This window comes from Vanellus vanellus, assembly GCF_965231255.1.
Source record: "Vanellus vanellus genome assembly, chromosome: 1".
Classification (NCBI taxonomy): domain Eukaryota; kingdom Metazoa; phylum Chordata; class Aves; order Charadriiformes; family Charadriidae; genus Vanellus; species Vanellus vanellus.
This window is the reverse complement of record NC_138905.1, coordinates 119,428,818-119,717,175: the sequence shown is the minus strand read 5'-3', so window position 1 is coordinate 119,717,175 and position 288,358 is coordinate 119,428,818. Positions and strand designations below refer to the sequence as shown.

The 288,358-nt window shown below is 45.8% G+C and overlaps 1 protein-coding gene across 1 annotated transcript; it reads left to right on the top strand.

Moving 5' to 3' along the window:
• Positions 1-108,636: 108,636 nt before the first annotated feature.
• On the top strand, positions 108,637-280,039 carry RUNX1 (RUNX family transcription factor 1; the record flags this gene model as incomplete). The annotated part of the gene is made up of 8 exons (XM_082481958.1): positions 108,637-108,695; positions 108,882-108,995; positions 207,484-207,737; positions 212,725-212,881; positions 230,201-230,305; positions 248,308-248,499; positions 275,798-275,959; positions 279,546-280,039. The coding sequence occupies exons 2-8, from the start codon at positions 108,941-108,943 to the stop codon at positions 280,037-280,039; spliced, it is 1,419 nt and encodes a 472-aa protein (XP_082338084.1). The 5' UTR covers positions 108,637-108,695; positions 108,882-108,940.
• Between the last annotated feature and the right edge of the window lie 8,319 nt (positions 280,040-288,358).

The window sequence follows — 288,358 nt, the reverse complement described above, 5'->3', positions numbered from 1 at the left end:
TGGGGTTTTGACACCTTGGCAATTAATCTGTGCACCAACAAGTGAGCCTGCATTTTAATAACGGCTAGACAATCCCCAGGTTTTGAAATGGGAGAGGATTTAGAAAGGCTTAGTTCTGACAAGCATCCTGGTGAGGTAAGGAATTCAAGACAGTTGTGAGCTATAAATATTCATCTCTGACTTGCTCAGGATAGCTGGTTAAACAATGATCTGAGAGTCTTTTCCCTGGGAAAACCCTCGATGGAGGAAAGTTCCTTCAGAAGCCAAGGGGCATCACAGGGTGCTTTTAACCAACGTCAGCAGAGTCACGCTGCACAAACATTAGAGCTTTCAGGATAATGAGCCTCAAATGACTATATATGAGAAGATAACAATTCCGTTCAGAACTGTATTTTTCCCAGCTAGTAAAGAAAATAAAACTATTGACTGGTCTGCCAGCAACTGTTTTTAAAAGGCATATGAGCATACGCTCACATCTAACAGATAGTCCGTCTGTAAAAGCCTAGGACTGTCACTGTGCCGGTTCAGTTTAACCTCTGAACAACTTGGGTCCAAATTTCACCTGATGATTGCTTCATTTCGTTGGCTAGGCATTGCCAAACTCTATGCATTAGAAATATGTCTGTTGCGGGATGGGCTTTGCGGAGGTACCTCTTCAGGCTCTGAGGTGGTCTGGTTCATGGGTAGCAGCCAGCTCACGAGGGCGAGCAAAGGTCCAGCTCTACCCAGCTGCCCCATGGCACCCAACCCTAGCAAGGGCACCCCAGCCCTGGCAATGGCTCCCCCATGGCATTAGCAGAGAGGAGAAAGGAAATAAAGTCCGTGTCAAATAAGAGTTACATCTGCAGAGGCATGTCCATACCGTTTGGGGTGGGTAAAAGAGTAGGTGGGTGGGTGGCAGGAAAGGAGCAAGTGCTAAAGTTAAAATTACTACCAACAAAGATAGAAAGAAAGATAGCGTAGTTTAACCACAGAATCCACAGTACATAGCTACTGAGCCTACCCCAATTATAACCACAAAATACAGAATCTTTAACCACAGTAATCAGATGATACGACCAATATTCAACACAAGGATCTACAGAGAACAGCTCGAACACTGGAAAACATTTTCAGGAACATTCATTTTCAAGGTTTGAAAACATCCGTTCAGAGCAGCGCCTCCCCACCACATGTGCTGTGGAGCGATCTCTTTCTCAGCACAAGCTGTAGCAGACAAGTTTCTGCTTCTGCGATGCTGATGGGAGGGAGGGCACCCTGGGGCTGCACACTTGCAGCACTGCAGTGTGAGCAACCTGTGCCTCGCCACGGGGTTTGCTCTGAGAAACGAACGCTCAGCCCGTTAGGGAATGCATGTGCTCCGGGTAGCCAGATGGGCAGAAATAAGGCCCCAGATGGACAGACCTGGCCTCAGATAATTCCCTCTAGTTTTCTCTCATCCCTGTTGGACACTCCAGTGCCAGTGGGCCATGAATGGGCCCTGCTCGTGCTTCAGATTGAGGATTGTAAATTCAGCCCACAAGCTCCCCTCGTCCCACTGTCCACCTTTGCTCTTGCTGCGTCCTTGGCCAGACACAGCTCAGCAGCACGCAGCTCTGTGTCTCCTGGGCAGACCTCTCCAGCCTCTCCCCTCCCTGCACTGGTTTTGTGCTGCATTTTCTGGCTACACAGCTCTATGCAAACTGGTGTTCCTCGGGAACACAAGGTCTGTTATGCTCAGTGACAGTCAGTGTAAATATTTTAAATAGTAATGGGAAGATTTTCATAGTCTTCAAAGCACTGACCTAAAACTTCCAGCTGCAGATCTCATGTGGTTTACATTAGAACATGATGATATTGCAAGTTGGAATATAAGGCTAGCTCTAGCAATAAAAGGACACAGTTTCCACCTATTTAAACTCACCGTATCTTCTTACAGATCATCATTGTTCGTAATGGATTTCTGGAACTCCTGTTAAAGAGATTTGGGCCTCTCATAACCTTTTCTTAACCAAAGAAGATCAGTTTCTTAAGTTAAAAGAAAACATTACTCACTCTGTTCTTCTGATACCAGAAATGCCAGCTATTGCTTTGGGTTTTCCTTTTTCTTTTCTTTCATTACATGATTTGTTCTCATCTGTATCAAGACAGAAGACGGGATCCCTAAATATCCTACAGGAAAAAGCTGGGAAGTAATTGTTGTCAAATAATCCCATCCACCAGATTTGAAACTTTACATCAAAGTTTGAGCAACTACAACTTCAGGATAACCTGAGAGGTACTTATGTGTTTGACGAAGAGTGTAGTGAACAATTCAAGCTAACTGTCTTTACCGATTCTAAAGCAACCATGTTTCATATAACAAATCAATAATGTATGTTTCCCCTCTCTCCTAGTCCTTTGCCTCAGTTTCTGTGACCTTCTGCCAAAAGTGTTTTAAAAGGATGAAAGATGCTTTGTAAGTTAAGAACTATTAATGAGAACTGGAAATGGGATAGAACAAAAATATGTCTTGAGACGCTTTGAAGAAAAGGTCATCATGGTGGGAGATCCAAATTAAAACCAAACCTTCCTCAGGGGCACAGACAGCATGGATCTGAATGAGGTGGGTGGAGAAACTTATATATCTCAACGTGCATCATATAACATAGGAATCTGTGTTGTGCCGGCCAATGCAAATGAGAGGAATGGATGGGGTGCTGCAGCACCTTCCCCCTCTTTTCTCACACATGCACGTGGTCCATTCAGTCCCCAGTAAATACCTGGCTATTCCTGGGGCTGAACAGCATGTTTAAACTCACAGGGGAAGACCCTCAGTGGGTTTAGGAGCTTAGGACCCCTTTCACAAGGGTGGTCCTCTTCCAAAGGAACATTTGCCTCTGTTTGCATATAGGGGAATCCTGAGGACTGTATCTGAGAAAATGCATTTTATAATTCAATTTTATGTTTCTCCTCAGTGACCATAAATTCCAAGTAGCTGGATGTGATTGCTCCAAGTCTTCTGGGCAATTGCTCCAAGTCTTTTTTACCTACTGAGAAAGTGCCAGAGCAAAGAGTTTAGAAAACATGTACCTCAAGGGAAGTCCTCTCCACATGTTTTAGGGAGTAGTGAGTTTACCAGAGAAAGGAGCTGGCACTAGTGATCCAGTAGCCGTATGTTGAGAAATCACTTCCACGCTCAGGGCTTACTTTAGTCTTCAGCTATCTTGAAGCAAAGAGAGAGAGGGTTGGGGTTCTCATCATGAAAGTAAACCTGCTCTCCATACTGTCTAATATGAAACTCTCATAGACGGATGAGTTCAGAAAAGAACAATACATCATTAATCTCCTGGGTGAGTCTTTCCTTTGGGTGACCTGCTGTAGCTCTCCTGAGTTGAAGAGAGACAGACCATTTTCAGCATGAAGACAGTCCAAAGAAATATTTTAGGAGCAAATATCAGGTCACATGCTCTCAAAGAAAGCTGCCACCTCACTTCATCAGGAATGTCCTACAGTCAGATCAGCAGGGCCAAGAGCTTGTCTCTATAGTGTGGGACATGACTCCTTCTCAAGGTCACTGTGATGCTCTCACTTACCACACCCTCCACACCACCAGAAATCACCTCTCCACGCAGCTCCTGTGGGCTGTTTTGTGGTTGCTGAGATGCTGTCAGGGGAGGAGATGCAGGGAGGATGCTCCAGGTGCCCGGCATGGGCTTAATGCAGCCTGGCAGGACTACCTATAATGACCCACAAGTTTCTTTTCAGTTCCATGTCCCCAGAAAGCCTCTGCTCCTAACTTCTTTGTCGGACTATTCCACATTTGAAACACCAAAAATAAGAAAGATTCTCCATTCTTTATTTCAGCAAGAAAAAAGAATCCAAATATTCAAAGGTGCTGTTTTATCCAGTGCCTGACCCATCTGGGATCATGAATTATGGTAAAAATAAAAAAAAAACACAACAAACCCTCTCAGACCTTGCCCTGATTTCTCAGCCAAAGTGCTCAAAGTAAGCATACGCACCCAAACTCGCACTTGCTGCTCTTTATTTTTCTAAGGAAAGGGGAGAATTCGTCTTTCCAAGTGTGGCCGTGGCCTTGCTGAGTCACGTACAGCTGCGCAAGTGGATGTAAGCTGCATGTCAGACCTCGCCGCTGAAACTGGACACCCTTTTCGCACAGGTGCAAATGACTGCACGGGGGGACGCACGCGGCAAAGAGTTGGCCCCAGGGACCCTGCACCTCTCCCAGCTGCGGCTGCCGCTCGTTGTGGCACATTCAAGGCTAGTGCCGCTTTCTGGAAGCCAGAACCTGAGGTTGAGAATGTTTTTGTTTGCAAATGGAGTTGGGAGGTAACGAAAGTGAGTGCTTTGGTGGAGGTCTGCGAGGGTCCAGGATAGGAACCTTTGAAGCAAGACACAGCACAAAAGTTCTTCTTACCCCAGCACCTTTGCTGGACTCTGGCTCTAGTTATGACCAGAGTGAATTGTGTCTCCTTTCGCATGAAGGAATTTAACCATGTGTACAAATAGGTACATATATGTAGAGGAAAACTAGTTGATTGCCCTCTTCTTTGTTATAAAGCACTTGTACTCGCAGCAATGATCTTTCAATTTAGTATAACAGACACAGCTGCTTATTGCTACTGTCCATTTTGACATTCAAAAGCTGGGACTTGGGATGAAAAATACAGGACTGCTCACTAATGGACTTAAATTTCGTATGCTTCAAAAACTGTCTCTCTCCTTCTAACGCTGGATCTGCTTTTGCTGCGTTGGCAAGACACGATAGTGTCTGGAGACGTCTGTTGCTATGTTTATACAGGCAAGTAATTTGGTACAGTAGGAGCACATCAGTAGATAGCGCATTTGGTGCTGAGTCACATATCCACAATGTGCAGTTTGGGGGGTTTACTTTGAACTAAATTGGGTCTGGTTCTCAGACCAAGCAACCCCATTGCCCATGTGGCTCAAAGCTGTCTGCAGGACTCCTCTGGGGTTCAGCCTCTCATGACCCATCAGGAATTAGGGCACATTTGGTGCACACCTGAGGCACAGCTTCCAGGTTAGCTTCCTCTGAAAGGGCTCCAGTTTGCATGTGTTACAACAGTCCTGTGAACCGAAACAATGTACAATAGGAATGGGTGACTGAGAAATTTGCTTAAAAACACCCTGCTGCCCTGAACGAAAAAGCCAAAACAATGTGTATGCAGGCAGTGGAGATCAGACCTGGTTATGCTATGTGTGTGCACAGTAGCTGCCCAGCAAGTTCACAGGCTGGATAGGTACCATAAAGCCCAGGAGAAAAGTGAGAAACCTACAAAGCCAGTGTCCTGCCTGAGGTCATGCGCATTGCCAATGGTTTTATCCATCTGAGCCCCTGTGCCTCTGAGTCAGCCCAGTCAGGACCCTCTTGAACAGCCAGTTACTGGTGCTTGGGAAGCAATGGTGTCTCTTTTTGCACTGAGGGTCCCACACACAGCTTATGCTGTTTTAACTGAACAGAGGAGAACAAGTATTTCTGTAGTATGTCTTTTGCCAATAATGGTGCCCCAAATTGCCAGGTTGTATTCCATTTTGAGGCAGTGTGATACCTTCAGACTAGTTGACACAAACCTCAAGCCATACCTAACTGAAAATCTTCAAAGAAAAGAGATGAGACTCAAGTCGCTCAGCATGAGGCTGACAAACAGCAAATGTGACCCTCGGCAACGTTGACAGCCATATTTCAGCTGTGCTATAGTCTTCATTAAATGTTTGTCTTATCAGTGTCTTCTATCTTTTTTTGTGGACACATGGGTCACTGCAAATGTCACAAAAACTAATTGTTACTATTTTGACGGACAACCCATTCTCCTTTACCTAATTGCAAGCTCTTTAGGCTTATCTATGCAATCAAAACCATTCTTTAACAATATCCTCACCATTTCAAAGAAATGGATTTTGTTCCGTAGAGCTGCTGTTCTCATTGCAGTTCAGGACTTCCCCGCTAAAGCCAGGCAGAGAAGTAACACTCCTTTCCTATAAGTGGAGTAAGATAAATAAATGCGAGGCACCTCTGGCTTTGTGGGACGAGCTGGTGATAAGAGCTGCGGCAAGAAACGGGGACCTGAGAAACACTGTAAAACACCGTAGCCCTCGCTGTTTTTCTTACTTTCTCTCTTTTTATTTTTACCTCATCGTGGGTCTGTTTGGATGTTGTGGGCATTACTAACATAGGCAATGACTGCAAAATAACGAAGAGGCAAGAGTAGTGCTGCTATGTTGAGCGTTCAGTGCTAAATTGTAGTATTGTAGTAAAAAGAAAAAGAAGTAAAAAAAAAAAAAAAACAGGCTCAGAGTGACATATTTATCTTCTCCTCCTCCACCTTGCACCTGTTCCTCCCCAACCCTCCTTTGCTGGCTTAAAAACACCTAATGTTTTTCCCATAATGTGTGGGCAACTTCAGCCCATCTGAGTTTCTAAGAGAGAGGGAAGAAAAAGGAGAAGGTGAATGACTAAGACCTGCAGCCCGGCTGGGTTTTCTGTGTGGTGCTCACCACTCATTTTAGTAAGGCTCCGTAGGGAACCTGGGGCTGGCCCCTGGTCCTTTACGTTTGCCTCTTCGCTCACTGGCAGTGGCGCTGCCGCGGCAGCGATGTCCCAGCCCTGAAACTCAGCCTGCTCTGCAGAGACACACAGCTTCAACAGCTCATCTCCACCGACCCACCTCCCTTGCCCTGACTCCCTCTCCCACCCCACCCACACCAAGGAAGGTCGAACCACCCCTCGCACAGCGACTCTCGGCCTGCCAGGGTGGCAGCGGGCTAGCTGGCGGTCCTTGCAGAGAAAGGCGGGGCAGAGAGGCGAGGAAAACCTTTCTGCAACCCAAATGTACACAATTAGCAGCAACGACAGCGATGCTCCCGGCACGGGGAGCTCGGAAGAAGACAGGCTGGGCTGGCGGGGACGTCAGTCGGGTTAGCATGAGTCTGCACTGAAAGGTGTATTGGGTTTGCGTGGCAAGGTTCTGACAGCACGGGGGCTACAGGGGTGGCTTCTGTAAGAAGCTGCTAGAAGCTTCCCCCATGTATGATAGAGCCAATGCCAGCCGGCTCCAAGACAGACCCACCGCTGGCCAAGGCTGAGCCCATCAGTGATGGTGGTGGCTCCTCTGTGATAACATGCTTAAGAAAAAGAGAAAAAAAAAAACGACCCTGCATAGCAGCAGCCAGAGAGAGGATTGAGAATACGTGAGAGAAACAGCCCTGCAGGCACCAAGGTCAGTGAAGAAGGACCTGCCCAGGAGGTGCCCAGGAGGTGCTCCAGGTGCTGGAGCAGGCATTCCCCTGCAGCTCATGGTAAAGACCATGATGATGTAGGCTGTCCCCCTGCAGCCCATGGAGGTTAATGGTGGAGCAGATATCCACCTGCAGCCTGTGGAGGACCCCACATCACAGCAGGTAGATGCCTGAAGGAGCTGTGACCCTGTGGGAAGCCTGCACTGGAGCAAGGTCCTGGCAAGACTTGTGACCCCATGGAGAGAGGAGGCCACCTGGAGCAGGTTTGCTGGCAGGACTTGTGACCCGACCCCATGGGGGGCCCACATTGGAGCAGTCTGTTCCTGAAGGACTGCACCCTGTGGAAAGGACCCACGCTGGAGCAGTTCATGGAGAACTGCAGCCCATGGGAAAGACTCATGTTGGAGAAGTTCGTGGAGAACTGCCTCTCAGGGGAGAGACCCCATGTTGGAGCAGGGGAAGAGTGGGAGGAGTCCTCCCCCTCAGGAGAATGGAACAGCAGAAACAGCATGTGATGAACTGACTGCAGCCCCCATTCCTCGTCCCTCTGCGCCGTTGAGGAGGGAGGAGGAAAAGAAAATCATGAGTGAAATTGAGCCCAAGAAGAAGGGAGGGATGGGGGGAAGTTGTTTTAAGATTTAGGTTTATTTCTTATTAACCTACTCTGATTTGATTGGTAATAAATGAAATACATTTCACCAAGTCAAATCTGTTTTGCCTGTGTCGGTAACTGGTGGATGATCTCTCCCTGTCCTTATCTTGACCCATGGGCCTTTCATTATATTTTCTCTCCCCTGTCCAGCTGAGAAGGGGAGTGACAGAGCACCTGGCATCCACATACAAAAAGTATATTCGCTGGCACCCGTGGCTGTGTGGTCTCAGTTTGCAGGGGGATTTGTAAGAGCAGGGGTTTTTTTTCATTGATGATATGTGCAAGCGGCAACAGCTGCTGACTGCTTGGAATAATAGCAGAGACTCTGGGATCTTGAGATGTTCAAGTCAACACAAGTTGGCCTTGAAAGTTTTGAGCTCCAGCTTAAAGTGTAAAATTATCCTTCAGCCGCAGGAAGCTGATCACCCATGCCAGTAAGTGAAGTTCAATGGAGGTGAGATGATTCATGCAATCACTTCAGAGTCTGCCCAGTTCCTGAAAAGGTGGTTTCTTCTCCTCCTTCCCACCCAGGCTGGCCAGGACAGCCACAGTTGTACAACCACTGCTTCCTCACAGTTGCTGCTCGGTGCTGCATGAAGGTGATGCGGCAGCCCTGGCCCAGGGGGAAAGAAAAAGTGTCTCCCCTGTGGAAGAGAAACACAAAACACATGAACCACCCTTCTCCCTGTGGGAGATTTTGGGACACCAGCTGCCTTTTCCTGCCACCCAGAAGGTTTACAGAGCCCAAGCAGGAGTTTTCCTTGCTACAACCCTGCATGGCTCCATGACACCAGCACCCTGTGAATACTGGCGGGTGCCATGCAGATGCTCCCACAGCGTGGGGACATTTGGGCTCCAGCTGTATCATGCTGGCTCCGTTAATTCACACTGGCTGGGGACCAGGTGCCAAACAAGAAAAATCTCTCATTGTGAGTCCCTCGTTACTTGGGATTTTTGAATTGGTTACTAGTGGTGATTCCCATTCATTAAAGAAACGGCATGAGTAATTTTTATACTTTGCTGGTTTTGCTAGTAATGACGTAAGGTGATTACAAATGAAAGAGATGAGAGGAAAAACGTTATGGTCTCTGTAATCACTTTCACTGTTTCCCAGGAACAATTAGTCAGCTTCCCTTAGGTTTTTGTGGGAGTTTTTCATGTGTCAGAAAAGAAAGAGTGAAATAGCTCTAAAAATAAGAAAATATGATGGTAAAATCCTAGTCTGGCAAGAAGAGATGAAGATGTCTTTAATGCCTAATGGAGCACTTAGGTGAAGATGTAAGAGGTGTCTGAAGCACAGACTGTAACTGAGATGAGCCTTTTTGCCTCTTACATACCGATTTCTGGTGGAAGAAAAGATGTGTGTGGATTTAGGCAGCCTTTTCTTGTACTAATTGGCAGAGCTGGAGAACGCTTTGGATGTCACACATCAGCTTACGTCTTTGAAGGGACCTGATACTGCTCTAAGTACAGTTTGACTTTGGTGTAGCGTACAAAATCTTCTGTGCTGGCAGTAGGTAAACAGACATTTGCAGTGCAGTTGTGTAAAAACCTCCCAAGTGTTGTGGTGTGGGGAACATCCAAAACGCCTTCCCCAGGTGCTGGGACAGGTCATCCAGAAGTGAGGTGGGCATCTCTGACGTACAAATGAGTGCCGTGGGCCTGGAATTTCCCTCCTTGTGCTACCAGCTTTACTTCTCCAGTCCACAGTAATATGACCTTCTCTCTCCACTGACAGCAAGAAGCTGGACCTCAGCGAACCACGAGGGACACAAGGATGCCTGTGCAAGGCAGCTCTCCTTGCTTCCACTGAACGTGCTCCAGCACAGCAGGTTACTAGTTGGGGAACAAATGGGAATATCCTGCTGGCTGGAAGTTCTTGGACTTTGAGGGATGGGGGTACCTGTTTCTACAGACATTACCTTGTGGCAGGAATGTGCTGGTTTTCATCAAGCTTTACCTGGGAGAACACCTCCCAGAGCGAGGGGATTCACTCAGACACAAGGGTGTTGCACAGGGCCGACTTCCCAGGCAAGAGGTGCACCCACTCCTTTGGGTTGTGGGAGGTGCAGGGTGACAGCCTGATTCATCCCAAGTCAGACCAAGAGCTAGAGCATGGGCCCTCCATGACCAAGTGGGCATTGTTGGTCCCTGTTTTCTTTTTTATTTTTTACTATTTCTCTCCCCTTTCTCCCTGCCATCCTCCCACCACTCTCTCCCTCCTCCTTCCACCCTAAAATACGCTCAAAACACTTTTAGTCTCTTTCTCACATAGAGGCTTTCTCTTAAAGCCTGGTCAGCAGAAAGAAAATTGTGTGATTAGGCAAGGGAAGCTCTGGATTTGGATCCTGTCTCCAGTTGGCAGGGGAGAAGCCAGGAAGTTATTCAACAGGTCTGTCCTCCCTTTGCTGAGATAGTCCACCCCCTGGGCTCTGCTGCCTGGCTCTGGCGATGCTGGCACAGAGGCAACCATGGTGGGGATGAAGAACTTTACTCACCGCTGCCCGAGACGCAAACAGCCAGTGCTGGTTTCCCCCCTGCAAACAAGAAACTTGGAAACAAGGACAGTGCAATGCCAGCGGTCATCCTTTTCCCAGGCTCCAGAATTGTGCAAGGAGGCTCTTATCCATTGCAGAGCGATTGCCTCGGTCAGCCTTTCTGCTGCGTGTCCCTGCCCAAAGCAGAGCCCCTTTGAGTCGACGGGAAGTCTTCCTTACGCAGTCAGTGCCGGAGCATGCAGGCAGCCGACCTCGCTCCCCACGGCTCCCGCATTTATATTAAACTCTTCCTTGGGATTTTAAGATTACTAAAGACACTGTTTCAACAGAGCAAGGTTTTTCAACATATCCTGCCCAGAGGACTCAAGTTTACCTTCCCATGGGGACTTTTTTCCTCCTACTGGGAGAAGCAGTAATCCATTATGTTTGAGTTGGGAAACATCGCTTAGCCACTGCTGTAGCCTCTCAAAGATTTAATGACGTGCAGTCACTCCAAGAGACATTCTTACATTTTTTTTACTGATGTTCAAAGGCTGAACATCAATTTGTCCCTTGCCCAATTTGTCTAGTTTCAGCATTCTGTTTCTTCTCTTGTTTTCAAGATTTTCAGATGTCTGTTTATATTTGTGGAAAATAGGAAGTTAACATTAAACTAAGAGTGAAAATTAAAACAATCTGTGTTGTGAATATTTCAGTCATATTTAAATTTGTGCAGGGGCTTTTCTGCACCAACCAGGTCGGTTTCCTACAGACACCAACATTATCACACTAAAAGCTGTTTGCATTCTTAAATATATACAACTTCTCATCAATTTATATTAAAAAATGCTTTGTTCCTGCTAGACTGCCTTCCACGGAAACTATGTGAGATTTCCATGAAATGCCTTTAAATCCTGGATTTAACTGAACCTTATGGGTCTTTCCACTCATTTCTCTTTTGTTGTAAATTGCATAATGTTGAGCTGCTCTGAAGGTTTTCCCAGCTTTCCAGCCATAGAAATCTTGTTACATCTTCAAACTGAACAGCTTTGCCTGCTTTGTCAAATGTCTGGTTTGTTTAGGACTGCTTTGAACTCGGAAAGCCAACTATTCCACTTGTTTTTACCACTGTGAAGGAAAACGTTATTAATCCTTATGTTAGTCTGTTTATGTGCAGCCCTTGCTTTTTGGAAAATATTTGCTAAGTTTTCTAGTATTCGCTGAGACTTCTGGCTTATGTATCAAGATATGAGAATAATTTTTATATTAATATAGGGAATATTTTTTCCAAGCAAATGGAATGGTTTGACTTTTTTTAAAGAATCTAGTAGTCATCAAAAATATGATTTTGTATGTCATGCCATGAAGGCATCGTTACACTACAATTTGCATGATGGGAGGGATTACCGACCTATTGGCCTATTAATGACGCTAGACGAACACTCCCTTTGAAAAACACGTTTATCTTCTAATAGATATATTGATTTTAAATAGCCAAACCCCTTCCTTCTTCATTTTTCCTTTCCCTCATGTTCCCAAATAATCATTAAAACACATTGTGGTTCAACATGCCTATAAATCGTGCCACTATATGCACAGTAACTAACTGATGTGCTTCTCGTATGACTAGATGCTGCTGGTGTTGTGCTTTCAGAAAGGGCTGGTTCTACACTTGCTTGGACCCCAGGCAAGATCGCTTCCTCCACATCGCTCAGCGTGCTCTTTTACCCCAGTGAGGCTTGGAAGCCCTTGTAGCCATGCCAGCCCTAATTTGAAAATACTCACATCTGTATCTTCCTCAAGTCTTACATGCCTCCCTGAGGTGGGATGTAATGCTCTTATCTTTCCTCTCGTGCCAAATCTCGAACCACAAAAAGTACTAATTCAGGCTTTAGTGGCTCAGAGAGGGAGGCAGAGCGCTGCAGATCAGGGATGGGGCAGTGGTTTGGACCCGCTCTCTAGGGGAAGGGCACGCTGCTTCAGACTGAAACTTTCTGCTGTATTAAATGGGATATAATATGCAGGCAGAAGTGGAACATCTCTCTTTTGGCAAAGGTAATGATCCTGGCAGGGGAAAGAAGGTAGACAAAATAAGAACATTTGATTCCAAAAATCTGCTGTGCTCTCCTATTTTTTTTTCTTAGTCTATGCATATAATTTCGAAACTTTTTCTCTGTTAAATTTAGGATGAGGCTGTTCTTAATCTTCATCCTATGAAGTGTGCTTGCACTGTTTGTTCCCTCCTTCAGAGTCTTTTAGGCACATTGTGGCTGTAAGCACTGGGGCGCGTGTACACACGGCTGCCTGAATAAGGGGTGTGTGTCTAAGTGGAAAGTGATGGGAGAGCGGGTGCCATTGTACCTCTGAGGATAGGACCGTTTGTGCCAGCCAGATCCCCAGGAAAGACACACTCTGACCGCCAAGACAGAGCAGCTCTCTCCCCCACCATCTCAGGATGTGTAACAGCAGCGGCGGCAACAGCATCCCCGCCACCAGCGTGAGGACCCCAGGCTGCTCATGCTCTGGTCCTTGTCACATTGTGGCGGGTCAGCCCTTGGGCGCCTGTGCATGGCCCCCCACACTGCGAGGCGGTGGAGCTGCCAGGACATCGGTTCCGCCGCTCCTTCGATCCAGCCTGGCTATTTCACGCTGCCACGAGCTGCCGAGGACAGCTGTAACGTTCATCCCCCCCATCTAATCCCTCACACGAGCCACCGTGCGCAGGAGCCGCGAGTTAACATGCAGCAGAGGAGCCGTGGCAGCTCGGCTTTTTATTCACGAGGCAAAACAATCCCCACTGGCAGCTGAACTGGCAGCCCCTCGGGGGACCAATTACTCCGACGTGCGCTGTGCAAACTGCGGCAGGCGGCCGCCGGCTCCCCCGGGAGATGCTCCGCCGGGCTTCGTGAGCGGGAGCCAGCCTGATCCTCCAGACACAAGTTGTTCCTCATGTCAAAACTGCTGCTAATGACACAATTAACTAACCGGGGACTACTGAGGAGCTCTTAATTAGGTAAACACTGTTTGGTGAAAAACGAGTGCCTGGTTCTGAGCGTACTGGTTCGTGTCAGGCTGCCGGGAGGTGAAGCCTCCGCCCGCGGACGAGGAATCTGCTTGAAGGTCTAATTTAGGTGGTAAAACTGTAACTCAGCTGGGAATTCCCTTTCATGCAGAATTTAAAATAAGTGCTAGAAACAGCTCAACAGCTCGCAGAGACGCCCTAGAAGTATTTAAAATATTTCATTGCATATACAGAAGAAGATTACTTCCTTAACCAGAGCAGCAGCACAGAAAATGCTGTCTAATTTTAAGTGGATCAACTGGGAAAGTCTCAGAGACAAAACCCAGGGGGAAACTACAAAAGCATTTTGCATTCTTCATATGATAATGGGCCTGATGCAGCGAGTGGCACTCAGAGAAGGAACTGAGCATCCTGCAGCCCAAACAATTGCAAACTTCATGGACTTTTCATCACAGGGTCTGGAAAAACAAAGACCACCATGGCCACGCATTTTTTTGACCCCTGCAGTCTGTTATTACTTAGTCCTGCATGTGGAAAGGAACCCCGCAGTGCTTAGCTGGTATTGGCAGGCTGAAATTTAGACTGAAATTTTAAAAGGAGTCTCAGGGAGTTGAAGTTCAGGTCAGTGAGATTTGGGCCTCCAGCTCCTGAAGGCTTCTCTTGGATGAGATTTTGAATCCTATCTTCATCTAGATATTTTTAGGGCCCATTGCCGCAGTTACCACACGTGGACCACTCACTGCACATTCTCTCGCTGGACGCCTGCCTGTTCAGTGCGGGAAAACAGAGAGCAGGGAAAGGGATGATGCAGCTCAACCACCACGAAAGGTAAAGTAATGCCCGTGGCAGATAGGAGAGCTTACTGATGTACTGCAAAGAGCTCCGCCGTGTAGTGCTAATTAAACAAGAATGTCAGGAGTGCTCTTATCACATGTTAGGGGTCAGCAAACAGTATGTCTGCAATGGGTAAACGTGGGTATTGAGGAATTCGAAATTTGTTCTTAGCGCTTTTTACCAGCAAGTTTTGCCATCTCTGGTCTAGTCAAGTTTTATTTTCATTAAGCACAGAAAAAGATTACTGGAGAATTCAGCTATCTATAGTATAACAACAGAGCAATTTGCACCAGGCAGCTCTAAAACCTCACCTGTGACCTCCAGCAGATACAGATACAGTCTTTCAGAAAACACTGCAGATGTGTCTCAGTCAGACTCCGGGATACTTTCTTATTTGTTCTGCATACCCACGCAAAATTCACGCTTGGTGGGGAGACAGAAGCAGCACTGTTGTTTAGATACCAATGGTCTTGATGCAGATCTCAATTTCTCTCTCAAGAGAGTAGGACCGCAGGCATTTTACAAAACTGCATTAGAGCAGCCATGTTCCTTCAGCACTATCCTGTACCTAACAAGACTAAGAAATTTTCAGGGAGTTCACCAAATCCTGTAGCATTGTCTTATAATAAGCATATAAGCATACTTATATGGCAACTTTGGATTGGAACTAGGTCCCTTATTGGAGCTAGGACTCTTTAAGGTCCCTTCCAACCCAAACAATTCTATGATTCTATGATTCCTTTTCACCCATGTCAATTAGTCATCAGTGCATGCTTTGATAGATATGAGGTTAAGAAAGTTCCCCTCACAATATACTCATTCTCTTTTAGATTAATTATCTTTGTATCAGTGTAAGAGCTTGTTATGGTTTGAGAAACCCATAGCAATTTATTGTCATGTAGACAATCATTCTATCACCCGATGACCCCTCCCCACCTGGGAAAGGGAATCAGGGAAAAAAAAAGGAAACTCAAGGGCTGACTTACAAACAGATTTAATAGAATAAGATTAGATAATTAACATTAATAGCACTAAAGAACCAATATTGATCTGGATACCAATACAGAATATGCAAAGATTATACTCAGATACTTATATCAGTAGGAAGCTGTGCATGGTCATGCCTGTCAAACCTGATCTCCTTCTATGACAAGGTGACCCACTTGCTGGACAAGGGAAAAGCTGTGGATGTTGTCTACCTGGATTTTTGCAAGGCTTTTGACACCGTTTCCCATAGCATTCTCCTGGAGAAACTGGCTGCTCATGGCCTGGACAGGTATACTCTTCGTTGGGTAAAAAACTGGCTGGATGGCCGTGTCCAGAGAGTGGTGGTAAATGGAGTTAAATCCAGTTGGTGTCCAGTGACGAGTGGTGTCCCCCAGGGATCGGTGCTGGGGCCCGTTCTCTTTAATATCTTTATCAACGATCTGGATGAGGGGATCGAGTGCTCCCTCAGTAAGTTCGCAGACGACACTAAACTGGGGGGGCGTGTTGATCTGCTTGAGGGTAGATTGGCTCTGCAGAGGGATCTGGACAGGCTGGACAGATGGGCTGAGGCCAATGGTATGAGGTTCAACAAGGCCAAGTGTCGGGTCCTGCACTTGGGTCACAACAACCCCATGCAGCGCTACAGACTGGGGGCGGAGTGGCTCGAAAGCTGCCTGGCAGAAAAGGACCTGGGGGTGTTGGTGGACAACCGGCTGAGCATGAGCCAGCAGTGTGCCCAGGCAGCCAAGAAGGCCAACACCATCCTGGCCTGCATCAGGAATAGTGTGGTGAGCCGGACTAGGGAAGTAATCATCCCCCTGTACTCGGCACTGGTGAGGCCTCACCTCGAGTACTGTGTTCAGTTTTGGGCCCCTCACTACAAGAAGGACATTGAGGTGTTGGAGCGTGTCCAGAGAAGGGCTACAAAGCTGGTGAAGGGTCTGGAGGACAAACCTTATGAGGAACGACTGAGGGATCTGGGGTTGTTTAGCCTGGAGAAGAGGAGGCTGAGGGGAGACCTTATCACCCTCTACAACTACCTGAAAGGAGGTTTTAGAGAGATGGGAGCTGACCTCTTCTCCCTGGCGACAAGTGATAGGACAAGAGGAAATGGGTTCAAGTTATGTCAGGGCAGGTTTAGATTAGATGTTAGGAAGCATTTTTTCACTGAAAGGGTTATTAAACATTGGAATAAGCTGCCCAGAGAGGTGGTGGATTCACCATCCCTGGAGGTGTTTAAGAAAAGGGTAGATGAGGTGCTTAGGGACATGGTTTAGGAGTGGTGGTGTTTTTATCAGGGTAGGTTAATGGTTGGACTTGATGATCTTAAAGGTCCCTTCCAACCTCACTGATTCTATGATTCTATGATTCTATGATTTTCAGCAGGGGACAGCAAATGTTGGACGCTGTGAGCACTACGGCTTCAGGAGGAAGGGAAGACCTCAGGGGTCAGGCACCGGGGCAAGAAGTTCTCAGGATGGCAGCCGTCAAGGGAGAGAGTGAACTTTGCAGCAAACTTTCTAATTTATATAGAATGTGACGTTCATCGTCTGAAGTAATCCTGTTGGCCAGCTTGGGTCAAGTGCTCAGGTCTTGCTATTCCTCATCCCTGCACCTGGCAAGCTTGAAAAGAATGAGACCTTGAAAGCCACACACCATAGCTGGCTACAAAGTAAATATTTTCACAAATTCAGACACTAGAGTCCTCCAAAAGTGCAGTCCTCCCAAGCATTAGAAAATAAATCAGTCCTGTGTTGCTCAAACCAGGACAGAGCCCAATGGTTTTCAAGATGAGACCTGTTAAGTTTCATGATACCTCATGACCATGATAACTCCAGTGATACTTCTGTGTAATGCAGGAATAGAAATTATTTGTTGTAAGTTGGGTTTGATTTTCAGTTGTTGCTGATAAGCTCTTGGAGATAGGTACTAACTTCATAGCAGGGGACAGGGAAGTACCTCGCCTGCTGCATCACTCTTCTGAAATACATTTGTTCTCTTGGTCCCACTATTTCCTTTGTGGACAAACTCTGACAGAGCATCATCTTCAGTATCTGGAAAGAGTAGCCCCAGGGCAGAGATCTCACCACTGAATTCACTGATGAAGACGTAGTCAAGAAAATACGGTAGAAAAATCTTCCCTTTAGTGTCTTCATTAACCTGAGTTGATGCGTTGACTCCCCAGGAAACAGACTGAATGTTTTGTTCTTGGGTTTCAGCTTTTTAACACATGGAAAGCCATTTTTATGTCATATGTATTTTTTAAGGCTTTGACTGTTTGCTTGCTCTCTTCGGTCCCTCGTCTCATTCCTCTCATTTCTATCTATAGAACTTACCTGTGTTTGTTTATGCTGTTTCTTTCAGCTGCACTAGATTCAGATTTCCATTTTCTGTTGCATACCATCACGGTTTGAATAACCTCTTGAACTCTGCCATTTAATCCCATGTGTGCCGTTTTATTTTTTGTCCATTGCTTCCTTTCCAATTTAGCCACATACCTTCTGTAGCTATTCTTATGGGTTGTGCAGGGCAGGCACTCAGTCCCCCTGCTGAGTCTAAGGTTTTTAATTTCCCTGTTTTTGACATTAGGGTCTTTCTCAACCACTTCCTCCATTTTTAGAAATCCCCCTGTCTGAAGTTCACTGTTACCAATGTAGTTTTGGGGTATGACTCTTCCCTTGCTGAGGTAAAATTGAACTATACTGTGGTTACTGTTGTTTTTTATTTAACTGGAACTGCTTATCGAGTCAAAATGAGTTGTGCCGTAGAAACAGTTTTTCTATGCAGCAGCTCTTTCAGATGCAGAGAATTTCCCTTAATATTAGCCCACCGTGAATGTGAACAGCTAAGGTCACCACATCATACCATTGTTTTGTTTGACTCAGCTGCCTAGTCTTCCTCAATACTGCAAGTTCCCTACTCCACAACGTTAGTGGGGTAAAACAGCACTGATTTTTCAGGGCTACCTCGTTGTTTAATAAGACATTTGATAAAAAACTAGCCTTCAAACTTGTTACTCCATCTACAGTTGGCTTGGTTGGAAAAAATTCAAAGGGACACTTTCTTGGCAAAAAAACAGAAATGCAACGAATGTAGTGACCATGTTGAAAAGAATGCAATGACATTTCATAATTGAAGACATACGGTTCAGAGGCAACAATAGGTTTCTTTTCTTTCTTGCTGTTTTCTCACACTGTCTTCTCTAGATGCAGAAAACCAAGGAGGGTGAAAGTGAGTGTCCCCCTCATTCGAAAACGTGGAAATTCTCCAGTGAAACAGAATAGCTCAACTTTTAATTAAGAGTTGGTTACTGTTAACTAGGCCTGTCTTCGTCCTCTCCCATAACAGAGCAAAGCTAAGATGCCTATGCTGTGCATGGAAAGCTCCCTGCCACAGGGTGAGCTCGTATCTCGTACTCCAAAGGGTTTACAGCACTGAGGACTTCACCATTGGTATCAGGCTCTTTGGTATCCGTGTCACTTCCCAGAATACCTCAACAGAGAACGGTATCAGTTCACTGTGCAGAAAACAATTAAATTATAAGCCAATTGTTGACACATGCAGATGAATCAACAACAACTCAATACAGGTATGTGTAATCAGAAAGGCACAGAACACAAGTGTCTGCAGACTGCAGAGTTTATTTCCAGCAGCTCCTCTGCTCTGGTTTTGCATGGGAGGAACCTCAGAGCCCCATTAGTGACGGGCTGATGACTGCACGTAACACGGAACGAGCATTGGCAAGCCGGTCACTCAAACCCCGACTGAGCAAAATCCTTCAGAGTATGCATCATGGTGGTTCAAGTTCAGTGCCCAGCCGAGGAGGTACTAGGAAATTACTTTGGTCCTCATAGCCCTTCTGGAACAATTTTTCTCTGGTCTTCAACTGCAAGTCATGCCTGACACCTTGGTCTTCAGTAACTTTCTGAAAATATTTTAATGGCAACAGGCAGCTTTTCATATTGCTATCTAGGCTGGAATAGCTTAAACCATGATAGTTTGAGGGGGTTTTCTCACTTTTTTGGAAGAAGAGATTTTTTTTTTCTCTCTTTTACATGCACCAAAGCCATTGACTGTGCTATGGCTCTGAAACCAAAACCACAATTACAATGTTTATTTTTAGGACCCCAGCTTGTGTCACCAATTTAGAGAAGATGTGGTTAAGCTAACCGTCACTCACTTCTACTGCTAGCAATTTTATGTTTCACATTTGTATAAAGCCTATTACCAGAACAACAGAATGTTTCTGTTCCAGGACCATAGATAATGGATAATTTGAGAGGAAGTCAATTCGACTTCAACATGTCAGTTTGTCAGGTCTTTCTCACTCAGTTTATGAACTGAATATAAGAAGACTCTTCCTTAAAAAAATCAAAATACGTAAAAAGGGCTTTTTAAGATATCACTACAAGCACTAGCCTCCTGTCTTGGCAGACACTAAGAAACAAATGGCTATAGAAAGGGTGGCCATGGGAAATAAGCAGGATTGTCACTGCTTGGCCTGATAGTTAAGCTTGGCTTAGCTGCTCTGCATGTTTCCATGGCTCTGAGCGTAGAAGATTTTAACCACACACCAGCAGTAGTACCAGATCTTGTGTATTTTTTTTTTAAATACTGCTGCTGCCTCTGATGTTTGGCTGTGAACTTTGCCTGCTCTCTATAGCTTGACCATTTTGAAAATTTTGCCTGCGGTGGCTCTACTCAGTGCTCTGTCATTTACTCATGTGAATAGTGAACACAAAACTGAGCCACTCTCAACTGAGCCACTCTGATCTGGCAGCACTCTACACTCATTTTCTGAGGAGTAAAAGACTAACACGTAAGACTGAAAAATCCAGCCTGCTGTGAAAGGATGCAGCTAAAAAAACATTACCATTTACCACTCAAAACATTTTGGAACATGCACAAATTTTAATGCGGAGCTTCTGCATCATTTGAAAAGCCTTTATCACACCAGCTTTGCCATTACTTGACAAGTAAGTGGCAACTGATGTCACTTACCGGTGACTGTAATTCACCCAATCTATCTCGCTGCCTCAGATTGTCCACCAGTTTGAAAAAGTGAACCTCCCAAGTTGAAGAGGGAAAGGGGGGAAGAGTCACCAAATAGCTCTGGACTTTACTCTGGATTCTGGTGCCTACAGAAAGAGGATCTCAAGACCCAGACTTACAGCCGCAGGACAAAGTCTCTAGAAAGCTGAAGAGAAGAAGATAGGCCCCTGCAAACAACATGTGGGACTAAGCCATCAGCCACCTTGCTGGGTGTGGGAATGTGCGTGGCTCTGCACCGCGGGAGGAGCAGACAGGAAGATCTGGGGCCCATGGACCCACACCTTCCCTTGCACCTCTGGAGCTTGGGGAGCAGGAAAGCTAGTGGCATTTCTTTTGGGGATGGTCCTCACCTTCCCCTGGCCCACACTATGTCCTCACAGGAGGTGCAGAGTGGTGGCACAACCGACCTCCTGGTCCTGTCGCCTCCATTCCCCCTCCCCAGGCAGTCCTTTCCCCTCTCCCCTGTATGACAACGTCAGCAAGCTTGTGCACGGCAAAGGCATGTGCTTGGCTCCATGCTCATCTCTGTGGATGCTGGGAAGCCAGGGGTAGCTCACCTGTGGACACCTAAAAGTAACACTCTGATCCATCATCCAAGACCTCATGAATGGCAGCAGGCACTGACAGCAGCAAATAAGTCCCAAAGGACAGTTGTTTACACACTAAGCGAACGGGAAATGGTAAAAGGGTGGTTTTGTGGCATTTGAGAAGGGTGAAAACAAGCTACAAGGTGTAGATGGGTGGGCAAATGCGTAGTGACAAGTGGCTGAAAGCGCACTGCTTGGTGGTATAGAGAGTTTCTGCTGAGACCCTGAGGACCGAGAATGCAAATGAAGAGGGTTGAGGTGAACCAGCAAAGAGTATGTGGTACCCAGGACCCAGAAAGTCACTTTAGCAAACAGAAGACAACAATTAACAAGGACTTTGCTGGAAAGGAATAAGTCAGGAAGGAAACAGTTCTCATTAGGATTAGATAACAGGCAAGAAAAATGTAATAGAAACCAAATGAGGGATAAAAAACTGGAAAAGAATTAAGTTTCTGGGACAGATACTAAAAACAATCCAGAGAAATTCATCCGTTCTGTTTGGAAAAAGAGATCAAGGATTAGGTAATTTATAAGGCTGGTGAATCATTTGCAGCGAATAATTTATTTTGTGAATGTGGCTTCATTTTCTGCTCAGAAAAAGTCTGCAAGCAGGTTATGAATTAATTGACATGCATTTGCCAGCTGTTTATGAATAATGTTTGGTGCAGTTTGTTCACATGTATTCTTTGGAAGTAGCAATTTTAAATCTGCTCTGGCTTTGGTTAACAAAGCAGGTAACTTATTCTGTGTTTTCTCTTTGTTTTCCCGATGAGCATCATTCTTAATTCTGTGTGAGCACTTGAGCTAATGAGCGAGCCTGGCCACTAGTACAGCCCCTTTGGGCACTCGGGGTTCTCCATGCTTGAGACATCGTCCAGGCCACCCTTGGGGTTGCTGCTGGCAGGCTTGCTCTCCGTACAGATGGTAAATCTCATCATCGGAAGGCATTTCATGGCATTGCTTCGTCAGAGGTTCGGAAGCGCATGCTGGTGTTAAATCCATTTCTCAGAGAGATGCTCTGAGATCGGCTCAGGGCTCCCCGCTGGGATGAGCTGGCTTGCACCAGGGATGCACCCTCGTTTGCCTGGGCAGTGCCTGGCACAGCACAGGCTCTGCTGGGACTTTTAGCTGCCAACACGTGCAGCCAAAGGGAAAAAACAGCACTGGCATAGATTTCTGATCACACAGCTGCGTTCTTACACAGCCTGAGGAGAAAATTAGAGGGGGTCTACTAAATGTTTTGTGATCCAGGTCCTCACGGAGGCTGATTTTTTTGATAGGACTGCTTTACAAGAGGGAAGCACTCCCTAAAGAGAGACCAGGGTGGAAATTCACATGTTTATCTTGTTTATTACCCAGAAAAATGTTTTTTACCTCTGTGTGTCATTTGGATCTTTTTGGTGGGAGGCATTTGTACGGGCTCAGCGTGGAAAGAATAGCCTGTCTGCCAGGGTCCAGCCTTGTGATGAGGCTTTACCTGGCTTTTCCAGGGAAGCGGTAACAGTGATTATGTACAACATTAGGGCACATTTTGACTGGAAAAAAAATCTGCCGTTCTCTTTTAGTTAGAGCAATCACAGAGGCTACTGCTAACTGACGGCAGTCCACAGAGCTCAGCACCCTCATTGTTTTCAAGTTGACTGTGCCTCTTTCAGATGTTTCAGGATTTAAAACTAAAATCTTGCCCTGTGTTATTTAATTTTAAATGCATGCCACTATTTCTGCTTCACTGCAGTACCCATCCAATTAAAACTAACTTAAAAAGAAAGAAAGAAAAAAAAAGCTCCACATACATTATATTAAATGGTTTTCTTGACATATTTGGGAATTAACAAAAAGCAAGAAGCCTATTTAACAACTTGCAACGTATATGATTTTAACAGCCAAACTTACAATAGCTGTTCTTTCATCTATAAATTAAATGTATAACAAAGCCATAATTAAAGACTTTACTAGCAAAACTTTTCAATGGTGTGTTCTTCGCAATGGACTTTGAAGCACCTTCAATTGGAGCAATGGGAATTCTTCTGGACAATACTACAAGCTGCAGATATAGCTTAGTTAATTACAAGCAGAGCTTTCAGTATTTATTCCTCCTGCCAAAATCCTCATGCACTGCAACAGAGAACTGTTTTTCCCTTGTGCTTGCTTACTAATGCTGCTAGAATGTGAATATAAAACAATACCTGTCTCTCTCTCTTGATCCTAGACACGATTATTAGGCTTTCATGCTAATTTCCCTGTCTCTTGAGTTAAGGCTGGATTAAGGAGGTAGGATTTCTATATGGAGTTAGGGTTCCCTAAATATTTCAAAGTAATGCTTGGTGACGGAAGGTACAAGGCAGCTATTGTTTAAACGCCGTGGGGTTCTCCACCACTGCCTCTTCTCACCTCTTCAGAGACGGTGCAGTACTGGTGGCAAGAGTGATGGGAATTGCTGTCAGTCTACCTGAGTGCAAAATGGAGCCCAGAAATACTATCATCTGCCACATAACACTAGCAAGTGTTCCTGGCACCTGGATCCCTGGTCTAGGAATTCAAAGCAGTGTGAAGTCAGTGCAGCGCATCAGTATAAGGGAATCTCCCAGATTCCTTCCCCTAATATTCAAATAATCAAGTAATAAACTGTGCCCTGTTCTTTGGAAGCCTACAATTAAATCCAGAGGGTTGTTCAAAGATTCAGGGGCCACTCTGGAAAATAACAGAGACATGATGCTGGAGTGCTGCTCCTGAAGCAGTGTGTCCCCTTTCCAGTCTCTTCACATAAAATCTTTCAACACCTGATCACCCTCCGCACGAAGCCTGCTCCTCCTGGAAGGCTGTGCCACAACCTCGGGCCTCCGAGGGCTGGAAATCTTCTGTGGCTTCCAAGCAAAATCTACCTGTGGCCAATATATTCCATTTCTCCCTATATCAATATTATTCTTAGCTAAAATTACGTTCTTTTCTTCCACGGTGTTTACCCCTTCAGGTATTCTGGGACAGCAGTCATATCCCTTTTCTGCGATTTGTTTTGCCCACTTCTGACACATTTCTCAACAATGGACCCAATGGACCCTTTTTGTCCTTCCCCGCACACGCAGATGTGCATTCATGGCCACAGTGGAGCCACAGCTTGCAGACTTTGCTATTTGGAAGAAACCGAACAAGGCCAAATCTGAATAATGACTGGGCAAACACACCTTTGCAGGGAATGGCTGCACTGCAGGTCGTCATGAGCTCGGGCTTATATTTTTGTCTCTGCTCAGTCCTGGGGTAGGTACCATACCCCGTGCGCTGCTCCTCACCGCTCCACCCAGCTGCTCGCATTAAGGTTGCAGCATAGCTGTGGCACGCAGTGTTCAAGCATGAGCTTTCCTTCAGCAGCATTTCCGCAAGTCCTTGCTTCAGTGCCTTTCACCCTACCTCCTCCTCAGCCCTCTTCTCCCCTGAAGGTGGATTATTTTTCTGTCTCTCTGCTCCCTTTACACATTACGAGCTTCAGCCAGACCCTGCCAACCGAAAACATGCTTCCAGTGTGCAGTTACCTGGCTAGGGAATCTCATGAGATATCTGGGTGGTCATCTGAGAGGAATAAACTGAGCATCAGTATTTTGGCTATGGTAACAAACAAATTCAGTAGCACATCTTAACTTCAGGCTTGATGAGCCACACACTCGTGGGAGGGGTTTGCAGGGCTGACACGAGATACAACATGTTGAACAGTTGCACTGCAAACAGACACTTTGCCAGCATCAAACCAGTTAGAGATGAATGTGTAGAAGTTTGGGTTATTGGATTTCTAGGTATAAAATCCCGTCTGCATTGGTACAGTCTCTCTTGGCCATGTGTGGTAGTACAAAGCAGTACTTGGTCTAAGCTTCCCCACAAAGGTTTGCTTCCTCTTGCAGAAGGCTGAACCAACTTTTCCCCTCCACGGGTTCAAGAGAAGTGAGATTCTATCAAATTGCTCTTGTTCTCCTGCTTCAGAAATGCTAGGGAGAAGAAGAGAGCAGCACCAGCCTCATGTCATTTCTGCTTCCAATTGCCCCTCCGCGTCCAGCACTCCTGTCCCTGTGGTTCCCACTGCAACTCCCTCTCCGTGGGACACCTGAACCTGCTGGACAGATGCCCAAAACATACCACCATTGCACGCCATGCCGGTGCCAAGAGATGGGCAGGCAGGGCAGGCTGGGGCATGTTCCAGTTAACGGGGATGGCAAAAGGCTGTGTGGACTGCCTTGGTCCTCCATCAGATCAGGCCCTGCAGATCCTGGAGAAATTTACATTAGTATCCCAACTCTAACTCAGTACTTCCCAGTCTGATTACAGTCTGTCCAATTATGTCTGATTCCTACACAACTTGACAGTTTATCTGTTTTAACTAAATTCCCCATAAAACACACTATGGGGTACCTTCCTGAAGACCAGATACATGAGATATACTGCACTTCTTTAGTCTGGAAAATCAGTCGTTGTCACGGGAGAAAGATATGAGCCTGAAGTGATCTAACTTTGGTAAATTCTTATTGACTTTTTCATTTCATTTTCCATTTAATCCTATCTTTAACTCAGCAGTAACACATAAAGCTTCAGGTCAGATGCTTGAGATCAGATTAACAGACCTGTGGTTACCACGGCTGCTTTTTTGCCTTTCTCAAATACAGGAACTACATTTGCTGTTCCCCAATCACATGGCCCAGCAGAGCACAAAAAAGTCATTAAAGGGCTGTGCTGCAGACCTGCAATTTCACATGCAAATCATTTCAGAGGTGAAGACGGAGAGTGTCCGGTTCGCCCAGTTTGAAGGCAGTAAGCTCTCTGAGCTCCGCTTCCACCTCAGGTGTGGTCATTTCCAATTCACCTTCCTTCCACTCCCATTAGTCATCCTGCTTTTGCCACCGCATTTTGCATCCTCACTGAAATATGAGGGAAAACATTCACTGAGTTTTGAGGCAGACTGCTTACTGTAGTTATGATCTCTAAGCTGCCCTCACTGAATAGTGCCCCCACTTCTTCTTTCTTTGTTCTCTTTTTATTTATATAACTGAAGAACGTTAAGTTACCGGTTTTATTTCCTTTGCAAGATCTAAACTAGCTCAATTTTTGGTACTTTTCGTTCTATGTGTATACGTCTGACCTCTAAGATGTGCCTTTCCTTGTTGATGGGTTCCATTTTTCATTCCATGTAGGCTCTCTAATTATTCCTAATTTTCTTTATTTGAGGTGGTTATTTGCACTAGAAGGAGTATTGCCCTTTGCTGCACAGTCCCCCTGTCCCTTTTGCTTGCGTCTATGGCTTAAGCAAATTTCAGACTTTGCATGTTGGAGTATAGCTGCTCGTTCCAGATGGCTTCAATCACTAGTTCCCTAACTTTGTCAAACTTTTCCTTTTTTAAATCAAGAATCTAATTAAGAGAATCAAATTAATTCCTAATCATTTGACTGAAAGTAATTTTCTACAATCATATCTTCCAAAATGTCATCAGTATTGACAAAATCAAGTCAACAATCACTTATAAAGAAATCTGTCGACAATCATACCCAAGAATATATGGATCCTGCTGTGATTAGTCTACCTCTGAGAAGCTGAACTTTTCCATAAGAACAATTTCTGTCATTACGTGCTTCTAAGAACTCTGCAGAGATTGCAATCCATATCAAAAGTGGGTTTTATATCCCTCCCTGCTTTTTTTTTTTTTCCTTGGATAGTCAATCAGGACTGTAAGTCCCTTCCCGCCTAGCCTTCATCCATCTTTTCTGTTTACATTCAAAACTCTCCAGGAGTGACTCTGCTGCCTCGAACAGAGTGCAGTCTTGATTTTGTTTGGTCCCACACCATCACAGTTATTAGTCATGTTTATATAGCGATCCTGTATCATCAGGTTGTTATGACACATTTTATTAATGTGTTGGAATCTCTTTGATGCTCAGAAGGGTTGTGAAGCAGAATTATACATCCCCAGCAATGTTTGCAGCGGTGGGGTAAGGCACGCAGGGCTTGTATCCCAACGCCATCTATGTTCTTTGTGGAACATGAGACAGTTGTTATTCTAACCATCGCATACCTCATCCTTTTCATTTAAACCAGTATCAGCACAATGGCTACTGCTAGTCCAAAGTGTTAACAGCTGTGTTAAGTGGCAGCCAACCAATTTCCTGTAACTTGTGGTGAGGTAGCCAGATGCAGAGAATATCTATATAAAGGCATAATTTTTTTTTTTTTTTTTTTTGTGGAGAGGAAATAAAAAATACCCTTTTACATTTGAGTTCAGTTTCCATATCTAGGCCGAGAATAGTGTGAGGGCTAAGAGCACATGCCACCATACTTACATGCCAGAATGGGGTCAAGAGGTGCTACAAGTGGGGAAATGGGATGAGGTTTACCCTAGGTCAGCCTCTGCGGTAATTTTGCGTCCCTCTTGGCTGATCCCAGAGGGCCTACTTCAGCTTCCCTTCTCCTACTGAGCATAGCAAGACACTGCTCTTTACTACCCTCCACTTGTGCCTCCTGGGTTAAACAACACGGGATCTCTCGGCAGTCTACAGCCGAACCCTTCCCTCCCTCCCTGCAGGAAGCCACACCAAGGGAGGGGGAGCTGAAGACATCCTTCAGAGAGACGTATCTCTAAGGCAGGGGAAACTTGCACAGGGTGACAGAGGAAACAAATCTTTCTGCTGTGCAGAGGGCAGGCGGTGTGGCCTCTGCCTCAGTATGGACCTGCACAGCAGAGCAGAGCAGGCTGAGGTGTTTTGTCTGTAGTTGGTGCCACTGAGATCCCACGGGGCTGTAACCTGAGGGTCTTGAGCCCACACCTATGGTTGGCACCTCCTCTGCCTGGACCATGGCACTAAACAGCCCGGGCTGGAGCAGCTGTTTTGGGTCTGGCTAGAGGGGGTGGCTGAAAGCCCAGCTCAGAAAAGCCAGGAGTCTCCTCTACAAGGCAGGAGGCACTTGGTGGTGGCAGGGAGATCCTGGCACGTGTCAAGGTGACGGCTGGGTTTGCTGTCTTCTCCTAGCACAGTGCAGCCTCCCCTGGAGAGACATGGCCAGGGATGGACCCTGGCACCTTTCAGGGTCAAGCTGTTGGGTTAAAGCTCAGCAAGACATTCAGTATGTGCTTGTCTGAACAGGCAGGGGACTGGCTGGCACACTGAGGACAGAAAATTAAGAGGTTTGGTGCTGTAGAGGTGGCTTAGGGCTGAGACTTCCTGCACTCAACTTCCCTCCCCAGTGTCCATGCAATTCAAGAAAGGACTTGCTTTATCTCTGTGTATGTTGGGTGCATATACACACATGCATGCGTGAAGGACAGTCTGAAATCTACCACACCTGGGACAGGAAGGTAGTGAATGATGGACAATGTTCTTAAAGGGCTTTATCCACTACTAAGCAGATATGTCCCAAATTGTTAGAGACAGCACACCATTAGATCAGTGTTAGGGAGTGAAGGAGGACAGAAGAATAGGCAGAAGGCAATGGAAAGTTGCTGTGGACTCATGCTCTTACCTCTGCAAACAGCCCTATGGGATCTTTAATGACTAGACGTTGTCAGGACCTCTATTTTATGTCTTGTCTAGGCAATTTGCAACAGAGCGCCTATTAAAACCATTCTGGGGGTATTGGTTTTCTCTTGACTCAGAGGGAAGACTGCTGCTTGAATCACTAACAAAAATTCAGCAGCACCTGGGTTTTCATTGGCAATGAACCACCCATGTACTGACCAAGTGGGAGGCTGTTAAAGAACAATTTCCCACCATCTGGGGGAGGAAAAAAAGCATGCACTGTGCCACACAACTGTCTAAAATACATGACATAGGAGTGATTTCTTAAAGAAAAATTCGCTTCTTTACTGGGGTGGCGGGAAGGAGGGGGGTGGGGGGAAGTGGGAGGAAGTAAGACAAACTCAGACACCCTTCCCCAAGGGGAAGAGTGCCATTTTACTGAGTGAGCTGGTTGGACATTCTTTGTGTGCATGTGTGTGTATCTAAATTCAGTCAGACAACATCCCTGAAAATTTCCCTCGAGCAGCTGAAAGCATGAGGCAGTCAGCACGGTGCTGCAAACATATCAAGCAAACACCTGAAATTCGCTCTATTGGGAAACAGCAGCAGACAATAACTGTATGAACAGCCTTGTACTAGGACACTGCCTTGGGGCTCTTGTGGCACCAGAATCCCTTCAAGGAGCTCAGAGCATTGTAATTACATGGCTTTACACGCTGCTTGTTGCCTTCGTCTTAAGGGCTTGTCACAGAACCTGTGAAATAGTCATCTTAGAAGTGGAGGGTTGGAAGTGCAGTTAATGATAGCAAAGTCACCCTCCTCAAACCACAGACAGGGAAATTCCTGATGACTCTGGCTGCTCTGTCCTAATTCCCAGTTCATATTTTGTCCCTTTCTGGGCAAGATCCGAAAGCTTGATATGCCTGGGATAGACACAACCCGGTCCTCCCAAAGCTGGATGTGGTTAAGCACAGCCTTATTTATGCAGACCTTAGGATGTGCCTATGCATGCATCTTTAATCCTGTTGTGGCACAGTAACAAATACGATGGCAAATTCTCATTCAGCCAGAAAAGAAATACTTAACGATCAGGCTGTATCTGCTGTCACAGTGGCTGAATAACAAGATGACAGCTATATTGTCAAATGCAGATCTCCATATCGAAAGGTTTCGGTTCCCACTCGTAACTGATTATGGAAAAAGGACTCACTTGCCCACTTCCAATAAATGAGAAACATGTTTCTTAGAGGCAGTATGCTTCCTATGCTTGTAGTGCATTGAGGCTGTTGGCTAGTCTACTATTTTTGACATGCAGCTGTTACACAGAAACATCTGATAGTTTCTTTTCTTGAGGCTCAGTTGCTGCGATGTCAGGAAACAGCTTTTGGTTTCAGTTCTTGCAAGATGTGAACAGGTATGGGAGGCCAGTGTGATACCACAGTAACAAAAAAAATACCATCCTGCAGCCTGCAGAAGAAACTAGAGGTACAGAGGATGGCAGGCTGATCAGTTCCAAATTCGCATTACAAATGTTTGCTTTGTTATAAAATGAAATGTACAAAATGGCTAGTTAAAAAATAATCACAGGTCAGAGTGTGATGTGTGGTTGTGTGGTTTTTTTCCACTGTGAGACCGGGGAATGAGTTCACTGACTTAGGAGGCACCGTGCTGATGCTTTGGGTAAGAGCAGCTTCTCACCAATAAATGGAAAACTAAAAGCTTATCCAATGACAGGTGACACAGAAGATTTAATTGCACATTGGCATAGGATAAAGCTGCTCCAAATCTGCAATGCTGTGAAACATAAATGCAGAATTGGGAAAGTTAAACGAAGGCCTTCAAGTACCCAGGATGGCTTAGGCCAATGACAAAAGCTTGTATATCTATTTAATATAAAATATAGGAGAACAATACACAATATTGTGTAGGATCTACTATTGCTCTTACTTGGGACTCCAGAGGAGGAGGGTTAGGTTTCTCTGAGACAAGCTCTACCTGGGCAGGTGATACGCTGAGAAATCCAGGTGCCAGCCTTAGAAATCGTGGAGACAGCAACAGGTCTTAAAGCTGATCCATATATCTTTCTCTTTAAATCCTGGCAATAACTGCAAAAACTGCAGTGGATAAGCAGTTCCCTCTCCTCCCCATTGTGAGAACAGTGCAGTTCAAGCCTTGCTCTGTAGAGCGTGTACGGGTTTTTTTGGAGGTTTTGGGGTTTGTGCAGTTGTTTTTTTCTAAACCTCAGCCGACAAGAGCAATAGCAATCTGGTTCTGTATCAGGTTTGAAGCCTTTGGCTTCCACAAGCTGCGGCTTACACTGTGGAGAAAGAAAAGGTGAATGTCTTTTCATGTGAGACATTTTTATGCTGAAGCTAAGAAAGCTTTAGAGTGAAAAGGTGGCAACGTTTTTTGCCTGGCACGGCGAGGAGCCTAAGCCAGTACCCCAATGTTCATTTGCAGTACCTGGGCTTGGCAGCACCCCAAGTCTTCCTGGACCTGGCCGACTGAATATGGTCATTACCTATTTCCTACGGCAAGAAGCCGTTACAGGTGTTGTATCTGCTATAATGCCCTTCCTTCATGTGGGGAAGTGGGCTGAGCATTTTGGGCAGGATAGACAGCGTTTGCAAAGCTGGTTTTCACTTTTAGGAGCCGTTTGTCACCTTTGCTCACCGCTGCAACTTGTAACGTAGCTCCAGGGCAGCCAGCGCGGCATAGCTGGCTCTGAAACCTGCACAACGATGGCGTGGGGATGAGTCAAGCTGACACATCCCCTGGGCATACAGGTGGCATATGCGCTGCAGCTCACTGTCAGCGAGATTTGGGTTGAGCCTTGTGTACCTGGATCTGCAGGTCAGCTCCAAACAGCTTTAGTAAGAGGCTACTGCTCTTGTGTCTGCAGATGCTTCAGAGGATGGTTTGTCAGCTCTGGCACAGAACCAGCAATAACAAAGCAGGTTTGTGACTGTTCCCTCTTGTGATCCTGTCTAAGAGCTTCAAGCGACCAGCCACTGCATTTGGGAATGTGCTTGGGAAAGGCCCTGAGTTGTGTTCTACCACATTTTCCCAAAGACCGTTTGCTGACCATGCTCCAGGATCAAGAACTGCCTTTGTGTTTACCCAGTGTCATTTTTAACATGTTCTCTGACAGCAAAAAATTCCCACTGCTTCTGGGGAAGCCCATGACGCCTTGCTTTATTCTCCGACAGTGAGGTTGTTCAGGGAAGGTCATTGGTGTATCCTCATGTCTGTGGACTCAGAGATTTAAGAGCCTTGCTTCCACTCTTCTCTTGATCAGGGGGCAGCTGCGTGAGGTTGTCATTCTGACCTCGAGCCTCAAACATTTGGGTCTGGCTAATAAGTAGCTAAAACAGGGCTGTAATTTATGGCTGCCCATGATGATGCAAAAAGGGTAGCAGCTCAGTCCCTGGGCAGAGTAGACTTGTACATGCTGATCCGCTTGTTAAGCTCCTAAAACAACTTTTGTTTTGTCTAGCTCTACATCTCACCGTGTCTTTAAGGAAAGGAAATCCAAGCCTGGGATATAAAACAGAAAAATTGTCTGATTTAAAAATGCTTCTGTAATGCAGTAACTGAGGTAATGGCTACATCTATTTGAAAGACAGCTGATTTCTTTTTCTTCTCCTTTTTTTTTTTTTTTTTTCCTCCTATTTTGTTCCAGCATGATGAGAAACTGGTGGCTGAAGGAAGAAAAAGGATATAGTTTATTCTCTTTGGGCTCTCCTGCTTCTGACAGAGGCAAACACTCTCTTCCTGCAAACACAGCTAATCCTCTTTGTCTGGATATTTTATTAGCTAAAGTTTAAGTCCTTGAACCCTCACTTTATCATGTGTTTCCCTTTACTGATGATGTCACCTACCCATGTTCATCTAATGAGTCACTTACAGCAGCCAAACATAAGCGCTGGTAGGATATAGGGCTCTGCCAAGAACTTCAGCCTCCTAACACTTACCTTATTACTTGATGAAATAGGAATATAACTTATATACTAGATGATATCCCCTGAAACATAAAGGAGGTCATTGAGAGCCTATAATTACCTCCTAATTACAGGAACTGAGTGCAACAGGAGTTGTTAGTAAAAGGGGAGGGGAGGTTGATGCCGGTTCTGCGGTGTAACCAACAAGTGGGCCGTTTGAAAATTATTTTCTTCCTAAACATTTCCATATGTCATTGGGCATAAGAATATCACTGTAAAGCACCAGCACCCCGATGCCCCCTTACAGAAGTGAGAAGAAATGCACTGGGCATTGTGTAACTGGTGATGTCATCATGGAAAGCCAACACTTTTATATTTGAGACCCTGAAAAAGAAAGTAGGGAAGGAAATGGAAAAAATGAAGAAGCAAATCAAACAGATGGAGAGACCAAAGGAGCTGGACAAACCCCCTGCAGGACAGATGACTAAGCTTTCCATTCCAAGTCAAACAACTCCATTTTGGGACAGCAACAGGTTTTTATTTAACCTGCCTAAATTTTGTGAACACGCTCTGGGCTCCCTACAAGAATGTGGCTACTGTCTGTGTTTGAGACTAGGCAGGCAGCCTGCTTTTTCCACTTGGCTACCTTTGCAAAGTATGTCAAAAACCTTACGTGGCTTTGGTAAGAGAATTTGCTCTCAGTTCCACTGGATATCTGGAATAGACACTTTTGTGTGAGCATAAGCATGCGGGGAGGTCTGGACCTCCTAATTAAATTGTCATGTTTGGGACTCACCCAACAAAACTGGACAAAATCTGCTCTTAGATTTGAAGAATGGAATTTTCCAAAGAGTTTCAGCTCTGATCCCGAAGAAACCAGTGAGACCAGTGTTGGGCTGTGCTTCAAGGGCAGTGTTCAAACTCCAGTGTCCACAGGGAAGTGTTTCAGGGGAAGATCTCCTGTATAAGATGTGCTTGCTGATCCCCTTTGGCTGGGCAAGGGCAAAGGTTTTTTCAGTTCCTTATGGCCGTGAATCTTCACTGCCCCAGCATTTGTGGAAAGTGACTATAGATGAGAAGGAAAGGTGAGGGCAGTGAAATTCTCAGTACAGAAATGTTGAAGAAAATATTGAAATTTAAAATGAAAGAGGAGGGAACCTACAAGTTCGTATTACAACCCTTCCCTCCTGAACTGAGTTCAGGAACTTGGACTAATAATAGTAACAACAATACATTAACAAGAGTAATGATACTAACCCAGTAGAAATGGAATTTTCCCCTTCAGCGATACCGGTTAATCTGACTAGGAGGTAAAAAGTGCCTATCTTTCAGGCAGTGATAGCCCTTACAGAAAAAAATATATTTGTGAGGGGGAGGAAGAAGAAGCTTGGAAGAGTGTGAACAAGCAAAGCCCGTCTTTACCTGCTGCTTGTCTAAGGTGAATAGACAGCAATTTTTTCTCAGCTCTTGTAATCCCTGCTACATTGCTGTCCTGTGCTGCCTTGAGCTGGGTGATGCTGTAGGGAGGAGAAAGTCAGGTGTTCAAGATGCCTGTGACCCTTCCTGAACCCTCTGAGCTCCTACCTCCTTCTTCCCCGCAGGCTTTTCCTACGCTTCCCTCCTTGCCAGCCATCCCGCTCCTGGCCCAGGACTTACTGAAGCGTGGCCTTATATTTGGTTCCAAATTTGAAAATGAAGGGGCTGGCTGACATCTTGGTGATGTCACCAAGCCAAATATACAAGGGTGACCACATCCAAGAGCCCGATGAGCTGATAGGGAGGAGTGGGGTGGGGTGAGGGGAAAGACCAATGTAGACCATCAGTAGTCTCTGGGAAAGGTCCCACTGGAAGTAGGAGTCAGCCACTGAGTCAAAGGGGAGGTTTTGCCCAGCTGTTTTGGACCGATTTTCCTTTGCCTTTTCACTTTTTTTAAATATAGTGCTGTATTTCTTCATTTATTAATAACTTCTTTTTTTTTTTTTTTGAGTCATCTGCTGGCTGCTCGGAGCTGCTGAGTTTGGTGTTGAGGAATAGGTGTCCAGAAGCCAGTTGGAGGGGTAATTGTAGAGGAGAGAGACTTGCAGGTGGTGCGAACTCCCAGTGACAGTGTCGCAGAGCCTTTGTGGTTAGGTTTATGGTGGTTGTCGTCGGCTGAGCTGTGCTGTGCTGTAAACCGTATGATCCGAAAGAAGTAACCCCAAAGCTTCTTTGTAAATCAGAACCACAGAGTAAGAGCAGGGAGCTCTGGGAGGGGATGAAGTAGAGGTGCAGCTGCATGGCAGCCCTGAGCAGCTGAAGCAATGCTCTTCTGCTATAATCTTTAGCCACAGTTTCAAGGCAGAGAGCAAGGGCAAGGGAAGGAATACACAAAAAATTACCTTTTCCCCTAACAATTAAGTAAACCATGAAGTTCACTGCCGCAACTGATTCAGAAATTATTTCAAAGAAATCTTTCACAGACTCATAGAAAATAAACCTGATTGGATTCATGGTATGTAAAACGATGTTCTAGGATGACTCAGAAGTTCCCACGCACAGGAACCTGGAGCAGGTATCACATCACCACATGAATGGACAGTGGGGTGGATTGAGAACTGGCTGACAGAGCTCAGAGTGTTGTGGTTAGTGGTGCAGAGTCTAGTTGGAAGTCAGTAACGAGTGGTGTCCCTCAAGGATCAGTACTGGGTCCAGTCCTGTTCAATATATTCATCAATGACATGGATGAAGGGATAGAGTGTACACAAAACTGGGAGAAATCGCTGACATGCCAGAAGGCTGTGCTGCCATACAGCGTGACCTGGACAGGCTGGAGAGTTGGGCAGAGAGAAACCTTATGAAATTCAACAAGGGTAAGTGTAGGGTACTGCGTCTGGGGACGAATAACCTCATGCATTAGTACAGGTTGGGGGCTGACCTCCTGGAGAGCAGCTCTGTGGAAAGGGACCTGGGAGTCCTGGTGGACAACAGGATGAGCATGAGCCAGCAATGTGCCCTGGTGGCCAAGAAGGCCAATGGCATCCTGGGGTGCATCAAGAAGAGTGCGGCCAGCAGGTGGAGGGAGGTCATCCTCCCCCTCTACTCTGCCCTGGTGAAGCCACATCTGGAGTGCTGCGTCCAGTTCTGGGCTCCCCGGTTCAAGAAATACAGATCTGCTGGAGATGGTCCAGCAAAGGGCTCCAAAGATGATTAGGGGATTAGAACATCTCTCTTATGAGGAAAGACTGAGGAACTTGGGTCTTTTCAGTCTAGAGAAAAGAAGATTGAGGGGGGATCGTATTAATGCTTCTTACATGTACTTGAAGGGAGGGTGCCATGGGGATGGGAACAGTCTTTTTTTCAGTGGTGCCCATTGATAGGACAAGAGGTAACGGGCACAAGCTTGAACATAGGAAGTTCCATCTTAACATGAGGAGGAACTTCTTTCCTTTGAGGGTGGCAGAGCACTGGAACAGGCTGCCCAGAGAGGTTGTGAAGTCTCCCACTCTGGAGACATTCAAAACCCACCTGGACGCCATCCTGTGCAACCTGCTCTAGGTGTACCTGCTCTAGCGGGGGGGTGGGGTGGACTAGATGATCTCCAGAGGTCCCTTCCAATCCTGACCATTCTGTGATTCTGTGATCTGACATGTGTCTAAGCATTTGCTACTGGTCATGTTGGAGATAGGTTACCGGGTAGGCAGTCCTTGGGTCTGACCCAATACAGCTGCTCTTATGTTACCAAGTACCCACCGTATCAGGAATGGAGAAGATCAATGTATGCAAGATGATGTAATTAAAGTCAACCTGTCTAACAGCAAGGAGGAAGAAGGAAAGAGGGTCTTCTGTGCTCCAAAGGGGCTGATGCATACCAACCCCGACTCAGAGGTCACTGAGATTTTCTCCACTGTCCCTGAGAGGTTTGAAATGAAGTCCATAGCAGATGGGAGAAAATGACTGCGAAGTAACCTCAGCAGATGAGCAGTGGAAGGCATGGGTGTGCCACACATCATGAGGATGTCTCGCAGATGTTTCTACAGGCCCCTCTGCAGTCATTCTTTCCCTCAGTGACTTGACTCCCACACTTCAGTTTCTTGTAAATGTATTCTCCTTATGACACTGGTAGCTACCACAGATTTGCCTGCAGACTCTGTGAACCCAGAAGCCCTCCTTAATGACCCCATCTCACAGTCTTCCTGCTTACAGTTGCTGATCTACTTCATAAGAAAAGAGGACACTCCTGTCCTTCAAAAGACATTTTACTCTTTGTCCTAAGGAGCACACAGGAACTTCCATGCCAGAGAAGAGTGTGAGTCTCTCTACACTGGTCAGGGCTCATAGCTGCCCTTGTCCCCATCTGCCAGCAGTTAGGGAGGTTGTCAGTGCAGAGGAAAAGCAGGTTCCCACCCAAAGCAAGCCCAAGTGAATAAAGGGAGAAGTGGATGCTGCTAATGCTGTCGCCCTGCTCTCATAGACCATGGAGGGTCATACATAAAAAGATTTAGAGCTAAATTGTGGCTGAGCAGCTCAGTTCCACCAGAGGGGATGCAGGAGGAAAGCTCCCTTTCTCCTGTTATTGGGGACTGAGAAGCGATGGCCAAAGGGTGCTGCCTCACTGCATGGGAAGGACAGAGCAATGGTAAGGTGGGCTCGTGGGTAATGAACAGCCCAAATGCCCTCTTCTCCAGTGTCCCCCCACCCACTGCCTCTTACAGCCCATGGCAGGACAGGATCCAGCTGCAGGCCTCCCCCATCTCTTTCTCACCGTGGCAGGGAAGAGTCTTGTCACCCCACTGCTGCCGAGGCAGTTGTGGTCCACCCTGTGGGTAGCAGCATCACCCACCACTCTCCGGCAGGGCAGCTGGCCTTGAGCAGCAGCAGGAGGCTTTCGTGTGAGGCAGCGAAGCAGGGGAGCCAGAGATATGCTGCAATAACACGGACGGCTCACTCTCACCTCATCGAGAAAATGGCAAACGTGTGAGAGCTGCCTTTGGGTGCCAGCAACGGGGGAGCTCGCATCGCGTGCTGCATCTGGTAGCACTAAAAGTCTCTCAGAGCGGAGTGCTGTCTCCGAGCATCAGGCAAATGCTGCGAAACCTGCTCCCAAGAGAGTCCACCTATTTCCTCTTTAAAAAAATTCACACAGAATCACAGAATAGTCAGGGTTGGAAGGGATCTCTGGAGATCATCTAGCCCAACCTCCCTGCCAGAGCAGGGTCACCTACAACAGGTTGCACAGGACGCTGTCCAGGCGGGTTTTGAATGTCTCCAGAGTGGGAGACTCCACAACCTCTTTGGGCAACCTGTTGCAGTGCTCCACTACCCTCAAAGTGAAGAAGTTCCTCCTCATGTTAAGATGGAACTTCCTATGTTCAAGCTTGTGCCCATTACCACTCGTCCTATCAATGGGCACCACTGAAAAAAGACTGTTCCCATCCCCATGGCACCCTCCCTTCAAGTATTTGAAAGCATTAATAAGATCCCCCCTCATTCTTCTTTTCTCTAGACTAAAGAGACCCAAGTTCCTCAGCCTTTCCTCATATGAAAGATGTTCTAATCCCTTAATCATCTTTGGAGCCCTTTGCTGGACCCTCTCCAGCAGATCCCTGTCTTTCTTGAACTGGGGAGCCCAGAACTGGACGCAGTACTCCAGATGCAGCCTCACCAGGGCAGAGTAGAGGGGGAGGATGACCTCCCTCCACCTGCTGGCCACACTCTTCTTGATGCACCCCAGGATGCCATTGGCCTTCTTGGCCACCAGGGCACATTGCTGGCTCATGCTCATCCTGTTGTCCACCAGGACTCCCAGGTCCCTTTCCAGAGAGCTGCTCTCCAGGAGGTCAGCCCCCAACCTGTACTAATGCATGAGGTTATTCGTCCCCAGACGCAGTACCCTACACTTACCCTTGTTGAATTTCATAAGGGTTCTCTCTGCCCAACTCTCCAGCCTGTCCAGGTCAAATTCACCTCATTTCAAGCGGAAAGAAATGCTCTGAAAAGCTGTTGGGGGGAAATTAGACAATAGACCTTCAGACTTCTTCAGTTAGGATGATGTCCTAAAACAACAACCAAAAAAAAAAAAAAAAGAAAAGAAAAAGTCATTAAAGGGGTGTAGGCTCCCAAATGAGTGCACCAATGTTGCTTAGTCGTCTGAATGCTATCTACTGCCTGTGCACCCAGCAGCACCCACTGCTGCTGCTGCTGCAGGGATTAACTGCATCCAGGCAGCACCCAAGTGTCTGGGAACTGCCCGTGTAAAGAGATTATGGTTTATCCTTTGACATATAGAGCCATTACCTACCTAAGCAGCCTTGGCTTCATACTGGGCATTATGCTTAATCCCGTTTTTCTAAAAGAAATAGGATTATTCTCTGAGAGCTCATCATTATTAACTTCATTGAATGAATTACTGAGCAAAAGATACATAGCGATTTCTGGTCCCTCGGTATTAGATTGAGGCAGCTGACTGGAATTCGCTGATTTCTTCACAAATTCATTTGATGGTGTCGGTCCTTCTCTCAGCAAGCGAAAATGTGTCTCAAGGCTGTAGGTCGGGATTTTTTTCTTTTGCCACCATAAATTCCTACTGGTGTGTTTGCAGCTATTTATTGTTTCTTCTGGGAACCACCACTGCTGATGGAAAATGTCTGATGAAAGTGATGTATAAGGGCAAGGTATGATTTTATGAAAAGCTGTTTACATGTGTATTTCTCCTCACTTGGCCCCAGCCACCCATGCTTGAAGAACTTTGCTTCAAGCTTTTCCATTTTGAATTTCTTTCTTTTGGGTTCTACTCTTTTTGTTTCATTTCCAGCCAAGTTATATCTCAAGCAAGTTTAAAAGGCCTTTTTTTCTTTTGTGATTTTGATTAAAACATTTTTTATTTTTCCAACATCTCAGCCTAAATTTAGAGATTCTGATGCCAAAGATAATGATGGTATTCCCTTTGATATCGAATCATCTGGTGCTGCAGCACCAAATAATTGAAATTTTCTTTAGCGCTCCAGCTTCTGCGAAGGTACACTGTTTTCCCGTCTGAACTTACTGCTAAGTCTAGAATGCTTGCTATGCTTTGTTTTAGCATTATATATTGGGCTTGGCTTGATTTTCTTAGGGCTAGATCATCATAAGAATTAGATTCACCTTGCAGGAGAACTATTAAACACTCAAATTTACTGAGGCTCCTAATAACATGACATGCTAATTCTGTGGAGGGAATAGGCGCTGCTGGGAGTTCTCAGAGACCTTCTCCTGAGACACTGAATGTACCGTTCCTGGACTGCAGGTATCAACTGTCCTCACACGATCCTTTGCATGTGCCCCTGAGTGGATGATGGCATCCTATTCTGCGTTTGCAGAATGATGCGTGGCCATTTCAAAAAGTTTGTGTCTGGCTAGGAGTGCAGCCGGGCACAGGTGCCTGCTCAGTGCTGGCAAGGTGTGGGGGGTGTTCCTCAAGCAGTTCCTTCATAAGGCATTAAGGTGAGCCATAAACTTTGATTTCAGGATCTCTGGGGCAAGGAACATCTCTTCGATCTGGGCTTGTACAACCCCTTGGGCAGAGGGGATCCTACACATTAAGCAGAATGGCCAGCCGCTACAGCAATACAAATAACACATCATTAATAGTCATAATTATGATGGGCAGACTGCTGAGTTTGGATTCCTCAGGTGGATCTTGCGTCCCATGGAAACTGGTGGCACATTTCCCATCGGGATGCAGCCTTTCCTTTCTGGCTGTATGCTGCTTTGCAAATGGAAAAATATTTGAAGTTCTGTTTTGGTGCCTTAGACTCTGCTTTCTTTCCGCTTTAAGAACACTTCTCTCTAGCCAAAAGTTTCCTTTGTCTCATAGCCTCAGGAAAAAAAAAAAAGGAAAAAAGAAAAGCTTTCTCCAAATAAGAACATGAGCAACAGAAGTGTTAGGAGAAAGGATACACTTATGATCCAAAAGAAAAAAAAACACAACTTTTTCCCCTGTCTAGATGTCCCAGTCAAGGCCAAAAGAAAGCAGTCAGCTTTGCCAGCAAAACCCTAAGGAAAAGAAATAAATGACATCCCTCTGGTGCCCCTGGACGTATGAAGTATCCGGCTTTGCTGCTGTTCTGCTCCCCTTCTGCTTCCAATGTAACAGCTGCCAAATTTGTCCTGCCTTATAGGCATAACACATCAAGCTCAGGGAAAAACCAGGTGCCGAGATGAATTCTGGAAGTCCTGCAAAGGGAGGAGAACAGCATGAAAGAAAACACAGCTATGTTAAGAAGCTTCCTTCTAGGATAAAAATAGATGGACACACACAGGAACTGAAAATCCCTCACTTCTGTTTGCTTTTTCTGTTTGATTTCTTTTTATGCTCTCTCACCTTGCTGGTCCCCTCTCCTATCCCAAATGAATAGTTGTGTTTCCCATCATAGCTCAGCTCTCTTTCAAGGCAAGATATTTTGGACTTAAAAAGAAAAAAAAAATTTAGGAGTTATTTCCCAGTGCATAAAACAGCAAACTCCCTTAAGGAAAAACTGAATGTTTAATTTTGCAGTGGAAGCCTTGCAAAATCAGGTTTTCATTTCCGCTGACTGCTTTGAGTGGAAAACTGCATAAACATGAATACACATGGTACATGAGCACACACACACATCCACATACACACTAGTTCCTCAGCCGCTGAATACTTGCAGCTTGAAATTGCAGCTGAAGACGTGAAGTTTTACCAGGGTGGATTTTAAATTATGAGATAACACAGAAAGATAAATTCTCCCTTGCTGTTGTTCCTTTCATTTCAACCAGTAACATGCTCTTTGCCTTTTAGCTGGAAGCCCTGAATACTATTTTTCTTTTAGAAACATATCTCTGAATGTCAGGAGGATGAACCACTGACTCTCACCTTGACGAACAGAGGTAGTAAAGACAATAAAATGCCACTTATTGCATGACAGGAACAGGAGAAGAGGGTGGATGGGCTACACTGCCTTCTTGTATGCGCAGCAAACTTACGCACCTATTTTTCCTAGAAGTCAAACGGCACCTATTGTCTTAAAAAAGAGAAGAGAAGAGAAGAGAAAAGAAAAGAAAAGAAAAGAAAAGAAAAGAAAAGAAAAGAAAAGAAAAGAAAAGAAAAGAAAAGAAAAGAAAAGAAAAGAAAAGAAAAGAAAAGAAAAGAAAAGAAAAGAAAAGAAAAGAAAAGAAAAGAAAAGAAAAGAAGCTTCAAGGCATCAGGAAGCTGGTTTTACAAGGAATGGGAGTCTGGGGGGCTGGCTGGGTGCACTCTGCCTGCGACACCCACCCAGCCCAGCTGCAGCCTATCTAACACAAACATCGCAGCAGTGGCCGTTTGCCCAGAAACAGCATCGGCTGCCGGAGCCCCCCAACGGAAGGAAGCCGGAGCAAGCCCCGTCCCCCCTCCCCCCCCCCCCCCCCCCCCCCGCCGCAGCCCCCCAGAACTCTGCTCAGGAGGCGGGAGGGCTGATTGGCAGCTCCCGGCGGGGAGAAGAGCAGCACCCATAAACATCGCTGTTATTTTCTTAGGTGAAGAGGCTTTCCGCCGCTTCCTGCGATCAAAAAGGGTTGTTAACAGTTCCTGTTAAAAGCCGGCGCTCGCAGCCTGTAACTTTACACATGGGCTGCATTAGAAACAGGAAAGATGATTTTTTCCTCAGCGCTAAGATAATGCCAAAAGCCTTACATTAACCTGAGTGTTTCGATTTTAAGTTTTCTTCAGTAGGTTTCACTGAGCAGTCAGGTTTGGTAGGGAATTGAAAGGACAAGTGAATCTTAAAGGCACTTAAACTTATGGCTCCCACCCCTGTTTTGGAGAAGTAAGATTAATGGATGTGTGGCCATCCCTACAGATTTCGTTTCTTATTTGCTTTTTTTGACACCCAATATTTTCATCATAACCCACTTGTAAAATTTCTGTATGAGGTCTCCCAGGTATGGAAATACCTGCAAGAAGTCATGCCAGCTGTTAGGTAGCACTGTAAAAACACAGTCATGCAGTGTTTATTGCGTCTTCAAAAAGCTGAGAAAATCAAAACTCAGGGATGGATACGTGAGACTTCAAACAGAAATTGAGCAATGTATTTAAGAAATACTACAGATGCTCTCAAATTCATAGAGTCACTTCTCTTTGACTGAGGTCTGCGCTAGATCCATCTTTTTACCTAGGCTTTGTCAAAGCTGGTTGCACCCCAAGGTGTGCGTGTGACAAGATCACACACACAGTGATGCACAAATTATTTTTTCATGCAAAGTGAGCCCAAAACCTGCCAGATTTAAGGTAGCTTTGCCCAGGGCATTCAAATGTAAGCTGGGACTGTTTCAGCTCAGGGACCTTTGAAGAGCGTGATATGCCATTGTGCTTCTGTGAAACCATGAAGTCTTCCTTTCATTTCCACAGCAGATACTGTTGGTTTCTCACCAAAGGGTGTCTCAGCAGCAGGCAGGCACCGAGAGGGTACCAACCTCCGGAATGGTGGCCATCTCTGGCTGATGTCAAAACTGTGACAGGTTTCACTGGAAGTCCTTTCTGGCTCACTGATAATTTGGGTCAAGTGACATTCATTCACCCTCCGAACCCCTAAGCCGGTTGAGACAGCAGTTTGTAGAGGACCTTTGCAGTTTTCTTGGTCAGGCTTACGTGCTGCAAACAGCCACAGAGAACCTCAATCTGCTATTTGTAAACAGGGACAGAGGGGTTTTAAAGAAGCTTTTGTTCCTCTGCAAACAGTTGTCAACCATGGAAGTGCTTTTTTTCTTCCCAGGGCTCATTTGGAGATGCATTCCCAGGGGATGCATCTGACCCCTCGGAGATGTGGCCTGCTGCCAGGGGCATGCACTTGGCTTCTGCCATCTGGGCAGCGGCAGCCACTCTGCGCCGTGTTGGCAACAGCTCTCCAGTGGAGACAGCAAGTCTGGGAGCATTTTTCTCTAGAATGGCATAGTTTGGCCATGATTCCTCATATAGACACAGCTCCACACTGAGGCCCTGTTCTTGCAAATATTTATGCCCATGAGTAATTTCAAGAGCATTAGTAACGAGTTGAGTGGGATGACTCCTGGGTTCACAACAGACACTGAGGAGAGCAATCCTTTTGTAAGAAGGGTTTACATACACGCTCAAATGTCTTTTGCAGTAAGGATGGACTTAAGTATGTGCTTAAGTGCTTTTTGGAAGTGAAGGATGAGAATTCCCCCACTGTCTAGGTTCCTTTTTATTTGCTGTCTATTGACAGATATTTTGTGAGGGTTGCCCAGATTCTTTGTGTAAAATTAATGGTTAAATGATTTGATTTCTGATTATATTTGCAGTTCTTCCTCCCTCTAAATATAATAAAAGCCATTACAGCCATTATTCTCTTTTACATTTGTTGCATATAAAAATACGTTCCAGCACTGAGACCTGAAAGATCAGCTTTTTCCTAAAGCACATTTTGCCTGACTTATAAAAGTTTTACGAGTTATAAAACCCCTGAAACAATAAGTTTCTGATGGAAATGATGACTAGAGAAAAACAGGTGTTGATATAATACACCTAAAAGCAGGGGCCATGGAAATCTAGCTCAGCTAAAAATATGCGCGTTTTTATTTCTTCATATTGCCTTAGTTCTTCAAGCTGAACAGCAACAGGAGATCATAGGAATCCCGGGTGAGTTTTTGCCTCCGCTTGTGAACTCTTAGCAGGCAATGTGTTTGCACTTAGGAGCGAGCAGCTTCCTAGAGAGCTAGCACCACATCCTCGGCTGGTGTAAACTGGCATAGCCCTAAAGAAGTTGAGGGAGCTGATTTAATAACATTTAAACACAATAAGACGCGTCTCTGTTTTGAATCGCGTAATTCAGTGCAGCCTAATGTGAGTTTATTGATGTGGCGGTCTTTACGAGTATTGTCAGGCTATAGGAAAAAAAGGGCAAATCCCCTCGGTTAACCTATTTAGGCTGAGTTTGCCCATCCGGTCTTTGATCCTTGGGATCCATATGTTGGTGAAGCCTGCGTTTACTGCGTAGACACATGGTCAACTAATGATGTTAGCCCCAGGCCTCGGCAACACCTCCCTACGCTGATAGCTGCCTCTTCACTAAACCCATTCCTCGCAAGTCCCGCACACACGATGGATTTGAAACCCATCCTGAGTGATCCCCGCAAAGTGGAGGCGTGTAAGCGAGGCGCCTGATGTTGGCCAGCATGAGTACCCCCGCTGTGCTCCTCGCCTAGGCTGCGTCTTCCCTGGTGGGGGGACACCGTATGTCATTATCTCTTCTTTCACATGTTTCTCTCCTTGTCTTCACTCTCCTTGCTCATAAACTGCAGGAAACTGCCCCAGACATGCATTTGTGAAATAAATATATGTAGATGTATATAAAACCATGCTTTGCTTGGCCTGAGCAGAAAAAGGAGTTCAGACTCTGCTGCCATCACAGTACAAGTGCCCAGGAAAGCGGTGCTGTAGCAGCCCTGCAGCTCGCCTTCAACAAGGGCTTCTCACCAGGCCTCATTTCCCTGCCTGCTAATGAGGGCTCTGTACATTTGTGTTCCATTAGAGGTGCCGATAAGTGCTTCCCCAAAAGGCCAGCCTTGCTGATTGTCATACGCTCTTCACGGGGAAGAATACAAATACAATAATGAACTACAAATAAATATCATGAGCTGGGAACTGATCATGTCTTTGATTTCTTTCCTGGCTGAACGCATCCAGCTGTGACGTCTGCTTTTTCCCTCCAAGTTCAGGGTGTGAATCAGCAGTGCCCCAAGAGATTACTGCTGAACCCAAATCCTCCTTTTGCTGCTCTAACGGTTTGTTCCCAAAAGTTTGCCATGGAAATTATTTTGCAGAATTGGTGATTGATGATTCAGTGCTATGTAGGGAATCCCCTTGAACCTCCCATGGATTGACTCATCTCACTGCTCATCAGGTCCACCTGCTCAGGGCATAGCTGTGGTATAAATCCACACTCCCTTACATGGCTGAGGATCCCAGCTGTGGTGGCATATGCTGCCTGCTGGCAGTATGGAAGTGGGTTGTTTGTTGACCTTGGTTTTGTGTCTCATGACATTGCCTGGTTCCGAGCGGTCCTAATTCAGTGTTAATCTAGGAAGAACCTGAACTGCTTCAGCTCTCAGTAAGGTGGCACAGACAGATCATGACCCTAAGCAGTGGGTTTTACACATGTGCAGGTAACTGAAGTATCCTCACCAATGAAACCAACCAGAACAGGTCTCTTGTGATTCAGTACTAAAATATCCTTGTATTCCTTCTGAAGAAGAGAGGGAGAATCAATTGGTGAAGCAGAAGTCAAACTAGAAGGGATGTGGTAGATGGCTGAGAAACCAGAACATTGGATATCTCGGCTGCCAGTGGGCACATTTACAGAGTCCAGTCCTCTCAAAGGCTGTTCTGTGGGAAACATTTTTTCCCCCTTTACCCTTCTCAATGATAGTGATTTATTTGTATTCACATGGTCCTGTGGTGGCTGTCCCCAGATTTCCTGTACCAGTCAAGGATGATCACAATGTAGTTAGAGGACAACCGTGCTTGGGACTTGTCATGAATACAGTTAAGCAGGTCCCTACAAGAAAATGAAGTGATTCAAAGCACAAGGCTAGACTCTTTACAGCAAAAGCTCTTTTCTTTCCTCTCAGAGCTCAGAAAAGGACCATAACTCCTGAGTTACAGTGTAGTGTATCTAAATTGTAGAGTGACAGAGCAAGCAAAGACCAAAAATAAGCAAGCACTGGAGTGGAAATACAGTTGTTGAGATGGGGTAATGAGAAAGCTTTCTACAGAACTGGCTCATTAATGAGCGTATGGAGTTTGCCTTAAATTTTAAGCAGAGAGCACTTCTCAGTGACAGCACTGGTAGGTGGTGTTTGGGGACAAGTGGAAGCTGCTGATCCCAAAACAGCAAGGTTAAGGGTGCTGGAAGAATGAGGAAAAGGAGAAAGAAATAAATCCATATCTCTTGGGTGGAAGACAGTTTACAGATGAATCAGTATGACTCTGGCCGGCATGATACAGAAATACAGGGTGGCACCATGATCCATCCAGCTTTGAAAAGATGCCAGTCCTAGCACAGTACGTAAATAATCGCTACTACAGCAAACATGGAGCCTGCCAGATGTTTCATCTCTAGTTTTCCCCAGAAGTATCCTTCAGAGACCTGGGAACACGAGGCTGAATCTGCTGTGTGAAAGTCAGTGTGAGTCTTCCCCGAGACCTGCCCAGGGTCAGACATACAGGAGGCATCTAAGTGTCAGGGAAGACTCAGGGCTCACAGGTACACACGCAAGATTTCTTCTTTCCTGCTTGTAGGGATGTCGCGTCCCTGGCAGAAGTGAAGGTGAAGGTATGTACCTGGGGCCTATGGGGAGGAGGCCAGTTTCCTTCTGTGGACCAGTGATGGCTGGCACACTGGCATCCTACAACAGGAATTTAACACCTCCAAACAGCTTAAGAAATTCTGACTGCTGGTCCTCAGCTGTGTCTGGTGTAGCCATTGCTTTTGTGTCTTTTTGGAACATTTCTTCTGTCAGTCAGTCCGTCTCGTGCCTGTGACTTCTCACAAAAGTGATCTTCCCTGAACTTTTTGACTCTCTGAGGAAAATGAGAGGAAAATGGAAGATCCATTGAAATTGGCAAAATTTTACTTTTAATGCTAGGGCAGGATACCAGCAGTTGAAATCCAGTTTGTCTACACCGAGATCTCAAGTTGATTGAGTAATTGAAAAAGTTAATAGTTTAGAGTGTGAGTGAAATTTTTGGACATATTGGCCTTGGCCTAGTACTGAAAATAAATTGGGGAAAAACTCCAATTGACTTCAGCTAGGCCAACGCTGGGCCGTTTTGAAAATCTCCCATGAAGGTCTGTGGGGCAGGGACTCTGTTATGCTCTGGCTTGGTGCCTCCCCAGCATTGCTGTGACATTGCTGAAATGCATTCACTGTTGTGCAATATGGTTTTACATATCTTTGGCAGTCTCTCTTTTCAGAAAGCCTGGATGCTAAAGGGTAGAGGAGGAAGGCACTCCGATGTTCAAAGCAGGGGCTATATCTCCTTTTATCCTGGTCTTTAACCTCAGTTGAGGCCAGTTAAGGGCTGCCATAACCTGGCTAATGAAGTCTAAGAATTTAGCTTCTTTTTCGTAACACACTTAAATTAACGAATAAGCCAAACCTGGTAACCCAGGACAATCTCCACATAAGATAGGACAACCAGAGGAGTAGTAGGTACTGCTGCAGCGTCGGCGGGGCTTAGACATCCTCTCCAGCCCCTGCAGCTCTAGGGAGCTCTGGGGTAATCACGAGGGCTGTGTAACTTTTAAAGATGACTGCAGGACTTTAAAGTAAAGATTTCCCACTCATACTAAGCTGCAGAAGCTAAATATATCCTTCCTGTTTACTCTCTGTGTGATTTTAGACTAAGCGCCAGTCTATAAAACAAAATGCATCTCTGGCGTCTCAGCTCAACAAGGAGCAGCACAGCCCGGGTTAGTAATGCAGCATCGTCTGACCGTCTGCCTCTGCCAAAGCTGGCAACAAGACACGCTTCAGGCAAGTTCAGGGGACAGCTGGTGATATCTGGATCAAATCAGTTCTGTGGCTTAGTTCAAACTTAAGGGATAAGGCATATGCTAATGTTCTTTCTCTTTCCTTTTTAGGTAAGCATTTCCATTTGTAATGAGCCATCGATTTTGGAGGCTGCAGACTGGATTCAGAGAGAGAACCTGTGGAGTGTCTAGGACACGTTTGGCTTTGACAAAGACTTCCCAGCTTCTCTGTTCATCACAGACTGATAGCTGGTTTCAAATATCTCATATTTAACTTTTCTAGGTTTCTTAATTTATGATTTTTTTTTTTCCTGAATCTTTCTGCTCATAGCAAAAACCTATCATAGTCCAGTGAGACCCTCTGCATCCCACTCACAATGCAGAATTGCCCTCACTAATCATGGATGCTCTGGTTTATTCTCTACCCAAAACAGACATCTTCTGGGAGGAAAGGGTCACAAGATGATGATTTCTTTTTGTAAGCAGATGTGAGGAACATGAAAAAAACCTCTTAATAGCATGTCCAAAAATGACCAGAGGCACTATTTTGCAATACAGGGTGTACAACCTAGTAAACCCAAACTTCTCTAATGTAACATAGCTTCCCTACCTCTGTTTTCATCTCAAAAGAAAAGGTTGATTTTGTATTTAAAGAACACTATCAAAGATTTAATGATTGTACCGTTGGCTGTAGTTCAAACAATACAGGCAGGAAAGAATGTACAGCTGTCAAGTGTAAACAGAAATGGGTACAGCTCAGAAGTGCTTCAGACAAATCATTGTATGTCATCGGCTGGTTTTAATTAAGAACAGACCAAATATTCACTCCCTTCCCCCTCCCTCATTCTTCTCCCCCCTTTCCTTCCCCCCCTTCAGTAACTTAAAACGAAATGATTTGTAGCGTATTGTCTTATTGGTGTCTGTCCTTGTGGAAATAAGCAAATGAATATGGAAATAACTTGACTCAAAGTTCAAAGCATATTATGACATCCCAAGGAGACCATAAGATTGTAATCGTAAAACTGCATCACCAATAGGTTAGGCTTGCACCTTCCCACTTTCTGCATGGCAAGTCTTGCTTGAGGAACAGAACCCCATCATGTTGTTTCATGTTCTTATTTAAATCACTGTCTTAGAAGCAGATTTCAGGTTGATTACCTCAGTCAAGTGAGTTTTCTTCATCGTGTGTCTTGTGCTAGCACAAGGTCTAGCAGGAGGGAAACCTATTTCCAATACACCCTGTTTTCAGAAAAGAGACATTAACCAATACTTCTGGATGGGCCTGAGCCAGAAGCAATACAAAGGAACTAAGGAAAGGAGATGGGATGCACACATTATTTGTTTTGATTTATTTGTTTTACACTAGCATGTCTGGATTGCCCCACTTCTGTGTTTTGCTGTTGCTACTGGTATGGATCTCTTCTGACTCTGAGACTTCAAAAAGTAATATTCACCAGTAAATACATGTAGTGAGGGACCTGACGCTGAAGAAATACCCTTAGTGTTACCCACCTCCTACTGCTGCAGCGCAGAACTGCTGCTCTGAAAGTAACAAACAGCAGTTTATCATGTTGTGTTTTGGGCAAGCTTCATCCATTTTGTTTTCAGACAGGGAGGTGGTTGTATTTCCAAAGCAGCAATGGTACTGACTGCACACGTGTTGCAACAGTTTTGAAGGGTAAGCAGGAGAAGAAAACACTTTGTCACAGTCCGAAGTGGATCAGGCCTGATCAGCAACGTGTGCACTTTGACTCAAGGGTGGAAAAATGAAGTCTCCACATGGAAAGACACTCTCAGAGATGTTTGGCTTTACTCGCTGGCTCATCCTATTTCTTTTTGCTGTGAAGAACAGCAATAATGGCAACAGTAATAATGTTATTGATGGTACATTGTGAAAAGATTATAAGGAGGAGGGATGAAAGAAACATCATATGGATCTCTACTGCAATGAAAACTGTGGACATCTTGTAAGAGGACACTCCTGCAAGTCCTGCAAGATTGTCCAGTTTTGTTCTGCAAGACAAATAGATGGTGAGTGTTTCTTTAGACCCGCTCACTGCTGCTGTTGTTGAAAGTCCGCTTCTTTTAGGCACCAGATATTTTCTTTATAGCTACCCTCAACCAAGACAGAAAGGGTGCATTTTCCTTGTAGAGCAGTTTATAGCTTCCCACATAAAAAGAATTCTTGGTAGACATCATCCCGTGTGCTAATAACCACAGAAAAGAGTAGACGTCATCAGCAAATGCAGTATCGGTTATTTCCATATTTGCTCATAACGAAGAGGCAGAAGCAATGAGAAAAATTCAGTTAATTTGTGACCACCAATAGCTCCATACCAATGCTGATGCGTGAAAACTGCAGACAGGCTCACCCTGCATGAGACTCCTTGAAACTTCTTTTGATTTGCTAGTGAGAGAAAGCTTTTTCATCTAAAATCATAAGGAAACATTCTTAGACCCTAAATCACCTGGAAGGCAAAATGTCTCCCACAGGACAGTTGATATCATTTAGGTTTTTTTAAGTGCTGAATTTCAACTAAAAACCTGGGACCTAAAGCGTAGAGAATTGTTCTTGGTTTCTTAGAGCACTGGGGTACAAACTTGCCTTGTGACCAAAAGGAACGTGTTTTCTAGACATTAGATGAAGGCCAAGACATAGGTACTTCTACTATATAGGACGTGCTACAGCTGTGTAGTTACTAAAAGGCTATGTGCCTCCTGATCTAGGCCCCTCAGCAGTTAGGCTAGAGGGTGGTTTATTTGGGTTTTTTTTGCATTGCTCTCTTACTTAAGTACTTAAGTACCGTCAATTAATGCCAAAACCAGCGTATGCACAGGGGCTAAACCACTTTGATATTTCATTTTCCTTTTTGACATGTTTTCCTCTCGAAAAGAGTATAACAATTACAAACCAATAGTTTGGAAGCAAAAAACCTTGAAAATCTTACTAAGAATATGTGGAGAGACAGCAGATCGGTCTTGACTCTGGCTCTACAAACAGCCTAACTTGTACCGGTTCCGAGACAAAAAAGAAGAGCGCAGAAATGCAAACAATCAGAGAAGCATGAGATGAATTAAGAAGACATATGGAGATCTTCATGAAATATGGCCTCTAAATTTACTGGGAAACATGTTTCCTATTTGCTTCACACGTTCAAATGTCTGTTTTGTATGCAGCAGAAACAGATTTTCTTGATATTCTGTGTGGGTTTAGTGTAATATGTATATTAATTTATGAAACGTAACTCCACAGTGCATGCATGTATGTATTTTGTACATTAGTTATTATAGTTATATATAATATGCATGTATTATATTGTGTTTATTGCATAACGCTTGTATCGGGTTTGGTAAGCAAGCCAATATTTCTACCAAGTAACAGAGACAGAGGCCCCCCAGATGGATCAGAAGGATTGTCTGAAAAAAAGCCGTGCTTTTTTACAAGGCTCAGAAGCCCAGTAAAACTTCTCGACATCCTCACACAGCCTCCCAACAGAAAATAAAAAACCTTTATTAAATAATGTGGCCCTTTAGGGAGGCATATATGACATCATCTGAACAAACGTATTTGATGAATAGTGCATTATGATGCACCATCCTGCAAGTGTGATTACAGAGCTCGGTGTGTGGGAGGCCTCCAAAATGGACAAGTTTTCTACCTTAATTTTATTCTTGAAGTTAAAGAGCATCTCAGTCTTTCTGAGAAACAAGGAGAGATATTTCCCTCCGAAATCCACAAGGCCTTCTACACAGGATTTACTCTTAAAAACCTGCAGAGGTATCATGCTACTTTCAAAGCTCCTTTTGACTTACTTTTTTAAGAATCTATTTCAACACAAACCGACTGAGACAAAACAATGCCCGTATCAGGGGAAAATCAAGTAAAAGAATGATTTGGTTTCATGATTCATCAAATTCCTTAATTGTTTTTTTTTTTATCTCTGCTGCTTATTCTGTTAAAGTAGAATGCAGCTGTTATCACGTTCTGTAACTATACCAACTTCAGCACAGTTTAAACAAAAATACACCTGGTAACTCTGCACATGAATAAGCAATAATCAAAAGTCTGTATCTGCACAATGTCTCTTGTGGGTACGCAAGGAGCTAGTGGGATGATCCTAGCACAGAGTAGAAAATTTTTGAGAGGCGGCTCCCAATAATGATAGTTGTTCAATTTTTCTCTTCCTGTTGTTTCTAGGTCATCTTTGTGAAAATCCTGGGGTGACAAGTTGCAAAGAATAAGATCAGATTTTAGCACAGGCTTAAAAAAGAGAAGTCCAACAAACTCAAAACCTCAGAAAATCTCTTCCCTTTTGTTTGTCTAAAGAAATGAAAGATCAGGGAAATTCCCATTTCATGTTTTGTTTGCATTGGCTCAGGTTCACATTTGAAGCTCTATATTTAACAAGCCATCCTGAGAAGGCTACAGCCATGGCTAATGGCGATGGAAATAATTTCCCTTCGTGGTGCCTGAGCTGGAGCTTCGGTCGTGGTAAGCCCAGAGCTTTGATGTCTGCCTGACACCATTCAGAAGCATTACATTAATTAGGAATATAAATCTGAGAACTATTGTCATCAGAATTGAAAGCTCCTACTGATGCCTGGTGGAGGCTTCCCCCCAGCTTTGTCAGGCACCGCAGCCTGTTTCAGCAAGATGAGCTACAATATCTGCAGGAGCTTCAGTTTTATTGCCATGGGATCGCTGCGTGGAAACAGATGTGAGGAGGAGGCTCTTCCTTCTGAGCTGTCCCAAAATCAGCGGCTTGCAGCCCCTGGGTGCCGCGGTCAGCCTTGTGGGCCCATTATTAGTGCTCCAATTAGGTTAACTCCCTTGTTTGTCCTTGCTCCCCGTGCCCCTGATACACGCTGACCCAAGGTCTTGTCCCAGGGATGCTCCTGCCCCAACACCTGCCGGAGGCTGAGCATCCCTGCTCGTGTTTGCTCTGCCTTACGAGGCCGCCCTGGGGCTTCAAGAGCTAGCAGAGGTTCCCCAGAAGTGCAGAGAAGCGAGGGCTGTCCATCCCCTGGACCTCTCTAAGAGAGTCTTACAAGATTTTTTGAGTCCATTCCAAAAGAAAAAGGAAGAACTTCTCCAGCCAGTTTTGCACTCGATAAGTTCCCAGTTCAGCTAAAACTACAAGCAACAGAGAAAGACTGAATGGTTTGGGGGCTTAATTACAATGCACCGAGTTACTGCGTCATACAGTAGTACACTACTTAAAATCCAACTATGATCAGCAGCAACCAGCTGACAGCTTTTTTGCAGTGTGCGTGAGATGAGTTGTAATCACCAATCTGATTTTAATAGACAAACTATCAGTGTTGAAAGGAAATAAAAAGAAAAAAGACAAGCACTGTTTCTTTGGAGAAGATGTCAACAAATACAACATGCAGGAACATTTTGCAATGAGGTGGGTTTTTTTAATATCTTGGAGGCTTTACCAGTGTAATTTAGAAAATCATAGTCTTCAGAAAAAGTACTTCATAAGCTGATTAAGGACTTCTAGAAATAGAGAAAGTGAGGGTAACATGTGGAAACTTGTATTGCCACTCCTGTGGCTACTCTAGGTAAGAGAGGTAGAACATTTTCCAAGTTCTTAGTTTTGGTGGCACACTTTGGTTTTCAAGGATGGGGAAAATGTATGAAGGTAAAACTAAAGAAATAGATAACGCTTAAAAAAAACCCAACCAAAAGCACTTTCCAGCCATAAAAAAAAAATCTATTTCAGTCATCCTGGTTTGGTTGCCCCCTGTCTTACTTCTTAGCATACGTGAGAGTTTCTTGAGTAGGCTACGTGAACTGTGACGCATTACGGGGAAATTCCCTCCGTACACCCTGCCCCCTCACCTTCTTCCCTTAAACAGTGTGAGCTGGGAGATGCAGTCTGGCAAGGGTGTCTGGAAATCAAGGCACCTGTAACTGTAGCTCCCTGTGAAACATTGTACCAGCATATCTAGCCTAAAATATTTTGCTTTTTTTGCAAAAAAAAAGAAGATTTGTAATGTTACTAAAAATTTTCACTCTTACTCTCTCCAGTTTGAAGAATGTGGCTGCGGTGAAAGCTTGTGGAGTTTCTGAGGGACTCAAAAGTCATTATTACAGATATGATAAAAAATTCAGAGGCACTGAAGGTTAACAAACCTATCCTAGTAGTCACGAGAAAAGAGCAGTCATTTGTGTTCTCTAAATGATATAAGCTAATGAAAAAAGGCCAGAATTAGTTACATTGTTGTACTTTCAAGGGCCTGGGTTTATTGGAAGGAATTTGGTTAGAAGCTACAGAGTCCTATTCGTAAAGAGCTTTGTCCTGTTTCCAGTGCAATTTCTGCCCAATTTACTATTTCTGTGCAATTTGTCCAGCATGTTCCCTCGTCTCTTAAGCAGTTATTTTTACTTAATGCATTTTTCCTGTTCTTGGTTTCCGTGACTTCAATTACATTTCTAAATACAGTCAAACCATTGGTCTTCTTTCTCAGAAGCCAAGCAAAATCCATGAAAATGGTTGTTTCTACTTGCAGTAAACAGAACAGGTCAGAGGTGATGCCAACTGCAACGCTAGTGAAACCAAAGCAGATACACACGGGATGAGCCTAGCTCTCAGAAACGCCATGGTGTTGTAAGGCTTATAACAATATTACAATAGCAAGTTTTTATTCTTAGTTATCTGAAATTTGTCTTTTCACTGGGGAATATTCAGCAAGTTGAAGAGAAAAATGCACAAAATTGTGAATGATGGAGGATGTATACCAGAATTAATGTTGTGCTGCTGTTAGCAGCAATGGAAATATTTCAAGTTGGAGTTTGAAAGTCATGTCAAACCAAAAATCAGTCTCCACTGAGGGTAGGTACTATATGGCCAGACTGAGGATACGGGGCCGAATCCAGGGGAGGGATGTGGCACCGCCTGGCTCCTGGTGCACTCCAAGAGCTATGTCCCTCAGACGGGATCCTTGGAGACAAGACCTGGTGAGCATGGGCCACCTAAGATGACCTGCAGGAAATGCTGTGGTGCCAACCATAGCTACGGCTGTGCTTCCTTCCCTTTAGGACCCAAGGTTAGGCTGAAGATCCAGATGAAAACTGGATCAGTCCTTTCTCAGAAGATAAAAGAGGAGAAAGCGGCAACATTGCTCTTCCCTACAAATATCCATCTGAGATGAGTAAAATCAGGTTCAATTACCACCTCTTCATGATCTGGAGTAGGAACATGAACCTAATTCTCTGTTCTTCTGTGGAAGGATCCTAATCATTTGAGTAAATTGCAGAGCATTTGGGGCCAGGACAGTCACTCCTTCACTCCTGTGGGGGCTGTTGAGCTCCGCATACCCCCTGCCCTTGCCAAGAGGAAATGCTCTCCAATCCAGTACATCCAGTCTAGCCTTGAAATTTGGGTCTTATATCTTGCTTCTCCTCAGTGTCCTGACATATAAATCCTGTATCTGGATTGGGAATTGATCCTGTCTTGATTTCAACTCAACGATTCAGCTGTCACATTAACATTATTAAATGGTTCTTCTAGCCTACCAGGAAGTATTGGAGGGTTGTAGGTTAAGGAGCTTTTACAGTTATCTAGTACTTAATTGAACAAGTTATAACATGTATCACTTAGGCAGTTGTTGTCAGAGAAAGTATTAGCATATGCTTTTACATCGAGGGTATGCGGAGTGCCATGTGCATGTCATATTTAATGTGGTAATCAATGTACAACAGTATATTGAATTCTCATATTCATAAAGGCGGTTAGATGGAAGGTGTGTACTTTGTTTAAAACCCTTTCCCAAGTGCTTCTTAAACAATCAATATTTAGTATGTTGTAATTGCATTGTATGTTTAAATTGAATGGTTCTTTGGAGCAAATTGGAGTGGCAGTAAAAGTCTAGCTCTGGGCTGAAGGGGTGCATTAGTCACGGTAACGCTGGGGAAGGCTGTGAGAAAGGTTGTGGGACTCACAGAGCGGCCATGCGATGCTCCCAGATCTCACCTGTGGGCTCTTCCAAAGCAGCAGGCAGTCACCTCCCAGAAGCGATGGGTTAACTCCAACCCTGCTGAAGACAATGGGTGTTACTCCTCTTATTTTGCCTGCCTTGGGGTGGGGCTGAGCAGTACAGTCAGCTCCAGGTAAAGGTGAGTGAGTGACTTTTTGACTCTGTTATTTCTTCTTTCAATTGCACACCACTGCTTTGCTCACTGACAGCCCGGCTCAGTTCCTGAGGAAATCCAGGGGACCCTTCTCACTGGCTTGCATTGCTTTAGGGTGAGACCAGATTATTTGCAGCCAAGTGCCTATTCACTTTCCAAAAACATACTCAGATTTTTTTCAACAACCAACACTGACGGTCATTCAAAATAGGGGATCACAGAGCAACATAAAAGCCACAGTGCACAGCATCCTGTGTGGGATATTACTTAAACTACTCACATGACCACAGGAATAGCTTGAATCTGTCTGACTGCAACACTTGCTGTTTTGATTTGTTACAGAGTTAATCCAGCCCAGACACAGAACTAATGCCACATGATGTGGGTAACTAACTGACCACTGAGCAGCTGAGAAGATCAGTTCTGCAGCTGAATGCATTAACTGAAATTTCAAAGTGTTACCAAAAAAAGAGAGGGGAAAATAAAAAAAACAACGCAGAAACTCAGTCAAACTGAAATTAGCTGTTGAATTTAGAAGAAAAATCTGTGAAATTCTTTTCAGTTATTCATTCATGACGAGTCACAAGTTTTGTCACAACTCCAGTGATAAAAGTGGCACCCTAATCATGATATTTAAACTAGTCACAGGACACAGATGACTCAGCTGCAGTTCAAAGAGCCTCTCGTTTCTGTCTGATGGAGGCCAATTGCATTCACACAGTTTTTCTCATGTGAGAAATGTTAAGATACACCAAATTGAGTCATCGTGGGCAGTTCTCTGAATGTCAGTGCTCAGCAGCAATCAAACAAAAAATACTGGTGTTAAGACAGTAGTTGGGAATAAAATAGAAAACATTGTTAGGACACATTTTAACTTGAATGGTCCTCATGGCCCTGTCTCAGAGTATGAGACAGTATGAGTGCAAGAAGGATGTGTGGAGTGCACTATGGAAAAGCATCAGTAGAGACTAAGTAAACTGTAATTTGGGGAGGTGGCAGTCGGAAAGGTATAACTGAAAAGGGATGTGTAATTACAGTTACCGCAGGAAGAATCGACTGGAGGAGGAACTTGACATCACATGAGAGCTGGGGGACAGTCAGGTAGGTGTAGGTATGGGATACACCAGAAGAAGGGCTTTTTCCATACGGCAGTTTTCCCATGTGTTTTTTTAAGCTGTGGAAGTTTCTGCCGTCGCATGTTGTGGAAACCAAAGTCTAAGCAGAAAAAAGGGCCATTAGGGACTGTGAAACATGACAGAGTGAATACAACCTCCAACTCAGGACCTGCCTGAAGCACTGATGGCCGGAGCTGGGGAGGAAGAAGGAGATACAAGAAGACATCTCCTTGCATGCCCACCGTGGTTCTTGTTCATTTTGCCTAGGTGTCCACTACTTACCCTTGCTAAAAGCAAGATAGCGAGCTAAAAGAACCTCTGCTCTGACCCTCTGTTGACTGTCTTTTAGTTCTTAGGTAAGGCTTAAGGAGAGCAAGCTTTTGCTTGAACATGTCCTACTCACCTGAAGACAGAGCAGGTTAATGCTAGGCCTTGGTCACCCAGACACTTGCACGCGAGTGACTTCACACCTATAAATAGGCCCATTATATTCCCTGGCACTACTCAAGTGCATAAAATTAGGCATGTGCAAAAATGTTTCCAGGTGCAGGGATTTAAAACGTGATGCGGCCACATCTCAGCAAAACACTTAAGTATGTGCTTAAGCCCCTGAACTTCAGTGTGTTTGGCTGAGCAGGCACGGACTTGTGGCAGAGCTAAATCAGTGATTTACAAACATGTAAAATCATGGGATACTTGTTCAAACTCTGATTAAATAAATCAGCAGCTGAGGTTATGGTGCACATCTTGCTTACTGCAGTTGCAGGTTTATGAACTCAACAGACATGATGAGAGAAGAATCAAAATTCTTCTAATATAGACATTTATTTCTGATCTTTCCTTTCACTGAGCTCACTAATTGGACAGAAATTACCTTATTTGTGGTCATTATTTTATCATAGTCATGATTGTATGCAGCTACGGTTTTACTTCTTAAAATCTCTTCCAGAGCAAGAGGATTAGGTGAGACTACCATTAGAGTATTCCGATAAATAACAAGAAAAACCTTAAAAACTCACTGACTGCAGAATGGAGACACTTTAAACAGAATGTAGTGTTTAGCCCCAGGCCTTGGCAACAATTGAAACAAAATGTTTTGAAACAAAGCAAATTGGCATTTTGCTGACTTTTAATGTACTGTCTTTCCAAGCAAGACACCTGGTTCAACTACACAAAACATCTATTCAGAATTATAGTCTGAGCTTTTGTTATGCAAAAGGTAAATGAGGGCAACATGAACTCTGTGAGAGAGTCAGGTTTGGGGTTTTTTTTCTTTTTCCCTAGGGTAATCTGTCAAGAAGATACTGGTTACTGACAGGAAACCAGAAGTCTTTTGAGGATGCGTTGGTTTATTTTTTGGGGGGTGGGGGGACACAGTCCAGTGGAAAAAGAGACACCAAGTGCAGTACAATGCACTAGCTGCATTAACCAAAAGAAATGTTCTCGTATTTGAATATCAGATTTTACAAAAATGGCTCATGTGTGTGTGCATGTGTGCGTGTATGCAGGGGCATATCGGTATATACGAAGGGGGAATTCACGTATGTAAGAGGCTAGAAATGTACATGTCAGAGCATTGTTCAGGTGTTACCTTAACTCTGATGCTCTCAAATGCATTTTATGAGATCCCTCCCTGATGGTAAGCGAGTTGCTTGTGTGTTTCCTTGCATGTCTGCTGGCTTGGGATTTTAAGGAATTCAAAGCATTTGAATGTGATGAATTATGAAGTTTGTTAACCATAAAGATGGACCTAACTCCAGAGTAACTGAGACTGCCACCCCAACTTTGGCATTTAGCCATATCATCATGGGATGATATGAAGTCAATAAAAACCTTGCCTGCTCATTCAGAACCCCTCTTTCATCTTGAACTTCATTTGAAGGACAAAATATGTCATATCTGAGTATTAAATCTTATTCATGCTGATCAGAAGCCCGAAGAGCTTGACCAGTTTGACTGCTCACTCCTCAGGGTCCTCAGGCTTTCAGGCAATAGCAAAGTATCTTGAAGTCTTCTGTCAACTAAAGCAGGGTGATCCATCAAACAAAGTACCAATATTACAACAAAAAAAAAAAAACCTGTATTTGCTCATCAAACCTCACACCTCTAAAGGAAGTGCGCAAAAGGGTCTCCATAGGTTTCTGAAGGTAACAGGAGAGGCAACAGTTGGATGCATAGGCCATGTTTAACTGCAGTGGGTTGATCACTGCTGTACATGGAGTTCCCTTTGCTGCTCACCAGCAGAGCCTCTCATTGACCAACAGCTAGAAAACAGTTGCTTGGGAATGTTTCAATAAAAAGTATTTGTCAAAGCTGCTGAATAAAAACTTCTCAAGAAAGATTTGCCTTTGACTAATTTCTGTCCTTGAAAACACTATTGAAAAAATCAGGAAGCAGCTAAACATCTCACTTTGTATCGTCAAAGGAAATTTATTTCGGGGAAGGTGGTGTCTCTTTAAAAGCACTTTTCATTTTGTAATATAAATAAGCAATGCTTTAAAAAGCTGAAATAAAAAAAAAAAGTTTCAAAGTTATAAAATGAAACCTGTTTTGGTTTGTTTTGCTTTTTTTATTTCAAAAAGATACTTGTTATTTTAACTATTTGTCCTGACATTGATGGATATTATTTTTTTTTTTTTACTGAATCAAAATAGTAAAATATTCAAAATCTTGACAATTTCCCATGGGATAGAAAAAAAACATATCCTACCCATCTCTACGAGAAATCACAGCATGAAAAGACAATCCTGACTTTATGCCTGAACATGTTTTTTTGGGATGGTGAGCTCGAAAGAGGTAAACACTACTGTCAGTGGATGCTTCCGGAAAATTAGATCTGTGCTGGAGCATATGGGTGGCAGATACACCAGGCTGCAGGATGATGGGTCATGTGGGTTCTGTGAGCTGATTCCCTGGGATAAAAAGGTAAAAAAGTTTTACTGTAATAGTGTATAATGGACAATTTGCTACACCCTTCAAATAGTTATTTCTTAAGGCAGAAAGGACAGTCCCTGTTGCTGGCGGCTGCCTCTAATGTATTAGTACTCAATTACAATTGTGACACTGTTGCAAAGTGTTCCCATGGCAAGGCAAGAGTGCTTCATTTCCAATGAGGTGGAAGAGAAAGGGATGGATAGTCCAGGCATCAAAACAGGGACTCCAGCCCCAACCTGGCTGCCCTACAGACTGGCAGCCCCTGCCTGCCCTGAGTGTTTATCCCTCAAAGCTCCTCCAAAGCCCTGCCTGCCTGAGGCTTCCCAAGCATTCTTCCACCTCAATCGCCCTTACCTCCAATCTCACTCATGGAAAGCCACTGCCCTACCTCGGCAGAGCCTCCAGACCTTTGCAGCTTCCCTGCTTCAGAGCTACCCAAGCCTCGCTTCCTACCAACACCTCCACCCCACCCCAAAATCCTGCCCCATGGCCTTAGTACCTTTCCCTACCTCCCTGCTCCCAAACCTTCTTCCCCCGGCTCCCTGTGCCCACTTGCAGTACAGGAACCCACCTCCCCGGCTCCAAGCTCTCCCCATCACTGAAGTCTCTCCTGTCTCCCATCTGGCCTCAAACGCAGCAGATGACTAAAATTAATATAATTAATCCCATTCCCTCTGTGCTAACAGAGACAAGTGCAAGCACTAATTCATGCTCCTGCCCCTTGATGTAATGCTCACTCTTGGCCCCCAGCCCACATCCCCTTCCACTGGAGGGCTTTTCTCCTTTTACCCCCTTTTCCTATCACAGGATCCCACCAACGACCCTTGGGACCCCTGGAGTGCACAGGGTTTGGCTCCATCCTGTGGGCCATGGGCTGCTGGCTGCCCCAGAGCTGCCTTAGCTGGCCAAACCTGCCTCCTCGCTTCCTCGCGAAGCTGCCTGGGCTCCTGGCAGCAGTTTCCAAAATCCAGACAGGAGCTGCAGCTCAAACTCCACCTGGATGGAGCCTGGAGGGAAGAAAAAGCGGACATGTCTGGGAAAAAAGGAGCTTTATGGTAATTCTGCAGCAGGCAACCAGGCTTCTAGGATGGGAGCCGATTTTCTAGCGGCTTGAAAGGGAATGGGGAGCCCAATATCCATGGGCAACGGCAAGTGTGAACACAGCAAGAGGAGGGTGAGACTAGTCCTAATCTGCCTGGTCAGATCCACATCTCACACCAGATGGATACTGTCCAAGACAACAAATTACAACATATTCTTCACTCTGACTCATGGTCTGGGGTTGGCAGTGGCCATAACTGCAGGGGTGAGGGGTTCCTCGGGGCATATGAGGAAAGGCACTGCTTCTCCCGAGCACCACCCTGGTGAGAGGCAGGGGTGGCTGGCTGGGGTAGGCAGCCTGAGGGACCAAGGACAGCATCCTCAGCCCTCCCACCAGAGCACTTCCCTCTTGGTTTTGGTAATGTACCAGCTCCAACACCGCACGGGCATTAGATCCACAAGTTCCGACTTGGGCATCTCAGAGACCTGCCAAGAACACCACGAGGGCATGCATACGAAGACAGGAGAAAATTAAACAAAATAAAGTCCAGGGGAGACTTGAATGCTCCAAATGCTAACAAACAGAAGTGAGAAATGTTGCTGCCCTCACCCAAAGCAGAGCAAATGAGCGCAGAGCAGTGAAATCGGGCTGTCGCTGAGCAAGCGAGGATGGGGCTGCCAGGCACGACGGTGAAAGAGGGGGAGACCACAAAGCCATGAGCACAGTGGCCCCTTCCTGGGTGTCTGGCAGGGCCATGTCCCTGTCGGGAGGGATGAGGATGGGCTGCCTGCACGCCTCGGGCAAACCATCTCAGACCTTTGGGCTCAGTTTATTGTTTGGTAAAATGAAGGTGATAATATCTGCCTCACAGGGGAGTTGTGAGGCTTATTAACATTTTGTCTAGCGCTTTGAGATCCACCGAGTGAAAGTCCTTTATGACTATTTTATTGTTATTGTACGGAGATCAAAGTAAAAGCTCTAATCTAATGCCATCCCTTTTATGTTTATACCACCCACTTGTATCCAGAAGTCAGCCTGACTGCGGAGTCTCTCTTCAGCCTCTTGGTCTTTCAAGGCTGCGAGTGTTTGTTTGTCGGTGAGGTTTTCCAGGGTAACTGGCTGCTAGTCAGTCATAGTCTGAACCTTGTAAAAGAATGAGGGCAGACACAAAATTGCATCATTATTTAGCAGGGCTGGAAGTAAACCATTGAGCACAGTATTTTCTCCAGTTATGTGCTATGTTAAGCAGACAGGTGTGGCAGGCCAAAAACGTACAGTAACAAGGCAGTTCTCTATTTGAAATAATTTTTATTGTATTGGTGTTCAACCTTTGGTCCTTTTATTATGTGTGGGGGGATGTTCTTGTAAGTACAGATACGCATACAGGTATATGCGTGTGTTTTTAAGCCACAGAAGTCTGTAAGACACAGAACAGAAGACAGCAAATGGGTAATTCGTGGATTTTCCTTACCCTATTTGAAGAAGACAGTGTCAGAGTGTGATCTAATCCTACAGAGATATTCTTTTTTTCCTGTAAGGGAAAGCTACTGCTGGGAATCTCAATTTATTAAGTGTATGTACTTGTTTCTTCTTGGACATCAATTTTACAAAGTGCTTTAATGTGTGAACTGTACACAATAGGTCCAAGACGTTGAAGGGTGACAGTAAGTGCTCTGTTGACAGAAGACTGTGTGGTCCAATTATTACTAGGAAAAAAAAAAAAGCAAAAGCAAAAGCAAAAAAAAAGTATGCAACTTCATGTCCCAACCTGAATGAAAAGGAGGAAAAACATGAGCTCTATAGAACAAGTCATACTCCCGTTCTTGGAAGAAGACCAAGCCCCATGGCAGATATGTTTATTTTAATACTTTTATTGTGTTATGTATTACTCTAAAACCTGTTCATTTGAAGTTCGGTACCAGAGGGTACAGCTCCCGCAAGCGACCTCATTCTCCACTTGTGCAGCGATTCACACCTGCCTGGGTATGAAATGTAGTGCTGTTTGGGTAATGGAGGTTTCTGCTTAGTGACTGAATTGAGAAAGGGAGAACAACAAGGATTTAAGAAAATACGTTGTCCCACAGTGGAAATATCTCGATTCTTGGCAAATCAAAGGGCAGCATGTTTTATTTTGGATCACTCTCAAAAGATTCTCTGGAGCCAAAACGAAGTGTTTGGGGTGGAGGGGATGTTTTGTTTCAGGTTACGTGCACTTTGTAGTAAGAAACAAAGGAAAACCAAACCGTTAAAACAACAACAAAAAGATCGTTTTAAATGAACAAGTAATCAAGATGAAAACTTAGGAGTTTCACTTCAGAAGTGCTGAAACAATGTGTTTTGATGCTCTGGAAATGTCTCTCTTGCTGTTTTTTACCTCACCTAAAACTGATCACTGAATTCAGCTGAAATTTGTGAAGTTTGAGACTGCCCAAGCCTGTGTTTTTGACTTATTTTTATTTGGCAGAGCAAGTAAGAGCATGTGTTTATGTGCTTTTTATACATAGAGAACTCAAATAGCTCACAACTGTGGGATTTATGATGGACTAATTCCACAGCCTCATCTATCAGCATACCAAGGCCCTACTTCATGAAAAGTGAAAATGAGCGTGTATCCTGGTGAAAGTAAATGAGAGTCTGAGGAATGCAGGCACATCCTGTAAAAATACGCAGGCAATCAAAACTCACATTTTCCATTAGAAGAGTAAGGGGTAGGTTTTTTTAAAAACTATTTGTGCTGTTTGAATAAAAAGGTGCACAGTAGATGAACTGTGACCACAGGGGCACTTCAAAGAGACACCAACGCTAAGGCACGTGTGAAATAGGAGGTAATTGCAGAGACATATTTTGCAATATAGGTTATATCCAAATTATTACCTATCTACTTTCAGTGCCTCTGTCAGCTGCCATATGTGTCTATATTTATCTATTCATATAGGTAAGTCTATTTACATATATAGCCTAGTCAACGATGCCAATACCTGCTTTTAACCATTTAAAATGTCCTTCTACTGCAAGAAAACCCAAACCTATATGACTCTAAGTCCTTGGAGGATTTTTGAACCAGCATTCAACATCAGTAAATCTTGCACTAATACCCTTAGCGACTCATAGCCTTTATCTGTCTTTTTAGAGTCAGATTTTTCAAAGCCCTGAGATTTTGCCTACCTCTCCCTTCCCAACAAGGCTTCCCCCTGACTTCAAAGGCACGAGAGATAGGCCAACACTCATTGCTCTCTGAAATCCCCCCCTCATCTGTTTGGCTGCTCTGACCCGCCCCATCTGAGCCTCTCCTGTTACCCGGGGCAGCACCACACACCAGCTGTAAGTAGCACAGTCCTGACTTGTACCATAAATGAGGAAAACTACACACCGCTGCCCTGATGCGTGTACAGCATTTCAGCAAGTCCTTGGTTAGAATGACAGTAACATTTTGAAGATGATTCTGGGATTACATCACAGAAACTACTCCCCTCCGGGGTGGGTGGCACTGCTGCATTATAGGTGAGAAACTATCTTTTTTTGGTTCTTCCTGAAGTGAGGAGTCAAACAGATTTGTCAGCAGGCAACGTCCTGGGACTGCGTTATCCATCACAGGAATGCAAACTCATTTACACTGCAGTTCAGCAATGGGGTTTGACTCTTCTTTTTTTCCCAGGGTGGCCTCTTATGTGCTAAAAATGCCTCATCATGGTAAAACACAAAACAGGACCTTCCTTAAAATCCCACCCCCTCTCCTGGGGTGTTTGCCTCATCCAACTCTTTGGAGATGATGAGTGTGACTCATGTGGACTATATCAACATACTTCATCTTCTCCCCATCCCCCCCCCCCCCCCGCCCTCATTTTCAGTGCTTGAAGAGAGAGGAAAACGTTTGTGAAATAGTGCAGGGTGACAGCAGGGTGAAAGAGAGCTTTTGGAAAGCTGACACTGCTCTGGCATTTCCTATCCTGGTGGCAGGGACCCATGTCCAGTGTTAATGCACCCTCATACCCAGCACCAAAGCTTTGCCCAAGCCCACAGCCAGTAGCCACCAAAACCTGCCTACACAAGGGGCAGGAGCCAACCTGGGAATATGTTTGGCCTGAACTTTGCCCATGCCCCTGCTGTCTGAAGTCCTCGCTGCGGTGGGCTCCTGCAGTTCATGCTCCCACGGTGACAGTCAGCCCCTGCTACGGCTGACAGGAGAAGCCAGCAACACCTTCCTTGCTAAGAGGTTGTAGCCCGTGTCTGCTTACTGCTACATGTCCCAGCTAGCTTTTGTGAGATTTATCCCCAGCTCCACTTCCACCAGGTATGGTGCCTCAGCAGTGCCTTGGGAGCTTCATGGGTGCCCTCTTGATGGTTAGCGGTTGTCCTGGTGCAGCACAGGTGGTGGCCGAACCGCCGATCCTGGATGTGTGCAGGCTCTGGGCCCACTGCAAAGGCACAGTGAGCCACGGGCAAGGACGTGAAGGAAGCTCTGTCCTGTCCAAACCAGTGTCCTAACCACAGGGACAGGGCTACGGGGATGTTTTCTCCCTCACTCTCTTTGTAGACCTTCTCTACTTTTGGTAAGATGCAAGAGCTTTCGGGTGAATCAGCACCGCTTGGCAAAGACAATCCCATCTGCGCTCCTCTTCAGCGGTGATCCGTCCTTGCCCACACGCGGTCCTGCAGGCACCTACCAGCTGCACCCCACTCCTCTCCTTCCAAACAGCCTTGTGTACACACGAGCAGGATCTCAGGGGGCTTTGACCCAGTTTTAAGATTTACAGAATTTTTGCGGCTCTTGAATGCAATTTTACAGAAAAACTTAATTTAGGCTCCAAGAAAATAATCTCTTCATGGTATTAATTTGCTATAGTTGGTGACTTTCAGAAAAGCTTGTCTTCATGTTTGGTAGCAACCTGTCACACTAGTGACTACATTGCAGGCTGGGCATCTGGGGTCCCTTCCATTCACTTACCGGTTACTGATAAAAGTCCTCTATGTACCTGCTGTTGCTTTTTTATTGCCCCCACTCCAAGCTGGTAAATTCTGCTCACTTGGAGATCAGGATGTCCAAGGGAAGCTCAATGTGTCTGTACACATTTGTGCGTCTTCTTACCTCTGAAAAGCTCTTTTACTACAGCAATGATTTTCTTCATGATGCGTAAGCTCCTTTGAAAAAAACAAAACCAAAACCAACAAACCAAACCCTCAGCCCACCAGGTCTCCCCTTCCCCTGCCAGGGGGCAGATAACCAGCATAACAGTGGACTCTGGCCCTCCAGATTGCATCCTGTCCTGCTGCTGTGGCTCAACTCTATCAATGGAGTTACGCTGCCCCTGAAACCAGCCCGATGTGGTGATTTTCCAAGGCCCTGTATACAGGAGTTAATTCTGAAAGGCCAGGTACTCAACAGAGGGAAATCAAAGTAAATCTGCAGCTGCTAACCACAGCTAAACTAGTGTTTTGAATCGGTTGAAGGTCACACCATGTATTTCTTTGGATTGTCAGAGGCAATGAGGACTCCTGCCCAGCACCTTCCTCAGAGATGCTCTGGATTTGGGTTACTGGCGGGATGCAGGACCTCAAATCTGTCCTGACTGAACCAAAATGAGCATTTGCAAAGCACATATAGGAAAAAGTTAGTGGCTTTTTTTGCCTTGTACAGTTAGACACTTTATCACTGTATTTTCCATTTTACTCTAAAAATAGAATTAGAAACCAAATTTTCCTGCCCTTTATTAACTTCACTAGTATAAGCTAGATGCACATTAGTTGAAATACATGTGAGAACAATGTGGAATTATATTTCTACACCAAATTAAGCAAAGACACTAATGGGTAGATTATAATAATAAATATATAACAATAATAAAGAAGGAAATAGAATCGAAACTTGAGCTTTAGTCCTAAGCGCACACTCCGATAACTTTCCTCACCCTGGTTTTATTCCACTCAGCTTTATGATAATGGAGGAGCTGAAATGCAAAGATCTGAGTTAAACCCTGACTTTGCCATAACTCACAGCATCTGGTCCGTGCGTTCCTTCCTGGATTGCTCTCTCCGTCATTCTCCAAGCATCATGCTGATGATTTGCAGTGCCACTACTATTCGACTACGTGACCCATTTATCATCTCCACACTTCAGCATGGTCATTTTCTTAATTTAACCAAGGAATGAAGTAGCCCTAAATTACAAAATGGAAATGAGGGAAAGTGCTTAACTGGATCTAAGAAAAATGCTGGCTAGACTCCTCCCTGGGAAAACAAAATAAATTTATTTATTTTCAGCCTCAAGTTTATCACATACTTTCTCAGACTGAGAAAACCTCCCTTACTAGGTTTACAGTTTCCACATTGTGCAACAGAGTTTGCTCTGACTCATCTGTACAAATCAGTCATTTTTGGATCGGGGTCCCATTTTTGCAGATTAAGTTGCAGGGAAGAAACGTCTAAGTGCCAGAAATAGTCATCCCAGACTTCTTCTAGTCAATTAGTCCCCACAGACAGTCAGCTACAGTCGATGCTCCTGCTTGCAGTAGACGTGTTACACGCATTCATGTTTTCATTAGTTTCTCCACCTAAACTCTTCTCTCCGTTCCCATCAAGCCCTGCAGCGAGGCGTTCCCCAGCCTTGTGTAAGGACCCACCACCACCTTCCGCCTTGCACCCACCTCCTCTCAAACCCACCTGGTGGCTCCTAGCTCCTGTATTGGAAACTAATCCCCATCCAGCTGCTCTGCCATGCTTAGAAACATTGGGTTTTGCTACACTAAGAGGTCCTAACCACTCATTCTTGGCACAGAAACTGTTTACACATGCTTGATGTTCATTGCTACCCTTTCTTGCCCCAGTATGGCCTTTTTTGAGAGGGGTAGCTGGCTGCACACAGTATTCAAGACAAGGGCACACCAGGGTTTTATAACAGGTAGTAGTGACAATGGTTTGGTTGGATCTTCCTTTCCGTGGGCACGGAGCTGATATTTCTGTAGCGCTCTTGCCCCAGGACTCCGTGCTGGGATGCTCACAGGTGACTCAGAGCTCAGCATTGCATATTTAAAGTTAAGATTTTTTTTTTTTCCTATGGTGACATCACTTCACAATGTTGAAATTCATCTGCCATTCTTATCTTCAGCTTAATTTCCTTCTGCAAAGCATGAATGAACCCCTATGTGTTAAGAGTCAACAGTGTTCACCATCATAATGCTCATAAACATCTTAAGAAACAGGCTGGTAGTAATGCATTCATAGTATTCTAATTAATCCCTTCTATTGCCTAACATCAAATGCAAACAAGTATACTACTTTCAAAGCCAGAATTTAAAAGAAACCTCACCAATGACCATTTGAGAACTGTGGGAGAAAAGCAAATAATTCAAAGCAATTGATGCCATCCCAGCTCTTTGCCTGTGAGCAAAGCAAATTATCCACAGCACACCATTTTCTTCTACTCTGAAAATGTGTGCACAGGGAAAAAAATCACTGTAGAATTCTCAGGCACATTAGATCATGTTGTAAAAAGGGTAAAATTGTGTCAATATTTTTGAGATATTTTTCACGTCTTTTGCTTTCATGTCAATTTTTAAAATTTGCATTTTAAAAGTCACCGTGTTTCAAATTTTGGTATCTTTCTGTTACCTCTGTATCCAGCAAGGGGGGAAAGAATAATACATTTTAAATTACAAGTGTCAATTTTTTCCTTTACAGAAAATTGCTAATAGTTATGTCAAAACTGCACATTCAAAAAAATTCTCAACCTACTCAAAAGAGGCATCATGGAATGAAGGTGTAGAATTGAAAGCAATTTACAGCTCTCGTGAGCAAAAATAGGCCAAGTCATTGCTCACCGAGTGTGTGCTCGGTGATGGATGCGGTAAAGATCAAGGCCGGGAGTTTTTCAAAGCAAAATATCAGAGATTCCTCAGCAGAAGGACAAAGTTCAGTGTGTGAGGAAATTGGAGCTCCCTTTTGCTGAGGGAAATGGAGGATAGGCATCAAAATAATCAGCTGCAAAAGTATTTCATAGTCTATCCTTGACTTCGGAGATAAATGCGGGATATTATCTTTTTCTCCCAAAGATATATGCACGACTGAGAAACCGGTTCCAGTGCTCTCAGTTATAACCAAATGAAAGACAAGTAGCAATTAACAGAGATGACCATACCGCTTACAAATCAGGACTTTCAAAGCTACCACAAGTACTTTCCTTGAAAAGGGAGAAAAAAGGAGCAGAATATTTCACTGCAAACCAAACACCTCAACCCGCTTTTGACGCCTTACCTTGCCGGGCTCAGTCCTGCTCCTAAAGCACGGCGAGCAGGACGGGGAGCCGTGGCAGGCACACGCCGGGCTCGGCTTTTGCCCGACTCGCCCCCCACAAGCCCGGAGAGCCAGCCCGCAGCAGCGTGGCTGCCGGTAGGAAGAGGGGACATGCCGTGCCCTGAGATGAGAAGGTGTTTGGAAAAAGCAGGAGCCAAAACTGTTCTGACCAGGGTTTTCGGAGGGAAAAGGAGAGTGGCACGGTGGATGCGGTGTGAGAGCCGGAGCAGGAGGGGCAGAGCGGCGCTACAAGAGGGGTGCTGGCTGGTGGGAAAACGTGGTGTGATAAGGGAGGCACGTCAAGAAACCTCAAAGTACAACTGTACGATGAGTCAGGCTGGGTGGTGAAAGGCTTGAGCAGATGGGGAAGAGATGCGCTTACACACGCTGCTGCCTGGATCCATATACATGGTGCATGTTTATTAAAGCCTGGGCAGCATTTCTGGCTGAAGATATCATGTCTGCCCCTCCTCCCTCATCTCCAAATTCAGTTTTCTTGGCTGGGTTTGGTTGGCTGTTTTAATCCCTTTTTTTTCTTCTTTTTTTTTTTTTTGTGACTGGAGCATTGGATCTTCAAGGGGTGTTAACTTACAGTCACTGTGGAAAATCTTGAAGGGAGAACAAAAGCATCCCAACTTTTCCCAGGGCAGACGGGCAACAGCCAGAGAAGCATCACTTGGTCACGAGGGGGGAGGGAAAGCCGATGGGCCGGCTGTGGGCAACCGCAGGAGGATGGGAGCAGCGGTTTGAGAGAACAAGTAATGGCATGTGCAAGGAGCGATGATGAAACGTGGCTGAACTAAATAGTTAGGGCCAAATTCTTGCCCTTCTTTCCTAAAGTCAGCAAAGTTTAGCTGGCTTTACAGCAAAGCCAAGCGGGGCTGAGAAACCCAGTTCACTGTCATCCAGTTTAAACCACCCTGAGCGCCTGCAAAGTGTACCCAAGGTTAAACAAAATTTACCGTAACTCATATTTTAAGTATCTCTGAAGTTGGCCGCCCACGCAGGAAACAGCTTGGAGCAGGTGGTCAGTGAAGCCTGCAGATCACGGCTGGCTCCGCTCGTGGTACTTGTGGGTTACTGACTCACTGCCGAATTATGAGCCCAAACAAAGGGCTTTAAGATAAACTCAATGTCCAGAAATTGAAGAAGACAAAGTGAAGGAAATGCTGATCCCAGCCTCTGCCCTAAATGCACGCGATGGATGAAGAGTTGGTAAAAAGCAAAATAAAGCAAGGGGCTGTTGTGCTGGGGTTTGCTCCTCCTGCTTGCCAGAGCACCTGAAGGGGAAATCGGGGGAGTGTGACAAGAAATGGCAGGTGAGGGAAAAGCTGTTCTCGATGTGTCATGCTGCTTCTAGCCTGCTAGTAAAAAAAAAAACCCTGTATTTTAGAGGATATTCCAACCATCTCATCGGGCTGAAACTGTTTGCTTGACCATATTAAAACCGATTAAATTCTTACCAAATAATTGCTCCTAGACTAAAGTCTTGTTAATACTGCCAGAAATGACTCCTAATGCCGACTTTTTTTTTCTCTGTCACTTTTTAGAGCTAAAAATCTCACAACTGTGGGAGAAAATCCTACCAAACTGGAAAAAGTTTGCTGCTTGTCTATGAGCCATGTCACACGCTGAAGTTCTATGTGAGTATTACTTTCAAGGTACTAAATATTATTAAAATAGATGCTTTTATTTCAGATACTGTTAAAAATTGCAGACATGAGGGCATAGGAGCAGGAGTCAGTTTTAGATGAGAATATGTCTTTAACACCACCCCCACTCCCCGTGCTCTGGTTTTGCTGTGCAGTGGGTGATTTTAGGTGTTTCACCATGCAGTGACAAGAACAGTTTTGCACAGTGACTCCTAGCCCCAAACTTTCCACGCTCCACTCCACGTCTTTAACACGCACTGTACAACTGCAGAATTCGGTGGCTTATCTGGTGGCTGAAGGGACCCCACTGTGGTATGTCCTATTAGGCTCCTGGAAGGAAGAAAGGGCAAGCAGGAGCCTTGGGGGGAGCAGAGGAGGAGGTGAACACAGCAACACGATGCATTTATTTACTTCCCTATTTCTCCCAGGCATCCCTACATGGTGGGGGTGGTTGTTTCATTTGGGGACCTTCCATTTTCATACCTGACTGCAAGGTCCGCCATCACCCCAGGAGTCCCCCACCAAAGGGGCCAAGGGGGCACAGTCAGCTCCAGCCTCTGACCAGCAGTCAGAGTTAGACATTAAGTGAGTTTCTGTTTGCTTTCTTGGCAGGTGTCCTTCCCCTCACCGTCCCTCAAAAGCATTCGTTTCCTTAACTCCCATTTATTTGGTGCATAAACCCCGTACCAACAGTGCTTTTAATTTCTGTTGAAAAAGAGGAGAAAACAGTCACATTTCCTAAAAGGGGAGGTTTCATTCAGAGAGCACGGATCGCATCATGAGTTTGCATGCTGTAAACTAGGTCTGTCTAGATGACTCACAGCGGTTGCCAGCAGACATACCTGTACAAACACACACCCCGAAGTATTATAAATTAGTCTAGTTGTCTAACGCACTCACTGAGTGCCTAATACCGCTGGTAAAATATGTGCTGGCTTTGCTAGCACAGGAGGATGTTGTAAGGTCTGATCTGAAGCCAGTTTAACTCAGTGAGCTTTAGATCTGGGTTTAGGCGGTGAGAAATGCTCCGAAATAGCTCTCATTCAGCAGAGGACGTCAAACCACCGGGGCAGCTCTTTTCCTGCTTCGAGTAGGGGTTTAAACACCCAGCAAAATCAGGGTCTATAAGGTTACCTAACGGTGCTGAGTCAGCACCCTCCTTCCCAGATTCCCTGATTTTGTGTTATAATCTTGGGCCTGGGCACGTACCATAAATGCCTGCCAGTGTAGAGGTGTGATCTCTCATACGCATTTTTATATTAAGATGCTGTGTGAGCTGAGCTTTACCACAAAAACAATTGCACCTGTAGTAGGAGCTTTTGCGGGTATTAAAGTATTACGAAGAATTTCTCCCCTCTACTGTAAACTTTCCGTGGCAGATCAGGACCACAGAATCATTTATTAAAACTAGAAATGTAGGAAGCCTAGTGCTGATCCATACTGGGGAGCCCTGCCTGCCCTATGTTAAGTCGGTGGAAAAAATAGAGTCTTTCCCTTTGGAAAGAGTGGTATGTTTCCAAATATTCATACTCTGTGGTTCAGCTTCCTTCAGCCAGAATATGCGTTTTAAGTCACAAAGATATAATGATGCAGTTCTGCAGAAATCTCTTTGCTGATTTATTTGTGCGTGCTACAATACAACAGGAAATTTTCAAATGCTCTTTCTAAACTCCCCAGTCGCAAATTGTAAAATACCCAACCATGCAATGCTTTCCAAGAACATTTCATGTGACATGTTTTGAGGAAAAAGACTACTACCCGGAAGCCTGTGTGCCTCGGGAATTCAATGGCCTTTTATGTCTTATTGAAAATTAACTTGTTTGGGTTTTATTTTCACTACCTTAAAACCCATTGCTGTGGCTGTGGTCTTTGCTGCAAGTAGCTGGCAGAGCCAGGAAATGGGGAACTGAAAGATTTCGGGAACGCAGCTTTCCCCCCCCCAGCTGTGCCATTTTTCAAGGCATCCGTTTGAATGTGTTTACCTGCCCGTGCTCCTTTAAGTCAGTGGAAATAGCTCTGTCTCCGAGCGAGGCACGCTTTTGGCTGTGGTTACGCGCTGGTCTGGTCGCAAGCAGCCAGAGCAGCCTGCAGAGGTTGGGATGAGCTTTAGAGCAGCAAGCTTGCACGGTGGAGCGATTTTGCCACAGCAGCGTGAGGCTCGAGGATGAACTACTTGACACTTCTGAAGTGCCTTTTTGAGTCCCGGCGAGGTGCGCGTTGCCTGCTAGAGCCAGCCCAATGCTGGTACCCAGCTGAATGCTTTAATTGCGCAGGAGCATCTCTTCACCCCACTCTAGCAGCTGTGATAAAGCTCTTCTTGCCTAATTTGGCCCTCTAACAGGGAGGCGTACGGTTATCCCTCCCAGCTTTGGCAGCTCTTCTGCAGGCTCGTTCCAGAGGGACACGCTTCCCTCCCTTCACCATCCAGAGAGCCGAGGTAATTAGCTGAGACTACAGGTCTTGCTTTATAAGGCTGAAGTTGGGTGAAATGAAACCTTCCCTTCATGAATTCTGAGACTGCGGTGCCCTAAGTGGTTCCAGCATTGGGACCCTTCAGCTTTTACTATATCTTTATTTTGCTGCAATATCCAGATTGGAAACACATTGCAGGGATTGTTTGGGGCATATGTTACTTTCAGATCTGTTCTGTGAGTTTCTGAAATTTGGTATTCCCATGTTTGTAAGACAAGACAGCAGTTTCTGCATTAAGTTTTGGCTTTGATAGTTTGATGCTGTCTCTGAAGCAGATGGGTATTCAGTTCCATATGTCATCCACAGCTTTGTTTTGAAAACACCAGGAAAAGATAAAAAAAAAAGAAGCAACTTTAGTCAGATTTTAGCCTGGTTCATTGGCCATCGCTAAAAAGTGGAGAAACATTTAATAGTTTTGTGGGTGGGTTTGAACACAGAAACTAAAGCAATGTAGCTTCCAGATATATCTGCAGCATAAATGAGTATAGAAATTAACCTGAAACTCGTACTGGAAAAATGAATATTTTGTAATAAGAAAATCTTCTGGAGTATTTATGTCAGTTTTGCTGCATTGGTTGTATCAAAGAGGTATTTAAAAGCTGCATGACTTTGATGCATTCTGTTGGAGATGACCTCATTGTCACTTCCTTCCATTATAGTTTAAAAAAAAATCCATAAAAATATTTTTTTAAAGGGCTCTAACTGTAAGAGTTTTCTGTTTCTTGGTCATGGAGAGAGTTCATTATCCAAAATACACAGTTTTACTTGTTCACACCAAAATCTCTCCAGCAAATTTTGTCAGCGTAATATTGAGTCTCTCCCCATATATACTGGAGAAATTGTTTGTTCCATCTTTAGCAGAAAACACGTCTATGGAGTCATATATTTGGTCCCCACAGCTCTCGCCTTCTTTTTTGGGCACCCTTTTCTCCCTCATGCACTGCTGCCACACGCAGCTGCACCTCCTGTCCTTCCGTGGGCACAGCTGTGCTCCCGGTCAATCAGCGCCAGAAACGCCGCCATTGACAGTGAGATGGGTTTGGACAAATCCTCCCTAAAGTTGCCTTTCCTGATAGCAGGAGCCGGCTCCCAAAGGTTTGCCAATTTGCCGGCTCCCACCCGACACCTGCATGGTGGGAACGAGGGGGAGCCGGGGACGACAGTCCCAGCAGACGTCTTGGGCTCAGGCCTCTCTCTCGCCTGTCAGTCGTCAGCATCAGCTAACGGAGCCGCCATGGTCTCGTTGTGGGGTTGTACGAGGCCCAGCGACAGCACTGGGACCTTGACGCGAACCCACCGACCGCGCTTGTAAAGCAGCTGGGTGTTAAAGGGAGGAAGGCAGCTGGAGCACCGAGCCCGGTAACCACACTTACCCACGGAAATCATCACAGGGGAGAACTAGAGGTCTCGAAAAGTTAGCTTTTACACCATAATTGGAAAAAAATGCATGCATATCTGTTTTAAACCAATACCTTCGGTAAAAACATTGGGTGGTTTCATTTGCCTTTCGATTTTTAAAGACTAGCAAAGGATTTTGCTACACACCCGCAGACAAGCACAGGCGCACACAAGCGCACGCATTTGTTTTAGTCGTTAATCCAGACAAACTAAAGATTATGTTGTCGCATTAAAGGCTAATGTGATGAAAAGATCAAGGCATTTAATGAAGTGCAAAATTCATCCTACTTATGAAAAGAAATGTTGCTCTCTCCAGGGAAAACTCCATACAGAAAATGTGGCTTTTTAATGAAAGTTATTTGTGTCTGTTTAATATTCTGGACCATGAGAAAAGATTTTTGTTGTTGTTGTTTTGGCACGTTAATAGCGTGGAGTGCCGCACCACTTCATTTTTTCTAACAACTTGAACTCCTTGGCAGACAGCCCCACGCAACAGTGGATTACCTCTCTGCTTTAATGGGATAGTTCATTAGCAGATTTGGTCATGTAATTGGGGAGGATAGCAGAAAAATTTTAAGAAATTCCTAGCTCTTCTACACTCAGTTCACCTCCTATCGAGCACCGGGAACCCAGACCCACCGCAGCCTCTGAGACACTCAGTTAATTATGCTCTGTCTCGGAGCGATTATTCCTGCCCCAGCTCCCCCCTCGCAGAGGCTAAGAACTGTCTCGTGTACGTGGAGGGAGAATTAAAAAAATCACAACCCTGAGTGTGCAAAGGTCAACTGCGTCAGACTTTTCAAGCTGTGCTGTAAAGACGGACTCAGCAAAGTGCACGTAAAAGGGAAATCCCTCCAACGCGGGCGGCTGCCCGCGCCCATCACTGCGCAAGTCACATCATAAAAACCTCTGAGGGAGCTCTCGGAGCAGGATGCTTTGCAGGGATTGCGCTGCCTTATACTTGTACACATCTTGTAATACTTAGACGCAGCGACTGAGTAAGCTACTTCATACCGCACAGTATTTTACTTGCAGTCAAGTACACCTCTATTCCTACCCTCCAATAAATTGCAGAGAGCTAAATTTGGAATTCCTTGTCGGGGGGATTTGGAGAAAAGAAATGCATCACAGATGAATGCTTTCAATAGTTTCCACAGATTCGGTCTAAAGCTAAAAATCACCTGTTCGGTTTTCCTAAGGTGCTTTTGCCTTGCAGCTGAGATTTGCAACTGGTGATATCTTTACAGCGAGCGATAGTATGAAACTATTTATTTCCAGCTGTAAGGAAATTATGTATTATATTGCTCAGAAGAGGCATGGTGTATTCGGTTTTTGGAAGTCCATATTCATTTGTAAGTTTTACAGGAACAAGGTTGTCAGAATCACTGATCACTCCTGGCCCACTCGTGAAGTCAGTGCAAACTGAGGATTTACTTGTAGTTTTCGAAGTGTGATGACAGCTTGTTCTCAGGAAAACCTGAATTACAGGAACCATGCAGCAGATGTGGAAAGCTTGGACAACCTCATTGCAACTGTCTGCAGAGGAAGGAATGTCACAGTAGGCTGACAATTATTTTTAAGTTCTAAAACATTCCTAAACCTGGGACTTGTGAGAGCGAGGGAGGAATCTTCACCAGGCCATTCTCACTCCGTCATGTCTCAGAATAACTGGAGTTTCAGAAAACTGTTCTATAAAATTGTGGTGTTACTTTTGCAAGTGCTGGCTCAGGGTAGACACCTCTCGTCTGGGAATTCTGTCTCAGAAGTATTTTTACCAGGAGGTATGGTGGATGTACAAGGGAAGGTAGAGACGCCTCTAAAAGTTTCCATGTATGGAGCTATAGTTGAACGCAGACCAGCATTGGTGAAGAGGGCTCGGGCAGCGCTGAGGATTAGACCAGGTACCTAGGGGTGAACAAAGTCACTCAGTGCTGTGACTCCTCCTTTCCAAAAACCATTTGCAGATGTTTTGGTACCACGTTGCTCTCCCCACCACTGGGTTGGATAATCAGGGCAATTCAGTTCATTTAGACCCACCGAAAAACATGTCACACCAATCCTGTAAGGCTCTAGCGGGCAGCAGGGAGTCAAAAGTGACTTGCTAAGAAGTTAGAGGTGGCCGCAGTGGTTCTGGGAGTACTCGTCACTAAGACATTGTGAAAAACACATGGCTTTCAGCAGATATTGCCAGTTTCCTAACTAGGAGCACTGAAAGTCCACTCTTTTATTTCAGATTAGAGGCTGCAGTTGTGCTAGTGTTTGCTATGTACTTTCAAAAAGCCATAGTGAGTATGAGAGGCACGCAATGTGTAAGTGGTAATCTGTGCCCAGAGTCCAAGAGAGAGAGACTATCAATAGGATGTTTATATACACCCCAACCTTGATTCATTGCAGCTGAAATGGCGGAAGAATAGGTCTTTAATATTTATATGTTAACAGATGGTGTAAATTCACTGTTTAGGGCTAGCTTGCATGGGAAATTTTGCCCTAGCAGCTATGCCAGGGTAGCTTCATTTGTGGACTCTATTGTGGAAAAAAAAATCGGTTTACTTCTTAATAACTCTTTTACTCACAAAATGGAAAAACTATTCTGGAATAAGGGGATGTTTATTCTGAAGTACGACCCACATGGGGAGTCACACAGAATAGTGACAGAACACCAGTTCTGTCCAGAATATTTATTCTGGTTGGGTTTTTTTCCAAGGAAAGAGCCTTGAGACAAATACATAAGGGTTAAGCCTGCTGGATGCAGAAGGCACGTCTAGGGTAGGAACAGGTTTAGAGTAGCTCAGAAAGAGCCATGTTTTTAAATTTTGGAAAAATGTCTTCTTAAAAATGTTGAAATTTTAGAATTCTGGGAAAGTTCCCGTGTTTAAAACAAACACAAGACCCTTAAAAAGAGTGGAAAACACAAACACTCCCCAAAACAAAGCTTCCTATTTAGACAGTTGCAACTACTACTACTGTATTGACTATTCATATTGACTGCTGGAGTAGATTGGGTTTGCCCTCTCTGGACAAAATGGATATGAGAGATTGCCATATTTCTGGTGTTTTATCAGAAGATGGACACCAACCCCATAGCTCAACTGAGAAGACCCAAGTCACAAACGTTAGCCCAACACTGGTGTTTTGGAGAAGGTCTACTGAAGGAGGGCACCAGCCTGTGGCCTGTCCTTGCAAAAATAAATCTTCAATCAGAATCAAACTTACAGTTTGATGAACAACCCAGATATTAGGCTCGCCTATAAAACAGAAATGCACAGATCCAGCACTTGAAAAGGTTAAGACAGAGGCTCCTCTTTACAGCTGCACTTTCTGTTTTAATGCATTCTGTACAAAACTTTTTCATATGTCTGAAAAAGAAAATGCCTACTTTAAAAGATTAGGGTGCTGTCCTCAGGGGAAGTTAAAGATATCCATAGTAACAAAATAAATAATGGAGTAAAAAATGGGTCATGCTTTATTACAGCATTTCACGATAACACAGACCTTTTTTTGAAGTGTTAAACTGTCTCTTTTATTTGGTAAAGCATACCAGCCAACACTGGCATTCAGCAATCTGCAATTTATTAGCCATGATCCTCTTTCATCAGAAGTCATTCTAAATAAAATTGCGGCTGCTTTTTATTTACTGTAACTCATTGCGTTCACTAAGAATGATTATCTGGCAGGTGAACGTGAACAGCAGAGAAAACTGTTTGAGATTTTTCAGGCAGGGCAGTTGCTCTGGTGGGAATGTCATGGGGCAATGGCAAACACGTGGAGGGGCAGCAAGGACCCTGCATGTGCTGGAGGTAACACGTGTTCCTGACATGGGCAGCAGTGACAGAGACCTCTTTCCATCAGGGAGCTTCATTTCCCAGTGCAGAACCTCCTCGAGGATCTGGGGAACTTGCAAGAGGACAGCAATGAGCCCAACACCAATTTTCATAAGAGCAGTCCCTGAGGCACATATGAGAGGAGGTTCAGGGCTAAGGCAAAAATGATGCCTTCAGGATTTTGCTGAACAGCTGAAGTTCTCCTCTTGAGATGTAAAAGTTGCTGCTGGGAGTGGGGTAGAGGCTTAGCCTTCCTGAACCTATTTTTAATTAGCACCTTGCTTTCTGGGAAATGGACTCTCTGGGATATACCTTACGTAAAGGCAGAGCACCCACTGCAACATTCCTTGACAACCACTTGAGGGAATGACCTCAGTTTGAAAATCTTCCCCTTATTTTTCCAACTGGCAGGTTACCAGTTTTTCTGAGGCACATGGAAGCAGAAAATCATCACCAGCTTTGAGCTGATTGCTCCCCAGAATGATCCCAGCCTGCGATGGAGCCTCCTGACACTCAGCAGAATCTGTTACTCGTTGTTCCGAATTTTTAAATTCCCTGCTGAAAAGTTGAGCCTGACAAAGATACAGGTACATCCTGCCTCCTGTATCCTTTCATCTGTCCTATCTCTGGAAGATCTGGCATCCAACTTTCCTAATTTTCAAAAATCTACCTATTCAGGCAGCTTCCCCCATCCTCTTTGCTTTATGATGAGAATAAGGGATACAATCTTTTTTTTTTCAGGTGTGAGATGGAGAAGGGGAGCAACACATAAGAGGTGCATTAAGGTCCCAGTCTAGCCACTGTGTGAGTGGGGCACCTGCAGAGGCACAGACACACCATGTGTCTCTTCTAACACCTTTTGTGGAGGTGCAGGAAGGGTATGAGTTCCTTGTGCTGGTCCTTTCTGGGTGAATGTCACATCTAAACACCAACCCAACATGCCATCACTCTGTCAGTCTCCAGCCTCCAGTTATCCTCATTTGGTACGTGGAGAAACATGTATTCAGCATCACCTAGAAGTGGGAGATGTAGTCCCCACTGCAGCAAGCTTTCCGTCTAAATGGTACTTCAGTAGTATAATCTGAACATCCAGCAAAGGAGTAAGATGTACAGTGAAGACACATAGAGTCTTTGGTACAGTCATGGCTGGGCTTTTACTGTATTTATCCTCTCTTCTTGGGCTATGTCTTTTGCAGACAGACACAATTTGGTTTGCCTGTGCTCTGAGCTATGTATGCACAAGCCAGCTGTGCACCAGAAACCACATGGCCATGATTAGTGTAGCGCTGTGCCCAAGCTAATAAACTGGGCTCTCAAGCAGGATATGTTAAGTTGAGCTCACTGCCACCCTAAGATGTCTACCTGGCATCCATCTGGTACAACGTGGAAGCAAGGCATAGCTTCCTTTTCCTTCAAGAGACCATGTAGTTGCACCCTCAGTTATCACCCCATTGCTAGGGGGTTAGCTCTGGAGGAAGGAACATGTTGGAGGAAGGAAATGAAATTGAGATATTCCTCACCTGCCAGGCAAAGGTGAGGAGGAAACTCTATGGACTGTGGTCATCTTGAAAGAAATTAGCGGGGATTAGAAGCAAGACACAGTAGGAACAGCCAAGACATGCAAAGGCAAATGGAGAAATAAAGGCTTAATTCATCCAGCTGTGGTAGATTTTATGGTGGTATAGGTCCAAAGTCCTCCTAGAGACTGAACATGTTGAGACCACAGAATTCATCACCCACTGCCTCAGCCAGGTATGAATGTCCTGAGTAGAGGATACCTCTCACATTGCCATGCATGTTGTTTAGCTAAACACCAAGAATCATTTGCAGGATTTTTTTATCCTCTTCCTTTGTGGGTCCTACCTAGAGTGGCACCCCTCAGTCACATCCCAGTCCTCTCTGCACTGGTTCCTGGGATGCTCTGTGGTCAGAGGTGCTCCTGAAATATTAGCATCAGCACCAGCTAAGACCAGCTGAAAAAGAGAATGGGAGTCGGTGTGGGGGATTCTGCCATCTATTTCCTCCAGCCATGGAGGTTTGTAAGATTTGGTGTGAGAAAATTGCAAATGAAAAGTCAGACCTGTTGTGTTGGATAACTCTGGAGGTGTAGGAAAGGAAAATTTGTCTAGACCACAAACCCTATGGAAGCGGAAGCCACAAAGATTTTGGTCTTCCCTTTCATTCCCTCTCTCATCCTCACAGTTTCAGTCCATCTCATACAGCTGCTTCCCATTTCTTTCCCTCCTGTTTCTCTTGAGAACTTGCCTCATGACCGCAGTGTGTTTGATGGAGGAGGTCTGGCTGCTTTCCAGACTGAGTCACCTCGAAGGGAAACTGCTGCAGTACCTCCGCTCTCAGGTGCAGAGCATCCAGTCTACACGTCTCTGGTGAGCTGAGGAACAAGGCACGGTACTGGAGAGCTCAAATGTATTCCCCATGGGTTCTGTAAACAGCTGTTTTATTTTGCTGCTACCATTAGACCACCCTAGAGCCTCCTAAGCTTCTTTGAGGCAAGAAGTCCTCATTTTAGAAATAGGTCCAGGGAATCATATTAAGTCCTGGATCAAGTTGGAGGTGAGGGGAAGGCTGAGTTTTGGGCTGTTGTAGCCAGAGGGCTCACCCAAAAGTTTTGAGCTGGAGCTGGACACTGCCACAAGGTGGGAGGGGGTAGCGGCAGGAGGAGGCAGAGGTCCTCGCAGGCCCTCCTCTGGGGAGCTGTAATAGATTCCCGCGCATTCAATTAGTGGGATGGAGAGTAGATTAAAAACAGATTATTGTCGCTGTAGCTCATGCTGAGCAGAATCTTTGCTCTGCTCAAGATGTTGCTCAGATGTGAGCCGGGGTGGCCCTTTACCTTCCCAGAAGGGAAGCCGTACCTCTCCCATCAGAATGGGTTTGGCCTGCAAATGTTCACAGCATTTTTGCAAAGGTGGTTCCCTGGGTACATGTGAGACTGCAGTTAGTTAAAAAGAATTGTGTTTATCCATTATTTTTTCTTTTTCTTTTCTCCCCGGCTGCTGTGTTACTTTTAATCCATACTGAAAATTTGTAATTTCCTTAAGCAAAATGCTCAAAGTCATTTGCATCATGACCATGCAAATATGTGTGTAAACATCCTGCTTTCTAACAATACTTTCTTCTTTGGTGGAGTTTGGTTGTGAAATTCTGACCTTTATTGTATTTGTGTTTGCATCTAAACTCGTTCAGCAGGGACGAAGAAAGAAACAGGCTGCACAAGCCCTATTCATACACAAAGCACACCAGGACCAACAGCAGCAGCAACAACAAAAGAGAGCTAAGATAAGAAGAACACATCTGATGGGAAGCTTTTCAGTCCAAACGTGGGGGGTGGGTGGATGGAGTCGAGGCATAGCAGTTATAACCCGATGAAGTCTGTCAAAGCTTTAGGTAGAAACAGGAAGCCAAGCAAGATGGGCAGCAGTCTGCTCCACTGCTAGCTTGCAAAAAGTCCTGTCGGGCTACTTCCCATTCAGCCTTGGAAAAGTCATTTCCTCTCTTTTTGCCTCCATTGCCTCCATAAAACGGGGGTGAGTGCTTCCTTCTTTCTAACCCTTTCATTTGCCTCATGTGGCGATGGTACAGGTTTGCTTTGTTTCTCTTCCTGTAAACAGTGGGCCCCAGATTGCGCCTGAAGATGTTGGCTCCTACTGTTGTACAAGTGTTGTGGTTTAGGCCAAACCAGCTACTGGGGACATGGGGCACCCCAGGTGGGACTGACAGAGATAGATAGAAGAAAAGCGGAGGCAAAGAAGGGGGACGTGCATCCTGGAAATGAACCTGGAAGCAGAGAGGACACCTATCAATTGGTGCTAGAACTTGCCCCAGTTCTTTTGACCGAATTCATGTTGAATATGCTTTGCTCAGCCTAAAGGTAGAGAAAGAAGTGATGCCAACATTAAAGGCAGAATTTGGAGAAACAGGACCCTCTGAAGTACAGCTAACCATAAGTAGGATCCCAGCAATGCAAAATGAAGGGTATGTCCCACGCAATAGCCAGAAAGATTTGCCAGACAAAGGAAACAGACATCCACGAACTCGGAGGGCTTGGAAGTGACAAAGGGTACAGGTTGAAAAACGCAGATACTTGAAGAGAGAGAAGAACATCAGACCACAAGGTACAAAGCTGTTGCTGAGAACCAAGAGGTGACTCAGAGGACAGAGCACACTTCTCCGTACGAAAGAACTGATCTTAGAGATTTGTATCAATTAATGTGAACCAACTGGCATAAGACAAAAATGTTTTCTCCTTCTCATGCACTCTTAGTCATTTTTGGAGGAGGCGGGCAGGGAGCAGGAGAGGATATATATATATGAATGTGTATTTATACATACACACGTATATCCATGGTAAGACCTTTATGTTGCACAGAACAGACTGCTTCTGGGCACTTCTCCATATTTAAAAATACATTCTGGCAATTCAAGTGAATAACAGCCAGCCACTTCCACTTTGGCCCGACAACTGCCTTTCTTTTCCTGATTTTGTGTGCATCTCCCCATAACAATGTGCTAAGCAGAGCCCAGGGGCTTGCCAAAGCAAGCCTCCTCGCCACGGTGCCCTCCAGACCCCCGAAGGCTAGCTCTGACGAACTCTTGGAGGAAGCAAATTCCAGAAGCAAGAGTTCACCTCTGGAGCAGGCACACGGGAGGGAATACTCCTCTGCTGCAGAGATTTCAGATACGTGGTTTCTGGCCCCTGTCTAGCACACGCAGTGTGTGTTGGTAGATAAGTGATATAGTTGCGCTTTGTATAAGATAATCTTCCTTTTTTATGTAAATAACTTTCTGGTTGCAGAACAGATCTTTCAAAGGCAGTGTAATGAGGTTGTCTGGAGTTTGTGGATAATGTGAACCAAAGTCTCAGGGAAGTAACAGGTTGCCCATCCCGTAATCTCTCTGCAGTGCTCACTCAAATGGATATATTTGAGAGGACTGCGTAGGGAAAGGAATCTAAAAGTAAGACAGAGAACAGGGTGAGAGAAGAAATACAAGCAAGGTCAAAAAAGCAAAGAACATAAAGATTATTTTACCAGAAGATCATACTGAATGCAAAAATATCACACCAAATAAATAGTAGTGATGGTAGCTAAATGCTAGTATTTTTTACTTTTACACAGACAGAAGAAATTTCCCAGGCCTGGAGAAGGGCACAATGAACTGCAGTCCTGGAGACTGGCTAGAGGGTGTCCTGCTCTGTTCCCGTCACCTGGGACCAGAGGGCACGTTCAGCCTCAGGGCTTGATCCTGCTGTCATTGATACTGCAGAACCCATGCAGGTTTCTCTCAAGAAGTGGCTGAAAGCCAGGCAGGTGTGTTAGAGCACCACAAATGTCACAGCATGCCCATGTTTAAGTGAATTAATTTCATGCCTCTTGACTGGGCCATGTTTTGCTGCAAAGCATAAAAAATAAGTTTTTCTTCTTTGTCAAAGAGTGTCGTGTGTTTTCATCCTTGCTTATCAATACTGTAGTGAAAAAAAAAAAAATACACAGGCAACCAAGAGAAACACTCTGCATTTCTAGGTAGCTTTCCAAGGAAACAATACCTGTCTAGCCACATGATGTCTTGTTGTTCCCCTGTAAGAACTTTTGGAGAGGCAGCCACTTTCAAACAAAAGCTTGATGGGAATTAGAAGCACCAGAGCTTACCAGGAAGGGCAGGCAGAAGTGAGCCCTATCTGTCCCGGGAGACACAGGCCGGCCAGGCAGCGTGCCTACGTGGGGCACATGACCACCACAGGCTCTGGTGCAGTCACAGCCACCAGCTGTCCCCTGTGCAGCCCCCAGCAGGGGACATGGGAGGAGGAGTACGGCAGCTGGGAAGGAGCTGAAGGCATTGAGTCTGGGGTGGTGCACAGGTGAGGATGCTTAGGAGACATAGAGAGAAAAGCTGGTGACAGAGGAGGAGGGGAAGATGGAGAGCTGGGGAAGACCTGGGAGCTGTACTGGAGAAATGATGGGAATCCAGACACGACAGCTGGAGGAAAGATGCATTCAGGAAGAGGCCTTGCAGGATGCAAAACGATAAAAAATAGTTACGGAATAACTTCTAATTTTCAGGTCAATAAGGGAAAAGAGGCACAGGGCCAGGCTTAATGGAAAGACTTTGCTTTGCTGGGGTCAAACAAGCATTGTCTTCTGACCAAGGCTGAAGGTCTGGATCTGCCCATGCCCTCAGCAGTAGCTCTGTTGTAAGGGAGCAACAAGCACCAATTCTGAACTCTAGGTTAGCTGAAGAGGTGCTGTTTGCAGGAATGTGGGTGTATCTTCCACCTGGGGACGCCTTGGTCCCTAAAATGCGTGGCAACTCCAAAGGATTTGTGAGGGGATTTCCTTAACTCAGTCTCTTCCTTTCCCCCTTAAACACCTTCCTCTTTTACAAAACTCAGCAAAAGTCTTTTAATTTTTCAAGCTCTGCAAGTTCTGGGGAGAAACATGGGGCATTTGTCACCGCTTAGATTTTTAAGCGCAGTAAGAGGCTCAAAGGGAAAGACATGGGCCGAGCACAGTGGAATGACTGAGCCTTTATTTGGAAAAGTCTAGCAAGCAATAATTAAAGTAACAGTCTTCAAGAAACCCACCAGCCCTAGGGCTACAACAGCCAAGAGCTTGCTTTAGGCAGTGGACTCGGTGCACAGTCCTTGTTAGCAATGAGGTGGCTCCACGGGTGACAGCCATGCAGGGTGGCCCTCAGTCTCACCACTGAGAGACAGAAATAGCTCAGGATGGATGGGGGAGATCACTAACCAAGTGGGAAAGCCAGGTGCTGTAGTCAGATACCGCGCTTTTTTTAACTGATTCTGTCCTGAAAGCCGAAAATCTGTTGGCTTTCCACTGCTTTGTCAGCGTGAAGAAATAACCAACCAGGTATGCCTGTGTACAGTCAGTCCTGAAAGGACACACTCTTCAGTAGCTTCTCCTCTGCTCTGATGTTGAAATGCCAACAGCTCTGCAAAATAAATTGATAAGGCTGTACCGGTGATTCAGCTAGGACTTTTCTAGGTTACAGAAGTGTAAGGAGAGGATCTCTGCAGCGTATAGTTGCAGGGAAACAGGAGTGGTTTACAGCAGTAGTACTTCCTGCCTGCAGTTTGAACATAACACGACAGCTGCCTTAGAATAAAAGCAACACAAGAACTGCTCAAAATAATTGCCTCTAACACCATTTCAGCAATGACTACTCCACACCAGTGACAGCTTTCATAAAGTTTCACTAGCACAGAAGTGCGTGGTTTCCCAGGAGCTCCGGGCATCTCAAGGAAATTTTTGGCACTTAGGAGGCTGCCTAAATTCCAGTAATTGCTTAAAGAGTTCAAACATGAGCCACCCTCTGGCCTTTAGCTAATGACTTCTTTTTCTCCAGCTGAGATAATTTTTACCTATCTCACAAGGATGCAGAGAGGCTTACTTAATCATTTTGTAAAACATTCAAAGTCACGTGCAGCCATTAGGCGTTAGGACTGTTGCGTGCTGTCTGTGGACACCTGTGGACACCACGCTTTCTGCGTGCTGAGAGCAGGCAGCACTGCCAGAGATGCTCACTCTGCAACATTCTTCCTAAGAGCCACCATAAGAAAGAAGTTTGGTCGCAGCAGTCATGTCCAAATAACCTTGAGTATCTGACTAGGTCCACAAGACAAGGCAGTTTAAAAGTTCTGACTCAGATTTCATCCTTATCCTGCTACTCAGCGTCCTGAAAGTTAGGCTGACCTTATTTGCATTCCCTCAGACATACATACAGACCATCAGGTTGGAAGCCATTTGTCTTCTGATACACGCAGAATTATCTCTAAAAGGTAAAATGTTCCAGGTCTTCCAACAGTAAATGGTCTTGGGTCTCCAACAGATATCTAGATACCCCTGCAGGAGAGGTAGGGTAAAGAAGAGGTAGGTTGTTTTTGGATAAGTAATTCCTGTCCATAACACTGATAGAATACATTGAAGGTACAGTTTTAATTAGATGGTTATAAACGCAGGTTTTAATTAAATGTTTATACTATCAAGGATAATCTGTGTGCTTTTAACCTGACTTTACAGATCTCTAATGCACCACAGAAGAAACATACCCACACAGTTCCATGGCTGAAATAATTTGTTATACTGCCAATAGAGCTGGGATAACTCTTTGCAGTTAATTCTCCCCTCCCCCCCCGGCCCCCCCCAGTATTTTCCTCTGCTGTAAACATTACGTATATAACATTTAAAAGTAATTACTTGACAGGCAATACTTGACACCTGTAGCACTCTCCAGGTGAATATGAATGTATCTCCTGTACAAGACAGGAGTGTTTTGTTGTCCTTATCTAAGTTGTGGAGGAACTAAGGCAGAGCAGTTAAAAGACTCGCAAGTCAGCAGGGCAAGTGCCATTTTCTCTCTGTCTGGTAAAAAACGCAGATGAGATATAAACCCCCAAATTTTTACCAGTATTGTGCACAGGCATCCTTTAGCGTCTACCCCAAAGTTTGGTGAGGGCTCCAGGGGATGGCAGCTGGCGGAGAGCTGGCCTGTTCACAGGCCATGTAAGGAAATGCAGAGCAGATCAAAAAGCAGAAACAGAGCGTGCAAGTTTTTAGTGATACTCAAAACAAGTCGCATGCAGCGTTTGTGGCCTGCAGTCTAGTCCTTGAGTCTTTTTGAACTCTGCGGTAAAGTCGCATAGGCTTTTTTTCAGCTTCCTCTTCTGTGGGCGCCGAGGAATAAATGCCGCTTACCTTGGTAGGTCTCAGGCTCCCCACAGATGTGCAAGCCTGGGCAATTTTGGGAGAGCTGGGCTCTGCCCTTAGCCTTGCGGGGGACTTCTCCCAAGCAATGGCTCCAGCTCCAACATGGGGAGAATGAAACAGATGTTTCTGTGCTTTACCATGTACTTGCTGAAGACTGAAGTCTCACTGTTTTGAATCCCAGACTCCAGAGGAGTCCTCTTTCCCGTGTCTTAATTTTTACTGTTGTGGTCTTTTTTATTCCAGCTATATTTAGTCAGAGAAGGGATTTAGAGGAATGTAAATAAGTCAAACGTATGTCTGTAAACATATGGATGAACTTGGCAGTCCACTGTCAAGTGGTCTGTTAAATGTGTTGACATGATCATACTGTATTTTGACAGATTTAGGAGCCTGACTGGTTTCCTACTCTTACTTTCTCTCTCTCTCTCTGTCTCTCACACACACAAATAAAGACTTATTCACATTTTAAAACCAATCTAACCAGGCAGGCACTATATTTGGCTATACAATAGACAAACCGAAACTTCCTTTAGATCTTGGGCACCTTAAGTTAACCAGTTACTGTTACACAGATAGACAGATGGATAGACAGATAATTTACTTGTAGATTACCAGATGGGTAACATTCATTTTCTTTTGACGTCTGCAAATAGCTCAGCTTTGCAGGCTGACAAGATAGTCACAAGTGGAGTTAATAAGGACACTGCTTGTGTGTCCTACCGCTTTGTCACCCTGAATAGCTTTTGAAAGCTGTGAAGACAGCCAGTGCTCCTGCCTGTCTGCCAAGAGGCAGTCTATCAAAAGGAAAACCATCTTGGGCTTGAGCCTCTGGACTGCATATGCTGTCTAATATATTCTTAAAGAGGAAGTATAGTCAATTCTCTGCAAATGGTCATCCGTCCTACTAGCCAATAATATCAGGTGCTGAAAAAGTCCCTCCATATAAATTACCCCATATTATCTAGCCATCTTCTAGACTGGTGTAAAACAGCAGGATGTCTGCCAGCTGTTTTAACAAGTTTCCCTGAGCAGCAGCAGCATCACATGATCAGCGTTAAACAGTGCAGTGGCCATAGTGAGACGACGTGACACGATCTAGGGAAGCAAGTTTTACCCAGAAATTAAGATTGTTTACCAAATTCTCCTGAAGTGAGAATATAAATGGTCCCAAAAGCTAGTTTTCCCCCTCTTCAGCCTCTCCCCCTTTTTAAAAAAAAAAAAAACATGCCTGTTTTGTGAGCAGGCATGCTCACGTACAGCAGACTCCACAGCCTGATGGCTTCTGACCCACACAGCCACCCTGGGGGGAGCCCAGCCCCCGGCCAGCTTGCTGAGCCACCCTCCTGCAGCAGGTCCACCTCGCCGCCCTGGGGATGTGCTCAGAGGAGACATACCTGCCGCGAAGGCAGTCTGGTCTCATCCAGGGAACTTCCTCAGGGCAGCTGATCTGTCCAGAAAGATCGCTTCCATTGCACTGGCAACACCGGCTGTGAACACCGAGCTCTTGCTGCTTCCCAGGGATGTGCTCTTGTTCTGTTCAGAACTAAAATATGGAAATTCTCAACGATGACTACTCATGCGGAGTGAGGTGTGAGCACAGTAGACAAGAGACAGTTTGGTGGGGTTGGAGGCTTGGTTTATATATATATATATATAATTATATATACACACATGGTTTTATATATATATATCATTTTAATGAGGAGAGGAATACCTCTATTTTGAAGCAGGGGAAGCTGGAGTTGTTTTCAAGCTGCTCCACAGGGCCTAGTAAAAAAAAGCCGAGTGGGAGCGAGAGAATAGGTATTTTCCTCAAACCTTTTTGACCTCAGTGGTTGAATTGCTGGGTTTGTTTTGTTTTCTTTTTGATGTAGGAGAACCATGAATTTCCAGCTCTTCTGTACTGATCCCATGTGGTTCAAGTAATCATGATGTTGTCTGTGAAGCCACTGTTTAGCTTTCTCTTTTGACCACTGCAGACCAGGCACGGTTCAGAGACGACAAACCGCTCAGTCCCTGATGGGAGAAAAGGCAAGTGGTACCTGCAGCTCCCTTTAACCACCCATCACCTTGCAACCAGCTGCTGGTTTTGACTCTATGCAACTTCACGCACACCCCGGACACCAGCCATAGCAGACGGAGCCTCTTCGGCGTTAAATCAAGCCTGTCGTTTGCAGGCACGTTACCTGCAAACGCAGCCAGTGACCTGCTCGTGCGTAATGTCAGAGGTGGAGTACCTGGACTGCATCTTTTCCTGGAGGAAGCGGGGAATGCCCTGGGAAGCTCCTGTGGAAGGAGCAGCATGGACCACTGCTGCAGCCGCGCAGCCAGCCCCGGTGCTTGCTGACTGGGAAAGTGTAGGGAAGGAAGAGGGGAGAAATGCAAACAAAAACATCATCGCTGAAATCTTTACCATCTGTTTTTAAGAAGGTGAACATGCAATGTTGTTGTTTTTTTAACTGACAAGCAGAGAAACTTGTTTTTTTTTTTTTGTTTCTGAGGTGTTTTTTTTTCTTTTTATATTGGTGTCTTTGACACGGTCTCCTAAACTCCCTTGTCCTACCTCATCCCCCTTGCTTGACTAGGCAGAGCCATTACAGGCTTATAATGGAAATATTTTTGTATCTATGTAGTGGAAAACACCCGTTTAAAACGGATGTTTGAGATCAGAAGGACTGACCCAGAATCTGCACTGGGGCAGACATGAAAGCATGAAAATTTCATTCACAAAGGTTTTCTGGGACCAGTTCTCTTCTGCCTAAGCGGAGTCACGCACATGCTGGCTCAGACGCTCCCACAGCGTTTCCAGAGCGGAGTCAATTGCTTTTAAAGTTATGCAGGGCTACATCCTTAATGGACAGAGGCCATGAGCGCGACTGGGAACAATTACCAGCTGAATAAGATGTTCATCTGCAAGGGGTGCACTTTTGCCAGCTACTACCCTTGGACGGCCCAGGGAGCAAAAGGCACAGTCAATCCCACGCCTACTAGTTTTCCTTCCCTTCATCGCCACAATTTCAACTGATTTTGATTACTCTGGCGCCAAATAAATGAAAACATTTCATAGACATATAATCATCCGTCACTGTGAAGAAAGGAAAAATGCTTGTGTACTGTGTGTTTATAAATACGCTTAATGAAAAAAGGGATAGCTCTACCCTCCCCAGCCTCGTGCGGCTGTAGCCAGCATGGCTGCGTGTCGTGTCAGAAAAGCCGGTTGCTGCTTACATCCCCACACAGTCTCCGGCACAGCTGCGGAGTTGGCGGTGCCGTGGAGGGATGCGTGTAGCCCTGCCATTTCCTTCCCACCAGGTTCCGAAGGTTAGTGCCCAGGGAGAGGTAAGTGATGCGAGGTGGCAGGAGGCAGGAGCGCAGCCTGTGCCCGTGGACCGCAGCGGAAACACAGCACTGGGCGGGGGGGGGGGAGCAAAGAGAAGGAGGAAGGGGGAGAAGGGGGAAGGGGGAGAGGGGGGAAGGAGGAAAATAACTTGTAGGCACAAGCTGCTGCCACTTGTTTGGTTCCTAGAAAGAGCCTGACTCGGTTCCTACAGGATCAAGGGACTTTGGCATTGCCAGGTGAGAGGGAAGAGCAGTCATTGCTGTCAGGGGTAGGACAGCCCACGTGCTGCTCTCGTCTCACGGGAGCATCCAGCTTGTCACACAGATTCTGTGTGCAGATGCTCATCAGGAAGTTTTTCTGACTATTTGGCAATGGCCTTTGCTTACATATGAATTCATTTTTTACTACAGGGAGTGTTCGGTTTGCCTCTGTTTTGAGGAGTGAGTGCACTGCTTGTCACGTCAGGCTAAATACAACTCAATACAAGAATGCCATGCCCTAAATGCAACCTTTAAAAAGGCCAGATCTTCCTCTGTAAAAAGAAAATGAACGTGCAAAAATGTCATGAAAAATTGCCGCTAGGATCTATCCATTAAGCTCTTTCGACCCTTATTCTTCACATGTCAGATCTGCTGATTGATAGGTTACTGTTTGCATCTGGCTTGGACCCATGAATACAGGCATGCTGTTGGCCTTTTCCAAACTATTGCCTGAGCTGCAGTTGTAGAAATCATTCACATCAAGCTTTTTTCCCTTTGAAGGTCTTGTGAGCATTGAGTGGAGACAAATAAAAATCAAACGGATAAAGTGGACAAAATAAATGGATAAAATACTGTGGCAAGATGTCGTGCCAGGTGCTTGCGGAGGTGGATGCTGCTGCAGGAGCAATTAAATTGCACCACACAGTGTGAACTTGCAAGACTGTGGTGGGCAGAGGAGAAGAGAGATTAGATTATCAAAGGCTCCTTCTAAGTTGCTACACCTTGGCAGGAATATCCTGCAATAGCTGAGAGATGCAAACACAACCATTAATCTGAACACAGTGAGTTGCTCTTTCTAAGGCACAGGCAGCTTGCAATTCACATTTTTATTTCTTCTTTTTTTTTTTTTTTTTTTCAATGCTGTGTAGCTGACACAGCATTTCATGTTTTGTGACCCTGTGGCAGAAGTAACAGCGTTTCATGTTCCACCGGAAGCACCACACTATGAAGAAGAGAAGATTATTATTTTTTCAAAGAATGGTCAATGATTTATTTTTCTTGCATCATGATGGAGGATGGCTTTAAAAGATTTTTCTCTCCAGGCATGCTTCGAAGCTTGTCCTGTGGCTTTTGATGGCTGTCTTATGATATCTGAAGATTTCAGATGTCATACCAACACCACAGCAAGAAGTGCAGTCTGACGTGGGCTGTAGGGCAGCATCCTGCCTTCCAAAGTGGAGAATGACCCTTTTTTCCTTGAAGCCAGGACACCCGGTCATGGTAACTGTCTCCTGGGTGTAGGCTGGCCAACAACACTGGCTATGTGGAGGGAAGGGCTGGCTAGCTTGTGTTTCCTGATAGAATCATAGACCTAGCATGTTGGAAGAGACCGAGGAGGTCATCACTGCCATGCTTAAAATATAAGCAGGACCAGCTATATCAATGGGCAGGACCAGTATTTCAAGCATTCCTGCTCTTCAAAACTTCCAGTGGTGGTGAGTTTGCAGCCTCCCTAGACAGTTTATTTTAGTTAGAAAGTTTTTCCTCGTGTTTAGCTTAAGTGTCCCTACCTGCAGTTGAAGACTGTCACTCCTGTCTACCTACAGTCAATACAGAGCATGACTTTCTTCCTTCCTACTTGTTAGCCTGTGAGAGGTTTGAGGACAAGTATCAGCGCTCCCTTGAGAGACTGGGAAACAACGCCATCTGAATGTGTCCTACAGACCACATTTTTCAAGGACTCATCCATTGATCTCTCCAATTTGCGCATATTCTTGAGCTTTGGTGAACTGTGGAGGGCATATGTGCTCCCACTGGAGTTTCATAAGTACTGACTCAAACAGAAAGACTATGTTGTGTGACTTGCCCATGACACCCAGCGCTTGCTTTTTCTGTGGCCACGTAACATGTTTGCACAATGTGGACTACAAGCCCCACATCTTCCTCTGCAGAACTTCTGCTGAGCCAGTGTTTCTCCAGACAGTATTTGTGTATCTGGTTATTGCTAAATATATGACCTTGAACTTGCATTGACTGAGTTTCACAGAATCACAGAATGGTCAGGGTTGGAAGGGACTTCTGGAGGTCATCTAGTCCAACCCCCCTGCCCAAGCAGGTACAGCTAGAGTGGGCTGCACAGGAACGCATTCAGGTGGGTTTTCTCTGTCTCCAGAGTGGGAGACTCCGCAACCTTTCTGGGCAGCCCGTTCCAGTGCTCTACCACCCTCAAAGTAAAGAAGTTCCTCCTCATATTAAGATGGAACTTCCTATATTCAAGTTTGTGCCCATTACCTCTTGTTCTATCACTGGGCACCACTGAAAAAAAGACTGTTCCCATTGCCCTGGCACCCTCCCTTTAAGTATTTGTAAGCATTAATAAGATTCCCCCCTCAGTCTTCTTTTCTCTAGACTGAAAAGACACAAGTGCCTCAGCCTTTCCTTGGAAGAAAGATGCTCCAGCCCCCTAATCATGTTTGTAGCTCTTTGCTGGACCCTCTCCAGCAGTTCCCTGTCCTTCTTGAACCAGGGAGCCCAGAACTGGACACAATACTCCAGATGTGGCCTCACCAGGGCAGAGTAGAGGGGGAGGATGACCTCCCTCTTACTGCTGGCCGCACTCTTCTTGACGCACCTCAGGATGCCATTGGCCTTCTTGGCCATCGAGGTACCACCTTTATCCACAGTGTTGCTCACTGGGTCAAGATCTTTTAGGATTTTAGGTTTGTCTTCCAAAGCATTTGTGGTTTCCACTATTCCAGTAGCATCAGTAGGAGTGCTGTGTCTTTCCTTTCCCAAGGAGTTCATACAGGGTGATCACACCTGAAGCTTGTTGTCTTTGTCCTTGTTAGCTGTTCCTCCACGCCATCTTACCTTCTACTTGCTCATCAGCAAATGGACCAGGAAAACATCAGGGATTCCCTCTTTTATGGTCTTCTGGGAACTTGTCTGTTACCTCAGGTTGCCAAGGGTAGTTGCTAACAGCCCTGGGATAGGTTCAGCCAGTTGCCAAACTATCCTAGGGTTTGATTCCATCCAGTGTAGATGATGTCAAAATGCCCAAGAGCACATCCTCATTGGTACTTCAGGGTGAATCAAAAGTGTGCTTTTGAAACAAACCTCCCGCCTGTTCCCCTCAGCAGAGCTGTGGCTCACGCCATGGAGCACTCACAGGGCACATGAACAAGATGACTTTCAGATGAAATTAAAACACAAGATGTGCTCCGGCCCCACTCAGCATATGAGCCAGACTAGTACTAATTTGAGGTAAACCTCCCTGATATAGATATGATGCAGAGGCCAAGTCCTCAGCACCAGCCATTCCCTGGCACTATTACTTCTTGCAATTTTTTTCTATGTAAGCTTGAACATTTGCCTCCCTGTCAACAACAGGACTGTGTAAGCCAGCTCCATGTAGCTGACCATTTCCATAAAGACTTACGTGAAAGATGTAATACACCCTGTGGTTTCCTTGGGATCTGTTATCTGGTTTCCCTCGCCAGTGAATAGCAGACTGGCTCCTTCCTTGGAAGGCGAGTGTTAGATTACTGCTTGTTCAACACACACGTGCACGTGCGTACAATCTCCAGGCAACTGTGAAAACGCTCCCAGGGTACGGCTCCTCTGAAACACCCATTGCAGCCAGGCATCTGGCTGTGATTAAGGTACGGTTTAACCCTGTGAAAAATCCCTTCTTCCCTCTTTCCATCATTAAATACAGGGAGTCTGAATGTATTCGATAGAGTCATCATTTGCACGTGTTGCTTAAAGGGTTCAGAAAGGACAAAAATATCTTTCCTGCACTGATGTAGAAGTGAGCACAGACTTGCCAAAACCACACCACTGTTCCCAGGAAAGTCATTCTCACCTGATGACTAATGTTGAACGGTGCCGAAGTAGGTAGGCTGAGCAGGTAATTTAAAGCAGACCATAACTGATTAAAAATATATAAATGAATATTGACTTTTATTTAGGATACTGACTAAAGTGGTTTTTTTCACATAGTCCTCAACTTAGACAATTTCAGGGCTGCTGTCCAGGCTCTGATATCAATACATAACTGGCTAACTGCTACCCTCTGGAAATGGTATTTGAGGTTTTTCTTATGATATTATGTCATTGTCTGTGGCGTAACATTTCAATACCACATAGAGGACGTGCATTATGCATTATTACCAAATGATACAGAAATGCATGAAGTTCCTAAGTAACGCAGAAGGAAATCTATTGTTGTTCATCACTTCTACTCAACTTTGATGCAGATTGTTTTAATATTTTATTTAATTAGCATTTACTGTGCCTCCTGTACTACAGCTGCCTTTCCACTGAGTGCCACAGAAATGTCTGAACAAAAGAAAAATGAAGCTAAACTAATGGAATATCTTCTATTTTACATGCATGTATAAGGTACAGTTGTGTTTTGTTAGGTACGAGGGCTTTTTTCAAAGGCTCATACGTTCAACCTCACAGCAAATTCATTCTCTGGCTTGAAAAGGAATAAAAGGGAATAAAGAAACAACCTACTTTGTACAAGCAAACAAAAGTAAATTAATAGATACAATTCCAGTCTTTTACAGTAATTTCCTCCTACTTAGTAGTGCCACAGAACAATTTGCATTTGGGGGGAACTTGTGTTTGTAGTCGTTCTTCACTCTGCTGGCTGCCCAGGAACTGAGGCAGGATTTTCATCACCCTTCACATCTGATCTTCAAGGATGTGCATCACAGCTCATCCTGTACCGCCTTTTGGAAGAAGACAGAATTGAAGTGCCCTGTAGCTTAAAGTCATAAAAAGTCTCAGAAGGTCTAAATAGAAAAGAAGACAAACTCAGACATTTATTAAGAGCAGGCAGAGAAAGGAAATTTAAAGGAAAAAAGCTGGCATATATTTGGCCCATTCAGCCATAAGGAGTCAAGCTCTAGAAAGCTGGTTTATTCTCTGAGCAGCTGGAGTAGACTTTAGCCGCTTTGATGTTGAGTTCTCTGCCCTCTTGCAGACTTCCTCAGCAAATTACTGCCATTTTCTGTGTCATTGTCCAAGCCCGAAGGGAGGATCGGTAATGCCCTATATACTGTTTAAATTGTAAACTGTTCAGACCAGTAGCAGAAACTTGCTAAACAGTTGTAGAGTGCATAACCCCCAGAGGCTGGCAATGCGGTTTCTAGGAAACAAACAGTTATAGAAATACATCACTGCCGCCTCACTGATGTGCCCCCTTTTTTACTCCCTTACCTTGTCTGGCTCTGAGGTGCGTTCCTTGATCTCTGTGTCTCTGCTGTCCCCCTCCTGTCACTTCTTGCAGGTGCATGAGTGCACATTTCCACACCTCTTGACACTTTTTTCTGCACTCTATCACATGCAGATCAGAAAGCAACACTAACCACTCTGTCATGCTCTCCTCCTAAAGCAGCGTGGCTTTTGGGGCAGAATATATGTAGTCACCATCTCATAAAGTCATACCTTCATATGCATCTAGAGCTCCTAAACTGTTCCAGGAGCTTGAAAACGGTTGGGAACATGAGAGGTCCCCCACTGGAAGCAGGTACCGCCTCCAGAGCAGCTTCTGTTGTCAGACCGCTGAACAGTGATGGGTTTTCACAGCAAGCTTTTTAGTTGCCGGACAAGAATATATATAAGACTTATACAACTTTATAACTAGGTAACTTTGGTGGAGCGTATCAGGTATTAAAGGCCAACCACAGCTAAGCCAGGTAGGATGGACTTCATAGGCGAAGCTTTGTGATAGGTACAGGGAAGAGCTTTCAGCGAGCTCCGAAGGGAAGCTTAGCTACAATACTACCAACTCTGCCACATCCAGAGAGTGCCTTCTCCTTGGCCTGACTGGGTAAATAGAAGACTTCTAGTACCGCCAGCAAGAAAGACGCTGTTCAGACATAACTTCTCAGTGGTTTCTCATTAACTGCCCTAAAGGGGCCCAAGAGGAAATAATACGTAAGAGCTGATGTGCTCCTGATTAGCTGATGCATTACCCCTTCTCAGACTCCACAGAGGAAGAAATGAAATCAAACCAAATGACAGCCACTCTTCAGATTTTAAAGGAATCGAAATAAGCTGCAACCGCTCTCAGTGGAGGTCCTAGGATTCACCAGAAGGCAGAAAAGGCCCCCTTCCTTTGAACGTGCACCTTAACACTTCTTTTCTTCTTAGCAGTGTTCACAGTCATAAGATCTTAAAGTCAGATTAATGTACAGATAAGGAGACAGTTCTGTTTCTTAAAGGGACAGAGCAAAATAAAGGACATGCAACATACTCTCCTAGCAGGACAGCTCTGTGAGGGGATTAAGTCGCAGCCCCAGCCTGCCTGAAGCTGCGTACAATCGCACAAACTCTACATAGCTAGCTTTAAGCAAATAAGCCATTGCCAGCTCTCAAAGACAAAGTAAATAAACCTAAACAAAACGTGCTTATTTTAAGACTACGGTTCAAAAACCAGGGGCTCCCTTCCAACGGCATTCTTTCCATTGACTCCAGTAGGCATAGGAGCAAGCCGTCAGATGTTTGAAACAGTGATTTCTGTCGATATCTCAGTAAGCAGTCTCCTTTCATGGGTTTCCTTCTGCTGGCATTTTATCCATCTGTGTGGTCTGTTCTGAAGCTTGATGTGCTGGGCTGTTGCAATCAGAGGAGATCCAAGGATTCCCCAAATGCTTTCCCTTGAGGGCACTTGGCACGAGACTTTGCCAGGGAAAAAGCACCTTTGAACACTGTTTCATTGTATGTTTTCAGAGGTGAACAGGCAGCAAGTAGCATTCAGAAGTTCTGTCTGGGAAAGACATCCCAGCCCGATTCACTGCAGTTTCTCAAGCACACACCCCGACACCTCCGGCTAAGGGCTTTTCAGTTACACTGTGGGGTCATTTTTTCATATGAACTGACAGGTAAATGCGTTTTATCATTGATCCACTGGCAAATTGGCCCAGAAAGATAACAATTCCAGTGTGCTTTGAGAGATTTGCTCCTGGGAAGAGCAAGATCACTCTCTAAAACTACTGTTGATGGTGAGTAGAATCACAGAATCATGGAATAATTTGTGTTGGAAGGGACATTTAGATATCATCTAGTCCAATCCCCCTGCAATGAGCAGGGACATCTTCAACCAGATCAGGTTGCTCAAAGCCCCCTCCAGCCTGACCTTGAATGTTCCCAGGGATGGGGCATCTGCAGCCTCTCTGGGAAATCTGTTCGTGTTTCACCACCCTCATTTAAAATTATTCTTTTTTTCTAGTCTAAATCTACGCTTTTTTAGTTTAAAACTATGATTGCTTGACCTATTGCAACAGACCCTGCTAAAAAGCTTGTTACCATCTTTCTTATAAGCCCCCTTTAAGTACTGAAAGGCCACAATAAGGTCTCCCCGGAGCCTTCTCTTCTGCAGACTGAACAACCCCAACTCTCTCAGCCTGCCTTCGCAGGAGAGGTGCTCCAGTCCTCTGATCATCTTCATGGCCCTCCTCTGGACCCTCTCCAACTGGTCCATGTCTTTCTTATGTTGGGGGCCTCAGCGCTGGACACAGTACTCCAGGTGGGGTCTTACCAGAGCAGGGTAGAGGGGCAGAATCACCTCCCTCAACCTGCTGGCCATGATCTTTTGATGCAGCCCAGGATATGGTTGGCAAATGTGGATCAAAGAAAAACAGAACTCCAGGGCATCCAAAAGTTTCCACTGGTCAAGCTACTGATTGCAGCAGAATTTGGAAAGATTTCTTCCCCGGGGATCCCGTCTTTCATTCCAGGTCTTTGTTCCACATCACTTTTTTCAGTTAGGTCCTGGCAGGCTGGGAGACATCATAATCCCTCCAGCAAAATGGAAACCTGCACCAACTTTCCCTAATTGCCTTGAATGTTCACTGAATCTAAACCAGGAGGAGCTACTTATGCAATAGAAATATCTGCATTAGTTACTGGGAAAGCACACATTGTTGCCAGGACTTATATTTTGATGCTTTTGGGCATCACAAGTCTGGGAAAAGGGACTTAAAAAAAAATTGATAGGTGAATATACACTATGACCAAGAATTTCAGAAGCTGCTAGTGGTGCAGAGTGCCTCTGTTTTCTGATAGCTTCTATGAACCAAATTAAGGGGACTTAGTTTTCAGAAAGAAACTTCTATTGCCAAATTTTTCCGTAGACTCGTGGTGGGAATATGGGAAATCGTTAGCTGCTACCAACAAATTTCACCATCAAGTCTACAGAAGACTTTCCAACTGAAGGATTTTTTCAATAAGATCACCTTCCCTCCCAAACTGAAGGGAGTTGCTCTTTTTTCCTACAGGTGTACTAAGTTCACAGCGTTAAACCTCTGTCAACACAAAAAGCAGTTTTGCATATTATTGCTTTTTGTGTTGTGGTATGATCTTTTTATGTATGTGCTTGCAGCCTGGGGTAAGCGGCTTCTGGTATGGTATTTCAGGGAGGGCTTTCCTCATAATTTCTAAGATTACTGCATAAAACTTTGCAGATATAAAGGTGAATTTTTGATCTCGGTAACTCTAAGCGTATAACTGTGCAATTTCACTGAAACCGTGGCTTTTCTCTGTATTTAGCGACTGAACGAAGAGTAAAATTTAACAGAGAGGGTTGAACATGATTCAGTGCTTGTAAAAACAGAACGAAGACTTTTCATTTGCAAGTTTCCCTCCCGTTCTGGTGTCTGCCTTTTTATTGCTGTGCACTACCTTCAGGCTACAGGGAATCTTGTACAGCTGTCATTGCAACTTTGTAGGTTGGCCAACACATGACAAGCTGATTAAGCGATGTGAACAGCGCTCTATTGCTAATGACTGGGCCTCTCATCAAATCACACCCCCATTCTATGATTCACCAGCACTTCTTTCCTTTAGGAGCAAACCTTAAATGAAAGTCCCATTATGGTTAATTTTCTACAGGGTACCTCATCCCACTGACAAACATGCATACACTTAACACATTTTTTTAAAGACTAAGAGAAACAGTATGTTAATTATGGCACCACCAGCACATCTGCCTTATCAGATATACCGATATTGGGCGAAATAGTGGCCCAATATAGGATGATCTACACAAAAAGCAAGACTGAAGCTCTTCTGTATGGAGCAACCTGACTACACCCCATCTTACTTTCAGCCCTTTCATCTGTTATATGCGTAAATGATGCTTCGTGGGCGGGAAGACTGTAGTCTCTGGGAAAACAAATGCATTCTTTGCCTGCTCGAGAGATTTTTCTCATCACAAAAATGCCTCCGGTGCAGCAGCCACTGGCTGTTTAGGAAAGCCTTCCATCGCTTTCAGTGGGGGCTGGATCAAACCCAGTCACGCCTGTCACTGAACAGCCACACACGTGCAGGGGCTGTTTGCTGGCCTGTAGGCGAAGGTCATAAGATACAGGTACTCTCATAGCCACCACAAATTTTACAGTAATCAAAAGAGGGTATAGGTTTGGGGCATTTTTTTTTCCCCAGCCATTGCCCTGACAGGGCCCACCAGGATGTTTGTAACAGATGTGATGGTGGAGATGGGCTGTGGTTGACAACTAGAGAAACTCCAATGTTGTTTTGCAGGATGTGCCCAACTCGCAGCTGCCCTCCGCCTCAACTTAGCACATCTCCAAGCCAGCAATTAAGACATCCAAGCATTTCATATTGAGGAAAGGGGGGAAAGACCCAAACGGTGCCATGAGGAGTGCATATGGAAGAAAAGGCAAGTAAATTCAGCATGCAAAAATGAGGTAAACTACCCATTTGATCACTCTTTCTTTTATTAAGCTGTTTCTCAGGAAACAGTCATAACATTAAGCCTTTCCTTCAAAAAGTTTGGGACAATAGCTTTTTTGCACTGGTTCAGAGCAAATCGTCACTTCCACTCTCTTTCGTTTAAGGCTGGATGAACACCACTCCTCTGCTTTATTTAGAAGTAAAGGTTCATGTATATGATGCTACATCCCTTTTTCATGAATGTCTGGCTCCATCTTCTCTAACAGCCTACCCTCACTGCAATTCCTGCAAAACTTGTCCATTTCCCTGATCAGGTTCTTCCCTCTTTGAATTTATCTCTGACTTCCCGTGTTCTGTGTGCCAAGTGCAATGTTTGTGTCCTCAGCTCCAGGACACCTCTAGCTTCTCCCTCTCTCTCTTTCTTTCTCTTCTTGACTTTTCTCATGTTGTGAAATTGCTATTGCAAATGGATGCTCCTCAATCTCTTGTTCACTCTTTTACATCACAGTCGTCTTTCCTCCGTGCTACCTCTTACACCCCGAAAGGTCCTCCCAGATCCTGCTTGTTAGGAATTTTCCCTGCTCCTAGTCACAACTGCAGAAAATTAGTCAACTAATCATTATCAGAAGGATGGGATGGGGGGAGGGAGGGGCAGGTTTGGTAAGCAGGGGGAACAGTTAAAGCTTGCTAGGAGTGACTTTTATTAAAGGCATATAAAGAGATTTTGGTGGGCATTTTTCAGCCAGGGTCCTTGAGCAGCTGGGTACCTGAATCCTTTATACAGCTTTTGGAAAGTCTTCCCCGCAAATTTGTTTGCTCTTTACAGGGGCTGCGCTGGGTGGGCATCCACTCATCTTTCATACTGGATCAGACCAGAGCTTGGTGCAGAGTCAGTCGCAGACTGTTTTGGTAGAGGGCAGTAACCAGGTGCAAGTCCCAGGCCTCCAGCTAGTTCACCCAGAGTCAGCTTATGTCATGGCACCATACTGGGAAAAGTGTCATGAAAACAGCAACCTTCCCTGAGAACCTGCTACAAAGTTCAGATTCAACATATCCATCACTTGCCACGTGCTGATATTCTTACAGTAAGAGAGCCCTGTCATAAATGTTGAAGACTCTTCTGAGCAATCCTGCAGAGTAAGGTAGTTTTGCTACAATCCCCTGTGAAATACAGATGCCAAGCACTATTCTCTAGGCCCAGAGAGAAGTAGCAGATAAGTAGTTTGAAGTTTTATCACACAATTACCCGGATCACTTCTCTTTCTAAAGTAGCTACCTCTTATTAAGTAGGTGTTTAACTTCTAATTTTCTACATTTATTGGAAAACAATGAGCTGCTTTGAAAAATATCACCAAGTACATCCTAAAAAGTAAACAGTGGAAAAATAGCTCATTAATATATCTAGACAGTCTTACCGGTGTACCTAAAAACACGAAACAAAACAGAGAGCAAACCCTGCAAAAAACTTTCCCCCACTCGTGAGTAATCCCATTGATTCCAGTAAAACAACTCACATGAAGTAATGTAAGCATGTATATTACCTGTTTCACTGTGTATGCTTTGTGATTTTACTGAGAGAAGCTCAAATTCAGTCTTTACATATTTAATCCAAGTTCAAATCTGGCCCCTGGTTAGTGTCAGGATATTATTTCGCTACCTCTAGCTGTTTCTCTATTCTCATCCAAATGGGGTTTTGCTAGTGCAGATGTTGAGACAGTGTAAGGTGGTGGCACTTATCAATGGGTGGGTGAGGTGGGACTGGCCAGAATTTACTCCCCAGTAGGTGAGAAAAAAAGAAAAAAGTCAATAGGGTGGGGAGTTGCTTGTTTTCATCAGTGTGCATCACTTCTAATTAGACAGGGCTGTCTGTCCCTATGGAGAAGCACATCGCTGATTTTCACAGAGTTTAGGGACGTGCGGGACAGATCTGAATTGGGGCTGGTCTTTTTCCCCTCGTCTGCAAGTTTCTTATGATTCCTTTATTTCCCACTTTTCTGCCTTTTGCCTCACCAACCACAAACATTTGACTCATTTTGATCCACCAACAAAAAGGCTGATGAAAAACCCTCCAAACTCTATTACTGAAATTAGGCTATTGGATATAAATAAAGCAGCTCTTGTATCCAGGGCCAAAAAGGACCAAAAGTCCTTTTGTGATACTGGTCGGGTTTCTGTACCAGAGCACTCTGCGGCAGCAGTGATGTAGCATTTTTGGTATGGCTGCAAACAGGAAGACCAGAAGGAAACAGTTCATTTAAGTCAGTCCTTCTTTTTTAAGCTGAGTTATTTAATCTGGGTCAATTTTGAAATGAAAACCTAAAGCATTTTATTTTGAAACTGCCAGAGCGAAACTTTCAGGTGTTGTTTTAAAATGTTTCCATGCTCTGCTGTGCTGACTGACAGCCACAATTCGCAGGCAGATCCAGTTCCTCTGAAACGGTATCTTCTGGTGAATTTTCTCCTCCGCATTTCCTTTAATTGTTATTTTCATAACTCTTACACCTCATTCACAAGGTTGTGAGAGGCCACCATGAGGCAGAGCTCCCCACTGATGGCAAACAAGTGCCAGCAGCTCCGGTTTACTACAATAGCAGTTTGCTGCTCTGTAATTCATGCTTTGCTATTCCACGGTGATTTCGCAGGACTGCCAGGCCCATGACATTCTCAGCCTCTAAGCACTAAGTGGTTCAGACTCAAGGTTTCCAATGCTGCCATTCAATAGCAGTCATTTTTGGCACACAGCGAGGATTCAGGTTGGCAGCTGGCATTTTCTTCTTTTAGAAAGGCTGAAAACTTGAGGTCTCTTTCTGGTACTGCTGGATAGGGGGAGACTCATGCAGCTCTTGGAAGCCTGAAGCCTTTGGCTTCCAGAAAAGTAGGAAGCAAGGCAGAGTGTTGAGGGAAAATACAAATTATGTACTAAGCAAAACACACAGACAGCTTCTAACCGCCTCTCAGTTTCCTCTCTGCAAGATCTGTGCCAAAAGCAGGGAAAACCTGGGCCGTGTTTCTTTTGGGTAGGTTGGGGGTTGGTGGGAGGATGCTGTGAAGAGCAGCGTGGTGTGCCTTGGCTGACTAGGGCCTTTGCCCAAACTGGAGTGAGCAAGATTTGGAGGCCCACTAGCCTCAAGGAGATTTTTTGTCCTCTCACCGTGAGCGTTTGCTTTGCTTTAATCGTGCTCTGTCCCGTGGATGGGACAAGTGGATGTAAAGGAATGGCATACTCCTGGTATTCTCCTGCTCCGGCTCTCCTCGGTCCATTTAGCACTAGTCCATCCCTGCTCATGTTCAAACCCAACCAGCTTTGTCTGAGGCCGGCCGGGCACACCATGCACTCCACACTGTTAAGTCCAGGCTTTGCTTGTGATGGAGCAGAGCAGCGGAGAGCATCTAACACGCAGATTATGCCCCAGGGTCAAACACATCCTGCTGCACTGAGACTGTACGGTGTCTGTCTGGAAGATCTCAAGGGATTAAAGCCAGTCGAAATTGAAAGGAGGGTGAAAACGGAGAGGCTGCTATCAGTGGAGGGAAGGAAGCCTTTGTTTATGTACAGCCGGTCACTTGTAGGGCAGATGGAGAGACTACGCGCCTCCCTACATTGTTGTGTCAAGCCTCAAACTGTAAACCTGACCTCCCACCACCTCCTGAGAGAGGCCAAAATAATCCCTAAATCATTCTGGTTTGGGCCTCTCAGTAGCTTGAGGGATTCTGCAGCCTGCACGGCGGCTGGCCTCTGGGGCATACCTTGGTGGGGTCGGGTGATTACTGTGCTCTGCGAGGGGAAAAAGACAATTTAGATGTAGAGACTGATAAATCTGGGTGCTCAGAGCTTTCCCTGCGTTAATTTATCATTCCTACTGTTGAGACCTTAAGTATTTGACTTAAAAAAATGGACTTCTGTTGAGAGTTTGGGGGAAGGGGTGGTGGTGGTTTTTTTTCCAAATTTTGTCAACCTTATGAGATTCCGAGTGGGATCTGTTGACCAAGACTTCAGAGTACATACATGCCCGGTGCCAAGGCGTGTTTACTGAATGTCATGCTCCAGCCAACAGCCCCAGCCAACAGGGCCATGCTCTGCAGTACTAATGCAGGAAACCGATTCCTCAGTACCCCTAAATCTTTGAGTCCTGCCCCATACACCAAATTAGACAAATGACTACTGGCACAATAATTTGATCTTTCCCTTGTCATGTGGTCGCTTGTTAATTTGTTTCATGATGTGTCAGCTTCTAGATCTAAGACTGATATTACTCCCTGAAGGTTAACCATTATCTTACATCTTATTCATTAGAAAGAAAAGGATGTCTAAGTACCAGTCACATGAGTTTTCTAAGGGCCTCTGTTTACAGTAACTACAGGACAGCTTTAAAAAAAATTGAGGCTGGCATTAATGATGGCACAGCTCATGTAGCAACATTTGGATGCCCTCATTGGGGCATGAATTGTGAAATGATCTAGTTTATTCCTTTCCTCCGAGCAATGCCAGCTACGCTAACAGTACATTTTGACATAGATTTATTGTGGGGCTGTAGGAACAGCTGATGTGCACCCAGCATAAAATGGCACCGTGGTGCATTCAGCGTTGCCAGCAACTCTTGCCCACTTTTTTTAGGATCCATGGCTTCTCTGATGGGTGTAGTGCTGGCCTGGGAAAATAGTCGTCCATTCTCCCGCTTGAGCGTAGCACAGACCCACACAGTACAGTCCTTCCCTTGAAAATTCAAGGTGGTTAGACCTTAATAAAGCATATTCCCCTGTACTGTTTGCAGCTGACTGTTGGCAGAGCAGAGACCAGAGTGGCAGCCTGCATGTCGAAATACTCAGGCTTTTCCCTTGCATCATCTGCCCTTGCTATGAGATGACAAAACCAGCCCAACTGTTGCTTGCCGCATAGCATAGCTATGCCACGGCCTTCGTGGCAGATGACTGAGGTGAAGGTATTAACATCGCTGACATTCGCTGTGCGCTGGCACGCTGTGCTGCCGGGCGCTGCCCAGAGCTCTGCGGATGCTCACGGCACATGCTCTGGCTGGCTGGGTGTCTGTCCCAGCCCTGGCAGCTCTCCTGCCCCAGCCCCTCGAGTACGAGGGAAAGAGAAATAAAACGCAGCACAAACAGTGATTTAAGGCTGTGATCGCTGCTGCCTTCTGAAGCAGCCAGGGACTAGAGCTCCTGCAGGAAGAGTCTCTTTCCCAGATGCCGGGACAAAGGGTCAGAAACAAGGGGATCTGATTTTCCCTGCCACAGCAGCGATCTTGCCCAAGCACACCCTGCCTGGTTCCTTGGGCTCGCTGAAATATGTTCCTGTTAGCTCATCTCAAACCTCTGATACCATCTAAAATCTTCAAAACACATCTTGCCTTTTGGGACAGAGCAGTTATATAGTGACAGGTAACTCAGCCCATTACATATCCCTTCTGTGTCCCTGATTTGAAAATGTCTTTTTATATGCTGACAGATTTGTCTGAAACTCGGGTGCTTGGCTTACACTCAGGTGAACGTGCCATAAGGTCCTGTTTCTGCTCTCTGACCGGCTGACTTAAACTTGTACAATTAGGTTTCTGGGGCAGTTACCCTGAGGAAGTGAAGCTGAAATTAGCTTATGTGCTGGCCGAATGTATGGCCGGTTTCTTGACTTCCAGCCGCCTCTTACCGTATGGCACAACCCAAGCGCATAGGCAGTCGAGGAAAAATTGGAGCCGACATGCACTCCCAGCTCGGCTACATTGCCGGAGACTCCAGCCTTCGGGCTTTCTCCCCTTCTGCGGGAACATCGTTCCTCGGGCTGCGGGTTCGTCCCGCCGGCCCGAGCTCCCTCTGCCGGCCCCGGCCCCACAGCGCCCGCCCGGGGGCACGCATCCCACCCGGGGCCACGCATCCCACCCGGGGCCACGCATCCCTGCCCCCCGGGGCAGGGCCAGGCAGGGCAGCGGAGTGTCCTCCTCCCCAGAGCATCGCACCTCCCAGGCAAGCGCCCTAAGGGGCTCGGTGTCGCTGTCAGGTTTCGTCTTTGACAGATGCTTGTTGAATTATTGACTTGGGAGTGGAAGGAGCCCAGGTCTGGGAACGGGGAGAGGTTTACCCCAGACCAGCCAAAAAGTTGGTCTGGTTGCGGTAGGCTCCGGAAGAGCCGGTAAGCAAAAAAGCCAAGCTTTGAGTTACTGGCTTGATTCAAGCGCAGCAGGGGTTTGAGCCAGGCTCAGAGCACGGTAGCGAAGTGTCCTAGCCTTCCTGCTTCTGCTGCTCAGAATTGCTCTGCTTTTTTTCTGGAAATTCATTTGGGAAAATTTCCCAATTTCCTAGGTGTTGCTAGAACTGCCACATCCTTTTGCATCGTGAGAAGCTTCTGTTTCAGCAGATTGAATTTTTCTGAGGAAAACCTACTGCACACGCACATGCAGCTGCCCGCTGATGCTAAAAGGAAGCCAGCCTGCTCGGGTAGATTGCATTCGCACTGGAAACGCAGGCAGTCTCAGGAAAAGGCATTTTACTTCCAGTTGCAACAAGCAGACAAAATCCAAACGCATTAAGCACCTAATTTTGTCTGGGGATCCCAGCTCCTGATTGCAGGAGGTGCTTCTGCAGAGCCCCACAGAAGTCTGGCATCAGCCTGCGCAAGCGGTATCTGCCTGCCAGGGGGTTTGACTGCCAGCTCCTTGCAGGAGGAACTGTGTGTTGCTACGTGTTTGTGCTCCACCTACCAGTATTTTTGATCATATTGCAAAGTCTTCTTGCCTTTCTTCCAAGGGAGCTCTTGCCCGGTGGTAGTCGCTCAGAGGGCGTGGGGAAAGTCTCCTTCTGCTTCAGCCCCGCTGTCGGTGCCATCCTCTTCTTGCCACAGCTTTCTTGGCAAAGGTTTCATGGGTTTCAGGGCGCTGAACCCCGGGCTGTACAGGCGTGAGGCGTCCTCTGGTTTGCAGCGAGGTGGGGGAGGGCTGCTGCCCACTGTTCAGAAGAGAGGAAAAGGAGAGAAGAGGTGGCACAGCAGCCACTTCTTTGTGCTGTAGTAAGTGACTTTTTTCCCCCTTTCTGCATTGTCACAGCCAGAGCCGGAACCGCCAATTGATTATTAGGTTTAGAACCTTTTCTTTTTTTCTTCTTTTTTTTTTTTTTCTTCTTTTGGGGAGGTAGAAGGAAAGGGAAGAATTTCAGACAGGACAGACTTGTTATCACCTCAAGACATGCCGAGCTAAATCTTGAGCATTTTACTCAGGTTTTCTCTTGGGTAGGGATCCTCTGCTGGGAACAGGAATTGTGCTGAGCAAGGACTACTGGTTTTGACCCTATGGAAGTAACTTGCAAATGTTTCCTGTGGGCTCAGAGACGAGTGACCTTCAAGCACTCCTTAGAGGGTGCCATCATACAGGTTCAAAATAATGTTGGGACTTTTTTTTGTCTCCCCTGACAGTTTCTTTTTTTTTTTTTTCAAATCTTTTTAGAAAACAAAACAAAACAAAACAAAACAAAACTCTTTACAGTGTCCTTTCCTCAGCCAGTGGTCTTTCCTACAGCTAATTCCTAATGTTTTACAGGATGCCTTACACATCCTGCCTTAGCAGCAGACTAATACCCGGGTTTGAATTACTATTGAATAAGCAGCAATGAAATCTCTATCAAAATAATCTGTAGTCCCAAAAACCACAAACAACAAAACAAGCGGAGTTGAACTAACTCAGCAAGACCATTTGTAGCATCAGGGACGGTGAGTCATTTTGCTTTTCCCTCCCTCAGCAGACTCCATCGCTGCCTCGCGCAGCCCCGGGGAGGGCAGGTGGAGTGGGTAGGGCATGACTTCAGAAAGTCAAAAAAAAAAAAAAAGAAAGTCGACATCACTCGGGTCACGTGATGCAAAGGGACCAATGGAGGCAGGTTCTGGAAAGGGGAACAGTTAAATTTGTAATTTTGGTTGTGTGAAACACTTCTTTGGGCCTCATAAACAACCACAGAACCACAAGTTGGGTACAGAGGCAGTCACACAAGAGCGGGTCCGGGATATTGGTCAGCAGGCAGGGCGAATCGTTTTGACTGCAAACCACAGAGTTTCGTAGAGTGGTAAGCATCATCAACCACAACCGATCCGCTATTTTTTTTTTCTTTTTAAGAAACAATTTCGGAGTTCTTTTAGCAAAAGAACCTTATAATCTACTTTGTGCTGCTCCTGAGGCACCGGGATAAAACAGCGTGATGGCTGGGAGGAGGGTGGTAGCAATGACCATGCTTCATTTTTCACTCCCCAAGGTAGAAGAAATCATATATTCCTTCACTGTAAAGAGAGAGTGAGTTTTAAAGAGGAAACAATGGCTTCAAACAGCATATTTGAGTCACTTCCTTCTTACCAGCACTTCTTGAGAGGTAAGTGCCATTCAGACTTTCTAAATATACTTTTTACTTTCCCATACTTAAGAAAATGCATGTCTAGAGAGTATCTGGGGACATTCTTGTAGTACACGCTTTTTCCCACTTCGGTTTTCTTTGAGGTGTTCTCATCGAAGCTAATATCTGAGCTTGCAGGAATACCATCTCGTTACTTATCCGTCCGTTAAAGAGATTATAACAAGGACTCATTTAAGCTCTTCAAACAGCCATTGCATGCTTGTGAACTTTCTCTCCATAAATCAAAGTGGGCTAGAATAACTCACGTGAATTACTGCAGATACAATAGCAGTAGCACAAGCCCTTTTGGATGCTTTTTGGCAGTATTAGGACTTTTTGAGCCACTGCCATGAAAATTGACAGCCAACAGCATACGACACATATTACAGGCTGAGGCGCGGGGAGCATACAGCCAGCAGAGCGTGATGCTGTCTCACTTACGCTACACCGTCAGCCTGGGTGAAGGCACGTTCACCGGGCAGAACTCAGAAAAAGCTTATAAACCTGCTGAAAGTTAGCTGCAACTCACGTGCCTTGGGAAAAGAAGCGGTGTGGATAAACTCAGAGTTTCTGTTGGTGCCACGCAGGTCTCAGATGACTGTGAATTATCGGCTGCAGCCACCCTTAGAGAAATAAAGCAATCCTGTAAAGGCTGGGGGGGGGGGGGGGGGGGGGATTGAAAGGCTTCACCCAGCAGTGTGTCTTTCTTCACCAGTGACCAAGAGGGCTCAGAGGCTCTTTCTAATGTTCTTACAACCCCCCGTGGAGCCAATGGTTTAGTCATGGGTTATTCATACGAGTGAGCCAGGGACTGGCACAAGAAACTTGTCCGCTTCCTCGTAACGACCTTCCTAAACAGCTCATGCTACAGCTGAACTTTTCCCCTTTCCAGGCAAGCCCTCTGGCCGCTCAAGCCCTTTATGCAGCAGGGCTGCACCCCTGCGGATGACAAGGTGCACAAAGCCCATCCGTCGCTCCTCCAGCTTGGCCGGGGCGCTGCCAGCGAGCAGCACTTCATAACTCTTTATAGTTACAGACTACAGTTTCCCGGCCTCGCTGGCGGTGTCGGCGTGAGTCATGAGTTATTCGCATTAATAAGCGGGGCCGGGGAATGCGGAAGGCTGGTCCCAGCTGCTGTGTCACAACAAGCAGCGGCTCCCGCCAGCACCCCGCAGCTCCTGTGGATCGGCGCTCTCTCAGTGGGATGCGGGCGGAAGGCAGCCTGCCAAAACGCTAGCCCGCTCTCCCGCTTTGCTTCAGTTCTTTACCCCCCCCTCCCCACCCCCACCCCCCGCCCCCACCTCCGTGTGTCAAAAGTTATTTGTACGTCTGTCTTTCCTGGCACCGGAGGGGAGCTGAAAGGCAGCGAGCTGCCCGCGTCGCTCGGGCTCGCCGCACCTTCTAGCCTGGGCAGGGGAGATGCTGAAGGGTGAGCAAGAAGTGGCGAACTGCTCTGCGGCGCTCGCAGCTGACATTTCCTCAGCACCCCGTACCAAGCAAAGGAAGCAATACTGCTAGAACAACAAGAAGGATCTTCCTGCATTTCGTCAGCCTTTTTATTTATTTTATTTTTTTTTTTAGCTCACCCAACTGTTTACTGTTTAATCTGTAGCACAGGAAGACTTATTGAGGAAATTTTGTGCTTCTGATAAAATAACAAACAGAGCGAACCTCACGGGGCAGTGCTTGCAGCGAGCGCCAGGACACGGCCAGCCCACGGGACGGGCTGGGGACGGCAGAGGCCGTATTGCAGGCAGGAGCCCAGAGAGCCTGAGAGCAGCTGGTTGGAGACCAAGGACCGATTTGTCCAGAAAAGGTGGAGTTTCATTAAAGCTGTTTGATCCAACCAGTGATTTAGCTCAACGGTCCAGAATGGGGTTTATCCTCCTCCTTATTACAGTTGTCTTAATTGCTGTTAGCATGATTATAGTACCAGTATTTTGCGTTTCTTCACGGACGATGCTAGAAGTCTTGCTAGGCGACAAGTCTTACGCTAGGTACCTTAATACCTTAAGTTATTCATCCAGTTTTGGCAGTGCAGGTACAGATCCTGGCACGTACCCAGCAGAAGCAGGATCAAACTCCTGCGGTACGGCGCTAGAAAAGCTTGGGCAACAGCGCTTCGGTTGAGTTGTAAAGCAAATGCTTCTTCGTTGCGAAAGGATATTGTGTTTGAATGTGGAAGGCTGTGACGGTTTTCCAGCAGTTCCCTTTTAGTTCCTTTCCTTACTCAAATGAACTTCGCACAATTTCAAAATCCTGGGTGCAGCAAAAGTAACGTTTGGGCTTCGGAGCAAGAAAAATAATCATCCCTAGGGGCGGTTGTTCTCACCCCTATTTCTCAATAGTGTTACAGAGACCGGTCATTCAAAATGTCAGAAACCGTCTCTTTTCTTTTTTTCCCGCCAAAATTTATTGCACTTTCTCTCTTAACTGAAATTGTGAGGTAAAGGGAAAAATAACAAGTTGTTTTCTGCCGTGGATTTCACTTTATCAGTCCATGCAGTTCACTGAGAAGGAAATCCATAACTCTTTTTTAGCCTGATGCTATGTGAAAATTGGGAAAAAAGAGGGGAGTGGGGAAGCAGAACCATTGTTCCAGCCCCTGCGAGCAGTGACAGACGTAGAAAGCCTGACATATTAATTGAATGTGGTACACCACAAAGGATATGGCCCTTTTTCTATCACACCACACCAGGTCCTCGCTTCTGCCACTAGGTAAAGAAATGAGGATTACACTGAAACCTCCAGTGGCATGCTCTGCAGGCTGAACACATTCAAATGTTTACTGGCTCTGCTTTTAATGACGGCCTCATTTTCCTAATGGCCTCTTTCAGTTTACGGTGTGGGCTTGGTGTGAGGAGTACAAGGTGTCTTGCTGCAGCGCAACCCACAGAAAAACATCACTCCGTGATCTAGAACTGCATCAGCAAGGTTGTAGTTTAAACTTTTATTCCAGCAAGATTCGTAGCGTAAGGATGGATTTCCTGGTTTTACTGAGGGTTTGATGCAGATTCACGTGTATTGGCCGCGTCGCCACAGTGATGTGTTTTGGGCAGGGGGACCAAAACGAGACCTGTTGGGAAGTCTTGTGTTAAAGCCTGCATATATAGTTTTTAAAGGATGCCTAGATAATTACATGGTATCGCCCCACCCCATAACTTCTTTTAACTTCTTAAGGGTGTTAGACTGTTCTGTAATGTTTCCTAATAATTTTGCTTGCAAAGGAAGACATAATAACTAATCTTTTTGCAGGGTTTTTATGGGGCTCTAAATAGCACGAAGCATAATATTTTCCAGAAGGGCACTTTTTCCTCCTTTTTCCTTTTGCTGCAAGGTCTAATTATTTCAATATGCAAAGAAGGTTACTCCTAGTTTTGCCTTTATTGTATTTATTATTAATTAATCAATCAAGGCAACAAAGACTTATGGTGCAATATTTTTTTTGATTTCTTATCAAATGGAAATGAACTCCAGCAGAGCACTTATACAACACGGAAAAATACACTGTGCATACTTTCTTCTTAGTTCTAATATGCCAAGTAGTGCCCAGCCATTGTGGGTTTCTTCCTTTGCTAAATAAAACTGTAGCAAGAAGCTCTTCCTGCTCTGAAAGGCTTCCCTGCCTGGACCCGTGGACACCTGTAACTAAGCATACTGCTTCTTGTTGGCTCTGACTTGCCTTGTGATGGGATTTACCTTGGTAGACTCCTAAAGTCCCTGGTGCTGCGTGTGAGCAGAGGGGGTGAGGTGATTGGAGGCTCTCTGTTATCCAAGGCTATACCTGCAGTCTCACACCGAGACCTCCCTGGAGTAAATGTTTGTCTGCAGAGGGTGCTGAGTGAGGAGCGGGGTAGCAAGTCGATAATGATTTCGGCCCTCTAGAACTGGTGACATTAGCAGAAGTGGTCATACACTAGAAGTAACTCTGCCAAAGGCACGTGTCTCTGGGAGATGCGCGGTACCCAACGCTGCCACGCGTTTTCATTCACTCGCCAAGTAGAAGAAACCTACACAGTACCATAAACTACGCTGTCACTGTGTAGGGGAGAGAGAAAGTTTTCCAGCATTTTTGCAGACTGCCTGAGCTGTAACAAAGAGTTAATTTGTGTCAGCATTATAAAATACTAACTGCATCTCATGAATAGGAAATTGAACTAAAGCTCATAAAAACCTTGGCTTACTAGAAGAAAAAACTTGCACAATGTCTGATTTACACAGTCTTCTCTCTGTTTGAGCCTTTTTTTTTTTTTTTTTCTCACTTAAAAGCCTTGAGAAACATTGTGAGACCTGAACACAGGAATTCCTGTGAAGCAAGGGGTAAAGTATCTGACAGAGATGAATACACTGCTTTGGTAAGATCAAGAGATTTTATCCCAGGCCAGAATATTAGACTGAGTGTTTAACTAGTCACGCTTAGTGTAGTGATGTGTTGTGATGACAGTCTTTGCAAGGACTTGGGGTTATGGCTGGCTTGCAAATCTCCCAGACTGGCTTGCCCTTTATCATGTGGCCATTAATAAGAAATTGTTGGATGGCAGCTCTGCCTTGGACCGTGTTTTAGTGCAAGAGCCAAATTCCAGCTCTGAGGTGGCTCTCTGGTGGGAAATAAAAGTATCATCTTCCCCACACTGCCAGTGTATGCAATACAAAAAGAAAATAAACCGCGGTTTTTTCACGACCAGAAGATAATCACGGTTTAGTTTGACTGCTAAGGCATGACCCTAAAAGAACAGTCTGCTTATCTTTAACTGCATATGAAGGCCAGTGATATTGGCAAGTTTATGAAAGGAATTTATGAACTCCTTAAGAATTTTACTTCAGAACGCAGAATGAGTATCTATCTGCATCATCCTGTTATTCGAGAGGGGAGAGTTTATACCTAAACCAAGAATGGCAAAGAAATTACTACTCTTGGATTTAGAAATAGCATACTTGCTTTTAAAAGCTAAGCAGAAGCAACCCTAAGGAAACAGCAAAGGCATTTCTCTGTAAAACCATGAGGTTGTTCCACCAACAGGAGAAGCTCACCTGACTTTGACACCCTGCCACAGGCAGAGGGGACTCGCTGGGTCCCAGCGGTCTCTGCTGCGCCTCCGAAGCTGTGCCCGGAGGTCGTGCAGGGATGTCAGCCTAAGGTCCTCGTGTGCTGTTGTGGAGAGCAAGGAAGAAACGCAGAGCCATCTCAGGAGCTCAGGGGGAATGCCACTGGCCACAAAAAGTCAGGGTGGGCTGGTGCTCCGCAGAAACTGCTGGCCGCAGTGCCTCACTATGTCATAATTTGCGGTTGCTCGGCCCTGTGACAAGAGAGGGAAACCTGTCCTCCTCCTGCGCTCATGGGGTAAGGGTTTGCTCATAGGAGGCTGCCGCAGGCCACCTGGCTGGCACTGCTGGCTCGGTGGAGGAGGAGGGATGCACCACGCAGCTACAACAACCTCCATCGCAGGCTCGGGCTGCTTGTGCCGAAACGCGTGGGTGCCTGATGGGCTTGCTGGGAGAGGGCGGCGGTACGGGTCCAGCAGCCCTGGCAGGAGGGTAAGGAAGAAGTAGCCCTGGCTCGGGGGTAAGAGGATGGATTGAAGCCGGCTGGAGAGGGGCCACCCGCTCTTTGAATCCAAACTTCGCCTGGCACCTCTGTCTTCCCCGTGCCAGGGCAGGCCTCCTGGATGCAGGGTGTGAGTTTAAATTGGGGTGTGGGGCGTTTCAAGTGGGGTGGCTGCCGTGAGCATCAGGCTGTGCACAGGGGCGAGGGACTCCAGCATGCAGTGGGGGAGCTCAGGACAGGCCACGCAACCCCTCCACTGCAGGGGCATGAGCCTGACGGACTCTCTATGTTCCTGCAGATCACAGTGTGCAAGGATGTGTCTGCTCAGATATTTTTTTTCAATATTTTTTTTATTTCCTTGTGTTTTCTGTTTGTTTGTTTTTTCATGAAGCATCTCAGATATAGTCAGCTCATCCACTCACTCCTAATCCTTTCTCTGTGTTTAGTCAAAGGGATAAGGTATGGTGGAAATTTTTTAGACAGTGGGTTATTACAGCCTAGAACTAATTCCCATAAAACACCATTGAAACCAAGAGTTTAGCAGGATTCATAAAACAGCTGGATCTGTATATAGTTAACAGGTTCTTAATAGGTACCAGCCAGGTAAAGAAAAAATAAGATTTGGAAGGGTTAAATTCTCCCATCATTTCTCACTGCCCTATTTCAGAGCACAAACCGACCTCTGTTAAAGCTTGGAAAGAAAGCTTCCCATGTAAGCAGGTCTGTCATCTACAAAATGAATTGTGGCTTCCTCCAAGACATCTGGTACTGGCCACAGAGAGAGACAGGCCACTGGCGAGGTGAATCACTGGTCTGAGAGAAGGACAAGAAAACATTACACCGCCTTCATTACCTCTTCGGTCATCTTAAGAGAATGGATAATATTTGTATAGACTTGAGTCAGCTTCCCAAAGAGTAGATGAGTAGTAGGGATATCACCTCTCTGAGGTGCAGTAATGAACTGTACGGGGTGACAACAGAGGTGGCATTTGGAGCAGCAGAGCACCTACAAATGTCTACATGATGTTGGTGAAGTCTATGCATGCACCGGCATATCCACAGTAATACCACAAGCAAGACACATCATTCTTGCTGCCAGTGGAAAGGAGCCTAGAGATTAAATATACAGATTCCCGATGTAATCAGTTTTCAAAAGAAATGCTTTTTCTTCCACTTGGGTTCAGCAAATTAAGGCCTGGGCTTACAACCAAGATACATTTTAGTCCAAAACATCAAATTTTCTATAAAGATGTATTCAGACAATTGAAACAGGGAAAAAAAAAAAAGGGGGGGGGCATAGAAGAACTGACTTTGAAAGCAGGGAAGCAGAGAGCGACGGTAGCTGCTACCTGGTAGAGTTTCCAATTCATCTTTAATACTGTCCGCAGGGCTCACCACTTCTGCTTGCAAGTGAAACTCTGTGAAATTGGGTAGTTTCACTTCATGAAGATCTGTGAGAACATTTTCTCCAGCTTTGATCTATCTGGGTTGGTTTTTTTTTTTTCAGCCTGTGCTTTTTGTTTTGAGTTTCTGATTCCAGTGAACACAAAAGCAGTCCAAGTCAGGGGCTTGGGGCTTTTTCTTTTGCCTTCTGAGTATTATGTCTTGCAGTGTGTTTTCTGTTGCCTGGTTTCACGCTGAAGCTGTGATTTTGAGATGTGCTCAGAAGCTGCCCTTAGGTAGGGTTTTGACTAAGTTGAAAGGCTTACCTCTCTTACAAATTTTTCCATGAATGTGGTGCGAAGAAACTTGAAACCTGTCAAGTTTTACGTGATTTGCTATAAAAATTTCACTCAGCTGCACTTAGGGCAAGCCCTGCGATCCTCATCAAATCAGCAACCTCAGAAGGCGTTCACCCGGCCCTTCAAGTGCCTTTTTGCTGTCTTTAAAAGAGAAAGATGACCGTTTGTGAAATACCTTGCATGTTGGGAGCGAAGCGGCGCAGCGTGGGGCCGAGCATCAGTTTCCTTTGTGACAAATTTCTTGCACCTTCCCGGCCCCGCCTGCATCTCTCACAAACCCATTTTCTAGCCGGTTTTATGGCATACACCTGCGCTGCGCCGGCCAGACATGTGCCTCAGAGGTATCGTGGCATTTACAGAAGCCTTGAACAAGCACCGAAGGATGCCGAGCTCCGTCAGCGTCGCTAAAGGTCGCGGCAGTTGCCTGCTTTGGCAAAGGCAAGAGCTGGGAGCGTGCTGAGCGGGGGCTGAGAGCGGGGTGTCACAGCCTCCCCAGTGGGCAGAGCAGCCTCCTTGCCTGTCAGCGCTCAGGTCTCTATTTATACTCGCTGCAGCGCCAAAAGGTAGTGCAAGGCAAGCTGGCACAGCAAAATGAAAGCTTTCCTCTGTCTAGCAAGGATAGCACAGACAGATGCAATCGCATGGGTGTAAGCCACCGCCAGCCAACCCCTGGGAGACGTCGGTGCACACCATGGTGGTGAGCGGGGGCGGGAGGTGTACCTCTGGGTTTTCACTACTGTTATTATACGGGCTGGGTAGATTTAAGCTAGCACTGCTTTACTCCCACATGCCTGCAAGCACGCTTCCCCTTTTCTCTGTAGACGTGACCAGGAGCAAAAAGCACGCCCCAGAGCCAATTCTTGGGATAATATCCTGGCTCCACCCAGACAGGGACAAAATGGCCATCAGCTGCAGCGGGCTAGGTCTGGCCTTCCAGAACAAAGCAACCCACTAGAAAAACATGAAGGTGAAGTCGTGAAGAAGACAGGAGGTGAACTCTGAATGCCAATATCGACACGAGGGCTGAAAGAAACGTAGCATTAAGGTGCAAGTGTAATTCATGTGACTCCAAGTAGAAGAACTATGGCTTGAGAATGGAAGTTTTTACCTCTTTTACCTAGGAAATATTGGTGTGGAACAACGATTTATGGCATACAATGCATGGTTGTAGAGGGACCTTTGAATTGTCTGGGATTTTTTCTCTGGTTGGTAACTGTTGGTTTGTACTTGGCTTGTACATCAAGGGTGTACACCTCATTCAGTGGACAGATGAGGTGTATTTCCTCACTGAGCAGCGAGGAGAGTCTCTGAAAGAAGCACTCTTCAGCATAGAATCATAGAATAGTTTGGGTTGGAAGGGACCTTTAAAGGTCATGTAGTCCAACCTCCCTTGCAATGAGCAGGGACATCTTCAACTAGATCAGCTTGCTCAGAGCCCTATCCAGCCTGACCTTGAATGTATCAGCATGTACCATGTACCAGCATGTACCATCTCCTGGTCTTATACAGGACAGAGAGGGACAGGACTTCCATGAGTGCAACCACAGCTTTGGAAAGCAACCCTAAAAGTGTTTTCCAAGTAAGAGGCAATGAGGAGGAGGCCTCATCTGTGCGGTCAGTCTCCACACAGCAAGGCTGCCATGGCTGTCGACCATCTGTCCATGTCGCACACCATCCTGTGTAGGATACTGATATGAGACTACATGCTACACCCGGTACATAGGAAGTGCGATTTATTTTACAATACAGTTACTAGATAATATCGGACTTCTGTAAAATGCTTCTGTTTTTCAGGACCTACATGTAAATGATCTATGGGTTTTACATAGGTCAGGTGTAACAGAATTCATATCTGGAAGATATGCTCAAGTTAAGACCTCATTAACCCCATTTGCACAGGGGTCAGCAAATCCATTACTGCAATATAGAGTGGTTGAATTGCTCCTAAATACATTGTCCAAATGCTTTCCAAAGAAATTCAGTACCACTTTGTCCATCGCATCTCTGCTTTGGGGCAGGGAGCTGCAGAGGTTACTTCATGAGTGGTCCTAAACGGACCTACATCCATCAGATCGCTGACCATGCTTCTACACCAACCTGATTCCTGGTTTGTTGCCACCATTTCATCTGAACCGGAGCTTGGGGGGCAAATAGCATGTGGAAAGCATTCTGCTTATGAGTCCAGCTAGGGAAATGGGGTGAGCCTGGAGGACTCATCAGGTAGGTTGCCCTCTTGCTAGAGAAAGGACAGTAGAGAGACCTGCTGTGTGGGTTGTCCCCCACGTGCTTTCTAAGGACCTCCATTGACACAGCCTGGAGAGATGGCCACATCTGAAAGGAAAAAAAGACACCTTAGTCTCTGTAACGATTCTCTCTTTAGCTTCTGCACCAAGACTGTCAAAAGCAATAATATATGGTGCTGAACACCCACACATTTTTTTACACTAAGCATAAAATAACTTGCATATTGAAACCAAGATTCAGGTCTCATATATGAAAAGGAACTTATTCTGGCTGTACCTCACTGCATCAGAGAAAATTATTTGCTTTTCTAAATGAAACGGAGTGTTTCAAGTATGGTATGTTGGGCTATTGTGGAAACTAAAGAATGGTGAAAAGAAAAAGTGATAGGATAAACTTCTTGAGTTCAAAAGTGGTGAACCACTTAAATTCTGGTGTAACAATCAGAACTTTTATTGTTGTGTTGTTTTTTTTCTCCTAAGAGGGATTGTAAGGCAAATATTCCTTTTTTTACAGTTTCGTACACAGTCCAAACAACCTTGAGTACTACTTTTGAGGAGTGATATTATTTTGCACTGATGTTTTTAGTGGCATGTATTTTATGCTATGCAGCAGAAAAGCTACATTAGCCCCAAACAGCTCCTTTCTTTTACTACATGTGAATAATCTTTACCTGTATGAACATTTTTGTACCTATGTAAGTCCATTCCTATTTGGGAGAGTGCTCTGCTGTAACTAGACATGTACCAACACGAAGAGGGATTTATGGCTCCCCTGTGGGGTGAAGTTATGTCATTAGACAGATGTGTATATGAGGACAAGGTTTACATTTTCCTGGGGCAATCAAGGCAGCCCAGTATTTTGTGTACATGGCACCTGATCCAAGAGTCAATGAAACCAGTGGAACGACCTGGGTGACATCCTTGGACATTGGATTAAGCCTGTGATGGCTGTTCTCCTCCAGATAAAGGTGTTAACAACCTGAGGTCACATCACTGACAGCCCGGGTCAGCGGCCGCTTTTCACACGGCTGCCCTTAAACCCTCGCACACGTGAAATACGGAGGGGTGAGGCTGGGTCCCCTTCCGTGTCGCAACCTGCCTTTTCTTTGGAGGGATGCCCTGGCCCTTCCTGCCGTCTTTCACCATGCTTGCAAGAGTTGCCAAATAAAAAATGGCACCGTGCAAGTTAGAGATCGCATTTCCAGCCATCCACTGACGGGCCAGCTCCTTTTCACAGGCTCCTTAGGGCAGCCCCCTCCCGCTCCTCCCCCCCAACACCTCCATGCTTTGGGCACATCCCCAGCCCGCGTGGAGACAGGCAAAGCAGCTCCCGAGGCCCACGTCCTCCAGGTTTCGGTGTGTTGCTGCTTTGACTAAACCACACCAGCTGGAGATCAAAAGCGCCCTTTAAACAGAAGCGGTCGGAGGTTTTTCAGGCTGTCTCGTCTCCCCTTTCAGCCGTCAGAAAAGCCCGTGCTAGCCAGCGGGATTAGGAAATTCAACCGACCCCCGCTGTGTCCGAGGGGATTAGCTGGTGTCGTACAAGCTCAGGGCAGTAGGTGGACAAAGAGAGCTCCCTTGGTCTGCCTGCAGCTTTTGTGGAGTCCTGCAAAGGGCATCGGGGAGCCAGGGCATCCCTGCTCCCTGCCCGTCCTGCCGTACGGCTGGGCGACGGCTTCCCCACCGGGCACCTCCACCCGCCCTCCGCTCAGCTCAAAATTAAGAGCAAAATCTCACATTTTGCTCCGCAGTACCTACGGGTAAATAGGAGCTCCTATCCGCCGCAGCAGCAGGGTTTGGCTTCACAGCCCTGGGCCAGCTAAAATAAGTAGAGGGAGGAGAAAAGATCTTTCTCAGTAAACAGTTTTTCAACACGGTTTTCATTTTCAGCTTCTGAGTTATTCTCTGCCTGTCAGACATGCTCTCATTTATTCTTTGCTAATTTCTTCAGCGAATACTGCTCAGTCTCCAGCTTGTTCATGAACAAATCCTGGTATACCGCGCAGTCCCCACAGGAGACACTTCCCTGCACGAGTCACACAGCTGCCGACCGAGCAGCACATACGGCTCGGTAGGTTTTCTCCCATGTACGTGACTTAAGCCAGTAATTGAGCATTCCTCCCTAAAACTGTATGTAGCCTTCTCTGAAGCCTAAGGTTAATACAACTTGTTCACACAGCCATCTCGGTAAAAAAAAAACAACAAAAAAACAAACAACAAAACATCCAAAACATGATTTAACAGAAATTTGTTGTCAGATTCCAACTTGTTTTCAAAGAAAAACATTTCACTGTTCCCCAAATACCTTTCTGTCTGAAATCCCTCAGTTGTTAACATCTCAGCCCCTTTTCTTGCAAGTTCTTGTTGGATTTTTTTTTTTTCTGCAGGAATCGCAAGCAACATTAAGGCATCCCTTATTTGAAACTGCAGTTCAAAGAGAGATTGAAATCAGAATTAGAAAAATAACCTATATAAAAACATTAGCTGTCTTATTTTAGGAGATAATTAGCTGTAGCAAAGTTTCCCTCACTTATTTTACCTTGGTGAGAAACCAAACTACCTTGTCATTGAGGTTTTTATAAAATGCTGCTGTGAGCAACATTTGCCACTAACAAATTAACCCAAACATTTCAAGTGTATGACTTACATCGCTAATTTTGCTGTGAGTTTTCATTTCTGCATCTGGAGACCAAAATGCCTTTAGTTATCACACAGTGAAGGAAAAAAAAAAAAACAAAAAAAAAAACAACAAACAAACACATAGATCATATATTTGTCTGCATGAAAAAAATCTGTACCAAGCATTTGTTTCCAGAACCCAGTACAGAAAGGAGGATGAGAAAGTCAGGAAGGGAGCAAGAAGGGGAAGAAATATTTTATTGTGTGGCAGAAGTGGCGTGCCTGATTTGGCCCTTGTGTTAGCAAAGGTACTTTACCTCATCAAACCTCTGGGACATAGTACTATTTCCACTGGGTACTGCATTTTCCAGCTTGCATAGGGCATACTCCATACTCGATTTCGGGGGATCGGCGGGTGACGGAGACACCAGCCCCAGCTGCTGACATTTGAGATGCAGGTGCTTGGAGCTGCCTTGGCCAGCCAGCCGGGGCCAGAGTAATGCAATATAGGCAACTCCCACAGGTTGTGCTCTGAGAATAATCCACTGGCATTTGTTCGGGTTTTTTTAGAAGCCGGTGTTTAGAAGCTTGGTGTTTGAACCAAGTCCCCCGTTGTTCCTAACGTCATCCTACGGGCTCATTAAATTATCGACCTTTTCTTCACTGGTATCTTCCCACTTTGGTTAGAATTAGAGGGATACAGGTGGCCAGAAGAAACCGTGCTCCTGTGTCTAGCACCTGGTACCGGCCCCCTTTGATCATGGTGTCTGCAGCCTCATTCCTTTCCAGTTGACACAGAAAGTCAGAAAGGGATGGAAGGACTGGCTTCTTGTGGAGCTGGTATGCAATCCTACTCTTTAATTTTTAAGCTTGCCGATAGTCCTAAAGACAACACATTGTGTATTTGGTCCTTTCTATGTAAGTGGTGAATGCCCCTATAAGGTTTCTGATTTTTTTTCTGAAACCTCAAGTTTAGTACGGGGAACCATGGGATAAACCGGTGTGTGTTTCTGCGGGTTCTTGCTTTCCTTTTTCCAGCCTCTCCTAGAAGACTTCTGCAGGAGACTCAGCCTGTTAGTTTAATTTTGGTAATGCAATGAAACCAATGCAGAGCTCGAAGGTGGTGTGTGCTGGGTGTGGGAGGGAGAACAGAGGTAGGAAAAAGAGAAGTATTTCTAGACTAGTTTCTTAGCCGCTTGCATTTTCATGTGTAGCATACATTAATAGATGTGAAACTTGGTAGGCAGCTTGAGTCAGAGTTCTGATGCAAGTTATGATGTGGTAGATAAAAAGTGATGAGGATATTAAGCTAGAGGGTTTGTTCAAGTACTAAAGAGTATACCTGCAGGATTTTTTTTTCTTTTTTAATCCTAGCATTACCTTTCAGTGTGCCTTACAATTAATAAACAATACTAATCATGCTGGCTTGCGTTCTGCAGGGGATATCAGCACAGCATTGGGGATGGCCTCCACCAAACCAGAAGCCCTTTACAGCATTTGCAGTTACTTTCTTTATGAAACTTAATGTTGGACCTCTGTGTTACTGTGCCTGAGCCCCGTGCAACGTTAGGATGCTAACGTGAGACCTTTTTAGTGTCGTTATTTGGGAAATACTTGGAACTGGTGCATACCAAGACCTGTCTCGAGCCACAGTGGATGCTAATGATGTAACCAGTGACATCATAAATGTTTTTGTCGTGTTATTAAGGAATTGTTGGGGAAGCACGTAGGATAGGGATGGATCTACCTCAAAAGCTATGGGTAATTATGCTGTGTATATTGACTCTATTAAATCCAAATGCTCTCATTGTGTTGTTAATGTGTGAGCCTTCCCCACAACCAGTGTAGTGTGGTGAAAAGCTGTCATGCTACTGGGGTTGTAGGAAACTTCTCATGAGAATTTGTCGCGTTCTTTTCTGGTAAGCCTTGCTTCACTGGGAAATTTCAAAAAGCTAATTTGGGTTGTTTGATTGAAAGCGTGCAAAACCGCTAAAAATCTTCTCCATGGAAATGTTGGGCTTATGGTAAAATTTCAGACGGAAGCAGCCCGCATTATGAATTCAAGGCAAGTCTAGTTTGATACATTTAAAAAGCCAAGATGTGCTGTCCTAGGCAGAACTAGTGAAGGCTGATTTCCTACAGACGCGGGTCTTGTGGCTGCATTCTCTTACATCCGATAAGGCTTTAATCTGATTGAAGGTTTTTCTCTTCTTGAGGAATCTCTAAAATCTCTCTTGGGTGCCCTTCAGCTGGGAGCACTGACAGAGCCTCTCTGCTGCTGCCATATTTCGCGAAAACCATAGGAATTTAAGACAACTACTGCTCTATCGAATTTAGTTAAAGTTGACCCACAAACCAGAAAAGCTAGGGGAAATGCAGAGAGGATGGGAGAGATCACATAAGCACTGCCTCCACAGCAAAGCAGGCTGATAAAGGAGCTTTGCATTTCAGTTTGGTGTGCACTGGACCCAAGTGATACACAAAGATAGTCAAATATATTCAGAAGCTGCTTAAACTACTCTGGCAATAGCACGTTCCTCATCTTCACGGATGAAGAAGCAGGGAAGAGCGGTCATATCGGAAACCCGGGGGAGAGAGAAGTGGAAACAGAACCTCAAATTTTTTGACTTACAGTTCTGAGCCCCACTATCTACATAATGATCTCTTGTTTGCTTTGAATTTCAAATCTGATCGCATAGATGTTTTCATCAGAAAGTTACCTTAGCATTACTCATTATTTCAGGGCCATCTCCAGCTGCAACCGGGCAATCCAGTTCAAATACCAAACCATAAAGCAAATCCAGGAAAAAATGTTTCCCAATTACTTTTTAGCAGCAGACGAACTTGAAAATATTATGAGCTGTTTGTGGACAACAGGGGAACAGGAAAAGAAATAAGACTGGCAAACAACTTGTGATACAAGACTCATTCAGCACGTTAGAATTTCAGATCCAGGAGGAGCGGTGCAGCAGGGTTTTTCTCCAGCCTGGCTTAGCACCACCTTGGCGGTCGGTGATGCTTTGCACCTCCCTGTGCCAGCAGAGCAGGAGGGACAGCAGAGGGTAGGGAATAGGGTACAGTTCAGTCCTACCAACCCAGCTGGAAACATCGCTGCTTGGAGACTTCCTAAAAACCTCCCGGGGTCCAGCAAAGCTGGAGGTTGGTGTTGTGGGACAGGGAGATGTGAGAAGAAACTACGCATCCGTGTAGAAGTGTTTCTTCTTTTCTTGCAGATAATATTTCAAAAGGAATGCTTCATTTTCCTGAAAATTGCATTCTAGAGCTATATTTCTTTCTGCTTTCTCTCGTGTTGATCTGCCACAGCACTGGGCAGTGCCAGAAAAGCTCACAGGTTAGGAGGCCCTGCTGTGGCTCTGCTGCCGTTGGCATGGGCTCCACCTCTGCCGACAGAGGCTAACCTTTGGCCAGGCAATTATCAGACCAGGGGCAGAGCGTGTTTTGCTTTTCCCATATCTAACTTCTGAGTAGAAACCCAGGCTGGGTTTCTCTCACTTGTTTGCAGAGACAGCAGGCTTCTCCATAGGACAGCCCAAGCGACCTTGAAAAACAGAATGTGCTTCTTGAGGAGCCTGAGCAGCAAAGCTTGGTGCAGGGTTTTTGCTAACATTGGGGCAAAAAAGGGCAGTAGGAGCTGCTCAGCAACGGCTTCGGGAGCCCTGGCTCTGCCACAGGCTCTGGTGCTGCTGGCTGTGAGGGCAGTGGTTCCTTTGCCTCCTCTGGTAGCACCTTCATTCAACCAGTCCTGCCTGGTGCCTTCGCTCCAGCCCGTGCAGGGGGACAGCACAGAGAAGAAATCGTGCTATCCACATCCCTGCAGCCATCGTGCCGTGGCAGGTCAGTGGCTGCTGCACAGACCGGAGAGGAGATGAGCAGCCTGGATGTGCCCTTTGTGCCTAAACGTAGCACAAGCACCTCCTTAATAACTGCTTTTAGGTGGAATAATTAAAAAGCGAGCGAGATGGAAGCTCAGCCTTTCCTTTCCGACCCGGCCAAGCCTGTACCGCCTGCTTCTTGTTTTGCTCGTCAGCGGAGGGCTGCAGGAAGGAGATAGGTCTGTCCCCTCCGCGGCGCCCTGCCCGGGGTGCACCTGAAGCCGCCCTCCCCGGGGGCGAGGAGAGCCGAGCATCCCCGGGGCGGCGAGAGGGACCCACATCGCCCCTCGCCCCGAAGTTAGGGGGGAAGCTGTCAGCCCCAGCGGAGGCATCCTGTTTGTTGAAAAACAAGTGACAGTTGAAGAAGGGTTGCGAGAGCGAGCAAACCGCAGCCCCTGCGCGGGGCTGATAACAGCCCTGCGCCGCTTTTGCAGCAGTTCCGTCCCTGCCGAGTGCCGGTGGCGGGGGGGGGGAATGGGGACGGCGTGAGCCTCGCCAGCACTTTCCTGTTTCGTGCTTTTTTTTCCCCGCCACCGTTTCTTGCTGTTGAGTTCTGCCGCGTTTTTTCGGTTACTCGCTGGTTTCTCAAAAGGGCCCTCCCCTGCCTGCTGTGCACGGCATGCCGCGGGCAGCCGGGCTCCCTCCCAGGGCTGAGCCGGGGGGGGGGGGGACACACAGGGCCCGGTGTTTCAAGAAGGCGGCTGTAAATAAGTGCTCTTAAAAGTGTGTACCTGTCGCAGCTTGGGGTTTCCGAAGTTTGCACCCACGCCTGCCTCCTTGCCGGCGCTCCTCAGCCTGAGATCTCGGAGCACTGTATGAGGCTTTGTTTAACCCCACGTTCAGAGCACATCTGGAGGAGACCAGAACCGGTAACGCAAAGGGAAAAAGCGTTTTCGGGCTCGAAGGCCTGCGGTTGGGCAAATGGCTCTGTAGTTAAATCTCAGTGCAATGCAGACTTAGACCCCCCTTCTGCAACCGTGCGTGACTTTATTGCCGTGACCATCGCTGGCTCCCTTCGGTCTGATGGGAACCTCTTTTGCGGTGGTGAAGTGCGTGCATGCGTGCGTGTGTGGTTTCTGTTTGCGGTATGAGGAGCCCTGACTTTCTGTACTACGATGTAAATGATGCTACTCGCCTCTTCAAAGCCAAGCACACGTGTAAGGCTCAGAAAGCTCAAGCTCACAGATACACAGGCTACAAAAGTCTCGGACATGTGTCTCTCCCTCTGCAGGAAGCCAGGACTTTCATCGGGCTTCCCATGACTTAGGTTTACTCAGTTTTGAATGTCTCACCTTAAGGTTCAGCCATGCGTTAACATAAATGGCTTTCCATTCTTTTTCTCTGCTCAGAACGCTGGGGCTAGCGGTAAAGGGGTTTTCTTTCTTCAACACAGAATGCTATTTTTTTCTTCGGCTTTGCATAAAATTAATCAATATTATCAGAGCGCTCTTTCTCCAGAAAGATATCTCAGGACATGCTTTAAAACTGCTTGACCAGCATTCTTATCGGCATCAGTTACATAATCCTGATAATTTTTTTTTTTCCGTTTGCTAAAAGATGGGCTTCTAGTACGGAATTCAATTTTCAGGAAAAAAATATGTTGGAAAATTGCTTCAATAAAACGTTGATTCTCTTTGTTCTTATAAAATAACAATAACAATAATAATAATAATAATAATAATAATAAAAGTGTGGACAGCATTTTAATTTCAAATGCTGCCAAAACCACTAGCTTTTGAGTTTCACGGTCTTCCCTGTGACTTTGCCCTCTTTCCATTTTCTAACGTGCTCTGCTGCTGTGCTAGGAGCCGTACAAATGTACGGGAAAGCACCCTCAAGAATTTACGCCCAAGAAACCAAATTGAAGATAGGTGAAAGGTATGGGCTTACTGGACCACTATTGTTGAAACTTGGTTTGTGAGAAGCCTGAAATGAAACAAAAAGATAAAAATGGTGTTGGCAAGAGCTAACGTCAGTCCCACAAGTGTGTGGAGGAAGTTATAGAGAGCCCTCTGTAAGGCAAGGCTGTCTGAAGTCACCTCGCTCTCCACAAACTGCTCTCCGCCCATGCTTTTACTTCTCTCCCGGCTGCAACAAAAGTTCTCAAATGCTTGGGCTTTCTTTTATTGTTTCTGTCCCTGTTGCAGTCTGTCTCATTCCAGCCCAAATACTGGGATCCCTCACGCCCTCACAGGGCTCTGTGCTGTGTGGGTTCCCTCCCCAGGCATGTGTATGCTCCTCTCCCCTCTGCTCCTTCCCAGGGCAAGACCTTTCCTGGCCCCGGCTCCTTGCCCTGCTCTCAGTGGAAGCATCACAACATGCCCTCCTCTGCGGCCACCTCCTGCCCCATCGCCTGTTTTGTTACCCTGCTGTAGAGCTGTCATGGCCTGCGCGGTCCCTTCTCTTCTCCCTCCCACCTGGTAACGCATTTTCTGGGACTGCCTACCCCTATCTTCCTCCCTGCTCGGACCATGGGAATTCTTGCAATTGTTTTTTTTGCCTTGTAAGTGGGGAACCCCCAAGAAATGCTTCTGCAGAGCTCAGACTTTAGAAGGGCATTGCTATTCACATGCTAGCAAGCATTTAGAACAGGATCTCCGAAGGCATCTAAGCAAGCCACCACTAACTTACACATCCCACTCCCTCAGCCGCTCTAAGTCTCGGGGCTCACTGCTGCATCTCTCAGCATAGCAAGTTGTGATGAGAAAGTGGAATTGGGATTCATAAAAGACTGCTGCTGGATCAAACTCACCAACTCCAGCTTACTTGAGGCTATTTTTTAAGTGACGGAAAATGAACTGTGCTTTCCCGTGTTATTTATTGTAAGTAAGGGAAACATACATGATCTTCTGTAGTTAGTAACCCATCTGCATTGGTTTCTCTTTTAAAAAGTCTTTTTCAGACTTTTCTTTCCTTGCCCACACAGCATACTTGGAGAACAGGGCAAACAGTGAGCTGCCTCTTTAGCTGTTGGAGCCAATTAGCAAAAGTTGCTACAAACAGATGTTCTAGCCAGTGGCAGTTTTCCAAGGTTTGTTTTCCTTGTCTTTGAATGTGAAGTCAGGAGGTGAAAAACAAGCTGGCAGCTCACCATTCCCAACCCCCTTCCCACCCCATACACCTTGGGGTGGCGGAGGATCCCCCAGAGACCGGGGTCCCACAGGGACCTACACTCAGCTGCTGCGAGTGCACCAGACCCCCGTCCCAGCCGCCCCGGCCAGCCAAGCGACCCGGGCTACGGCACTGCTGGCCTCACTTAATAGAGACACTCTTGCTTTACATGTGGTGGCAGCTTCATATTTTGCTGGCGTGAAAAGATAGCCTTTTGGTGCACGGCTTGCTCTTGCGGAAGCCTCTTGCACCCCTTCCAAGATAAAGGGTGGAGAAACTTCCAGGTTATCCAGACAAAGATTTTACAAGGAAGAGTTTAAGGGTTGCAGGTTACTTGCTCTGATGGGTTTTGAGTGCTGTAGTAATAAGGATTCTTTCCATCCCTTCCCTTAGGTCGTTGACCGGGAGAAGTTATGGTTAAGGTTTTTTCCTTAGCGTTCAGCAAGTTTCTCTCCTTTTCATCTAAGCCGCCTAGTTACTGTAGACTATTACAGTTCATGAGCGTGTGTTCGCAGTATACAATATAGAGGTATGTATACACGTGTGTGTATGTATAGGTATGTCCATACACTACACATGTGCACATTGTATTTTATTTACTTTACACCCTAAATAATACCTCTTCTGTGTTTTACACCCTCTAAGCGTTTGCAGGATGTGCTGACCGTGCCGTGTACTCATTACTCATCCAAGCTGTCCCCATAAACCCATTCCCCGAGCCTGCTAGCCACACACTCCCCCAACCACTTGCTTGCCCTGCTGCGAGGGACTGTGGCCAGCGCAGCACCCCCGCAGCCCGTCCCCTGGGCCCGCCGGGAAGGCGGCTGCAGCAGAGGTCCCCCTCACATTTCTCACACTATCTCTCGCCACCGATGTGCGCGACAGTGCCGCACTTTGCCACGTGCCGGGGGGACTGCGTGGAGGTGCGGGGTTGGGGGTGGTTTTGCATCGCATGGCTGCGGGGGGGAGTCGGGGGAAGAAAGCGGCTCCTTCTGTAGCCCCGTGATGACGGCTACGTGAGCTAGGAGCCTTGATGCTGATATTTTACATCACTTCTGGGACCTTGAAGGCTGGCCTAAATCAGCCTGTAACAAAGCTGGCCAGCAGTCCTCTGTAAAAACCCCAAAAGGGATCTTCTCTGAGGAAGGTGTTCTTCTCCCCCAGGCTGGCTCAGAACATCCTCTGAGGTGCTGTGACCCCTCTGTTTCGGGCACTTACTCCTGTGTGTGGATCTGCTAGGTGGACAGGGATGAGTGAGATGTCCGGAGCGCCTGCTCCAGTGCTGGGAGGGAGCATGCATGAGGGTGAGGAGGAGTCAGGGGTGGGAAGTGGGAAGGAAAAGTCTGAGATGAGCTGAGACAGGGCACAGAGCACTCACAGGGGGCTGCCCTCTCGAAATAACCATCATCTTGCAGCCCAAATAAAGACCAAAATACTCTGGTTTACATACTTCCCTTCACCCCCTCCTTTCAATTCACAGCTGCAGTCCCAAAATCAGAGTAGGTAATAATCACTTTATTCTGAACTGAGACTAGTTCTCCTCACTGAGCTGGGTGCTGGATATGAGCAGATGAAATAAAGCATCCCTACCTCAGACAGTTTCCCATCTTTAAAAAAAAAAAAGCCAGAGCCAACAAATGGGTGTGCAGGAAGCCGAGACAGGCTGGCAGTTTTTGTAGGTACCACAGGGAAGGACTTGCAGGGGGACAACGGGACAGCATCGCAGGTGCGCAACAAAGTGAGGGCAGCGTAGGGGAAGGGTAGAGGCATTTGTTTGAAAAAAATCTCCTAAATGGTTGGGTAACAGCACGGGGCACCGCAGGCTGAAGAGTGGTGCATTTGGCCCTTTGAATCCCAAAAGGCAGGCGATAAGCGGTGTGGGGCGGGCTGCGAGCCCATCTTTACGCTGTGGAGGGAGCACCACGGGCATGCGGCTGTGCTGCTGGCTGCCCTGTCTGCCCGGGGATCAGAGGAATAGTGCGGCACACCGGGCGCTGCAGAGCTAACAGAATCACAGAATCACAGAATTTTCAGAGTTGGAAGGGACCTCTAGAGATCATCTAGTCCAACTCCCCTGCTAAAGCAGGATTGCCCAGAGCACATTACTCAGCACTGCATCCAGGTGGGTCTTGAAAATCTCCAGAGAAGGGGACTCCACAACCTCCCTGGGCAGCCTGTGCCAGTGCTCTGTCACCCTCACCGTAAAGAAGTTTTTCCGTGTATTTGAACGGAACTTCCTGTGTTCTAACTTGTGCCCATTACCCCTCGTCCTGTCACTGGGAACCATTGAAAAGAGCCTGGCTCCATCCTCCTTCAACCCACCCTTTAGATATTTGTACGCCATAATAAGGTCTCCCCTCAGCCTTCTCTTCTCCAGGCTAAAGAGTCCCAGCTCTCTCAGCCTTTCCTCATAAGGCAGATGCTCCAAGCCCTTAATCATCTTAGTTGCCCTTCGCTGGACTCGCTCCAGCAGTTCCCTGTCCCTCTTGAACTGGGGAGCCCAAAACTGGACACAGTATTCCAGTTGTGGCCTCAGTAGTGCAGAGTAGAGGGGGAGAATGACCTCCCTCGACCTACTGGCCACACTCTTCCCTATGCAGCCCAGGATTCCATTGGCCTTTTTGGCAACAAGGGCACACAGGCGGTGTGTTTCTCTCCCCATTCCCCCACCAGCACCGGGGTAATCCCAGGCTGTGCCTTGGGTGATGGAGCTACCAGGTGTGTGCGTGGTGAGTCGCAGTCCTCCCGAGCAGGTGAGAATAGTCACTGGCCTTTCCCCAGAGGATGCAGTGCGGAGCGGTCCTCCCCGGGTGCTACAAGTTGGCACTCGGTACCTCTCTGCACAGGTCCCCAAAGGAGCCTGCTGGTATCTGTTGTCAACATCAGTTCACTTTGCTTTTATTTACCCTTTCTTGTCTGTCAATGGAAAAAGCTGCTCCTCAGAAGACAACCGTAGTCAGCCGCTTTGACTTTATAGTGCCGTGATTAGCTTTGATTTCATCTTGCAGTTACCAGAAGCGTGAATGTGATGCCATTTGCCCCGATGAGTTTCATAGAAAGTGAAGCTGCAAAAAGTATTAGGTTTTCTCTTGTGGGAAGGCAAAAGCCACGTACACCACTAATTCCACCACAACCATTCCTTGGTTGCTGACGATAGCAGGCTGGAGGTAAATGGGGTACTCTGCTGGACCACAGATAGGGCTAGCTGACCTCATTATTTCCAACAGCATTTCACATTTATTTTGCCTTATTCCCACCACATCCTTTTTTTGCATTTGACAGAACAGCAGAGAAGCGCAGTGGTGCCACCCCTCACCTCCCAAAATTAGCAGCCATGCTGTGGGAGAGAAGCACAGTGCAGGAGGCTGGAGTAGAGAGCTGATGGTGCGTGGGGAAAAGCTTCCATATGCACTTGCGGATGGGCCTTCCCCGGTTGGAGCACTTTTGGGTTTTTTATTTAAATTTTTTAGTCTTCTTCCTAGAAAGTATCTCTTTACTAAAATGCGGTAACAGAGCTAGGGTTGGAAAGAAGCATGACAAATCTTAAAAGCTTGAAGTTCAACCAAAGCCTGCTGTAGGCATGAGATGGCTGTGAACTGTGAACTTCTATCAGTAGGTTTTCAAACAGACTGTATGGTGGTTCATTGTCTATTCCCTACCATCTAATTTGCAATACAAATGGCTTTCTCCTGATAAGGGTTTTCCACTCAAATGACCACAAAAGCCATTATTTGTTAACAGGAGCTACCGTCAAAAATAAGTCTGTTTCCCTTACAGGACTAGCTAAAGGAAAAGTGTCACTATTAAACACCTCTGTAACGTGTTACTGTCTCAGAATATTTTGTTTTCTTAGCAGGAAACCATATAGAAGACAGTTTGTATTAATGACTATCCTGACAGAGCCGTTCCACAGGGATTTCATTAAAACCCGAGATGTATCAACTCTTCTGGAGAATTTGTCACAAAGCCTTTGTGGCAGTTCCAGACCATCTCTTCAAATGAAGATATATCCCTCCTAGACTATTCGTGGGTATCCCTGGTTCTCTAGATGCAAAGGTACCCGTTAAAGGCAGTGTTTTAGGATGAAGGATATTTGGTAGCTGCTACAGTCAGCTCTTCTGAATCAGCTCTTTTGGTAAAGGCCAGGGCTCAAACGAATGTCCTCCTCCCTCTTTTCTTAACGTTACTGAAGGTCATTGCATTTCTTGGGAAGCCACGAAGGCCATACCAGTGTTGGCAAACCTGGAAGTCCAAACCCTCTGTGCACCGATGGGATGGAGCGGAAGCAGCAAGCCTATACCCCTCCCCAGGGAGCCTGGCTAATACCTGACAGGTCTTTTAAGGAGAAAGGGCAATTCACGTACCCGTTCCGTGTTGGTTTAGGAGCAGGCTGTGGGTGAGGGAGGATCCAGGAAGGATCTTGCTTGAGGGGAGGCAGTTGCCAGATAAGCCTTGAGCTGAGCTGCCCAGTGGGCACAGCAAACCCACAGTAGACTAAGGCATCGGCTAAGGGGTCAAACCTGGCTCACATCCTCGTCAGCTCTCCATGCAACAGGAGGGCACAGAGAGAGCTGCTCACGCTGTCCTTATCCGGTTTGCAAAGCTGGGTCGCTTATTCTAGATGAGTTACGTGGTTGGTGCCGGTGGCCTGGATGCACGGCTTCCTAGAAACCACAGGGCAAAGGCTGCTTACTGTGCGCTTGGTGAGCGCCTCCGGGTAGTTGGGAGCTTTTTATGCAGTGCTAGAGCATATATTTAAAAAAAAAGTCCCTGAAATGGAAGTGCATGAATTCTACGAATTGCTGTGAATCAGCCTCTGGTAAGCTTACAGCCGAGTAAATGAGGAAACACAGTGTGGCTCAGCCTGTTTGGGCGCTTTTGGGCTTTGTGGCAGGCTGCAAGCAGCTAACGCCGCTCTGCCACGGGGATTTCGGAGCAATCCCTGCTGCTGTCCCGGTATGCCTTACGGAGGGTTAGGAGCAGGGGGAGGGGAGGCTCCGATACGTTGCTGTGCCGTCACCCCTCGAGTAGATGAAAGTTTCTCCTCTCGTATAAGAGGAAGCTGCCGGGGAGCAGCCTCACCTGCCTGGAGGACAGGTGCACTCGCTCGGGGCGGGAGATGCTGTTGTGAGCTCCCCTTTTCATGTGCCTTCACTCCAAAGCGAGCCGATGCAGCTGATACAGAGGAAGGCCAAACGTTTGTAGGCGGGAAAAAGGCATAAAAGATGTGAAGACAGATAGCTGCAAAACTAAGGGCTGTTCTTCCTAGTTTAAAACAAACAAACAAAAAAATATCTCCGACCTCTACGAAACGGTTTTCCCACTATGCTGAATTAGCTATCTTTTCATATCGGTATGAAATAATTCCTTCCTTAATGCAAACAATATGCTTGCCATAAGAACAACAAATAGCTGTGAAGCTCGCACTGTAGAAATTTCTGGAGGATCAGCAGTACTGACATGACTCCTCTCCTTATGAATTTGCCCCTGCCTCTTCAGGTCAAGTCTTCCAATTCAGATCTTCAGATTCTGCAGTTAGAGCAGAAAAAAAGCAAGCTACAAAACCAGAGCTATGAAAAAGCAAGTGGTAGTGTCTGGATGAGGGGGCTTGGGCAAAGCTCCTCCTCTGGATGAGTTCCACTTGGGGCAGATGTGGCAGAGGTGATCGTGGAGAAGGAAAAACGCGAAGAGAATTAGAGAGGATTTTGTAGGGGCGAGGAGGAACCAAAGGGATAGGAGGAAAAAGGAGCCCGGTTTTCGGGGAAAAGGGGTATCAGCAGAAGAAGGGAAGTAGAAATAGAAAAGGTGGGGAGGAAATGAGGGGAGAAGCTGCTGAAGAAGGACCCCTTGGGACAGGCAAGGAGTTGGGCATACCTTTCCTATCAGTGTCTCCAACACAAAAATCCCCCTCCGGGCTTTTGCTTCTTTGAAGTGTGAAGCAGGTTCATGTGCTCTTCAACAACAAGGAAAAGGGTCTCCCACGAGTTTTCTCCTACTGCAGCTCTGCTGCTGCATGGAAAGTTTGGTCTGTTCTGTGAGTAAGTGACTCGGTGAGCTTTAAAACCTAAGGCCCCAGCAATGGGGTTTGCACGTTCATACTGTCAGGAGACTAGTTCCTATTATTCTACCTCTCTGATGCCACGGCTTCCTAGTCAGTGCCAAAAAAAAGGCATCCTATATTCGGCAAAGAGATTAGCTACCGCTCTGAGTCCGTTTCCCAAGGCACAGGGCAGCAGAAATAAAGCTGAGTGTCCTTGCCCTTGTCGTAGCACCCCTTTGAGCGCAGGTTGGAGTGACTCCTGTCAAAAAGCAACTGTTGTGCTGGCTCAAGTTTGGGGATTTTTTTGCTCAGTCTTCAGGAATGAATCGACAGTATAGTGTCACAGAAGGTATTCAGAATGAGAATATGTTATTTCTCAATTACATTCAAGAAAACAAAACAGTTATATAATTTTTAATGAAATATGTACACACACATCCCCCCCCCCCCCCCCCCAAAAAAAAAAAACACCTTTCTGCTAGAAAGTCCCAAATCTCTGGTAGGAGGTAAGGAGGGTTACACGGTCCGTGATGTTTACTTAAGTAGTGCAGAAAAGCCCCGATTGAGAATTTGTGCATGGCCCCCTTAATCCCGTAGCACCTGCCAAAGGACATCCAATAACCCCCTCTTTAGCTGGGCAGGCGCACACAAAAGAGAGCAGAGCGTGGGGTGCAGGACTCATGTTACAGACCAGCTGCTCGCTAGGATCGTTAGGCTCCTGGAGGAAAAAGGGTCCAGATCACTTTTGTGGCTTTCAACGGAGTTTATTTAAAAGCTGGGGTGGGGAGCCGAAACCGTATGTGCAAATGCTGAAGAAGAAGAGCTAGTTTATAAGCAAGCGAAGAAGAATGCCTGGGCTTGGATTTTATGCATCTTGATCATTGATGTTAGCAGGAGGCTTTAAATGTTAGGTAGCATTTATTCACCATGTACAATTTGTCCCTCTGTAGGGAACAGGCTACAGCTGACTGTGGTAGGAGGTTATGGTGCAACTCTGAAGCGGTGCACAATATTTGGTCTACTTAGGGGCACAACTTCACGTTTCCAGAAGTTCCCAAGGGAATTAGGAGTCCATCTTCCATTTACTTTTAATGGGGCTTAGGTATCAATCTTGCTCCACGTTCTTTCTGTCCCCAAGGCTGGGAGAGGGTCTCAGGTCCAGAAGGACCCTGCACTGCCATCTGCCCACGGAGGAGCCGACCCACCCGATATCAGTGGAAGTGCTGCAGAAGGAGCACAGGAGATGATTTTATGAGAAAAATCTCATATTCTTCTTGTCAGATCCCAGCTTGAAACAAGTGTGGCTTTGACTGCTTCAGATTTTAGCCACAATTGCAGATACAATAGGGCTGGTAGTATTTTGTGCAGTGTCTGATTAAAAAAGCAAGAGCTTCATAACGTGGAAGCATAACCATAACAGGTCCACCCAAAACCCCATCTGGTCCTATATCTTCTCCACAAGAAAAGCACCCCGCAGGTATTTAAGGAAAATATGTAAGAAACATAGCAAGCATGATGTGCTTTCTCTGACTTGGATAAGGGCTTTTTCTGCCATGAACTTGCATAGCTGCTTTTGCAACTTTTGACATCCCCATCTGACTGTAACTTACATTATGCATTGTGTGAAAAATATAGACCCCCGCAATAGGTGGTGCTCAGGATTTACATGGGTAGATTAAATAACTGGCAGGATTCTTCAGCTCTATCTGTCCTCCATCATCCTCTTTGGAGATATGAATATATAATGGATTTTTATGTAGGGCAGTGGAAAAAGGTAATCCATTTGTTTAGTAGAAAAGCCTTCTTTGTGGAGACTAGCTGCTTAGAAATGCTAGCTGCATAAGAAATGGAGGTTTTAAGGATGATAAAGACTCTCTATCTTCAAATAAACATGCAAGTGGTTGTCTATATTGTGAAAATATAATGCTAAAAGTATTCTGAATATATCTATTCAATTTTGTCATTATATGTCTTTAATGAAGTGTTCTTTTTAAAAGAGAAATGACAAGCCATAGGCTTGGAGGGGTCTTCTTTTAATTTTCTGTGGAAGTCTAAATAACTATATTTCTTCCACTTAATTCCTTCCTCGCACACACACCTAATTCAACGACTGGATGTTGTCAGCTTTTCTTTTTCTCCTTTTTGCCTCAGACTTTACACTGAAGAAGTTCGGAAAGCTATAGTTCCAGAGACAGAGATGCATGTTTGCTTTAATCAATCTGTAACTCGTCAAAATCAAGGAAGTTTAGCAAACTGGCAGAATAGTAAAAGAGAAAAAAAAGGCAAATGGGACGAAAGAATTAAGAACTCGTTCCATATACTGCACTCAACAGCGAGGGGAAAAATCTGGAAGGGGAAAGTAAAACTTTAAGACAGAAATTGTTTTTTTAAGCTAGTGTTGAGAGTGCCCAGATGTTCTGTTTCAACATATTTCAGATGTTTTGTGAAACTTTTCTCTATTTTTGACCATTTGTAATCCCTTGAAAATCAGTATGTTCTTCAGTGAAAGGATAAACCCAATTTAAACCACTTGAAGTATGTTGTTTTTTTTTTTTTTAAAAAAAAAAAAAGTCTAACCTAGCAATTGCAGTAAAGAGAAGGGGGAGAAGTTTCAAGGTAAGATTACTATTGCGTCCCAATGAAAATCATTTGCCTGAGGTTAGAAGCAAACGAATCCCGGTACCTGTTCTCCTTGGAGTTTTCAGTAGACGCTGCATTTCAGTCTGTAACTCCCATCGCTGAGCACCTGGTAACTTTAAAAGGAACGATAACTCTGGCCAGAGATAGGGTCAGCTTAATGGCACCATATTCTATAGAAACCATAGAAAAAGGTAGATTGATTTCTATTTGTGCTCATAGCTTGAATATAAATATTAATCTGAACTTCACAAGTTAGTACAGTAAATGCCAAAGGGAGCAGCAAAATCACTTGGCTGAGAAATAATGTTTCTTTAAATATTTTATTTGTTGTAACGCTTCGTGGTAAACACACTTTACATTTATTTCACAGGCCAATGCTTAAACATGAATAATCATGGCTTTCATACCTTGGTCTTCCTCTAGGGTAGAGAGCGCAGCTGCCAGATATGGCAAATAACTTCATATCTCACAGCTTGAGGCCAAAGGATGGGGTTTCCACACAGGCAGTCGGGTAACAAAGCCATGTTGCTGTGGGACCCACCAGAAGAGGTGGAAAGTTCTGTCTGGAAAATGCTCCCGTGCTTTCTCCCAGCCGGGCCAGGGCATGTTGCTCCCTAGCATGGGGACAAGTCCTGCCAGGGGCAGCAGCTTTGTGGGCAGGGATGTGCAGATGCTTCCTCACTGGTACCTCAGCCCTGGTGTTTCTCCCTTGAGTTTCTGACTGGTCAAAATGGATCTGCACAAGGTCACTGCACAAGCACGGAGGCGGATTAGCAAAACTTTCTTTGACTTTACACGCCAAACTTAACTGTGGAAACAAATTGGACCCTGGTCCAGCCAAACTGGCATAGGGTTAAAGATGCCATCCTGTTTTCCCTCCTGTAGATCAAGTTTCCATTTGACGCTCTTCTACATTCTTTAGGGCAAACAGTAAAACCGCTGATAATTGCCTGTTATTCAATGCACACACGACCAACTTTCCCTCTGAGAGCCGTGCATCTGCCTCTCCATTACCGTCATGAGATTTATTTTTTTTTGGACCAGTGGCTCTTTTTATGTACATGTCTGTTTGATGTACTATGACAGTGAAATTTCATCTTGCCCTCTAAGCCTGTCCTGTTCAAAACCATTAATTATCATGCCATAATCACTAGACCCTGTTCATTTGGTTTAACAGCATGCGCTCACTTGCTATTTAGAGTATACACTAATTATGTTATTACTTTGTCAAGAACGGGTACTGGGATAGAAGGAGCGAGTCTGTGCTGGGTCTCCAAGGGGATGCTCGGGAGAAGGTGGAGTTCAGGAGGAGCAAGGATTGCAAAGGCTGTGGCAAGGCACCGCCGGCTTGTGGCAGCTGGGTCTGCGGGCAAGGAGCTCTAGCAGAGAGATGGTGGAGGTGGATGCTGGAGCAGGGTGAGGAACCGCCAGTGATCCACTTATTTCTGTGCGAGGGGGTTGACTCCTTTTCCCCCAGCTGCTTGGGAGTTGGGGACCGATGAGCTTAAGAGGCTGTCCCCTATGCAACTTGCAAGTGTTTAAAAGGGCTATAAGGCAGGCCTTATCTCACAGTGCTGATACCCCCAAGCAAGACGGACAGACAAAGAGTGGCAAGTGGGGACCCACCGCCTCCTATTTCGCTGGAGGGGAAGTGAGACAGAGGGAATAACTGTCTTGTGCAGAGTCATACGGGAAGTTCATGTGAAGCAGAGAGTTAAAACCAAGCTGCATGAGGAGGGCCCTCTGAAAAAACAGCGTAAGTGGTCAAGTCCGACTCCTCTTTTTAATTCCATTTCAGGTTAACCCAAACTGTAACAAAAATCCATGTATTTTATATACAGTTAAATATATTTATTTCTTTCCACCAAAGTAGAAAAAAAAAATGCTTGGACTTGAATGAAGCTTTTAACTGGATCCCAAACCTTCCCTCATATTTTCAGTGACACGAAGCCTTACCAGGATGCAGGTGCTGTTGACAAGAGCAGCAGAGCAGGGGGTGATATGGGGTCTGTCCTCTGGAGGCCAGAGCTGCAGACTCATGCACAAGACCCGGACAATATTTTTTTGCAAACCCTGACTCAATGGCTGTATGACTTCTGCCCTGCCAGGAATTAAGTGTACAGCTCAGTATTTCACACTTGTGTTTTTGTTTGGTTTTCCAATGAGCAGCTGAGGTGTAGGCAGCAGTCGGCCTATGCAAGGTTAGCCAGAAAAAAAAAATTAATCATTGGGAATTATCAAGAGGCTTCAGTTGCTCTGTTTTTAAAAGCCCAGAGTGGATGTTTTCCTCTTGGCCTCGTCATGTTTTCATAGCCACTTGGAAACTCAGCACTAGCATCATCTGCAGTGATCCAAGCTCCCCTGCTGCCAGTGCAGGATAGTTTCCTACTCTGCCTTCTTGATCATTTTGTTGTGTAGTTTTAAATGACTCAAGCTATAGGGCTTCCTACCACTTCCCTTGGGAGACAAGTTCGTAGTCTAAATAGGCTATATGGTAGCAAATTTTCCTCCTATTCAGCTTAATTTCTTTCCCCTCGGTTTCATCCCGTAATGCTTATTCCAGACAGAGGCAATGTTGTTGGAGCAGGGGGAAGCAGCCAGAAGAGCTGGCAGGACTTGCGTCGGCACCCCTCGGTGATGGAAAGTGTGACTGCTTTTCGTAACACAGGTGCATTACTTGGGTGCGATGATAGGTCCTGGGCTGCTCCTGGCTACCGAGGGCTCTGACCGAGTGTTCGAGAGTCAGCGAAAGCCAAACCCCTCTGTTACCCTCTCCAGCATCATCGTAAGAAAGTAATATGGAGCAAAGCCAGGGCTTTCCCTACCACAGTCTTATTTCCTCTCCTTCCAACAGCTTCTTTTCCTTTAGTCAGGCAAAGGGAAGCAACTTCAGACCTGTGGTGTGCGTTGACCTCCTGTTTTTAATGGCCTTCCTACCGTGAATAAGCTTCTCATTCCTTACCATTTCAATCACAGCATCACCTTGTCCTCTGTCCTCCCAGGCGCATCACCTAATCCCTTCCCTAAACTGCACACTTTGCTTGAGTAACATAAAAAAAGCCAGTCGGGGTCACTTGTACAGGTTTCTAAAATATTTTCACCTGGGGGAGGGGAAAGGAAAAGGTTTCTCTTCCTTTATTTCTGTACTTGGCAGATTTCTGGTTTTAAAAAAAAAAAAAAAGAGGAGAGAGAGAGAGAGAGAGAAGCTGTCTGAACTGAAAGGAGGAGGGGGAAATCTTGCTTAGAGGTGGTTCTAAAAATGGTAGTTTTAAAGTAGATTTCCTGCAAATTGTGTGTTACGTGCAGAAAGCATGTCGGGGTGGTATAAAGGTGTTACTGGTATTGGACGGAGATGACCGCAGTCGATGGCTTTGCCACTCATAAGTAGCGCGAGCTTTTCAACAATCAGTAGTTAACTTAATTTCATACGTAATATATTAGAATTTGTGTGCATTTATTATATTTACATATTGCTATTACATAGCAAGAAAAGCAGCTACAGCTTCCTACCCCCATCTTAAATTAGGGTTTCAGGCCTGATTTTCCAGGGCAGGTGACAGACAAAGCCCGATGGCCCTGGGGTGGGAAGGGAGAGGACTGCACAGAGAAAAGGCTGCAGCCAGATCCTACAGCCCTGAGCTTGCACCTCTCCAAGAGGCAGCCGCTGCCAGGGGAGCGACAGCTCTCTGGGTCCCCTCCAAGGGACCAAAGTAAAGGCTGGAGAGACCCATGTAAAGCCTTCACATACGTCTTTGCAAATCGCCACGTAGGGGAACACGCGCTGGGCAGAGCGAGCTTCTCATCACCAGCTCTTCGCTGAGCTCTCAGCTCCGAGGGAAGAGTGAGGTCCACCTTTCACAAGCTCACGTGCCTGTGGTTTGGGTAAATGCGCCGCTGGCTGTCTACAGCTTCGTGCTATGGCGTAACCGCCCCCGGCTGCCCGCCCCACCTCGTGCCAGCGCCAACTGTCGTAGAAATCGGCTGGCTGCGGCTCCTGGTGCCTGCACATCTCCCCAGACCTGGCACGGAGGCAGCAGCCCCTTGCAGAGGGACGTGGAGGAGAGCTGAGGACTTTAAATCCTAGAATTGATAGAGGTTTTCTGGAATCCTCCTAAATCACTAGGTGAACAAATGGGCTTTTGTTTTTCTGCCCTTTTTTTTTTTTCTTTGCAAGAGCATGGAAGTGGACCGAGGAGGGCACAGAGCATGAGAAACCGTTCTGCCCTTGTGCCCACAAGAGAAAAGAGGTCATCCTGGTAGCCGGTGAGAGTCTCAGTCCAAAGCTCGAGCTGGAACAGGCAGTAAAATGAGGCTTTTTAATGTTGGACATCTTCATCTTGAGAGGAGTATTCTATTTCAAGAGCTTAACGCTGTGGAAATTGTCTCAGGTGGAAACAGAAAGATGAAAGCTACAAAGTTGTGTTCAACTACTTCAGCTCGTTCAGCTGTGTTGAAGGGAGAATGTGGGTCGAGGGGAGGGAAAGTAACCTGCTAAAACAAAACCACGTTTTTTTGAGCTGCTTTACGAACTGGAGGCTGTGCAATGACATGTTTCTTGTACCAAAACGAGTTCGCTGTGTTGTCTAGTCCGGTCTAGCGAAGGATTTACATGGCAAGAAGTGCTGAGGTTGTGCGGTAGCTTCATTCCAGGAGGTGCTGCCAGTGTCAAGGCAGGACTTCTGAGCATGATGTCAGGACACAGCTGCACAACATATTTGTGGATGTATGCACCCCTAAAATGCCCACAGCTACCAGACCAGCAGCGTAAAGAGGAACTGCCTTTTAGAAGTGAGACATGGGATAAATAACCATGTTATCTCAATGTCCAGTAAGTAACCCAGTGGGTATTTATTCTAAAATGTGAGGATTTATTTTATTTTCTTCCCCCCCCCCTTTTTTTTTCAGATGTGCAGACTAATTAAATTACTCAGAGAGGGGGGAAAAAATCAGTTTGATCTGACTTCAATTTGACTGAAGTCTGGAACTAAAAATGTGGTGCTTTGAAAGACAGAATAAGCAGTTTCCTGAGTCATAAATTGAGTCACACAGACCCCTAATGGTGTTTCCAGGACTGCAGACAAGCTGTTGCTCTTAAGACAAAAAGTAAAACCTTTAAAAATAAACTAGAGTTTGTGGCAGATTTCCAGGGAGATTTGTAATGTCCTGTGAGAGTCACTTCAAAGGTACCGGTCCTGCCCCTGCGTGCCTCCGTCTTTACATGAAGCGGGCGAAGGGAAAGCTCTGGCGATGTGCAGAAATGGGAGCTACATGACAATAATAGTGGCTCTGCATCTGGGGAAGCCCAACAGCAGAGTACTTTACTGTGAGCTTGCAGCTCACTTAAAAATAAGGAAGTTATTCCCTGAGAGGCTGATGGAATTAGCTGCCGCTGCAAACGCGCAAGCCCTCGCACATTTGCTTGTGCACATAGTGATATAACCGAGCAAAACGTCCCTGTACGTTCATCTGGCTCACTCTCTCGGAGGCTTTTCAACAACAGACAGAAGGTGATTGCTACCTGTCTGTCCAGTGGCCATTCCCAAATAGATAGCCCACACTGGACAAGGAGGAGAAGACATCACGGCTGCGGTGTGAATGATGTAAGGCGCCCAAGCCCAATACAGCAAATGTTTTGGGAATGACCGAGTGGCACAAACTGATTGCTAGAGCAGGGAGCTCCTTTGTGGAATGAGGGGGCTGCTTCATACCCTAATTGTGAATTTATTTGCTGGCAGTCCCAGCAGAGACTGGGCTGCCTGCATGTTCTGCAGTGTCTCCCCTTACTTCTGAAGCTGGTCCTTGCGAAAGGAGATGCAGTGCGGGGAATGGCGAGTGGGAGAATTGTTTGCTTTCTCTTTTTTATGGATTAACTGAAGATCTTAGTCTCCACAGCTATCGGTGAGTCACCCTTCACAAGCAATAAATTCACACAGCCACAAAAATGCTGCTTTATATTAATGCTTTGGTGCCATTGTTGATGATTTCTTACTGCAACTTGTGCCAACACCACAAGCATTCATACTAACATGGGAGCTTCCAAGCCAGCTGATGAAAAATATTTAAGATAAGAAGAAGAGAAAAATTGCCAGAATGAACCCAGAGGCCCCATTTTTAATTAAAAAAGCACAACCCCCCCCCCCAAAAAAAAACCCACCAGCCCTAGAACAACTATCTTACATCTCTGAGTTATCTGTATTTTCTGAACCAGATTTGGTCTTTAGTCTTGTCTGTAATTCTTTGCTGGTCATCATAACTAAACTCCAAGGAGGTGCTGAGGGAGAGAGTGTCTCTGTGATATAGAGGTAACCCACCACCTCATTCTGATTTCAGGTATGTCCCATGCATTCTGCTTGAGATTATGGTAAGAATTTGGTCTACAGTGGTTGCTCCAAAGCAGCACCTGAAATATCGTCCTTTGTGCTGCCTCATGCTTTGGTGTGTGTCCCATGGCACAAGGGGGTCCTTAGGTCTTGCAGCTGGTTACCAAGCAAGGATGGCTCTCGACCTCCTCAGCCGTGTGCTGCCTGTTACACCATGGTGTACTTTGCTGGGTGTCCTGCCCATGGTCCCTTCTGACCGCCCTCTTACCCTTTCACCACTAACCCATACCCTCCTCCCTTTTAGTCCACAGTGATTATCCAGTAGGTCTGCTCTGATTATATACACATCTCTTAGAGTACCTACAGTGTCAGAGTATCAAGTGTCAAGTGCGGCTTGCCTTGGTTTTGTGCCTGGAAATAGAAATCCCAACCATACTGTAAGGGGTTTCATTTTACTTTCTTGAATACAATACACCACTCTTTGGCAAGAGAGAACACATTTAGAGAAGAATAGACTATACACACGGATGTGGACCTGTCATAAAATTCATTTTAGTTTCCAGTTGAAATTACCCCTGCTAAAAAGATCTCATTACCATGCGGTCTGACAGCATAAAGCCCTGTAGAAGAAAAAGGCCACCCCCATGAGGCTGGGGGATGGAAAATGACTGTAGCTAAATCAGAACCCGTGTTAGCTCTGTTTTCACCAAACTCCTCCCAACTGATGTTGAAAATCACATCTACTGTATGGCCTAGGGTATGGAGAGCGATCACAAGGTTGCACTGCTGGCATTGTTCATATGGGCTTGGAGCATCCTGTGTAAGCGTATGCCTGGCCTTGCCCAGTGTGGTGTACCTGGTTCAACCCAGGGACATTGGAATGGTTCTCTGGCAGCTTTCACTCAAGATGAGAAGGTTTTGGAAAAAAAGCCAGAAAATTAATCAGTTCCCAGGAGGCCCTATGGTTGCTGCCGTAGAGGAGAACAGAACTGGTGACTTGGGTCGTCCCTGCAGCCTTAATCAGCTGAGAGTTTGGTTTTTACAAGCTGGACCGAGGATGCAGGAGGTGAAGGTGCAGGGAGGTGCAGGGAGGTGCAGCATGCTGCCCTTTCAAGTCCGTGCTAAACCCAGACAGATGGAGGGGGCCCGGCGGGTGGCAGCCCCAGCCCTGGGGCTGTGCATGGTCACCTCCTGCCCTCTGGTGTGCAGCACCAGGAAAGGACATGGGCACTCTGGGGCTGGGGGAGAGGCGGCGACCATGCAAGGGATGGGATGCTCCATGGGATGCCCCATCCCAGCAGTGGGCCACCAACTCCTGCCCCAAAACAGGCATGTCCCCAGGTGGCCGTAGTGGCTGTCTGGTATGTAACTGGCCACAGCATGCGTGCCCGTGTCCAGCGATAGGACCTGGCAGAAACCCCCAGTTCAGAAAGACCCACAGCAAGGAGTGGCAGCAGTGTCCTTATGGCCCAGCTGAACTTGCTGGCACCTAAACCTGGGTTTGCAAAGGCATTTAGGAACGTGTCCCAAAATTTTTTTTGTAATTTTGGCTGTATTTATGAGCCTGTCCTTAAATGCTTGTTTACGTAAAAGCGGCCACTTACAGTATTTCAAAATGAACTTGTCAGTTCCTCTGTTTCAGTGCAGGACATCTCTTCTGGCTTTGCGGTTACTCTCTGAAGCACTGCTTGGGCTTTCAGGAGGATGTGCTTTTCCCTTTGCAATCACTTTTCTAAGGGTCTCAGATTATTCAGGACAGAAACATTGTCCAAAGCAAAGCTGGGGAGGATTTCCTGAACACTTTAGGACATTCTTTCCACACATGTTAAAAAAAAAAAAAAAAAAGATTTAAAAGGTTTGATTTCTTCTCAGGTATGTTAACATACCAAATTACTCCCTCCGTTATTTCCGTGTCCGTCTACGTCCCATAAATAGGATGTGCCTGCAGTTCAGCATCTGCCAGTTCCCCTCCTGAGCTGGCCCTGCTGCTTTGGGTGCAGCTAACAGCAGAGCTGTGGCCCTGGAACTTACAAGAAACATTTTCGTGTATATTCCTACCATCGGTGATGTCGTGCAGCAGCACTTTCACAAGGGTGGTGGTTTTCTTTTCTTTTCTTTTCTTTTCTTTTCTTTTCTTTTCTTTTCTTTTCTTTTCTTTTCTTTTCTTTTCTTTTCTTTTCTTTTCTTTTCTTTTCTTTTCTTTTCTTTTCTTTTCTTTTCTTTTCTTTTCTTTTCTTTTCTTTTCTTTTCTTTTCTTTTCTTTTCTTTTCTTTTCTTTTCTTTTCTTTTCTTTTCTTCTTGAAAATGAAATGGATGAGTCATGTCTTACAGGCAGCTCTTTCCCTTCTTGTTCACTCATCATCACAGTGCAAATCATGGCTTAACTATGTGGAACTGTAAATTGGTTTGGCATAGTTATGTCTAGATCCACTGAGTTTCCCACTTGTGGGAGTCTCCCATTACCCTTTCTCCTCTCTGACTCACTTGCATGTGTACCAGTGATTTCACTACCAGCTGTCTCACTGCTCCAAAAGGTCTAAAAAAGGATATATGTATGTATTCCCTGAATTAGATATCTATCTCGCTGCCATTTTGGCATTGTGTGCATAACCTAGGACACACCTCAGCCCATTGACATTTCACTCTTTTTAATATTAAACTTGGGTGCAGTAACTGCTTTTGTAGACTGGAAAAATAATCAGGACACACATTTCCAAAGTGTGGGGAGCATTAGCTTTGCAGTTCCTTTCGACTCTACTAGAGGGTTCATATCTAAAGCCTTGTGCAATTGCTTTGGAAGTTTTAGGGGAATTTATTACGTTGTCTACTCGTTGACAGGTTATGTTATTGTTTTACTGGTAGCCGTAATCACCATAATGAAGTTAAGCCCTAGAAAAAGAAGGTCAGAAAACAAATGTCTTCTAGTCATTACACTAATGCTGTTAGATCAGTTTGTACAGCTGTTGAAAAAAAAACTTTGCATGTATGATAGGATAATAACTATTTCAGATTTATGTCAGTCCTGCATGTCTGGAAGTTGCGCTCTGGATCTGCATGCCAGAAGACTGCAAGTTCCAAAAAATGTACAAGAAAAGGTGGCTGCTGCTCTGGGAGACTTGTAAAGTAATAACAAGTACAGGATGAAGCTGATCTCGCCTAACTATGTAGCTCAAGTTAGTCTGTTCTCTCTTCTCTAGTTAATGGGGGGAGAGGGAGGGAGAGAGGCACCTCCATATAGGGTTGGTTCCCATCACAAGATAAGTCTCTAAGATAAGTAGGTTGAATCACCCTCTGGCAGTGCCTTTCTAACATCCAGTGACTATAAAGGGAGCATAGTTTAGACTGGCTTGGACAAGACAAAGCTAAAATTAGGTGAGACATATCCCACCCTAAGCTTTGCACCCAGACAAATTGCTCTCCAACAGCATGGCATGAGCGGGGAATCTGAGACCAATAGATTAGGATTGCTGACCGTTTAGTTTCCGTGGTCTGTCATCCCTGGGCTACCATCTTGCTCTCTGGGAGACAGAGTCCTAACCCACAGGGGTCAGGGGAGTCTTTACAAAATTTTAACCGAGCCTATGGTCCTCCTTGATAAGTTACACGTGCAATTGTTCTTTCAACTGGGAAAACTATGAAGTGTGGGAAAACAGGATTTGAATAGAATGATCATAAGGATTTTTACCAGTGCTTTCCCCTGGCTTTTAAAGAAAGGAAACTTTGGCAAGGATGCAAAACCCTTGAAGATCAGTCCACTTGCTTTCTCTCTAATCTTATCTACCTCTTCTGCCCTGCAGGCAAAATGCATGGGATTCCACAGGCTGACAGTTCCTACTTAGTTCTAGGAAAGTACTTAATTATCTCAATCACTTCATAATTGACTCACTTCCACTACTACAGAGAGAAGCCATACCAAGGAGATAGAGTTGAAGTGCTAAACTCCAGAGTATAGCTGGGCAGTGAAAACTTGCCAATTTCTCTAAATCTCTTTCCAGGAAACCTATCTCTGTCCACTGCTTGGCTTTCTGACTTTTGTCTCCTCTTTACTGTCTACTATCTTTTGGATTAATGCCCTTCTGAATTGCAGAATTGCTGTCAGCGTGTGACTTCGGTTACATTTCAGATAGTTTGTTTTACAAACAAAAAAGGGACATTGGAAATGTGTCCTGTTCAGTGCCCAGCAGTCCTAGAGAGCATCTTGTTTGGATACTTTTTTCCTTACTTTGACAGAGCAGCTGCCATCAACAGGAGCATCACTTGCCGATGAGTGACCTGTCAGCATGTTGTCATCCATGTCTGCCAAAATGCTTATCTGAGATGCACACAATTCTTGGGCCTCCAGAACTGGGCTGGAGTTGTCATGAGACTGGGACGGCTCATGGGCTCCCCAGCACTTCCCACGTCGGGAGGGCTGGACCTGCCCTGGGAATGGCCTGTGTCGAAGGATTTGGCGCCTCCACTCTAAACCCTGGACGCAGCTCCCCATCCAGAGTTGTGCAAACAGTAAAATCAACTTGTAAATCATCTTAGTGCAATAGAATCAATCATAGAATCGTCTAGGCTGGAAGGCTCATTCACACAGTTAGAAAACCACTTCTCTGCACTTTCTGTTTTTTTTAAATATTACAGAATAAACCAAAACTTTCATTGCATGTTGGGAATCATAGGATTTTGTAGATCAAAGACAGTTTAGAACTATTTATAAGATGTCAGAATTTCTAGCAATGAAATATATGTACAACAAATCAAAAAGTAATATTATCTGAATTCTCATTAACAGGCATTCTCATTTGTAAGATGAAAGTTTTAGGAAACCCTAGAAAAAAAAAGGAATGGATTTACCATCAATTAATCAACACACTATAAAAGCGTCTAGTCAATTAGCCATATCTATATAATTAAGTGTGGTAGGCTATAGCAATTAACCACACCACTCTGGAAACTATATATTTTCACCCTAATTTTTTTTAAAGGATTTCTGTAGTTGGCTGGTGGCTGTTCTTTTAATTTTGACATTGTAACAGGAAGAGTTATAGTGTAAATTAAAATTTATTTTTATGTGCATGTTGAGATGATTGTAGTAGCTGTTTAAGGAGTCTGCTGTTTGCCACAAAGTACAGTCTGAAATTACCATATTTTCTCCAGGAACATAGGTATGAGATAGAAGTGCTGGCCCAGCCTAGTTGTTTTATTCATTCTCTTATTCCGTACTAGCTTTAAGGCCCTCTCTCCCCCAAGCTAAATCCTGTTCGCAGAGGAAACATCAGAGGGGTAACTAAGGAATGAATTTACACCTCATCTTGAAAGTGAAGCAAAATTCCTTGCCCTGATGTCCACTGAGAGTATTCACAAGAAGTAATTAGTCTGAAATAACTTGTGCACAGTAAGTGCACATTCTTGATTACATTGAAGTTCTTATACAAAGTCTAAGACATGTTTAAAGCAAACCAATGGCAGGGGTTTATAAAGATAATCGTGTAGTTATCTGCAATTTTTTGGTGCTTTCCAGTTTACCTTTGCGCTTTGTCATATGATCTCATAAACCAGACCCAAAATGCATTTCCATTAGTGCAAGCTCATTAGCAGGATGACTACAGTGTATATATTAATAGCCTACTGGCTACCAGGGAGACTGACCAATCAATTGTGCCTGTCCATAGAAAACAGAAGATTTTTTGTGGCCAGCCATTTCTTTTGAAGGAAAGGAAGAAGTCTGAGTCATCTGGATTTCCTTCATCGGTCCATCTCAGTGAGTAGTACAGGGCGAATTTTATAAAGCTTACGGATTTCATACCCAAAACAGTCTGTGTTAAATAATTATTTTAGATGGTTTGAATTTTCTTTGTGTGTATAAAAATTAAAAAATCCTTTAATGCGTAATGAGAGTAGATAAAGCTTTCTTAACACTTTTGAAAATGATTAAAAGACTTTTGGATGCACCCTCCTTTGTTATAGGAAATTAGTGGAATTTACTCAACTTTTACCCAGATACATCAGAACAAGCTCTTGGCTGAAGTTCCACTTGCTTTCCAGGTCAAGATGAAGGGTTTTGCTGTGCCTTTACGAGCTAAATCCTGCTCCCTTAGCTGCTACCTCTGTCCTTACATGATATCCTAGCAGCTAGAGAGAGGTGAAACGCTCAGACCGGCTGCTTCCTGAATTAAACGCTGGCAGGAGAAGGCTTTCAGTGAAGGATTCCTGTCCCTGACAGCTGCTGGATGTCCTGACTTATAAGCAAGCCTTCCTACTTGGCCAGTCTTGCCGTGAGCAGAGGAGTGTGTAGGGACAGTGACATGTGTGGGATGGAGATATTGAGTTTCTTGGTCGGGGAACGGGCTTCCTTCTGGACACCTCTGCTCAACGTTTTAATGCAGCTTTACAGACTGAGAGAAGACTCTGCAGGAGGTTTTGGTGTGTGGTAAGGGGGGTAATGTGAATGTAGCCCTGTGGCTTCTCTTTTGAGAAGGGTCTTGATCCTCACGGTGCTTCATCTGCTGAGGATCGCTCTTGCTGAGCATGAGTGAGCTGACGGTGGTGGTGCAAAGTTGTGCCACCTTTCCTTCTTTCTGAACTGAGTGGGAAGGGTGGCAGCTGGGGGCCTTGAGGGGGTTTCTGCTGGGAGTAGATGCTGGTGTTGGAGCCAGATATTTGTTTGCTGTAATCTTGTTTGTTTATAAGCAAGCCTTGTTCCCCTGAACGCAGCAAGAATCAAACAGATGATGGTTTCTTTGATGGTGGCTCCAAGCCCCTCTCAGCCCAACCAGCGTTTAAAGATCTCATGGATTTTTTTCTTTGTAGTATCATGCTATTGCTTCATCTCCCATAGTCCCTCCTCCGTTGGCTTTGGGCTCCTCTTATTTCAACCCTAAAGGAATTGACTGCCATCTTGACATTTACCCCGAACGAAAGGTTACTCCCAAGCTCTTTGTGGAACAAAGCTCTTGACTGTTGTGTTGTGGTGCCCTGGTCAGACCTGCCACTGCACAGCTTTTCCCTGCTCTCAGCTGGCTGAACTCAGCTCTGACCCAGGGAGCCATAGGTCTACGTTAACTGGCCTGGGGTTATATGTCCCACCAAGGGGCTGAAGATGCCTCTCAAATCCTTCCGGGCTGGAGCAGGTTCATGTCTGGGCTGCCCCAAGCAGGGGCAGAGGAACGTGGTCTGTCTGCATATGGGTCCTGTAGATGTTCTCCTTAGTTATGCCAAAAATCAAGTGATTTTGCAAACAACTTGTTAAGAGAATTTCTTGAGCAGCAGTGTCTTTTTTGTTTTCACTAAATGGAGTTATTTGCTGGCAATTATTTCAGACCGGAATAGCTGGAGACTGTAGAGTTGTATTTGCATTTTTGTTCGTGTGCCTGCACATGTACTGCACACTGTGTTCCTTGTGAGGCAGTCATTTATTGTCCAGAAAGCTTTGCTTTCCACATCCAAGCACTAGAGCAGGAACCTCACAGGCTGACCTGGGTTTGGAGAACAAAAACTGAATGGCTGTGCTGATGTAGAGCCCCACTTTATTATTATTAAATTATTCTATTACACAAACAAGCCTTAAACATTCCGTGAAGTGCTTGTTTCTTCCCTCTTCGTTATTGCTTTCCCATCAGATTGCATGCCAGTCAGACTGAAATCTGGTCTCAGTTCAGCACCAGAAAGCTGCCCCAGTGGTCCCAGAAGGATAATCTCCCCCCTCACACGTCTGAAGGTGAATCTCCCACCCAGCATTTTGCTGTGCGGCTCTCAGGAGCTACTGAGCGGCAGTTCACGGAGTCTGTTCAGGAATCAGACGTAATTCACATTTCAGTTATTCCCTGACTTTGTTTTTAATAAGTGGTCCTTTACAAGCCTGACACTGAGCACATGGTTTGAGCGGGTACTGGGCATGGATCTCACCAAAACTCCACACAAAATACTGAAATGAAATGCCTAACTCATTCTCTAGGAAACCCAGAGTAGAAAAGTCTCCTAAAGACTGTGGTTACGTTTTTTTTCTCTTAACTAGCACGGAAAGTGCGGTGTAATCTTTGTCAAGTAGCAGCCAGTGCCAGTTTTAAAGACAGCAAGAAATGAACCAGAAAGAAGGTCTTCAACTAGGGCTCGTGCAAGAGACTCTTCCACAGGCTCTGAAAGAGATTTGAGACCAGCAAGACTCTAACAAGCTGGAAAGCAAAATCCAAAGCGTAGTGCAAGATTGAACCAAGAGCAAAATTCTATCAAAAATTCATAGTTTTATAAGCAAATGGAAACACTGGTTGCAGCATGTGTGAGAGTGCAAGCACTCCTTGCTTTGCTTTGGTTTTGATTTGTTTCGGTGGGAGGGTTCAGCAGAAATTTTCAGCTTGCTGTTAAAGCAAAACATTCTCAGAGGAACTGGGTCCCCAAATCTTTTTTAGATTCACCTCTTTCGAAGAAAGGGAGTGGGGATTCCCTCCTCCGGTGTGGGAGTTTCCAAAGGCAATCCCCCACCCCTCGGTCATCAGCCGGCGATGCACCCGCCAGGCTGGAAGTCAGAACTCAGTATTTTTTTGGAAGGAGTCGGCTCCAAACCTGAGCTCCCACATCCAGAAATAAACATTTATATTGATCGGTATCCAAAGCACATTCCTACGACATCAAATCAGCACCTTCCAGCTCGTCGGCCTGACAAAGCGCAGCATTTACAACTCCCCAGTGAAACGTGGAGAGGGATGGCGGCACAGGGAGTGTCGTCTGAGCAGCATCACGTCGCGCAGCCCGGCAGGGTGGCAGTGGGACTGGTGAGAGCAGAGGTGCTCGGTGTGACTGCTAGCACTCATTTTCCAGGAGGATAACCTCAAAACCCACCAACTAAATCACAGCAACCTCAACCTCCACCTTTTCCCCCCGTCCCCTCTCTCTGCAACTCCCACGCCCCCGAGGTTTAACAAAAGTTTTAGGTGAGGGTTGGTTTCAGCGTTTTGGGGTGGGGTTTTTTTACTGTCCTTTGCTCTTTCTTTTGGGACCCCACAACAGCACAGCCCTGGTAGCAGCTAAACCCGCCGACAGGCCGCCGGGGCTGCCATCCGGCGCACCGGCCCTCCCTGCCCCGTGCGAAGGCTGCCGTCTGAAACAGTCGGGACACAGGCTGCAGCCACGGAGCAGACTAAACGGGATTTAATTCAATCTTTAGGCGGCGGTTCACTGAACAAAGGCCTGACTGTGCCTGGCCTGGCCCTCCCTCAGCGGGGAGCCTGCGGGACAGCCAGCCCGGACTAAACAAAAATTGCCAGTCTGGCACTGATTGAAGTTCAAAGCCCCACGAAGGCCGGGAGCAGCGGGCAGGATCGCTCTGCTGTAGTGGGGCGGTAGGGCAGCTGCGGTGGGACCTCTGCCATTGAGCCTGGTTTAACTGCTGTGAGCGCTGCACATCAGAAAATGTTAATTCTGTAGGAATAATTGCCTCCCTCCTAAACACGCCTGACCAGCCGAAAACGTGCCAAGTAGCTTGCAGCTTAGTGCAGGCTATTCCCAGCACAAAGAAACCACCCATCATCCGTCACCGCTTCGACCCGCTGCCTTCGGTCCGCCTTACCTGGGACTATCCTAAAAGTAATCCAGGGGTTTACAGGGTTTTGGATTTGTTTATGTTTTATTTTTTAAAATGCCTGTGATTTCTGACAGCTTGCAGGGTTGGCGGAGCAGCTGCAGCCCCTTCTCATGGGGTGACAGGTTGTAGCGTATCTCCCCACACCCGGTGTGTCTCCCAGCACTGCCCCTGACAGGGGACAGCGCAGCACTGGCTGCACCTGAAGGACACCTCCACATTTCTCTCACTTCCACCGGGAGAATGGCACTTTTCCCACCCAGGTGTGTGCTGATCCCACCTCCTGTACCCCTGGGCACAAACAGAGCAAAAGGAAAGGGGGCACAAGGCAGCCGGTCTGGGGGCTTCACACACATCGTTTGCTACCGGTTGCAAGTTCCTTCTCTGCGTGCCGGGGATAGTCCTGGGGGTAGGAGGAGAAAGGAGTCCACACACCCATGATACGGCCACCGAGGTACTTGGGCCAGTCCTGGTTTTCCCATCTCCCTGGTGCGGGCTGTGATAAGCCTACTCTGGCTTTCTGACCTCTCCCTCTGGATGTGGTGCCCTGAAGGAGTCTTTCCATGGATCCGAGTGGAATTCTGCACAGAGCCTGCTTGTACTTACAAGGTAGCAGAGCAAATAAACTCTGTTGGTACAAAGCTACGCCTGTAAATTTTTCCTCTCTTTAGGCTTTCGCTTCTCTTCCTGCATTTTTTCCTCCTCCTTTCTATGAATGTATTGTGGCTGCCTTGCAGTGAGCTGGCCAAAAGGGTCCTCCACAGCCAGGCCTTTTCTACCCAAAATCTGAGGCTCAGCATCCCACTGCCAGCTGGTAGCCAACATCGTTTCAACACACACACGGTCTTGGTAGGAAAGCCTAATCAGTGGCGTAGAAGTATGCATTTCCTTCCCTGCTAATCAGAGTAGTTTTATTCTGTGCATGTATGTTAGCCTCGTGCTATGGAATATACGAAACTTAAGACACCAGCTACCCCCTGTTTAAAAGTCGTACCACTCCACAACATCAGGATGAGTAACCAAACCGAATTCTGAATCCTCCCCACCCAGGCTGCATCGCATGTGAGCCTCGTTAAGAGCATTTAAGCAGTCAGTCAGTCACAAGAGAAAATAAAACTAAATCAATGGCAACAACCACGCTGGGGAGAATTATGCACGCTAATAATGGTGTCAGCACTTGCTGCTGGAGCACTATTAATGTGCAAAAGCATTGTCTGTGCTCGATTAGAGCGTAATCCCGTCTCAGCCAGGGGTCCCGGCTGGTGCCGTTGGCAGTGTGTTTGCCGGGGCCCAGATGTGCTTGGCCGGGGGCTGCACGGTAGGACCTGCTCCCTCCCGCAGACCTCCTCCGGGCCGGGGGAAGGAGGGACAGCAAGCGGCAGGAAGGGGTCCTTTTAGTTTGGGTGTTGGAATCAATGGTTAGCAGATGACACACAATTCCAGTTTGGTATCCTCTGTTACTTGTGCCGTACTCAGGGGGATGTTCCATCGAGCTGGCCGAGGCTTTTGCAGAGCACGTGGTCACGGTGACAGAGGGGACCTCAGCTCCTCTGAAGGTGTCCCCCCTGGAGGCTGGTGCCAAGCTAGTGGTCACCGATGGGGTCTTCTATGAGGGCCAGGTCCTGGAGGCTCTGGGCTGTGCAGCCACCCATCTGTGGGCATTGATTCCGCCAGCATTGCTCTTTGTCCTCACCTAGCTCCCCAAATTGTGTCCAGAGGGTAGATGATGTCTGGTCTAAATAAATACACTGGAGATGTTGAGTTTCCTGCCTCCTTCTCCCCCTCGTAGCACATCTGTGCCGGAAGAAACCTAATTTAAGCCCTGTGTCTCTGGCACAAACGGGAGCTCCAGGCCTTTGGAAAGAGTGGATTGTTCTTGCTTTCTTAATACCTTCTTAATTCTTGCTCTTCCTTTTGGTTTCGTGTCTCACTGAATTTGACAAGGCAGGCAGCAATCGCGCTTTGAAATGATTTTTATTTGGTACACTGGAGTAGTCTCTGGGTTGAACTCTGCTGTGCGCAGCCTAACGTCCTGCCATTTTGGGTTTGTTTATTCGTTCAGTGGTTGCGAGAATCCCTCTAGCCCATGCATCCATGAGTGAGGTTGCCGTGGTTTGTAGCGGGTGTATCTCAATCTGCAGAACATGTAGCAGTGCACTGGTGACTCATAAAGGGCTCGGTCCTGCAAAAGCACATGTTTAAGCACATGTTTAACTTTCAGCACATTATTATATCTCACAGAAGTCACCAGGATGACTTCTTAAAGTCAGGCTTGTTCTTAAACACTGTTGAGGGCTGGAGTCAGAGAGATCAACACCTCGTAGGAGCAAACCCATAATGATTTTCTTTTCTTGCCTGCGTAAGTCACGTTCCTGAAAACACGCTCTAAAGGATCAAGTTCTGCTACTGTTGAATAGCACATATTCACAGATAGTCTGGTTTTAATCAATCGGTGGATGACTTTCAGCAAATAAGATCCCCCTTCCTATAACTCAATTTCCCATGTGTAAAGTAGAGATAATGATACTTGCCTTGTTTGCAGAACACTTAAAGATTTACTGAGAATTCACTCCATAAGAGAAAGGTTCTGTACGTGACTGAATAAATCAATATTAACACATTCTTACACCCATGAATGCGGAATCGGGGCTGGGAAGGTATTTTTTGTTTTTACGCAGTTGCCAGCTCTCAGCCGTGGGCCATCTTTTCATGAGAAGGCTGGAGAGAGACAGACCAAAGTTTTGCAGAGTATCTTTTAGTACAAGAGTCACAGCCTTAGGGAAATAGGTTCTCATTCTCCCTACGCGCATGCACATTAAGGCTATTACAAGGTGCCTAAGCAGCAAAATTTAGGCTTGGTGTAAAAGAGAAACTTTTATACTTGTGACACTCCTTTTCCTAGGAGAATAAAATCTCTAAGGGATAGCATTCCTGCTGCTCCTGGAGGCAGAGCTCTGCACATAAAATCTGGACTTCCTGGTTACTTGGAGACATTTGAAGGTATTTCCTACCTTCACCTGAATGAGTCAGGATGACATTGTTCCGTGTGTGCGCTTTTAGGATGGCAACATGTTGACTTGTCCTAGCTAAGGATCTAACTCTTTACATTTAATTGTAAAGATTTTAAGTAAAAGGAAAAGCTGCCTATGAAGTATATTTTGAAAATGGTGTTGAAGGATGACATTGCCTCTATGTGGTCTCACGAGTAGGCTGTTCACATTTCCCAGCAAAATTCACCTTCACATCTTTCTAATGACACCCACATTTTATTGTTTAACCTTTTGGCTACATTTGATCCCAAAGTTTCTGACATAATCACATGTCACTCTCTATTTTTGAGTCTTCAGTTATTAGCATATGGATAATTCTGGGTTTCCAACCCTGCAGATATAATGTTGGTTGACTCTTAAACCTGCAAGTCCAGTTACTTGCTTTTCCACATCTTTGTGTTTTCTTTTCAGTGGAGATTTTGTCTGCCATGTAAAACAAAGTGATTATTCCATCCAAATCTTTGGAAAATTCTGTTCTTTGGCACAGTATTGTGTTGTCTGATACTTTTTTTTTTTTTTTTTGAGTTTTAAATTTCTGGAAGGGAAACCCTTCCTATGAGGAGATTTAAGTTTCCATCAGTCATGAGAAAAACTGTTCCCTCTGGAATATTAGAGGTAAGCTTGGAAGACAACATTAAACAGAAATAAAATTCCAGATTGCTTCATTTTGAATTTCAGCCTTGTTTCTTTGGAGGGGTTATTGTTTCCAGAAAACACCTTGTTTTTTAAATATTCTTGGCCTTTTCAAGTTTAGTGCATTGACTGTAGTAGCCAAGACTTTTGGATATGCAGCAGACAAGAGAAATGCACAGCATCTGTCAATAGATAAATATACACGTGTGTGTTATACAGGACATAAAACTTTGTGTTGGGCTGCTATAAACGCAAAGCAATCTTGAAATGTTGCAGCACTGGCTTTCCCTCTCACTTGTTTTGCTTTGACCAAGAGAGGTTTGGGGATTCTTGCAGAAAGTTGTTTTGCAGATAACTTGTGAGAAGCATTTAGAAAAGTTTCACGTTGAGTTCTCTCCCACTTCCATGGTTTGGATTAGCCTGTATTCTCCCTACAGTTTCTGAACTCTGCTCCTACATCCATAATATGTAGTTCAGGCATATTCATTCAGATTTTTTTCAATGATTCTGCAAATTATGTTCTGATCTTTCTTAAGACTAACCTTAATACCCTTGATCCCTGAGCTGCAGGCAAAAGTTTCTCTTCTAATAAACAGGCAGTGAGTGATGTGTAACTATCAGTGACTGCATGCTGTCTCATTAAATAAATGCCGAAGCCTGCATTCTTCTTACAAGGACTGACAGGGTTACAAATTACTCTTGGGTGCCCCTAAATAAGTATTTCCTAATGACAACAGGGTCTTGATTCTGTTGCCCACACATAGACATCGGGTGCTGTTTGAGATACCCTGGGGTTTTCCAGACAGCCTCTGCTTGCTGTTTGGCATGGGTCTCCGGTGCCATGGGTCCTCCTCGAGTCACCTAGGATGTCTGCTGTCACCAGGTGGACATCCTGGACTCCTTTAAGACATCTCAAAGGATCTGAATCCACTCCCATTAGTCCTACACAATTATCTGCTCTTGGCCAAAGACTTCCTAGAGATAAGAGATTCAAAGAAAGAGCTGTCCTCAAGAGAAGGAACATTTCTGTGGTAAATCGCCGAAGAATGGGGTTTGTGGAGTAGGGGAGTGCCAGCTGTCCTTACTTCTCCACATATCATGGGACATTTCACGCTGTTTCAGAACAGCTTTGCTCTCTGCAGCTCTGAAGTCACTGCGAAATATCAAACAACATAGAGAGGGCACTGTATGGCTTCCTTTATACAACTGATTCCTAAATATTTGCTTTGGAAGAAAACAGCCTTGTTGTTTAGTATAAATGAAAATGTAATTTACTTCTCCTTTGATCAGACTGAAGCCAGTCACATGACAGGAGCGCCGCTAATGCACACTGTGTATCTGCTTTTGTCTATTCCCACTAGGCAAGCAGAGATTGCTTTCAGTAGCGAGGCATCCTAGTGCCTGGGCGTGGTACAGAGGAGGGTTCAAGTAATGAGCAAGCTCTCATTTCTCTCAGAAGACCTGGCAGAAGGCCCCGTCTGTTCTTTAATTACATTTCAACAGCTGTTTTTTATATATTTGTGTTTCCTTATTCAAACGTGGCTTATGAGAAAAAAGAAGGGGGGGGAAAAAAAAAGCAAATGATGAGCACGCTTTTAACCAAGAAACACAAAACTCTGCAACACAAGAAGCTGTCATGGACTAGCCAAAATCTTTCCAAGAAAAATTATTTCCTTCCCAGACCCACACCAGTGTCAATGCCACTATGGATGAGGTGGAAAGAAAACAGAGCAAGTTGGGACTGGATTAAGAGCAAAGGCTATAATCCATATTGACTTGCAAAGAATCAAACATTGTTAGTTATCAGACAGTCATCCTGACAGCAAAGTAACAGCCCCCCATGACAGTACCCACAGGGTGAATGGAGAACAGCTTTCCAGGTCGTTCCAAGGAGCCTTCACCCCTAAACAGCAGCTCCCAGATCTCAGCTGTAGAGCTGTGCTTGGTTTCAGGCCAGTGATATGCAGTGCTTTCACCCATGCATGAGCACACCTTCCCCCAGACATCTGCATCTAGCTCAAGAAAGCCGTGGTGGGAAGGAAAGTTATGGCTGTGAACATCACCTCTGCCTGCAGGGGCTGTCCCAGCCACCATAGTCCACATGCTGTTTCCCTTCAAGGCTGATGCTAACCCATCTGCCAAGAGGTGTGAAGACCCCTCCAGAAAACTTCTTCAAAATCAGTCACTGGGAGACAAAACTTCTTCCCATTAGTTTAGCCGATGTGAGGGAAGGTTTCCCTACTGTGGTAAGATGATTTTCTTTGCTCCAGAAAGGGTGAAACTGAAAGAGTTCATGTAAACCCAAATGTGCAGAGGACAACCTTTTGGTTACTGAAAAGAAAAAGAAAGGTTTGCCCTCCTTGTGCAAGCTCAGACTCTAAGCTAAAGATCGAGATTGCTCTTTATATCTTCACTGATGCACGAGCGGTTGTCTTGTTCTGTACGTCATATCCATCTTGTCCCTGCTTCGCTGCCCAAAGTTGAAAAAACAGGAATGTGGGCATGACACCAAAGGGTCATCTTGTCTCCAGCAATGGTCAGTAGCATATGGTTAAGGAAGGTATGTAGGACTTGGCCCTCATGGCCCTTCATAGCTTCTAGGAGTCAGCAGCACAGGGATTTCTTGGGCTGGAAATTGCATATAGACTATTGTGCTTAGTAGACAGAAACAGACCTTTACTTTCATAGGTTCATAAAATTTGTTATTTGTGAACATGTTTAAAGCCCTTTGAATTAATTTCTAATTTGGCCTCGACAGCATCCTGTGGCATAAGTTCCGTGATTCGATTAAAAGCCGTATGAACAAGTCCTTCCTTAACTCATTAACAAATGCCACCTGACAATTTTTTGTTCCTGTGTGGTGAAAAATAGTGAGTAATTGTTGCCTTCACCTTCTTCACTCTATTTATGATTTTATAGACCTCTTTCATACTTTTTCTACCGACACAAACACATGCTGAATCTTTTCTGGTCACCAAGAGGAGGAGAAAACGGAATGCAAAAACATCTGGAATGCGAGTGGCTACATGCCATCTAGTTAAAGCAAGATGGTTGTCCATAACTATTTGTGTACACATCTGTGTAAAGGGAAATTATAAAAATAAGAAGTCTCTGTTATCTTTGTTGGCTAATGAAGACAGAGCAAAGAAACCATATATTTAAACTCCAGTGAGACTAGGTAGGCAAAACAGGAGGACAAAAAGCCCTAGCCTCTGTTTCCAAAAAGACTAGCTGTGGAACAAGTTTAGAACCAAGGCGGCCAAGTTCAGACTAGATGCTTCCTACTGAGGAATGCGGTGGATAATAATAAAGTCCATTAGAAGTGGCTTCCAGCCCAAAGGGGATAATAAATGCAGGAGTATGGTTGTCTCTTGAAAACAAAGCTGGTACTGCACTCAGAAACACAAGTGTTAATGAAATGCATCAAAACTAAAAATATCTTAGAAACAAATGTGCCAAAGTGTCAGAATCAGCTGGCGAAAAATAAGTAGAGGTATTAAAATCAAGCGCATTTCTTGCGGGAGGTAAGCGAGTAACCTCATCTCCAGAAGAGCCTGACATAAAATCTCCCAGAAACATTTGCCTCTGGTTTTGTTTAAAGGGATATGCTTAAGCACAGTTAACTTACAGTTCCTTGCTTTTGTTTGCACAAGTGAAAGCAACATATGTTATTTTATGAACTGCCAGACATCACGGCAGAGAAACAAGCTCTACCCCCACGGTGCAGAGTGGAAGGGGTTCCAGTGCTTAACAGTGTTACCAAAAACACCACTGAAAAAAAGATGAAGGGAAGGACAACCGCCTTTCAAGGCATCTCCTATCTCACTCAGTGCACAAATCCCACCCCAGCCTTAAAATACCCGGAACCTGAAATGCTGCAACCTAGAGAAAGGGTCTCGAGGAGTTGAGGACACAGGCCTCAGCATTTGTAAGGTACCACATTGCTATAGCTGCTGTAGTTCATCTTGGGTGTTTTCAGATTAATTCCTATAACAGATTGTTCATCCCTGCAAAAATATCCAAATATCCAGTGCAGATTTGGATCTGAACATTGTAAACTGCTCATTCAAAATAACTCTAGTGGATTGCTTTTGCTAACTTAGCATGACACCAACCTTTGGACTTTCTTTCAGTTCTCATTCCTTTTTAGCTTATTTGTGGAAACTTATAATTAGATTTTCCTTTTCCTCCTTCTCCCCCCACCCCAGCTGATAAAGTGCCATAAATCCTGGACATCATCCATGAGTGCAGTCATTTATGAATTTTGCTATTTTTTGCACATTGCACCATATGTAAGACAAACTAACTTAGAGGCACAGTTTCTTATTCCTGGCATGCAGGAGAGTCACTGAGAGATATCATATGGTCTCCTGGCAAAAGTACAAAGTGGCTCTTGTTGTTTGATCTACTGTCTTAAACTTAAATGCAAAATCTGATAATTGGGTCAGGCAGGAGAAGAACCTTACTAATAAAGCTCTTTTCATTTCCTTTTCCTATATTTCCTCTTTTCATCTTTTCTTTCTCCCTTTCTTGGTTGGTCCGAGGAGCTGGAATCAGCTGTTAGCAAAAGGGTTAGCAGTGGAGCTCGGCTTATGGAATTTCGTCTTCTCCCCAAAATCCCCTTCTGTCTGTCATCCTTCAGCATGCGCTGTTCTCTCGGCTGCCCTGCCAGTGGATTCGCTTGCTCTCCTGGACTTGCTCTGGATGTTTTCTCAGAAATTTCTCAATCTTTACAACACCTGAACCATTGAATGTGTGGCAACCATTCTCCAAAATCATCACCTCTTTAAAAACAAAAATCGTCTAGGAACCTCTTTTTCACCCATGAATCTCTTTCATGCTATTGTTAACAAAGGCAGAGGTTTGTGCTCCCGAGGACACACAGGCTAAACGGACGCTGAACTTTCTTTGCAAGCTGAACATCTCCGTAATATAAGAAGCTGAGACCTGAGCACTCGCTCAGCTGAGTGACTTTTTTAAGCAGCAATCCAGCACCGCTGTTCTCTGCTAAGGAATAGAACAGCAGGAACATTTCACGGTTGGTTTAATGAAGGGACTTAGATGCTTGATGGTTGCCCGCGTAATTCGTTTGGCTGTACTTTCCCTCCACGATTTTGCCTAAATTGCATCAAAAAATCTGAAACCTGACTTTTGCAAAATCAGCCTTGGCGCTTCGAAGAAGCCCTGGAGCTCCTGCAGCAACTTGGACACCTGCACCCTCTGCCTCTGCAGCAAGCAGGCGTCCTGCAACGGGAGGGCTTTGCCTGCAGCTTTGTCTCCTGGGTGGCCGCTGCTGGGGACCCCTCAGCCTGGCACGGCTGCTGCAGAAGGGCTTTCAGATCACACGGGAGAGGGTTGCAGCAGCGGGCGGTTCTCGGCCAGGAGTGACTGAGTAAGAGCGTTTTCATTGATCGCTAAGCCCCAGCTGCAGCAGGGCTTAGCACACAGGAAGCCCAGCAGGGTTTCCAGACCTATGAAAACAATGGGGTTTACTATGATACAAACTCTCATTCGACTTACTACACTCTTGGACCCGCGACTTTCCTCCACATCTCCCCTCCGGGAGGCTTGGGAGTTCTTCTCAAGTCAGGAAACAGACTTGATGTTTGGTGAAGGACCAAAGTAGGTATTTTTCACCTCAAATATTGACCACAAACACAGAAGCTCTCCAGCTATGATCAGGAAAATTACTCCCAAAGCTGTTTCTCTCTAGCCAGTTAGGTAGAGAGCAGGAGAAGTTTTGTGGGTGTAGCTGTGCCTGCTCTCCAAACTGCATCTTGGCTGGTGTATTTAGGGGAGCAATTGCCCAACCGGAGTCCTTACAAACCAAATTGGCTTGCTGGTTAAGAATTCCTAAATAAATCCTTGCTCGGGACAGAAACTCAGCTGATAAAAAAAAAAAAAAAAAAAAAAAAAAAAAAACAACCAAAAAACAAACAAACAAACAAACAAAAACCCAAAAAAAACACCCCAACCCACAAAACAAAGCAAAACCCTTTAGAAAACACTTACTAAATAACGTGTATTAGAAGAGGATATTTTTAGCAAAGATCGGCAGTGCTACATTTTCACTGTGCATTCCAAGTTCAGCCTTGAATACTGCGTCTTGGTCTGTAGAAGGGAGGCTCCAGCAGCTGGGCAATTTCACAGAAGAAAACATCAGCGCCAGCAAGTTCAGAATACGTGAGCAGAAAAATAAAGTTAAAAAGCTGTAAGGCACCCTCAAGATACGTGCTGAAAATGGAACTCGGGAAGAAGACTATCAGGTTTTGCAATTGTTCGATAAGATGGCAGAATAATATTGCAACAGGCACTGAGTAGTTTTTACTTGTTCCCAAAACGTTTTTTTTTCCTGCATTTCTCATTCGCAGAAGATTAAACAAATTCATAGAGTGAGGAGATAAGAACACAAGCAAGGACTGTCAGCAGGGCTTCTGGGTTATTTTTACTTTTGGCAGACATGAGAGGGCTCAGCTCCTAGTCCGTTTTGTGTGATGACTTAGACCTTTTGCAGGTTTGAATATTTGAGCTGAGGGCCAGCTTACACTGTCAATTTTCCTCACGTATCAGCATGACAGGCAGCTGCGTTGATCCCCTGTCAAACCTCAGCCTCGCACACTGCTCAACATGGATGGGACGGCCAGGTGTCGTGTAAATTACGAGTCTTTATTGGCCCCCGTTTTACACCCTAGACTGTTTCTATTCCCGCTTTTACTGTCATTAATTACTTCACATCCCATCTAAAGCAATGTACAATCCAGGTGATGAGGTGCGTGTACACCGATAACAGGTGGCTACCATGCGGCGTGCCTTGTTAGTCATTTTACAGACTGAACGTTCCCGAACAGGCTGCTATGAGAAATAAGCGCGTTCGTGAGGGTAGCAAAAGATGCTGGTGCTGCTTTGCGAATTCCCGCATCCTTATCTTTGACAACGATATTGTCTTTTGTCAGTTGGGGTTATTGCGCTATCATTAACCTCTCCTCAGTTTGGAGCTGCTTTAGGTTAAAATAGCTGCAACATTATTGGCAAGGCGGGCGGCACATTGCCAAAGCAAACAGACCTCTACTAGCAGCAGCGCGCACTTATAGCCAAGGAACACCACTGGTAAGCTCGGGCCAGACCCAGCAGGCAGCCCGGGTGATCTTCCAGCAGCAAGGCCAACGCTGTAGACCAGAACAACCCTTTTGGAGGCTGCTTTCCCCAGGACGTGCCCCTTCTCTTCGCAGCACAGCTCCCCAAGAGTCGTGTGGGATGCCCAGAGCCACCTGTGCCTGAGCATCAGCTGCTTGCTTATTTTCCCTGCAGCCGCAGCACGGGGCTTTGAGGCTCAAGGGAGCCTTCAAGGAGACCATGGGCTGGAGCAGGACAGCGACTACTCCCTCTGTCGCGTGGACATGGATCGCCCGAGCTCACCGTCTCTGCTGGTGTTCACCAAAATGAAAAGTCCCTACGCAGGGAGCCGGGAGGGCAACGCCGCTGTGGCTCCCTCCACCCAGCAGCAGTGGGCTGGGCTGCGACCCCTGCACCGGCGGCTGCAGGGAGGGAAAGAAAGAGAGGCAATACCAATTCTTCACCACACAAAGTCTGCCAGAACTGCATGGCTTCAATTATAACCAGTTGGTGTTGTTGGGTTTGTTTTCGTATCTTTTGTTGTTGTTGTTGTTGTTATTATTCCAGATTCTCTGGTTCAGTATTTAATTCCACCCAGAACTTCCTTTGTTTGGTTCCTTCTTGCAGGCTGGCTGAAGATTGCCCAAACTTTTCACTTGCTTGTGTTTACGAGCAGACTTTAAAAAAAAAAAAGAAAAAAAAGTTTTACTTGAAAGGGCAAAAGCAGTAACAGTGTTGTTTTAGTTCAAAAATAAATGTGAACAAAACTACTCTTGACAGTTAACAAATATGAAATACACTTGACTTCTAGGCTATTAAACAAGAGCAGCAAAATGTTCCCAGCAGTTGCTTAATGCAATTACTTGATTAGAGAAAGGCATTTCATTTCCTAACCGCTACAAGAATAAGCAATATAGCTGTCAATAATTTTGCAGTGAGGGCTGAGGGCTGGTGGTCAGCCTTAGACCACATCTTTGCATGGTCATTAGCGCATATCCATCAATGCACCCAGCAAAGCCCTAAGACTCTTAAGGGATTTTAGCAGTATGCGAATGACCTTTTCCTTCATCAGTTTCCAGGATGTTTTTCAATGCTGAATATGCAGCACATCATAATGTTTTACATCAATCCTCCATTTAAGTCATATCATGTTATTTTGAGATAGCCTACAATCTTGGCTGCCTTTTGCATTGAAGAGTTGATGTGTAAACGCGATGGTCCCCTCACAGAAAGCACCATCAATGGACTGCAAGACCTTGCAGGTGGTAGTGCTTGTACAAAACATATATTCTATCAGGAGAAAGAGGAATTTGTCTTTTCTGTGACTGATGTTGCAGCAAGCGGAGAGGTGGTGGTGAATCAGATGCCATTGTGCTCAGCTCCTGGGGCAACGTCGATCCATTTCCGACTTATACAGTTCTGAGGGCAAAATTGACTCCATCCCCAAAAGACAGCTTTTCATCCTCTGTAATGTCTGCTGGTGGGCAAAGGTAGGCCTTCTTTTGCATTTTAATGCAGTCGGGATTGCTCCTCTGAAGGGCATTTCCCAGCCATCCCCCACCACGCTGCGGTGTGTATCATGGAGGGGGTCTCAGTGAGCATGAGCTGGCTCCCTTTCTGCCGAAATAAAACCGAAAGGCAAGGTCCAAGGGGTTCAGGTACCTGGCCACTGAAGGGCCCAGGTCAGCCTCAAGCAAACATCTCTCAAACACCGTTGGAGCAGCGTATGGCTGTGGGCCACAGCAAAAAATGTCCCTCATTTTTCTTTCGGTCGCAGCATGTGCAGCCCAGTCCAGCACAAGAGCTAGGTGCTGGTAGCCCCACGGTGAGGATCATCTCTGCTGTGAAGAGCCAAAGGCCAAGTGCCTACCAAACCACGCACACACGAAAGCAGTGACATCCCTTGGCTTAAAAATAGGCTTTGTAGGCAACTAGGGGGTGGCAGGGCTGAGTAGTCTATAGCCAGAAGGGGCTGTTCACACTTCTGCGCTCCCTATGGCCTGAAAGACAGGAGCACTTTTGTTTCCATAAAAGATGGAATAGTTTCCCTCATTCATCAGTCTTACTTGAGTCATATTTATAAATACATTCTGTCTGTGTTACTAAAGGAGATGTCCTGACCATGTGTTCAAAATTGTAAGTGTGAACTCATAGTGTTCTGTTGTACATAAATATTGTCTGCCATGCTGTCATTCCTCAGCTTTATATTGACGCCTTTAAACTCATTTATGGTATAAATAATAATGCTTCCGTCCAGGGGGCTAGTTCCTGAGTTCAGTGATACACCATGCACGGATTTACCGAGAGGATGGGACAGAATTAAAGGCAGGTTTTTCCTCATCCCCTCTCAAGCTCCAGGTCACACGATGCAGGAGGAAATGGCCAGATCTGCTGTAAACTCTCCACCTTGCTGAACTCTGTCACGACTGAACTCATTCAATCGAAGCAGCTGGATGACTTATGAATTTTGAAATTCATTTCTGTATATAAAACAAACAAACAAACAAACAAACAGAACACAAAAAAAAAAAAAAACAAGAGAAAAAATATTGTGGAAAAACTAAAACCCTAAAAAATAGCTATTTAAGTTGGTACAAAATATTTTTGTTCACCCTGAATGTAAATGTTTTGCTTTGGGGTTGATTTGGCATTGTTTTATAATTTTTTATTTCTATTTTTTTAACATAGACCAGTCTTCAAACAAACAAGCAAGCAAAAATAACCAAAAATGAAGAGTCAAAATATTCATTTTAAAAATACCTTAGTGCGATTTAAAAAAAAAAAAACCAACTCATTTAGAAGATGTCAAAATGAAATTAACTTCTTCAAAACAATTTCCCCATTTTTCTGGACTGAATCTATATGCAAAGTTTATTCAAATTCAGGAACTGTAGTTCATCCCCCTGAAATATCATCTTTCACCAGAAAAAAAAAAGACTTCACCTCTGCTCAGAAATTTTCCATGATGATTTCAGAATTGGGGGTATTTCCTGCATTTCTGCACCCTGCTGCGCATCGACTCTGAGAAGATCAATTTTTTTCCCTTTGCCGTCGCTCTCAGGTATTGAGGGTTTGGGTCAACTCCCCTTTAGATGCTTTTCAGGTAGAGCTTTTCTTGGCCAAGCCAACGTACACCATACAGTTTAGCCTTCGCTAGGAACTGGGAGGTTTTCAATATTAGGACACCTTGATGCGTTTGAGAGAGATGTGAAATCGAGAAGGCATCTGCTCCCAGATTATTAGTAATACGCTTGCTACCATAGTTTGCAAGCTCGTTAGGACGCAGCTGCAAGCAGGAAGGCAGCATCCATCAGCAGCGAGTGAGTGGTCTCCTACAGCCGACTTCTCTGCCCCTGCTCGTCCCTCTCCTGCCTCTCTCTTATCAGTGACCGAATCATTACAAATTGGGTTCAGATCCCAAGCGTGACACAAGGAAATCCGGAGCAGCTCGCTGGCGTTCAGCGTGATTACAGAGCGGGTGCTAACGAGCATGTGGCGGGGGGTGGGGGGTGGGAGCACGCACCCGTTAGACATGGAAAAGCAAAATCCCCTCTGCTGGAACAGAAGGAAAATCCCCACCGCTGTAACTGCTCAGCCCCGAGTCGGGCTCCGGTGTGGCCCAGCGTGCACCCTTTACCTTACCACACACGGGATTTGCTTTCTAATTTTACTTCAAAAGGCATTTGAGCATATGTATTACCATAGTTGGGGAAAAACAGAATCCAGGAGCGCTTTCCTTGATGTGTTATTCATTCTCCGACCTGGTGTATCGAGGGCAAAATTCCCTCTCCTTTCTGATCCTGAGCATAGATCAAAAGGAAAAAAAAAAAGATCCTGTATTTGCCGTTTGCATTTTCGGGATCCAGCCTTTACACACACGTATACAACAGCAACGCTTGCAACCCGTAGCTGAGAAAACTCCTGCGTGTTCGTAGCAGTTTGCAAACGGATTAACACAGCCCTCATTTCTCTAGAAAAGTGGTGTTCGTAATTGCGGTTCGGGCTACAAAATGCTGCTGCGCTGAGCTGCGTGCCCTGCTGAGACTGGAGAGCTGTGTTTGCATTCGACACCCCGGAGTCAGATATTGCACTGGTGGCACAGTGTCAGGTTTTTTACCCGTCCAGTTCCTGCGCCTGCAAGTAATTTACTTGCACTAGCAATTTCTCTGAAATTTTTCTCATACATAGGTTTTTGTGATATCGAACCCCTATCTTGCATTCATCGGTGAGAGCCACACTTCATATGAAATCAGCGGGGAGTTTAGGCTTGTGAAGTATTTTTTCCTCTTAATCTTTTCAGAAGTTGTCCGGTGTTATTATAGGCTTCAGTTTCTCTTTTACTGTCTTTCTGGGTGTGTGCGTGTCCATATATATGTGCGTGTATACATATATCTGTGTAATGTGGGCTTCTGTAAGTTTGGGTACACAAAACCAATGCAATGCAATTGCGATGCAATACATTTTTCATCTGAAATTATAAAACACAACGGACATAAAGATTCTTATATCTTGTAAAAGGAAATAATACCCTAGGAGCCTGAATTCCATGATATACATATTTTCTCAGCCATTTCCATTGCAAATATGACATGCGTCGTGTCAGCGAATGTGAGGAGAGATGCTTACTTTCCAAATCCCACACCTAGATATTGCACATTGCAACAGCACAGTGACAGTGCATTAGAAAGCTGGTCGTAAGGTGGAAAACTATTCCTTCTGTGAACAAAAAAAAATGCATTTTGAATATATTTTTTTTTTAAAAGGTGTTCTTCTGAAGGAAAAGCCCCTCGGTTTCTGAAGGCAGGGGTCTTTTGCCCAGTGCCGTTCGGCTCTGTTATGTCCTCCCGGTCCCCTGCCCCGGGCAGCGGCTGTGCGGGGAGACCTCTCGCCACCCCGACCATCCCGCAGCGCGATGCGTTTGAAGCGCTGCGCCTGGCGCGGCCGCCCGCTCGCCCCTTTCAAGCCCAGCCCATTCCAATTTAGGCGCCTTTAATCTCTGCCTTTCAACCGGTGGGTGCGTGGGGGTACCTCCAAACCCGGGCCAGGGGGAGCGTGCGCCTCCTCCAGCTGCCCACGCTGCCCGCCCCGACACCCCCAAGAGACCCGGGTGAGGGGGATGGGCACACCGCTGGACACAAGTGTCCGCCTCTTCATGAGCCTCCCCACCTCCCCCTGTAGCCCCCCTGCACCTCCACGGCCACCAGGCTGGGGGAGGCTGGGTGCTCGCCCAAGTTCAGGCTGCTCTACTATATATACATATATATATATATATATACATCCAGGAGCAGGGTTGCTATTTTGGGAGTAGGGAGGAGAAAAAAAGCTACCCCTTTGGGTAGCATTATTAAGTAGAGCAAGTGAGGAGAGGAAGGGGGGGGGGGGGAAGGGAGAGAGGGGAGAAAACAAACTGGAAAGCTCACATGAGGCCACGCAATTGGATGTCAGAGCAAGGGCTTTGATGTCGGTGGAGGAGATTAAATGTCCGCATAAAGGATTGGACTCGGGTGGTCTGCGCTGTTTCCTCTCACGTGCGCAGCGGTGTGACAATTGCTTTTCAAACATTAGAAACTTACCACCTTCTAAACCAGAACTTAAAGAAGGAAGAAAAAAAAAAAAGAAAGACATCAAAGAGGGAGGACTTCTGGGCAGGGTCCGAACACGGCACGGGTTCATGTGTCGCACAGTCCCATGGCTTCCCAGCGGTGGAGCGGTATGGCGCTTTTGGAGATGGAGCGGAAATATAGCTGCACTGTCAGGCAGAAAAAATGCCGCTGTCGAGGCCCCCGCTCCGTGACGTGTCCTGAAAGGAAAGGTCACCAGCAGTGAGTTATTCTTCCCAAATCCCCCGTGCTGGGCTCCCAGGCTTTCACCAGGACACGCGCCTGAAATGACAGAGGAGCTGCTAGAAACCGGAGCGGCCGGGGCTAGCGTCACGCATGTATGTTCTTGCCTGGGCTCCCCTTCACGGGATAGCGCCTTCCAGCACAGCACTTAAGAACTTTCCAGACTTAAAGCACGTTCTTAAGCCATATCACCTCTGCAAAACCTTAGCACATTATTAATTTTTACATTTAAGTGCTCTGCTAAGTTTCAGCCAGAGTCCCTGCCAGTTTCTCTGCAAGTCTTGAGATGTGAACCACGACCTCATGAACCGTTCTCCATAAGAGAGGATTTATTGGACTATTATTATTATTATTATTCCTGGGCGCAGATAATTAGGAAAATTAACTTTGTAGACGGAGGCAATCAAAAGTCCTTACTGCTTAAGGTTTAACAAAATATACAGAAATATAGGGAGCGTACAGTGCAAATGATTTGCCCCTTTGGTGTCATTCCTGCAAGCGATAGCTTAAAACACGGTCTTGTGCTTCAGTATGCTAAATATGACCTAAAGAAACCCATGGATGTAAACAGGAAAATTTTGGTTGATGTTAATGGGCTTTGGATCAAGCCTAAAAATAAGAAAGAATGTACCACAAGTGACAAACTGCAAACTCTCCTAACTAGGGTACTGGAGGCTGAGGCTTTTGCCAGTGAAGTTGAAGTTTGAACTTGCAGTAATTTGGCTAATGTGGTTTTGTGCATTTTCTGCTGTGGTCAGCATTTTTATTTTGCTCTGATTATAGGTGTATTTGCAATTTTTAAAGACTTGGGTAGGGTTGGGTTTTTTTGCGTTGCATAATTACAGAATAGTATTTACTGTTATTCCCTCAAACATTTTTTACTTCAGTTACTTATTGCGTTCTTTTTCCTTCTGCACAAAATTTCGGCAATCTGCAATTTTCTGTAAAGAACAGTAATCTTAACATTGACGTATATTGTGATGAAGACAAAAAGAGGAAGTATTTCCGTTCAGAAAGGTAATGTAATAAAAATCTGGTTGATTTTTGATGCCAGAAAAAAAAAAAAACATCCTACAGATTAAACCGAGCTGTGGAATCCAGCCAAACACTCCAGGCTTTGTCCGGAAAATGTATATACACTGAGCACAACATTTTAAACGAATATGCTAAAATTTTGCCTGTAAAGAAATTGCATCGGTACATAGGCACCTCATCTATTTCGGGTTAGTAAACTAATTTGAAGTATGTAATATGATACTACTGTACTTTGTGTGTAATAGCAGCCCTGGTTACTGAGCTTTCACTCCCCGCACAGCTCTAAGCCCCCACTTTCAGTCTCTGCTGGCTCTGCTTAGACCAGAATTCTTCAATACTGAGGAGTTTCTCCAGACTAAAACAGAAAGCATGTGAATGACACGGTGAAGGTGAAATTGCTTCATTTATGGTAAAAGCACTATGGACAAGTGAATAGAGTGTGGTTACTGTGGTAATTAGCTCACATTTTTGTCACTCTTAGAAGGAAAGTTTGCACATCTCCCTAACAATAGTGCGAGGAGTGAAGGCTTGGTCATGCTTGCAAGGAACGTGTTTGACTCCATTTGACGTATGAACTCTAAAGCTTTTCTCTCTCTCTCTCTCTCTTGCTGGTATCTCTAGAATGGATAAGATAATTGTATTGCGTGGTTCAAAATACCGAACATAAATCAAAGGATTTAGCATAGTTTTGTAGCACACAGAGACAGTCTTAGCTTACTAGGCTTAAGTTACAGCATATGTTTTTCATTAAAGGATCCGATCCCTGATCTTCATAAAAACACACCAAAACTCATTGTCTATAACAAAACATCAAACAATAAAATTATCATTAGCTTTCTAGACCATTACGAAACGAGAATCCCTACATTAATCTTACTGTTATTTGGTTTTAGTAAAGTGACCTTCAAAAAGAGTTGGGGTGAATAAAGCAGTGAGGCATTTGCAGCGGAGCAGACAGCCTGACATTTAAGAGAATTCTCCAGTTTTACTGTAATCAGCATAACATCACACATGCAGAAGCAATGATTTTTAAAGTAAGCCTGGGAGATAAAAAGGCCTGTGGCTCAGGGGAAAGACCTTGGAAACGCTTAAGAAAATATCCAGACCGTAGCGGAAAACACATAGGATCGTCTTAAGGCAGGGAAGTCACCGAATAAAAGCGTATTGGCAAAAAGTATTTGTGAAGAGCTTACAGGTAGAGGCGTGTCAGCTTCCAGGCAGTGAACAGAAATAATTCCTTTACGAGTCACCTGCAAGAAACAGTCTCTGAGGATTTTCCCAAATTAAATATATAAAATAGAAAAAGGAGCTACTCCTGGCTGGAGATGCTGCAGGGTGGGGAAGGAGGAATACATTTATCGAACAGCAAAGGGGCAAAAGCGCGTGCGGCAGTGAGACTAAGACCGTGCATCAGCTCTTGTCGCCCTCGCCGAGAAGCCGGCAACAGCCCCGAAGGGCTCAGGTGCCAAACTCGGACGGCAGAACTCTTGTGTTGCCAGAACAATGGAAAGTTTTAAAAAGACACGCGGCTGGCACGGCGGTGGCTATTCCCTCTTGTAAACACCTTGGCTTGGCACCCAAGAGGACCAAAGGGGCCAGAGGGGTGGCAGGGAGGATGCCAAGGAGGAGGCAGGCGTAGGGGGTGGGCCGGCACTGGCCCCCCAAAAGCCCCCAAGCAGGGTGCGTCGGCACCTCTGAACTCAGAGCAAACGACTTCCACCGTGCTGCCCTTGGCTTTATTTCTAATTGTATTATTTGTTGCTTCTGATTATTTGGGGTTACTAATGGATATATACAGTAAAATGCAGCTATTTGTGGTGTTTAGATATCTCTAATTCAGAACACATTTAACAAGGACATTCAAGGACAGGCGAATACTTAGCGCATGGCGGACCATGTGTAATTTTTTTCTTTCATCTGAAGAATTTGGAGCCTAAACTAGAGTGGATCCTACTACTGTTAATTATATCCCAGATCATTAAAGTCCATTCGGCACCCCCAATTCATCAACTTCTTAGACATCCTTTCCAGGCACTCAGCTATTTGGTGTAGGGGAGATGGCAGTGAAAACCAAAAGGATTCTGACAGAGGGGGGGGGAAATTCCCTGGACAGGAACACTCTGCTGCCCACCGCCTCGAGCTGGGGAGACAGTGCAGAAACGTTTGTGTGTGTTAAGGTGACCGAGAAGGTTTGGCATACGCACGCCATAGCGTGTGATAGATGATTTTGTTACCCACAGCCGAGATTTCATCTATTCGCCTAAGCCTGTCCCCATGGAAGTGTCCTCCGGGCTAGAAATCAGGCATGAGGTTTTGCTCGTCCTTCAACACGGATCTTGAAGAAACCATAAGCTTAAAGCAGGACATGTCACTGGGCTCGCGGGGCCCCTGCCCCTCACTTCTCCCCGCAGGCTGCCGGGTAATTCATTCCTCTTCGGGTTAAAAAGCTCTCACGTTCCACCTCAGATGTGGTTGTACCTATTTGGTGCTTCCAAAGCCTCTGTGATCAGAAACGCTCAACAAAATTCTTTGGGATGAAACGAGCCACGTAAAGGAAAATTAGTATTGTGTATACTGCTGAAATAGCGGGCAAAGGATCTTTAAATTTGCAAAGGCAAGTAACGAGGTTTTGAAAATCCCACTTATATTGGCCTAAGTTTTTTTCTTTTGATTGCATGTTTGTAGGACATAAAGCAATAATAAACTTGCATACCAATATAAAATTTGCATAGGGGAAGGAGCAAAGTTGAACAAAATATGCAAGAATTTACAGCAGTGATTTGGAGCCAATATTATTATAAGATGCAGTTCCAGAGAAGTACAGTTCAGCGCTGTCAGCTTTTTTTAATTTATTCATTAATTTGGGAAAAAAAAGATGGACATGCACAGCTTCATTCCAGGCTGAGGAAACAAGAGCTGAGACTATGAAGAAATCACTCTTTTTTTTTTTCTCTGTTCAACAAAAATCTGCTAGATTGAATGCAAAATAGATTATTGGGTTCTGGGTCTTTTTTTTGGTTTTTTTTTTTTTTTAATTCATACAGCTGAATAAGAATAATTTTCCAAACAGAAATTTAATTCTAAATGATTTAATAATATAATCTAATTGCTTAGATATTAGACAGAACATGAATCAAATTCAGCCTTTGGTATGTACAAACTTGCCTTGATTAATTCTACCTACTTGCTGAAAGGGCTGGGTTTGGCTGCACTTTTTTTTCCCCCATCCCAATATTAAAAGCTGGTGTCAAGTGAATACGAAAAGCTGCACTCAACCGGTGAGAAGCAAATTCCCAGTTTTTATCTCATTGTTCTCTGGGCATAAACAGGACTGAGAACGGTGCTACGCGTGAGCTTTTTTAAAAACATCTCCTAGCCCGAAAACAGCAGTAGGAGAGTTTCAGCTTTGCTATACGAACAAATCCTCCCTCCCTTCATACACTCGAGAAGTGTTTACCTTCAAAAGCGCCTAAACTTTCTGTTTGGTTCCTACGCCCTAATCCTATAAAACATGACAAAATGCTGAGCGTCCCCTGGAAAACACGCGCCGTTTGCCCCCCCCCACGGTCTCAGGGGTTTCTGGGGTAACTGGCTTCGCGCCTGCGGCTCTCTTTGCTGTTGCAGGCATGCAGGTAAACAAAGAAAAAGATATTAGTTGTGTGTGATAACACCCATGAAAGCAGCCGGTCACGTGAATAAGTAAACCAGTGCCGTAAATTAATCTTCCGCTTAAATTTTATTCAAGAAAAGCGTCTCTGGCTCTTAGGGTTACGGGGAGCGCTGGGTTTTTTTACAACCGTTTAACCAAACAGCGTTAAAAGAGCATCCCAAAAAGAAAAGGGTAGGAAGGAGGAGAGGGAACTTCACTTCAGTTTAGACTTGGCGGGTGCCTGTGCCAGCCTGGCAGAGAGGAGGGAAGCGACAGCCCCTGCAGGCAGGAGGGGGCAGGAGCCTCCCGGGAGAGAGGTGGGCATCTGAGCCTCGTCCCCCTCGCCCGGGTCCAGCGTCAGACCGCGAAGCGTCACGGGGCTCAGCGTACACTGTGGCTCCCACGCTGGCTCACATCCTTAGGAAACCTCCGCTCACCTCAGTGGTGGGAATCGGTTCTTGGTCTGCCCGTCAAAACTTCAGCTCTGCTTTTGGGTTTCCTGCCTTCCTTTGGTGTCCACTGCAGATGTAATATTTAAATGCAATTTATTATATCTTCTCCAGTTTGAAATATGAAGGGGAGGGGAGGTGGGAGGAGGGAGGAAACCATATGTCAAGAAGACTGAATCAAAGTGAAAGTGGTGTGTGTGCACGCATCAGAGGAGGCTAAGTTTGGCCTGATGTTTTCTGTTTTGACTATTGGAAAATTTTGGTGAGATGTGGGCTTGGTGTGACATCTGTTTAGCTTTGGGGAGCGTGTACGTGTCCGTGTGTGTGCGCGCGCGTGTGTGGCAGGGACTGATGTCTTTCTTTGTACGAAGCTGCACAGTATCATATGGTGATATAAAACACGAACACCCACTTAGAAAATTCATGCAGAGTCCACTGGGGTATTTAATGTCTCTTTACTCTGGTGGGTTTAACTCATGGGGCACATGCACAAAAAGACTTTTTCATGGTCAGTGTAGCATCTAGCAAAGCTCTACACCAGCGATGTCTTGTGAACCAATTGTCCAAAACTGTGGGGTTTTTTTAAAGCTCCTTTATGGTGAATCCATCCTAACACATTCATCCAGGCTCTGAATAAATAGTACAATAAGAATCAAAAGATGGTGCTCCAGCTAATGTAGCTTCCTATCCCAGTCTCCTACTTACCCTAAAAGCTGTGATATGCGTGATTGGCAGAGGCACTGCCATCTTACAGCTCCCCGTTTGAGTCACCCCTGGAAATCAGGCCACCGATTTTCTCTTCTCCTGATGAGAAATAAGACAACCACTCAATGGGTTTGTTGTTGTGGGTTTTTTTCTACTTTCTCCATATTAGCAGTCCCAATACTTGTTTATAAAATGAGGGGCAGGGGGCTAAAAAAACAATTTAAACAGAATATTGTGTATGAGAATGGTGTGTATGGCTCTGCTGAAAACAGAGCCTGATACTTCAAGGGTAATCAAGTGCCTGCAAACCAACTTTTCCACCACTGCTGGCAATAATTAGCCATTCAGACTGCACTAAAAGCTGCCTGAAGGCGGAGAGACATCGCTAGTTTGGCAAGTTGCTTAAAAAAAAAAAAAATCCATCAATATTTCTTTGCTCTGTTTTGCTTTAATTTTGTTCCATTTTCTGTGGTATCTCTGTACAACCTGGAAATCTGTGGTGCCCAAAGAGCAACACTCAGTGTTTGTCGGTTTTTCAAGCACTAAAGCATTTGACATTAGCGTAGTTTCTATTTTTGTGTAAAATCCCAAACATCTGTTCCACAGGAGATGGGTTTGCTACCAAGCACTACTGTTAGATTTCTCGCCAACAAGTTTCATTGCTTCATGTGGTTTGTGTTTTGTTCTTTAAACAGTTAATTATGTTTTATTCTTTCTTCCATAAAAGCTAAATTTAGCCAAGATCTTCTCTAATCTGAAACATTTTATGGAAATGACAGTGTTGTTAAAAAAAGCATTCTGGGTAGAGATTACAAATGTATAAAATAAGTGAGCACAGTGTCCTTTACATCGTATCTCTGCTCACCACTCCATCTTTGATGATGGGCAAAGGCTGTTATAAATGGAGATCAAGTAGCCTACTGCACGTACACATGTGTATACTGGTACGCTCACACACGCCAATGGAGGCACACGCACATATGCGGAGTGGTTTATATGCTGCTGTCAGCAGCCGGTCCCTGATTCACTGAGCTCAAAGAGGGGGATCACAACACAGCTGACCGGATTGCTAAGAAACTTTTGTGGTCTTAGAAGAACAGGGCTGGAAGGGACCTCAAGAGGTCACTCCATCCATTCCCTGTCCCTAGGAAGATCAGCTTCCTCTATACTAATGCTGAGGAGTGGTTTTATAACTAGCCCATGGAGACATCCCATAAGGAGACTGCACAGCCAATCTCTGCTGTAGTGAGGGTTTGCTGCTGCCTTGCCGCCACCCACATGGTTCATGTGTGCCCTGGGGTGCATCCCAGTAGCTGCTGGGCACATAGCGGTGCTAGTGGGAAGGGGGCAACCAGTCTGAGTGGGCAGAGCGGTCCTGAGCTTATACAGCACATCTCTGATGCCTGAGGATCGCCTAAGGGAGGCAGGAGTTTTGCTATTCATTCAGGTGGCGTCAGGATTTCAGTCAAAACATATATGTTTACCACAGGGACATGGAATACAGGGACAAACTCATAAAATATTGCCAAGAACCCCAGCAGTCTTACTTATCTGCACCTCAACTTTTGTCAAACCGGAAGATAAAGTCTGTTTAAAAGAAACTGCTGAGAAATCAGTCTCTAGTGAGATGTTTAAAAAAGGTCACCAGCTTTTCCAAACATTCAGCATCTCTATCTGAAGCTGACTCCCACATTTTTTATGTTTTCATTTTTCCCTCTATGTAGGGATACAATTTAACGCTGCCATCATCTCTAGGATGATGAAGCAGACAGCAAACACTTTTGGCAAATGAAATGTGGGTCCCTGCACTTCAGCTCCATCAGGGTGCTGGTTCTTCCTCCTTACGCTCCCTGTGATTAAACTGGTGCCTTTTTGGTCAGACCACAGAACACTAGGGTCAAGAAGCAGAAACTCAAGTGCTCCCATTATGAATCTTCAAGTACTTTTCATACTGACCTCCAGCAAAATGTAAATGGGGAATATTCTTATGGAAAGCCGCGGGAAGCTGACGGCTATATATAACCTAAAAACCCTGCACAGAGGAGGAGCTGTGCTCAGCCAGCGTGCATCCTCCTGCTGCCATCCCACGTGTAATGGCAGGGCGGCTCTATGTGGCTGCCCGGTTTGTTAGCCATAGATTTCTGGACTGTTCTGCCTCACACCGAGCACGGGGTGCTTCCCCGTGAGGCAAACCAAACAATCTCCCTGCTAGATTTACATGGCAGAGCGGCACCCCACCACCTCTGAGCGAGGAAGGAGCTCAGAAAATTTGTGTGGTATTTGCATGGACCAGCAGAGAAAGGCGTGCCTCTCCAGCACTGAGCCCAATGAACATGGCCTGACCTTGTTTGCTGGAGAAAGCAAAGTTCCTACAGTGGTCACAGCAACAGCAAAATGCGGGATGTGAAGAGCGGGCAGGGTCGTGCTGGATCTTGGCACGGTGTTTTCCCACCCATGCTGGATTTTGCACAAACGTTCCCAGCAAGCTCATGAGGAGAGGTAGAGGACAGTTCATCAAAATGGCAGCTAACATGTTGTCTTCCTCCCGTGACTCATGGTGGGATCTAGCCATGCTGGAGAACTTCCCGAGAGGTGGCTCAGGGGTGACCCAACTCAGGGGCAGGACTGCCGCTAACGCCCCTCCACTCAGCCCCCAGCAGGCAGCCCATGCAGACAGGGGCACCATGCCCAAACACGGGGCCTCATAGCCATTCAGGGGAGTTTTGGGAGGCTACAGCCCAGGAGGTGCAGTTCTAGGGCCTGTGAAACTCTGTAAAGCTCAGTGCTGCCACTGGTTCACTGGTTTGGGTTTTTTTTTTACTTTTAAATTTCACTGATTCTTCAGGGATTCAGCAGCTTTAACCATCTGCCTTCAGCTCTGTGGCCTTCAGCCACCACTTAGACTTTGCTGAAAGACTCCAAGATTTCAGGGCCAAGGGCTTTTAGCGCAGTGGAGTCACCTTTAGTCTCCCTTAGCAGGCAGTCTATAAACATCTAGCGATGCTGATTGTCATTCCGCGTGGAGCACCACTTGTGTTGCAGAGTGTCCGATGCCTAATGAAGACCTCCCACCAAAATGTGCACCAGCTTCTGAACAGGGGCTGCACTGCCTGCGTCTAGTGCGGCAGGGAAAGGAGAGGGGCTAGAGGCAGGGAAATACATTTTTTTCTGATCTGTATATAGCTTTGGTAACGCTTTGTTGCTCTGAGTGGTTAGACCTGCGTAGCAGGTACCAAACAGTGGCAATGTCTGGAGGCAGAATTCGGGTCCACGATGTACTTGACACCAGAGCGCATCCTCCTGAGTGCTTGCACGCAACCGCCCTCGTGTCAGGCAGCAGTATAGCCTCTATACCGCCTGGTTCCCTTACTTGGAAAGAGCTATCAGTGCAATTCTGGGCAACCGTGGGTATCATGGTGTGTTTCACGGTCATGGAGTTAGTTAAGCAATTTGAAATGTGCACCTTTCATATCCAGGGATTAGGTTTTCCCTGCGCCCTTTCTGCATTCGTGCAATACATACTTATGTCTGGGTTACGCCTTGTATTGGGGAAATGAAAATGAGCAGAAATGCTATGGAAATACACATCAGCACCCTGTGTTTTCTCCAGCGCTACAATATTCCTCTGTGCTCCTCCCTTCATTACTTTGCATGTGTTTACACGCTTCCAGCCCCCCTCTTCCTGGGAATTGTGTGACACGTCCTTCTGAATTTGCTGTTCAGCGCTATCAAGCTTTAGCCGCAGAAATACCTGTCACATCCTGGATGTAATTTTGTTTTGGCTATGAAATAGACCACCCAGTTGGAGAAGGAAATACTGTTATCTCCATGCTAATTGTTACATGACTTTTTTCAGTACTCAGGCTCCACTGGAAAGGAGCCAGATGTGTGGTGGGATACAAACCACTAAGAACTGAACAAAGACCACCAAATACACTCTTCTACAGGCAACTCATCAGCCACACACAAAAACACAAAGCAGGCTGCCTTTCCGGCAACGTGAAACTGTTGCTGGAATTCAGCAACACCATTTGGAAAATTCTGCACTGGGTTCCTCCCCTTTCGCTCAGTGCTAAAGCACCTATCATTACCTTGCTCTTATACAGCAGATTTCCCTGTAAACTTGGCATTAATCGATCCTTCCGATGTGCTCCAAACTTTTATTGACCACCTCTGCACGTCACCTTTTGTTGCCAGGCTCTGCCTCGCTTTTATCTGCCATCGCAACTGTGCTAGCCATTGGCTTTCTGCCTTGCCGATAAGCTCGCCATTGTTTTTAAGCCCCTGTCCCGGCGCCTGGCTCTGCAAATCCCCTTTTACACGGAGAGGTCGGCATCGTCTTGAGGCTTTGCAGAAGGGAGCCCTGGTGCTCTGCTGGGCTGAGAAAAGGCTTCCCGGGGGAACCTTCCCGGCACCCCGGCAGGGGTGGTGGCGGCTGCGGGAGCCGGTGCCTCACCTTCCCCTTCGCCAGCCACTGCGTGCTGCCACATATGGCGTCCCGGTTTTCTTCTCACCACTGCTGTCAAACGAACTTACCGACTTTGTGGATCCTTCTTCACCAAGCCTGCAGTGCTGAGATGCTGCTGTTACAGCATGTATATGTCCTTGTGTAATTTTCTACTTCCCACCCTTTGGATGAAAGGAAAGCGGTAATCGGTCCTCAAGGGAAATGGCAGCGTAAGCAAAGGGATGCTATTACTCGATGCACTCACCTGATCTAACTCAGGGCAAATTATGACAGTGGGTTGCACCACGTAACACCAGGAACCGTTTTCACACAATTCCAACGGCAGTCAAGACGATTAGGGCACAGCTGGGTGAAAAGATCTTCCTCCCCACACGTGTGCCTAGGCACGCAGTTTCCGCTGAAACAAAATTCCCAGTGAAATATTTCATAAACCAAAAATAAATATAAAATGCCACTCATACTTACGTACTGTATTCAACCTTAAACCACAGAAAATACCATTATGGACTTAATCTCAAAATATTTCAAAACAGAAAGTGTTCTTTTCCCTTGAGAAATAAGGAAACACAATGGAAACTATTAAAACAAAATTTCAGACTGTTTTCAAAATATTTTCAAGGAAAATTGTCTGAGGCAGGTCCTTTTTGTCATCAAAAGATTGAACTTGGTAAATTAGCATGTGAAAAAAAAATATTGCATTGAAAAATTGACATCTGACTCCAGTATGGATCGTCATTCCCACTGTATCCACTAAAAGTTAGTAACTTCAGACTGTTACTGAATCATAAAAAGAAAGATCACCAAGAAGATGACAAATAATTTTTTTTTTTTTAAAGAAGTCACGTGTGAAACTGGAGTCATTCAAATATGAATGTATTGACTCCAGAATGCTGCTGTTACCTTAAATCTGACATCGTTCAGCCAATTTCCAATGTATCTGTGATCTCTTCGCCCTCCACTTTAAGCATAATATGTTAAAAAATCTGTGAAGGACAGACTTCTACTTTTCCTTCTTGCCTCTCCAGGCTCCAAAGGCTGACGCAGGGGCTTATCACCCCCGCTCTACAGCAGAAAATATATTTCATTTTCCCACTCCGGGCAAGTGATTTATGAGTAGGGGGAGGGCAGCAGTCACATAAAGGCTAAAGGTGGCTTGTGAGAAGAGCAAGCCTACAATCAGTTCTAGAGAGAAATATGCCTCTTTTATTTCTCCAATTAAAAAGTGACATAGCAGAAAAGCACCCCGGGTTTTGCTACCTACGCTGGTCTGGAATAATAGCATTTCTGTGTGTCCTTCTGTGAGTTTAAGGGTTGAAATAATAAACTGAGGTAAAGGCTTGAAGGATGCTCAGTTTTCATACTGGCTTTTGGTTAGGCTGGCGAGGAAGCCCTTCAGTTTATGCTGCCTCTTCCACACCTACATTTCTAATTTAAGAGGAGAGAAGGAATTGACACTTGCAAAGGGTGGTGTCCAACATCCCTGTTCTGGCTGACAGGAATGGTGAGAGAGACATACAAAAACAGGTATTTCAGAAAAGTGAATTGTTTCTAGATACCATGGCTGTAGCTGTTTTGCCAGTGTTAGCTGTGTAAAAAAAAAAAAATAATAATTGTAGAAAACCTCAGAAAATACTCTACTTTCAGTTGACTCAAAGCAAATCATTAAGAATTTTGGCAAAAACTCCTTTAAAAATTAATCTAGAACCAAGAAAAACCCCTAAGAGAAATGGCTTCAGCAGCCAAGGGCTTTAGAACAATTTCAAAACAAAATTAAACACAAAGTATTATTTCCAGTAAAAATATTTGATAAAAAATTTAATTCTGAAAATAGTTGTAAAGTAATTAATTTTTATTTTTTTCACTGCTCCTTGAGCAAAATAAGTTAAAAAATAGGCATAAGTTCATGAAATGTTATTTTAACCTAAATGTACATTACTTTGGTGGAAAAAAAAAAAATATTTTGGCCATAGCATTTTATCCAGCTCTATAAAGTAGGATTTCTTTAGTCTGTTTTCTTTTACTCGTCCATCCACCCTACAATTTGTTGCCTGCTTTTCCCACTCTTTCTTCCCCATAAGTATTACTGTGGGCTATATAATACAGCGTAATCAATGGCGCATGAGCAGTGCTGGTAAGTGAGAGGAGGAATCCCATTTACCAATGGATCGTATATCTGACTCTACCATCCAAGTGGCTGCTTTCACGTCTTTTCAGTTGTTGTGCCAGAAAATCAATCCATGACTTCAGCAAAATCTTGACACTTTCTCCCATCTACAGAGGGGACCGTTAATAATTCATGACCTCTCTTCTTTTTCAAAACTCATTTATTCTGAAGCTAAACAACTCACAAAATGCTCATTGCTGAATCTGCCGCCATTCTTTTATCGCTCTTCTTCTGAAGTTTAAATAAGTCACAACCAGGTTGCAGGTATTTTTTTGTGGCCAAATCTCAGGAGAGGATTGGTGATAAATAATTCTGAGAGTGGAGATTGTTTTGCAGTGTGGGACTCTGTTCTGTGCCGTGTACGCAGAGTCAAGTCAGCTAATGTTGTAATTGCATAAACAGGACGGTCTTGGTGAAGTTAATTTCCTGTAGTGGCTTCTAGATTTTGTGACAAGGCTGAGTGTGTATAAGAAATGTTCTCATATTCTTGACACATGAAAGATAAAAATGGCAGGCTTTCTCGAGGTAAATATGGAAATAAATAGCTGAAGAAGGTTTTGTGCAACAGAAAGCTTCTTGGTTTCCCCCGTCTTTACAGCTGATGCAATAAAAGTCCTTATTTCTCCCCACAAACACTTTAACATGAAATATCCATAAAATATCTATTAAAAGAACACTTTTAGAGGAGAATTGGTCTGTTCCTCTACTTAGGCTTCCATGGTGTTTCGTAGCAAGGGAAGGAAGGAGAAAAAAGACTCTTTGAGAACAGCAGCAAAGCAGTGTTCAACATGGGAAGTATTCTGGAATACATAAAAGTTAGGGATTTGACCTTCTAAGTTATCCATGATGGGATTACCTATATCAAAGCAGAGATCACAAGCAAGTAAGCTCATATCCTTTATAATGAATGAAAATATTTCCCGTAGTGTCCCCCACGCACTATCTCTCCAGGTCAGAGTTTTCAAGCCCAAGTAATTAAACAGTAGATTTCTGAATTTGTGATTGTGGAGCGTAATAAACGCTCATAAATTCCTCAGATAATTTCAATAAAGCCAGAAAAAGCTGGTCTTCTTTTATTTAGTTATCCAGCAGAGTGTGGCTGTTTTGAACATTTTGACCACAGTAATTTATTTAACCTGCTGTTGCCACCCAGCCCTGGAGTTTATTAGAACTGGTGACTTACTGTAAAGATAAAGAGCTGTATAAACCACCGATAATCTCCAGAAACAGATTCTATCTTTTTGTCTTCCTTCTTCAGACTCATCCATATATATGTCTGTAGTGCTCCTGGGTTTCAAGCAGGATAGGCAACTTAGTATGGAGAAAGGAGATGCTCCAGCGATCTCTCCCAGTTCGGCTATATATACATGCATAAAGCCCTTCTGCAGACTGACTTCTTTCTGCAGTCCAACATGTGCTATTGTCTCCAGCTGACAGAAATTGTGTTTTCATACCTACCGGATGTTCTAAATTTAAATACTATCGGTCTACTGTAAATAACAATGAAATACTTTACTCTGACAGCATAGAAGGCAGCATATGGCTTCAAGTTTTAGACAACACTACATGTAAAATGCCGTTCCTTTTATAGCAGAATATATTTAGAGTCTTTTAAGCTCGGCTTCTGAACCGAGTATGATGCATCTAGTCATCCAGCCCAATCAACAGCAGAATCACAACTTCATGTCAGTGCAATACATTGTTAACTGATATGTCAGAAAATCAATTAATTACTTTTAAGTAGCAGTTAAGAGTATCCACACAATACTGCCATGTAAATTATTAAAGAAAGCAAGGTTGAGTTTTCTCCGCAATTGAAACCCTGTCTTAGAAGAAAGTGCAAAATGCTGCTTCTGCCCTGAAGCCTAATCAACATTATTGGGCAGGCAACGGGAACCAAAAGAGTGGTGGAGGGTACAAAAAGGGAAGGATGCCGCCTCCCAAAGCAAAGGCACCAGCAGTCTGTAATGGCTACAGCTGTTAAGAGGCCTGAACAATAAACCCTCCCTTCTTTGGAGGTACAACAACCTGCAAATGGGAATAGTGGCAGATATAGCTCTGAGCCACTAGCGAGCAGAGCAGCATGAGAAGGGCAGAGAGGACCTTCCGTACCCTTCTATAGCTTCACCAAGGGACCTGCTCAGACTTTGTGCACCCCCTGTCATTGTCTGTTATAGATTTTCGCCTGGGACTCTCCCCTGGCATGCTAAAGGGAAACATAGCCTTAGTGGGACATCACCATCATGAAGCTTTCTGCTTTCTTCATGCCTTGGTCTGTTGGAGATGCTACACGGGTGAATAAATCAGTGGAGGTGGAGAGGTGATGGTGAAGTGGGATTTGGCTCGGGCTTCTGATTTTCTTTCTTCTTGTGGTAGGAAAGCTTCACGGAGTAGGGTCTGCAGGGCTCAAGTAGGTCTTGTTAGAGTGAGCAAGGTTAACCCACCAGTGAGGCTGGGCGGGCTGGGCCGTGGTCCCTGCACTGCAGGGTGGGAGCATGCCCTGGGGTAATGGAAAGCTGACGGTATTTGTTGTGGCATTCCTTTCACATTTGGAAAAAGCATGATGCTCTTGGTTCAGCTTGGTCACGAGCAAAAGTGTCCCATCCAAGACTGTGAAAGATGGCCCTCACTCTTCTCCCTCCCACCCTTCTCCCTCTTGCTTTTGCCAGGAGCTGTGGAAAGGATTGGAACGGGGGCAAAGAGCCCCCCATGGGCACACCATGCTTGGCCCAGGTTTTCCGGGGTTTGTCCTCTCCATCACCATAGCCAGGGAGCTCCCGTTGAGTGGCATGCTGGAGGGGGGGATACAGCAATGCGTCTGTAGCGCTGGGCTGCTACCACTACCCAAATACCTCAGCACACGGTGGGTTCAGGCTCCACGTCGTTGCAGCAGCTATAGCGCAGACACCATGGTTTGCTTCCCGAAGGTTTCGGCCCTACCTTTAAACTACTCACCAAATCTCCAACAGTGCTTGAGGTCTGAAAGATTGCTAAATGGAGATCTGGGAAAGATTTTGCTCCAAAAGCTAATGAGTCATGGTGTATCTGTGGTGCCTGTTTTTCCTTGTCTGCGCGGCCTGTAGGAATTCTGGCTTTGCAGTGTACAGGTGCAGATGTCCCAGGTTCAGTGCTTTCCAGGCAGCTGCTTTGCACTGGACAAGTCTAATAAATGACTCGAATTCATGATCCATACTTGTCAGGGCCCTCTCTGATGGTGACTCTGGCTCCCCAGATCACACCTGTCCTTCTGGCTAAGATGAGAAATGGCAGAAATGGCAGGTAATTTTACATACACACCTTTTTTTTTTTTTTTCTTTGTCGGAAAAAGTCAGTTCATCAAAACTAAAGCTTTTCACAAAAACATCTGTACTGGTTTTGACTGGAAAACATCCTTTAGCTTCTGGGGTGGGGTGTTGAGTCAAACTAGAGACTGCCTCTGCAACCCTGCATGGATGTGGGAGGCCACAATCCTGTCCCTGCTCCTGTTGTACTCAGCTATTCCTGAAGATGGGACCCGCTCCAACAGGAGAAGTTGGGAGAGCCAGCCACTTGGTAGCTAGCACTGTGCAACCTTCACCTCCTGGGTATGGCTCATGCTGGCCACCCAGGCAAGCCCCCTGCCTGTTGGGAAGGTTTGAAGCCCCACACAGGAGGAAAACTTTCTGCACTATCACACTGAGACAGGACGTGAGCTCTCAGCTCGCCCTGCGTCAGGTCTCTTGGCAAACCTCAAGCAATCAAGAGGTGCAAGGTCTTCAAGATGGTGACAGAGATGTTGGTGGCTTGTTGAAATCTGCATGGGAACAGCTCTGCCAGGTTTCACTTGGCATTTTAGCATTTTAACTCTACTGTGGCACATATGCCCAATGTTGTTTCCAGTCCTGTATTTCAAACCGTGTTAGTCTACGCTAGTCTGAGTCCATGGGCTAGCTTCTGTGCTGGTAAAAGGCCAGGGAGAGGAGGGAAGCTGAGCTGATGGAAAATTTGTTGGCTCTTTTGGTTCTTCGGTGATTCTGGCTGATTCTAGCTGAGAAAATGTCACATAATGAGCTTAAGTTTTGCCTAAAGCGCAGTGGTGGGTGCTTCGGGGTGGGGGAGGTAATGGGCAGTCTCACCTCTTCCCTGTGGCCATGTAATTATAGCCTGGGGTAGCTCTCAGCAGAGCAGAGCGAGCTGAAAACCTCTTATCAGTGCAGATACAGCTGCTGCAGATGTAGCAGGGCAGAGACCCTGGCACTCGGGGTGGACGGAGAATTGGCATTTGCCTATGGCACGGGCTAGCTAGGTTGGCATCATTGCTTGGTCAGGTCGTTGAGAAGCTCCCTCTCCTGGCCAGCACTGACCTGAGACCTCTTGCTTCCCCGAGCCGGCAAACCTGCAGCAGAGCTCAGCACGGGGACGACCACGCGACGCAGAAAAACACCAAGTGCTGTGTATAGAGTGTGTGCTGCTACCGCCTCCGAGGCTGCCGCCGCCGGCTGGTGCAGGGGTAGATTCTGGAAGGGAGAGACAGATGCCTGACGGCTGTACCCCCTGAGCAGCAAGTCAGCACGTGTATTCCCAGGTTGCAAGGTTTCGTCTATTTCTAAAAGTAGCCATTTGACAAGTCTTTGGCTTTGTTTAAAGGAGACAGTGACGGAAGGACAGCTCGTGTCAAAAAAAAAAAAAAAAAAGAAAAAAAAAGGATAAATACGCTTTTGATCGCTTTCAAATGTCTAGCAGGCAGCTCCAAAACAAATGAAATCTTAGCTGTTGTTCCAAAGGTCTCACAGAGTTTGGTTTCACGGGAGAACGCGTCCAGCTTTAGCATGGCGAAAGTGCACATAAATATTATCCCTATGCAAAAAAGCCCTGGCATGTGAATTTTCTCAGTAGCCATGTGTATTTTTCAGTGAAATCCACCCTTGTCCACAAGTTTGGCAACCCCCTTAGAGAAGAGGGCAAATGCCCGTGACAAGCCGCTTCCAGCAAAACAACCTGCTTCAGAAGGGGGTTACTAAACGCTCTGCAAAGAGGATGTAGTGCTTCAAAGCTAGTTAAAGATGGTGTTGCATGTTGAAAACAGGACGTGTGCTCCATCCTGTTTCATTCTTACTTGCCTCTTTGGGTTTTTTCGGTCTGCATTATGCTTATTTAAAATACGTCAGTCATTTAGCTCAGTTCAGAGAACCCTAAAAATACTTCTGTGCATAAAGTGAAACTCTTTGTGCTTTATTGGGTAATCTCTCTGCACAGTCTTAAAAACGAGATTGACAGAGGCTGGATTTTAAGACTGGACAGGAACATCAGATTCCCTTCTTTTCCTTGCGTGTTATTTTGTATAGCACAGGCCACAGAAGCCCATCGTTTCTATAAGGAGCCCAGACCCTCGTGTGTGAGAAATGTAAGTTCGTTAAAGGACTGCAGGGCACATAAAGGGACATGTGTGGGAACCCAGCCGTTTCACAGTGTTCCTGTCTTGCACCTTCGGTGCAGGAAAGGTTTGGACAGGTGTCCTGCCGTACGGGTAGGGATGTTGAGAGCAATATATGAGAAGACAAAATGCTGCATGACTTCGGGAAACCTGCTCTTGTTAACAGGGCTATTTTTATAGTTTTGGAAAGCTGTATGGCTGACGTCCCTGCAGTCTGAAAACAGGAGCCATTAATCCACTTTCACTTTTCATATTACCTGCTAATGGGACGCCATCAAATGGCACAGTATTCCTAGTTACTTCCATTTTATTTCAGACCGATGTTTACTTTTGCTTTACAAAACAGATTATAAAGCTCCCCGAGGACTAATCTTAAAATTTGTGCAATGCACCAGATTACTGAGTTTAAAAAGTTATCACAATCTTGAACACCAATAGCTTCACTGAAAGGCCATGAGAGTTGCAGGTCTTTAACACCTCCAGAAAAACAGATTTCCATTTTTTAAGCTAATACCTTGCCAAAATGTATGTCTTCCTTAAATAAGCATTGAGTCAGAACTTACTGCTGGAGCAATGCTTGGAGTATATATGTACAAATTAAGAATACTTCTTTTCTTGGCTCTCATCACTTCCTCTCTGCCCGCTACCACCTCCAGCCTAACACTGTAGCATACAGCTGAAAAGTGACCGGTGGGACAGTGAGTACAGCTGATGCAGTAAAAAATTAGCTGGGGTTTCCCTTGCGTGTTCATTTGACCATCTTTGCACCACTGAACACACACACACACTCTGAATAAAAAGCATTCATCTGAAAGGATTGATAGCTTTTTTTTTTTTTTTCCCTAGAATCCCCAAATAGCCAAACTAAAATAAGTGGTAAAGAAAATCTTTTACAATCTCTTCAATTCTCTGTCAACTAAGGTACTAAGTTAGGGAAGAAAAGTATGAAACCCAAATCCATCCCAGGTCTGCAGTTGAGTTTTCCCTGGGGATCCATCCCCTCTGCTGTCAACATACATGTGTCTTGCATAGCCCCAGCAGTCCTTATCTTTATGTAAATGTCCACCAGGTGCTCACACTCTGATAGATGGGCAACAAGCAATAGGAAAAGGAAGGTGAAAACTGATAATAAAAAAAAACCCAAACATGAGAGCGCCAAGGACTAAAGGTCTGTACATTTCAAAAGCTCAAAGTTAACACTGTGTGGAGGGATGGAAAGGAGGAACCTTTTCTGTAGAGTTAGCATCTGAAGATAGCAGCTAGCGGGGGGTGCTTTATCTGCCCTGTAACAGAGGGGCTATTGCATCTCCGCCGAACCACTGCCGGCAAAGCCCAGGAAACATCTTGCTGTGCAGTTGATGAAACATTTGCCTGAGGTCTCTCACAGTCCTCCTGTGGCAGTTGAATAATGTCATAACCCAGGATTGTGTAAGAGTTGCTAGAGCAGTAGAGATTCTGCTGTTTCATTTCATGTCACTGGGCTTTCTGTGGGGTTTTCTTTTTTTTCCTCTTTCCGTTCTTTTCCTTGGGAAAAGAAGTGTGTTTCTTGTGTAGGTCTCTCCTTTATTCAGGCAGCGTTAAGACAAAGTTCAAATGAAAGGAAAACAACCCAGAAGTACATTTTATTTCATTGTCCCTTTTATATTGACTGTGGTGTTAAGAGTTCCTGTGATTCCACAGGAACTGGAACCTGTTCTTGCGGACTGACGGCTTCAGCTATTCCTGGAATAGCTTAAGCACACATGCAATTTTCCTCATAGGCAACGTTGCATGTGTTGAAGTGTTTGTAGGGCCCATAGGTTTGTGGCCATATGCTGACAAGTGAGATTTTAGCATTTTTATAGAATATAATATTTAAAATGCTAACAGTGGTCTTTACTTGAAATGTGAAATTTGGCCAGCAGCAAATCCCTAGTAAACCTCACAGCCTTTCATTTCCACATACGTTCTCTGATTTCATTAGAAACATCCTATCCTGGAATCTAGAAAACACAAACCAAAGAAACAAACAAAACCCCCATATCAGCTATGCATTTGGCAACATTCATTTTTGTCTCCCCAGATACAACTGCTCCTGCTCGATTTTGTTTCTTCTTATCACTGTCTATGACCATGTCTTCATTTTCTAGGAGGAGAAATGAATTACAAAAGATGAAGTGAAAAAGTGCAGGGAACGCATTTGGCATCCTAGCCAACACTCCTCTCCTTCAAATTAAAAAAAAAAGAGAGGGAGGGGATCACCATGTGGGCCACTAAATGTGCAGGGTTTTACACTGCTGTTTACAAGAGATGCTCCGTAAATCTCCATTATGAGCTGCGTTCTGGTTGTCCTCCAACTGCCTTTTGCGCTCTTTCAGTGACTGCAGCGTTTTGGCACGCTTTGCAAAACAGCTGGACTAGACTTTGGAGTCTGGTTTAGCACTTTTGCAAATCTCTCCACCTGTCTTTCCATCTTTTCTTCCATTCATCCATATATCTATTCATTTAAGAATTCTGATGAAATTGCTGAACCTCACACCTGGTGACAAATGTGACAGGTTCTTATATGTATATATACAGCACTTGTACACTTGCGTACTTCTAGGAAGGGTTATTCCCTCTCAAGCACCAGAGAACTGAGATGTATATCACCACTTTGCCTACATAAGACATTTCACGTTTTGCAGACACTGACTCATATTTACGGATTTACACGGTGGCCAACTTCTGTTACCATTTCTCAAACAAAATTCCCATCCCAGGCATGTCGCTGGAATTATTGCCATGTACAGGGGGAGAGAGGTTGGGCTTAAACTGTCCTGTGTATCTACTGGGAAAAAAATCTCCTCTTCATAGTCAGAGGCACTCTCATGGCACCACTGCCTGATGTTAGGGACTATAAAATACTCCGGGCAGGGGAAGTCTGCAGAAAGAATCGTTACCCGTATCATTACTCTATTTACTGGTAGTAGACCCTTGCACCTCTGAAACAGCGCATCAGCTGAAACAACAGGAACAATCTCATCCTGGTGCCTAACAGCAAAACTCTGAACTTAAATCTTCATCCGCTTCAACTCTAATTGGGCAGAGAAAAATCATCTGAGAAGCTAAATGAAAATTACTAGCCTATAAATGCCTGAGGCAAAAAAAAAAAAAAAAAAAAAAAGAGAGAGAGAGAGGGAGGGAGGGAGGGAGAGGAGAGAGAGAAAGATGGGAAGTCTCATGTGAGTTTGGTTAGTGGAAGAAAAAAAAAACACATACTAAGTATGGCTGCATGTCATTTTTCAATTTGCTCATGTTAAATAATGATCTCTAGGGCAGGGAAAGAGTGGAGTGAAAAGGAAGAGCTCTCCCCTCATCTTGTTTAGTTTCTGCTGGTCTTTTGCAGTGTCTGCCCACTGCCTGGCTATCACATAAACTTAAACATGAACCACGGGCAGTTTGGTATGTCTTCTTCTCTATCCTGGACCATGTACCTGATGAGGAAAAACAGACCAGCTACTGGCTTTTTTGGTAAAGACTTCTTTATCTTACTTTTAAAAAGTTTTTCTTTGCATTGGTATGAAATAGAAATCTTGGTTGTAAAGTGATAGAACATATTGGGCGAAAAACCTCTTTAAAGTAATATAATTTCTGTTGGAGCAAAAAATAAGGAAATGTCTCGCTGCGTGCGTGTGTGTGCATTAACTTCCACGAGACAGTTGAATACGCATGGGGGCTTTCGCTAGTCTGTTAAGTGTGTCGCAAGCCTTTTTAACTGAATCAGTTTCTTCAGAGGAAATACTTCAAAATAGTTTTTATTTCAAATGCTTGGCATGGGGGTGGCACCGAAGGTGGAGGGGATTGTGCTGCTGTGGAAGGGGATGTCCGTCCGATGGCACTCAATGATCGATGCTTTGCAACTTTGCAATAGCAAAGTGATCACGGAGGACCAGGTAGAGCAAATGGTTGTTGTCAATTGATTTGAGTCCCAGGGTTATGATCACTAGTGATGCTCTTTGATACAAAATAAAGGGTGAGCCTACATGCTTGATTAGTTTTTGTTCCCTAAAAAATGACAGTGGGGAAAAAAATTTCCCATCAGAGCGTCAGAAATAACTTTTTATCACAAGGATATTTTAAATAAAATAATAGGAAATTCAGCAAAACATTAACAAATTGTATAGTCCCTGCCATGGTCCATTTTGGTGTGTATCTGTAGAGAATAAGACTGCTTTTTCCAGCTTCACTGGTACCTCTTGCACAAACAGTGTGCCAGAGAGAAAGACATCATACGTTTTTAAAATACTTGGAATACTGCAAAAGCTGTTTCTTTTCTATAAGCCTGAGGATAGCTTTGTTCTTAGTGACTCTTTCTCTGCTAAATATTTCCTGAACTAAACAGATTGATATCCGTGTGCAAAAGGGGTTTATTGTAAGGTTTTAAATATTTCTAGGGGTATGATTTAAAAAGATCCAATGAAGACAAAAGAATGAAAGTTGGGAATGATGAAAGGAAGCGCTATTGTTTTTCATTCACGCTCAAAGATTCCTTCACCTTTCCTCTCCCACCCCATGTTTTAGCATGTCTATATAGCACCTTCCTCGGGGGCAGCTGTTAACATTAACTGCAGCAAAGTTTCCATTCGCAGTTAGACGAGGGGACAAATTTTCTTCTGATTTGCGGTCCACGAACCCCATGAACTCTGAATTCCGCTTGTCCTAAATCGGTGCCGAACTGAGAGGATCACCATTTGTTTCTGTTGCAGAGCACTCGGGAAGATGGCACTGAATCTTTTTGCGATACACCTAAGCGCTAGACAAAGCCTGACTTTCCACCCCAGCGCTAAGAGGTGATGCGCGGGCTGTGACTGCCGGAGGAGCAGCCGTGTGCCGTGCCCCTGGGACAAGTCTGGCCTTTCCCTGGTTTGCTTCCTCAGAGCTTCACACACGGTGCAAGCGCTGGAAAAGCTTGCCACGCGGCTGGGTGATTTATTAGGCTCGGCAAAAGCAGGCAAAAGAGTGAGACGTTATTTTTCTGACATGTCTGGCGTATTATGACCCATGCCTAGAATTAATCTTGATGTTTGCAGAGTGCTTTCTGCTTTGTAAGGTACAGGGATTCTTGGTGGTTATCTTTTTCATAGCATCTGAGAAATTAGCCTCTTAATTTCATGCTCACTTAAGAGCATGGAATAAGAAGCAATTTACAGAAGGGTCACAGGATCCCAGAAGGGTTGAAGTTGGAAGGCACCTCTGGAGGGCATCTGGCCCAGCCCCTCTGCTCAAGAAGGGCCACCTAGAGCTGGTTGCCCAGGACAAATGTGGGTGTCAAGTTAGAAACATTCGTTGTATTTTGGATTCTGTTTTTAACAGATGCATGTAATTCTTGCTCTGCAAGACACCAAAGATACTGTAGATAAATAGAATGTTAAGCAGATGTCATGAGAGATAGTTTGTGCAGTGCATAAACCAAATTGTTTAATATTGTCCCCTGTAGGTTTGATTTAGCAGTGATAATTCACACCTAAAAATCATGCAAGAATGCTTTGTGTTGGCTAAGAAAGGCTAAAACATCTTGCTACATATGTCTGTTGCCCAACAAAGCCAAAACTAAGGCATTTACAGTCCCTAATTTCATAACTGTGCAAATGAGCTAGAGGAAAAGCAGATTAAAATATCCTGTTGTCTGTTAAAACGAACTTGCCGATTTATAGATGGCACATTGTGCCACTGAGTATCGTGTGCAACATCTGTAACTGGAAAGCAGTGTACAAATATGATCTTAAGCTAATCTTGCTAAGCTTTGTTCACTCTACAGCAAATTTCCTTTTAAAAGAGTTGTGTATTGTAGTTGGTGTTGAGGGAGCCATTTATTACGACTCGCTGCCAAGAATATTTCATGCTTTTGAATATTCTATAAGGTTAGGGTATATTTCAGGGCAGATTTGTAGTGAGACTGAAGTGAAAGGTCTGGAATTACAGCTTTTCTGCTCACCTTCCCCGACACAAATCAGGGCCTCGCAGCTACAATTGAGTAAGTAGAGGACCAGGCTCATGGAGGACTTTGTAGCTCGCGGGAGACGAGAGGCATCGGGTTTTGTTAAGCCCTGCTTGATCATCATCCTACTGCGTGGCACTTCCAGGCCATGGGAGGACAGCCCTGAAGCCGTCCAAGCCCAGCATCAGTGTCTGGGGACAAGGAGGCATCAGGGAGGAAGAGGCAAGGGACGGCAGGCTGCCTGGGCATCCCCACTCGGGAGGTGCGGGGGGACCTGGCTCACCTCGGCTGCTCCCTCCCTCTCCCTGGACCACATGCTGTTCCCTCGCTGGTGCACAGATCTCATCTCGGGCAAATGGGAGTGGAGGCTTTGATATGAAGTTGCACCTCATTATGACCTGGGGGAGATCTGTGGTTGAGATCAAAGGCAGTAGATGACATACCTGGTAAATTAAAAATGCCTAAGAAAAAAAAAAAAAAAACAACCAACCAAAAAAACCCACCACACCCAAGAAGAGTAGTGATGATTTCCATTAAAACAAAGTAACAATTTTGTAGCAATTATTTACACCTGTTTTAAGTCCAATTACTGGTGGTGAGGGATGCCAGACTGACAGCCCTGGAGATGCTCCCTCCTGCCTCCGTGGGAGCAGCAGTCTGCTCCGGGACCGCGGGCAAGTCCTGCAGCAGGACAGCCCCAGGAGCTCCAGCTTTGCCTCCACCTGCTGCTCGTGGCAGACCTGCTCCCTGGGTGACGCAGGCGGCTGGCCCTGTCCAAGGGCCCTGCAGACCTCCCTCCGTGCACTTGCAGGCAGGTTTCCTTCCGAGGGAAGGCAGAGCATGGGGAGGGAGGTGGTTCGTGCCCTGTCACAGTCGCCGTACTCGCAGGTCACCCTGCTCAGGGGTGGCCTCTGACATCCCCTCTGGTTTAGTGGCTGCCAGAGGCCAACTGATGAAGAGAGGCCATTCCGCCGTGCCCAGCAGAGCCCAGGTACCCTACACCAGCCGTGCAAGAGATCGGTCCAGTCGTGTCCTAGGACTTGCAGGGAGGGACCCCCATGACTTCTCCAGGAACCTCTGCCCGCTCCCCTGCCCTCACCAGTGGAGGGGTGATCTTTTTCTCCCCCTTCAAGTTAAGTGGTCATTTTGCCCTGTCAGCCAAACACCGTGAACCTCCGGTGTCCCACAAAAGGCGCCCACGCAGAGTGAAGGCTTGGAGTGGGACACTGGACATGGGCTGGGGTTTGGCCAGTGCGAATTGGTGTGGGCCCACCGGTCTGAGCAGAGGCATACTGTAAAACCATGCCTGAAGGCTATTTTTTAAAGTAGAAATTTGCACTGGAGTTCAATGAGGGTGTAGGCTATGGAGAGGAATTGTGGCAGCTTAAACAGAGGCAGTGCAGAAAACAAAGAGCTCTTCAGTCTCAATGAGAGTGACACTGAGAACGAGAGTGACACCAAGACTGACACTGAGACTAAAGAATTTGCTGGCTTTCCTAAAAATTAAAAATTAGTCCATGTCTAGTACTGCTGTGCTAGGGTATCCAGACCTGTTTCCTTCGGGCACTGAGAGTAGGTCTGGTGTCACCAGAAGATCCTCAGATTGGCCTGTGAAAAGGCAAAGTTTAAGAGCTCAGAATAGCCTCTCTTGGACATGAATGTCTTGGAAAGTCCTTGTTTAACTGGCTGACACAGACAGTTCCTGCAAACATTTGCATCAGCCTAGGAGTCCCCTAAAATAATCAAATCACGGAAGTCCCCTAAAAGAATCAAATTGTAAAACAGTTTTATGGGGTTAAACTGTAATCGTAGTACCAAAAGAAAGTAACATTGGAAAAAAAAAAAAAAGATATAAAAATAAATGAAAATATACTTGTCCTTAGACTAATATATTTGGAAAATATACTTGTCCTTAGACTAATAAAAATAAAATTCCAGGGAAAGTGACGTGCCATGAAGAGTATCACAAAGAATAAACCTGCTGAGTAATTCTGGGCACATTTAGAAAGGAGTGTAGTATTCAGCCTGTGGACCTACTTCTTCCCTTGCTTGTGCCACTGTGGGATTAGTTGTGTAAGATTTTAGTGAAGGGCAATATATCTAGCTGTGCCTGTCATTTACAAACCCCAGGGCAAGCCAGGGAAGACATACACAGAAAGATCCCAAAACAGAGTTTCTTCTATTATACGCAGGCATCACCGTCAGTTGGTTGGCACAGGTATTGCTTTGCCAATGAGACAAGCTGAGCATCGGGTCCTTTCACTACAGGATCACTAAAAGCAAGTAACGTTCAGCATCTGCATACAGTCCTGAGCAGCTGATACTGAAGCATCATTAACACAGAGAGGTCTTACAACACTGAATGTGTGCATCCTACGGAAAGCGTGTCTCACACACACGCACACTTGTAGTAGCTTTTTCTAGTAAATTCTTGTTATTAAACCAAAAGAAGAATTTTCACCTTACAGAGAGATAAGACCAGTCCTGGTACATCCTGCTCTTTCTGAGGCTTTGTCCCGTAAGCACATGCTCAGCCTAAAACTGCAAATGCACTTTACTGGGTGAAGTTCAGGAGAAGATCATATGTGTCTATGTGACAAATGCTGATGCTACCTTAGAAGTAAGTGACTTTTCAGCTGGAGTTTTTATTATTAATTCCATTTAAATGTATCCAGATATTTTTCTCTTCGTATTACTGTCATTAAGGTCTATATCTAGAGAACTTGACAACGTGTCTTCCTGAAACTTTTCTAATGGCTAGCCCACGCATCCCACAGCTGATGAGCTGCCCTGTACAGGGAGGCTGGTCCACACTGGGTACAGGTTGGCTGGCACAGGGCTGACACCGGCGTACCCAGGCTCAGACCTGCTAAGCACAGGCAGAGTCAGGCGCAGGTGAGATGTTAAGTGGAGAAGAAACAATTTAGGAGATTAACTTGTGGCTTCGTCTGCGGCTGTGAGAATGCATTAGTGGTACAGAGCGTGGTTAAGAGCGCCTTCGCGTCTCAGTTGGGCTTTTCTTCCTCCGTCCCCGGTTCGATCAAAGGATGTTGCGGTGAAAGTCCCAAGCATGATCCCCCTAAACGCTCAGAAGCAGAACCCTTTTCTGCATGAGGTCATTGCTGCGTGCAGGAAGTCATCGCTGTGTGTATGAAGTCGTTGCTGTGCTGAGGAGGGTTAAATATAAAGTATTCCAGCCAGTGAAGGGCAGACTGATGTGGAACAGGCTCAGTGGGGGGCTGGGAGAATTTACAGAGCTCGCTCTCTGCGCATCCTATAGAAACGAGGTATCTGGGATTTATTACTCCTAATCACACTGAGATTCACGCCGGGAGAAGTTTCACGTTAGCTATAGGTAAGGGGACTCTGTCAGGACGGCAGTGCCTGTCCCGCAGACAACCCCTTTCTAACCACGGCAGCTCCCGCTGAGGCTCACACGACAAGGGTACTGCCTGCCTCTCCCGGAGGGCTGCAAAAATACTAAAGGAAACCGATTCTGTTTCACACCACATGCTATATTTCAAGTAACAAATTGGATTCGAGACTGAAAGCCAGTTTCTGTCTCGTCCAGTCAAATTAAACCTGAAGCTTGAGCTGCGATAGCCTCTCGCTGCGTCCCCTCTGCAACCTCCCCCGGGAAGAGACTCCAGTCATTCCCTGGCTGCCACTTTGTTGGGCAGCTACTGGAAATGCTCTGCAGACTCGCTGCATGGAGAACTCCCACACGGGCAATGAACGAGCTACCAGCATTTACCCCATCACCCTCGAATGGGTCATGGAATAAGGGGAAATGAAGAGAGAGAAATAAAACCCGTCCTGAGCCTTTAAAACAGGAGACGAAGGGCAGGAAGGGGCGGGAGGAGCAGAGAAGTCATTGCCTCACTGAGCGCCTTTACTAATAATATCACCTGCCGATACGAGCATCACAATGTCATGCTAGAAATAATGGCATCATTTTCTTCCAAAAACTTCCTGTTTCATCATTCTAGTCTGTCACAGTTTCTAAATGGTGAAAGTAGTGTAGGAAGAAGAAGAAGGATGCAGTTAACATTCTTATTTCTCCTAGCTGTTAACTCCAGTCCGAAGTGTTGCAAGACCACAACTTTCCTTCTGGCAAGACTGGGTAGGAGGGACCCTCCTCTGGAAACCATCTTTCTTCCTTTCTGTTATGCTGTCAGGAGCTCCTTTTCCTTAGGATCGAAGCATCTCTGCATCCTGTTGACCCGAACAATAAATCCCTTATTTAGAGGGATAACAGAAGGACATTTTGGATTCAAAAGTCTTTCTGTCTTAATTTCACTGTCTCAAATTTGGCCCAAGGTTAGTAGCAATTTAGGTTTCTGCACAAAGTTTTGGTATCACTTATTTATTTGCTGACAAAACAATGCTTATGTGATAAAACTCCCGCATAATTGACTTCTTTACTGGCAGAATCAAAGCCTCCCAGTAAAGAGGCCATGGATGATGTCCCAGAACTTCCCAGGTCAGCAGTAGAGTGCAGTGGGGCTGCCTAGGCAAGGAGCCGTGGCCCAAGAGTACACCGAGGCTTTCAATCTCCTGCTTAGGACCCTCCAGGAACTTTTGCAATCGTTTATAATTCATACTTAATTTTGACTGAAAACGAAGCAAACTGACCCTGAGAAAGGCAAACCCACACCAAGTAATTTGGATCAGATGCAGCATGAATGCTACCATTACATTTTGCCTATTAGCACCACGGCTATAGTGAATTATTTTTCCTAGACTGAATACATTCAGTGGCCCGATTCCCTGCCTGGTCGGTCACCGCTAACTGCAGGAGCAAAGTCTGGGGCACAGGATGAAATCTACTTGCACAGCTCCTAGCATAAATCAAAATATCATCAGAGCTTTTCCAACACGATTTAAGCTATCCAGAGCACTCAGGGCCATCTGACAGCTGAGCTGCAGTTCCCGCTCCACCGGCGTGCCCTCACCCTCAGAGGGGCCAGAGGGGGGAATAAAGTAGTCATATTAATTCTGTGCCATCTGCAGAATCTGCCTTATGCCAGAGTTGTTCCCTGATGTCCAGGTGGGTCAGATTTACTGCTCCTTTTAAATGTCCTGGAACAAAAAGAGCTGGACCTTTTTTTTATTATTATTATTTTTTTCCCCCATTTGTTGGTACAAGGCATCTGTAGTGTTCCTACCAGAGCAGAAGATCAAAAGCCCAAATGATACAACTAGTGCTGGAGGTTGTTATGATGTGAACCCGCGTACGTAAAATGCCACAGAAAATACTAGGTGTGGGTGATGTTATCTGCATTAATCTAGGCGTGTAATGTGCATAGTATAATGGCACACCGTGTGTATTTTTTAAGTCTCCAAACCAGCGAGTACTTATACCAGATGGCAGCTTTTCAACAATTTCCATTCCCTTCTCCACCCCGTACTCCCAAGTATTTCAAGTAATTGGCTTCTCCTCTAGGGATTAGCCACAGTGGAATCATACTAAATGACTAATTTTCCTCACTTAGCCTTCCCCCCCTCTTTTAATTTTGAACTGTGCCAAGAAAGAAATCATCCAAAAGCTCTGAGCGTTTGTGTGTGTTTGTTTCGTGCAGCCCTCTAGGATGGCCTCGAAACCAACTGGCCTCTAGGTCCTGCGGTACATCCCGGCACTTTTTGGCTTCGCTTCTACTATTTCTTAAACTTTCCCCTCCGAGGTGCTTGTCAAGCTCTGACTTGAAAAGTTCAAGTGATGTTGAATCTGCAGCTTCCCTGGGAGCGTATTCTCCTGCCTATTTGATCTTAGGATCAACGTTGCCCCTGCTCTTAAAACTGAGCTCGTTTTACTTCAGTTGGCATCTGTTATTTCTTGTCTTATCATTTTTCACTAATGAAAACAGTTCCTCCCCTTCCTCTTTATAGTTGTCTTTCATGTACTTGTAAACCGCAGTCACGCTGTCCCCTTGGCTTCCCTTTTGCCCCAAATTATATGTATGTATTTAATTCCTTTAATCTTTCCTTATAGGTAGTTCCTTCCAGACCTTTAATCACTGTAGTTGCCCTTCTCTGTAATCTCTCTCCTTCACTGATATACAGCCAGTAACACAGTGGCCAGGACTAAACCCGCTGCTCTCCCTGGCATTTGAGTGCTGGGAAAACAAGACTGGACGCTCCCTCGGCTCTAGATGTGACCCCTCTGCTTCTGCACCTCCGGAGAGCCTCTCCCTGCTTATCGTGCACCAGGTGCTCAAATTTTACTTCAAGGAAGGCAAAATGCATTGCATCCTAACTGCACAGCGATGCATTTCACACGTCTGTCTGGTCCACAGATATGAGGAGCGTACACAAGACAAACCACCCAAAAGGTATTTTGGCAGTGGAAGCTTTAACCCAGTCTCCGCTCCCGCTCGCACGTTTATCAACAGCCGCGTAAGAGCAAGGAGGAAACTGCCTCATTGGTGATATTCTAGAAAGTATTTTTAAAGCCAGATTGGGATGCTTCTCGTGAAGCAGAGGAGTGGAGAGGTACCCGCTGGCTCCGGGCGCTAGCAGCAAGCACACACCGCACACCCACCCGCAGGCGACCACAGGAATAAGCCCAGCCTCAGCTTTGGCCCTTAAAAAACCTCCCAGCAAAGCTGAGCCGACCTGACAGAGCGGGATATAAGGGAGGGGGAACATCAACACAGGCTGCTGCTGCAGTAACTTCCTGTTTATTAAATCTCCCCCTTGAGGAAATGGGGAGGAAGGGCGCCGTGGAGAAATGTCTCCGGGGGTGGTGGCACTGGTGAGGTGCTGCATCGCTCGCACAGTTGGGCGCACTGCATTGCTGGGCACTGAGATTGCACCCATGCCAGTAGGAAGAGTCAGCCAAATCGCGTTTCTCCACCCATCCTTTCGCGGCTCTGCCCAGTCTGAGCTCCTCCTTTGGCTGTTGGTTTGATTCATTCCTTCACCCAACAAAACCCTAGGAGGACCCACAAAGCCGAGGCTAACGCTGGGTGCAAATTCACAGTTTAGCCTCTCCTGAGAACTATCCTTCCGCAGGTGTACCCCACTCCCTGCCCATTGCTGCCACCAGTTGATAGTTTGAGTCAAGAGAGATGCAGCACTCTCAGTTGCGGTTTCTGAACAATGAGGGAGGTGAAATGGTAAAAGGTGGCTCCCTTCATGTGTAGATCCATGTCCTTGCCATCCATGTCTCTGATAACACGCTGACTATTCAGGCAAATCATTCCCCACGCCCTCAAAACAGGAGTCATGTCTACCTTCTAAAATATTTTGAGTGACAAGAACACGGATAGGTCTGCCGTATTTGAAAAGAAAAAGGCTCACAGCTTCTGCCCAGGCAAAACAAGACAGGCTTTTGACCACCGTTATCACCTGGAGGTCCTAAAGAGGGTGGAGAGTCCCTGGGAACTTTTTCAGTGGTAAATTCAGGTCACAAGTAATTAGATGTCCAGGTTAAAGGTATTGAATGAATATGTGTTATTTCATCTTTCCTTACAACCCCTCTGCTTTGCATAAACTGAGCTGCAGCCAGGTTCCCTGCTTCCAGAGTAAATAACCTTGTATCAGTTAACAGAGATCAAAGACAAGATCCCTGGAGGGGTTTAGGCACTCCTCCCTCCCTGAAATGGAGGGAAGTTAGACACCATACACCTGTGTAGTCCTGGCCACATTTGCCCTGTATCGCGCTGGCCATCAAACATCTCATTCTTGGTGGCATCATATGTGTATTTTACGTGCCGGGATGAAATATGCGTATTTCATTGCGCATGAGAGATGGCTGCAGGAAATAAGGAGCATCTTGTCTTTTTCTTTACTGGCTGCTGTCTTTCTCTGTGCAATGTTTCATTATTCCAGTAGCCCAAAAATAATTTAGCGTATCACTGTAGCGTTTTTTTTTCAGCTCCGCCAGTGGAATTATCCATAATGGTAAATGCTATGCAATAAATACTTGCAGAGGCAATTCAGAAGCCTGATCCTCCAAATTTCATTCACAGGCATTAACCCACTGATTCATCACTAGTAGAAGCAAGGCGCATTTACACCACTATAAACAACTTTAAGGTGGCCTTAATACATTAAACGAATTCAGGTGCAAGAGGTAGGAGCTGACCCACTGAATAATGCCACGTTAAGCCCAGATGCTGCAGACAATTAAGCGCATGCGTAATCACGTTGCCCAAAGAGATTTCTATTGCATTCAGCGGAAATGCTGCTAAGAATGAGGTTGGGCATGTTTCTAAGTGTTGGCAAGATCAGGGTCTGTAGCCAGTTCTCTCAGTTTGTGCTCATATGGTACCTATACCAGCTCTGTTAAGGTCTGCAATTTTTTCTCCTTTAACAAAACAGTTTTGTTGCCTACCTTCTGCAAGTTTTCTCCTGTCCTGCACAAATCCAAACCCTTGCAAACAAGTGTCCACTGCTGCCTGCTTGGCCAGGGAATATTTACCTGTGCAGTGGGAACTTGAATTGTGTTCAGGCTCTAATTCATCCTTTGCAATTTAGGCTGTTTAAAATTCCTCCCTAAATTGTTGCTCCCTCTCTCATATTTCCGAAGCTTTTGCTTAACTGTATTATGTAAAAAGCTCGGTGCTTTGTGGTCGAGTAATCCTGTACGACAGAGGCAAGGCATGGTAGATAGAGATTCACTTGTGGTTTGTTTACGGCTGTAATAAACTGATGTCAAAATACAAATGTAAGCAGTGTTGAATGTGAATTGGTAAAGTTATAACACCAGTTGCGATTCCCACTTCAAAAGGATTCCTGCACAAAAGAGTGACTGTCCAGCTCAAGTCTTAGCATAAGGGATGCTAAAAAGTCTTACCATGTGAGAAGAAGCATCAGCTTTAAATACCCTGCATCATTTCCTTACTTTGGCTTATCGCTGATATTCCTGCAAGCTGCTTAACTCATTAATTCCTATTTTCCCAGAGTACCTGCACAAGATACAGTAAGGGGACAGTCAATTCCTATGAGAGTTCCTCTCTTTATCATGCAAAAATAAAATTATAAGGAAGACGATAAAATCAATTAGCTAAACAAACTAAGGAAAAAAAAGAAAACACACCCAAACCTACCCACGTGTAGTTAGTGTTAATGGGCATGTAAAATATATAGCTCGATCTGTATTAAAATATCCTCACCACCGTATTTTCCCTATCTACTCTGCCTTACTTAACTCCTTAACTTACCTTGCAAAAGCTTGGCTTCTGTGCAGTTAAAAAAAGAATACTTAAGTCTACATTAATGTCCTTCATCTCAGCATTGATAGCGCTGCTAAGTTACAGAAAACCGTAAGCATGTAGTATTTTCTGCGTCTTCTGTTAAATCGTGGCATTTTGTATCTTTCTGATTATTCCCGTGTGTAATAGATCGGGTTTATTTTGTATTTATAATACGGAGTTCAGATTAAGACGGGGTGCAAAGCAGCGAGTGAAATTTAGCTCAACATATTCATTACTTTAAATACAAAATACTCCCTCCCTCTTGGCTAAAACAGGAGAGAAGAAATAAAAGGGGGAACCCCCCCAAAAAACTACATGCGTATTTTCACATTTTAGGCGATGTATCTACATCAGTAAAATAACTCTTCTTATCTCTACAGTGCCTGTAAAAAGTTATCAGCCACTAATATACCCCAGATGGCTTTTAAGCTGTAGTTTATAACAGCCGTTTGCCTGTATATTTTCTTTTCCTTAAAACAGAAGGAAACCTCTCCCTAATAATTTAAATTCGCGATCATTTCAAAGAAAAAAAGAAGTAACCGTGTAAAGCGTGGAACTCAAAAAAAAAAAAAGAAAAGAAAAAAAAAAAAAAAGAAAACCACCCACAAACCATTGGCTCTTGGTGTGAAATAGCATTCCGCACCAAAATCGCCTGCTTAAAACAGGGACCTGTGGCCAGCGCGGCAGGAGGGTGGGCTGAACCGCGCTCTGCCGCTGCCGCGCCCCCCCCCCCCCCCCCCCCCCCCCGCAGCGCTTTAAGGGGGGGCACAGAAAACCGGCCCCGCGTCCTTTGGGAGAGGGGGAAAAAGGAGGCAAGGCGGCAGGTCACGGGAAGCTGAAGCTGTAACCCTCCGGCGGGGGAGGTGCCTCGGGGCAGCCCCGGGACGGGCAGTCCCGGGCCCGGCGCCGCCTCACTGGTTTCCCCCGCCGAAGGGACGGCGGGGTAGAGGGGGGCAGCCGGAGCCTTGCACACACACATACATCCTCACGCAGAGGGGAAAGCGCTCCTGACCCGCACTGGAGGGGTACGGGGAAACCTACACTCGGCGCCGGTACCGTGAACTTGGCGGCTGCGCCGCTTCAATGAACTCGGTTGCGCTGCGCGGGTCTCCCCGCAGAGCCCCCGCGCATCCCGCTGGCCGGCAGCGGGCTCCGGGGGGGCGAAAAGCCGATTTCTCTCTCCCCGGGCGCTCCATCAGCCTTCCCTTCAGTTTAATTGCGTGTAAACTAAGGAGCGTAAATGGCAGGAGCTCGCCCTCAGCTCCCGTCCCCGCAGGTCGCGGAGCGCCAAATCGCGTCCCGGCAGTTATTTCCCCAACTCCGCAGCGTTTCCAAAGCGGGTATCGGCAAAAGCGAGGGTTCCCTCTGCCCTGCCACGACCCTCCCTGCGCGGCCCCCGGGTGGGGGAAAGCCGGCGGCTGCGGCGGGGGGGTGGGTGCCGGGGACTCCCGGGCAGCCGCCGGGCAAAGCGGCTCCCCCCGCCGAACCGCGTCCCAGGGGATGCGGCGGGTCGCGTTCCCCCCCCCGGGACCGCAGCCCCCCGTGGGCTCTGGCGGGGACGGGCGGTGCTGGCCGAGCGGGCAGAGGCCGCCCCCACCCCCCCCCCGGGGGTCGCCCCGCTGCCCCACCTCACCGGATCCCCGCCGACGGCGGGCGGCGGGCCCCCTCTGCCGGCCCCGCCGCGCAGCTGCACCGAGGGCCGCCCCCGGGGCCGCCGTCGCCTTGCGCAAGGCCCGGCGGCGGGCAGCAGCCCCGGCCCGTTCCCCGCCGCCCTTGCCGAACCCGGCTCCCGGCGGCGGGAGGCGGCCCCGGTGGTGTCCCCCTCCGCGGCCGTGCCCGCCCCACGCACGCATTCCCACCCACCCACCCCGCCACAGCAGCTGCTGTCGCTCCCCATCAAAGCCATCCCGGCCCCGGGGGAGCGCGGCCGGCCGCCGCCGCGGCTGCTGAGCTGGCGGGGGCGGTGGCGGAGGCGTCCCGCGGGTGGCCGTGGGGAGGGGCGGCCGTGCCGATGGGGATGCGGCGGGACCGCGGCGGGGAGAGGAGACACGGGTGAAAGGAGGGGTGTGAAATTTCACGGAGGGAACCCCAAGCCCGGGCCAAGAGCGCGGGGCGCGGACGGGCGGGGGCGCCGCGGCGACGGCGGCAGCGGGTAGGGGATCTCCCCGTTCCCAGCCCGGGTTACGCCAGCGGCGAGCCCACGACATTCGCGACCAGCACCGAAAAAAATAAAAGTAAAAAGAAAGAAAACCACCAAAAAAAAAGAAAAACCCCAAACAAAACAAAACCCAACACCCAAACCAAAACCCAGCCCGAAAGGACAGCCACGCCTCCACCCAGCATCCTCGCTATCGGCTCGGCGGGCCCAGGCCGGCTGGAGGGGCTGGCACCGGCGCCCGGCTGCTGCCCGTGCGAAGCGGCGCGCCCGCCGGCCCGGCCTCGCCCCCGGCCGGTGGCTGAGCTGTGCTGGGAAAGGGGTGGAACGTCCCCCGGCTGGGGGTCTGGCGGCCGCTCCGACCTGTCGGGCGGCGATGGGCGCCCCGGGGGGCCGCATCCTTGTCCGCGGGGTCGGGAAGCAGCGGAACGGGACGGGGACGACAGCCCGGCGGCGGCTGCCTCGGGGACCGCCGGTCCAGGTGTACCCCCTCCGCGGGGAGAAAGACGCCTCGGAGCAAAACCCCGCCGGGAGCTCGCCCGAGGGGGCGCAGGCGTGTGCCGGGGCGGCGTCCGCGGCACTGCGGGCACCCGCCGCTCCTCGGGTGTGGGTGGTCCGTAAGCGACCAGTGGGACCCACGGCGGGGCCAGGCAGAGCCGGGGGTCGCGCCGCTCTGTCTGCCCTAAGGCCCCCCCCCCCGGGCAAACCGCAGGCGCGGAGCGCCGTGCACATGGCTGCGGCGGGCCCCGCCGCCAGCGCCTTTTGCGGTCGGGCTGCGGCGAGCGGCAAGCCCGCCGTCCTCCCGCGGGGTGGTGCGTGGGTGAGCGGTGGCGGTGTCCCGCCGACCCCGGCGCTCACCCCCCGCGCCCCACACACAGTAGCGGCGGCCGCGGGCGCGCCAATTCCAGGAGCCCCCTGGCCCGCGGCCGCGCCCTGGCGGCTCCCGGAAAGGGCTGTGATTGGCCGGCGCCCTCCCCGTATGCAAAGCAGGCGGGGGAATGACATTCCTCCGCACTCCGCCCGCCGCAGCCGACTCGCGCCCGGACACCTCCATTCATACCGGCGGTGGCGGCGGCGGTGGCGGCGGGAGGCGGGCGGGCGGCGCGGACCCCAGCCCAGCCCAGCGCGGCGGAGCACGGAGCGGAGCGGACAGCTCTCGGCCCGGCCCGGCCCGGCCCGGCCCGGCGGAGCCCCGGTCGGTCGGTCGGTCGGTCGGCCGGCCGGCAGGAAGCCTGCGTTGCCCCGCGGCTCACGTGAAGACCTGGGAGCTCTCGGCTATGGAAATGCGCTTTCTCGCCGTGGTCGCCTGGGCTGGAGGCTGTCACTTCTAAAACCCGCGGCTGGCAACTTTGCGGGGGGTTTGAGCTTCCCCGGTTCTCTCCGTCTCTCTCCGGGGGGGTCAGCGGCACCTCCAACCCCCGCCCGCCGCCGCCTCCTCCTTCTCCTCCTCGTTTGCGGAAGGAAAGCGTTCACTCGTTCAAAAGTAGTGGCTTTTTTTTTTTTTTTCTTTCAAATCGTGGGGTTTTTATTGTTGCTGGTTGGTTGCTTTTGGTTTTCAGTGTGTGCGTGGGGGCTCTCCGCGCAGGCTGGCAGTATCCATCCCGCTGGCTGGAGGCGGCCGAGGGAAAAGCTATGTTTCCTAAAGCAGGCTTCCACCTGCTGCGGTTAAAATATTGTTAAGCAGCCGGTTCCTGTGGCCGAATTAGAGGAAGACTGCCTCAGATACCAAAAAAAAAAAAAAAAAAAAAAAAAAAGAATTGGCAATGACTGCCGAAGTTGTTGCAGACTGTTGGTTTGACTGCTGAGGAGGACGTGAGTGAGAGAGAGAGAGCGCTGTTGCACACCCAAAACCACAGAGAGAACCCACAATTTAACCAACATCCCCAAACCCAAGTTTTCAGCCGTGGACCTTTTAGCCTCAGAGCTTGCGATCGGCTGCGACCTTTCTTGAAACTGATGAAAGACGTTATACCAAAGACAAGTACAAAGATAGAGATTTAAAGCTTGAATGACATGCACTGAGCTTCTTTTCTTTTTTTATTTTTGCGCAAGAATGATTGAAAGGTCGTGACACGAGTACTCTTAGAGCAACGCGAACCAAACTACTGAAGCTGATTTTCAAGGCTGCTTTAAAAAAAAAAAAACAAAACAAACAAAAAAAACCCAAACCTTGCCGAGAACATTAATGGATTCCTGTTGTGTTTAAATTCTCTACAGATTATATTGTAAATATTTTATGAAGTACAGTATATGTGTGTGTGCGTGTGTGTACGTGAATATATATGCAGTTGTAGCCAGCTGACCTTTGATCAGAAAGTCTAGCTCGCGTACCGCCTTCTCTGAAGACTGACCCCGAGTTTCCCTCTCTTAAAGAGCGATTTTTTTTTTGCCTACGGAAGACGCTGATGTATTTGTTTTCTCTTGGGACTGCAGAGAAATCACCTGGAAGCAACTGATAGGCAACTGACTCTCTTGGGAAGCCCGGGCTTTGCATGTGTTTCTGCCCGCGCCTTGTATTTGACTTGCCTAATTTTTTCCACGGTGCCCGGGAGTTTGGAAGGAGCTTTTTCCCTCCGGTAACTTTTTGCGTCCCGGCCGCAGACTACATGCACAGGCGTTGCGGTAAAGCCCCGCACGGACGACCCTTTCGCTTATCGGATTAACGTGACCTATTCCGCAGCGCCAGGACGCCAAGAGTTAAGTCTCGGCGTGCTCGCTATCTCAGCCGCCTTCAGCGAAAAATTAACTTTGGGGACTGGCGTAGAAACAAAGTTTCCCCCGGGTCCTCAGCCTGTATCCGTTTATGTTGGTCCCCAGAGAGCAGATCGCTGAAGAGTTACGCTCGTTTCGCTGTTTTGTAAAAACTCTGTGGAGGTCTTTCACTCAAAAGGCTTGTTGTGATGCGTATCCCCGTAGATACCAGCACCAGCCGCCGCTTCACGCCGCCCTCCACCACGCTGAGCCCGGGGAAGATGACCGAGCCGCTGCCGCTGCCCGGCGCCGACCACAGCGGCGCCTTGCCGGGGAAGCTGCGCAGCGCCGACCGCAGCATGGTGGAGGTCCTGGCCGATCACCCCGGGGAGCTGGTGCGCACCGACAGCCCCAACTTCCTCTGCTCCGTGCTGCCCACCCACTGGCGCTGCAACAAGACGCTGCCCATCGCCTTCAAGGTACGTCTTGCCGGCTCCCCAAAAACGCGCTTCTGGGGGCAGGGGGCGGCGGGGTGGGCCAGCGGGGAGGGCAGGCTGCGCGCCCCGTGGCTGGGGGGGAGCGGGGTGGCGACCTCCGGGATCGGACCCGCACCCGGACCCGGCCGGCCGGGCGGGACGGTTCGCCCCGGCGGGGAGGCCACGTCGGGGCAGGCCTTGGGGCGCAGCCGGCCCCGTGCCTCCTTCCATCCTTCCTTCCGTCCTCCCTCCCGCTGTCGCTGCCACTCGCGACAGCGTGGGAATGCGCGGGGCGAGCGGGCGCGGCGCGGCTCTCGGCCGGGCTCCGGGGATAGGATGGGATGGGATGGGATGGGATGGGATGGGCAGGCTCCCTCCAGCCGCTGCCTCCCTCTGGCCCATTCATAACTCTGGTAGTGAGGGGCGGCTCTGCTCAAGGGGAAAAAGAAAAAAGAAAAAAAAAAAAGAAAGCGAAAAAAGAAAAAAGACCAGAGCCGAGGAGTTTGGCGGCCCTTGGGGACCAGACGCCGCGGCGGACGGTTGCAGGCGCCCCGCAACGGAGTGAGCCCCGGGCTCCCCTAGAAGCCGCCCAGGGTGGCGACGGGTCCCGCTGCGGGCAGCCCCCCGCGGCAGAGCGCCCTACGGGGCTGTCACCGGCGGGGGACACCCGCACGCCGCCAACCCGCCCGCGGCGAGCGCCCGACGGCACCGACCGGCCCCGCTCCGGGGGTGCCGGGCTGCCCCCCGCCGGGCTGCCAGAGGCTCTTCGGAAAAAAAACCATCTTTCCTTTTTTTTTTTTTTTTTTTTTGCTGTTTGTTATAATAGTAAATGTCGGGGCCTACCCTGCGCTTTCCTCCCTTACCCGGCCTGCTTTCCCGTTACCCGGGCTCAAGTAAAATTCATCCCACCCCCCCTCCCCCCGTCCCACGGTCACTCTCTTTTTTCACTGGGGTCTGTCGCTAACTTCTTGAAATGCGCTGGTTGTCTTGCTACTGATGTAGATACGCTGCCGAGCAGGGAAAGGAGAAGGTAATTCTTCTCGTTATCCTTTTCTGCGGGGCGGGAGGCGCAGAGCCACGCAGCTCCCTGGGAGCCCCCGGGGTTCGGTTTAGGATCGGGACTTGCAAAGTTCGCGCTTTCTTTTGCGGACACTGCTAAACACCGACCGCCTCCGTCCGACTTTTTTTTGAAGGCGACCGGACCCGAGTCTGCCTCATGGCTTTTGGGGGGAGGAGAAACGGGGGAGAAGGGGATCAGTTCAGCTCCCGGAGCTTTGGGAAATCCTGCTGAGGAGGCGGCTTTAGGGAAAAGTTTTATTACATCTGGAGAGTCTTCTTGTTTTACGCATATACGAGTCTGGGGAAAGGGAGGAACTAATCGGCAGGGTCAGTTCCTAAATTCACACGTTTAGATTAATTATTATACCGTCACCCACGCACGAGGCAACTGCTGCTAATTACTCGGGAAGCTCTGCTCCTGGAAGGCAGAGTTACGGTGTGGAACAGGCGTGAAAACCCGCTCCGCCCCGCCGGGAAGGGAAGATAAGCGAAGTCCCCAAAGGCGGCTGCCGTTTCTCCAGGGGGTTCCCTGCGGCCACCGCGGCGGCTCCGCGCCGTCCCACGCGTGGCCGTGCCCGGGGCGCGCTCCCAGCGTCGCTTCCCCGGGCATGGAGGGGGCGGGCGGGGGGGGGGGGTGTCTGGCGGCAGGCGGCTGCCCTGGTTATATGAAAATTGGGAAACAACCCCCCGGGGGTGGTGGTGGTGGTGGTGGTTTCGACAAGTCGCTGTCGTTCCTCGGTTCTCCCGTCCCCCCCCCGCTGTTAGTGCAGAGCCTCCGTTTTAACCAGCAAGCCCGCTCCCAACTTCTGCAAACAGAGGAAAGGGTCAGGTTCTCCAAACAGACGAAAGCAAGCGTTTGTAACAGCGAGCTAGGTTAACCTAAAAATACGCAAGGGAAAAAAAAAACCAAACCAACACCCCCCCCCCCCCAAAAAAAAAAACAACAAACTCAAAACACCAAAAAAAACACCCCCACCCTAAAAATCAAACAAATGCGAAAGAAAAAAAAAAAACAACCAAAAAAAAAAAAAAAAAACAAAACGGGAGAGGGTTTCTTCATAAGCGCCTGAAATGTTGTCCCGGGAGGCACCTGCTTGCCGGGACGCTGCTCGGTGCTGCTCGAACCCCTTCAGATGCTCCCGCCGTGGACCGCCGAGAAATGAGTCCTGAAATAGTTTGCCACGTACAGAACAACCCCGTTGGTTTTGTACTAAATACCGAATGCTTGCAAAGGCATTTTTTTTAAAAGTCGTAATTTTTAAGATCGTTTGGAACAGGAGCTAGAAAATTCTGTTCAGATCATTCCTACGCTGCGAATATCTTATTTGTATCTGACAAAAAAGCTCTGAGTTTTATCAAGTATTTGCTAACAACAATTACATCCATAAAAAGAGACAGTTTTCTCTTCATGTTTCCTTAGAAAAATACGCTCACTTGATCTTTAGGATCAGGATATTAAAGCAAACTAAAATGATCCATTTCCATGCCTTTTTTTTTTTTTCCAAAATAAAGAATGATTCTGAGAAACTTAGAAAATAATGCATAATAACTCTAATAAGGTGCCGTATATATTCATTGTCCAAACGCTGTTAAGAAATAATCTAAATTTTAATTTAAATTGCCAATTTTGCTTGATTGATGCAGCAGAAGTAGGTAGTTTAGATACCCAGCAGTGCTGGAACTCTGATACCTCTCTTGCTTCTCTGGAAATACATATTTTTAAGAGCTAAAGAGTACAACAAAGCACTAGATAACTCCAGTCAGCAAGTCCCAACTTATCTGTTTAGTCTTTTTCTAGTGTAAATGTTTGTATTTCTGTTTCTATTGTCTGTGACTTTTAACTCCAGTTTCTTTTCTGCACTGTGTAATTTCTGTACTCGTTTCTAATATTTTCTTCACGTGTCTTATTGCTGAGGTTGCTTTCAGTGTAATTTAAAAACGGTGATTTAAACTCTTTGTCCTGGATGAGACGACTGACCCTGGATTCACAAAGGTTTTTCATCCCTTAAAATGCCAGCGTTCATTTCCTTAAACGAACATGCAAACATTTGCATCAGAGGGAAGTGAGGGTAATGCCCCGATTTTCCCCTTTCCCTTTCTTGTGTCTTTAATATAGGTGCATGCATTAGGGTTTTACGGTAACTTTTCAAGAACTGGGTGAGCGCGTTGGGTTTGCAGTTGCTGACCTTGTGAGCCAGCCGTGCCTCACGACACAACGCTGCGCAAGGACAAAACTCACTGGCTTCGACGTTTCGAGCAGGGGCTATTTTATTTTATGCCAAGATTGGGGAAATGTGAAAAGTGCAACGCTGAGTGCAGCACAGGCCACAGAAACGCATTACGGCACGCAGAGGAGAACAAAAAGCCAAAAGCCTGGGCTGCAGAGGAATGGGAAAGAGGAAGTTGAAGTAGATACGTAAAGAGGGAATTTTGACACAGTGATTTTATCTTTGCATGTGGAAGTGAAAATAAGGGTTATTGGTGACAAGTGGGAGAGCACTGAAGTGAGAAACACAGCCTCATGTAGAGGGAAAGGCTGTGAAATACCTGAAACTGGAAAGCTCTGTCTTCTTACGGGAGGTAGCTGTGGCTGGGGAATAAGCATCAGAGAGAGACCAAGTAAAGGAGCCGCTGCTCCTGTTTGGAAAGAACAAGTGTGATTAGAAACTAATAGAAATAAGATCGGGCCGTGACGAGTTTCAGCCAATTATAACTGTGTGGACATAAGCTAGAAAACGCTAAGAGGAAGGAAAAATATCGAGCTGCAACTCAGAGGACACGATGCAGGACTACTTCCTCTTAGAATGTGTAAAAGAGGAAATAAAAACTAGCTAGATTTTTTTTTCTCTCTTTTTTCTTTTTTTTTTTTTTTTTTTTTGGTAGGAGTTCCGAGGTCACGACTGTAGACTTAACTGGGGGAACAGCAACAGGATCTTTAAAAATTATGACAGGAGACCTAATTCAAGGTCTTACTTTTGCCAGAGTAAATCAAGAGTCACACTGGACACCTATTCGATTATAACAGGGTAAAATTGTTTTGAGAATTCAGTCCTGCTCAAGAAGATAACATAAAATTAATTTTTACATCATTTGATCAGTGTGAACATTGTAGATACAAGTCAGAAAATATAAGGTTAGGAATCTACATATCTCTCAGCACACTGCATCAAAAATGCAGCAAATCCTGTGTTCCTAAAAAATTGTTTGATAGATGCTGGCATCAAGGAACTACAGCGCAAACATTTCAGACGAGGGGAAAGCCTTTGTCTGAGCAATTGCAGGTTTCATTACTTCAGATCACAATTTCCATCCAAGGAATGAGGTCTCAAGTCAATTATTTGCTGTCATGCTTCTAAAGAAAAAAAAAAAAATTGTTCAGTAATTTGCGATTAAACATTCGATTGAGGCCTGCTTTTCCATGGGCTTGTTCTGAATTCATCCCGGGACAGCTCTGTTCAGAGCAGTGGGAGGAAAAGATAAGGCACTGGTGCAGCTGTGGGGACTCTGACCCTCTGCAACCATGAGATGGTTTGTTTTCTTTTGAATTTTACATTTCCATCATTACGCTGACATTGCTGTAGCTTAAAAGTGATGCTACTGATGCAAATCAGACCAGAATCGGTTCCTGTTGCTTGAATTTATTTATTGGCAATTACAGAAGTATATTTTGGAATGCTTATTTCATGTATTTTTTGTGTTGGAGGACACGTTATGCTGTGTATCTCAGACATGCATCAATGTAAGATCTTTTTCATAGCTCTACAAACTAGGAATGGAAGCGATTCCTGTTTTCCCCAAACAGCTTCTTAGTCTGCATAGATTTTTTGCTGTTGCTGCTTTTTCCTATTTTATCACGTTACTTGTTGATGTTGCGCGGCCGAAAATAAATGTCACGTAAGGAAGCTGAGGTTTCTGCTCTTTGATTTCATAGGTGGTGGCCTTGGGAGATGTGCCCGATGGGACACTGGTAACGGTGATGGCTGGAAATGATGAAAACTACTCTGCAGAACTCCGAAACGCCACAGCTGCCATGAAAAACCAAGTAGCAAGGTTCAACGACCTCCGATTCGTGGGTAGAAGTGGAAGAGGTATGTGTTTGTTCTCAACTACACTTTGGTCACGTTCATCGGTTATGTCAAGTTCTGGTTATGTGGAGCGAATTTGAAGGCAGCACCTATCGAGCTTTCTGTGGCAGGGAATGCTGCAAGATCTGGCATAAGCTGATTCCAAAGGCGCAGAATTAGCTATATGGGTTTCTTGCTTTATCCTAGCCCGTCCTCTATGTCACTTCAATTTTTAAACAGTGACGTCTCCTTTGCAAAAAAAAATCACATAGGCAGCAAGGCACGTTTTGACTCCAGAAGTCATCCTGTCAAATTTAGAACAGCACAATATTACCCATGTTTAAGTTTAAATAATGTATTTTCATTTTAAAATGAGAATTTTCAGCTTGTGTAAAGGCTCGTGACCATCTCGGGTCTCCCAGGCACTCTCTGCAAAAACCGGTCTCTGTAACAGAGCGAGTCAACCTAAAATTACAAGTAATGCCCACAAAGATCTAAACATTTTCTGGCTTCGTCATGTCCTGATGAAGGCAGAGGGCACTTTTTCTGACCTTTCCTTCTCTGAAATAGATATAGAACAGTATGCAGTAGTCCTGTTACTTAACGTGCTCCCGCAAGCTGCGTAGGATAGAACAGAACAGGTGAGCTTAATATCTGACTTGCTCTATCTCCGTGATAACCAGTAATTACTTGTACATGGTAAATAAAAAGGCCCGATGAGCGTAAGCAACAAATAAGAGTCGAAGCTGCCTTAGACAAGAACTATATAAAAGTGTTGTTAGGAAGCTGCAAATAGTACCTGACACGTGCGGCTCACGTCGCGTGTGAGTGGGCAGGTGTACAAAAAAGCCCATAAAATCAACAGAAGGACCCTTCGCAACTTCACTCTCTGGCTCTGGTCCATAACCTTAAACCCCCTAAATTCCAAGCAACCATGCTTACTTTCCTGATACAAGATTGTTTTCAGCGCCCCTCTTGCATTACTGCCCTCGTTGCTGTGAGCGGAGCCCCTTTGCGTGGGTCGGGGGGGGGGTCAGTCAACCCACAGAAGAGAATCTGGTGAGCTGTTGCTCAGAAAAAGCTCAGAGAAAAGATTGGCCTCTGTCTTTTAAGGTCAATCTCGTGGTTTGTCCTCAATTCAAGAGGACAACTCAAGAATGAAAAACTGTCACATCTTCCCCGTGACTTCATATGCTACTTGTTTATGTATTTTTCTTCTCTTTCATTCGGATCTTTAAGTAAAATCGGAATGTGACATTACGGTGTTCCAAAGACAGCAGTGTTACTTAGGAGCAATTCAGTGCTGTAATACTCGCAAATCAAAATTACAGCGTCTGCTGCACTTAAGTAGGCTTCTGCGTACTACCTTTCTGAGCAATTTGCGCACTGGTGTCCCTCTGAACCAGATTAAATATTTGGGGCTCGCTGACCCTTCCTCACCATTTTTCCCTCCCTCTCAGGAGGTGGGCACCCGAGCCACCGTGGTGGCACGTGTGGTGCTTATGAACACGGATGGAATGATGAGCGTGCTTCCAGAGAGTTACAAAGGTGACCCGCTTCTGCTCGCTCGCCCTCAAAATGTTTTATTCCAAATGGGAGATGGGTCAGGCTTCAGACTGAGGAAGTTATCCTGATTATACACGAGAGCCTTTATTTGCCTTTGAAGTGAAATGCATCTGTAGATACTCTTCCAATATAAATACAGTCAGCAATTGTGGAAGAGCACGGCTCTGTTGAAAGAAAGGTGCAAGCGGTAAATACATTTCAAGAATAAAATACCGATCCCGTCCCTCTGTATCCTGCAGCATTTTTAGCTGAGGATAGAGAGGAAGATGTCTTTTAAAGCGTGTTGTTTGGGCTGTCTTGAAAATGCACTTGGTGGAAAACACCCGCAGCTGAGAAGGTAGCTTCGTAATGCTAGCAAAGAATAATAATAGGGTAATGCAGAGAAAATTATATCCATTTACTGAAAACATGAGAGATGCTGTAATGTCTAAAAGTATCAGTCATTAAACGTGTTCATTTGCTATATTAAAGGTACCACCTTTTCAGTAAATGGAATTTGCATTATGATTCAGAGATGACTGTTTAGAAGATTCAAATGAATAGCTGGCAAAGTGGCGGAGAAGCTAATAAAAACAAACCTGTAGTTCAGTTCCTGGCCATGGTAATGAAGCTAGAAATCATAACAGCGAACTGTGTGAGTTTCAAGGTCAAAATCCAGCGGCTGAGAGAGAACAGTGCCTATTCATAGGGAAAAGCTTGGTGGGGAGCGTCGCTGAGCCCCTTACCCTGCTCTAAGCGGTTGCTTGGAGCCGGTCACTTGCGCACGGACGTAAACCCTGTGTGTCATGGTATTCAGGTGCTCGGGATCCTTTAGGTGATGGAGTGATTTGGGAACGCTGCATGCTATTAGTCAGTCTGCGAGGTTAAATCTCATCACCCACATTGGCTGCCCATCTTTGGAGTGAGTGACTAATGTATGCTTTTGTTTACTCCTCGAACAGGGGATTGTTTTCCAAAGGTGGGGATTGTTTGCATTTGGTACAGAATTTCTGAGGTGCTGTTCTGTTGAATTTGTATAAAGCCTAAAGCATAGGGTAGCTGCTTCAAAGGGCACTGCTTCCTTTGATACTTCGCTAGAGGAAAATTAACCGAAACTTTGTTTGCTGTGTAATATTTGAGTTTGAATAAGTTCAGTTGCCACCAGTGATAATGTGATGCCAGGAGTATTATGTGAACAAGGATTGAAAGTTCACGTCGGTTACGGTCAGAGTGGGCGCTCTCTTGTGTCCTGTGGGTGATTTAAAGTCCCTGCCGGAGCATAAGGAACGGCTTCCGCCGGTGACAGTTCCCTGTGCATCACTTACCGCCCAGGTGTAACCATCCCCATGAGAAGCCTTGCCGAACCGATGGCAAGCCACCGCTCTCTCCCTTCTAAGAGAGTAGGAAATTGTCATTCTTGACATTCTTAATAAATAGTTTAAATTGTCTTCCGTGGGCTTTAAATGAAATCTACCGAGAGCGTCTGACGGCTGCTTCTGCCGGAAGACTATTGGCCGCGTTTTGCCGTCAGTGAATAAGCGGCTCTGCGCTGACCATGAGACAGGTACAGCAGTTCCCCCCGTTCCGGGGCCTAATCCTGCCTGTCGGTCAGAGCAGACACGCCAACCAAATAGTGGCCAAAACTTAAACGACCAAACTGCGTTTCAGCGTTCGTTTCCTATCTAACAGCAAGCGGTCGCCCCGTGTTGCTCTGCCCGTGCCTGTCGTTCAGAATTACCCCCCCAAAAAAACAAATCACTTGGTTTTCTCGACACCCAGAATGGGAGCGGAGAATATCGCAGGTTGCCCGAAACACTGAAATGTTGTATAAAAGCAATTTGGCTCACTTTCCCGAACAAAACAGATTTACATTGGAATTGGCTGGGCTCCAGAGTTACTATTCCTCACCCTAGTTTGAGAATGCTACTGGGAGAACCTGCCCGTCTGGCTTGTAAGCCCGAGTAAGTAATTTCTGAAAGAAAAATGTAGTTTAAACCTTCAGCCAATCTCAGCCCCTCTTGCCTGATTACCTGGTTAAAACAAAATTAATCTTTATTTTTCTCCCTCCGTTCACAAACACTTCAAACTTCAAAATGCTACTACTGCAAAGTACCCTGCTTTCTTAATGTATAATGAACCGGTTTAGGTTACTATGATGAAATAAATCTGATGCAAAAAGCCTGACACCATAGAAGTTCATTGGATAAAATTAAAAATAAATAGTTATTTTGGAGAGGGAAAGCTTCGTGGCTCGGTGAGCGTTACATATTTTCCTCATGGAATCATTAATCCCAGTAACTATCTTCTTTGTAGAACGTAACATGAAAAAAACCCCAACAAATAAACATGTTTTCCGGATGAAAATAATTATTAATAGGTTATCATAATAGTAGCTAATGGGGAAGTGTCGTGGCTTGCTGCAGAAGATTTCAATCTAAAGCTGAGAGCTGGAGCTTTATGACAGCTTTCCAGCAAAGCCTTTTGAAAAACTGCGTCTTGGAAAGGACTGAAAATTAAGCCTACGTATGGATTTCCTACTAGCTATAGGGATTAGAGTCATGAATAAGTTTTGCGATAGTTTTCACTTTCCACTGAGCCAAAGAAGTGCTCCTTTTTCACAGGTGTAGCTGACAGGAGAACCTGAGAGAGAGGTGTTACCAAGTGTAATCAGAAGTTTCTGCCATCAGGACTCTTCCTTCTGGATATAACTTTGGGGAAGAAAAATCAGTTGAATCTGGAATCTCAAAAATACTTAAACCCCAGAAATTACTGGCCTGGAATCTGAGTCCAATGATTTTTATTGGTCTTCTGAAGTCAGGATTTTGCTCCTTCTGTGTAGCTTCAGCTTGTGGTTGCATTATTTGAGCACTCGGTTAAAATTTGTTTTATTTTTCACTTAAACGCATTCAAAATTATAAAAGTATGTGCAAAACAGAGGAGGATGCTATTCAACAGGGTCGTAAAATCAGTATTAAGCAGCCGTCCGGGTCCTGGTCCAAGCCATTGGAATGCTTCAGGGGACGTGGTATCAGATACTGGAGTAACAATGAGCCGTGCTTGCCAGACAGGACGAAAATAGAAGAAATCCAACAGCAATCACAACTGGAAAAAAAAAGAGTCAATTGATAGAGTTCAAAAACAACTGCTTATTTATACTTCGGATTGATAAGTATGCGGCGCTAGCAGGCTGCTGTGGCCAGCGGGAGGGCGGTTTGGCTGGGGAGAAATGGGCAGCGCGGGCAAGGCTGGAACGGCCCTTGGGGTGGGAAAGGTGGGCATCGGTAATGCCGATGGGCATCTGCAGTGCTGCTCGCTCAGCGCTGCCGCTGCTGGTCCTGCCACCAGTGGGCAGTGGCCAAAGGAAGGGGCCACACTGCTGGTGCTCACCCCAGGGGGGGTGTGGGTGTGGGGGTGTGTGTGTGTGTGTGTGTGTGTGTGTTCGAGGGTCGATGTTTATCACAGGACTCTTCTCCCCCCCCAAGTCCGGTCTGAATGGTGAATTTTTTCTCGAAAAGACAGAGGCGAGAAGCGGCAATTTTATTTTTAAGCTACTTAGGGTTGCTTAGTTGCCCATTAAATTTGAATCGAGATTTCTGTGGAAACCGGGTAGGCATGGAAGAGTTCAGCATGCGGACTCCCCACACTGGCACAGAGGAGCTGATGCCGGTTTGAAGCCAAAGAGCCTGAGTCGGCGTTAGATGGATCAGCAAACGCAGCCCTTTCCAGAGGACGGCTGCCTCGGTGCTGGCCTTGGGCAGGGACGTCGTGGCGGGAGGAGGGGAGGGGAGAAGACTTTCTCATTACACCAGTGCCGTCAGAGTCGTCTTCGGCACACACTCGCTACGTGCAGCCGGGTTCGCATGAATCGCTGATTGTGTAAGAAAGTGTGCGTATGATGCAGCTCCGCGCGGGGGTTTCACTCGAAAAACATCATGTGGTCCGTGCGGCTGAGCATGACTGCGGCTGGCTTTGCCAGCTCCCAAACACTCTCTGCTGGGTTACTTAAAATTTCGTCTGGGCGAAAAAACTCTTGATCAGAAAGCGTCAACAGGAGAAAAATAATGGCAGAGCGATTTGGAGAACTTCCTGTCTCCGGGAGCATTACTGCTGTAAACAGTGGCCATGCCAAGTGCTGAACCACTGCCCTCAGTCCAATAACAATAAATCTATTTTTTGGTTCTGCAGAGCTCTGCTTGTACATTTTTGAAACTCGGGCTAGCGATGAGGATGAGGCAGACTCTCCTTTGAGCATTTTCTTTTCTTTTTTTTTTTTTTTTTTTTTTTTTCCATGATAAAAGGAGTTGGGCTTACCAGATACTGCTTAGGGGAAACAAAGGACCTCTCTAGATGAAAAGGTTATATAGTTCCAAGAGATCTGTTTGCCCTTCAGCTTTTTTTCTTTCTTTCTTTGTTTTTATTTTGCTTTTTAATCTAATGTGCTCTCCCACAGGGGCTGCTTGATTTCTGGTAAAAAAAAAATAAATATTATTTTTGTGTGTACCTATGTACCTATATCTGTATGTACCTGTATTGCAACTCAAATAACAGCTGCTATTAGAGATGAATTAGGATCCTGGCTTCAGGGCTGGCTAGTGAACTTCACCTGACTATCCTATAGCAAGCAGTTCTTGTCAGCTCACTCAGTGTTAGCAGAAGTGAGGATGCTGCAAATCAGTGGCTTACAATTGCTGTCAGGAGAGTCTTTTCCAGCATAGTCATGTGCATAAACCCTCACCAGTCTGAATCAGCCTCTATTCCCTTCTAAAAACCCTCTAGCAGCAGTAAAAATATAGATTATTTTTTTTTCTATTACCTTAAGGCTGTGTAAGTCTCCACCTCTTTTGCTCCCATCCTACTTCTCCCCTGTTTTTCCTGCCACATTATTTCAACACAGTTTTCTCAGCCTCTCCAAATTGACCTTATTCCCTTCATCTCTGCCCTGCTTCGTTCTCCTTCCTCTATCGATGCTTCTCCCGATTGTCCCTTTTGAGAGCTGGTGCCTCTCAGCACAGGTTGGGATTCCTGTGCGAGCCTTTATCGCAGGAGCAGGTTTTGGCCTCAAAGTGTGATGCTAGGAACTATCCTTAATTCCCTCTGCCCTTTTCCTACCCTTCCCTCCTGGGATGGGGAGCTACCTGCCGTGTGGTGCGGGAGCGAGCAGTGCTTCGGGGAGAGGGAGGAGGTTCTGGAGGCCGAGGCGAGAGGCGAGGAGGAGGAAAGCAGCTGCTTTGAAGGCTTGATGCCATGAGAGCTCTTCAGCGGGGCGGTGCTTGGAGCAGCGCGTATGCACATCAGTTCCCTGAAGTTTAGGGAGGAACTGAAGGAAACGCTTTGGCAAGGCCACAAAGTTTCCACAGGCTAGACTTTATGCACCGCGACTCTGACAAAGCTGCGTCCACAGCTGAGGCCACAGAGGTTGCTCTATGGTTGAAGATTGTCTCTAGTGGAACTTGGCAGGTTCCAAGTTCGTAATGGCAGCGTTATCTCCCCCATCACTGACTGCATGAATATCCGTCGAGTGACCCCAGACCTCTTCTGAGCTCTGAAATCAATGTGCATTGCATTAGTGTAATGACAGCACGGAGTAGTCCTTCCTCTGAGAAAATAAACTCAGGGTAAACAGTCGCAGTGCACGCTCCCACGCTCGGCTCGCTGCTGAAGGAGTGACTTGTCAGGTTGTCTTCTGGCGTTGACCTGCTTCAGGCCACTGCAGGCGGAAGTCCCACACTTGCTAAAATGGCTCTGATGATCATAAAAGTGGCCCTTGCCTTTCATATTCAGAGCAGCGCATTGCTCTTCCAGTGAACCCGTACCTTCCTTGTTCCCTGCACCCGGTGCCTCTTCCTGCAGCCACGCCGAGAGGTCATCGCCTTCGTGGCCCTGTAAGGCGAGGAGCTAGCTCAGCAAGCCCAGCTCCAGCTCTGTGCCAGAGCACTAAGGTGCGCCAGCACCTGGCTGGACAGGTAGCCAGGCTGGGGCTGGTCCCAAATGAAAGCCAGCGCCGGAAAAAGGGAGAAGGACTGAAGCAAAAACCAGGTCTCACGGGGCTTTGTTTACGGGACAATGTACCACAAAATGAAGATGCCTCAGAACAGGATCTGCCAAAAAACCACAAGACCCATTACATCGAGGTTTTCCCGGTCTCACAATTAGGCAAAGGATGAGAACAGGGCTTCAAGGGGTGAAGAACTCATGGGTTCAAACACAAAAGCAGTCCTTGGGGAAGAGACTCGGAATGAGGTGCTTGCCTTGCCCCAAACGCTGCATCCACCAGCCCGGAAAGCCAGATGTGTGCTGCTCATATGCCCAAAGGACCTCTCTGCCCAAAGGACTTCCAGCTGAGGAATTGCCAGGGTTGAGGACTCTGCCACCCCACCGCAGGCGTCTGGCCAAGGTGCTCTTCGGGGAGGTGCAAAGCATACATCTGAGGCACATCCTACAGAGCAGAGAGGTCCCCTAGGGGAAGGGGCCACCATGAGAGGCTGAGTCAGCGGGTGACCTCGAGCAGCAGCTCCCGGACCAAACTGCCCCAGGAGAGGGGCAAAGGAGGGCTCAGGGGTTGGGGACAGACTGACCACGCTGAGCTGCTCCTTCCCAGAGGGTGAGCTGGCGGCCTGGAGGGCACAGGGCTGTTTGGCAGGGGAAGCCCCCTCAGAAGTCCTCTGTATCTGCTGCGAGGCGCCACCTGGGTCGGGGGGGTGGGAGGGGTGAGGGGTGTAATTTTGGACTTAAGCTTTTAAATCAGACCTGAATCCCACTTCAGGCAGCTAAATCCTCTTGTGAATCTGGGCCTTAACCTTTTCATGTCTCTCTCTTGTCGTCTATAAAGTGCGGGTGATAATTTCTACCTCAAAAAGCTTATTAATGGTTTGAAATTATAGCTGGGTTAAGGTCTATTATTAGGCTTAAGGATCCCAAGGCATTTTCTGTAAGAAGCTGGTAGCTTTGCGTTTAAGTCATTTCGGTTTGAACTGTCCTTTCCATCTGGTGTTCCTGTGGCTGTTTTTCCCTTTCCCTGAACCATTCAGCAGTGACACAGCAGTCTGCTGAATGATCGTTTCTTCGTTCCACCCTAGAGCTGGATGTACTTCGTGGAGGCTAAGTCATTTCTGAACACTTATTCACAAACAGCCCAAGTCCAGGTATAGAGAAGCACTTAGTTCCAAACTAAAATGATATTGCAGTGAGAAAAAAAATCAAAATTCCCTGGTATGTAGTAGGACCCAGGTTGAAAGCAGAGGTTCAGTTTTTGGGGTAGCCCACTCATAGGAGCATCAAAGATTTCCATTAGAGTTATATTTGAGGGAAAATAATTCCATCCTCTCAAAATCTGTGTTCAAACATTAGTGACATGTACGTTTGTATAAATTGCATATGTGCACTTCGAATCTTAAAAATATTTTAATAAGCATTTCATTTGAGGACTCAAACTGTGATGTCCTTATGCTGCCACTCTGCTGCAGAGGCCGGACACCCCATAGCATCTCGTTCGTCTTGTGCTGTAATTATTGCCTCCACCCAAGTTTGTAAGAATTTTATAGTCGTTACTGCAGCAACTCCACTTATAGTTAGGGGGTGCTTGGCTTTTCCATTAAAAGGTCTTCCCCCCTATCCCAGCCTTTTAAGGCTTTAATCCATTTTGCAAACTTGATCTGCAGGCTTTCAGTTTGAGAAGGCATCCCACCCCAAAAATTCTGTTAAAACAGGTCGCTTGGGTTGTCTTTCAGAACAGGATGCATATACACTTTTTTTTTTTTTATATTGTCAAACATTGTTGTTACTCTGGTGCACATACTCACGCAAACACACGCACCTCCTCCGCAAAGCCTAAAAGCTGGTATTCACATAGGACGTAAACCTAAGGATGCTAAAGTACAAAAAATGTTCCTGCCAGCCAAATTCCTACCACAGCTTGAAATAGCCTCTCTTCTGAAACTAGACAACATCACAATATAGGAGGATTCCCTGTGGGTTTGTGTGTTTGTGGATTGTTGACGTTGGCATACAAAAGTGACTAATGTCTAAATTAACTACTGGGTTAAGCTGACTATTGTAGGACACCTTGTCTTCAGAGACCTCCGTCTTGCCCCCCTGGTCCCAAATCTCTTGACCCTATGCCTCTTCTCCCCAGTTAGTTCATTTATGTCCTGAAGCTCAGAGCCGTCCTCCTACCCATCTTCTGCTGCAGCTCCCTTCCTGATAAACAGCAGGATTTATGACCACGACTATTTAGTACCCACACCTGGTATCTCCTGCTACTCAACTGCCATCAGTTTTTCTCTGAGCAGAAGTAACCACACTTTTGTAGCATCTCTGCTGAAGCCCACTCACGGGATTTGCGTGCTGGAAAAATGACGTGAAGGCAGTAGAAGCAGTAGGCCGAGGGAAGGGACCCGAAGGAATCCAACTGAGAGCGATGCCTCGCACCTAACGGTTTAGACATGAGCATTTCAAATGAGCGCATTTCAAATCCCCGCTTCTTAGGCAGAGAAGGGCCACCAGGTGCCTGGCAGGCAAGCAGTGGCCGAGCCGCAGCGGCGGCGGCTGCACTTTTACACACATTGTCAGGCTGTCAGGGAAGGGATTAGCGCAGAGGCCCCTGCGAGGCTGGAGGAGGCGGCGGACGGTGTCATCATGACAGCACATGGGACTGGGAAGTGAAACCGCTCATCAGCGCAGAAGTGAAACCGGCTGCACACGAACTCTTGTCAAACGAAAATGTAAACAACTGCACCCCCCCCCCCCAAAAAAAAAGGGGAAAAAATCAGAGCTGTTTTAGTGAGCTGAGTCCCACCCTTGCGACACTTGAGAATGTGAGCGATCCCTGTTTCTGCAACAGAGGCCCTCTCTAGAGGGCTTCAGATCAAATACTAAAGGTGTTATTTGCTGCAGTAATGGACAAAATCAGCATTCAGGCAAAGATGTAATTTTTCAGTTGATGGTGACACATTTCTGGGATGCTGGGTCCCCGAGGTTTTTTTTTGTTTATGCCAGCAGGAAGATTGTTCTTTTTCCTGAGGAAAGGGGTTTGAACATCGGTACCACCATAGCAGAGCAAAGGGGGGAGAAAAGCAACTTTGGGACCTGCTGCCTGTGTGGGCCATTCTCCAGTGCAAAGGGGAACGTGTAGTGTAGGGGACAGGTCTTGTAGCACGCCTGGTACACCTGATGGCGAAGGGCATGCAGCAAAACATTGCTCTGCATCACCAGTACGTGTCTGCTGGAATAGCTGCTGAAGGCCCGAGTCAGCCTTGTTTTAACAGCTGTAAGTTACACCGAGTATAGAACCGGCTTCTGCGTGTGTTTGTTTAAATAGTTCGTGTCCACAGTATGCTGGCTTGGGGTCATGTTTTCGACTCATGAAATAAGAAGATTGTCAGGGACAATTTCCAGGAGAGTGTCAGGGACTGTCCTTATCACCCACAGAATGGTTTTAAGGTAAAATTCAACTTCACTGCCTGCTTAGGTTGACAGCGACTCTCTTAATGTTACTTGATTTCAGTTACGTAATTTTGGTTGCTTAATACAGTTCCTGTGTTGCCTTAGGTTAAATGTTCGTACGCTTCACCAAAATAACGCCTTGAAACGATTCCACCCCAGCCACAACCTTCTGGCCTCCTAGCTCCGGGAATCCCCAGAGCCACGGCAGGAGAGGCAGGCGGCTCTGCGGCTCTCCGCCACAGCCTTTGACTCCTTAGCAGGAAAAAAAGTTTGGAGAAGGGAGGCAGGGAGGAAAAGAGAGCGACGTGCATGTCTTGGTTAAGCACTCTCGGTAGCGCTGCAGGGAGCTGGGAAGGAACGGGAAGGGGAGACGCCAGCGCCGGCCACGCTCCCGCAGCAGCGAGTTGCTTTTCCACAACTTCTTGCGAGGCAGATTCAATAGTTCATAGCTGGGTCCGGGTTTGCAGCGGGGCCGCTTTTGGCCATTTGCGTGGCAACTTGGCCCCGTGTAAATCCAGAACAAAACACCTATTGAATTAATGCGACGGAGATTTCATTCTGGGTAAGTAGATGCTATGTAAACACAGATATAAGAACTTCCTGGAGTGAGACACTCGACAGAAATGTTCAAAAGTATACCGTTTTGCTGAGCCAGGCTGGTTTGGCAGCAGGCAAGCGGGTGTATATCCCAAAACTCCAACCTGACACCGGCTTACACCCTCAAAACATCCATATAAATACACAAACAGATCTGTTGCCCGTGCAACTGATTTGCATGGGCAGTTCTTGCTTTTCTTTGGGCAATCACCCCGATTTGCTGACATCCCCCCGTGTTCACATTTATCTGTTTGGACCGTTGGTCTGTGGTGGTCAGAATTTGTAAATTGTTTACAGCACGGTAGCGGACGTGGTGGATAACAGCTTTTTTTCATATTTAAATTCAGTGGTATCTGTGGTGTTGATGGTAAACAAAGTACGTTATTTTTTTTTTATGGCACTTACTCCAGCTGCAGCTTTTTTCTGATGAAATAGCCACTGGACCAAGCAGGCAGAGTTATATTCTGACTGTGTGAAACTGTCACTGGGGGCAGGAGAAAAGAGTCACCATCTGAGCACAGAATTGGGACTTGTGCAGGTTTTTTGCAATTGGACGTGCAACTTGAACGCCTACAAAAATATTTCAGTCATATGATGAGCAGCAGTTAACTAGTGAAGGGTCAAATTACGTTGGCCCTTCTCGTCCTATTGATTACATTTGGAGTATTCAGCGGCTTAAGTGATAAGAATGGCAGAATTCGGCCCCAGTGTATAATAGTCAACATTTGAGAATGAATATGCAAGCGTGTGCGTATTACATCCTGCCCAGAGATACAGTCAGATATGTTATTAAAATGCAGTAGATATCTTCCCTTTGGCAGATACCCAGGAAGATGTTGTGAGAAATTGTAAAGATGTATAAAATTGATCATTTAGCATGGTTTAATAAAAGTAAGTACATAAGCACTAAAAAGTAGAAGCTGGATTGAAAAAAAAAAGTATCATAATCTTTCTTACTAGAACCTGGAAGTCTTTCACTAATATAATAGAAATGCCTGTAATACAATTTGTATTGCATTTGTGTATTACATTTCATATTTTTCCATCTATACCTTTTGTCCTTGTCAGCACAAGCATTCTTGGCTCCTTTCCCCTTTTTCTTCTTTTTATCTAAGAATTTACTGTAACAATTTAAAAAAAAAAAAATACCCACAGCTCTAATGACACATCTGTGATCATCAGAATAAATCCCAAAAGCAAAAGATAGTAATTGTAACCACATCATCTGTTGGCCTCATTTTCCTGCCCCCCCCCCCCCCCCCCCCCCCCCCAGCAAACTTCTGAAGCTCTAACTCCATTTTTTCCTGTCCTCATTTGGATGAACCTTCATCAATGGAATCCACAGCGTTTTTTGCCTGAGAAAGAGGTGGATTAAAATGAAGTGATAGGTTCAAGATGTGGCCTCTCTTCCCTAAAGCGTCTCTGTTCTCATTCTCCTTTGCATTTGCCCATGCAGCCACTTGTATTTTAAGTGTGGCCTCCCACCCCCAGGCCCATCTGGTCATGACACTGCTCAGGGATGACTAAAGCGTCACACACAAGCTTCATGTGACCATGTTGTCACTTGGGATTCATTTTTTCTCCCTTGGTTCCTCTCAGACATTCCCAGGGGCCGTAGCTTACAAGCCTATTGCTCCCTCTAGAGCTCTTCCGTGCTCTTCTGGGGGACTTAAATGATCTCTCATCATGCTAGGTGGGACCTCACTGCTTTTTTTGCTTCCAGCCTCTGTCAGGTGGGATGCAAACTGAACGCAGACTTCAGGTTCCTGTGTTGCAGTGTAGGGCACGGGCACAACACTTTCGGATGCTTGGGTCTTGGGGGCTGATCTTCACCTTTTGCTAGGCCAGGAACAGTGTTGCTGAGCAGGTGCTGGCGGACAATATTATGCTTTGGGCTTCCTCTTCAGTTCTCACAGCTTTGCACAGCATCGGGGGATCTCGCGAGCAATCCTTTAAAGTCATGAGCTGGGGACAACTGGTTTAAGCCATCTGACTTCAGCTGTCAAATCAGCAGTGACTCTTGAGGGCACTTTTGATAGTGGGGTCTCTAGCAAACCCATCAACAGAGTCTCTAAGTATCATTTCAAAAGTCAGTATTGTGTTTTGGCCAGAAATGCTACTGTTTCCATTATTTTTTTTCTAGAAGGGTTCTGACCTTAATGCTCTTGCAAAAACAAACATTACCAAGCAATTTTTCCTACCCTAGTTGTGAGGGAAGGCTTGATGGAAGCAGTGAGTCTTGTGCTCTGCCCTTACGCGTATGAGGGTATGCTTGATGTCTGTGGGAAGGGCTTCCAAAGGCAAAGCCCTGTCCCACATCTGGAGAATTAAATCCTTGTGCTCATGAGGTGCTATGTGCCTAATATTAGGAACTGCCAGTAATAGTTACAGAGGGAACAAGTCTCTAAAATGACTCTTGCACCTCAGCGAGGCACAGCTTGACATCGATATCACCTGTCAGCCCTTCTGCCATTGGCAAAGACTCCCATGATGATGTAGCGGTTGGCTTCAGTATACTGAGGCACGTGTCATAGACCCGAGCTAATTTGTGAATGGCTTTCTGTAGATTTGTGGGACTGTTTAACCCAGAGGGTCTCAGATTTTGATGTTCGCTAATGGAGTGCTACGTGTCAGCTTGCTGTGACTGTTAGGACGTCATCAAATTGTCATCATGACTATGGGAGGCATCCAAACCATCTTGGGGTGTTTGGTCCCTCTTTACAGTCACTAGAGAGGTCAGTCCACCACTTAGGCTGTCTGACTCAATTTTGGTGGCACCCACCGCTTTCTGAGTTGAGGGGAGACATTAAGTGTTCAGTGTAGGTCTTCTACCAATAGTTAGGGGGTCCACTTACTTCAGCATCAGAAATCATGGCATCTAACACAGGCTCTAGGGCTAGGGAGTCTGAATACAGCCTCCACTGACTAATCTGGTATTATTTCCACCCGTTTGGTCTGCTGCGTGTTGCATATGTATGTGTGCGTATGCATGTGCACGCGCTTGTGTGTAAGTGTATTATGCAAGTGTGTGTTGAGAACAAAAATCTGTATCATAACACATAAAAGTAAGGAGGAGAGGTTTATAGTCCTGCTGTCATACCAAAACAGGTATATCCATAAAACACAGATTTCACTAACAATACCTCCGATCTAAATCTGCCTTTGTCAACCAGACACGTAAACGATGAATAATGTAGAAGTTATGGATAAAAGTGATAAAACCACTCTAATAAAGCTAATTGTAAATGAAACAGAATAACCAGAGAAAAAACACAGCCAGAATTATTGGTAAGCAGCAATGAGTGACATGTAGGTTTATGATTATATAGTCCTGTGGTTAACCAGTATGTGGTTAATGAATAGTCTTCTGTCAACAAGAAGTAAGCTAAGTATCTTCCCGCTTTTGCCAACTTGTGTCACAACCTTGTACAGGCTCTGAGATCTAGTCTGTTTTGTAGAAAATCTTGAAAGTAACTTCACCTCCCTCTTCTTTATTCTGGTCTTGTAGACTCGTAATGTGGCCACATTTTACTACATTTCACTTTTGTTATAATTTTTTTTTCTGTGTTTCTTTTCTGTTTGTAAAATCCACAAGAGCCTTCTAAAGAAATACATGGACTATGTATTCTAGCAGAACAGCAGGAGCACCTTAGGTAATGCATCGGCAGTTGTCAAAAAAAAACCCAACATCCCAAACAAATGGGAAGCAAGATGGAAATACTGCAGTAAAGAGATTAAAGTATATTTTCAAAGTCTCTTTCGCTCTTAGTGATCCAGGTGTTGTATGTAATGATACAAGGAAACTATTTTTGGAAAGGAGGAACATCTATAGCTGCCTCTGGTATTTGTTAAGCCTAATGCTATGGGTGATAAAGTCTTTTGGAAAGAAGTTTACTGAACTTTATTACTGATGCCTCATAGCAAGATCTGTGGTGCTGGCAGAGAGAGAGTAACAAAGCTGTAAAGCTTTATCATGTAATTTGGTATTTAACGAATGTCAAGAACACAGCCATCCTTGGTCTGGGTAGATGTAGGACCCAAAAGTTGAGGGCCAAAGGCCCTGAGACAGGGATCTGAAATGACTTTTGCTTCTGTTGCAATTCTTTCGTTCTGAGGGACTGCTTTCTAGTTAGGATGGGGAGGTGGGAAGCCACCGGCCTGGGATTTGGAGGCTTGTGTTTCAGCTTCTGTTTTGTCAGGGCTGTGATTCAGGTTTATAGACGGATTTAATTGCAGCAGCCAAAGTGGTTAGCATCGCTGGCCACAGGCTTCCTGTGAGATCGTGGCCAAGACACTTTATCTCCCCACAGTTCCTCATCCGTAGAGTGGGGAGAACACCTCCCTAATTCACAAGGATGCGATGAGGACAGTTTCCGGTAACAGCTACGTGTGTGTGCTCGCTGCGATGGTGATGCAGACCATTAGCACCAAAGTAGGAACTGCATTAAGAGAAGTATTGAATTGCAAGTGAATGTGCATAGGGAGGGGGGGAATATTGCTGCTAGAGGCAGGCATTTGTATTTACATTTCTATTTAAATTTATGTTTATTTATATAGATAAACGAAGCAAACCATGGGAAGTCTTAGAAGGGAAGAAACTTAGCAGTCAGGAGGGCTGGAGCCAGGTGGTAAAATGAAGCAGGCAGATCCGTATGGGAAAGCTCGCACAGCAGGTGCCCAAAGGAGGAGAACCTCAATTTTCTTACAACAGTTCCTGGTTATCTAACTTGGGATGATGTCCCTTGATGTCTCTTACTGATAACGAAGATTCCTGTCAGTATCAGAGTCCTCCGTGATGCTGAGATAACTATGCTAAACTTGCTGACGGGCAATGTTTTTATTGTTGTCCAGGCCAAAGCCATAATGAATGCATACATGAAGTCTTATCAAAGATGCAGAACGTTACTTTTGTTATTTTAAAAATGCCTGAAGTAAATGCTGGCATTGGCCAAAAGCAAATCCAGGGGTAGCAGGATCTGAAGGCGTTGCAGTCACGGGGGATACGAAACCCTCCCCAGCAGCCATGAAAATGAGTGCTTTTCCCAACTTCGAGCCGTGGCGTTCGCATAACAGTTTTGAAAAGGCCTTCACAGTTTTCTTCCTGAATAATAGAGGAACTAAGCATAATGCTCTGCTTTGTCTTCATAAAATGTTTTTAATTCTCTGTGGACAAGCTGTAGGGTTTTTTTTTTTTTCCGTTCCCTTGTTTCTTGGCATTGCAGTAGCAGATTATTTTTAAAGGGTTCTGGTTCGCAATATGGAATTGATCTAATGCTAGCTTCAACCACAAAGCGTGGGATTTTACGATCTGCCTAGGGGATCTGAGCACCCAGTTCTTGTTAATTTTAACAAGCGCTGTTGATCAGATTCCCGTGGCAGTTTTGGAAGAGTCAGCCACAATTTCTAAGCCTCCCTGAACTAACACCCTCTAGAAAGTACAGATAACGTACCAGCAGTCATGTAGATCAGATAAACTCTGACTGTTAGGGGTAACCTCCTTTTTTTACAAACAACGTGTAGATCATTTAAATATAAATTAATTTTTTTCCCCCAAAGCTTTGAGCAGTTGCCACAGAGGGAAGGCATCCAGCACCAGCCTGTTGTGAGGTTATACCCTCCGCTCTCTGGGCACAAACTTATCTTCAGATACGGACAGCCAAAGTGTTTTAGTGCTATTTGGTGTGTTCGAGGGCTGTCTGAAATGAGGTGTACACCTTTTCTCAACACATCGGCTGAGTAACATTTTTTTTCCTGTTGCAGGGAAAAGCTTCACGCTGACTATCACGGTCTTCACAAACCCGCCACAAGTAGCCACATACCACAGAGCCATCAAGATAACAGTGGACGGACCTCGCGAACCCAGAAGTAAGTGAGCTAACGACAGCGTTGGCGGGCCAAGTCGATGGTTTAGTATAGGGGTTCATCACCAGCCTCGTGAAACGCAGCACTATCCAATGCATGTGGAGCAGTGGGTATGTTTTAAGCCAAGGCTGTCCTACGAATGGTTTCAATTATGCCTTCCCGAAGCCTTATTTTTCACCGGTGTCCAGCTGATCTAGAATATGGCTTGCATTGCATTTCTGAAGTATCTACCCAGGGATGACTTGGATCATACCCAAAAGCTGACAGAAGGGATGCTGGTAAAAGGTGGGCAGCGTATACATTACGCATCATTTCTTGCTAGTCTTGCCTTTCAGATGTTAAGAGGATTTTAAAGCATTGGAAACCAATATGTCATTGATCTAACTTTTCAAGCTCAGCCACCCTGCAAAAACAAATAAATGCCTGAGAGAGGAGACCCGGTTGCTGCCTTGTGGAGTTCACTGTACCTCATGTTGTCCTATAGCTTAGGAGCACCCATTTTCACAGGCAGCCTATCTTTCCTCCTTTTTTTTTTTTCCCTTTCTTTTGTTTTGTTTTTTTTTTTTTTTTTTAAGAATTGAATACAAGGAGGAGATGAATGGTTTGATATCTCCAGGGGAATACCCGCACCTTTCACACAGGCAATTGTTTTGTTCGGGAGGTGAGGGCAGGCTGTTGTGTCTGCGGGGGGTGAAATGAGGGTAGAGCGGATCTGCGGGTATAGATGCTTCTGCGGCACATGCGTTGCCTGTTACCAGAGGCGATGGTTAACCTCAGCCACTAGCCCAAATGGGGCATTTTCATATTTTGATCGAAACGCCCTGGTGGATATTGAGGTTTGTGGTTAGTTTCTTGCACTCCTCCCGCATGCTTGGCAGAAGTTCTGGCTGTTGCTTAAGTGGAATCGTCCCAGGAGAAGAGAGCAGCAGGGTTCAAACGCCCACTAGAGAATGAGGCTCCCAGCTTGGGATTGCTTAACTGAAGGGGGGGAAGAAAAGAAAGGGTTGAAACTTCAACTAAAATAGCTTAGAAAACTCATGTCTTGCCTGTGCGTTTTCTTCTCGAGCCTTCATTTGTTTGAGTTGCATCATGATGCTGCATGTATTTAGTGGAAAAATCTGATCTATATTTTTGGGATTTGAGGCCAGACTTTAAAAGAAATGCTGCTGTCAGGGTAAGGCTTCTTATTTTGGGTTGCTTTTTTTTTTTTTTTTTAATTGTGGTTAAATTGTCCTTGAAAAATATCCCTGGTGAGCCACGCAGCTGTGCACATAAAAAAGATATTTGTATATGCAAGTTTCATATTTGCATATGCAACTACCTGGGCATGTTCATAGTTTGCAAACAACAAATAAGCTTTAGTTTTTTGAATATGAGTCTACTAGAATGGTAAGGAACAAAATCATCCTGCAGGCATACCTACTGTTTTAAATCAATTCTTCAGTTGGTATAATAGTTAATATTTAATAAGATTCTACATTTTAAAAAGGAAGTGGAGATATAATACATACTGAAGCAACATACGTATCTTCCCGACTCAAATGTATGCAAAAGCTTCCTTGTAAATAATTTCACTTTGTCATAGGCAAATCAGCTGCATGCTGGAGGAGGCTTTATGGGTGGCATGAGAAGAGGTCGGACTCCCCCCTCAGTAGCAATGCACAGCTCCCATTATCACTAAGTCATTAGTGACACGGCATAGAAGGGATTATGCTCCTTTCGTTTGCAAGTGGGCTGCGAAGTCCTTCGCTTTGACTTCTCACCAAGGGTTTCTGAATCGCAGCGGCTGTTGCGGTCGGTCTGGTATCTCTTCTCCTCTTTATACGTTTGACTGAGATACGGATTGGCCTGAAAAGATCCACCACGGGCCGTGAAGGAAAAAAGAAGTGGTAGCCTGTGCATTCTCCATTCTGAGGCAGTTCTGGTGGGTTTGGGCTATACGCTTCTTTTTCTGTACTCTCACTCGGTGGCTGTATCCTATTTTACTTCGCTTCAATTAGATGAGTTACATGTGTAGCCTGTACAAAAACAGATTGCAGGGCTGTTACCTGCACAAACTCACATACAAGATTTGTGGTTAGACGTATCAAAACATGCATGCTGTGTACTGAAGGGATCTAAAATGATACCAGCTTTCTTGTATTGAGACTAGAATCAAAATAAAAACCGCTAGGTTAGAGTGTTTCTGGTCTCAGTAATTGATATTTGGGAACGTTCATGCTCACAGATCCATGACTCACTTGCTCGCTTGAGGTAAAGGAATTAGACAAATACTAAGATGTATTTTCTAAGATGTCTTGATTCAAAAGAAATCTGTGGAAGACAGTAATGAGAACAAAATTAGATACTGCCGTGTAACAAAGATCTAGAAAAAACATGCTGAGGTCCAAAACCAACTCCAGCAACAGGTTTTGATTAATTTACTTTATATTTATAATGGTTCTCAGACAGTCTGAATTCTAGTGAGTGCCTGCATTTTCGGTGAAAAATGCTGGAAGGTAAGGGGGCAGTTCTGAGGAAGGAGGACATCTGAGACAAAAGTCAGAACTTCACACCAGGACAATTTTTAGTGAACTTTACAGGACAAAGAAATACCTTTTTTAAAAAAACAAACAAACAAACAAACAAACAAACAAACAAACAAAAACAAACAAAAAAAAGCTTTAAGGTTGATTACCTTAAGAAATAACAGAAACATTTTCTTTTGTCTTCAGAGAATGTCAGATCAAGAGCAGTTTCTGAGCCAGAATGAGACGGGTTCTCAAAGTGGGGTGTTTTTAATGCAAAAGGACAGCCTCTTCAACTAGGCATGCTTGGGGAAAAAACTTCAAAAAGCAGTACAAAGCAGGATTTGAAACCATTTTTGGAAAACAGAAAGATACTCAAACCAAAGGCTCCATAAGCAAATATGCAAAGCACCGACTTTTTGGCTCACTGGGACGCGTGGAGATGTCATGATAGGTGCCAATAACACGGTGTGTATTATCTATCACATGTGCCACTTTCACTCTGCACAAAGGCCTGCAGACTTTGGGTTCTTTCACGTCCCATTCTACATTTGGTCGCGGTTATTGTGATGGCCAGGTCTTTGCCTAGCAGCATATTTGCCTGTGTAACTACTGGATTTGCATTTGCAACTATGATAATTACTCGTGCGCAGGACTTACACCATTGTCCTTTTTTTGCCGTTGAATGTCTGGCTGTGCCTACCCATGCGATACTTCTCATCAAATTGCCATGGCTTGTAAAGAGCAACAAGGTACTTAAGAATCTGGCTCTTCCTCCACTGCTTTCATTATGTATTTTTAAAATCTCTTTTGAACTTAGCATTTGCATTCTCCAGCTCTGAATAAATGCTTATTTTCAATTTATTTTTTTTTTATAAAAAGAAATAATACTGCACGGTCAGGGAGAAGGGCAAGATGACCTAACCTATCATTTTCTTCTCCAACTTCTATGATTCTATGATTCATAAAGCAATTTATGTTTTTATGAGCTAAGTCCATGGGGAAAATCATTAGCAGTAACCAGATCAAGAGTAGTGCTCCTGATGAAAATACTTTTGGTTAGGAAACTTGGTAGAAATAGTATGACTCTTAAATTAAATATTTCCCTTAGGCCGTTTGACCTACTGTTTACATCTGCTGAAAAATTAGGTTTTTCTTCTTTTGACTGCTTCTTTCTGTTTTTCTCATTGAATTGTCTTAACCTACATAGCTCTGAAAAATTCACTAATGGACCAGGTGCCTGAGAATGGCAAAATGAAAAGGCTACATAGATTTAGCTCCAGTAGGCCTGAGACGTCCACGGTTAAGCTGGACATTAAATGTGATTATCCTGTATTGGATATGTGGTTTTCCCAAATACTTTTTTGGCATCCTTATATCAAAGGGGAGGATGCTGAGGAGCGGAGAGAGAGAGAATAATATTGCTGAGCAGGATCTGAGAAGGCCCTTAAAGAACTGCTGGCCCAAGAAGTGCCTTTTTAGGAATGGAAATTCTCTTTTGCCTCCTGGCAAAGCTAGCTGGGGGCGGGGTGGATGCATCTTTGGTCAACCACAGTTAAGGGCACCCTCAGACCCTGATCTGACGAGATCCCATCTCACTTGTAAGGTTCAACAAAAGCCCATGGCCTGTAGCTGTTCTGAAGGAAATCTTCAAATACCCCCTTGCCCGGCCTGAAGTCTTTTTTTAGAGAATCTCCAAGGGCTGGTGGTGGTAAGCGCACCTGATCTGCTTATCCTTTCCCCTGCCCCTCCAGCCTTCGCCCACAGACCTTGGACTCCCAGAGCAGCTTCTGGGAGGAGAGTCGGCAGAGCCCGTGAGGGGCCGGCATCGCCCATCCCATGGCAGAAGCGAGGAAGACGCTGCACATGTCAGGCTGGGGAGGGATCATTCCTCTGAGGGTTCCACATCACTCCCACCTTCAGCCTTTCACGCAAGAAAAAGCCAAACCGTTCTTCAAAAACCTTTTAATCTCAGTGAGTTGAAATAATATTAAATGCCTTCATTTCTTGCTTGCTTTCTGCTGCAAATGCCTCCAACCATTGGAAACTGAGACTAACGGGTACCAACGAACAGTTTAGAAACCATGAAAAAAATGAACCATTGTGTCAGTGGAATAAACCCACCATATAAATTTCAGTCATGGCTTATCAGATCTTTCCATTCACCTGGAGACTTACAGTGCCTAAAGGTTACTTAGCAGAAAACCTGTAGAGGAAAAGGTGGTGCTCACAAGTTGATTGTCCGTATAACAGAAATGCAGCTGGGACTGTTTCTTCCTTCGTTAGCCCTAGCTGCGTGCTGCGCAGCACACCACCCTCTCAGTGTCACAACCCAACTTTGTTAATCGCTTTTTAAAAAATCTTGGCGAAGGTACTTGCCCCTGAGAGCTTCCAACCTAAATAGACCGTGTACAGACAAAAGAAAGGGATGGGCTGCAAAAAAAAAAAAAAAGCCGACGGTTGCGCGCTGCTGGGTCTGTGCCTGTGTGTTTGTGTCCCCGCGTCCTATTGTCTGGGTGACACTGATGTGGGCGGACTAGTGCTTAAATTATGGGTGCACTCTGGGGGCATTTGTAGTCGGCTTGTGCAATGGTTACGTGCAAGCGTGCGGCGGATCGGGCGAAGTTACAAAACATGGCTGGCTCAAAGTCACACAATGTGACTTGATGCGCTGCTGTCTCTGAACGGGTACGGGTAGGTGGGGGATCACTGCTGGGTTCCTTTGTGCGTGCGTGCGTGTGTCTCATCGAAGGATGGACAAAGACGAGCGATTGAATCCATTTAAATAAAATAAAGAGGTATATTATTGCAAGGGCATGCTTGCAAACCGAAGGAGCTGTTTATGAATAGATGGGACAGTCCTTGCAGCCCCCCGGCAGCCAGGACAGCTCTGTAGTCCCCCAGAGCGGCACAGGAACAACAGCCTAAAATGTATGTCCTGCGGTTGGGCACGTCTCCCCCCGCTGCGAAAGCTGTGCATGCCACCAGCCCATTTTTCATAATGAAAGTACACAAAGAGCGAAAGAGCAGAGCGCAGTTTGTGCCTTTGTGACCTGTGTTTTCTGAAGAAAAGTGAAGATCGAGGGGGAAATCGGCCTGTTTCCATTATGCACGCACTTTCACACAACCACCCTGAATTACTCCAGTGAGACAGCGTTGGCCCTTCTGGCTTGGCCCAGGACTGTATAGCACAGGAGCATCGCATAGCACAGGATCACCTGACGCTGGATGTTGAAAGTTTGGCTGCAGAACGGGACCAGAGGTGGCGTGTGTGGATGCCATCACCTCTGCAGAGCATCCACAGGCACCTCCGCAGCTCTCGGGACCCCCGTGTCCCAAAAAGACCTCTCTGTGCCCCACATCGCAGCTGCTCAGCAAGCCCTTTCTCCTCTACGAGGGGATGGCGGAGCATGCCCCTCGGGGCAGGGGCAGCTCCAGGCTGGGGTTGCCCTCTCACCACAGCTGGTGAGGCTTGCACAGCACCAGACTGTTGTCTGAGGTCTCAGAGCCCCCACGACTGGCCACCCCGGGGCGGGGGCTGTTCACTGGCAGCAGGAACCTGAAGCAAAGCCCATGGTCTCGAGGAGTCGGTTTCAGACTGGAAATCATACTGATGTCCCAGCAGGCATGCTACCCATGAGCTGAAAAGACCAGTAAAAGCAATGTGTAGCTGCTGTAACCACCCCGGCGCAAAGAAACTTCAGTGCAGGCAAGGTCCACGCAAGACCTGCCTCGTATGGACTGTAACTACTACTGCTACCCGCGGCTCCTAAAAGCAGTGGTGATGATGGTTCTTCATCAGGTGTGCAAAGGATTACGAGATTTATATGAATGCTTGGCACTCCCTGGTGTAATGGTGATAGGGGGGATCCTTTTTGTCCTACTCAATAGGTAGGACCTCAATATAATACCAGCATCCTTGAGGTTTCGCGGTGGAGGTGCTTCTTTTCCATATGGAAAAGGTGGAAGAGGATTGTTTCCCCTGGTGTTTATCAGTCTGACTGCTGGGTCAGTTAGGAGAGTTGGTGTTGGGTGACGTGAGTCAGGGAATTTGTCATTTTAGTTCAAGAAAATTGTCAAATGTGTGCAGTATGAAATCTTGCATCAAGACTGCTTTTCTGGGAGTGCAGTAGCTCATATGTATTTGCTTGCCTAGTTATTTGGCTGTTTTTTTAAAGATACACAGAAGTGTTGACAGGACAAGCTCCTTCCTTGCATAGAGCAGGTAAACAGGAAACCAGAGTTGCTGCGGTGTGGGGTAGGAACAGCACTAAGACTGGCCCAGTCCTATAGAAATTATGTCAACTCCTTTTTTGAGTCACTTAATCCCACACAGCTCTTTTTCCCCCCACCTTGAATTAGTATGATTTTAAATTGAGAACAGGGAGGTAGTTATTTTTCACTTCTTTCTCTTTTCTCGACTTTGTCAATCTTCTTTTTTTTTTTTTTTGGCACTTCATATTCATTATTTTATTGCCTAGTGGTTGAACGGCCCCAAAGACTGTGGTAAATATTTTTAAGTGTTTACCTGTATTTGCATGGTGGGATTTTCAAGGGCTGTACAGCCTCGGTCTAGCTTTCCTGAAATTAGTGGGCAAGTATGCTGTAACTGTGACAAAAGCAGAATGAGATGAATGTATACTACTTCTGAAAATGCTTCCTAAGTGGTCAGTACATCTGACTTTCTCCTGTCAACTGCACTTACCTACAAAGAATTTGTAGCTTTTAAGACCGGTGAACAAGTCTTTGGGGGGGAGGGGAGGATTTTCCATAGAAATATGAAAAAAGACTGCCACTTGTATTTCGTGTGTGTAAAGAAAAGCATTAATATGCAGCACCTTGGCAAGTAGGTTGGCCGCAGGGCATGTGACTATACGCTGGTGCCCACTGAAGACCCTGGTTCACTGACATGCCAAGTATCTTTCCAGTGAAGTTAGTTGGTTGGTGGTGCTCTGAATCAAAGATTTCTGAGTCTGGTCCTTCATCCATCATGTTTCTTCAGCAAGGATGGACTTTTGAAAGGCAGTCACTAAATGGGAGCGAAGGAAAGTTTTGTAGTGGCTGCTGGGGCTTTGCATGAGCTGGGGAAGGACGGGCTTGTAGCTCAGACCCCACGTTGCACCTGCCTACTGTGTTTTTAAGGGTGTCATATAGCCCCTACCCTTCCTAGAAGGAGGTGAGCTAGCAAAGCCGGGCTGTTGGAGCATCTGTCAGGGATCCCGCTGTCCCCTCCCTGGGTCACCACCGAATACCTACCACACTGCTGGCAGATGAGAAGGTTTCCTGCAGGGACGGGCTGGAGGGCAGCAGGACCTGATTGCACACAACCTCTGCAACCCGCTTCCTTCACCCTGCTCTCCACAGGTGGTGGGAGAAAGGGCCTTCTCTTCCTCAGGCTCCTAAGGGAGCTGGGAGAACGGGGAGGGAAACTTTCACCCTGCCTGGAGTGGTCAGACACTCCCGTTCGCCAAACAAGCTTTTGGCAGTGCAGGACCTTTTCTGAAGCCTGTGTTTTTGAGGAGTTGCCTGGCTTACAGGTTTACCAAAACAACACGTGTCGAAGAGACGGGCTGGGTGAAGCTGTGCGGCACTTTCAGTGAACAGCCCTATTTTCTTCTTGGAGTATAACTGGAAGGGGTGAAATTCCATCTGCGCTGCCGTCCCTCCCAGCTTCGTCTGCCCTGGATTATCAGAAGGTGCAGCAGTTTCCTCCTTGCAGGCCCACGCAAGAACACTGCAGGCTTTTGCATCATCCTCTGTCGCCCGTTGTGAAGAATGCAAAAAGGACTTTTGCTCTGCCTCTCCATTTGTGCCCTCGCTCTTTGCTCATCCACTGCAACTGGGAATTGTAATGAGTAAATGCATTTTCTATTAGTGTTAATGATAAATCTTGGTCAGACTGTTCCTATGTCGGTGCTGCGTGGGTCTGTGCGAAGCGTGAAGGAGAGCAATGCTTGGGAGAGGCCATCTCGACGACTCTTCTGAATCATAAGAGAAAGAGTTGTCTGTTGTATGAGAGCATGATGTGCTTGTTAATACCGGAAACACATCCTAAAGAGAGGGAAGGATGGAAACGTCTTCCTTGCCTTCTTTAATCGTAGAACAGATAAGGAACAGCCTGGGAGGAGACACAGGAAAGAATTCAACCAGCCACAAATGAAAAGTTTATATATTTTTCTTTGCCATGGCACCCAACCTTTATTCTTCCCTTGCAGAGCGTTGTAGTTTGAGTCCATTAAGCACGACGTGCACCAGGCCATCTTCTGAAGGCTGACCAGTCCAGAAAAGCCAGGCTGTGTCATAACCTTAGCTGCAGAAAAATTTAGGCGACAGTGTTGATTTAATTATTAAGGATTCTGTTTGTCTGAGTCTGTCTGCCTCTCCTACCTACACCCTGCATTACGGGGCTGTTCTTCATTACCTGCTCTACCTATCTTCGCAATCTAGCCGCAAACAGTTTTGGTTGACCACACCACTTCCCTCTTGAAAGTTAATACTGTTTGACTCATTCTGCACTGCTAACACCAAGCCAAAGAAAACAAGCCAAAGAATAACCTGCTTGTATGCAGTTTGGAAACTTCTCAGAAGCCCTGCTTTCAAAATGCTATACAGTAGCTTACTATATCTCTCTGCAGCTGCAAAGAAAATGAGGAAAGCAAAAAATGGTTCAAGAACCTAAAATAAAGACTAGGCAGAACCACATGAAATTTATGAGCTTTCAGTGAACTGCAGTCCTGTGTAGCACAATGCAGCATTAGTAGAGAGGAGGGACTGCTCAGTAACCTGCAGATTAAAATATCCAAACCCAGGTATTTTCAACTATTGTGTGGAAACACCAGTCACCAGTCTTGGTAAAAGCAAAGGTCTTTAGTTCAAGGGAAGCGCCTAGCCTGTCTATATACTTTTTTTGGACAGGAGCAAAGTTTTTTACAAGTCATCAAGGTCTAAACGGTCAGTATCCATGGGGAGTAAATTCACTTTTGTGTTGCCAAATTCCCCTGGCTTACATAAACAGTGAGCCACAGGACTTGACCTTTAAGTTCCAAGTCCCTCGTTCAACTCTGTCTGAGGCTGAATGATGGAGACCTTTTACTGTCTAGAGACATTTTGGTGGGCTGATGAAATGGGTTTCTGTCTAACTTATTTCTCTGCCCTCCAATGCCGTGATGTTTGTGCAACCCACTTTCCCATTTGTTTGTCCTCTTGGAGGCACTGCAAAGGCGATAAATGCTATCATCCCTCGCTTTTCCCACTCAGGCTGAGGGAGGGGGTCCAGATTCATCCCACCTAAGCTTACGCATTTGATTAAGGTGCCTGAATTAGGAGCCTGGTCCCCTGTAGAGAGACAACCGTCTCCCAGGGGCTGCTCAAATGGCGGCTCAGTCCTTGCTGCCCGAGCCTTGTGCTTCTGCAGCTTTTCTTTGGACAGAGGTGTCTTTTCGTGCTTGTATTTTTCTTGGTTGCTTGCTGAGCTGTTGGTTGGCTGGTTGTGCCTCATTCTGCACCTACTCTCTCATACATATCTTCAGTGATGATGTCTCAGCCCATGGCTGGAGGGTATTCTTATGGCGGTTTGTACGTGTGGGAAGATGCAAACTATAAAGAAACAAAAGAGGCTTTTGGCAATGCGATGCTTAAGTTGGGAGTCATTCAAACTTTGTCAAGGAGTCGGGATTTTTAAAGTATATACATTGACATGGGGAAAAGGGAAAAGAAGCAAAGGGTATAATTTTGCAGACTAATTTAACTTTCATGAACAACAACTTCCCTCCAAACTCCTAGGGCTCGGTTCCCTTACTTTTACTTCGCTGCGTTGACCTAATTCCTGGGGTGAACCCGCAGAATAATTCCACTTCCATGACAGAAACAGAGGACACATATATGTCAGATTCATCAGAAGTTTTGGTGCATCCATGGCAAAGCAAAATAATCGTGTTTTAAGTAGAAATACGTTTGTGCATTGCTATTTGTTAGTACAGCACCGGCCTCACCAGCGGAGCTGGGGGGAGAGGAAACGTATTTCCTGCCTTGCAAAAAATTGTCGAGATTGCTTTTTCTGGCTGTGGTACCTCAGGGTAGATGTGAGGCTTTTCGTATGTTCGTCAGGAGTCCGGGAGAGAGCTGGAGGGACCCAGCCCGGAGGAGCCCGCAGTCTCGCTGTCAGCGGGCCGGCTGGAGCAAAGGAGACCGGCAGCCTCCGCTTGTCCCTTTTCCTGGGGACATTCCCCACTGGAGCTCTCCTGATGCAGCTGGAGAGCAAATCAGTGACCAAAAGGGCTCTCAGCCTGCAATTAGGACAATCACCTGGGAAATAGGAAACCAAAGTTTGTTTTCTAGTATAGACCAGGCAAGAGGGGCTTGATCTGGACTCTCCTGCCTGCTCTGGTTTGTTCCGGGGCAGGACTCTCTCACTGCAAATTTTGCTCTACCTGTAAGCATCTGTTTGTGTGTTTGGGGGTTGTTGTTTTTTTTTTTTTTTAAAGCACTGATTTAAAAAAGAAGAGGTAAGAAAGAAATATTGTCAAAATATTGTTTAACTACTGTTAAAACATGTAGGAAAAACATGCAGCAGATGCTCAGGGTGCGTGTCGTTACTGTAGGGTGTCTAACCCCACAGCGGAGGTGCAAGAAGCAACCTGGGGTTTCCCCCAGGAGAAGTGGGGAATTACTGGACAGCAGGGAACCTGCCGTGTAAATCTTTGTTCGCCTTGTTGGTGTCACTGGACGCTTGGTCAACACATGTCCAAATTGGATGACCTGGTGGAAAAATTAAATGCTCAGCAAAGGATCGTACCTGAAATATCTAGTCTGTCGGCAGGTGCCCAGAGTAACAAGCAGATTTTTCAACAGAGACACAGAAGAGGTGAGGTTTGCCAGGGAGCTGATAGGAGAAGTGCACCTGGAAGGGCTTCCCAGTGTCAGTCTGTCCGTGCTTGGTATTGCTTGGCATTCTGCTCCTGAAAGGTGGCTGTGTGTCAGCCCGGCCATCGAGTCAACTAATATCCAGCCTCATTCATGCGTTCCCCAGCACCTCGTGCCTACAGTCAGGTGGGGTCTGATGACGAACACTGACTCTGCTGGTAATTACAGACACGGCACAAAAATGTTTAGCATAATATCCTGTCTACCATGATGTTTCTTCTGTCTGGAAAGAAGGCTTGCATTGTACAGTCCTTCAGAAAAACAGCAAAATATATAATTGCTGATGAGTCTACTCGAAGCTCTGACTACCATCACCATTATTTTTCCTCACCACAGCAATAATATTTTTAACTGAGGAAAGAGAAACTATCCTACAGTGTGTCTAATTCCTTTTTTTTAGGAACTTTTTGCATTATATTTTTAACACTGTACAAGAGGTTGGTGAGCCCTGACGCTGTCCCCTACCGTTCCTTTTGATGCCTGAGCGCAGTATAAATCTTTTCCAAGTGATGTAGGCTAGAGAGGAAACCACTTTACAGATTGTTTTTGTTTTCAAGCGCGATTCCCTAGAACCCCGTGGGCTGGTGTGTAACAATGGTTAGTGCCTTACACTAAGCATGTGCATACATCTCTGCAGGATCAGGTCAGGTCTGTTTGAAAACACAGCAAAAGTTGTCCTAGAAAAGTTATGTTACTTGCTCTTTCTGTGCAGATAGCAAATCAGGGAAAAAAAGAGTGTGCAAAGTATTTTATATCTGGGATATCTGGCCCATAGAAAAATATTACTGGTTTATGCACTGGTTTAAGGCACTGTTTATATTGTTAGCAAAATGAAAATGCTTTTTTGCGAGCAGAATAGCTGATTTTCAAGAGTTTGCAGTTCCCAGCTTGGTAGTAATGTAGACACACTATACTTTAATTCACCTTTGTTTACCAGAATATGTCATTTTTTTGCACTAAAGATAGCGTGCTCACTTCCTAGAATAATGTGAAAGAGTATATTTTCTTCTCGTCCTTCACTATGTACAAAATAATTGGATTTATTTTAGCTCCATGGCACAAAACAAAGTTTACCACTTTATTAATCAGACACAATGAAACATGGCTTATTTTCTACCCCACTAGAGCTGGAGCCAAACCAAAGCCCTGAACACAAACAACCCTGAAAAGAGGAGATGCTTGGATCAAGGTCCAACGTGGTCCCAAAGCAGCCGGCTTTTGTTAAACCAAAGCATCGGGTCTCCTCGGCCACTCCCTACTTCGGCAAAGTCTGGCCAGATGCTGTGTTTTCCTGTGTATAATCCACTTTCTGGGTGTGAAAAGTTTCCATTTCCACCTGGGGAAAGGGAGGGGCAGAGGAGAGAGAGGGGGAGGTATTCTGCTCCCCTCGGGGAGAGAGAGCTCCGCTTTATTAAACTCCCGTTATGCTATCTCCACGCAAGTACAGCCTGCTGATTTTGGGCAGCAAACTTGTGGAAAATACACATGAAATCGCGTGGTGTTTCTGCTCAGCAGCCGCGAGCCAGTGAGTCTCCATCAGACACCTGGTGCCCCAAGCCCAAACTTTTTGCCTTAGTACCTCCTGATGCACCAGCTCCAAATAGCGGGATTTGTGAGTGAATTGAGAGCAAGCGACGGAAGAGTGTACTCATCCTGTGACTTAAAAGAGAAAAAAAAAAAAAGTCCATTATTCCGTTCCAGCAGTGTTGACTTGTAAAATGGTCCTGGGTACCCAAAGGGATTTCGGTAGCTTCAGCTGGCAGAATGAGAGTAGCGTTGCCTTTCCTTAGCCTCTGTTTTACCTGCTTCTTCCCCTCTGAACCTGAAAGGCACCGAGTGGCGCTTTTAAAAACTGGGTTAAAAGGAGAGTAATGGGAGACCTGTTTCTTTTTTTCTGCACCTGGAGGCAGCCCGCAGCGCTGCTCTCGTCTCCGTGGGGCCGGCCGGCGTGAGAAACCCGGACCGAGAAGCCATTTCCAACGAGTGCCCGATGTGCAGAAAAACGGGGGCTGCCAGGGCACTTTGTGGTTGTTGTTTCCACATCCACAGCCCCAACCAGGTGGCCGTGGGCCAAGCTGAGTGCTCCACAGCCTGTTAAAGTCTATAAAACTGCATTTCCCTCCCGTTAAGAGGGAGAGCGCTTTCATGTTGCGTTGCTGTAAAAGTATCGGAAAAGCTAATGTTTTCTCTGCCCTCTTTGCTTAATATTTTGCGTTAAAAAAATCCGCCTGACCTCACCGACACAGTATTTGAAAGGGACAAGGAAAAAAAAAAAAAAAAACCAGCCCAAAGTCCCCAAACCCTGCGGTTTAGCCAGGCAGGCTGGTTGTCCTATTTATTCCAGTGTCTCAAACACTGACCCTGCAACCCAAGGGAAAAAAATGCTGCCCTTTTCTTTCCTCTGCTAGTACCTGCGAATTGATGCTCGACAAAAAGCATGAGGACGTGGGGACGGAAAGAGGACAGCGGTGCCGTCTCGTGGCAAACCATCTCTCTCTGTGAGCTCAGGGCCACAGCCTTCTTCATTCAACAGCTGGATGTTTGATTAACTTCCATAAAGTCCCATGGGATTTGCAAAAGTTTTGCGGCAGGTCCTTGTGGCCAAAACTGCTGGCTCAGCAGACCCACGCCAGTTTCCAAGTTCCTTCCTGCTGCTCTTTTTCATCCTGCATCATGTTGCTCTCTTGGAAAGGGGAAGCCTGGGCTTGTGGTCACCGCGCTGAACGTCTGCCACAGGGTCACTGCCTGACCGTGGGCAAGTCACCTCGTTTCTCTGTCATTCAGTTTTCCACCTATAAAAGGGGGATAATAATAGTCCTGGGCTTTAGAGGGGTGAGCTGAGGATAACTTGCCTGCTCTTTAAGCGAGGCGTTTAGAGGGTAACTTCAAAGTGAAGCTAATAAACACGAAAATACAAGTCACCCTAGCAAAGCTCTGCCTGTGCATTTATAGTGGCTCGGGAAAATCGTTTATATTTGCTACATTTTTCTGACACGGTTCTTTGCTTTCCTGCTGCAGACCTTCATGCAAAACAGGTTCTGTGCTGCTACCTGCAACAGTCAGCAAGGGAGAAAAGGTGAAATAGCTTTTCTGATGGGGGGACAGAGGGAAGGGCCACTTTTGGAGCTACATCTTGAAGTGACAATTGCCCGACGTTGTTTCTAGGTAGTTCCCACCAAAAATTCCGACACGCGGATGAAAACAACCCCTGAGTTCCCCTCAGAAGGAACCAGCTGGCGCTGGTGTCTCCTCTCTGGATGCATTGACACCAGTGGAATTTCCACAAGCCCAAGCGATGGGGCAGATCTCGGGTTCAGCAGGACGACCTGGCGCAGCGCAGGGCTGGTGGGGAGCGGGGTCCAGGAGTTCTGCTTGGTGGATGCGCGGTGGAGACGTGCAGAGATACTCCCATCAGCTCGGAGGGAGCCAGCCTGGGAACGGGGTGCCCCGCGATGACCTGGGGAGGATGCTGTGCCCCGGGTTAATTTTCCCTGCTTGCTGCCTGCGAGCTGGGTTGTTGGGAGCAAGCTCGGGTTTGCCTGCCCTGCCCGGGCATCACGCGCCAGCCCGGCGCAAATTTAGCGCCTGAGCAAGATTCAAAGGGGAAAGTTAAATCTTGCTTCACCGGCCTTAATGCAGCCCTTGTCCTGTCGGGGCTTCAGGGGGACCGCTCTCCCCTGGGTGCGAGGCTGCGAGCGCACCGGTGCGTGCACCGCCGGACCGCTTGGTTTGGTGCCAGGCTAGCAAATCTCTGGGCACCGGGAGGGCAGCACCGGGGAGGCAGGAGGAGAAAGGAGGGTAGCAAGAGGTCAAACTTGGCCTTGGCATGCTCGCTTGGAAGCAGAAGATGTCTGAGTGGAATTTAAAATTAGGAATAAATTGCATGGGGGGGGATGGATTTGGAAGGACCTGACTCTTGGCTCCGCAAGCCCCGGGTTCAGCCTGCTGAATCTTAAAATAATCCAAATGTATGAGGTATTTTACACATCTTGTATGACTCCACGTGTTTGCGTTCAAGTCCAGTATGAGAAGCCCAAGGCTTGAGGCAGCATCCAGCTTTGCTCTTGACCAACCAGAATGTCAGATAAAAGTCTTTTTAATCTCTCTTCTCTTCTCTTCTCTTCTCTTCTCTTCTCTTCTCTTCTCTTCTCTTCTCTTCTCTTCTCTTCTCTTCTCTTCTCTCTTCTCACGTCCTTTTTTTTTTTTTTTTTTTTGGAAGCCTTAATGGGACTCTTTAATGATGAAACTGCCACTATATAATATGTCTTTTTATATTTTAATTCCCCCTCCCCCCCTTCTCCCCCTTGGGATAATTTACAGCACAGTGTGGAATCTGAGACAGTTCAAGCTGTGCCAAAGGGCCCGGCAACAGGAAGAAACGGCGAGCCACTGCGATTTGGAACCATAATACAAGTTATAAAATTTAATTTTAGAAATGTAGCTACTGGGAACTGCTTTTAAATGCACATTTTCCTTTCAGTGCATAAAATGATCCTGTGTCTTGATTGAGCTGTTAGGGTGGCTTGAAAGAGTGCTGTGTAGAGGAAGGGGCACACAGAGCTCTTCAGAGATCTTTTCCTGCTTATTCACCGATACTCACAATTGGAAACTGGATGTTTATGAATGTTTACGTATTAAATACTACAGGGACGTGTGGAGTAGGGCACGGTGGATTATTTGCAGGAGTTTTGTGACAGTCTGTATCACTGCTGTAGCCGTGAGTTGAGAGAAGACTCACACTGGCCACCTCCTTGCAGGCAGAATGGAGGTGCAAAGAAAGCTGCAGAAGGCAACTCTTCATGACAAGAAAAGGAAAATTAGGAGCAGATAGACATCAAACTATGGTGTTCAGCAGAGACCAAGGATAATGTCACGTTCTTCAAGGGAACAAGTAGAAAAAAAAAGATGTTTGACCTCTGGGCTAGAGGTTTGACATGCATTCCTGTTAGGGTAGCCGAGTCCTATGGGAAGAAGGGGAAGAGATAAGCCACAAAGATTCACGAGGCACCTGATTTCCTGAGATAAATGCAATGTGTAGAAATGGGATTGGGTTTGGGGGAAAAGGAGGGATGATGACATCCACCGCTCCACAAGAACGTTCCCAAGCAGAAGGTAGGAAAATGGCATTTTTGGAGCTGGGGATCCTACTCCACTGACTAAATGCAGGTGGGGTCAGGGCATGTCCTCACAGACTCATTGCAGTCAGTATCTTGCCCTCCACTTGGAGAAAGTGTCTTTGAAAGGACAGCTTGTGTGGCAGAGACAGTCTGGTTTTGGGCTTTCTGCTGAAGGGCTGTTTTCTGTTATCTTTAAAACAAAAAAGCCCTATTGGGGGATGGGGGAAAATTACAAAGGAAAGTTTTGATTCCACCTGGTTGGGAACGTGGCTGAACCATCCATACCCCACTTTTGAAGGCTAGCTCATAAGACCGGAAACCAATGGCCACAAAAGTGGTTTGCAAAGTCGTGGCAATAGGTCAGCTCTTTAAGAACGTGGCAGAAGGATTTAAAATTTGTGCTTTCGTCATGCCTACTGGAGAGCAAGTGCTCCAGCAGATGAGACGTCCCTCTTGTGTGCTCTGTGTGCAGTCTGTGGTTCCGGGTTGACACGCAAAGGATCCCAGAGCAGAGAGCAGCCACAGGCAACAGTTAGAAACACATTACCTTGTTCCTTGTGTACTGCTCGCTGCTGCTAGCTAAGGCTTATCTTGAAATCACTCCTGCCCCTCCCGCTGAATATGGACATGCCCTAGTGCTGCACTGGAGCTGGACCTTTCCAGCATCTTCCCCATCTCCTCCCAGCCCCTCAGGGCCACAGCACCAGAGCTTCACGGGGACTGTGCTCCAAGGGCGACCCTGGGGAGTGCTGGACCCGCTAAGTCCCACGTGGCCATGGCCACATCTACTGTGCACTGCCCAATTCTGTAATGTCAGCATCTGCTCTCTTATAGTTGGATGTCTGGTGGGACCTCGTGTTTTGGAAGATCCCAGTGCCACTAAGAGAGATTTCATTACCCCGCAGTTTCAATTCTGCCAGCTTCTGGTGTTTCTTTCCTATTTCTGCCTGTAAATCCATTGCTAAAGGATCCAAAAATGGGATTTCTTTGGGTTTGTTATTTTATGGCCCCATAGTACTTGTCTAATTAGGGTACCTTATGACAATCTGGGATTGCGTTTTTCAGGAGTTATTCCAGTGCAGATTTAGTACAGGGACCACTCGATGTTTCCTCTTTTTATGCATCCCTGCAGACAGTCCTCCATTTAGAAACGCCTCCTCTCTCAGCAAGAGGTGTAACAAGACATGGCAATTTTCAGTGGATCTGGTTCTTCAGAGCAGGCCATGTCTCAGGCTGCCCTGCAATATGGTTACGATGCATGAATGGTTTGTGTCCCCTGTGCTTGCAGGGAGGTGGTTTCCGTTTAATTTCAGATGGCCACTAGCTGGTTAGGTACTTTGCCACTAGATGAGAGGTTAAAAAAAAAAAAAGGATTTTTTTTTTTTAAAAGGAAAAAAAGTCAACAGACCTCATGTATCAGTGAGATTTTCTGATCTTTTTCCCCCCCCTCCCACAATAGGACATCGTCAGAAAATAGATGAGCAGACAAAGCCCGGGAGCTTGTCCTTTTCAGAGCGCCTGAGTGAACTGGAGCAGTTGCGTCGTACGGCCATGAGGGTCAGCCCACACCACCCAGCCCCCACACCCAACCCACGAGCCTCCTTGAACCACACCACTGCTTTTAACCCTCAGCCTCAGAGTCAGATTCAGGGTAAGTACCTGAAATCCTCCTCCTGCTCACCCACCTCCACCCCGCCAGCCTGCAGAGCACAGGGGCTCGCAGGCATTGCCCCTCTGTCCCTCCATCTCTTCTGGACTCTCCTTGGCCGCCTTTAACGAGTGAGAGCCTTTAACAAGCGAAAGGAGGGGCTTCCTAACGTATGTCTGTATTTCTAAAGAGCTGACAGCTGTTAAGGGGTCCGTACTGCCTTGTCTTCCTGGTGACAGTACAGCTCATGGTGTTAACCTCAACTATGTCAGAGCTGTAATCTCTTGAAAGTCGTTGTTTTCTTGCAAAGATGCATTATGCCAGGCCTTTTTCTATGTGTAGGTGTATTTCCCGATGGATAGGTATCAATTACATTGTGTGCTTGAATGAGAGAGAAATACCGTCAACCCCTTCCGTGGATCCTTCCCAGGAAGGCAGTAGCAAAGAAAGCTTTGCAAAGTGCCTTGTCCCCTGAAGATGACCTCTTAGTGCTAAGACGTTAACGTGGGCGGGCTGGTTTGAGCGCATTTCTGTAGCCGGTGGTTATCCAGTGGGTTTTATTTGAATGAAAAGCTGCAGAACGGTGACTCAGGAGCCTGATTTCCTCTGAGGCTCAGGGTCGGAGGACGCCAGTGAAACCAAGTCGTCTGACTTGAAATCTTATCTGCCACCGCTAGAGCTGAGTCTGTCCCTGCAAAAAACAACTCTGTCCCTAGGATCAGCGGGAACTCGGTGAGTGGTGAATCAGGTCACTAAACCGTCAGCTGATAACGTGGTTTTGCAAAATGCATATCAAAATGCAGATTCATGGCGAGGTACACCACAAGGGAGGGAGCGGGACAGTATTAGTTTTAGCGAGCGCTGTTCCTAATGGAGTTTTGCTCTATTCTTCCAGCCGGAATGAAATGGCCTTAAGTCAAGGTTTTCCACAGGGCGTTTGGGGAGAAATGGTTACCGCGAATCGGAATAACCTTATTTTTTGGCATTTGTTTTTAAAACCAAGGTTCTCTTTGTTGCATGCAGAAAAGATTATTGCTTACCTAAGGCAAACGCTTGTTACATCCTTTTATTACCACGTGTAGGATGGTCTTTGGTTTAGTGAAATCTACTGCAAACCTGCCGTTGTCTTCGCTGTGAGCAGAAGCGGGCTTTATTGAGAAGCACGGGGAATAAATCAACATATGGTCACGTGCCATAGTGTAGAAAGAGGCGGGCAAAAAGGCAGCTGGAAGGACCACCCAGCTCCTTCCCTGCCTGGAGCCACGCCAGGTCACCTCAGGCGAAAGATCCAGCCCTGCATCTCTCCCAGCCCCTGGCAGTCCCCTCACTTCGTTCTCTGCTTTGCAGAGAGAACCGCGGTGGGTTTCTCCTGCGCTCAGCTCCGTTCCTGTAAAAGAAAAGGCACATGTTATTGTGGCTACTCAGTGGCCAGCGCTTACGTGGGTGGAGGTATCGGTCACAGGCCGGCATTCTTCAGCTTCTTGGGAACACTATACGCTTAGCAGAGTATCGGGTTTAACGTCAAGTATCCCTCTTCCCTGGTTCCCTGTGAAAGTCCCTCGCTTGTATGACTTCAGAGCGATCGGCGTTTCACGCTCAGCCGGGGATTCAGCTGCTCCCTCCAGAAATAGTTTTAGTGTGGTGTTCTGCTTTGCTCTTTGCAAACGAGGTTTTAATGTGTTTCACCTGCGGACGTAGCTCAGAAAATGGTAGCGATCGAACTGCTAACGTTTCCTCATCGATACCCTCCGTTTCTCCTCTCAGGCTGCTTTCTCCCAGTTCCCCTTTTCCTCTGCCTCTGCGAAACGTGAGCACGTTATCCGTTGAGCAACTTGTTGAGGCTTGCAGTTGCTGTCAGTAAAATAAACCCCAAACTGAAGGCTCCCTCATTTAGGATTGTCTCTGCTGCAGACGGCTTTTAATTTCTAGGGCTCGTCTTTTCAGGGTCACGCTATCACGGCAGGGGAAAAGGGCAAGGGTGGGAGGGAGCTCCAGCGCCATCATTTTTCCCTCAGTGTTCAAAGGATGATTGGTTTTGGGGCTGATGTCCTGTTTGACCTCTAGGGAGTTGGGATATTTTCATTTTTTAATTTTTAATGAAAAGAGCTGCATTTCAGAACGCGGACCCCCAAAACCGAAACGCTTCTGACCTGCTCCACAGCATTGCTATACCTATCGGCACATCTTCGCATTGTGAGACACTTCTGTTGAAACTCTCTCACTGAAAGAATCATAGAATCATAGAATGGTTTGGGTTGGAAAGGACCTTGAAGATCATCGAGTTCCAACCCCCCTGCCATAGGCAGGGACACCTCCCACTAGACCACAGAGTATTTTTTATACAGGCATAAAATAAGGCATGAAACCCCATACGTTGCTGACTTCCAAGTAGTAGAGTTAAACTTTGCTTTAACTCACACCAGTATGAATCACAGGCTACTCCTCTGTTCATCCAAGTCCAATTATCTTTTTTTCAAAAAACAAAACTAACTCAAAATAGACATCTCAGACTAGTTCCTGGGTATAAAGGGGCAGGTTGCCATGCCGCTAAACCACTGTTTATTTGTTGAGGTTTTCATCTATAAAAGGATTGAGGTTAATTTTAACTTCCTATTTTACCAAGTCTTGAATTTGAGCATAAAGCTGCTTGTGTCATGGATACAAGTCCGAGCAAGTAAAGAGACCATAAATTGCTATAATCGAGTTTTATGCTTCTTTCATATCACAAGGAGGGAGAAAGTACACCTGTTCGTTTAAAAGATCTAACCATAGCCAATTCACAGACCAAAGGGGAACAGAAGGGGAGAAAAAGCTTCCACCACATCACACATGGTTTAAGTTGAAAGATTACTTTGTGCCGGTACCAGGCGTATAATGTCAAGGGATTTGACCTACACGCACAGAGTAAGGAAATTCAGTTAAAGCTCCAAACCCAGCCAACGCCACAACCTTAACTTACCCCTTCCTTTGTACGGGGAGGAAAAGAAAATAGGCAGAGCCGTGTGAGCTGCGCCGGGTTGTTGTTTAAGAAAGTTTAGGTAAGGCCCTTGATGAGCATTTAAGTTTATAGATATAACAACTATAAATATCTATATGTTATGGTTGAGTTTCTTCTAACAGCAGCCTGAAGCAGATACTAAATACACAGTTACTGATTTTACAGTGGTTAATGTTAACCAGAGTAGGTAGATCTGTAATTCGGGAGTTTTACACAAATATGAATTTATATGGTTTCTTTACGGTACCATTTTTTTCAGAGCCAATAGAAACATATTAAACGTGTAAGTCATCAGGCCAAGACGGTATTCTTTCGGAGGCATTAATGTTGAGTTAATAAATTGCATAAATAAATTTCTAACTAGTGGGGTTAGGAACATCATCCAATTACAATTATTGTAATCACGTTAAGCTACATGCTTCTGGTTCTTTTTATGCTTTTATAGCCTTAAAAATATCTGAGTTTGCTCACTCACTTCTTTTTTCTTTTTTTTGCCTTTTTTTTAATTTTGTAACCTTATATGTTAAGTTTCAGCTGGGACCACGCTTTTATGACCAAGTCTAAAGTCCCTGGAAACCAGAGGCTGTAATAAAATTGCTGACGGATCTTTAAGCGAAGCAGCAGAATTAGCACCGATAGCAAAGCAAGAGAGATCATTGAGAGATCAGGTCTTTGAATTAGCAAGAAACATAATGACCGAGAGATTATTTTGTTACAAGCCAGCCTTTTGTCTTCCTCCAGGTGCAATGTGCTTTGTTTAAGAGACATTTCAAGGTCCTGGCTATCGTAATCTCGCTCCACCAAAAACAGCCCAAGTTTATCAGGGTTCCCATGAACCGGTGAAACACAGGAGTGGAGTCAAGGGCGGCGTTTAAGCCCGGGAATTAAAATGGCTTTGTTCCTACTACAGCTGTAGCCTGCCCCGATTTTTAATATTTCCACTTTTAAATCGGCTTAATAGGCCATAGGTTAATGGAGTTAGAAGCGTTCACAGGGCAGCGTTGCGGAGCGGGCTTTGGCGGGGTTGTCGTTCTGCCTCCGCGTTTTGCTGCTGCAAAATGCAGTTTTCAGGTGCTTTTGAGAATCCAGACTGACGTGCTCGGAGCTCCCTGCCAGAACAGATAAACAGGCTCTCAAGATTAGCGGCTCGCCAACTCTTTCCGTTGTGCAATACGCTAAATGCCGATATTTTTATGTTCTCGTTGGACGCGTCTGCGTCTCCCCGTCTTGCCTCAGCCCGGCACGCTTGCAGAGCGAGTACATGGCGCTTTAACGGCGTATCATCCCGTTTCAACTCGATTAACCGCCTGACCTCTCCGTCCCAAAATACACTCCCCGGCACGTCGAGCCGGTGCCCGCCTGAGCTTGGCACCCTTCCTATCCGTGCCGCTCCTGCCTCCCCCCTCCCCCGGCTGGAGAAGTAGCGGGGGTTGAGTCGCGCCGGTGGGCAGCACAGAAAGTGCGGGAGCTGGTGGCGGGTGCATCGTTCCCAATCAGCACGAGCAGGGCTGCCAAGCTCCCCGGCTCCAGCACTTCTCCTGGATGTGGAGGAGCCCTCCTCCCCAGCCATGGAGTACAGTTTCCCCACCACGAGACAGTTCACAAATGTTTTGCTAGCGGCCAGGGGAGGTCCCCTTTGATGGAGCTCCCCTCCATCACCCGTCTCCTGGGCCAACATGCTGAACACGTGCCGGGAGCCTGCTTCGGGAGAGGGGGAAAGATGCTCTTTCTCCTTTCCCCTCCTTTCAATGCCAGCAGCCGCCAAAGAGCTTCTGGATGGGGAAAAGGAAGGAGGTCAAGCCACCTTGGTGGCGTGGACCCAGAGCTCGAGTGCCACAGCACACCCTCAGGTCACAGGCAGTTTGTTGAAAAAGCGATGTTTTCCCAAAATATTTTGCAAACCAAAACTGTTTAGCTGTAGGGGTCCAGCTGGCTCTATCAGAAAGGAAATTTTATAGAAAGAAAACATCGTTTTACTGAAATTACATTATGTTTCTTTGATTCACAGCTATTGCTCAGCGCATAATACTTTTATATAATGCCATGAGTAACTTCAGCAGTTTTTCTTTTTAAGGTGTACTGTGTCATTAGCAGCAGACTCACCCTGCTGTCTATTTATCGTGTCATAAACCAGTTTGCATCTGAAGAGATGAGCACACAAGCACGTGAACTGGATTAGCACGCGCAAAACAATTCTTCTTTCATTCAGTCGAATAGAAGTCCACTCCGGGGAAAAGTCCCTCCTCTTTCATGCCCCCTACTAACAAATATATATAAAAAGACAGAAAAATATATGTAAATAAAAAAAAAACACATATAAAAAGTATATTTTAAAATGTCCTTTAACTCTGCAGGCACAGGTGCTCCCACTTTTGTCCTGAGTGTCCTTGTTTAACCCCAGCCGGCAACTAGGATGACAGTAGGGCAGGGAGAAGAGGCAGAAAAAGGAGAGAAAAAAAAGAGAGAAAAAAACTCATGGGTTGAGATGAAGACAGTTTAATAGAACAGTAATGGAGGAGAAAATAATAATAATGCTAAAAGAATATACAAAGTAAAGTGATGCAATGCAGTTGCTCACCACCCGATGATCCGTGCCCAGCCCATCGCAAGCAGCGATCGCAGATTCCTGCCCCCCCAGCAACCCCCATTTATATACTGAACATGACGTCTGTGGTATGGAATATTCCTCTGGCCGGCTTGTCCTGTCTATGCTGCCTCTCGGCTTCCATGGGAAGCTGAAAAAGTCCTTAAGCATTACATAGCAAAAACTAAAACAATACGTGTTATCAGCGTTATTCTCATACTAAATCCAAACCGCAGCAGCTACTAGGGAGAAAATTAACTGTATCCCAGCTGAAACCGGGACACGGTTATTTGTGTCTTAGGAAGTTTGCTTTAAAGCATAAACTAAAGGGAGCAGCAGAAATGTGACTCGACATTTGCAGAAACACAAAAATATTTTGCGTAGCATTTCTGGCCAAGCAAGATGTCTCATTTTGTGGTGAAACTAACACCCTCCATATCTGTGTCTTGGAGAACGTTTGTGTGGTTACAGAATATACAGAATTTATCATATAGACTAGAAAATATCACTATGGTAAAGATATACACAAGATGTGTATAATATAACTAAATAACCCACAGCTTCATAGTGTCCATTTTTTTCTCGGCTCCAGCTCTCAACATCGTTTTTTACTCAGTCATTTCATCCCGTGTGGAAATAGGCTCCTTCCTCGAAGTGGCATGTCTTCCATCTGATTTGTAAAGTTTATAACACCATTTGGGTCCTCTCCAAATACTAATTTTGAGAGGGATAAAATTTTGTTACCGTAACACGTGATCTCTGCTAAAGCTTTTCAGGTCTGCAGGGCTGGTTGTGCTGTGACACATGAGAGGGGTGGTGATACCCAGCAGTAGCCCAGGAATGAGAGCGGTCCCAAGGAATTCCCTCCATCCGACGTTAGAAATCTCCTCTCTTCCCTCCTTCCCTGCCAGGAGCGGACCAGCAGTTTTGCCATTTTGAGATACCATAGGTGGGATACTGTATTAATAGCAGTACACAAAGTTTTAGAAAAATCTGCTTGGAGGTCCAGCTGAAGTAATGATTATCCAACGTTCAAGAAAAATTAATTCAAGTGGCAGCGGGTGCAAAGAGGGGCTGTTAGTATGATGAGAGGAATAAAGACCTTTCTTTAAAGAACAGATTAGCATAGCCGGGTTTATTCAGCGTGCCGAAACAGGCTGAGAGGGAAAATAATTACAGTCAATAAACACAGCAGAGAAGTTCAACATTGGGGAGGGAGGAGAACCATTTGTGCTGAAGGACAGTGTTGGCTCGAGAACAAGTGGTTATTCTGTAAACTGACCATCAATGAATTTAGGCTGGAAATTAGAAGATGGCTCCTCTGTATCGGAGTAGCTCTGGCAGCCTTCCTGCCTTCCTATTAGAGACAGAAAGACATAATTTAAGACAGCTCTTGCTATGTTATGTAAGCACAGAACCCAAGATGTGGCTGGGCTGCAGGACCCAGGAGATGCTCTCTCTCTCTCTCTCTCTCTCTCGATCAATTCTCCGCACCTGTGGCTTCACCCAGGCAAAACAAGGGACATTTCATTTTCCGGGACAGGCTGGAGGAGGCTCAAGGGTCTTCTCAACTCTTTGCTCTGTTGGATCTCAGTGACAAGATAACACCTCTGCCTGCAAACTCCGGGTGCACTCCTTTCTGCCACTTAGACCATCAGGTCTCTTAGACCAGCAGTTCTCTGAACAAATCCCATCTGGGATGCAGGCTCAGCCGACTCTCCGGCACTGGCACTGGAGACCCCCTGCTTCACCTGCTAAGGGGAAGGCTTTTCCCATTTGAGGGTGGCAGGAATCCGTCCTGCCGCCCCTCCGCTCACCTCGAGGATTCATCCCCTTCAGCCACGGATTTGTGCCTCCTCCGACTGTTCCCACTCGGGGCAGAGCGAGGTGAGGAAGCCAGTTCCTCAACACCTGCCCGCGTTGCAGGCAGCACGCCCAGCTCCGGGGCATAAGCCTTGCTCAAGAGCCTCCCCTGACTCCTCACATTCAGGTCTAGAAAAAAAAAAAAAAAAAAAAAAAGCTTGAAATTCTTTAGCTTTTTCATCAACTTAAGGCACTAATGGAAAGAGTTATGTAATGGTGTTTAATCCAGAAGATTTCCAAGTGTCGATATATTTAAAAGATACCAATCTTCATATTCCAATTGCCTGGCACTTCCTGAGGTTAAAAAAACAGTAGATAAGGCAACAAATATGTTCTCAGTCCCCAAGCAACAGCTCCGCTTACACAAATTTTCCTTTTTTTTTCTTTTTTTTCCCTTTTGTCCTCCATATGGACCATCCTAAAGGATGACTTTAACTAAAGAAAAGGTAATCTTGGTTTTAAAGCAGAAATCGAAAAGTTTGAAGACCTGTATTTTGTTCTAAGTTTTGTCAAATTCATTCTGCACATCTTTTGACAAGCTATTTAGAGCTTAATTTTTTACAGAGTATTTATGAAAACTTAGCGCACCAGAAAGGAGTCGTAGCAAGATTTTTGGTAGTGCCCGTGCACCTAAGCCACAGAGAAATCAGTGACAGCTGTGGAGATCCCTTTGGAAATCCCTCTAGCTGTCTAGCTGAATCTTTAGGCAACTATAAAATTTGGCAGCTCATGCCCAGACATAGTTTTATTTTTCATTAATCAGTCCATGTCTTTTACCACATGAGAACAACACTGAGCTGATGGATACTACTGCTAAAAAAAACAGAGCTTGCAGGTAGGGACAAGTATCCCTGGTTCAGTTTTTAACTTGCACAGTGACCTTCTCTGGTTGGTTTGCGTTTTTTTTTTTTGTCATCTTCAACTCAGTATGCCAAAGTCCCTTCTCCATTGTGTCATTGCAAAAGTGGAGCCACACTCTGAGCCAGTGCAGGAATCTTGTGGCTGCGCTGATGCTGCCTTTCTAGCGCTAGTCCTCTCGGTGGTCACTGATCGCCAGAGAAGAGTGAATTACTCGGGCTCACTTCTTTCTCCTTTAGCTCTCTCCTGGTACAGCAGCGCTGGAGTCACCCCGCCAAGGTGAAGCCTCTGCCTGCTCTTCTCTCCTCCTCCTCATTTCTGGGGCAACTGAGAAGGCTCAGCATCTTTCAGGATGGCAGCTTTAATGCGCTGCACCTCAGGGGACATTTCTGTCTGCTGTCGAGGTGTTTCCACGGAAACACCTTATTCTGGCTCACCGCTTCTCTTGCCCAGCGCCAAAGCTCACCTATGGCATCAGTGTGCTGGAGATGTTTAAAGCAAATATCCCTGCCCGCCCCAGAGGCGGGTGCTCCCACCGTCCTGAACTTTGGACAACAACACATGGCCGTGCGTTTGATAGTATTTCAGCATCTGAAGCAGCTGCTCCTTGGGTTTTGGGTGATTCCTCAGTGGCCCTCGAAGCATATTCTTGGCCTTTGAATAGCCCAGTTGTGAGGAAGATTAAAAGCCCTGATTGCAAAACTCCGGTAAATAAAATCTCTCTTAGTTCTTTACTGACAAACCCAGTTTCTTTCCATACCATTCTCCTCTTTAATCCCCTCTTGGCAGAACATGACATGTTTTGATACCAGAGCTCAAATTACCTTCCATGGTAAATAAAACAAACAGAAAATAAATAAGAACTCCTTACCCTAAAAACAAACACCCACTGAAACCAGCTTATTATTCAGCTGATGCTGCCGTGTGCCAGAAGATACCACTTTGATTTTGTAATTGAATGTATTCTTTTCCCTCAGATACCGAACTGAGCCCCTCCAAACTTGAAACGCTGAGGGGTTAGAGCGGAGTGACCGCAGACACCCGTACTTTTTTTTTTTCTGTTTTGGTCATCTAGAAAACAAAGGAGGAGGAAACGAGAAGGCTAGCACACAAGTTAGTATTCAAATGTTTGTTTCTGAGGTGAAAACCCCACCTCCGTATACAGAGCCTGCGTGGTCTGGGTTGGCGCAGGCAGCTAGATTTGGATGGAGCGACATCAACCCCTCTAGCTCTGCAGGGCTCATAGCAGCCGAGGGGCTTTGCCTTCCGGAGGACTGGCATGGTCTCCGCTATCTTCACCAGTGGCATTTATCCATGGGGTGGGGGGCTCCTTTCAAAGCGTCAAGTGCAGGCATGCCCTTGCCTCTTCTGCTGCCATGCCTTTAACAAGATGTTGCGTCAAGCAGATCTTCTCTAATGATCCCGTGTGGTTAGAAGGTTCACAGGGCTCCTTTCACATGACTGAGTACACAGTACACCCTCAGCAAACTTATTTATAAGTTTTCCCTGTGTATTCAGTATATTATGGCCCCTATAAATGGAGACTGTTCACATGCAAAGAACAATAGGCTTGGATGTGCTCGGTAAAACAATCAGTTATGTGGGGAAATGCACATTATGTAGTCAAATAGACGATCGTATCCGTCTGACCGTTTTCATGCTATTTATACATCTCTTCACTTAACAGCACTGAAAAACAAAAGCATAGGAAATAGATCCATTAAAAAATTGTGGTTTTGCTGTCAGGGTCAGCTTGATTTCCAACAGTAAATGCCTAGGTCTGTTTCCGAGGTTTACTTGGTTTATCTGTGTTGGGCAAGATACCCCGTTCAACACTGGCAGTCCTGAGAGCTTCCAGGTTTTGGTCCTCAACTCCAGGCACTTTCAAGGACCCTGGATATCTGCAGAAAGAGATGTTTTGTATGTCTTTGATTAGGTACTCACAAGTGGAACTGGATCACTGAGCATGCGTTAGAATACAAACCATTGTAGTTTGCATCCTCTGCGTTTTTAAATAACTACAAATATCAGAGCTTTTAGATATGACTTGGCCAGTTTAGGTTCCCTTAGCTTCTGGCAAATCAAATTCAGTTGATCATTACCAACAAAAAACAATGAAACCAAAAACCCTTTGCATAGGAGAAAATTATATATTCGCTGCTTTATTCATTGATAAGTTTCCAGTAACCAGAGAAGTTGCTGTAAACTGCTACATCCTTTGTCCTGGAGGAAAGACAATGTTTTGTCAGAAGAGATTCTTCATTCTATTAGTGTAGTGATGATTTACAGATAGCTGAGCAAGTGTAGAGTTTATGATGATTTCAGTTCTCACTGCATAAGGTTACTGAAGTATATTTGATTTTAAAAATCCCAAGTCCAAACGATGATCCTCATTCTGCAGTAAAGCATGTGAATAACCGCTCAAAAGAATAGTCTCTCTGATATCCTTGAGACCTATATATACATGAGCAATTTTATATGCAAAACTATTTGCAAATTCAAACTCAGTATTAATTAGTTCATGGGGGAAGGTATCCACCAGAAAACAGTTCTGCTCTGCCATACATTATGAAAGTGAACACTTGTGTTGACTTGAAAAGGAACCACACAAAAGGGAGGGAGGGATTTCAAGTGAGCGTGAACCAAGATTTGCCAACTAATGCTCACCTAGATACAAACGGATCGCTAGGGTATTGTCATATTTACCCCTCCTCTGCAAATACTTTTTTGAAAAGCCCTCTGTCAGCTGCCTTCAGCTTTTAAGCACATACCTGCGTGTCTGTGCCAGGCTCTCGTGCCGATGGCGCTCCCCAGCCTCCACCCCTGCAAGCCCTCTCCCATTGCCCGGCCGGCGGATGAGCCCCACAGGTGGATGTGCCAGGGGACCAGCCTGGGACCCACAGGAGTCAGCCCTGGCCCCAGGAAGCCTCCTGCCGGTCCCCGCTTTCGCTTGGCAAGGGACTGTGAGTGTTCTCCGTCTGCGTTACGAGATGCGAGAGCCCCGTGCGCTCCTCGAGGACAGAGGAGCTGGAGAAGGGATGAGGGCTGGCAGCTGGGATGAAGGGCAGCTAAAACCGAGCTGCCGGGGCGTAGGGAGAAAGCCGGCGGAGAAGGGCTCACCAGGTGCCTCGGGCATGGCGGAGTGCCCCAGCCATCAGCAGCGTGTCTGTGGGTCACCCACGGGTGACTGAGTCCGGGGTGGCGGGATGCCACACGGCATCTCTCCCTGCATGTGCCAGAGCCTGGGGGAGGAGCAGGAGGCCACCGGCGCTGCCCGTTCGTGCCCTCGCCAGGGTGACTAACGTGGCCAGACGTAGAGCAGGGCCTAGGTTGAAGCAGGTGAGGGAAGTAAAGGCAGAGAGGAGAGGGTGCGAAAACAGGTTTTCCTGGAAAAGTGAAGGAAATATATCCATGGAAAAAAAAAAAAAAAAGAAAGAAAGAAAGAAAGAAAGAAAGAAAAACAGCTGTGTTAATTCTTGTGCTTGTTTGATCATGTTCAGAGCCTCCTAAACTCCCATGGAAGGGAACGGTTTTGTTTCATGAGGGTGGTGCATACTGAGTGCGTGTCCATGTGATTTTTGTATTTGTACATTAAACATTTCCCCAAGATGTAATTCCTTCCCTCCTGCACTTGGAATAAAGCGACTTTACAAGAAGGACTGCTTCCAAACGGCAAGCAAAGGAGGGCTGTTGGGGCAAGATAGGGCAAAAGTAAATGTGTCTGAGCTAGCTGCTCCACCCAGCCTCTCATCTTTATATGAAGGAAAAAAAAAAAATGTTTCCAATAACCGAAACAGGCAAGGTCTGATCTGCACAGACGGTCTGCAGGCATCTGCCCAAGAAGCTGACGGTTGGCTGGTACATCCTCATCTGATTTATGTTGTGTGTGTGTTAAGCCTTAAATTGTTGAGTCTCTGGCTGGCTGCAGTGGTATTACTGGATGGTTGGTGTATGTTTTCAGCTCACAGAGCTGGCTCTGATACTGGGGTTGTTGGCGCTGAATCAATTCCAATCTCACACCTGTCTGAGACAATGAAGGCCTTGTTGCACACATCTCCACCAAAGGCTGTCATACAACTTATTTTTCACATTTGAAGAAGAAGGAAAAAAAATAAAGGGAGGACTGAGGAAATGCTGTCTCCTCACAAGACACGTTCCCCATGCCTTGATGCAGCATGCCCCGCTTTTCTTTATAAGAAAATATATTTACAAAACAAAGCCAGTGGAGTGCTTATGGAAAGTATAGCTTAATCCTGGCTGTTAAATGTGACTATGACTTGGTCTCCAGTGACTTAGTCTGTAGGACCGTGCCTGGTGGATTAAGCATGGGAGATAGGCACCTAGTTTGTTGCGCTTTTACTGGAAAGTTTACCTCCAGCTGGGTTAGTGCTATTAATAGCTTCTTATCAGTGTGCCATTTACCTAGCATTTTGAGGCCATTTCTTGAGATCTCAGAGGCTGTGAAAGGTGCTGGGCTCGGATGCCAGCGTGGCCAAGATCCTCTGCTTCCTGGCACTGAAGCAGCTCAGTCTGGGTGGAGGACCAGCCTGGCTCCAGACACCATTCACTCCCAAGTTGAAGGCAGCAGTCCGATCTTTGTCTTGGTCATCCGTCCGTTTTTGCCCTTGTGGTCTCCCTTCATCCACTCTTCCTCCTCCAGTTCTGCTGCACAGATGTCTTAGACGCGCATCCTCAGGAAACGGTAATGTTTTAGAGCCTTTTCCTGCCCTTTCTGTTGCGCCCTTCTTCCTGCTGAGAGTGGGTGGCAGAGGGAGGCAGGGGCTGCAGACCTGTCCCATGCAGTTTTTTTTTCCATTTACTATGTTAATGGCAATTTGTCACCAACTCAGGCAGAAGGCATGTGGCTGAACTTTTCCTTGGAGGGGGAGTTCGCTCCCTACTGCTGAAACAGCCTGAAAATGCAGAGTGGCCTTCCAGACTCTCCCCACGTGCCTGTTTGCCATGTGCCCGCGAAGGCAAACTGAGCCTCCTGAGTTGGCAGAACTTCTGCGGTGCTCTTAGGGACTGGGTCCACCCGTCCAGCTGAAAGACCTGGTTGTGCAGTTCAGCGGCTTTCCCATGCCCTTTTCCTATTTTTTCTAGCCCAATGGCTTCCATTTTTGCCTGGTTGCATCGCTGGGGCTGTGCAGATGGGAGCGGGTAGATGGAAGGCTGGGTGGGATGAGCGGCGTGAAATGCAACACAGCGGTGTGTTCTCGTTCCTCCTCATCTTAGCTCCTACTGCAGTCTCCGTTCTTTGCCCCAAAACATCTTCTGGGGAGGAAATAAGGGGAGCCTGAGGCACTGCAGCCCTACTCGTATCCAGTGGGTTTTGAAAGGTGCAGAAGCAGACCAAAAGACAGCTCTTCAGCCGATGTCAGTTGGCCTTGCTCTGCTAGCCAGGCCAGCTGAGGATCTGCCCTCTCGCCTTGTCAGGGTGGTCTTCAGCATAAAAATAAATGATTAACTATGTAATGAGTGAATATAAAGACAGATGGTAAAGTATTCTTCTGTTGGTACTTGCATGCCTTTGTTTAAGAATACAGAAAAAGGCCCTGCGGTGGTGAAATGCAGACGGGAGCATGATGTTATCTTGCATCCATAAACCTTGCTCTGAGTCCACTGGTGGCCACTATCCAGAACTGCCGAGTTCAGACACACTGGCTTGTACTGAGTAGAAATGGTGCTTTCAGTCTTCGGTAAACAGCATTTTTGCCGCAGGGCCCAAATCCTTCAAACATTTGCCTAGGTAATTGTCTGGTTTTGCCTTCTAGTGTCTCATCATCAGCTTATCTGTAAGTTCAGACTGGCTAAATAAGCACGTGAGGATGGGGGAAGAGCTGCTGGAGGACGGGGGAATAAACCATTTCATATTTAATTCACTGCCAGGAGAGACTAATGTGAGTGCAGCTAAGTGATCATTTTAGGATCACATTGTGGAAAAAATGAGTAATACAGCGTATTAATTTAAACAGATTAAAGAGCCACACAAATAAATTAAGGGGGTTTTTGTTTTGTTTCTCTGGCAGTTCCAAAATATCAACAACTGCAAAACAACAACGGCAAATACATAATTTCTGGGTGAATTTAAAAGTATTGTTTCATAAAGTTGCCAATTACTAAAACTGTGAAAATGAGACATAAAAAATATTCCCATTAGGGCACTTTCTGAAGTTTTTCTTTCCCTCACCAAGCCAACAATCTATAACCTAAAATAACCTTGTTTCTTGCCATCACATTGGATTTTTACATCAAATGAGAATGCCTTTGTTCGGTCTTACTCTTACTGGTGTTCTATAGGAAAGAAAATAATTATTTAATATTTGATTGTTTACGTATCAAGATTATGTTTAGCTTTGAGATAGTTTCTTAAATGGGAAAAAGTTCCTTTTGCTTATAATGATGACTTGTGATCTTACCCTTCATGCCACAGTTACCTAAAACTGCTCACTTCAGCACATTCAGTAGAGTTTAGCTGTGTTTAGCTAAGTTTCTAAAAAGTTTTTGATGTGTCAGTGTTTCATAGGATCGTAACTGCTAACAGAGAGCAATAATTTCACATGATATTTCTGAGCAGCCAGGCTAGTCACAGGGTGTAATTTGGAAAGAGGTTATAGCAAGCCAGACTTTTCAAGCCGTTCGGAAGTGTTTAGTATGTTAAAGGTTAATTTTTAAGATGTTTAATACAGAAAGTGAAACAAAACTGTTATTTGTATAAAAAATTGCTCGTTTCCTATTCCAAAGAGAAATATTCCTCTGCCTGGCAACACAACAGCTGTTTGTTAGTTAACGCTGGGAATTACTTTATTTCTTCCACACTGGCCCATTTTGCAACATTTGACGTGTGTTGACACTTTCTTTCTATACCAGATTACGATTTTCCTTCAACGCTGTTATTCCTTACTCCACCCATTCTGGTAGCACCCACCTGCACACAAACCAGAAATTATGAGCGGGACGTAGTGGGCACACAAAATTTGGGGCTGCAGTGCACGTTTCCGAGCAGCCTGGTTGTCCCGGGTCTCCTGCAGGGGCAGGGGAGCAGGGAGGTGAAGGGGAGCTGGGGTATCGGCAGGCTCCCCCCGGGTCTCCTCCGGGTGGCACAGACGTGTCCTCCCTGTTCGGGGTAGCCCCCATCCCAACTGCCCTGACGGGGAGTGTGTGTCCAGGGCGGTGCTGGCTGAGCCCTGTGCATTCAAAGCCCCACACCTATTTATTCAGGGGTCTCGTTTTTGGCACCTTGCTTTGGAAGGTCTTCAGGCTTGTGACAGCTTCTCTGTGTGTTGATGTGCTGAGCTTCGGCTTGGCGTCTTCAGCAGCGCTGAAGAGAGAAGCGCTTTTAACTTCAAAGCTCGTGCCGTGCCGCCTGTATTTTTTGCCCTTCAGATTTAGATCTAGCTTGCTCTGAAACCAATCGGTATAACATTTAAACATGTCCGGCAGAGCAAACGCGCAAGCAGAGCTGAACCTCGTGCATGTCTTGAGCGCTCCTGCTCCCACAACTGTGGAGAAGGGTTGCACAAGGAGATGAGCCTTTGCCTTCCTTTTAATCCTTCTTCCTCTGGCTGTACTCCTTCAGCCCCTCCGATTCAAGGGGGAGTCAGGGGAGATGTCCTGCTGCCACCCGCCGGGGCCATAGGTCGGGTGGAATCGGTGATGGCTGCAGCGCGGCAGGATGCTGCATTCCTCGGCTACGCAGCAAGCGCCAAGGGATTTTGTAAAGGAAGCAAAGCGTTTCTTAAATGGTATTTTAAATGTATTTCTGGACTGAATGCCCCTGACAACTCAGTGAGTTGGGGCTTTCAGCACATACTTCTGGGCTTGACTCATTTTCCATTTCGGTTTTGCAGATCTCCTCAAAACCAGCTTGACAGTTTAGAGGAGCAGATCATTTAATAGAGTTTTCAACAAGTCTGTTTTGGTTTAGTACTATAGTGAGCAACAGTTTCTGAGCTGCCTGCTTTTTTAAAAAAAAAACATGCATCCTTCTAAGTCAAACTGACTTCACAAATATACGTTCACATGAAGAAGACCTCACTTCACCTTGTAAATCAAAGCTGCACTCTGGAGAGAGGTTTCATACCACTGGGCTCAGTATCATTTTTCTCAAGGTGACCTCAGTCGTTAAACTATGAAGGTTGCATTTGATATGTCACTTACTTTCTCTAAGTCTATAAAATGAGCCAGCGTGTCTTTAGATCATCAGAGATCCGCTTATTACCAAAAGTTGTTTTAATCCTGATTTGTGTTGGAATTTAAAAGAATCCAGGCAGATTTCATTTGCCATCCTGAATAAGGGTTTGGAGGGTGATACTCTGCTGTGTGTGCAGAGTGCCCCTAGATGAATTCTACTTTATTAGTTTATAGGCTTTCTTCTGAGCACTTGGGATGAGATCATGAAAGTGTAAATGGCTGTTATCTTCAAAGGCCGCTTTTATACTGACAAAACTCCACCTTACCGACTCGTATTAATAATCTATTGCAATCCTAATTAGTTCGCATCAAGGTCAGTGTTTTGTGGTGGATAAAATGACTGCAAACTCTAGAGAGTTCGTTCTTCCGCTACTTTCATGTTGAAAAAGAGGAGGGAGCACTGAAAGTGTAAAAGAAGGGATTGATGAGGACTTTTTGTTTATCTGTATGCTAAAGAACTTTAATACGGAGTAACTAGTTCACATCATCAGGAGCAACCTGTAAGATACCTGAGGCCACGTTGCAGCCATTCCTTTATCACCGTGTCTCCCAGGAGACTGCAGAGACTTCCTCATTCAACTCTGCTCCTTTTTTCATGGCATTGATTTTCCAGGGGGAATAACCCATCCAAGGACCTTTCCGCCTCATATTTAATTGTCTTGAAACTTAGACACAAAGCTAGGAAATGTTTCACCGTGACATGAGCTCATGACTGCCTTTTTGAACGCCCAAAGGCAGAGTCCCGCTCAGGCAATGGCTGTGGGGCTGAGCACCAGGCTATCAGCAATCCACTCCCAGGACCAGTAGGGTCAGGTCCAGCCCACAGGCGATGAGGGTATTGCTCTAGAAAGGAAGGTGCAGGTAATCCTATGTCTGCAAATAGTGACTCAATGTGACTTCCAGGTCCTGGCCTGGGAGATATCTTGCCGATTCCTTTGGTCTTGCTCCACCCCATGAAAAAGAAACTTTGGAGGTGTAACCAGGCTGGGATTCATTTCACCTAACTTTAGACGTCCGTGTTTTGTGCATCTCCGCCTGACACAGTCATCTGGTATCTTTGCGATCGGGGAGAGAAACAGCTGTTCGTGGGGTGTGATTCACCCGCCTGGCTTGGCTTAGATGTCTCCCTTAGGATGAAATAACTTGCACCTCACAAGTGTCTGTTTTACCCCGTTGGCAATAAAGTCTAGAGTCTAGACAAGTAGCTCAGAGGTAGACACCTACATTGTAGGTCTCTCAGGTGGGACGAATCCTTCCCCAAGAGCCAGGGCATCAGGAGACAGCATTACACTTTGTACACAATTAGCAACCTCCTTCTACGTCTGTGTTTCCAGGGTATGATAGACCTGCCTAAGGCGGGCTGAAAGCAGCCGCTCTCATCAGCAGCAGGGTAGGGAGATGGAGCAATTGACCTGCTTCCCAGTGAGCGTTGTACCCCATCTGAGCCCTGCGCTTCAGGTAGGCTGCTTTCAGGATGTGAGCTCACTAGCACAAAGTAGGTACATCTCCCCCAAGCTGTTTGTACAGGTGAACTTTCCCTGCCGGGGTGACATCAGGTAATTCGCATGTGCTCTGACTCAGCCAAGCGCTGAGCTCTGTGCCCCGAGTGCTCTGCTGAACTGGAGCCTTGCTCGCTGCGTGCATCAGTTCTCCGCCTGCTAAAGTGAGGATTGCCACAATACCCTTCCTCAGGGGGCAGTGTGAGGACCGAGGAATTAATTAGCCATCGGGCAATTATTTACTAGTGTGGTTCGGGGAAAGGCGGATAGGAGAGCAGTAGCTGGGACCTAAAGCAGCAGAGAGGAGAAGCTGGGGAGGGGACAGGCGGGACAAGAACAGAGATGCTCTCTTGTCCGGCAGGGTTTGCCATGCAGACTGCGGCAGCGGGTCAGGGGAAGCTGCCACAGTCCCCATGCAATTCCCCTCCAGACTTGGAGAGATGTGATTTCTAAGTGTGGATTTACCGAGATGGGTAAGAAAGCAGTAATGCTCCCAGTAGGTCCCACCCCCTAGTCCCTGTGCAGGTCACCGCAGATCAGACACCCCCTCCCGGCAGCAGCACACCAGCCTGCGCCTCTGAAGCTGAAGGAAACCGCAGTGCCATGCAGCAAGTAGGCACATGTTTATGTGTGTACATGTGTGTCTGCACATGTACATACGTGTGCGTGCTTGTACTGGCATCCTTCTGCCCGACCATGGAGCACTCTGCATCGCGCCACCTCCCAGGCTGGGCACAGCGGGACGGAGGGTGAAGTCTGCCCGCCACCGACATCCGCCTGGTATCTGTCCCTGATTTCCTCACCGTTACAGTTTGTGCTTTAGCAGTACGCTTAGAGATAGGGGAGAACGCGGCAGCGGCATCGAGTCTGGCGGCATGTCTCCTCCAGGGGAGCCAAAAGAGTGGAAGGTCAAGGTTGAATTCTTTTACTTCATTCCTTGTTGATGTGGGGAGGGAGGGAGGGAAGAGGAGGACGACGACGGGGTGGTGGAATGGAGTCTCCCTCTTGAGCAAATAACTGCAGCTCTCCAGAGTGACTCATGCCTCCGAAGACAAAGAACAATGCATCCTTAATTTGCAAAACTCAGCTTTTCAACTTCTGTGTGTCACTGGCACCCAGAGACTTAGCAGTTTGCCCATAATGCCATCATGTTCTTCAAAGCAGCGGTGACGCCAGCCCAGAAGGAGTGTGCTTACTCAGGAGGAGACATGGTTTATATTTCATTTGAGCAGCTTATGTACTAACCTGCTAGGGCGGCGCATACGTTGATTGTGAAATCAGAGTTTTCACAGTTCGGTATTTGGAGTTGTCTGCGCTTCCTGATTGTGGCACCAAGTTAGCAATGAGGCCTGGGAGGTTTCGTAGGGACCTCCCCTCCCCACAACCAGTTGCCATTACTAAAATGCTACTTGCTGTTTCTTTACAGCACGTTGTGCATATACGGTTCTGCTTGCCCAGGCAGCTTGTTCAGGCGGCTTTAAACTTGAAGGAATATGCTCTTCTCTTCCTTTCGTCCCCAAAATACGCATGGCTAGAACAGGTGCTTTCTCCTGCTGCCTTTGATATCATCTCCAGGCTTCTTTCTATCGCTGGAGCACTGACTTTCTTGACATGGACGTGAAGAGAATGAAGGAAATTCAAACCATTAAGATGCGCTTAATTGTTTTTCTCCCTTCCCTGCCATCTCTTTCTAAAGAAAAGCAAGTAAAAAATCTTCATATAAGACTTCCAGTCTGTCACTAACTCAGTGCTGGAGGACTGATATCCTCAAAGGCACTGGCAGATTTCCACCATTTTCTCCCTCAAGACCCCTTCTAGTGCAGCGTTTAAAAGAAACGACCTGACACAGATGACCAGATGTGCGCAAACTGAATGCAAAGGGGAGTGAACAGCAGAACTAGTGCTCTGCGCCCCAGCACTTAATCACACCACTCTTTGTCTGTGGTCTTCCATGCTTTTCCTTACCATACGCTTGATCCTCCTCAGGGGCTGGTACCCTCCCGTAGGTCCACGCAGCAGCGAGCACGCTTTGGCTAGTTCTGCATCAACGCTAAGCACCGCAGCTAGAACAAACAGCCTCAGCAGCTGTTTTTTGAAAGGTTCCTGCTTGAGGCTGATATTTTTCTTCTTTATTCTCAATAGCGTGGTGCCTCAGTGCAGAGTAACTCCCTCATTCTCCTATCCCACAGGAGGTTTTTTAGAGGCTCAAATGCCTCTAGAACTTCTCGAGCCTTTGCAATGCTCCACAAAACCACAGTAATGTTGAAATAAAATGAAAGCAACCATTGAGGCGGGAGGTCACAGCCGAAGATCTTTCTTCAAGAGAAGAGCTGGAGATTTGGGTGGTTCTCCCCCCCTCCCCCCCAGCTTAAAAATTTCCAGACATATGACATATCTGTCACTGTCGTTCTCAACCAGAATAAGTCCTGTCACCTGTTAGCAATCTAAAAGGGGCTTTTCAAGGCCGTGGAGAGGAGTGAATGCCCATCTCCTATAAATTTCCAGTGGAAGTTAGAAGGCTTTGAAACACTCTCCCTGGGGGCAAATCAGAGCTCGCACCCACCTCTGTGAAACCTGCAGGTCTCCCAGCTGTTGCGTTGGGAGGTGGCTTTGTGGTGTGACAGTGGTTTCCACCGCCTGGCACACGGAGGGAAACCACCCTGCAGGGTGAAGTAGCTGCTGGTGGAATTTTACAGTTTGCTCTGTAATTTTCCAGCTCCTCATGTTCCAGCGCTGAGAGGTATGAGAATACCAGCCTTGTGCGGCTGCTGCCACTGCCGCTACCGCTGCCGCTGCCAGTGATGAACTTGTCCTTTGGAAAGTCCCCCTTATTTAAGCTACTGACTAATTCTTTCAGCTGCCGGGAGATGACACACCTTTTCACGGTGCTGCATTAGGCTGAGGATTTGCTGTGTCCCGAGTCAGGGAGGGAGATTGAGTCATTTCGGGTGCCTTGCTACAGAGACAGCCTAGGTCACACTCAAGCAGGACCGTATCACGGTCCCTTGTGTTTCTCACACCTTCACCTGGAGCTGCTGGCACTAGGGAGGAATGAGAGAAAGCAAGCGGGAAGAAGAAGCAGAGATGGGCACGTAAGAGATGTTGGCAAAGCAGGAGGGGGGAGGAGGAAAGACTGAAGTTTTTAGGCAGGCGGCATCTTTCTCCTGAGCACAAAACTACACAGAGCATTTCTGTGCTCATAGTCCGTTTCCTCTATTAAGCAAGACACCTCTCTGAATGAACAAGTCTAATCAAGACCAGTCCTGCCTTACACTCAAAGGAAGGGAAAGTCACACTATAAAAACTGTTTCCCTTTGGAAAGATTAGCAAATCAGACCAAGGGGGGAGGGGGGGGGACGGAACAGACAAATCCCAGACTCAGAAAAACCTTTCAAAGCAGTTAAGGATCTGACTCTCTCTTGCCTGCCTCCGAGTTTGACACCAGTAAACTAATCCCAGCTTTCATTCACCCCATGTCTTCTGCCAGTTGCTGCCTTTAAAGTGCTTGCCAAGATGGTGGAGGAATTGCAAAGCTTGATGCTATGCGACTTTCGGGGTTTGTTGCGTATGACTGACAAAAATTTTTGCAACTTGAGAAAAAAAGTCTGGCAACAGCAGCGACTATTTCGCAATTCATCTTCATCTGGCGATGCGGCGGATGGGGGGATTTTCACTGACATAGATGGTGGGTAATTAGCTGCTCGGTACTCAGGGCTGACTCCTTTGTCTCCCCTGACCCCGGCTTGGGAAAAACCACTTTGGGGAAGATAGTTTGTGCTGGTAATTGTATTTTCAAGCAGGCAGGTGTCATTTCTGAGGCGGAGGGGCAAGGGAGGAGAGAGGACGGGCAGGCAGCCCACGTGCAAGTGCAGCCCGGCAGAAAGGGGAAGGTAGAAAGGCGGGCAGCCCGGCTGAGTCAAAGGCATACCTGCTCCCTCCTGGGCCGCTGCCGGCTCCGCCGCCATCCCGCCTCACGCCACGGCGTACTGACTCACATCCTGCTGCTCCTTTCTGAAGCTTCCAGGAACATGCTGTATCATAGCGAGATTTGGCTACGCAGCGCCTCTTGGCTGGGAGCAGGCAGCAATGTCTGACCTGCAGTGACACAGGGAGAATCGTCTCTCTCTGCGCTCCAGGGGCATAAAACTGATCCAGAGGCGCGCGGGATCCAGCCCAGCACAAGCCACGCACATCCATTTTCCCTTTTGGTTCATAGGTGCAGTGGGACCTGTTATTTGATTTGAATTCACAGCTTAAAGCTTTTAATATGGCTAAAAAAGAATTATTTTCTGATCAGAATCTAAAGTCTCACAGGGGCTTTCTTTTAGACAGCTTGGTATGGATTGTTATATTTGTTACATAGAAATGATGAGGTGATGGATTTTTTTGCTATCATTTCAAGCAATATACTGAGCTATGAATCACCGCAGCCTCACTGAAACTTGCTGATTTATACCTTCCAAGTGCCCGAGAGCATCACAGTGTTTTCTTTTGGGGGGTGGGGTGTTGTTTTACATTTTAAAGCGTGTACCGCCTCTGAAAAAGAATCACATAGAAATAGCATCCCAAGACTTCACGTTTATTATGTCCCAGTGATTTCTGTGTCCTGTATGCTCAGCATCAGTTTTACAGACAAAAGGATGTTCTGTGCCAGCTCAGGAGATACGCTGTGGTTTTGACTGAGGTCTTGACCCATTCGTTCTGTGCTCTGAGCACGCAGGGAGTTCTTCTCTCTTGGTACTTGACTATCAATAACAACTTCGGAAGCCAAAATATGCCCTGTGTCACACTAGGAGAACTCCATTGCCTGGCAGGTGTTTGTTTGCCCTGCTTAGCCACACCGGTTCTGCCGGGCAAGGGTATCTCTGGGTCAGGGCGCATCCATCTCCCCGGTACACCCGTGCTCTTGGGTACCCAGTGGGTCCAGAGTTGCTCCTGAGGGAGATGCTACTTTTGTGCAGGGACCGGGGCGCTGCAGTTAGACAGCACCGGCGGCGTCCCGGCTGGGAACCACTAATTAGGGCTGTGGCGGCTCCGGGAAAACTCATCCTCATCCAGCTGGTTATGTTAGAGCGGGTCTGGAAGGAAGGCAGCCTGACCGCGGGGCTCTCCCTCCCTCCTGCCCGGCGCTGCGGGGAGAGGGGCGGCGGGGGCGCCCCGGCAGCCGCCGGCCGGTCCCGGGGCGCTGCGGGGCGCGGAGCCGGCACCGACCGCCGCCGCCGCCGCCTTCCGCAAGGTCTCCACTGCCACCTACTGATGCGCTGCTGTCCCCGGCACCTCTCGGCCAAAGGACCGACCGCCATCCGCCGCCTTCGGGTGAGGCTTTTAATTTTCCCCGGCGAAAATGGCAGGAAAAATGCTAAATACGAGGACCAGAGGGAGCATCACGAAAGGGCTGTTTTGGGGTTGGGTTGGGTTTTTTTGTGTGTGTTTTGTTTTTTTTTAAAGCCGAGTCTCTAACTAGAGCTTGTTTCATTAAACTATTAAACGTTATGCAACGTTTGTACAGCTTAATTACAACTTTTTTAAGTGAGAGCCGAACGCAACCTTTTCGCGGCAATAAAACATGACGAGGCATGAAAGGTGGTTCAATACTTTCTGCTTAATAGCTTGTTAGGCATGAGGCTAGAGGCCGAGAGCTCGTGACTACACAGCAAGGTGTGAATTATTGCACCATAATTCTCGCCCTGGAGTGTTTTATTGCAATTAATAACTGTTTTCATGTTTTAAATACATTTTCTCACACCGTAAAAAGCAGAAATGGAAAGTACTTGCTAATGGGAGAAATACCGGGAGGATTGGGCACAGATCACCAACTGGAGCAACTTCCTTGGTTTCGTGCTATTTTGATCTGCTTTTAAATGATTTTGGAATCCTGTTTGGCTTTAAAACTGTGTGGGCCTAAAGCCCTGTTATTTCCCTTTGTTGAAGTAGCTCTCCCTGCAAATCTCTTCACAGATATTCTGAGTTGGGAAGCAACTCCCATTTATTTGCAGCATATTTTCACCAAATTAACTTCAGCCACATGAACCCACGCATTCAGTTCCCCACGCCAAGCTACTAACTTCTGAGAAGCACACCTCTTTATCTTGAAAGCAGAAAAGAGATGGATCCGGAAAGAGTGTGTTGCCTTTTTTGAGTAGCTTAGTTCTGTGGCAAATTTGAACCCGTTCCAGTTTAATTTTGGGTAACCTGAAAGCTGAAGAAAAGCAGATATCACAAAAATAAAATGTTATTTGAGGCCCCTAATCCAGATCCTACTGAAGCTGCTGGAAATTCAAACCTTGCCTTTGCCGGGAGCTGAATCTGCCTCTTGATGCTGAAAAGCTGCCATAAAAATGCTATTGCAGTGATACTTTTCTCCACTTGTTATTAAAAAACTGTGAAGGTGATGCCTGGGATTAGTCAGCACAACCTGCTTTAATGTGTGTATCTAATATAATGCGCTATATTAACATCACTGAATAGATGGCAACTTGTTAACCAGTCTGATGTCAAAAATCCAATAAGCCAATCTTTAAGAGCAAATACAGGGATTGGGAATACAGGTACCAAGATGGAAAATTGATTGGTAGTTTGAACTTTCACTTAAGAAAGACTTAATGGGATGAGGAGATTAATAATGGGGGTCTCTCGGGCTGTCTGTCACTGTTTCAAGTACCCCAGAGGTCAGTAATAACAGCAAATGGATGAGGCTGGTCAGATACCTCGGTACTCTCTTTCTGGATGGTACTAGACTTGTACTTGGTCCATTATCTGGTTTCTAGTCAGTCCATTATCCGGTTTCTAGTCGGGACACAGCACAAAGCTAATTCTAGTAGCACTAAAAGAAAGAAACCATATTTCAATTTAGTCTTGTCAGTGTTTAGTAAATCCCTGATAAAGTCTTGCTTCCTCTTCTGCCGCTGCAGCAGCTGCTGTGTCTTTTTCTTCATCTTCTCTCTGTTGTCCATGTGGTTTTGCACTTGGGGCCGTTTTATGGACCAGGATCCCATGCGTACAGGACAAAACCATGTCTCTTGTCCTGAAGACAGACTGCAATGTAAGAAACATTCAGTGTAAGAAACAGGAGAAAAGCAGCAGACAGAGCTGCCCCACTATGCAATGACAGCGTGTAACAGGAGAAAACAGACAGTACGTTCTCTCCTTTCGGCCTGAAAAACAAGAGTGGGTGGCAGCATCCCGTTTGCACATACCCGGATCACCCTGAAGACAGACTTTTCCCTTCTTCCCTGCAGTGCTAAGACCAAAGGACAGAGCACCTGAAAGCAGGTGATAAACATTTCCAGCCAAAGGGGTTCAGTGGCTTCAGCAGTGACAGCGTTCAGCAGAGCCCTCGAGAGAGAGATGGCAGAGGGGAGGCTCTGTCACCGGTGGCATCAGCCTTGGCACAGCACATGGAGGGCTCCCCAGGCAGGAGGACTAGTCAAGGGACTTCCCATCCCTAGGCTGGAATCCCTCCAGCCCTTGTATCGTGATCCTAGTACTCGGCCGCATTGCTGAACTGAAATCAAGGGCATTGCGTGCTGAAATAAGGGAGTAATGATTTAATTAACCCCATTTCAGAACTCAAACACACAGTGTCATACCATTACAACGCTTCCTCTGCCGATGCTTCGTGGTATTTATCCTAATGCCACCCCTGGAGACTGAATTCCCTCATCTGTCTCCCTGTCATCTTTAGTAAACACTGACCATACGTTAACAATGAGATGATGTTGTAATTCAGAATAAGACAGACTTTGCGCCTATGTCTTTTTGTTTGTTTCTGCTGAAGTTCATTTAATCCAATTCGATGTTGCTCTTAAAACAGCATGAGTCAACTGAATTTATTTTTAAGGAAGTCTGCCTGAAAAAAATTAAATATTAATAATATCTGCATTCGGATATGTTACTCAGCAGAAAAATCTTTACAAGACTTTGGTTTATTCTGAAAGTGACTTCACTAGTTATTTTTTAAAAGCTTGGACTTTTGTATAAATCTTCCCTTCTAAACAGATGAAACAAACACAATGTAAAACTCATCTCCATAAAGCAAAACAAAATAATAATTTCCAGATGGTGTTCCTGATGGAAGATCAAAGTCCTTCATCTCAGACTTGGGAAATTTCCCTTCCATGCTCATACCAGTTTTATCTGAATGCAGTTCATCCAATGTTTGGGTTTTTTTTTTTCAAAAAGGCAACTAGCTAGATGAAGCTGCAGGAGAATGCTCTTAGAGCTGAAGAAAATAGAAAAGAGTTTACTAAAAGCAGTAAAATTCTGTGTAGGTAAGGGGGTGAGGAATCTTTCTCACTTTGATTTACACAAAAATTAGACATTTGTATACACTGAAAAATGCCAGCTTCACGTGCAAAGGTGAAATGAGCAGAAAAGAGCTGTTTCTGCATTGGTGCAACTGGTTTTGACAAACTCCCTGCAGCGCATCTCTGATTTCAAACGTCAGCCAAACTAGTTGTGTGGCTAGAAAATAATAGGTTAGTGTTCTTCTGTAAATGTTTTACGCATCTGTGCATTTTGAGATTTTGCTTCCAAGAAGCAGCAGTTTCTACAGAAAGCCCGTTCTCGGAGGGCGTTTGCATTTTCAGCTTAGCAGTGCCATCGAGTTTGTGTAAGACTTTCTGTTTCTGAAGTTCTGCCACTGCTAGTAGAGGTACCCATCACTCTGAATTGTACTTCTGCATTTTAGCATATACAAAATAGATATAAAAAATACCTGTTCATTTCATTAAGCCTAGGATTTTCAAAAGATCAAGGAAGACGAATGTCCCAGTCCTATTCATCCACTTAGGAGTCTGCCTTCTGGAGGACATTGGTTTAACTCTCCATCTCTCTCACACATACACACACACATTCTCATCTTGTTTTTCTCTCTCTTCTTACACAGTTGCACAAAACCACTCACAGATTAGTGTTTTTGTCTCCTTAGTGCCATGCAAGACATGCCTTTTTGGCTAAAAGGGCTGCGAACACACAGCCCAAAATACTAATGCATCTGAGCAATGAACAGTCTTTCACCTTGGAAAGCTTAATCTGCTTTTCCCTGACCGCTTTTCCCTGCCCACCGTCAATGTGAAATATCAAAAAAGCTTCAGAAGAAAAAAACAACCCATCAAAACTCACAGATGCACAAATAATATTTTAGAAAGCAATTCATCCGAAGGTCTCTTGACAAAGAGGATTATGGAACTGAAATGTAATTATCTTGGCATTTAAGTTTCTATTTCCACCACGTGGTTTGGTTCACGTATTTGATTGCAAAGTTTTATCATTCAAAACAGCCTATAGGTCTCTTTCTCATTGCAGACACAAGGCAAGTACAGCCATCTCCGCCATGGTCCTACGACCAGTCCTACCAGTACCTGGGCTCCATTGCCACCCCTTCCGTGCACCCCGCCACACCAATATCACCCGGCAGGGCTAGTGGCATGACATCCCTCACCGCAGAGCTTTCAAGCCGGCTGTCAAGTAAGTACCTAAAAGTTAGTCCCCTCGCACCGGGCCTCACCAAAGCCCAGAGGCTGACTCCAATGCAAACCGGTTGCAATGTCCTAAGGTGCTGCCGCAGCTTTTCGGCGGTTGCAGTGAAGCCTCTTGCAGGCCCTCTGCAGCAAGACTTCGCCAACACTTTGCGGGGATTTGTGCAAAGAGTAAAGAAAATAGGGTTTGGGGCCCAACGTATCATTGTCAAAAAAGAAAAAAAAAAAAGAGGAGAAAGCAGCACTTTGAAGATGTATGGAACTGTAAAAATAGTTTGGAGTGCTGAAGAGCTGTCGTATTTGCCAAGAAATGAATGCCACAGATATTTCAATTCTGTTTCCTTCCCTCGCTCTAAATTCAGACCAGAGCACAGCAGGTTACAGGTAGACACACTGACTGCAGGATGGTGGGGTTTGACGTTTCATGTGTTGCACTGTATTGTCTTGTTACATCTTCGTCAAATTATACTGCAGAGCTTTACAAGCCAACATAAAAATATAGCATGGAAGTGAAAGCAACCCCCCTGGTTTCCACCATACTCAACTGACCATCTGCTGACTCTAACACACACATATTGAACCAATATGCCTGTGTTCAATAGCAGGAATTTTCTTAAAATGAATGAGAGCCATATAATTCAAATTTGCACACAGCTTTTTCGAAAATATCATCTTTGGCCGCACATATTGCTCTCATTTGAAATACTGAGGGCTTCTTCTAAGATCAGAGAGAATCACTTGAACGTGGTCCAGCCTGTCCTATTGCTGTCATATAGAGCCTGCTTTGAAAGAGTCACAGGGACGATACCCACCAAAAGTAAATTAGTTGTTAGGTCTGAGTGCTAATTACATCTTACAGATAGCTGGAAATACAGGAAACCTTTCAGAAATTAAAAAAAAAAAAAGAAATTTCTTGTTAAAAAAAATCTATAAAAATTCTCATTCTTCATTGACACATTCTTCTTTTAAAATGAAAAGACTCCTTTTTGCTTTCTCCCCTGTGTTCCCCCCCTTTACACTCCTTTCTACTGGCAAAATGCAGAATTGATGAAAACGGAGAAGGATGAAAAAAGATCTTCTTTGTAGCAACCAGAAAATTTCAAGTAAACCAAATTATTTTATCGAGTTTTTTACTTAGAACAGTAATTTTTCTTGACACAACTGTTTGAAATCAATATTTGCTAGCTATTTTGATTTTCAAACCCTATACAGGGGTGCCTGATGCATGTGTGCTTGTAGGCGTGAATACGTGAATCAAACTGAACAGAGATGTTGATCACATTTCACTTTTACCAGTGTAGCAACTAAGGTTGCACTCAAATAAGTGAATGCGCTTGGTATTAAAACGCCGTATTTTTTGCATTGCCCTAGTACCAAATGTCGTCATTGTGCACCAGGGCCCTTATTGTGCTGTGCGTGGTATGAGCGCTAAAGGCTCCCATGGTGGCTGTCCCCAGGAGTGGACATTCTAACAGAGAACAGCCGCCTATGTGTGGAGTAACTGCACACTGTGTTTCTTTTGTGGCACATGGTGAGCAGGGAGGTAGAGCGCCAGCACTAGGGCTTGTCAGTGCTTTTTGTGCCGGTGGTCACAGTGATTTACTTTGGGCCAGGCAATGTCTCCATGAATTTTGAAGGAACCTAGAAGAGCTTTGTTCCCGTATCAGCGTTTTTGTTCCTGTATCAGCATTCTTTCTTTCGTGTCTTAATTCTGTCCATGTGGGCTCATCTCTACACATCTTAAGTGTTTTTTATAATGCTTCCAAAATGTTACTTCTATATTAAATGTCATTCAATATTCCCAGAAAAATCTTTGCCATTATTTTCTCCCCGATCCCATTACTGTCACACACACTTGCTGTTTATCTAAATTTCTCCTTGTCAGAACAAAGAGCAAACTTGAGGGGTTTTGTAGGTCTTACCATCTAAAGACATGGTGCCTCAAAAGAAAAAGCACAGATATGGGACATACTTGAAACAACTTGGCATTAAGTCTCATTATTCTGCTTTTTGTCAAACTGGGCAGAGGAGACCCTCATCTGATAAGTGATGTGTTCGGTCATTTTCAAGAAGTTGGATTTCTTTCTCAGGAATGAGGTGTGGAAGTACCATTTAAAATCTGACAGGTTGTCAGATGCCACCTTCAGCTTTAGCTACTCTGAAGGTCCTTCCATTCCATACCACAGTGTATCTTGCCATGTTAAATCTAAAGGTGCTGGGGTCCAAGGGAAGGAAATGTGGCCAGGGGTCCCATTAATCTTCTGGAAAAAAATGGAAGGCAGACTCAAAAAGCATGCGTCAGAGCTTTTCTAAGAAATTTACAGAAATTCGTCAAAGTATGCTGGCTGTGTCATTGACGAGCTTTCAGAACTTGGCTCTGGAGTGTGTCTGCTCTAGGTTTAAATCCAGTCAGAGCCAAGGGCTTTGTTTTCTCTCTGCTTCTTCTCATGAGTATTTCCTTCAGCGCACGGCTCCTCTTCTGCAGACTCCACGCCTTGTCTGACAGAAGAAGTTGTCTTCTGGAAAGATTTTTTCTTAATTATTATTGTTGTTATTTTAGTCATGCATAGCTGCCAACTCTAGGGACTGACACCTTCCATTAATCTGAGTCATGATGAAGATCCTTCCTAAAGAGGCCATTATCTGCTCCGCTTGTTTAATCCTTGCACACCAGGGAAGGAGACGATGGGACCGGGAAAACTTCCACTGATGTCAGACAAAGCAGAGCAGGATTTGACTGTCCTATAAAACATTTCACTTAGCAGGATGAGAAAGGCTTCTAGCACACACGAAAGGAAGAAAAAAGGCCAACCCCCCAAATATATAAATCTGCTTTAAAAAGGCAGTACTGTTGTCCTTTTTTACATCCTCATTAGAGCCAAGATTTTCAAAAGTTAGTAACAATTATGTAGACATTATATGAGGACCCAGATATGAAGGCATTAAGTGAATGTGATTTATCTTGACTTTGATGGTGTTAAGAGTCAGTGGAGAACTGTGCTCCAAAATGGTGACAGCTGAGCTGAGCCTGTGTGTGTAAATGCCACCCGTGCAGGTTCATGTACCTGAAGGACAATCTCTGTACCATGGAGCTTCTCATTTGAGTCGGCAAATAAAACTGTGTGTAAGGAGAGACCTATGCAGAAGCTGGACAATTGATATTTAGGCCCCATCAGTGTCGCTGGTGAGTCAAGCGATGCTGGGCAAGGAGCTTGAGATCTGTGTCCCTGTTCCCCACCTACCCACCCACTGAGGACGAGGGCACTCTGGAAGTGTAAATGATTGACTGTGCTGTAAGATCTCTGAGAGCAAACACACACATACATACAAACCATGGCGAGAGCTTAGTGCTCCTCTTGGGTTGCTGCTTTACCAAAATTAATCCAAAACATGCAGATCCATGAGCACTACAATGGCTGCACTGGAGAGCAGGTGAGGGATAGCTCTGTTCTGGCAGTGTCAGCCCTGCTTCGGTTAACCGTAGACCAGAATTTGGATGTTGGTTTTCTCCTTGAACAGGTGAGCCTCTGTTCTGCTGGTTCAACTGTTCTCTGTCTCTCTTCCCCACCACCCAGGTGCTTCTGACCTGACTGCATTCAGTGACCCCCGGGTGGGAATTGACCGCTCCTTCTCAGCGCTCCCCTCCATCTCTGACCCTCGGATGCACTACCCAGGAGCATTCACCTACACGCCGACACCCGTCAGTTCAGGGATAGGAATCGGTATGTCCGCCATGTCCACGGCCACGAGATACCACACTTACCTCCCGCCTCCCTACCCCGGCTCGTCGCAGGCCCAAGGCAGCCCATTCCAGACCAGCTCACCCTCCTACCACCTCTACTATGGAACCTCCGCTGGCTCCTATCAGTTCTCCATGATCTCGGGGGGAGACCGGTCTCCCCCACGCATCCATCCCCCCTGCACCAACGCCTCCACAGGATCGACACTCCTCAACCCCAACCTCCCCAACCAAAGTGATGTGGTCGAGGCAGAAGGGAGCCACAGCAACTCCCCCACTAACATGGCCACCACAGCAAGGCTAGAGGAAGCTGTGTGGCGACCATACTGAATGAATTTTAAGTAGTTATGGGCCAGGACTAACGTGCTTTCCATTTCCCGGTGCCCGTAGGTATCCTATAAACACCCGTCTTGCTTATGGGCCCTGCCATCTTCATACATCACTTTGAGAAGGAAACCTTCCAGAAGCCAGCGCTCCCAGGAGTGGTGGCGTGTATTAGCCAGCCCCTGGCGAAGCGACGTCGCTCCAGCAAAGCATCCCTGGTGGGGGCTGAGCTTCTGGAAAGGAGGACGCCTGAGTTGGTGGTCCAGGGGGTCGCGAGGGTGGCTGGACAAGTACCCAGTCTGTTTCCAGGCCTGTGGCTTTCTAACGTGCCTGGGCTTGAAGGTCTCCACAGCCTAAAGAGAGTTTCAGTTCACTTCTATTTTTAAGACTTAAAACCTAAAGAAATCTTAGTGAGTTTACTGCATCTTATGGACATATTAACTGTAAGGAAGTATAGGAAGATTCCCAGAGGGAAACTGTGAACGCTTCTGTTTTAGCAATGCTGTGAATGAGAGGTTTTATATGTTGAACTTCATTCTTTCTTTTTTTCTTTTTTTTTTAAACCATGTTGTATATTCCAAAGAATACAGAATTTTTTTATTGCTGGGGTTTTTTTGTTTTGTTTTGGGTTTGTTGTTTTGGGTTTTTTTTTGTTTAGGATGCAGCTCATCCTGCTTTGCATCTAATTTGTTTTATTTCTCTTGGCACCTTATAAATGGCAAAAAAAAAAAAAGATTTTACTCTTTTATTTGTTTTAATCACGCTTGCTTCTTTCTTGCTTTGTCAAATGAAAGAATCAGCCCCTTTTTCAATGAGTTAATTTAACTTTTTTCTCTTGGACTTTTTTTTTAATACAACGGCTACAGCCTTGGGTCATTTTCAACTACTGTACTACTTTGATGAGTTCATTGATATTTATGCTTGATATTTAGACTTTTCTTATTTGTTGATACTATTATTATTTAAATATGCCTATATTAAAAAAGATCAGCAATTGCCTCTTTTGGTAGCAGCCAAAGTCAAATTTATCACATTGAAAAAAGCTGGAATAACGATGGGTAAAGTGACCTCCTAATTACCTAGAAATATTGTTTACAATTATCTCACTCTCATTTTACTCAGCTAACTGGGCTCAGATCCTCAAAGGCATTTAGGTGCCCAACTCCCATGGAAATGAATTGGGCACCAAAATCCCTGTGAATTTCTGTGCCATCACACCCAGTGGAGTCATCTCTCCCTACTTCTTCCTCGCTTTTCCTTTGTCACCAGTGGTGGTGACCCTCAGGATCAGTAATCAGGATGTACATATTTCGTAAGGCAAACTCAATATTTTGTAACTAAATAGAACCCCACATGGCCCCATTCTGCTCCCGAGCTTTTCTGGGCTTCCCAACAGCACCTGAGGAGGCCTCTGAGTCTTTCAAAAGCAAAAGCCAACCCGCAGTTAGCATGGCAAGGGTGCAGTCCTGGCTCCGATGGAATCGGTCTGAGATTTGCTCCCGGCGCAGCGGAGCCAGGATTTCTGCACAGTACAAAAGCCACGTTCCAGTGCACTGGAAAATAGATCAGTTCACGCATCACAAAATAACCCGAACTGAACAGGGCTGTCTAGCTCATCTGGAAAGCAGGCTAGCAAAGAAGGGGCCTTAATGGTTCCTCCATCACCATCTTCTGAGGGAAGAGGAAGGGTATTTAAAGCTGGCACATGCAATTTTCTGTCCTGTAGCAAATACTCAAGGCTTATACTAACAGCATGTTAATACAGAGTTGTCATCGTTGCCCATCGTTACAGCACAAACATATCAGATGTCACTGTAAAGTTTATGGCACTATTTTATTTGGGGGTTAGGTCTGAATGCAGTTGTTGTACTACTCATTAATTACAAACTGCTGATGTTGACACATGTGCGTTCCAAATTAGCTGATTATTATTTAATGTACCTCTTAAATGAGTGAAACAATTGCAGGTCAACTCAGAGAGTATTTGAAAGCAGGACTTCAGATCAGTGTTTGATGTTTAAAAAAAATTAAAAGGATTCAAATTAAAAAGATCCTTGGCTGCAGGCAGCAAAACAGCTGGACTTATTTAAAACCATTTTTTTTCAAGTTATTTTTTTTATATGATTTTGCTTCTTTGTTTAAGTCAGACGCAGTAGCACTTTGGTATTGAAAAGTTACAAATTGAAGAATTTACATTGTCAATAAGGTCATTTTTGTGCAGAAAATAGTGTTTCAAGAGATCTCAGCAAAAGTTGAAAATGGTTCTGTTAAAATACGTGCATGGCCTTGTGCTTTTCATTTAGCATAATATCCTTTATCATTTTCTAGAGTTTGCTCTTAACAAAAAAAGGCAGAAAACATCAAAATTGTATCAGAACAGTTAAAAATATATTTTGGAAGTATGGAGACCTTGCTGAATACAGAAATACAGAGAGCCTACCTGTTGTGATATTTGCATTGTTGGAATCTCACCTCTTCAGTAGCCTAAAAAAAAAGTCCTTCATCACTAAGCAGTAGCTCTGTTGCAGAATCCATCTTACACATTCTCTGTCGCTGTGCAATTAAAATCATCATTTACTACAGTTCTTACATCTGCTTTGTGACTGGACCACCCAAGTGCGTAGTACTGTGAGCATGAACCCAGAAGTGAGGGAGAGGGGAGGACCTCAGAGGAGCCAGATGCCACCGCAGAGGGCAGGGCTGCCATGGCTGGGTGACTTCAGCTGAGCGGCAGAAGTGAGGTTGATGTGGCCACTACGTTCCCAGGCCTGTCTGCCACAGACTGCTTTCTGCTATAGCCCTTTGCCCCTTTTAGCCCATAGTATTGTACTACCCACTTTTGAAACAAAAAGATCAAGGACTCACAAGAACAGGGAGCTGGCGTCTCCTAGCCTGGAGATTACACCTAACATTGACCATTTCTTACATCTACACATCTACTTTCTTTCCAGCTGTCCTAAAGGTGAAGTTTAATTTTACTCTCCCTGGTGTGAGTAGGATGAGGAACTGCAGAACTGGTCGCCACACTTACCCTGTGTCTTTACTGACGTGGAACAAAACCCTGGGCTTTCCCAGTGTCTCATTTGGACAATTGCCAGCAACTAAACTTTTTGTGTCTAACTTCTCTGTGTATGTCAAACACAGCACAAAGCAGCACCCTCTTTACAGAGGAAAAGCTAAGTTCATTACCCTTTGCAATTAGTCTGTTTAATTACTGTGGGTTTCAGTGTATTCATAAAAGTGCTTAAAAGAAACCACAGTTTACTTAAATTTATGTTTTTGTAGCCATCCCTTGTCCCACTAAAAGGACGGTAAGGATCTTCAAGGCTGTAAAAAAGCTCTCATGTCATATTTTAAGGGCACTTAGCAGGCAGAAAGAGGACATTTGGATAAAACATTTCCCCCATTCACACGTCTCCACATTATAGTATATAAGTATATATTTTTATATATATAATATATACATATATTTATATAGTTTTATCATCCCGGTAGCTGAATGGAATCAAAAAAGAACTATTGTGCTTCTGTTTGCAAGTCACAGTCAGCAGAGTGCCTTAGATACCTTCCCCTACCGAAGCAGTTAATAGCGGTCCTTACTAGCAGCTTGTGTGTTCCTTTCACAAGACGCAACTCCTTGTCCAGATGCAGCTATATCAAACAATTTCGAAGTAAATATAGGGCCCAGCTCTCATTTGCTCTGAGGCCCATTACTTTGCTCTCAAATGACATTTATGCTCACTTCAAGAGTTACTGCTACACTTCCGGGGGATATACAGGAGCTTTAGCGCAAGGGGGAGGCAGATGCAGAGTTGCATCCCTGCTACGAAGGATTTGATTTGTAGAATTATGCCAAACTACCTGCTGGGAAGGAGAAACATCCTTTCCTCCAAATGGCCCACAGTCTTTGTCAGGGTGTTCCGAATTGCCTGCACTCTTGAAACATTCATTACTGCTTTCTGGGTGACCTTTTCCATTGGTGTATTTGAAGATTCAGGAAAAGTGGATCATTTTTCTAGTTGAGCAAAACACTTGCTTGTTTTCCTGCATCGTAACATTTTTTTATTTTATTTTTGTTAACCTTGCTTGGTCAGTACCGATCACTTGGCATTTTTCTCCTTGTCCTAAAAGGGTTGCATCAACAGAGTTACTTGTATTTATGTATGTAAATAGATTTCAAAAGCTTCATAGCAGAATATTTAGTGCTTGTAATTACTCCGCATTTTTTTCATTTTTCTGTGTTTTTAATGAACTTACCTTTGTGTTTGCTCAAATACTGTAGTGAGACTTATTTCTTTCTGAATTAGTTATTTTAGGCTTCAAGATTAACTACATTTTATTCACTTTTGTAAACAGTTATAGCATGGTCTCTATTCAACACTTCACTTTTTTGTGGTAGGGGAGAAATGAATGTGCAAAAATCTGTGGGTTATTTGTGGTATTCTGGGTTTGACAGTTACATCTTTCTTTAAAACAAAAACTAAACTTTCAGTCTGAGGTGGCTGTGTGGTAAGTCTGACAGGGGACACAGCGGGAGATGCACTCCTATCCGAATGGCATCAAAGCGTATTTGTTCAGCATTTACTGGCTATGTTTACAAAACAGATGCTGCAGCATCCTGGAACAGTCACATTTTCCCTTGACACTGTCATGCTGAACATTTCCAGAAGGGGAAACTACCAGGTTCTGGAAGTTTGCTTTTTTGTTTTTGATTGCAGGGGATTTTTCTTTTGGGGGGTGGGGGGAGAGGGGGGTGGGAGGCACTGTTTTTTGGAACCAGATAGGAAAAGAGAATAGAGTAGATTTTTCCCCCACTACAGGAAGTCTCTAGATACCACGTCAGAGTAGACTCTTGCTGTACATAGGGATGGCTGTGTCCAGCACCACGGGAGAATTCATTACAACTAGCATGCAGAGCAGCTGGACTGCTGCGTTAGTTCTAATGAAGACTTTCTTTTCTTTCTTTCTTTCTTCCTTTCTTTGTACCACAGTTTCCTCTGTAAATTCAATATCATAATTAGTGTGAATGACAAATAAAATGTTTGACAAGTATGCACATTGGCCTGGTGCGTTCTTTCATCAGGGAGAAAGTAACGGTCTCAGAGAAAAAGTAACCATCAGAAAAAGAATATTGAGCATGTATCACTCACAACATCAAAAATAAGTTTCCAAACCTTTTTTTTTTTTTTTTTTACTTCTTTCTTTCTTTTTTAATACAAAATGGCATTTTCCTACTGTGGGGTGACCTGGCAGAAGTCCTGCTATCCAATAGGACTATCAAAATAGGACTGAAAGGAGACTTTGCAGGTACAGAAGCCTAGTAATTGCATTATATCTCTGGCTTCTTGATTAAATTTCAATATTTCAAGGTCATCTACAGCTCTTATTTTTCTCCCTTAATCTTTTGCCTCTTGGGTTGGATCCTTTTTGATATTGATGAGTTGAACCTTACTTCAGGAGCACCAAAACAGATAGTTTGAGGTCATGTTACTTATGAGGTGCATTGGTTGTTTTCTCTTTAAATAAATAATGAAACAGTAGTGTTAATGAAACATTAATATGGGGGAACCAAGCTTTCAAATGTGGAAAAAAGACAGAGTCAATATTGAAAGTTCAATCTGAAAGCCTCTGTATCTATGCATATATAGATAGATATAAAATCTTCTAATATTGGCTCTACACAATATATTGCATTATGTTAAAGAAGCTTTCATTAGTATCCTTCTACACAACAACGTATATATACAAAGATCTACTCTCTACTACTCTCAGTGAAGTGAAAAACAAGCTACAAAGCAAACTATTAAAGGTATGTTTTTTCTGACTTGTCAGGTAGCACTCTGTTTCTCAAATGATAATTCATATTATCTTTTTCAAATTCAGGCCAAGACACTAAGACAAAATAGTTACTGAATTGCAGGTACTTGAATTCCTAGCCTCTTTAGAGGTTAGAAACGCTAACGCACACCTCTGACATGGTTACTGGTTACCCTGATTAGTGTGACCATCTGACATTTCTTTCTGGCACAATCCTGTGTTATCCCAACAATTTTGCACTTACATTTTTGCAAGGGTCTATGCTACAGATTCTTCTCCTTACCCTATGAAACCCAAGAGCACTTCTTTAGAGGTGGATGATGAAGCAGAGCACTTATTTAGTTTCTTACTTTAACACTCCAGGAAAAGATGCTACAAATAGCGACAGTCAAAACAAAACCAAAAATATTACACCCAAGGGCATCTCAGCAGAAATATTTGTAGCTAGATTTTGAAGACTATGTAGAGGACATACCAGCAGAGTTCTCCTTTTGTATAGGAGGGTAACGCTTCAGACTGCTGTGGCCATTTTAATCAGAAGCACACATCCCACTGCCACTGAGGCTGCCCGTCCCTGTGAGAAAGGCTGTGTCTTTCTTGACAGCAGCAGCTCAGACATTTGTGCAGGCCAGCCGGACTGAGGCTAGCCTCTCTGAGCCACAAGCCCACCAGCTTTCACAGTGGTTGTGCCATTCCGGATCGGTAGCACCCACTTTCTGCAAGGTGAAGGGAGGAAGCGTGGGCAGCTGCTCTCTCCTGCCCCTCTGCCTTCCTCCCTTCCCAGGGGAGCTGGCAAAGTGGGGAGCTGAGAGCTCACAAGCAGGCAGTGCGCACTTAGGGCAGCCCCCTGGGCTCCCTGGGCACTTGAGGTGGCCCCGCCATTCTTTTGGAGGCTGAGAAAAGCCCACTCACACCCCCCACCACCCCCCTCGGCTTCTTGACGTGGAGGAAGAGGAAAGGGCAATGAAGGTGATGAAGACTAAGTCTGGAGGCTGCTGTTTGTGAGAGGAGGGGCTGGCAAGCGTGAATGCAGAAGGTTGTTGATTTCTTCTTGCACCTCACACCCTGACTGACAGCTTTTAATGTCCTTTAATTATAAAGGCCATTGTCATGAGTGTTCTCCCACACTGCTTTGTTTGACTTGCGCAATGAGGAAAGAGCCGCAAGCCAGGCTCCAGAGCAAAAGCAGCTTACTGAATACTATCAGCCTGCAAGGCACCCTACAACTCAACACACATGTCCTGGAAAGACAACGCAGGTGTGTTACCTTCAGTGTACATGGCATTTTCCCTCTTTTCAGTGGCTTGTCTCACTAATCCAAGACAACAGGCTTGGATTAGTGGTGCAGTTTACTGTGCCCAGAAGTGATATCCCTTCTTCTGAGCAGGCATAGAAATGCTGGTTACTGGCGCAGCGTGTGGTCACAGAACGGACAATAAACTCTGTATTATCTGCTCTGAGACAGACCTTGTTCACAGCAGTTGTAGCTTAGAAGCCTATCACCACTGCAACTGCTACAGTACTGGAAGACCTTGTAATGGCACTGTGGTTTCCAGACATGACTAAAATATGACTCAGGCCAGCACTGTAAATGGTCCAAAAATACAATTTATCCGTGGCCCCATTTCTTTTTACTACTCTGGGCTTTTTACAGTTCTATAAGATGATTTGGGAGCATATCTCAACTATAACTTTAGGCACCCCCTTCTTCTCCTTGGAAGACAGCACCTTTTTTTCACTGTTTAACTATGTTGAGGGCTCACATTAACTTTGCCACTGGGATGCCCTGTGGAGCAGAACGTCTAACGTAGGCAGGATCTCAGGGAAGGAATGTCCGAATTACAGCTCATCTCAACTCTTGCCTGCTGGGGGAGGGAGGCACAGTGTAGATAAAAGCATGTTTAACCCTGAGGAGAAGGAAAATAAAAGTTCAGAACCTACAGGTCTTCATTGGAATGTCTAGCTACTGAATTAGGAAGCTTGTTTTCTGGTTTTAAGTTACAGGGACACCTAGAAGTCTCCCAGACTGGATTAGTCAGCACGAGTCACTGTCTGGGAATTGTTTGGGTTTGTGAGAGGAGGATAAAACAATTTAGAAAGAAAATCTAATACACAGATTTAAAACATAGCCTGCTTTCAGAGCAGGGAGGGGGTTAGGTCTGATTTGTGGGCTTTATAAAACACTGGTTCCTAAGGGTAGGAAGGCTGTCAAAAGAGAGAGAACCTGTTCCCTGCTGATGCAGAATTGTTTCCTGTAGCATGTAAAAAGTGCCTCTGGCTGTTTTACTTTCAAACGCCCCAAACACAGCAACATCTGTAGCTTTACTGGGAAGCTTAGATGGCAGTCTTACCATTATCCGCTGCTGCACTTGACACATCCTGTAAGCAGAGAAGAGAGACTGTATTCAGGGCAGCCTGCAGTTACAGTTCCTCAGGAGGTCTCTGACATCTGGGTGTGCTTCATGTGACCACCAGGTTTATGCCTGCCGGCTGCTTAGTCCCATTTCC